Below are 250024 nucleotides of genomic sequence, written 5' to 3' on the forward strand. Positions count from 1 at the left end.
AAGGGGAAAAAAGTTCCATAAAAAAGAAAGCTCTGCTTGGTTTCCAGGATGACCCTGAACGTTGTTGGAGTACATGCTCTATATTAAATACAGTTGGATCCTTTTTATCACTTTATATTGAAATCTCTCGTTGGCTTTCAAGATTGGGGGGGGGGTGGGTGGGGGGGAGAGGGCGGGGATTCCCCTTAGGCAGATTGATATATATTAGCTGAAGATCCTAAATCAAAAAGCAAAAAAACTTCCTGGCAATCCTTTAAGCTTGAAAATACATTCGTGTATTGGAGGATGAGTAGGTATAGAATTGTTTAATCTCTCAGAGCTTCTTCTGGATCAAACAGTGCCTTGTACAGTCCTCACAAGAGCTGTATTTTAGAATAAATTTGCTCTAGTGCTTTTGCCTTCCACCAAGCCACTGCTGAAGCTCAGTGGGGGCCAGGGCGAAGAGGAATGAAGCCACTATCTTCTGACAAACAGATCCCTGTTGCTGCTACTAAAGGCTAGATGTGTCTGTCTGCTGTGCTGCTGGGCTTTGATGGAAAGAGATTGGCTGTGCAAACAGTATCTTTTTTTTTTTTTTCATTATAGTAGAGGAACACTGAAAGGGCGGTGAAAATGGAAGTACACTTGTGACTAAAAGAAAGAGGACTAAAAGTAGCACCTATGGGGATACCGTTCTTTGAATAGTTCTAGGTAGTGAGGGCATCAGCTCCGAGGTATTTATATTGTTCTTCAGGTACATCCAGGTTTAACAAACTGTTGTCATCTGCAGACCAGGATCTGGAGGTGTCTGTTTTGGTTTTGATTTATTTTTACTGAGAAAATTGCCATGCATTGCAATTAGAATCTCATGTTTGAAGTGTTTCTCAAGAACACAGTTCCACTTAGGGATAATATTTATACTTCATTTAAAAGTCCTTACTTGTGTTATGAAAAATGTTTTGGAAGATTACAACAAATGGTTTAACACAATTAATTTACTTTGTAATTTTTGTGGGTTTATTAATTTTTGCTTTTTCACTTCTCAGCCTGCTAATAAAAAGTAGATATGTTTTTCTTTTACTGGTAAGCAATTTCATGTTCCTTGTTTGGGACACAAATTCTGTGCTTTGAAAGTTGAATCTACATTTTTTTTAAAAAGCTAACATTTTTATTTTACTCTGGCTCATTGCAAACTGTGTTCCAGGAGCCAGTTTAACTTGTCAGTGTCATTTTAGATGTAGACTTCGTTAAATATCTACAAGCAAATTCAAGTCATTCATGTAAGTGAGATATTTTCTCAAGAATTTGGCTTTCAACACCAGAAATACAGGAAAAGAGTGCCAGGGGCTTTACTGTGTTGGAGGAACACTTAAGTGCCAGTGAAGTATAAGATACCTTTATATAAAATAAACATGCTAGAAGAAAACTTTCAGCAGTATCCTTTGCATTTGGTTCGCTTTGCTGAGAAAGGAAGTGTTTACTTGAGAAAGCATCTGGATTTTATTGTTTTTTAATTCATTGTGGACAGCCTGATGGAGTCTGGAACCACTTAGAATGTCACAACCTTTCATTGTCACATGCAATGTGGAAGTGAAATAAAAAGTGATCCAAATCTCAGACTATGTAGCCCAAGTTGTTAAGTTTGCTGTGGTCTTCCTTCTATAAGACAGATGTCTTGAACAAATACAAATTTGTAGTGACAGTCCTTAAAATGCCTCTTTCTTCATCTGAATACTCCTCAGTGAGGCTCAGTCAGGTTTCTCAGGACTAGGGAAACATGAGTTAACCTGGGTAAAATCAAAAATGAGCAGAATCCAATGTGGCCAGTGTTCCTTCTCTCATGAAGGCAAACGAGAAGAGGTAACTTCTGTGGTGGTGCATCTGAGACTGGGTTCACTCTTTTTGTGTTTTCCCCACATGGTTCTGGTCACTTCTGTCTACTATGATAAGTGATATCCCAGGAAAGTTAACTCATCTGCAAGATCAGCCCAGTTTGCAGGCAGAAGTCTGAATTATTTAAATTAAACTTTATGTTATTGTAGAATCATAGAATCATAGAATGCTTTGGGATGGAAGGGACCTTTAAAGGTCATCTAGTCCAACCCCCCTGCATGCCCAAATTTTTTGGAATTCCATGAAACGTACATCCCTATTTCTAGTGACTCGTTTATAAGAAGATAAGAAGATCAAGCTGATCTCAAGTGAGCTGCATCCAATAATTTCTTTTTTTTAAAAATTTCTAATTTATAGTTTTAAAGGTAACCTGCCCACCTACATGAGTATGGTGAACAGATGATACATTTCAAGAGCAGATACTTTCATTCTCACTCCTCCTCTGAAGCCTATGAAGTTACATCAGAAAATAATTTGGACAAGTACATCTGAGCAGTCCTTTTGTTTAATAAATAGCTGCAAAAGAATTTGGTATTACCTTTCTCCTCATGTTCCCATTCTTTCTTCTCTTTGTGTTTTAAATAACACTTCTTTGTGTCAATCTGTTGCTAGAACTGGTGTTCTCATCTTCAGTAACACTTTCTGATGGCAAACCCTCTGCAGCATTAATGCACAAAAATCTTTGTTGTGAAACAGCTATGTTGTATGTTTGTGTGTATATAGCAACCCTGATGGCCCTAAGCCACAAAAGCGTAAAAATCAAAAGCTGATGTACATGCATTGCTGACACAAAACCAAAGAAAAGGAAGAATCTGGAAAATGAAGGCAGCACATACCTTCCACCCACATGTCCATCCCTTACCGTTACTGCAAACTCCGCGCACTTAATTAGTGGCGAGAAAGCTTGCCCTTCCGCACTGCCTTCACTAGCTCCTTCTCCTTCCCCACACAAAACGCAGGCAGTGGCGGAGAGCGGCTACAGCATTGAGCTGTAGCAGAAAAGGATGGTGTGCAGGAGCGACAGGGAATCGGAGTGGGGGAAGGCTGATGCTGCTGTGGAGCAGCATTGAGACTAGGATTTGTGGTCTGTGATTCATGATGGTTGTGTTCATCGTAAAACACCCTCTTGTAGGTGGAGGATTAGCAAGTGTGTATTGTTTAGGTGGTTATGTTAGCAATGCTGAAGGCACGGTGATTGTTGTTTCGCAATGCATGACAATTTCCTGGGTTTATTGATAGGCAGGTCAGCGAGGAGGGTTCCGTCGGGCAAAGATTTTCCACTGGTGGGAGCAGCGGTGGGAGGAGAGCTTCCTCTCCCCAGTTAGCCCGGGCCCTTGGAGGGAGACCTTAACATGATGCAACGCTAAATGGCGCAGTCAGTTCCCTCCCTTCCTACCCTGTCTCTGCTAAGGTTGTGCAGGATCAGTCCTGGGTCAAGTTAGGGAGCAGGGTAAAGAAGAGTTACTAATAAAAATGCAGCTTCCTATGAATCTTCTTGTATTAGAAGATAAAATTGGACCCCCCAAAAAGAACGTATGTGAATTATGACTGAAGATTGCCTGTAATTCTACCTTTCTTTAGAAGCCCTTGTTGTAGAAAGCCTGCTCTGTCAGGATCTGTGAGGTTTCTGTCTTTCTGTGAGGCTCTTCCTAGAGCAGGATGGAAGACAGACTATAGTTTTTCTTTTACTTTTTATTATTGAGGCGTGAAGGCTAATGAGCAACAAAGTGTAGGTTTCCAAAGGAAGATCAGCATCTAGAGACCAAATGGGAAGGTGTCATATGAAAAAATATGAATAGAACAAAGGGAATTGCTAAATTCAGCAGTCTAGTCATATCTTGATATAAAATACATGTGCTGAATCCACGTGTGGGAAGCACGTGCGTTTTTGACCATTGTGTGATGCCTGGAAGATGGATATGTAAAAGCTCATTACCATATTATGGCTCCAGGTCCTAATTCAGCATGGCCCTCAGGCAAAAGTCCACCTTTCAGTGCATGTATCGTTCCTGTTGACTTTGTGGGTCCTTGTGTGCATATAGGGTGAACATGACCTTGGCTGCTTTGCGGGCTATTAGTCCAGTTTGTTGTACAAAGTGCATGTCATGCTTCCCTGTGGCTAAAATACAGTAACATCCTATCACATATAGGTGATTCATAGCTGATGAAGGCCAAAAGACTTCTGTGCTTGTCAAATTCGGCTTCCTATGGGACAGACTGAACCATGTTTTCAAACCATGATACAGCCTTTAAACTCTAAAACTGTAGCAAAAGTCTACAGCGTAAGTGAAATGTTTTCATTCTTTCTATGGAGGAAGGACTGAGCAACGTGGCTGTATACGTGGTGTCTGCAGAATTGCACACAGCTGCAGATCATTGGCATTGTATTTCTGTGTATTTTCTTCTGAAAAAGCAGTTCCTGCACAGTGAGCAATTGGCCTTTTTAACTGTAAACTCCTGTTTACTGTTGCTGTGGGTGTTTTTCCTATTTGAACCACAATTTAATGATTCAGGAATCTCTCTCGCGCAGGTTATGATCTGCTTTCTTTGTACTGAATTAAAGAGACTTGAGTTTGCCTGTTTCCCTCTGGTATGACGCTACTGCAGCCTCTGTCAGTGAGCTCTACTCACCCATGTGACGGTCTGGTGATCCCAGGGCTGATCTGTATTTTGTTCCATCAGTGGGAAAAAGTAGTTGCACATTTAACCGTCTTCATAAATAATAGGCTCCTTTCTCATGTAATTCTTTTGTTTGTAAGTTTTTTGTCTGAATTTTAAATAATATTGGGGAAGTAACTCAATATGCAAACAGATTAATATTTTGTGGGCAAGGCTTGTCATTGGTTTTGTTCTGAACAATTTTGCTGGGAAATTATTCTGGTTTATGAGGATATGAAACCGATTAGCATGCTGCCCCCATGGCAGCGTAACTCATCGGCAGAATTATTAACTATAGCTCACCAGTAATTCTTATGATAAGTACTAAATAAGTATGAAGTAGACTTGAGTATGGTAATGGGCAAGCACTAAAGGAAATTCAGTTTCATTCCACTCTTCTAATTTCTTAATGACATAGCTCCTTGGTACTTAAGTTTTGTGTCCTGTTTTAAAGAAATGACCTTTCCTTCCTGAACTGCAGACTTGATGTTATTTGGAGCAGAAGCAGTGAAAAGCCTTCTGGAAAATTAAAAGAAAAAGTAGCAAGTGAGTTTAATATGGTCTTCACTGAATTGAAAGTGCAAGAGAGAGTTTTCAGAGTCCTCCATGCAGCCCTTTTCCCACAGTGATGGCTTGATACCAACCAATGCTGTATTTGATCAGTCCAACCTCAGATCAGGTGCTGGATATGATTTCTCATGCCAGGGTGCTTTACTGAAGGACTGGCATCTACTGATGTTTGTGGATGTGTATAGGAAGCTCCTACCCAAATATCCGGAGCAACACAAAGATGCTTGTTCATAAACGTAAGTCACAAGTAATGGATGTTGTCATCTAGAGTCAGCTGGGCATCCTGATAGCCGGTGGGAAGCAGTAGGTAGGGAAGACATATAAAAATGTGTTCAGAGGATTTGCTTGCTTCCCTCGTCTTCAAATGAGGACAGTGTTTCACTCCCTGCCTCCTAGGATGTTGTACTGGTTTCGGCTGGGGTGGAGTTATTTTTTTTCATAGTTCATGAGTATCTCATGAGTTCATGAGTTCATGAGTATCTCATGAGTATATCATGAGTTCGTGAGTATCTCATGACCTGCTTAGTGGATGAGGGGAAGGCTGTGGATGTTGTCTACTTGGACTTTAATAAGGCCTTTGACACTGTCTCCCACAGCATTCTCCTGGAGAAGCTGGCTGCTCACAGCTTGGATAAGTGCACTCTGTGCTGGGTTAAAAACTGGCTGGATGGCCGAGCCCAGAGAGTGGTGGTGAATGGAGTCAAATCCAGTTGGCGGCCGGTCACGAGTGGTGTTCCCCAGGGCTCAGTGTCGGGGCCGGTCCTGTTTAGTATCTTCATTGATGATCTGGATGAGGGGATTGAGTGCACCCTCAGTAAGTTTGCAGATGACACCAAGTTGGGTGGAAGTATTGGTCTGCTGGAGGGTAGGAAGGCCCTGCAGAGGGACCTGGACAGGCTGGATTGTTGGGCCGGGGCCAACTGTATGAGATTCAACAAGGCTCAGTGCCGGGTCCTGCACTTGGGTCACAACAACCCCATGCAACGCTGCAGGCTTGGGGAGGAGTGGCTGGAGAGCTGCCTGGCAGAAAAGGACCTGGGGGTGTTGCTTGACAGCCGCCTGAACATGAGCCAGCAGTGTGCTCAGGTGGCCAAGAGGGCCAATGACATCCTGGCCTGTATCAAGAACAGTGTGGCCAGCAGGACCAGGGAGGTGACAGTGCCCCTGTACTGGGCACTGGTGAGGCTGCACCTTGAGTACTGTGTTCAGTTTTGGGCCCCTCACTACAAGAAGGACACCGAGGTGCTGGAGCGTGTCCAAAGAAGGGCAACAAAGTTGATGAAGGGTCTAGAGCACAAGTCTTGTGAGGAGTGGCTGAGGGAGCTGGGGTTGTTTAGCCTGGAGAAGAGGAGGCTGAGGGGAGACCTTATTGCTCTCTACAACTACCTGAAAGGAGGTTGTAGCGAGGTGGGGGTTGGTCTCTTCTCCCTAGTAACAAGGGATAGGACGAGAGGAAACGGCCTCAAGCTGCGCCAGGGGAGGTTTAGGTTGGATATTAGGAAAAACTTCTTCACCGAAAGGGTAGTCAGGCATTGGAACAGGCTGCCCAGGGAAGTGGTTGAGTCCCCATCCCTGGAAGTATTTAAAGAACAGGTAGACGTGGTGCTTGAGGACATGGTATAAATGGACTTGGCAGTGATAGGTTGACAGTTGGACTTGATGATCTTAAGGGTCTTTTCCAACCTTGATGATTCTATGATCTCTATTTTGGATATAGCTGCAGTAATAATGCTGCTTTTCTCCATGCTGGCTAAAACTCCCAGTGCCAAATACTGTGCTACCAGAGCTGCAGTGCTTGTTTTTCCTCAGGTGGGCTGTGCAGCACTGTACCCCCTGTGCGCTCTCAGTCAGTGCTGGGCGGCAGCAGAGTTGGGACGGAGGTCCCTGAGCTGGCCATCTCAGAGGAACCTCAGCTGAATCTGCAGGAGTTGCTGTCACGTGTATGGGCTGTAGTGTGGAGATTCCTCTCCTCTCCACTCCTCTCTGCTCCTCTCCACTCCCCATAGTGATCTTCAGAAACTTAACTTCTTCAGATTCATGTAGTAGCATGACAGTGGTTTTAAAAAAGAAAGGGAGAAAATAAGTTCCTTCTTATTTTTTTATCCTTCTGTTATCTGATCCACATACTTGGAAGACTTATTGATTTCATGAAATTTTGGAAAGTCCCCTCTGAAGGCATTTTTTTCCTTTCCCTTGGGGCTCACATGTAAAAAAAAAACGTACTGAAGCCTCTTTTGGGGGTAGATAAGGCTCACTTAGCTTTCAAACACAGGAGGGAGCTGAAAATCCTATCAACTGATGAGACTTATTTTCTTCGTTCTTCTTTATAGTTACAATTTTGACTTGTAGTGAAGGTCTTTGTTTCCGAAAGCGTTCACCTTGAACTGCCCTGATTGGGAGTGCAACTGACAGGTCAAACTTGCCTCTGGATGTCAGGCGTTGGGTAGTGAGAGCCATCACAAACTGCTTTCTGTTCACTTTTGTTTGCTGTCTTTGGGGTTTGGGTTTCTTAAGTTGGAGAAAATGACAGTTTTTAATGCTCCTGCCTTTCCAAATCCTTGACTAGAGATCAGAACATGCTTAAAAATGTTTCTGCTTATTTAGTCACTGTGAGCTAAATGAATGTATCAGACCAGCCACTATTTAACTTTCTTCTTGTTTAACTGGAAGTCTAGGACTTAAAGCTCTTTCAAACTTCAGCAATGTCTTTTTTTATCTCCCTAGAATGGCCTTATGAGGTAGTGACTCACCCTATATAAAAATTCTTGTTTTTATTGAGCTGTGTGGAAAATGTGGCAGTGAATTACCCAAAATACTTACTTGTCTCAAGAAACAAAACCAACCAGTGTCTCCAAACTAGCTATTCCACTGAGCCAGACAATAAGCAAAAGAAAAGAGTTGCCCATGAGAGGAGGCTCGCAGGGTGGAAGATGAAAGATGATGGAAGATGAAAAAAGCATGCACTGGCTCCTCGTGCGCTGCTGGTGTCTTGGGCAGAACGGGCTGGCGCCGCAGGGACCTGGGAGATGGCAGTCTGCCGGCTGCGTCCGTCGTGTGCCGGGAAGCAGGGGAGTGATGAGCACTGAGGTGCGCAGCCCCATTACCCCACGGCCTTCACGATCCTCTCAACATAGGAGAGGTGGAATCATCATTTGTTGGTTTAATGGGATACACTGCTGGGACTGCAATCCAAGTATTGTCAGCCAAGGGGAAATAACACTAAAGGTTAAGAGTGCAGAAAATAGTCAGGTCACTTGGAATTTGATTTGTTACAGAAAGGGAGAACAAAGTCCTGAAGTTTCCAGACTGGAAGGGGGTTTTTGTTATGGGCAAGCTCAGATTTCTGAGGTATTTTATTTTTTACATTCCCTGATGCAATATTTGCCGCTGGTGCTTAACAATGATACTTTTATGACCACTAAACTGAATGAAACCTGTTTAGACTCCAGAAGTATGGGAATCCAGAATCAATCATTTAGGATTCAGAGCTGATGCAAAGGGATTGTGGGTTTTGTTTTGCTTTTTTTAATATCATACCTGTAAAGAGATAGCTGCATGTACTGTATTGCCAGTTGTCACTCATTATGGAAGTTGCTGAAGCTCCCCATCATCACCAAATCTGAGTATCTCTAGCGCTAGAGGCTTAGTTCTGATATAATCCTCATAAGGCTGAGAAGTACTATTAGCCTGGTTGTAAAGGGGGTCAAAAGAGGGATCAAATCATACTGGAAGTCTCATGCAGAGCCATTAACTGGATCCAGTTTCAGGCCTTAGGAGTCAAACCTATCTTCTCTGCCTTTTAAGCCGCTTTCACTTGAATTGCTTCTGAAAAACTTAAACACTTGCTGCTTTTAACAACATGATCTCTCTACCTGATGAAGCTGGTGAAATCACCTAATGATGATGCAGGGGAAATGGAAGTACTAACCAAATAAATCCATGTGGGAATAAAACTGGCAGATGTTCTTCCTCCCCCGGGCTTCCAGCTGGCAATCAGAAGAAGGTCATATGTATGTGCTGCTCCTGTCTGCACCATATCTGGGCTGCAGAGCTCCTACAAAGCATAGAAGTCTGCAGTGTAAGACTGTCCTTATTACTGTCCATGCCGGTGTTGCCGGAGCATAAGAAGCTATTACTATGGGCTTTGTCTCACCATTGAGTTATTGTGTGCCGATGGAGACAAGATAGCCAACCCTTTTTGCCTTTACAAATTTAAAATATATTGCCTTTACCTAAACTTCCTCTGCTGTTTCACCTGTTACCGGGTGTGACTGGTAACCCCGGGTCAACCAGTGGGTAGTATCTTCCCCCACCACTGTAATGGTACAGTATGCGTGAGCCCTAACAAGAGTTCAGGAAGCCTAAAGAACCTTTCACATGTCTCACTGGGAATATCATCTTTGAATGTGCTTGTCTGCTACAGGATGAACTGGAATGTATGTCCTTTAATTCATTTCACTGCAACAGAAATATTGAGAGGAACTGAAAATATAGAACACAGTCTCCCCACAGCTTTTTATTAAACACAGGGGTCTCGAGTGATTTGTTTTAATTTGTTTAATAGTTTTGAGATAATTCTGGTATCTTCTGCTGATTGCACATGCAAATACCTTAGGGATTCTTTGCGGAAGTTGCTTTTGAATGGTGTTGGTTTAGTAATGTGTGGGGGTTTAACTGCCTTCTAGTTTGAGACTATTGCTTGCAACTTTCTCACTCTTTTGAGAGCAGTCATTACAAAGACTTAAGAAAAGACAGTGCCAGCTTAGGTGGGGCCTAGCATTTAGTTGTTAAGTTTAATTTAGAACCTTGGTTTACAAAACTAGTCTGAAGCAAACTATTTTCAAGTCTTCATTTTTCAGGGAATGGGGGAAGGGTCAGAAATTAGGTTTAAAAACTTACAAATGTTCCTTTTAATCTTGCTAAGCCAAACACAGGAGCCCTGTGCTGATGCCTCGTAGCCAGTGAATAAAATGACCCATCAACAGAAAGTCAAATTGTCTCGAGCATCTCTGGAGGAAAGATCACAGAAACTCTGCCATGTGAAATATCCCAGAGGCCAGGCTGGGCTGGGTGGTAGAACTGAACAAAAGTCACAAAATCCACAAGGAAGGCTTTTTGCCTGTGTGCTTCTAGCAGATATCTTCTTGCTGCACACCAGATTGTCTTCCAGGTTTTGTATAAAAACTTGCTACCATTCAGTTAGGGATGTCAGCTTCAATTATTCACAGCTTGGTGTAAAATAATAATGTTTTCTGTTTTTTTTTTTTTTTTGTTTGTTTTTTGTTTTTTTTTGGTTTTTTTTTTTTTTTGGTAGAGTTTCATTCAGTTTATATCCCAATATCCCTGCCTTATGCTCTGGACAACTTCCTTTGGATCACCAAGTTTAACATGATTTTAAAACTTGAGTGATTAATTTTAGACTGCAGCTTAAGCACTATTGCCATGACTTTAAAAAAATAAAACATTCTAAGAGGGATTTTTCTGTCTGTGTTTATGGTCAAAAGGAAGAAAGAAGAATGCATAAGCATGTAGCAACCCCTGTCAGCTGCATTAAATGAAGAAACTGAACAATTAATGATTTTTTAGAGCAGTTATTTCATTCTCAGTTGCTGTACTCAGTGGAAAAGTTTCACGTGGACACATCTGAAAAGCTGAAATAACCCTTGCCTTGTTCAGATATTTCATAGACCTCCATTTTTGATTCCAGACAACCACAGCACAATGTGATCGGATGCTTCTTCCATTTTACTCTTGTTAAGTACTTGGCTTTATAAAGCATGCTCTCCTTGTTGCAAACAAGTAGCTGATATTTGCTCTGAACAGAGAACGGGAGGCAGAACCTGCCAGAATCATCAGATCAGGGATTGACTGGCAGAGGGATGTGAAAAGATCGATGAGCATAGGGAATATAGGCGCAGAGATGACTATTTCTGATGATGAGAGCAAGACCACATGGATTTTTTTCACAATACAATGAACTAGAAACCGATGAGGGATTCAAGGAAGAAATTCTGCTGCTGCAGTAGTAGGAATGATGCTAGCAACAGCACTCAGCATGACCTTGATAGAAGTGAGCACATCTTTGAAATCCGCTGGTGGTTTGTGCTCACCATTCCCATTGGACAAACCACGACTGCTTCCCCGGTGCAAACCCAGACACTTGCTGTGTGACTTGAGATAAATCGCCGAGCCTTTCCCAGCTCTGGTTCTCTGTGTGTAACAGCCGCCTTTGGGAAGTGCCGGGAGAGCCTTGCCTAGAGACTACAGTGCAAGGGACAGTGAAGTGCTTGTATTTGATGTAAATGATCAACAAATGATGAGGATAGAGCCCTGTCGGTGTTCCGCTCCTCACCAGCTCCAGGGCAGGGCACAAACCCTCCAGATTTGGATCTCCGCCTCCTTGCTCCCATTCTTTAAATAGAAAGTTTTCCCAGTGGTGATAATCGGTGAGCTTTTTAACATGCTGGCTACAGAATCAGGCTCTTTTCTTAAAATTGCTGTTAATGAATGAAGTGGATTATTCAGCAATCCAGTCCACACGGAACCTGATTAAAAAGCAAATATCCCTGAATATCTGTTAGGTCGGATCTGTTAGTTCCTCACCTGAATCAAGACCAACAGCTAATGCATAAAAATGAATTTGACCTGATTTATGCTTCATAATTCTGTAGTGACTCACCAATTAAATTTCACAATTCCAAGTGCACCCCCTGGCTACTCATAAATATCTCGGAGGGTTTAAAAAAATGTAGGTGTTAGTCTTTTAGGAAGATAATGTCAGCCTATCTTCTAGAATCTTTATTTGCTAAATGCTGGAACTATGGTGTCTGTTTCCAAATACTTGGAAAATACTTCTACAAATAGTGAATGAGTCATGTTTTTCATCTTTCATCTCTAGGTAACTCATGCTGACATAGCCCTCTATCCCTAAATTATGCTTGCTTACCCCTCATTCACGACTGGTTTTCTACTCCTCACCCTCATTAGTTCACCTGAAAATGTTGTCAGCATTGTTAATATTTATTTCCTCACATATAGAATAAACTGGTTCATTCTTCCACTCTTCCAAATTAATGCTTGCTTTGTTATCTCTCAGTGAGCCTAGTTTACTCTCTCATTTTTCAGGTTTTTGTTATGTTTATTTCTCATTCTATTATCATCTCAGTGGGCTTAGTCTACCTTGTTTTAACTTTGTCAGAAATTCCTTATGCTGCTGCTTTTAGAAGGTTGGATAGGGCTAGAAGAAGAGATTGGGGGTTTATAACATGATTTTACCTCTGAGTGTGATCTTTGAAAATGCCTACGCTATAAGTTTCCTACAGAGGGTACTGGAGTTGGAAGGTGGCAGATTTACTAGGAACTGAGACAGCGTTGTATTTTTGTACTTCATCTTTCCATCCTGTTGTCCTCCTGCATTTCCTTTCTGGAAGACGTGACGTGCCGGTGTTAAAGTCTCATGCTCCAGGGCTTCAGCTGGCTTCCCACAGGGGTTAGGTAGGAAGGATGCACGGTTCACAAGATGTGTTCTGGGGGTGCTTTTCACCTTCTTTTGACTCCTCAAAGACAGGCCACAGTTGTAGATGAGAGACCAGATAGGGTAGATAGTAGAGGGAGTTCTCATTTTAAGAGACCTGTCTAGAGTCTCATGGTCTTATACCTCATGTGAAACTGCTCATCAGATTTGGATCAGCCAGGGGAAAAAAATGATTCTCCTGGTCACTCAGCTGAGACCTGGGAAGCGTCTTGATTTTCTCTCAGGATAGGTATGTGGATCACCTACAAGGAATGTGTGGTCGTGCCACACCTGTGGTTGCAAGTATTTGAGCTCCTTCTCCCCCTCCTGCTTGTAGTCTCGCAGCATGCAGATAGCTTGGCCGACCGATGAATGAATTCCTTTATTATAACCAAAATCGTTACTCTCATTAGAGAGGGCGGTAGTGAAATTTAATGGCCAGTGATAAGCAGGAGGTCACAGTAGATCAGCTTGTCGTCTCTTCTAGCTTTAAACACTATGAAATCTCCCTCCAAAACTGATGCCATTATTACTCCATAGGTTAGCTGGCAAGGAGAGGATTTCAAGGCAAGCATCCAGCACCCACCCACAGATTGTGTTGGCTCCGAGCCTGGCAGCTTGAGTCCCTTCCAAAATGTATCCAGGATCCTCTAGTTAGGAATGCAGCATATTGCTGGTTGTGACACAGATACAGCTGAGTTTACTCCACGTCTTATCTGTAACCTTTTAACGTTTTCACATGGCTTACTCATCTGCAGAAGCTTTTGTAAACCTGAAAACAGAAAACAGCATGGGCTTTATGCAGCTACTGCTGTTTTCTCTGATTTAAGATGTTCCCGGTCTTGCCTCTGGGTATCCTTCATGTTACTTTCAAACCTCCAAGGGTCTGCTGTTGTTGCTTTCTGGCCCGCGCCCTTCATTTTTCTGGGCAAACCTCCCTCTAGCCTGTTGATGTCGTTCCTAATTGCCCAAAGGAATCATTGCTGAGCAATGTGAGGCATTTCCTTCCCTCTTATTAAAAAGCACCAAAATAAAACTTAGTCTTTCACAGCAGTGGCTAAACCCACCACATCTTTAAATTGTGTTATGGCTACAGCATTTTGGACTGTTACTGTGAAGCAATAAGGTGTTTTAAATCAGGTTTTCATTACTCTCTCCCACTCCCTGATGTTCATGCACAGTGTGTATACATGCATGGATGCTCAGTGAAGTCTTTCTCTACTCCAGTATTCTCCTGGCAAAAAATTGCTGGTGCCAAGGTCTTGTGACTATGGTGTTGTAGACACTGGGAGGAGACCACTGTGCTACTGTTTGCATCCCAGGGACAGAGGTTGCTCCTAAACTGCCATGAAGAAAGGTCAATTGAAAATGGTGCTTCTCAGGTACTTACTCTGTGTCCCCTGTACTGACCACTTGCTATTTTTTTTTCCAGAATTGCCTTGGAGTAACCCAGAACAGAGGTCTGTCATGCTAGTTTGTCATACTGCTCGAACACAGAACAGTAGACTGTCCCTGCTTCAAAGCCCTGACAAGCAAACTGGTAAATACATAGTCTAAATGAAATATAAAAACCCCACATAAAGCTAGGTTCAGGCAACTGCTACTTCATAGCTATAAAACGCAAGGCTCTTCTTAGTGAAAGAGAAAAAAAATTGCAGTAAAATTCTGGTGACTTTTTAAGGAGATGTATGGTGGCTGCTGAACACAGTTTGCTCTGTCAAACTCCAGGACTGTCCCTGGGGTTCTGCTGGCCTAGCAGAGATAAAACCTGAGGAATGGATTGTTGGGCTATTACTACAGATTTCTCTAGTACTGTTAAAAAGGTGCATGAGGCTTTACAAGTCCTTGAAAATTAACTTTCGTGGGTATTAGCACTTTCCTGCAGTCAGGTGCTTTGATTAATTACACTCTCTCATAAAACTTCTCCATGAAAAAAAATCCAGTTCTTGACAACCAGTTAATAACTGAAGGTCAATAAACTAGAAGGAGGAGTCTTGAGATTCCTCTTAGGGTAACGGTTAGTGATAATCAATCTCCCAAAAGTTAAAGTTAGTTTTCAGATGGGAGGTTGGGATTGCTCTTTGTAACAGAAATTCTGGCCCATGGAAATGCCACCAAGATGCTGAAGTCATCTCAGCTGTGGAAACACCAGCTGCTCCTCACCAATAGCTTTGAGACTGTCAGGCCTGGACTGAGATTTAGGCACAGAAGCAGCATCATGGCCCTGTTTTCTTCTGTGCTGGCTGGAAGGACTTTTATAAATGAATGAAAAGAGTTAAGTCTGCAAGCCAATTCAGCCCTGTGTGTCTCCCTCTGAAACTACTGAGAAGGCTTGTTAATAATTTTTCATTCTAGAAATGTGTTTTCCAAGTGTGGTCGCCCTCCCTTTTATAGAAATGAATCGCAACGATTAATGCCCTACAGGCAACCAGAAAGCCATCAGAGCACAGAGAAAGGTTTGAGCTGTACTTGACAGAAACATCTCCCTGCGAATGAAATGAGGCCCCTTTTCTTAAAGGGTGAGGAGTGCTGTATTGAGTCTTAGGACATTAATAACTCAATTATTAGTCTGTTCAGCCTCCAGGTGAAATGCTGTTACTATTACCAGCCTCCTGAGTTACCCATTCCACTCTAGTTTTGTACCATTGCACTGATTTTGATGCTCTTCCCTGTGAAGGAAGTTGTTTTGGTATCTATTTGCTCTTCCTTTGTTACTGAAGATGCTAATTCAGTAATGCACTGCCAACATACAAACACGTGCTGCTTTTTGTGTTTGATGCTAGACTACTATGTTGATGCAACTCATTATGCATTAATTATATGGTTTCAAATCGCCATCAGGGACTGCTCAAGGAATAGGCAGGAGAGTCAATTGTGCCTCTGTCACAGGACTCTTGGTTCCTTCCCCCTTCACAGCAGCTCAGGAGCCATCCTCACCTCTCGTTCTTGTCCCTGGCCTCTGAGCCTTCCCTCTCTGCTTGCCCAGAGTGCTTTTTCCAGCAGTGTAATTGCCCCCACTGGGAACATCCTTAGAGGGTTTGGGTGACAGACTCACCAGAGTAGGGGTTGCACAGTGCCTGTGTCCCCACAGGCCCTCTTGAGTGCTACCATTATACAAATAATCAAGTGACCTATGCATCTTTACTCTCTTCTGTAGGTTAGAAGGGAAAAAGTAGTCTTCACAGCTTATTTTTGGGTATATACACATTATCTCCAGTTCAAATTGGAGAAGGTGGCACAGACAGATGTTGTTACCTGCCTGCAAAACTTGCGCAGCACAGTGCTTGTTGCTCCTAAGTTAGCAGTGAAATTCAGTGTCTGGTGTTTTTGGGAGAGGAATGCCAGATCTCACATAGTAATGTGGAGAGCATGTAAAATGCAACCATCCTGAGTTTTAAAAAGGGTCAACCGCTGCAGGTCTGGAGATGCTGCGGAGCCTGGGTTACACCGTGTGCTGCTCCTGTGTGCTGGAAGACAGTGAGAAGTTCCTGGCGGGTTCTCTCGCCTTCCGTTGGGAGGGCAAAACACCAGTTGTTGTCAAAGAAGGGGTTATCAGACTTTACCTCAGGAAATCATTCCTCGACACAAGCCAAATCTCTAGTTATAATTTCTCAACTCATTCTTTCTGGCTGGTATTTACTAAGACAGCTCAGATGTAGCATCTCCAGCAGCGTCTGGAGTTAGCAGGACCTTTTGGTTCCATTCAGCTCAATCCTCTCTTTCATCAACATGCACGGCACTTTCCAATCAAGATAAAGATGCCCTGAAAAGCTTCCAGCCCAAGTTAAAAGGAGAACAAACAGGAGGGAAGGGCAACAGGGAGGGGGGTGAGAGGGAAGAGGGGAGAAAGTGAATGAAGGCGAGAGCGGCATGATTATTGGGAAAACTAATTCAGATGACTGATGCCAGTGAGTTTTCCAGATGAATATCAATAAGTTTAAAGGCATTTTTTTGAATGTGGCAGAGGCCACTGTTTAAATCTCATTGAAGTTAATTTTGTGAAGGGGTATAAGGTGGGAGGAAGAGAGAGTGAATGCGTGCCAGATGGGGTTTAAGAAGAGAAATCCAGGCACAGAGACAGCATGAAAAGAGCTTGCAAGCAGGCATGTGAGGGGAACACAAAGGGGCTGGAGGGAGGGGGTGAATGGAGATGGGGAGGGCCAGGCTGAGCAGATGGAGACAGCGAGAAGAGGAGGATGGGCAGACAGGAAGGGGTTTTGCTTGTAAAGAGACCCTGGAAAGTGAAAGTAAGGAGTTTGGCATTGGCTAAGAGCTGGGGGAAGGGAGAGCACAGGGAGCCCCTGGGTGCTGAATGCAGGTGTTGCTGTGCAGCTTGGCACCCTGGGCAACTTTGGGTTATTCTGGAGGGGGCTGAATCCTCTTTCTGGGGCCAGAGCCCACTCGGCACCCACGGAGACCAAGACCTCACTCCAGAGTTGCAGTGAGTGCACGGAGAGAAAGGATGAAGGTGTTTAGAGGTACAGGGAGCGGGATTTATCTAAGCCCTTTCTGGGGAGTCTTCCATTGTGCTGCTCAGCATTGCAGCCATGATTCAAGCACAGTCATAAAGATGTTAAAATGAAACGAGGCACCAGCTTCTAGAAATTCAAACATGCAAAATCTGTCAAGGGGATGACTCAGAAAGAGGAGAAGGAAAAGTTCCATGTACAAAGACATGAAAGACAAGGAGATAAAAACGAGCTCAGTAATGTTCACACCTACAGAAATGGAGAGCAGACATGCCTAAAAGGCTTCCAACATAAAAAGTAAGGTGTAAGGGACTTCCATCACCTGTCACTGAGGAATAACTCCTGCGGCCTGGTAGAGGTGATGTCTGCCTGGCTGCATTAAGGGGTAGGCAGCGCAAATTGGGGTCCTCAATTTTGCCTCATCATTGCAACCCATTATTAAATACAGGGAGAGGGAAGAGGGCAGAACTGTTAACAGTTTGGATGACTAGCTAAAATGTAATGGTCCTCCTGTCAGCAGGGAGCAGGAGGAGAGAGCAGGGCACCGACAGAATACCCTCTGAGAGACTGAACGAGGAGGACCGGCAGTAGAGAGGAATTCCTGTCCTGTGGGGTAGAAGAAGATGGGCTGTCAGAGGGAGGGCTAATTCTGGAGCAGACTGCTATCCCCAACCCAGGAGTGCCCTCTGCCCCTGGGTATGCTTTCTTAGCCCATCCACCCCCAAGGGAGGCTGCTCTACTGGGAGAGAAAGTAAACTTTTTTTTCTTTTTTTTTTTTTTTTGTCATTTTAAACCCATTCCAATTTGTGGAACCAAAATCGGAAAAAAATGGTATCTATGTTTAGATGTATCAAGTAGTCACAAAAATGTCTGCCAGCGTGACCATGAAGTGCAGGTTCTTGAACATGAAGACACGGTCATTAAAAGCTAACATTTCAAGAGAATTTGGGGACCTTTGTGTGTTCATATCCATGTGTCCCTTTCAGTCTCTTGTTTACATTTTATTATTCCACACAGCTTTAAAATAACTTTAAAAAAAACCAAAAAACCAAAAAAACAGATTCATTTGGGGGAAAAAAATCAAGGGGGGGAAATAGCTAAACTTTCTAAAAGGTGGAGTATTTTTCCCAGCTGAGTTCAGCTGGCCTTGGTGGCCAAAACTGCCTGGTGGTAACACGCAGCTCCTCGCGCCTCAGCCACGTATATGGTGTTTGCAATCACCACATCAAGCAAATTGTTGCTTGGGGAATTACCTTTTGGATGAGTGTTGGGGTGATTCAGAGTGCGTTCAGTTTTGTGATTCATGGAGCTGCAAAGGAAAACTGATGACTGGGGGCGGGGGAAGGAGTGAGACAGTGAGGCAGAAAATCGATGTCCAGAAGGCATTTGTGAACAGGCACGTTTCAGAGTTTCTAACAATATGGGACAGGGACATTTGGCAACCACTACATTTATGCTGCATGCTTTAATCTCTACTTTCGGACAATATTTTAATGTTTTGCAAAAACACTATTGCTAGCATATGAACACTAATATTTTTAGATCGCTTCCTACTCTTAGGTACTGTTATATCACACAGAACAAGTTAAACCAACTGTTCCAGCCAGGTACTGTTTGGGAATGCGGTCTGTTTGTCGGGCTATATTCTGAAGTCCTTATTCATATTCTGTTCCGCCAAATTTCTTTTTCATGTGAAGTGCTCCATTGCTCTGGTTAAACCATGCATCCCTCTTTCCCCCAGCATTTTTTTTATTTTTTTTTTTCCAAAGTTAGGTTTGCTAGAAACATAGAAGAAGCCATTGCAGATAAGCCTGTCTAGTGGTCTTGCCCTGCTTTGAGAGGGTCCACTCTCAGAAACTTCAGAAGAATCTGCAAGAAATCTCAGTGAAGGCACCTGTGGAATGAACTGCTCATGGGAGAGGATTTTTCCTAGCCTCATTCATTGAATTGCCAGCCTAAATTCTGAAACTTAGGTGAACTTCTTTTCTAATTTCAAGCTTAACCTTGTTAGCTGTCTATAAACACTTCATTTTTAAAATAGCAGTGATTCCAACACACGGTTACACATTGCATATTCTAAACATTTTTAACCAGTTATACAGTTTTAGCATTTCTGGAAAAGAAGGAAACCCTTTTAGTTATTAACTACACTAGCCTGACTCCTTAAGTTTCTGAAAACAACCAACCAGGTACCATCACCATGCACAAGTGCTTAGGTATACCTCACTATTTAGTGTTAATTATTTAGTTAGTTCTGTGTGCGTAGCCATTTGTACACACACAGTGTTCACAGAGTCCTTAAACACACAAGAACAAAATGTTCCAAGGATTAAACGTCGGCTGAAATGACCTGTCAGCTGAGGATGGTCAGTGTTTGTGCTTGGAATGTGCAGACCTCTAAAAACACCATGACCATAGTGTGTACCAATGGAGTCAAAAAGCCCATTCCACTGGGCTCCTGTAGGAAGTACAATACAAAAAATGATGCCAAAAAAAAAGAAATTCAGAAAAGCTTGCTTTTTTTTTTTTTCCAAGTAAACAAAGGATTTGCCAAAGAGCAGGACATAATGGTTTTGAAGATACCTGCAAAGTCAGAATTATCCCCATCGTAACTTATGGTGAGTTACCTAATCAGGCAGTGACACCAGCGAGTAATGAACCTTAAACAATTTCTTTGGTGTATTAAGTACAAACGAGATTTCATATAGCATCTATTCCTTTTGTCCCACCTGATCTTCTTTTAAAAATACACTTATTGTAAAGAACTATAAAGAAATCCCTTTCATTCAACAGTTAATGCAGGGCTTGAAAAATTTACCTTACATTTAAATAGTCAGTGAAGACTGAGTCTACAAATGTGGGCAGTTTGTTTTGGTCTCACGTGTGAAAAGCCCAGTTGTAATTCAGCTTTCTCTGGCTTTCGGAGGATTTTGTTTTGTTTTGTTTTGTTTTCAAACATGCTTGGAAGGCACATGTTGACGAATCAGCAAAATATGACAGTCTTGTTAGCTTTTTAAGTAATTTTCCATCTGGTAGATTCATCTAATTGGAGTGGTGGGCTTGAAGTTGTTCGCTGCTGCTCATTTCGCACAATTGGAACAGTGTTACCTGCATGGGGACTCCTAAACTTCTCTCCACTTCCAGTGCTCATCAAGAAACAGATCTACTCCTTGTCTCACGTAACTGCAGCAAGTACTCACCCGCAGCATAAGGCTTAGATAACTTCTAGCATTTTTTTTTTCCCTAGAAAGAGAGAGAACCTCATCTCAGCCAGATTCCTGTGAGCTGCAGTTGGAGAGCCTTTGAAATGGAAAAAAAAGAAGTATTACAAAGAGTGAACGAGGCAGGCAGGCAAGGGAAGGGCTGGAAGGAAAGGGCAAAAACATGCAGTCTGGCTCTTCTTTTTGCGGTAGAAGTAACTCAATCTGTTGAAGTCCATGGCTTTATGCTGGTGCAAAGAAGAAAAGAATCAGGCGCAAGGTTTCAGGCATAGCGAGGACACAGTCTTTCTCATGGGTAAATGAGTGAATTATCATTGTTCAGCTTGAACTTCATGTCAAGAAGACTGTTTTATGGGTTGAGGAGTAAGAACATGAAGGGTCCATTAGACAAGCATATTTCTGATTGCCTGAATCTACTGCAGGGGTGTGGTAGGATTTACAATAACTGCTAGCTAAACAGCTAAAAAAGTGCTCTGCTTTTTCAGTAAAGATGATGCATCCTTTCCCAGGGCTCCCCCAGAGCTCCGAGATGGTGACTCCACTTGACTTCATTTACTTTTCCATCGCCTTTCTTTATGTTTCCCTTCCTTCTGAATTTCAACCTGCCATCTGATAACACAGCTGTTTTTCCTTTCTCTTTTGTATACTTTCATATGTCAGATTTCTGGATGTTTTCCATTCCTTCCTACATTTATTCTTGCATTTCCTTAAAGTGCTATAGAGAGTTGGGGAAGTAGTATACACTGAGATCTCTTTTCTATAGAGAAATATCTTTGCCGAAACACAGCTATGCTGATTTTCATGGAAGACTAGTAGTGTGAATTAACTTTTGTTGTTGTTGTTGTTACTCCATACAAGAGCCATTTCAAAATGTCTTTTGAAAAACCTAATCTGACACACAGTGTACACAGAAGTAGCAGCTGTAATAAATCCTGCTGCGGTCGGGTCATTTGTGTCCCAAAAAGGAGCACAGGTCAGTGCAACTGCAGCAGCTGCTGCTGTGTCAGTTACGTTCATATTGCTGCCTGAAACCCGACTATTGGAAAAATCTAAGAAAAACTTCAGAAGCACCTCAAACTGTGCACCAGGCGTCAACGCGGGTCACGTGGATCAAATATTTTTGCTTGGCAGCGTACTGCAGCAATCTCATGGAAGCTGTTAATATTGACAATGCACTAATCTCTAGGTGGAAATCTTCCTTCTACACCCAGGCCAGGCTCGATATCTGATTACAGAGAACAAGTTCTCACTTACAAGAAGGTATGTGTAACTGGGGAGGTGGGGGCTTTTTTACATCTCACTATGAACAAACAAATTAACCACGAGGTTATTTTATTTTTGTAATCAAACAATGGGTCAGTTACTGTTGCTTGGAGTTTCTAAATTTCTTCTCAGATTAAATTAAGTCATTTATCTACATTGTAATTTAATGTTTGGTAGAGCGGGCTTGCATAGAAGGCTGGTAGTTCGCAGCCGAGAAGGGATGGTTTGATCTCAGCCATGAGTGCAGTTTTGAAAAATTACACTTCTGTTGAATGTGAGGGTTTGTTTTAAAAACTGTTTGTTTTCATGTATAACAAAAATGGCCATGGGAAGAGGGAAAACAAAGGAGAGCAGAAATTTGCTTTCCTTAAGCAAGCAGGACAGCAGGCACTAAGGACAAGCCATGCATTGCGATCATACCCTCGGTGGCTGAGGCAGCAGGAGGCTTTTGAGGCAGGGCTGGAGCTGTGCTCTTTGGGTGGCTCCCCTGCTGGAAGAGCTCCTCTGCTCGCCTTCCTGGAAGGGCAGAGCAGGCAGCCAGGTGCCCTCTGGCAGTCGGCGGCTTTCGGGATCTGCTTACTTTGCCTCTGTCTGAAGCCAGCCCCAGCCTGGACTCCTTCCTCATACGTGCGATGGATGAGAAAACAGAGAGTGATATTGCAGGCAGAGGAATAGAGGGGCACCGGGATACTTTTGTGTTATTCTTTCAACTGTCTTTTATAACTCTTTTTTTAAACTTCCTTCCTCTGTAAGGCAGTATTCATGATGAATACTCCCCTGTTTTGCAGAGCTGTCAGGCAATGTCTTGAGTATTTGTGAAGTCTGCAGAAATGCTGGGTGCTGTAGACCACCTGAGAATGAAGTGCTTACAGCTAAAGGGAGGACAATCTCCCTGCTGGCATAAGGAAGGTTATGAGTTGAATTTAGCAAGAGTTTGTTTGGGGACTGAACTGGTTTCATATTTTCTTTCCTGTATGCAAGTAAGGGTGTGTTAGCAGAGTTTGTAGATTATAAAATTTGAGAGGCCATCATCTGCACAGAGGGGAACTAGAGCAGATTTTGGGGTGATTCAGAGAGCTCTGAAGTCTGTATTACTGGAAGCGGAATGAAACATCGCAGTTCAAAGTGCAAAATCATTCACCTAGGGATGAATATGAATTTTGTCTTTGAGCTCATCAGTTGGGAACAACCAAGAGGAAAGAAAGTCCTCATGGCTGTGTTCATCACAAAATGACTTGGGCAGCAGTGATCCCTCCTATCCCCCAGAACTGTGACTGTGATACATCAGGCAAAATTTCTCCAAAAGAACTGGGCAAGTGTTTAAGCCATCTGTAAAACCTTAGTGAGAGCATGTCTGCAACTGTAGTCACCTGTACCAAGGAAAGATGAATTCCAAGTGGGAGAGGTGTAGAGAGGGGCTTGAAAGGTGAGACATCAGGAGACTGGAGCTACTGTTATCTGAAAGAACTAAAAGATTGTGCCTCGATTAGTCAAGGAAAGTGAAGTCTGAGAAAGGTAGTACTGCTCCTTTTAAATACCAAAGGTCAAGAAGGCAGAAGAGATGTTTAAAGCTAGAAGAAAAAGCTCATCCAAAAGAAACGGCCATACATTTATTTTGGCTGGAAATCAGGAGGAGAATGAGTGAGATTCTGAATGACCTTTTTACTGGGGCACTGGAAGCCGTGTAACTGATTTTTGGATGTGTGACCAGTCTACGATAGTAGGGACTGACGTCAGGGATCAGGGGATCCCTCGCAGGCCTCTGGTTCAAAGCTCCACTGACCTGGAAGAGAGCGACGGGCTCCACGTGGCAGCGCCTGCAGCCAGAGCCCGGCTTCTAGGCAAGGGGGCGGTGGGTGGGTTCCCCTCCTGCGGCACGCGCCGTGTCCCAGGCTTCCCCTCACACCAAAATTCTGCCCGATTGTCTCGTTTGTGCTTTCTTCCCCCTTTAAAGATTCCTGTGGCTCCCTTTCCCCCTCTTTAAAGCCCTGCTCCACAGATCATTTAAAGCTACGTTAACGGTAGCCTGTTATTTTGGATCTCCATGGGGCTGAAATAGTTAGAGAATCAAATCCAATAGTTTTGTAGGTGAGAAAAATGGTCTCCAATTTTGAGTCTGTATTGTGATAAGCCATGTGTAGGACAAGGGCTGACAGGCAACAAAAGCTATTTGCAGCAAAAAATCTGCTTTTCTAATAAAATCCTTTAGATTTTATTTAGTGAAGCCACATCCAGTCAAACCACAACTTAGGTTAGAGTAACCGCGGGTGAAAAACCCCACATAGAGCTTTAGTTAAATGGGAGGTTTGTGGTCTCACAAAGGAACCCTTTCTCCAGAAATAAACCCAGAGTTGTTCCTGCATTAATGGCTTGTTTAGTCTGGATGTCAATCTGTACTTAAAAAAAAAAAAAAAGTAATGACAGATGATAATTATATCTGAGTGTGCATGAGGCAGATCAGCTGTAGAGACGGTCTGATGTAGCTTGGGTGTTGGGACTACTGTGTAGTTTACTTTTTCTGCTCTTAGAAACTACAAACTAGAGGGCTTGCCAGAAGCTTTCTCGGTGTAGGGATTCTGAGTTATGGGATTCGGGAGGAGCCACATTGCTACTTTGTCCTGAAAACAGTCAGACCCACAGGTGCAGCATTTACACCACTGCAGACTGTATCCAGAAAGAGAAAGCTGAGCCGAGGATACTGCACAGATTGCTTCAAGTGGGTTACACTGTGCTTTCTCTTCTGCTTTTGTCCTAAAGGTGCAGGAGGTTGCAGAAAAAAGAAAAAAATGATCAGTTCAAATAAACCGTTTGCAAAAATCTGCTAGATACTCAGGTCTGTTCTTTCCAAATGTGATTGCAGGATTTTGCAGTATACTGCTCTGTATTTATTTTCTATATAATAAAGCAATCGATATCTTTTAAAATCCCTGTCCTGTTTGGCTAGTATGAATACAAAGCTTCCTAGCCTGAACAGGACTCCTGTCAGTTATACCTATGAAATGTAACTTTACTTTCTTTCTAAGGAAAACTCATAAAGAAATTATTTGTGCTCATTTTATTTCTGGGCTGTTTTGGAGTAGCTGCTGATCCTGTATTACCATGGGGGTAGGATGTGTCCTGTTTGTTCTGCTTGACCTCCATGGTCTGTACTCAGCCTCCCAGTCGTTCCTTCAGGGAACCCATATAAAGCAGGAGAGGTGAGCGACTCCCTGGCTCTGTGGCCAGGCTGATAAGATAATGCTGCTTCACTGCTACCATCCTGAAGCCTCCTCCATAGGCACCCCCAGGCTTCTGGCAGAACACAAGCAGTCTCTGTCCTTCCTCTTCCCCTGCTTTACCAGCTGACCATTATTTAGACCCAAGGCTTGGGAAGAATCCCCCTCCCCTAGTGAGGACCGGAGCTCTCCGTGGGACCTGGCCAGCAGAAGGGCAAGAGGAGGTGCTTCTGCTGGGGAAAGACAGCAAAAAGCAGCAAAGGGAAAGCAGGTGAAGAGCTTGTTAGAGCTGAGACAGCAGGGATGCTGCCAGCTTCAAGTATGTTTGCTGAGACATGGCAGGTGTGGTAGCGTGGGGAGAAATGGTGAACCAGAGAGCAGGATGGAAGGATGGATTGTGCGTGAGGGAAAGAAAGCTGTTGGAGTAACCGGGGCGGCTGGATAACAGCAAAGGAGATAACGGGGAATAAATAAACAGACAGACAAAAGAGAATGAATAAAAGTATGTGGCAGCGGTGTCTTATTTCTGGAGGAGAAGAATTGTACTGAATCAAATAAGCTTGTCTGGAATGGTCTAGGGTTACATATGTGAGACAGCGTTTGTTCAGGGAGGATGGCAGTAATACCCCAGCCTTCTACATGGTGTTTTTCACCTGTTGGCATTAAAGTATTTTCCAAAGGAAATCTGTACTGTTACGTTGATTCTGCAGCTAGAGAAATACTGGCTCTATGTGTGTGAGAGAGAGGGGAAGAAAGAAAAAGAGAAAAAAAGAGAGGGAGAAGCGTGAAATACAGGCAAGAGAAAGATAGCAAGTATGTCCTAGGGTGGGATATAAAGACAGCAGGTACATGTTCATAGTGTGTGCATGTGTGCTGCTGTAGGGAGATAAGGTGGGTTGAAGTTCTTGGTGCCCAAAGTGAGGATGGGATAGAGAAAAGTTATTTAGATAATAAACTTTTCTCAATTTTACCAGCTTGATTGTGGTGTTGAATGAATGCATGTTACAGTGGCATCAATCTGAGAGTCCACACAGGAGAGCTATGGGTGCACAAAAAGCCTGAAGAGTTCAAGCTTTCATTTCAAAGTCAAGCTTTCTAATCTTCAGGATTGCAAAGGTATGTTTCTACACAGAAACAGGGCATGGATTTGAAACCAAACTGTTTTAGACAACATGTTAAATAGCCCGTGGTTGCTAGAGGTATGCATTTCTTTGCACTTTTTCTCTCATCGGGCTGTTAACTCTGAAGGCTAATGACTGCATTTCACTGTCAACAGCCACGGTTTCAGGATTGACTTTTTTAACAGATGGGGCGGGAGTGGAAGTCCTGTTCTTCCCAGGGGGTAACTTGGTAGTTGCTGCAACTGATCGAAATGGGACTTGTCAGAAACTGTAAAACAAAGGAGGAATTCAAGTGAAAAGGATGAAGCATTGTTCTAAAAAGAAACTTGTTTCCCTCTGAGTGGTGCTCAGAAGTCACAACAAGGTGCTTGAATTCAACATAAATTTGGTTCCTTTGTAGATAATTCTAAAGGCTGGACTCAGTCTCTTCATTTATTTTTGCACCTGCTGTTAATATCAAAGAGGAATCAGCTGTAGGCTTAGGCTAGAACAAAGTCTTACACTTAAACTCAGAGCTGAGATTGCTAGTTCCGTCAAAGAGCTTGCCAGTGATGGGGCAGCAGGATTTGTCATGAACTGTGCAAACCGTGTTGGGGAAAAGTCTGCTTGTTTTTAGTGGCTGGAAAATTTGGGAAAGTGAAGAAGGGGGTTGCGAGAGAGAGTTGTGGGGGAAAAGCTGGCATCCCTGTTGTGACAGTATCGTGCATGGTCTGTGCTACCTGGTAGCAAGATGCACAACTCATGGTGAAGGAGTAAAAGATAAGTCAGTATTAACTTTTTCTTTTGGTTTTCTCTTGAATCTGTTAGATATAAAGCAACTTTAATTCATGTAAAGGTTAGAATTTCTATATGTTCCAGTTGAACACAGAATTGAAATAACTTAATTATTTGTCTCTAGCGAATAGCAAATCATAACAATGTTCTTCTGTCATAAAGTAACTCTAGATTTCATTATAAAAAGAGAGGGATAAAATTACAGAAATCCTGATAACCCTATTTATTTTTCTTGCAATAAAAATGGCTATTCCAATAGTATTAGGTAACAACAGTGCTGTTGCCTACCATGCCAACTGTTACGTCGTTTGCAGTTTTTGTTTCATTACTACCCAAGAGGCCCTGGTCCCAAGCCAGGATCATGTTGTGCTGGACATGATTCAAAAGATGGTCTTTCTACCAAAGAGCTTACAGTGTTTGTGGTGCTTTGGGTTTATAACACAACATCTTGGTAAAGAGAGCTGCTGCTGGAATTTTAATTTATTTAGAGGACAGTTTCTCTGGAGGGGGGTCCTCTACTTTAACAAGAGTAACTTAAGCCCAAAGAGCTGTTTCCTTTTCTGAATGCCCTTTAAATAAAACCAATAAATATCTGATCTTTGTGCTTCATAGGACAACACAAAATAGTAGATGGCATCATAAGGTTTTCTTTAGCTTCTTTCATAGTCTTTTATAGGAAACAAATCTGAGTACAATTATTGTAAATACTTCCCTTTGTACGATGACATTAGCTTTTTTTTTTTCCTTTTAAAATTAAATGTATTTTGCTTTTTATTACAATGTAATATGTAGCAATATGTCTACTTGGAAATTTTGAGCTTAAAAAAGTCCTACCCTTGCACATGAGGTATCTTTTTTCCATAAAGAATTGCAATTTTTCCCTGAAAAATAATACGGAAAACTTTGGATAGCTTTGTGTGTTTCTAAAAGGAAAACATTGCCAGGAAAAGACGTGGTCTTCACAGCTTTACTAATGTACCCACCATCGTACATCACGCAGCATAGCACTTCTGGACAAACTTTTATTGTTTATAGTTCCAGCCACATAACCTTTCAGCTGTCACCTTGCAAAGCAGAAAGTGCCATAAGCAGAGCTGAACAAACTACTGAAAGCAAACAATATATTTATTTACTTTTTTTTTTTTCTTTTTCTGTATGTCAGTTATCTCTGAACAGACCTGGACTTCTTAAAAAAATTGTTGGTTTGATTTGCTGAACGAATTGCAGTTCATTTTGGATCTCACAGTATTTCTTCTGCATCTGGACTAGGTAATTCACCAAAACACTTTCAAGATGGCTGCTAGCACAGGTTTGCATGTTATCAACACTCGCAGTTAATATTCTTGTGAAAAAGAGGTGGCTTGTATGAGTGTTTGTGGGAATCAGAGAAAATGGCTGATGCATACCCATTAAACAAATTTATTCCTTGCATGTGTACGGTGTTTGAGAATAATCCTTTGTAAAAAGAATCCCTTATGAAGTAGGGTTCTCTATAAATTATTCTGAAGGTTTATAGAATAAGGCTTTCGGAAACAGTGTCTTTTCTGTAGGTTTCTAATTTGTGATAGCAATTCAATAACTGGGTAATAACAACTGTATTCTGTAAGATCATTTAACAGAAAATCCCTAGGAAAAAAATGCAATTATTTTTATTAACTTGCACAGGACTTTTCCATAAAGGATTTAATTTGGGGCTGTGTTTACTCAGCTCTAGAGCTTGGGGTTTAGCTGCATTTATCCTTCTGCTCCCCCCACCCCACCTTTCCAGCAGGTTGCCTTCTCTGTGCTTCATTCTGACTGCTCCTGCCTCACCCACATTCAGGTGCCTGGTTCCGTCAGCTCCGCTACTGCCGTCATCCTACAGTTTTCTAAACTCCCTTTCCCCATAATCTGTCTCATTCCTTATTTTTTTTCAGGGAATTGATCATACGTCATAGAGGGGACTCTTAGGATATGAGGATGAAGAGTGAGATAAGAGGATTTACCAGGCAAAAGAGTGGGACCAGATAAAAGATGAGTCACTGTCATTCTTAAAATGTAGCAGACAGACTTGGGAAGGAACAGGTGTTTGGCTTTAAGCTGTGTTTAATACCAAACAACAGTTGTTATAACTTTATTTTACTTTTCCCCCCCAATGTTTTCTTTCAAGTATTTTGATTAATATTGCCAAATTATTGCCAAACAGGCTTATTTGCTGCTTTAAAGCCAGGCCTGTTCCTGTAAGTACGATGCGCGCTGGACCTCCTGATGGCTTCGGTGGGTACTCTGACTCCTGACCTCTTCTGAAATTGCATTTACCCATGCACATACAACCAAAGACTTTTGCCCACTGCTGCACTGACAGTGCATTCATACCAGAGCCCTTGTATTTTAATTTGTATTTCTTTGTGTTTCAGACTTTTTAAAATCCTTTTTGGGGGATGATGTGGCAAACCTCACTGTTTCACATCAGAAATTCCTATTGGAGTGGGTGAGACTTTTCCGGTAAACGATGTGGGTGTCTGGTTAGTACCACAGTGGCATCAGTGACATCATCGCTCTGCGGTAATGGAAACTGTCATGCTGACTGAGCAATGAAAACCCAGATTGACAGATACATCGGGGAACGAGGAAATGTGATTCATCACTAATTTATCCCCAGGTATTGAGATGGCCACCAAGCGTATTTGACTTGTCCACAAATCCATGTATTTGACAAATATATTTTACCAAGCTTGAAAATTAATTTTCACTGTCATCTAACTTTTCTTCTGTAATTGCTTTTGCTTGCCCAGCCAAGAAGCAGGTGACCAATCAGGTATGAATTGCTTAGGGCTAATGAATAATAATCAAATGAACAGTTTGTAAATAACCCTTAACCTGAAAGCTGCTTGTCTGGAATATCTGATGATTCCTTACAAATCAAAATGTATTTTGCATGGTTTGTTGAATATACACACACATATCTATACGTGCACAATTCACATTCCTTGTCTAAATACACAGCTAACCAGTTTCAGGCAGCGATATTTGAACAACTGTAGTTTAGATGAACAGCAATTGAGGAATTTAGCATAGATTAGCATAGTCAAACAAGATTTCCACAATTATAAACCGACAATGTAAAGTTTCAGTAATTTACTCTTGGTATTGACAGAACAATTTGGGACTAGTCTGTCTAAAGGAGCAACTTTCATTTTTCAGACGAATAGCTCTTGCTTTTTGTCAGTCATTTCAGTCTGATTATCTCTTTCAATTTAAACATTTTAGTATAAGAGATTTTCTAATAAGAAGTTGTTAATTGCTCAACAAATAGGCTGCATCAACAAACCACAATTCACTAAAGTTTTGTTTCCATTAGCTAAGCTTTCTCTCGGAGAGTTTAAATATTTGCTGGATCTCTAGTCGTCCTGCAGCAGTTATGAGAGAAAAGCTCTCGCTGTGAAGTAGGTAACGGTTGGACTTCAGGAAATACAGGCATCTCAGACAAATAGACACATGAAATAGAAGTTATTAAACTGTTTTGGTAAAGGCAAATATACTAAGAGAAAATGGATCACAAAAGCAGATGCAGTTTTCTGTATTTTAGTTCAGGATTTTTAGGCAACAGGAGGTTTTAAGAACCATGCGTTTGAAAACAGTTTAGTAAAACCTGCCCTTTCTGCGTTTTTTTGTTTAGTTTTACGGGGTTTTTGTTTGTTTAATGAGAGTCTTTAATCTGTTTAGGCATTTTAAGCCTTTCGCAAACTCTGTGGATTGTTTCTCCCTGTTACAGAACATTCAGCCGGCTGAAAACGCACTTCATAATTTGAAAGCGCTGTTGTTTTCAGAGGAACATCTTATTTCGCAGCCTTCCAGATTAAGTGATACCTAAAGACTCTGACTTTGACAGGAGTTAGCGTGTATTCTAGCGTTAAAAGGAGCCCTGAAATGATACACATCAAACACTCGAACGATTTCAAATGAAAACCGAAAGCGTAGCTTTATATTGTTTTCAAAGCAGGAGTCGAAATGGGGGAGAAAAGCGCCCCGGTTGGAGGGGAGAGGGGAGGACGGCGGCGGTGCGGGGCGGACGCCCGCGGCCCCGGGACGGCGGAGGCTGCGGCAGCACCTGCGCTCGCTGCGGCCGGCGCCGGGCTTTGGCCCCCGGCAGAGCGGGGGGACGGCGCCGCCCGCGCTTCGGCTGCCGGCGCGTGGCGGCCAGAGCAACCTCCGCCGCCGGTACCGGCAACGGTTTCCGCGGCGCCGGTCCCGGCCCCCCCGAGCGGGCAGCGCCCGCGCTGGCCGGCGGCGTCTCCCCGCCGCCCCGCAACAGAACCCGCCGCCAGGGGCACGGCGGCCGCTTCTCCGCCCGCTGGCGGGCGGGAGCGCCGGGGGAGCCGGCCGTCTGCCTGAGGAGCGCGGTCCCCTCCCTCCCGTCCAGGTAATTGAGGGGAAGAAGCCTGGGCCGGGACGGCCTGCCGAGGCGGGGTGGCACTGCGCCGGTCCCACAGCGGAGCCCCGGGAGGTTCCCCCCGGGATGGCGGCTGGCACCGAGGCTGCCCGGAGGGAGCCGGGGGCTGCCCGCCCGGCGCCCTGGCAGTGGGCTCTGCGCTTCAGCGTCCCCTCTGAGGGCGAGGGGAGCCCCGCTGCCCGGCAGCTGCCCGCCGGGCGAGGGGAGGGCAGGGCAGGGCAGGGCAGGGCGGCCGCCGCCCAGGTGAGCGCCGCCGCCTCAGGGCGAGGGCAGGGGCGCCACGGGCTCCGCGAGCCGCCCGGGTCACGAACGATCCTCGCCGGTTAACGGCGCTGACAGGGCTGCGGGGCGAGGGCAGGGGCTGCCCCGGGAGGGGAGGGGAGGGGAGGGCGGCGGGCTGCCCGTGCCCTGGGGCTCCGTTAAGCTGACAGGAGGCGCGGGGCAACGGCTCCCCAGCGGCCGCGTCTCGCTCGGCCCGGCCCGGCCCGGCCCGAAGGGAGCGCCCCAGCCCGGGGGAGGCCGGGCTGGGGGGAGCCCCGCGCCCGGTCGGAGATGCCGGCCCCGCTCCCCGCTGCTGGAGGTAAGCGCCGGCGGACGGGGACCTTCCCGCCCGCCTCGCGGCGGCGGCGGGCGCCCAGGGCCGAGCGAGGTCAGGGCGAAAACGAAATACGCGGGGCGGGGGCTTCCAGCGCAGCCCTCGGCCCCGCTCCGTTCCGAGCCCGCCCTCGGGCTTCCCTCGGCCGGGCGTTCCCCCGGCGGCTGCCCCGCTGAGCGACGCCGTAGCGCGGCCCGCCGAGGCGCCGTGCCGCTGGGGCGGGCGGGCTGCGGCCGGAGCGGCGGGGCGGGGTGGCGAGGCGTCGGCCCGGGCGGCGGCGGCGGGACGCTCGTTGGAGGGGAGCGCGGCCGCCTGGGGAGCGCGGGGCGGCACCCCGCCTGCCCGGGGACCCCGCCGCGGAGTCGGGGTGGAGGCTGGCCGGGCGCGACGGGCTGCGCTGGTGAGCGGCGCCGGCTCTGCCTGTCGAGCAAGGCCGGCGGTGGCCCCGGCGCCGCGCCGCACCTGTGGCCAGGGTCTGAGGTAGCCCCTCGGGGAGCCGGAGGGCTTGCAGGGCTGGGGCTGAGGGGCTGCAGGTGCGGCAAGTAGGGGCTGGGAGGGGGGGGGCTGAAGCAAACACGTGCGATGCGGGGCGTCGGGGAGGGGCTGTGCATCCCCGAAGAGGAACGGGGGTTTGGTGCCCCACAGAAACGGAGGGGCAGCTCTCCGGCATCTTCATCCCAGGCGCCGCAGGGCGTCCGCCTTTTGATCTCGATGGCTGGAAATATCTGTGTAAAATAACGAGGCCGCATAGGGAGGATCTTTTCCTCGTGTCTCTCCCTCTCCCTGCGTTCCCTTTAGGTAACCGCTGTGCTGTAGCTCCTGTGTGCGCGCCTAGTAATGCGAGGAAGGGAGGCAGCCTGGGAAGCGCTGGCTCCGCCAGTGGGCGTTTTCTGGCGGCCGGGGCTGGTATTGGAAGCGGCACTGCAGTGATTTTATCTGCCTCTTTGCAGACGCGCACGCACATACGGGGCAATATTTGCCTCGCTCGAAGAAAATACAGATTGTTGCCGTTTTCACGCTTTGAATGCGAGGTGGGAGCATGAGGAAAAGCGGACTTTAAAAGGGGATCGGAACCGCTTGGCGGTCGGTAGCGCCCTGTCCCCTCCGGCCTAAAGGGGGAACGGAAATGTGAGGATTTTATGAGGGCGGGGAGCCGGGGTGCGGAGGAAATACTGCCCGGGGGGTGCTGGGGGAACGCAGCACCGAACCGCGGTTGCTCCTCGTTTGGCTCCGTCCTTTCTCGGCTTCCCCTTTCGCTTTCCTCCGGTGTCTCTCCGAGACGTCCTGCCTTAAACTACCGCGAAAGGGAGGGAAGAGCGGAAGCATGTCCAACCCGGAGAAGCGGAGCTTATCCCGCCCCTCGGCCCCCCTGGCTGCAGCACCCGGGGAAAAGCCCGGCTCCGGCAGCCGTCCGCTCCACTCCCATGGCCAGAGCGGCGGAGGTGGAGGCAGCGGCGGGTCTCCTCCTCCTCCCCCCGCTCCTGGAGGCGGCTCGGCTGCCTGCAGCTCCCTCTCGCTCCTCCTAACAACCACCAGCAGCAGCAGGAGCCGCGCTGCAGGGACAGCCTCCTCCGCCGCCTCCGCCAGCATCGTCCCCAGAGCGGCAGCGGCTCCTTTCCTCGCTCCAATCCCCTCCTTTTCCTCCGCTTCTCCATCTTCTTTTTACTTCTTGCCGCCGCCTCCTCGTTTCCCCTCCTCGTCTTCCTTTAACCTCACAAGTCTCCAAGGGAGGGAAGGAGGAGGAGAGGCAGCGAGAGCGGGAGGAGGAGGAGGAGGAGGAAGAGATGTTGGCGGAGCAGCAGCAGCAGCTCACTTGATCGCCCATCCAGGCGGCAGCGGCAGGAGGAGACTCTTCTGTTCTTCCTCCATCCAGGGCTTGCTGCTCCGTTCCGCAGCCGGCGGCCCCCGGCAGCACCACTCCCGGCTCCTCCTCTCCCCAGCCGCCTCTCGCCCGTGGTCCTGCAATTCCCTCGGGGCTGCAGCAGCAGCAGCCCGCGGCGACGGGATCCGAGGAGGCGACGGCCCCGGCGGGAGCAGGACTCCTAGGCGGCAGCAGCGGCAGAGAGGCGCCTTCTTCTCCTTCTCGTCTCCCCTGCTCCTAGGGCCAGACATGGAAGATGGATCTAATTCTGCAAGCTGCTTTAGAAGGTTTACGGACTGTTTCTTGAACACAAGTAGGTACCGGAGCGCTGTGCCCGGCGGCGGGTCTGGGGGGAGGCGAAGGGCTGTGCCGGCGGCTGGGTGCCCGCCCGGAGGAAAGAGCGTTTCTTTGTGAGGGGGGGAGGCGAAGACACAAAGGGGCCGCATACGCGGGGCGTGCGTGGACGCATGGAGGAGCGGCCGGGTGTGTGTTGAGGATGCACGGACAAAGGGGATGCGCGATGCAACTGAGTGCTCTTTGTGGCAGCTGGCTGTTAGCGCCGCGGGGATTTCGGCATCGGTTCGGGATCAGACAACTCTACGTGTACGTGTGCCAGCCCTTCACTTGGTGCGTGCCTAATTTGCTCAGGAACGAGACGTAGGGGAATGGAGACTTTCACCCCTACTTACTTGAAGTAGCGAGAAGGAAGCATTATGGTACCGGCAGCTGACAGAAAAGCGGCGGCGGAGGACCGAAAAGGGCGAAACGTGTCGCTTCCTTCTGCATCCCCTGCCAGGTCTGCCACACGCCTGCAAATGCCGTGGCTTTGTACCGGGTGCCTCCTTCCTCCGGCCGTGGCTCGTTGCGAGGCGGGCGAGAAGCCGGAGAGGAAGCATGTGCTCCTCGCTGGGGGGGCTGGCGCTGTGACGGGGACGGGGGCCGGCGGAACGGAGGGGCACTGGGGCGCTCCGTGCGGGGCGATCCGCTCTCCGCTGCCGGCGGAGCCTGGCCGGCTCCCACCCAGCCCCCCGGGCGCGGGGGAAGGGCGCGGGGCCGCGCTCGCCCCGTGCCGGAGACGGGAGCGGGGCGAGAGCAGCCGCTCGGCCTCCCGCGGCGGGGCTCGGCCGGTGCCCTCCCCGCGCTGGACGGGGGAGCCCCGCGGCGGCGGGGGCCGCTGAGCGGGTTGGGAGAGGGGGAGGAGGGTTTCGCGTGTCAGAAACTCCCGTTCGTGGGGACGCGGCCCGGCTCCCCCGCGGGTGTCTCGCCCCGAGCCTGCCGCTGCCGCCTTCCCCTCTCCGAGGCGCTTCACGGGTGCACCGCGCCCCGCCGGTGGGGGCCCCCCGGGCTGCGGCGCCCCCGGAGCGGCCGGGGCTTCGGGCTGAAACCTGCCGGGGTCGGGCTGCCCGTGCCCTCTCGCCAGCCCGCAGCTCCGGCGCCCCGCCGGGAAACGTGCTGGGGTCCGGTTTGGTCATGGGATTAATGAATTTCCAACCGGAGCGGGTGTCAGGGCTGCAATACATCTTTTTTATCAGAAACTTCTTTTTGTTCGCCTAATGTTTTGATGCTTAGGGTGACTTCAATCAGCTGTTGTTATTTGTTGTTTTTTCTTTTCTTTTTTTTTTTCTTCTTTTTGTGACAATTTCTTAAATCATAGATCTATGCCTTAAAGTGTTCCTAAACTTGCATTTTAATCTGTTAGCATACTTTTATTGAGTGGCTTTTTGGATACAGGTGAATAGTACATAGTTCACACGTATGTATTTTGGGGGATGTGAGAAGAACTATAGAGATATCAGCTGAAACCTCATTATTTGTCTTATTGCCTTACAGCTGTCTTCAGCACAATAGCCTGCAAGCGTGATAGTGCTTGCTCTGTTCTATGGTAGAGGTGAATAAAGATGACTATATATTTGCTGCATTGTCTTTTTGAAACTTTATTCAATAGGTGATTACGTTACAGAGCCATATTCTTGTTTAGTTTTGAGGCCTGAAGGGAATCCTAAGCTCTTCCAGTTTTTATTTTCTCTGTGTTTGAGAGGGGTAGAATGCTGTCATGCGTGTGGTACGACTCTGATGTTTTAAAATAAGTGGTCTTGGGAGCAAGGGACCGAGCCAGGGAATGTGTGTCATGTAGGGCAATTCTCTCCTATGCTAGACCAAGAAAAAGATGACACGGTAAACATCAGCTCTGTTCAAAACACCACTTTAAAAGCAGTGGTGAATTCAACTTAAGCTATTTTATGAACACTTGAACACAAGAAACCTGGTCGTCTTTGACTGATCGTAACCTCTGACTTTCCTGCGGGCAGGAAAGGAGCAGAACGGTTCTTTCCCCTGTGGGTTTACTGACGTCTGAGAAGACATGCCTCGCTCTCTGTGGAGACACTCTTCTGTGCTCTGCAGCCTGCTCTCATGAAACTTTCAAGAACCTAAATGTTTGATATCTCTACTCCTCTTTTGAATATGATTGAAACTGGCCAATGGGCTCAAAAGGTATTAGTGAGGTCAGACGGACAGACATCCACGTGTGTGCGTATATACATACGTGTACACTTCCCTCCCTGCCCGAGTGATTGCATAAGTCTGATTTCCTTAGGAAACCAGGCTGAAAAAAGGAGTGGAGGGAAGTCAAACAAGATACGATTCAGTTCCAGTGCAGCTACTGCGAAGAGCACTTGTCCAAGTGTTTGGTACTGTGCAGGGTCCTGGTTACAGTGCAGCCGGAAGGCTATTATTGTTTTGAAGAGGATGAGATCATGTAGAATAATGAAGATAACGTGCTGCATCTCATAGCTTTTGTTTCCTGAATTGTATTTTACGTTCTAAATCGTACATATATACCTATATAGACTGTTTGACTTTAAAGACAAAAAAGTCTAAATATTTTTACAGGGAAACTGAGGAGTTCTGTAGGGAAGAGAATTGAAATGAGCCCTTTTGGAAGGGAGATTTAAAAGTGACTTAACAGAATCCTCAGGACTGGAAAACAATGGCATCGCTAGAGGTGTATTCTTCTTTCTCTGTGAGCTCTTTCGACTTGCATGCTCTCCAGTCAGGATTTTGTTAGAAGGCTCTTGATATTATTAAAATTTTAGCTTCTGCAGTACTCAGTTTGTGCCATATCTGGCTATTTTTGTTTTTAAGATTCCTAATAAAGCACTGGACTGGACTGCAAGGAGCTTGTATGAACTTTGTGTAGCGTGTGTTGTTTTTCTTAACTGTTTAAAATCTGTAACTTGGTGCATAACACAGTGTTTTGAGAAACTTTTAGTATCTAACATCCTGGATCAGTTCTCCAGTGGAGTTCTATCATGTTTAGGATACTGCAAGCTGCCAGGTGTTCCAGGTTTCTGTGAAATGTCGTACCTTCAGGGGAGTGTCCCATGTTCCTTCTACACTCAAGGTCTCTCAAGCTGTGCATGTGTAGCATATTTCATCTGTGTCTACTCACAGGTATGAGTATTTTACAGTATGGGGGCTTTCTGCTTGTCAGAGTATTATCAGTATATTGATATTTTTATACAGCATTACCTTTTATCTGTTGCCTTTTTTTTTTTTTTTTTTTTTTTTGTGATGCAGCAAGTTTATCCTGCACCTTCATGTGCCAGATGCTAAGACTTTCTGATTGAGTAGTACTTTAAGAAAGAGTAGATGTAGTAAGATCTGTAGTTGTGGAAGAAAATAGCAATTAAGGTTTAAATAAAGTTAAAAGTATTCCTGTTACCTGCGTTAATGGGAAAGTTAATCTTGGCTTGACTCTTTCTTTTCCCCCCTTTCCCCTGGTCTGTGTATTCATTACTTGCAATCAGGGTTTTGTAAGCTAAATGCTAATCTTCAGCAATAAATCCCATCTGTAAAGGTGGACAGGGTTTGGTTTTACAATTAAATCATCCTTAAAATTTAGATGCTGATGTAGAAAACGGAATTGTCTCTGGTTTTCACCCCAGGGATTCTGGCTCTGCATTAATTGAAAGCAAAATTGTCACTAAAACGATGTATAGTTATGATGATAAGTGATGTCATTCAGCAGCTCCCATCACGACTGGTTTTTCATAATACCACATTTTGCATTAATCTATAGGAACACCATGTATCCTGGTCTGAAGCACTGCTATTCTATTTAGGGATAACGGATCAATATATAGGGCAGACAGCAAGGAATGGCATGGAAAGGGAATGGACACCATGCGGGCATGAGCAGTTAACAGTGAAGGAGGACTTGTTTGTCCAAGTCAGGTATTTTTACAAATGGTTGTCTATAAAGCACGCACTTTACATTTGAAATAACTAATCCTCTGTCCGTTTGACTCCTCAGCTCTGCTGCCCATGTTTGCCTGATGGCTTGGGGGTTCCTAGCGCTCATAGGCCTTGAGAAAGGAGGTAACACCTTCACTGTTAACCCAGTAAGCGTTTTTCTTTTGTAAAATGGACTGTGGAAGGTGTGATTGTACATGGTGGGGCAGTGTAGGTGAGTTGGGAGAGGGTTTCTTTTTGTCACTTGTGCAAGGAGGATGGCAGCTCATTTAAAATTCTAACATGAGGCTGGTGCCTCCGATCACCCTGTTCATGTCCTTCTTCCTTTTGTTTGTGTTTAAGCCATACTCGTAAGCTGGACATGGTGAAAACCTGAAAACGTAAAGATGAGGTTTTATTTCAGCATCTACATGACTTAGTGATTTGATTTTGAAACAGTCGTGTCAACGCTCGTTTCCGCTAGTGATCCAGGGCATATATTTGGCTTACTTGCTTTTAAATCTTCTGTTGTATAAGTTTTAAGATTTTATGCTGTATTCTAATACAAATAGATTATACCTAACATTCTCTCAATATTCTCAAGTGATGAACTTGGTTTTAGATTCGGAAAATAAGAATGAGAGTCTGTGTGTGTGTGTATTTATAACTTGGAAATGCAGCTTGTTGGTCGGTGTTAACCTTGTCTGTGATTAAAATTGTATTTCAGTTTCGTGAGGCTAATATGAGCTGATTTTTTTAAATGGTACTTTAAAAAATATTTTCGTTTCAAGTCATTATGTTTAATACTTTAAAATTCAGTGTTTTTTACAATATTCTATTTTTTGCAGTTTTGGCACTATTATATTCTAAAAGAAAGCTAAGGTCATAAGTAAAGAATATATATATATATATATATAAAGAAAAAGACCCTTTTTTTTTTTTTTTTATTTTGTTTTTATACTCCCTCTGCTGGCTGCTTCAATTACAAGTACTTGTACTAGAACTTTGTTACTAAATCTGCTCTTCCTTTACTGTTTTATCAAATGAGCAGTAATGTGTATTGATTTCAATCTGTATTTAAAATACAAAAAAAGTCTATAATTGTTAAATGAAGAAACACTATTTGCAGGAACAGAAAATTTGACACCTGTTTTATAGAGCAATGTTTTTGTTTTTGCTATACCTTGTATTGATTTGAACTCAAAACAACTGAATCTTTTGGTGCGTGTGCCACATCTTCACCAGTAAATATCACAGAAATAACAATTCGTATATTTTTCCAAAAGATTTAGTTATCTATTCCATTTATTGTAACAAATTTACTGCCCAGCTTTGAAGAACAGCTATGGCAAAACCTAAATAATTATGCTATGTTTTGTTATGTTAAAAAAAAAATTATCATTCGCGAGTTTGACTTACATCTACATAATTAGCTACAAGGCTGCACTCAAAGTATTCTGCAGATGTAATGAATAATTTCTTAAGATACTGGTTTTGGTACACTAGTATACAGTAGTGTTCATCCAAAATATTTATAGCACTAAAAAATTGTAATTCTTAGGAACTTCAGAGATTACATACAAGGATTGCTGTATATATTACTGAAATAAAGCCATTGCATTCCCCTATGGGTGTCAGTTATGGTTAAAATTGTTCAATATTTCTTGTTGATATTTCTGCTAAAGATCCAGACTTTGCTGTGTAGCGTGTCCTCACTTGTGCTGGTGGTTGGCTTCCCACTGTCAGAGTTTGAAGAGTGCCACCTGCTGATTGACAGCTCCTTGTGGTACTTCGTTCCTTTGCCATCTGAAGGCTCTCACAGCTCAGCCTCGCTTATCTTGTGGGATGTGACAAGTTGATGTGGTTGAACGTGGCAACTGCGTTGAATCAAGCCTCAGCTTTGACCTCCTCTATTAAATGATGCTATTTTTTCTTTCTAACTTGTTTCAAGGTGAGGAAACAGGATTTTTATCCTGGGAGGTGGGCTTCCCCCACCCCTCTTGTCCCCTTTTTAAAAGCTTCTGAGAAAATGGCGTACTTCTGTGGTTTCATCATCGCTTCTTGTCAAGCTGTCATAATTAGCGTGGGAGGAACCAGCCTGGCTGATGTTTATAGAAGACTTTGGCTTCTGCTATGCCAGACAATGTATTGATGTGTTGCACACTTGAATGAGACAGTTCAAAAGGCAGGTAACAGACTCGCAGTCGTGACTTTGTTAACAAATGAACATTCCAAAATTCTCACGATGTGTTTGTTTTTGCAGGGGAGAAGGATATTCTGGTTAACAAGTTATAAATTTTTACGGTAAATTGATGAATTCATCTTTACTGTTAGTGCACGCTGAGAATGCTTTATTTCAACTTAGAAGTATGCTAATTATGTTCTTAGGAAAAAAAACTTGGCAAGAGTGTTAATTAGTTCAAAAAAGTGCATCATTTACATATTTACAAGGAACTCCTTTATTTCGGAGGGTTTTTTATATATCTTCTTCCCAGTGATTTATCACCACAGGAAGCTTTCTTAATTCCCAGCTCCTAAGCACCTTGTCATAGGTGGCATTAAGAAGAAAAAAATATTGCATTTCCAAATTTTACAGTATTTTGAAAAATACATTGATAGCAAATTTTAGTCTGGGTGAGTGAGATTTTTAACAATAAAATCATTAAAAGATGCTAAATCTCATGGCTCAATAGGACCAGAATCGGGCTCTCTGTTTCACTCAAAGATTTTCCAAAGCAGTTCTGGCTCAAGAATACCAAAAGAGAAGGCTTTCGGGTGTTACTCACTGCCTTTAGAGAACTCATACTCATTTCAGTGATTTCTAATTAAAATAATAAAAAAAGCCCTCAACATGGAAGGAGCAGTAGTAATCTCACCTTCTTTGATGTTGGGACCCAAAGAAGAGATTGTCAGGATCTGAGAGCAGTTAATCCACCTTCCATCTGGAAACTGTGAAGACTTAATGCTTTCATTAGCACTTACTGATCTGATTCCTTGTTTCTGCATTATCAACTGACTCCTGTGCAGCTGAGCTGTACTTCTCTTAAGAAAGTTTATTCAGCTGTTAATAATTCCAACATTCTTCCTTCCTCTTATCCTTCCACTTGCATCAAAAAGAAATCCCCCAATGTCAAGCCACAAATAGTTCCTAAAGTAAAGGAAACTTTTGCATCCGAAGCTCTAAGAACTTTGTACAGAAACCTCGCATCTCTAATCTTTCTGATCCATACGCACCCAAAATAGCAGATACTTCTAGCTGCTGACAAGCGCTGCCATGTTCACCTTAATAATACTATTTACTTGGCTTCACCCTGTGGGGAAATTTCCTAACCGGCAGGAAGGATGCCACTTTCTTTGCCCTAGATGTTTTACTAGCATTTCTGCAACATTGGGGTGTTCTGCTGGTTCAGAGAATACGATGCTTAGCCTGCATTATGGTGGCTAAGTGTGCATCCTGTTTATTCTTTTGTAGTTTTCCTCACTGCCTAATTTGTATTTCCCCATTGTATTTCCTCCATAGTGTCTTATTTTATTTACTTCCAAACCGGATAAAGCTACTACCCTCTCTTCTAATGGTCTTTAATTTATTCTTTTTTTTTTTTTTTTTTTTAAAAAAGTGCCTTAGTATTTCACTAATAATTTTTTTTTTCCTTAACACATAGCAGTTAAGTTTATGATAACTCATTCTTTTACTTACACTGTTTTTTTGTGTTTATAGTTTGGTGTTCTTTCACGTATATACAGATACCTTGGCAACTTCTCCAGAGTGAACTCTTTCTTGGAAAATAGCTCTGTTGGCTGTGCTTTCTTTTCATGGCTTTCTCTTTCTTTCAGTTGTATCTGTATCTTCGGCTTAATATTATTTCCTCCTTGTCCATCCATCAGATTATTTCAGCTGATGTTTCCTTCTCGATTGCTGAATTGTGTTGATTTTATTTCTTCCTGCAGTGGCCCTGTGTCTTACCCTGTCTTTTTTACAATGTTCTTATTTTCCCCAGCTGCTTTGGTTGTGTGAAGGCACTACACTGCTGTTACTCTTCTTCTGGTGTAGTTCACTTTGGCTGCACTGTCTATTTTTTTTTTTTTTTTTTTTTTTTTTTTTTTGGTAAGACTAAATTTTGCATGGCGGTTTGAAAACTCTTGCTATGTGTTCTGTATTTGCAGTGAGTCATTGTATTTCCTAATCTGGCACTGTCTGCCCAGCCCTAAGTGTGATGTCAGTGGAGATTTTTTTTTCTTGCCTTTTTTTAAGCAAATGTAGGGCTGATGAAAGTTACTGTTTGATGTAACAGGAAACTGAACTCATCTGTTCTCAAAACAGGCATGGCCGTAGCCAATGTGCTGAGGTTTCATCATGCCAGGCTCCTGTGTCTCATGCTTGCGAGCAAATGGCTTTTCTGTGGATGTGTCTCACTGTTCCTATTTCTTCAGACTTCAGTTTTCACCAGTAAAGACTCCTGAGACAGCTACGCTCGGGAAGCTGCTTTTTAATGAATCTTTAGTCCTAAATGTAGTTCTGTGGCCTTCAGTTCATGATTATGAATGCAAGAGGGTCTTGGGATTAGAGGTGTCCTTTTGAGAAGTGCTTTCAAGAGGTCAGAGAGTAGGGGTGACCTGCAGTCTCCAATGTTTATAGAACAGTGCATTCCCCTTACAACTGCTGGCTTAGCTCTTGTGGTAGAGAGAACAGGATCATCTGGCATGTTATAGGAACTTTCATAGGCTGTTTGTGGGTAGGAATGTGCTAGTAGATTGCCTGTTTCTTTCAAACCTTTTTTGGACTTTCCTTGGAGCTATATGCAGTGCTTATACTTTTGAACTAAGCACAGAGAGGATGTGGGCTTGAGCTCTAGCCCTGTCCATTCTGCTTAATTTTTAGTGTACTCCTTCGTCCAGTTTAGACCGATGCCTAACTGCCTGCATGTGTGTTGGGAGAAAGCAAAGGGGGACTGTTCTAAAAGGCAGTGGGAATGGTACTTGTCTCTTCTGACCTTGTGTAAAGAGAAGAGTTCACCTTTGCGGGCACAAGCTGTGGCATGCCCCTTTACTTTGTGGCTAGAGAACAGGCTCTGGGCTGTTTTATTGACTTGTATAGGGACATAGCCATGTGGACCAGCAGCGGAATCTTTGTACTGTTTGTGGCAGTAGGGCAGACCTTGTTTCTACAGACCAAGTTCTCCTGGTGAATGAACCACAGGCTCTACAAAGTCCTGAATGAAAGATCCGCCCAGTGAATAAGGGACCGCTGCTGGAGGATATGGCTTGCTGCCTGACTCAGTGCAATTATTTAGCTTGTCTGTCTTTGTTTCCTCAACTTGCTGCTTTGGAAGACTTCTTAAAATTTGTGTCTAAAATGTGTAAATGAATGTTAATAGGGGAACGAGGAGACACAATATTTGTCAATTGACAAGGATGAATGAAATGTGTGTGGTGATATCGCATACGTTAATGAAAAAATGATGGAGGCTTATCCATCTATGGCTGTAGTATTGAAGGGGTAGAAATCAGAAATAGAAAAAGGAGAAGGCTGGAATGGTAAGAGAAGTTTAACATTTTTATTGCTCAAAGGAATGCGATTACAGCAGAAGAAAATGTTCATCCTTATAGGGACAGCTATTTATAAACTCTGAGAGGTTTCTTTTGGGGTAGATGAAAAACGTGATATGTAAATATCTCCCAGCAAATCATCAAATTTTGAAGAAATCTTTTCATTGAAGTGTAAGGTTATGGGTTTTTTAAATGTGAGGATTATTTTTCTTTTTAATGTCACAAATGCTTTCTTTCTGTTTAACTGTAATTTTTTTCCTCTTTTTAGCAACAACATAAACCGTGCCTGGTGAATCTTATGTACTTTATGAATGTACTTACAGATAACCTTTCAATTTATTTCTTGACTTTTTGTAGCTTAATGTTATCTTCACCAATCGGCCAAATGCTATTTGACAATCTCTTGTATATGCCAGCTGGCCATGTCTTTTACCAGGTCACTCTGAAAGTTTTACTGTTCTATCCTGTGTGTTTTGTCTTTTTTTTTTTTTTTTTTTTTGAAAGCTCTATTTGTAATTTAATAACTTACCCACCTTGTTCCTGTTTTTTCTAACAGTTTATTAAAGCATAAATGTGGCTACATGTAGAGCGCATGCCCCTTCTCTGTCTCTTAACATGAATCACCTTGGATGGCTCTAGCCATGGATATGTTGTGAGTATAGCTAACATCACTGTGGCTGGTTACTTTGCTGATGGTGACCTCTTGTCCATGATAAGCCCTGATTCTTGTTTACAAGATGAAGTTGCAGTTGTTACCTTCTGATTTGACTGCAAAGCTAATTTTTTGTTTGTTTTTGTTCATTCAGCTGTGTGTACCTTTTCTTTTTTTTTTTTTTTTTTTTTTTTAATATGTTGAACTACTCTCTTGGTACTTTGCAGCATCTTGTTTTAACAACTTGTGTTTGAAGCAAAGCAACTAGCCCTTCTGCTGTGCCAAGAAACACTTTTTCCCAAGCACTTCTAAAAGGAGGTTTTTGTTTTTCTTGTTTGACAACAATTCTTTTGGTGTTTATGGAGCTGAAGGGAGGAATGGTAAGGAAGTTGAAATCTGCTATATATATCAAAATTGAAAAGAGAACACAAGAACAGTTACACAGTGATATTGAGCAATATTGGTATATTGAAATTCTTTTGCTAAGACATAAATTGGTAAGACTTAAGCTTTGTTTAAATCTAGAAATACCCTGTGCTGAACTTCCCTTTGGAACTTAAAACTGAGTTGTCAAACTGATTTGTATAAAATGTCTGTATAAAGACTTTTATATTGGCTTAAACTAATATAATTTTGGTAGGTTTTAGACCTCTCAGAGGAGAGCTCTGGCAGATCTCCTAGTGGCAGCTGAGATACCTATCTTATGCTTCTCTTCTCCAAGTCACTACCAGCTCAGCAGAGGTAGCAGAAGGAAGGCTCAAGCACATTGTCTGGCTTCCTGACCTGTACTACATGCAGAGGTGAATGTCTGCTAATATATTGAGCTGTAGGCTGCTGTGATTGATGAAGAACTGCAAAAGTGACCTTGGGTCCTACTTGCGTGCTGCAAGAAGCAGGTTGCAAGAGGCTGTTAGGAGCAATGAGGACAAACTGTTCAACCTACTTGCTTCGTTCCCCTTTCTGTCTGTTAATACTGGAACATGTATGACTCCAAAGCAAGCTGTTTCTGGGAGCTGGGATGGTAGATGCCTGTTGGCTCTCTCTGGTGTAGGGTAAGTTTTCTGCTGGTTAGTTTCCTGAATAAGTTCACTGTGGAGTCAGAGGATCACCAGTGCTGACGGGAAAACAAGCCACGTCAGCGTGTTGCTGGGAGCTGATGAGAGGATAACCCCTTTCATCAGCAGCTCATCTTAGATCAGCTGGGCTGCGCTTGATACAGTTATGCCATAGTTTCATGGTCATTTAATGTTCATATAAACTAACCCTACTGTTTAAAAAAAATAGCCTAATTCTTCCTCCTTAAGGCTGCTCTTTCCTATACATGTGTACTCCTCCCTTGTGCAGGCACATTCGTGTGGCCCCATGGTGATCCGGATTGAGGCACTGCTCTCAATTAAAACAGAGCAGGATTAAAAAGGGAGAAGATGCATGCCTTAAGGGGTTTATAAACTTCTGAAAATAAGTTGGAAGTGCATGTTTAAAATGTGTTATTTAAGGTGGAAATGTCCTTCAGAGATGGGGAAATAGCATGATTTATGTAACATAGATTTTGCCATCTTGGAAGACAGCTTTATGAAGGTCTCTACTTGCATGTTCAGTGCTTTTTGTTTTGGTGTTTGTCTTCTTTCCGTGCAGGACTTTTGCTCTGCTTGCCCAGTACTTTACTCAGCCCAGAACGTGCATAATGTTGGTGATAGGATGTGCTGCTCGGTATCTTCTTTTCTTCTTAGCAAACCCTGCATCCTTCTAATTCTATAGTGAACACCTTCCACAGAGTGTGGAATTGCTAGTTGTCTTATGGGCATTTCTACTGGTGGTGGTTGCATGAAAATTTTGTGGGCATGAAATATTTTTTTTTTTTTGTACTATGGGGCAGTAGTAGACTCTTGTCACTTGCATGTTACTGAAGAATGCAAAAGGGATTAGACAGAAGTACAAGAATATTCACTAGTTTTGTGTATGTCAATGATCGGAGATACGCTGAAATAGTGATATCCACCACCCCTACCCCCCACCAAGTGCTGGGTAAGCACAGACTAGTTCTCACAACAAACCTAAAAGTTTTCCAAACCAGGAGGTCGTCTAAAACTTAGACAACATGGACACCTCTGTCATCTTTCCAAGCAGCTGGGGAAACCATTTCAAATTAGATGAGTGGCTACATAGTAGAAAAACGGCAGAGCCACAATGAGACTTCATGACCTGGCTTCTAATCTGGGGATCCTTCTGCCAGACAGCATTGCTTTAATGATCCAAGGAGAATGTTGCTATAGCTTCCCATGACTTAATTTGTTGTTGTGTTTATCTTTTTCTGTAAACAGCTCCCAGACGCTGGGGATCTAGGAGCTTTGAATGAATCGTTCTCTTCAAGGCCAACAGTGAAACCAGTTTAAATGTGCTTGTATTATAACCATGAAGTGAGGTAATGATTAGTTTTGATTAGAGCTACTTCTGCTGCTGCCACTTTTCTGAGATACATTTTCATTGAGGGAAGAATTACTGTTTTAGCAAATAGCATTATATTCATTGAGAAATGCTAAGACCAATGAAGACGACAAGTTTACCTCATCAGCGTCAATAAGACTGGGGGAAGAAAAAAGATGAAAGAGAAGACAGAAGGGAAGATATCTTTCAGATGCTTCTAGACTGTATTTGCAAGTCATAGTTTTCTGGGCACTTATCATTTTCTGCCTCATTTATTGATCTTGAGCATTAGAATTTGCAGCTGTTTTACTTTGCCTTTTAATATGAATTTGCTCTGAGTTTCAGAACATAGTTTCTTCCTCCTCTGTATTTACTGGTACGGTCTGGCCACGGCTAATTGTGCTGCAGTCAGTGCTGTTGCTTAAAGAGTGAAGTATTAAGCCATACTGAGGGAGAACTGCAGTTCGGTAATGTGATGTTTTTTGTAGATGTTTTCATAACTCAACTCTTTGCATCAGCTGGGAAATCTTTGTGAAACTACATCAGAGCTCTTGAACTTCAAAATACTTATAGTTTTTTGGGAGGAGTATTAGTAAAGCGTGAAAATAAGGAGATATAGATAAGCATATTTAAAATTGTACAGTGACTGTAGAGTAACATATCTTCAGTTTAGGTGATGGTTACTGATACCTTCCTATGTTGCTATTCAGCATGCACACTGTCATTTACATGCAGAAGCAGAGATAATGGTGACTTCCTATCTTGCACTGCTGGAGGTTATATGTGGTCCTTTACTGGTGCCTTTTATATCGTTTGGCTGTCAGAATCTGCATGTGAAGGTTTAGTCCTTCAGTTTTATCAACTGATCAGCTGATGCACAGATCAGTGAACCTTATGAATTCAGGCTTGGGATTTATTTAGTTAGTTTTTAGCAGTTTATTTCTATCCCACACTTGTTTCGTAATAACGCTGTTCTGAAAAAAATTAGCTATGTATCTATGAATAGTTTTGGTAAAATATTGTAATAAAAATACTGTCATCTTATTGCCATAATGCTTTCATTTTTTGGAGCAATGCATAATTCAGGTACCACCCAAAGTGCTGCTCTCCTATTTTATACGTCTTCATATTTTCAGCTAGTTTGCTTGCGTGGTTTTTCTGCTGAAACGCTGGGAATCTGCTCAACTGTGCACCTGTGACGGAGCAATTCAAATTAAGTAAGACAAAGACCAATAACGTCTAAACCCCAAGCAATTCAGTGGGTATTAGATCTGAAGTCTGGATGTTCCTGGTGCTTTTTCTCCTCTCTTTGCTTCCTCCACCCATTTTTTTCTGCCTAGCCTTCATGCCACCTGGAACCTCTGCTATCCCACAAGGTGTGCAGAACTTGTGTTCTCTTTTAGTGGCCACTCGTTCATGTTTCTGTGGTCTTCCTAGCTGCTGGTTTTCATGAACTCATCTGATACATGTATTGTTTAGTCAACTTTGATTGCAATTAGTCATAAGGTCAAAATGTATTTGTAGGGGCAAATTTGTAGCTGAAAAGTCAGTAAGACAATTGCATGCCTTGTTTCTTTTGACCTTCTAAAGATTTGTTGGGTTCTTGTTGTTATTGCATCTTTATTAGTTCTCTCAGTAGCACTGAGGTTCTATTAATGATGGCTCTGATTTCTTTGGATTCCCAAATTTTTTAATGTTTTATGCACAAGGCAGAGACACACAGCTTTTGGGGGAGAGGTCAATGATGTTTTCGGTAGCTTCTTCCTTCTCAAGTGTAATTTACCAAGGGACTCTGCAATCAAGTCATCATGATGGGAAGTGCATCTCAACTGATGTAATGCATTTGCGTTTCCTGGAAACAGAACAAAATCGCAGCTCCGCTCCATTTAATGCAAGATTTGTCATTGATTTCAGTTGTCATGATATTTAGTCCTATCATTTGATCTTTTTGTTGTAACGGGTTGTTCATGCTTTATGAATCCGATTTCCTGACATCAGTCCCTCAAAGCAGTGTTGAAAGTTTTTATTCATGCAAAGTTTTTTTTTAAAAAGTATTTTGAAGTATGGCACAGCCAAATCTGATTTCAACAAAACTTCTAGTCTTTTCCTCTGCAGACTATGCTAAAACAAGGAATCAACATAATTGAAACAGCAAGAGGGGCTAGATGCATAAAGCTGGATGGACTTGATAGATAAATTCTTCAAATAGATTAAATATTTATCTAATACATATTACACCTGTCAGGAATATATTTTCTGATGAAGATGCATTGTTTCCTCTCAGTTTGTCTTGGAAACTAAAATGCATTAAGTTGAAACAGTATCACCTTTATCCTGTCTGCTGCAACAGTATATGTTTAAGCCAAATCACTTTGCTGTATTGTACACTGTTTTAACTATTTTCTCTAAAAACTCATTTAATCTGAAGTAGAAACACATTGCATTTCATCCCTTGCAGAAATGCTGTGCATTTTTTCAAAGATTCAAAACAGAAATATTCAGTGACTACTTCTGAATGGTATCTTTTGGCCTCTGGAAAACGATGACTGCCTTGCTAATTTTTTGACATGGCTTCCTCTGTGTTTACTTCAGAACAAGTAAGTTATGGCAATATATGGAAGAACATGAGCTCCATGTTATACAAGTGGTTGGTCTGAATGCTGGGTGTGTCCAAATGTTTTTATCTGGTCACAGTTGTTAGAATACAACACGGAAATTTTCCTTAGTGATAATTTGTAGAGAGACTGATTATGTGTAATGAATTTGTGACCAGAAAATCTTCAAGAACACTCCAAAGGAAAGGTCTTCCCTTTAGTTATTCTTGTTTATCCTTAATTTTGGTGGGATTTATAGCAGTGGAGTAGAGGACAGGTTTGGTGCTGAGTAACTTTAGCTGATTTTTACTATATTTAAGGCAATGGTAGTATAGCGGTGGGAAAGTATACAGCCAATAAAAAAAATTGTAAAGCAAAAAAGTCCCTCCTATGTACAGACCCTTTGATCACAAACATGTTTTCAGAATTCAGCCAGACCCACGTGATGTTTTTGTGATGTTGTTCTGTAGAACTTTTTAGGCACTTTATCAGTTACTTATGTATGCAGATACGGGAGCAAAAATGACTACCTGCGAAGGTTCGCCTCCTTCTTGGTCATAATGGTGCTCTGATGGCTCTGTATTCTTAAAAATAATGGTAATTATTTGTGTTACAGGTAATTCCTTGTGCTGTTTTATAGCCCGTGATCTCGAGGAAGTTTGCAAGCCAATGACTGAATCTTGTGGCAACCTTGATAGGAAGGGAATGGTAACTAGACAGACAGTTGTTCTTTCTGTATGCTGTAGGGAAGAAGACTCAACAGTCAGGTTTTTATATGCTTAACTCTGCATAAATCTTGCTGAAGAAAACTTCTGCAAGTGGTTTAAAAACAGTAGGATAAAATGATTTTGTAAAATAATACAAAGTATGTTTTTGTAACAGCTTGAAGATATTTATTCTGTTTACAGTCATTTTGTGGCTGTTCGTTTTTGCAGGCTGAAGATGTATTTGCAACTCAAATCCCAAGAAAACCCTCTAAACGAGAGTTGCATTTACCGATAAGAATGGTACATAGATTTTTTTTTTTTTTTTCTTTTCCAAATAGACTTCTTTTAAGTGAGGTGATGTCTCTAAATGCATTTGTGAATTAAATGAAGACTGGTTTACCTTCAGATTTCAGGAAAATGAACTTGAAAGGACAGTATCAGGTGGTCTGAATTAATGAATAAGATATGCTAAATGGGTGAAAGTTTTGGGGTTTTTTTGTTTGATTGTTTGTTTGTTTCAGATGTTGGTGTGCTCAGTTCCTACTTCATAGCAATCTCATCTGAAACAACCATCATCCTCTTATTTGGTTTTTTTGGTCATTTAAATCATATTGAACCACTGATTTTTTCACATGGCCTTTCTGTAAAATCATACATTGGCACAAGCTCAAGGGCATGAACTGCATTTTGTGTCTATAAAGAAAATGGAAATCAAGGGAAAGCAGGGAACTGCAAGTGGTGATGGGTTTTTCTAATGAAACTTGTACACAGCTCTGCTGCTGATTTCTCCTTACGTGCATGTCCAACAGAACATGGAAAACACCTTTCCTTTGCTACCTCCCCCATGATAAAAAGTAGGGCCTTTTTCCCTGCTGGCCTGCAGCTTGGGGCAGGGGTATGGCGACTCACGTTTTGCTTATGAAAGGATTGTGATGTTTTTATGGAAGTTTTTAAGAAAACAAAACATTAAATAGCTGTTGTACAAAGGGGCACCAGTCATAAAATATACTAGAGGTGTATTTCTGAATCATAAGTTGCATTTTGGACTTGAAACAGACTTATTCCCCCAGTGTTTGTGGCAAATATTAAAAATGAGTTAAGGACAATGCTGATCCTGCAGCAGTTGAAATATTAGAGCATAGAGATGGTTCTTCTGATCAGATGCTGCAGACGGGCAACTCTCTGCTTGCCTTTCAGCCAGTTGTGCAATGTTCAGGGCTGAAAGTCTGTCAACATAATTTTTTTTTTTTTGGGACACTTGTGGAAGCTGACCATCAAAGCTTCCTAACAAACACACTAAAAAGCTGCTAGGATAATGATTTGGATAAGGATCATTCATTTAATTAACTTCATTTCAGGTTTTGAAGGAAGCAGAGTGGAACTGCCCAAACCAGAATATTTGACATCTGTGTATGTTTTAGTTCATTTTATTTGACTGAGTTTTTCTCTCTTGAAAGTGGAAAGCAAGAAGCTGCTGTATTTCAGGAAATGAATATCTGGTTTACAGCATATTTAAGACCCTTCTCTTCCAGCTCAGCTCACAGCAATAGTTCATACTCGGGCACTTGCTACATTTGACTTGAATTCAGCTTAATTTTCTGACTTTAAAAGTTACAGAGACTTTCCTTTCTTTGACTCAACAGATGGGCCTGTGACATCTTTGAAAAATCAGCAGGCTTTGTGAAAAGAAATGGTAGTTGCTGTTTCTGAGGCTGTGGTGAGGAAACAGTGCTGTTGTTTATGGTTGGGAGACTGGAGTCCAAAATATCATTGTAAACTAGTATACCATTCTACAGCTTTTCTTTTGGTATTCACATAATTGTATGTAGAGAGCAGTTGTTTTTCAGTGCTTTGGCATTTTGAAGTGGACTGCTGTGCTGGGCAGATGAAATAACCCTTCATCCGACGGATTTAATGGTCAAAAGGAGGAAGGGAAATATTGCTTTTAAATGCTGTTGTTAAACTGTGAACTGTTGTAGTTTCACTTAGTCACCTGCTCCCTTCACGTGCTGATTTTAAGTTGTGTATGATTTAGATTTATGGTAAATACATTTTTCTTTACTAATGTATTGTACCTTTGTCAAATTCCCATGTATCATTCATGTAGAAGGTGGGCAGCTGGTGGAAGCTAGGAAACAGAGTACTACCAAGTGCTGGTAACAGTATTTTTAACAACATAAACTGATCTGTTCATATCCTTCTAAAATACAGATGTGGGATTCCTGGTAGGATGAGATGATGACTTTGCCTCCCCTGTTAGGGCTATCTATCTGCTGAAAGGGTGACAGCGCTTTCAGTGGCTTTTCCTCCTCCCAAAACTTCTCATATGTTTTGTTAATTGATTCCTACCACAGCCTCTTAGTAGTTGCAGTACCTTCAGGAAGAGGTTTTTTCTGTGTTTTTTTTTTTTTTTTTTTTATCCCATCACAACTCCATTTCAGAAGAGACTTTTCTCTGAAAGACCAAACACCTGCCCCTGTGTTGACAGCTTTACCAAGGGAGAGCAGCTGTCAAATGAATGAGATTATGGGTATCTATGAAGCTACCAATCTTTTTGAGAAATATCAGGAATGGATATCTAGTAGTTACAATTCTGTGACTGCTTTAAGTAGCCATCTTACTGCTATTTAGTGTCTTGACTAATGCTGGCAGCATAAAGGGCTGCTTGATTCTACTGCAAAGTGTACTTTGAAAGATTAACGTGCACAGGATGTGTTAATAGGAGGAAAACGGAAGAGAGCAAGAAAGCATATAAAAGAAACAAGATAGAATTTCATAGTTTCCTTGCCAGTCAGAAAATAAACATAGCTGGAAAGACAATTGAGACATCAAGAAATGGAAGGGGCAATAAGGAATTTTCTGGCAGAAGAGGAAGATTTAAAAAATCCCAACAAAACAAAAATAGATTATGACACATCAGTTCATATTTTTCCATTGAGGAGATACAGTCCCACCTACTCAAGTTTCTGAACGAAATTCTACCAGTCCGAGGAGCTGAAATATCAACCTTCAGTCATATTTCTTGTGATACGTTCTTTTTCTCTATATGTTAGGAGGATATAGGGACTGTGGTGGTTTTTTTATCGTGTAAATAAGGCACGTTCTTTATTGTAAATAGCAAGTAGTTTTCTGGTAGATGCCTTTTATGGTGCACTTAGGTTTTAATGCTTCCTTAATAATTTCCTTTGTTGCAGCTTAAAAAGGCAAAGACTGGCCTGCCGCTAAGTTTCTAGGCAGCTGAGCTGACTCTGTGAGAGGGGTTTCTTTGCAGGATTTCCAGTGTGAAGGGAGGATGGTATTTCTTAGCCATTTAGGAAATCTTTGGACCTTGAATCCTCATATGTATGTTTTCTTACTAAAGAAAGTGAGTTCAACTGCAAGTTGAGTGTGGAGAGGCCAAAGAGCTTTACAGACACCCGAGTATCAGAGGGCAAAGTGTTTCATACCAATAGCATTCTTCAGACTTACATATTCAGGTTTACATAGAACTGGATTTAAATATTAACAATGGCAAGGAAACGTCTGAGGCTTTACTCAAAAAAAAGGCAAGGGATTTTGCTTTCTTCCTGTTTCCACTCTTTCAGGGTTGCTGAATTTATTGATGTGTGATTTTTTTTTTTTTTTAATTTTTTTTTTTTATTTTTTTTTTCCTCCCCTCTGCCAAGCCCTAGGGGACACAGCTGTCTGCCCTGTAAGTTCGACTGTCATCATTAGCGCTCTGTTATCTCACATGGCTGTGTGAGGACTTTAATCTTCTATATAATTGGCGGTGGTGATTGCTGCTAAAGCTGTAAAGGAAAAGCATCCGTTCACCTTCGTGTGAAACGGGATGATTGACGAACTCATGGATGTTTCCTCTCCCGGCTCTGAACCGAGTAAGTAAGGCAGAGTACCTCGGGCAGTCTAATTTCCTGGTTTGATAATAGACTGGGAAAAGAGCCATTTGTTGTCTTAGGGGTTGTCCATATATGGACAAATCTTTTGCTGGGCTGAGTAAAAACAGTTATCTTTCAGGAAAGAATAGAATGTTACAGGATTTTGGAAAATGAAGGTTTTATAAGCAGAGGTCTAGCTTAACATAATGGATGGGTGTTTGCTTCAATGTACTTCAGAATGGCAAGGGCTCAGGTTTGTATCCTGGAAGTGTGTTAGAGAATTGCAGCTATAGATGTTAAGCGTGTAAGTGTGTTTATGCTTATCCTGTTTTTTTGGCAGCCTTTGCTTTGAGAAGGACCAATGCTGATGCTGGTGCAGACTAGACCTGCAGGCTCTCACTGCCTTTTTATTTAGTTTTGGATTAAAGACTAGGAAGATATTTAAGGTGAAGTTAAATACAAGAAAGATTATTTCAGTCTTTGACCATATGTGGCTCAGTAGTATGCTTGTTTATACTTGTATGAAGACCTTTAATAGTATTCTTTGATTTGAAGGATCAAGCTGATCATTATCACATAGGAGATCCAAGAACACCTGGACAAATCTTGAGTTGGCTGCAGAATTGTGGTGTTATTTTCTAGTCATCCAAAAAGTTTGGCGTTTAAGTGAGGCCCCCCCTGTTTTCACTCAAGGAGACTATGAAACAGAGTATGTGTGTGTGGAAGCAGTGAAACAGTTTTCTCACATGGATCCTAAAACATCACGAAATGAGCTTCTTTTAGCTGTTTTTGGAATGCCGTTATCTCTGCATTTCATCAGATGACAGACTTGAGGACAAGAAGCAGGGGGGAATCGGTCAAACTCATGGTTGTAGGATTATGTTGTATATACTAATATAGTTTCAACTGGTTACAATATTTTGTTTAATACCTTTGTTCCAGGTGTAGTAGAAGAGACCTTGATTTCTGATGAACAGGGACTGTAGAAAGAGTCCTTGGTTTCTGATAAGGGACTGTATGTAGGACACATCCCAATCCTTGTGTTGTCAAGCCCAGAGGCACCCTGGTTAGGACGTTGGTTTACTTCTGACTTAAGGGAGATCGTGCAGTATACTGAATAGCAAAAATCCTCCCTAAAACTGTTATATTGGCCTGGAGATTCACTTAGAGTTGTTGTGTTGACAGTCTTGAAAATGATGACATTTTTTGGCACATTAAAGCCCAGAGAAGCTTTGGGGTTTTTTTCTCCTACCTGTCCTACTTGGAAGGAGAAGGTATATAAGAGAAAGTAGGCAAGATTTTTTTTAAAGGGTAGCAGGAACAGAGCAGCTGATTTGCTTTAGGCATCACTGAAAATTTCAGCTGAATTTCTTACACAGAAATAAAATATTGTACAGCAGATTGCTTAGATTTGACAGATGCTTGAAACTGAATGATCTCTCTTTTTGACAGTTGGTAAGAGTCTTCCCAAAAGTAGGGAAATCCCTTAAATGTTTTTTATTGTCTTAGAGGTTGGATCAACAAAGATTATAAAAATATCTTTGGCTACTGAAAGTATTGAAGTTTCAAGAGGGGGGTGAAGGAATGGATATAGGGGAAGAGAGCCGCAGGCATCCTGTCTTTGATACCAGGGTGTTTAAGTGTTATAAAGGAATAGTGGCCGGATTGACTGCGTTACTGGGCAGGACATCAAATAATGCAGTTTCCATAGTCTGTCTGTAAATACGTGTGATTCTGTAAGCTTAACTCTCTTCAATCAACAGGAGATTGATGTGGTTCAAACTCACCATTTCTGGCCTAAATTTTTAACCTTGAGTTTCTTCCATGCTGTGGGGAAAGTACTTCGCTTCTTTTAAGGATTTTATATGCGTATTCTGAGCAAGAATGACTTTTGATTTGTGTTTTGTGATGATTTTTTTTTAATTGAAAAAAGAAATGGTTCGTTTTTGGTTTCCCTTTTAAACTTAGCAGTGAGTGTTTCAGTTTCCTGGTTGTCTTGCAACACTTTCCTCCTACAGAGCTGACTTAGAACCCTTGCACAGATCTTCGGCTGTGAAAACTATTATTGCATTTTCTTGTATTTTTTATTAAATTGAGCAAGTTTAAGCCTTTTCCTGTTTTTACTATTACAGTTTTTGCTGAAAGCAAAAGGCAGTGCTGCAAAACAGTTTCTTGTTACTACCGCCTGCTTTCAGAGATACCTAATCATCTATTGAAAAGAAAATCCATACCTGCTCGTAGTTCCATAGCAAACATTGGACCACTTTTTCACTAGGCGAAAAGTTGGGGTTAGGTTAGGTTCAGCTAACAAAAACCCACTGAGCCAGATAAAATTAAATATTTTTCTTTCCTCCTTCTTTACACAAATCTGTTTGTTGGAAGTGAAGTTTACAGTAAGTTTCATTTTGTCAAGGAGAATGAATATGAAAACATAGATGAATAAAAATAAGGTGCATGTTTATTTTATTTTTACATTTCACTTTTTTTTAATGTATACGTTATGCTTTTCTTCATACGTTGCACTAACAGTTAGTTTATATTAAGTAGATCAATTAAATGGTGTATTAACAATCACTGAGCAATAGCTTGGCTGCATTCCATCTCCAGCCCAAGCTCTGCAATAAGTTTATTTAGCATTAAATTGAAGATTTTGTGACATGTTAGTGAGAAGCACTTTGTTAAAGAATATCAAAATAGTATTTTAGATTTTTCTAATGAAAACATTAGATATATGAATTATCTGCATCTGTCATATTTATATTTTCTCACTTTTTCTTATGTTTCTGCATTGTGTTGTAGTACTTTCCAAGATCTGTTTTCATTCTGTCCTGGGCACCTTTACTCTCTAGAGTCAATTTCCCTCTCCCCTTGTATCTTATTAGATTGCTTTTTGAATGTCTTCCTTCTGATGATCTCCTGACTCAAGGGTAATACCATTCCCTGACTGTTGAACTCATGCAAGGTTTTAATTTTCATTACATTTCAGATTGCTTGAGACCTGTTTCCTTTCCAGGCTGCCACAGGCTGACTCTCTTCTTCCTCATCTGTTCTTCCAGCATCATTGCTGTATGTGCAGGTCTGCTGGAGCCTTAGTTTTGGTTTGAAAGAATGAGTTAGATGCTTGTGCAGATCAGTAGGAAGCCTAGAGGAGAGATCACCCTGAATGTCTACTCTACTTACAGCTAGTTTAAGGAGAAAAGGAACAAAGTCAGTGCTGAGGTTGCTGAGGAAGAGCACTTCAGGCTGTGGGTTGAGTGAGAAAGGGTAAGGATTGGGCCATGGAGGAAGTGGTTTCAGCCTAGGTGTAAGGAACGGTATGATCAAGCAGAGAGAAGGGCAGGAATTTGGGGCAGATTTATAGGGTCAGGTCATGAAGAACCACTGACAATTTTTTCCTATTAAAGGCTCAATTCTGCCTGTGTTATGGTGACAGGGGACCACATTGCCCATTGCTGAAGCCTCCATCTGCTGGATTGTCCTTCCTTGGCTGACATCAACATTTAACATTAAGTGGAGAAAAGTGTGACTGGGAGCATGTCTACATTAGTGTGTTCAAGTCAGAAGTGTGCTTTTGGGGTGACTGTCCTAACTGTTCTCATTAGTTCCTGGTTCATATCCGAAAATGGTCCCACAGAACATCCATCCATTAACTGGATTCTTTCTGGACAAAACAAAACTGGGTCGTGAGCTACAGCATTCTAGCAACAAAGTAGGTTTGGTGCACGGGACCAGATTAGATCTAGTCTGAAATAAAACCCACCAAACCATTAAAAGTGTGGTTGCTGGGTCCTAGTAATCACCTGCTTTGGTCTGGAAATCCAGTCCTGTCAGGCTATGCTATGTGCTAAGGTAGGCACAGGTCTGATTTTCAGCTCACTCTGCTTTGAAAATTCAGCAGTGTCACAGGGATCCGTTATGATGGTGGCAGAAGGGGGGGACCCAAGGTGTATGTCATGCATTGACCGGCATTTTGCTTGCATGTGGGTGTCTGAAAAACGTCTTCTCAAGGCCAGGGTCTGCTGAAGAGCTTTGCAAAGCATGATGCAAATAGTGTAGAATATTGCTTTAAGAATATTTCATCAACCATTGAAAAGAAATCAGATGGATGTGGATGAAGGATCACTTTACCATAGGCCTATTCAATCTGTTCACGATTAATGTGTTTGTAAAACATAGCTAAGGCTTATATATTACACTGTTTTGAGATGCTATCTTGGGTTTTGGTGATTTATTAATGTTATAAATTTGATCCTGCTGAACTGAGCCTACTTGCAAAGAAAATCAGAATTTTTATTTCACTGAGAACAGCATTATGCACTGTGCCGGATGTAGTTATGGAAAGTTCGAATAAGTGTGGTTATGAAATGCCATGACTCTGAAATAGGAAGTAAAAAAAAAAAAAAAAAATCCAATATACTTGCAAAACACAAATGACAAGAGAGGAATATTACATTCTTCCTCACACTTAAATAATGCTGTGCCACTCAATGTTCTTTCTGGTTTACAACTGATTTTGTAGATTGAACTACTAATCCTTTCTTGTGCATTCTTTTTGTATTTATATCAATATTGAATCTGATAGAAGAGTCCTAATTTAAACTATATAATGAGAGTTTTCTTGACAAAATTTGTGAATATTGGGTTTTGTTTTCCTGCTTCTCTCATATCTAGCCACGTGCATTTTTTCCTAGCCTCATAATGGCTAATAGGCAAACTTTTATGCCTCCTTTTCTGACTATCTAACCTAGTTAAAAATAAAATAACCTTAATCGGAAAGGTCTGAAGAACACACATCTTTATGAACTGTGTGATCCCGATTCTGAGCTGCTACTTCTCACATACAGAATAATTCCAGTGCGCTTGTTCTCAGTTTCCAGTGTGTGATTTAATTTTGCATAGATCTTTTCTGTTAATCTTCAGACTGTCCTTTGTCTGTATAAATAAGGTTCACTTTGCATTCTCTCATCTTTGTTTTAGTGTCGTTTCTGGCTAGGTAAGCTAAATGAGAATCACCCAAAACTTGCCTGGTTCTTAAAACAGCCATTGGAAGAGAGTGAGCGTTCGAGGTGGTGTGTAGCTGGATGACGTACCAGGAGCTACTGCTTTTGTGTTCCAAGCAGAAAGGCAAAAGGCCCATTTTGAGCTTCAAACTTGACTTCCCACTTGGCAGTGCACAGTGTCACTGGCAGGCCATAGGAACATTCATATTTGCAAAAATGAATAAAACAGAACATTGCATCCTCTGCTGGCGGCTATGCTGATACCATTTTAATTAGATTCTTATTTGGTTAAGACCAGTCTGATTTAATATCTTATGCCATTGATCAGTGTAACATTATAAACAGGAACTTATACTTGCTGTCAAGAAAGTGCGTGTTTCGGTAATGAAGCACAGAACCAATATTTTAATAAGCATGAGCTGTACCTTACTCTTGCTGAAGTTTATAGTGACGTTTTCCCTGACTCCCGGGAGCTGGAATGAATTCCGTGATGGCTCCATCCAGGTCTGATGCACTGGGACCATTCTTACCTCTCTGCATGGCATGGGGAGATGTTCATAGGATGGTGCTAGCTGTCTTGCTGGGATTTAATAATTTGTGTTGTGATGAGAAGCCTTTTTGTTACATTTGCTGGAATGACAAATAAGACGAAATAAAAAAATCATGCATGCGTTGTAATTGATTCTACTCCTAAATACTGTTTTTCTCTTTTTCTGTTCTCAGTAAATCACTGGTTTTACCTTCAGCAGGTGCAGCAAGTTCTCCTAATGCTGATGTTTTTGTAACCATGGTCACAGTTATTTGCAATGGTTTTATTGACTGATAACAAATCACTATTCTGTCTTGCAATTTTATGTATTTCATTACTAACACTATAATCATCTCTAGTGCAAGCACTGCACTGACAGGAACATATTCAAGTTTAGTGTTATCTCCCTTTTTCTTGGAGTAATTCAGTAGAGCATTCAGGAAGTATCGCATACGCTGACATTATAAATATGTGTTTGGTGCTCGTAACATTAGGGAGTGTGTGTGTGTGTTGGGGTTTTTGTTGTTGCTTTTTTGTTTTCTTTTGTTCTTTTAAGCCAAGCATTGTCAATGCTGCTGTGGCAATATTACCAGTTTATTAGTTGTTTTTTGATATCCAGAGATTCTGATGTGAAGTTGCTTTAGGAAGTAAACTGTATAAACTCTTGTGTGATAAATGCTGTACCTAAACTGGTCTCGGCTAAGTTATCCAAGGCTGCCTTTGACTCCAACAATATAAGCTAACTAGCTAGGCATTTTTGAATTTCAGTAGTGCCATGTAGCTCATACAGAGGACACTGGCAGCAATGTTTTAACCCCAGATAAGGTGATTTTATTAATTGCTCTTTTGTGTAATGTTACTGACATTGATACTGTGTTGGTACTTTTTATTATAGTTCTGTCTCTGCTGTTTGCATACATTGAGAGCGTGTTAAAAAATACAGATATGGCATTTGTCACATGTGGTTTGTTGCACAAGGTTCTAGGCTGTCAGCTGGAAAAATAAGAGTGGAGTTCATGAGCGTACTCGTGTGAAGCAATGAATGCGATGCAGCACTGTAAGTGAGTGTGTTTGTGCACGTAACACATAAACCACGCAGAGTTTGTGACTGACTTTACATGCCCTCTTGAGATGAATTGATCCATCAGCCCACCTGTTTCTGTTATCTTTATAGTCACACGTAGGAATTGCGCACTACAGACATATGCTGAATCCTACCACCACTGTGGGGATTTTGTTTTGGAAAAACCAGCACTGTAAGAATCTGTTTCTGAGAATGGTGTTCCCAGTTGCAATAATTGCTACAGTTATTGTGAATTGCCAGTTTTTTTTTTTTTTTTTTTTTTTTTTTTTCCTGAAAAGTTATGGTAGAACCTGAACAGGATTTAAACTGTGGTGAAATGATTGGTGGTGATGAGGGAGTCTGGCTGGGCATGTGTTCTTTAATTTTCTCATCCAGGTTTGTCAGCGTTATATTTTTGTACACACCAACATATAAAATATGTGTGTTAGATCTTGTTTAATGTCCATTTCTCTAGAGCCTGTGTTTTATTTTGTATTCTTAAGCCATTCCCGAGGCAAAGCAGTTATTGCTGTCAACTGCAGAAGACAGAGCAGCTAGGCTGCACTTGACCATTATCATGAAAATAAATGTAAGCACAAAATAAATGTTCGTTCTCTGTGAGCTGTTACAAAAGGAATAGTCACCGAAATGTTATTATCTAAGCCTCTTCCCACCATAACTGTTTTTAATTGGGGGACTGGGGGGTTGGGGAGGGGGCAGGAGGGAGGCTAGGTTACCTGAAGATCATAGATAATTCAGTCTGACTTTGGGTCTTGTCTGTTCTGCACATGCTGATTTTGAACCAGATTGATTATTGTAAGGAGTTTGCAGGAATGATGCTGTAATAAATACATACATAAATCATTATACTATAATGATATTTAACTTGTAATGTAGTCTGGGTGATTTATATATTTTGGTGATTTATATACTTTGTGTACTTTCTAATTCTGAAAGGGTATAAAGCTCAGGTGCCTGCCCTCCTAACAAGATCTGAAAGCTCCACCTGGGATAGCATGCTTGCTTTTAGATGATGTTTCTTCTGGTAGAAATTTGGAAGCATACAGCTATAAACCTTTCAGACAGAAGGAGGACTGCTGTGTTTAACAGTGCTGTATATAACATAAATACTACATGTAAAGAAAATAATTTAAAAAGACAGTGGAATATATGGGAACTGCTTATGACACTTATGTGATTGATTTGCATTTATGCTGAAATCTTAATTTTTCTTTCTTTAAATGTAGCTTAAAAAAATCAAGAGAAAGTAATTATTCCACATCCCTTGCGTTGTTTAGCTGTTGCATGGTAGGTGTTGAGATCACACTTTCATAGAGATTAAGCGTGCACAGTTGGCTCTTTCCACAAGAAATGTATGCTCTGTGTGCCCATCAAGATAGTCCTTAGGATAGTGAAGTAGACACACGTGCAATCAATGATGATAATGATACCACACAGGCACAGGAAAATGGGGTTAGGTTTGAATGATGAGCCTGAAGTTGGTGTATTCTAACTTCTGAATTCTGGCATTGCATGAGTGAGAAATGATGACATAAAATAGTGCTTTTGTCTTAAATTCCCCTCAAAAAAAACCAAAACCAAAACCAAACCCAACTGAAGAATCGGCAAAATTTAATTATACTCCCATTGTAACAAATACTCAGATATCCAACTTGTAAAATGGGGCCTCTTAAATTAGCAGCATGTGGTGGTGTTTGTTAACAAAATTTGTGAAGGGAAGCTTCAACCCAAGCGAGTCTGAGGGGAAGCTGGGCAGAACACTATAAGCAAGGATTTCAAAGAGAACATGTTCTACCACACTGTGAGGCTAAATAACATGCTTGTAAAGTGCAGAGCTACCAATTTTACTATGATTTCTGTGGAGCTGGATGTTTTTTCTGAGACTAACCACACTTTGGGAACATATTTAATGCAGGTGGAACATCAAGAAGTTTCTGGGACAAGAGTTGAAGTTCTGAGCATAGTCAGTTAAGAATATCCCTTGGTTACTGTTTAACATTATTTTGTGAAGTCTTTATGCATAGTTACGTATCACTCTGACTTCTGTTGCGATCCCTGTTCCTATTTTTAACCCCATGAGACACTAGAACTAATTATACAAATGTGTAAATGAGTAGAGTTTACTGAATGTGGGCAAATCTGTACATTTTCTATCACTGTTTTCTGAAATAATTCTTTGCTGTTGTTGTTTTTGTGTTCAATATAAGTTCCACTGAATTAAAACCAGTCACAGAAAACTTTTATTTAAAATCTGTGATTTATGAAGTGATGAGTTTAAAGAATAGTGTTGGGCAGTCTTAACTATAAAGACAGACACTGTTATCCCAGTCATCCATTTTGGAAAATTTATTAACTGTAGATTTTATTTTTACTTTGATAAATTGCCTAATGATTTAGCAGTAATTATAGTAATAATAATTAGGTGTGATGCCTGCTTGTGTTTGTTAAGCTCTGTGAAGACAAATATCAATAAGAAAAGAAAAAAAAAAAAAGCTAGACATCAGTTGGACCACTGAGACCTTGTGCTTTCATGCTTTAGGGCAGTCTGACAGATACTTCAAGCCAGCATATGCCAATGCTGCTGCTAAAAGAGTCGATGCTGGTGTTTCCGAGATCTCCTTGCCAGCTCAAGGGAGGGCAAGGGAAAACATTTCCTGAAGGAGGGAGTGAGTTGATGTGCCCATGAACAACAGGGAAGACTTTGTGGGGAGAGGAGTGAATAGTTGAGAAGAAGGGGTGTTCTAGAGATGCTGAGGTATGCCAGGTCACATTATCTGTTGAGCTAGCCTCAGGCTGGGTGAAGTTAGGGTTGGTCAGCTCTTAAGTGAGAGAACAAGTGATTAAGTAGCCCCACGAGACTGAACAGTGGGACTAATAGAGCTTTTCCTCTGGTTTTGTCTGGTGGATGGTCTGCCTCTATAGGTGCCCTTGAATGTTGTAAGGATTTAGCCCACGCTGCAGACTTTTTCTCGGTGCAGTGCAGGCCCCCTCTTTTCCATGGGGCTCATCATTAATACAAATATTCTTTGGTGATCTCAAACAGATTGAATCCCTGAAGGAGATGAATATTTTTAGCTGCAAATGAACAGAACTTAATGTTTTCTCACACACGTGTGCATGTTTGCACATATATTGATTACCTAATTTGCTCAGTCTTTTTGGAAATCACGCAAAACCAAAGTTGTTTCACATGGAACTGAATTACATGTTCTGAACTTAGTATCTCTAGAGGTACCTCTTCCCCACTCTAATGCTTTTGGCCTATGTCCCCAAATATTCTTCCTCCTATGTCCCCTAACTGCCACGTGGAGAAGAGGTAGCATGTGACATGACTGATTGCATGGGCTGACTGGCTGCCAACATGCTGATTGACTAAACCCTGGCCAGGCAAGAGAAAATCTGCACCTTTTTTTAACCATGTGCACTCCAGTTTACCAGTTGCCAGTGGCCATAAAACTTTCAGGAATGTAGTTATCCTTGGATAACTGTGGTCCTCTGTTGGTTATAGTTGAAATTGGTTTATAAGCCCAGAAGTTATTAAGGGACAAAACCAGAGAGGCTGCTGATCTGGCCAGTCAGACAGGGCTGAAGGTGTGAACACTGTGGAGCCTGGGTGTTTACTCCTCTAGACTCCTGCAGCAGCTCTGACTTGCACAAGATGTTTCCAGACTTGCATAAGTCTAATGGGGCGAACATAGAGTTCATTTTTTCTTCTTGCCTCCGCTTTACATTCCCGTGTTGTGGCACTTGTATCCCTGATCTCAAGTTGCTCCCGTGTTGTGGCATTTGTATCCCTGATCTCAAGTTGCAGGGCAGCATGTAGTCACCGCCTTCCTGCCTGAGAAGGCGGCGTGCCAGACTCTGCAGGTCAATAGACTGACTATTCCTGTGATGCAGAGTGGATGTGAGTGTGTTGCGGTATAGCTTGTTAAAAATGCAGTTATCCTCCCCTGGTGCATGCCTCAGTGTACCAAGAGGAGTGCCTAGTGTGTGACTCTTTGAGGACTTGTTTAACACCTGAGCAAACGGACTGGAATTCTGTTAGCTTGAGAGGTAAGCCTGCAGTATTGTTTTCATTTGCCATCCACACTATTGTTTCAGTGCTTTTTGTGTTAAAGACAAAGTGCTCTTTCAGGCAAAAGCTATTGGTGATATGCAACGTTTCCCAGTATATTGATGAAGAACGGGAATCATGGTGCTCAGAAGTAATACAATGAAATGCCTGGGAGTCTAGCCCTTTCCAGGATGGTACATAGCGATAACTACAGAAATGGGGCAGTGGAGGGGATATGTGTTACAGGGAAGGAGATATGGAAAAGAAGGTGAGTACTGTGATGAGAAGTGGATTTGTAGGTGAAAACAGTTTGTACTAAGGATTCAACATTGATCCTACTCATTTTAGTGAGGTTTACTTCAGCCTGGCTCTACTTCAGTTCTGTGCATTATAATACACTTGGAGTTCCTGGAGTGCATCTTCCGATGTAGCTCAGCCTAAGGGGGAGCCTCCACGCATGCACTTTGAGACTGCTCTGCCATAGGAACCAAGGTGCAGTGAGTGGGGGAAATGGGGAAATTAGCTGCAGAAGCAAGCTTCTGAGCCCATGATGTATGAATAGCGTGCTAGCATGATGCCAGCATGGAAATGCACCCCACAGGGTGCCTCTGGAAGTGCTGTTAACACGCTTAAAGAGCACTTTGGGTACCCGTGGAATCTTCTAGTAGTGCTTTGCTTCAGGTTTCCCTCCCTCCAGTGCCCGTGATGGGCTGCAGGGGTGGTGATGTTGGGCCGTCCTGCGTGGCTGAGCCTTAGGCTGCAGACACTTTGCGAATGCCCAGAGCAAAAGCTTCGAGAGCGCGATGGTGTGTTGGAGGCCGTTGGAGCGGCTTGCCAGCATTGCCCGTCAGCTGGCAAGGGGCAAGGGTTCTCGCTGCTCCACCCAACCCTTTGTCCTTGCTGCCAGCTGAGCAAGCCAAGTGTGGCACCAGCCCTGATAGGGCACACAGCATTTATGTCCTCGACCCCTGATCCACCAGGGTGGTGTAAAGCAGTGTGTCAGAGCGGACTGAAAAGTGACACCTGGATCCATGGCAAGATGACAAAAAAAGAAAAAGGAAAGAGAAATGAGTGAGGAAAAAGTGCTTGGAAGCCAGGGCTTGTGAGCAGCACCGAATGGGCAGGGCTGGCCTGTTGAAGGAAAACTGATGGCAAATGAGTGCTGAGCAGGGGGAAGCTTTCACATGTCAAAATTCAGGGCTGTTTTTTGCTTTATATGCATTTGTTGTCCAAGTGGGCAGGCGTAACTGTATTTGAAATTCTTTCAGCCTTTGGTTGGTTGGTTTGTTGGCTTTAAAATTCACACATCTGCCACTGATGAGAAGAGGCTACAAAAGCCTATTAGCTGAAATAAATGCATGCTGGCTGTCTGCATTTTCTTGACAGAACCTTCTCTAGATCCTAAGTTACTTCTGTGAATTTAAAAGAAGTATTTTCACTTGTCTCATTTAAAGTATTTTTTTTTATTTTAAAAAAAAAAGTAATATTTTTTTTAAAAGTTCCAAAGTTCCGTAGCTATGAGGAAGCCAAAGATTAGTGTCAGTGGTGGTTAGCCCTCAGCAGCAAAGTTGGTGGACACATCCCAAGCTATAAGCACTGCAACCGATAACAGGTTTTGGCAGGTATTTGCAGACCACCAGAAGATACAAAGACAAAAGCAGGGTCAAGTGAGGTGCGATGGGGAGAAAGCTAGTGAAAGGGAAAGAAAAAAAAACATAGAGCCAGCCAGATCTTGGTGGATGGAAAGGTCAGTCTTCCATGTGAGGAGAAAAGAGCTATTGCTGAGTAACTCCATTCATGGCCTCGTCCTCTTCTAGAGAGAGGTTAGCTAGCTTTATGGGGAGAGGGAAGGTGTTAGCTCCTTTAGGGGAGAAAGGTAGAGCTGGTCAGCTGAATGGGATGAATTAGCCGCTTTTCTAGGATTAAAAATTTTGGCAGTGCTTGTAGAGACTCCAGGACTTAAAGTGAGAAACCTTTGCTGATAAGCATGCCTCACTGATTCATTTATGACTGACAGATTTTCTGCCTGAAGAGGGTTCGGTTCTTGTTTGCAGAAGGCAATTCAATGGCATGGAAATCTATAAATTTTTCTCTTTCAGTTTCTACAAGGTCAGGGAAAGGTGTATTTTAAAATTTGCTGTTCAAGGTTTGCTTGTTCATGTTTTTCCACTTCAACTTTAAAAAATGTGAGAGGCAAATAAACTTAGCAAAAGGGAAAGCCTTCAAACTTTTTCACTCCAAAAGAGATTTCTGTCCCTGCACCCTTTTCTCTCCCCTGCCTCTGGACACGATGTGGCTTGCCTGCTCGCTCGACTGACCTGTCCCTTCCGTCACTGACAATTGTCTGCAGTTGTATGGAGATTAATGAATAATTTGTTATTTCTTCTGTCAAACCTGAAAATCTCGGAGATGCAAAGGGTGGTATCAGCTTGTAGTCATGCAGCTTTTGAACATGGAGAGCCTGGTAATGCTGAAGAAAAAAAGGTCTCCAACTGAACTGGTTGGAACTGGTTTGGCCAGTGTGTGGCTTGCTTTGTCCTGTGTCTGTAAGGGAGCAGGAGCTTAGTGTAATATTAAAGGCTAGTGTGCTGTTGAATATTGAAATTGGTAAGATGAAAACCGAGGGCTCAGTCCATTAGTTAAGAAACATTCATATAACTTCGCGTGTGTGTGTGTGTTTGTCTTCTGAACAATTGGCTTGTACTCTGCTAAACTCCGCTCAGTGTGCTTCGGCTGGGGAGGAGCTCTTCCTCCCTCCTCTGCAGGAAACGGGCTCCGGTTGTTGGGTGGTCTCTGGCCTGTACCATGTACAATGCATGTACGTGTATCTCAAGAGCCACAGGGAAAATACCTATTCATACTGTCTCTGTAGTTAAAACACTTCTGTGTTCAGTGAGTTAGAACAAGCCATGTTGACTTCTCCAATTAGATAGTGGCTCCTTAGCAAGTGCCTCTGCTTTGTGGGAGAGTTTACTATGCTGTACAATGCAGAAATGGTAGAAAAATGCAAGGAGAGTTGTATTCTGGAGTTAAAGCCAGAACAACAGGAAAGAAAATATAGAGGAGGAAGGACAAGCAGTAGAGGGCCGCAGAGCTCAGGGAGCAGGACAGCTTGATTACGATTTTGGAGAGAAACTTGTTGAAAGGAAAGGAAGAAATTAGGACGTGTGATGTCGGTAATCCAAACAGAAACAGTTAATAAGAGTTGGAGGAGTTGGAGGAATGTAAATTTAGGGTTTTTTTGGCAAGGATTACTGTCTGAAACTAATATGTGAGAGTAAAAACAACAATAAATATCAGCGAAATGTTAAACATTAGTCATTTCCCATAAGTTCTGGGGCTCTGTTGAAGGTACTTCATGTGACAGCATTTGTTAAACAAAAATAATTCCAGTTTGGGATCTTTAAATCAGGCAGCGCTTTGGCTGTTTGCCCATCAAAATGCAGCATTTTATCGTGTTTATGGTTACACCTGTTACATGCAGCTGGCAAATACATAGTGTAGAAACTTATGGGTCTCAATTGTTTTAAGTAAAGGTATTTGAAACAAATAATACTCTCTTGATTTTGAGTTTTTGGCACGGACAGAATGATAGATGGGGGCAGTAACTTAGTGGATATCTTCAGTTATAATTCGTGATCCTTTTTTTCAAAAGCTAATTAGTGTAGAGTGTCCACAAAAAGTAGGCCTTGCCAGGATTGGATGCGCATTAGGTGAGAATCATGGATAACTTTTCAAAGGCTGAATGAGAAATATTATTTTTCTGAAGAGCAGGGGCGGGGGGAAAAAACGCTTTTAATTTGTATGTCTCAAATCTCAGGCAGGCCTGACCCTGCCTTTTGGCCAAAGAAGCCTGATCAGGGCAGGACCAGATGAGTAATGTTTGTGGTGGTTAAAATCCCTGGCGACCCATTCTGAGCAGCTGCAGTTCCTAGTTATTGGAAAACTCAGGTTTTGACTAAGACAACAGCTGGGGTCTGGCAGGTTAGTAATAATAAAACAAATTAGTATTATCATCTTGACAATGGCAAAAGCTTTAAATGTTGACTGAGAAATTTTAAATTCCTTATTCCAGTTTTGCTTCTCAGCTGAAAGCAGAAAAAATTGGCAGTAAAATAAATCCTCTGAATACGATTCACTGTTCTTTGTGTGGTGTTCAGGAGTAGCACAGTAGAATTAATTGGTAATTTTTGTATTAGAGCAAGGAAGCAAGTTTTTTTTTTTCCCAAGGTTTGTGCAATCCACAGAGTTTTGTTCCTTTTGAAAGTCTTGCTCCCAGAGTAACATTATATGCTTTATAGAGATGCCTCCTGAGGGGCTCTACTGCACTCCTGAGGTAGATAATAGAATATAAGGCAAACCCAGCTGCGAAAATAAGCCCTCTAGCTTATTATTTTAAAACCGATCTAATCCAAAATGTCTGATAATTGAGGGGATCATGTAGCATTCTTTTTCACCAATTTATTGATTGCAGATACTGTTCTGGTTAAAAATGAATGCTGCTGGTGGTTTAGTTTGTAATACTATCTTTCATAAACTTCTAGCATCAGTATCAAATATATGAGAAAGCAAATGATGGATACGGGAAAGTGTGTAGACAAGGTAGTATTTCACAGGCCAGATGAAAAATAAACGTCAAAACTTTTTGGGTGTTATGCCTGAGGTTTTGTAATATTTTCATTTGCTCACCTTCTGCATGTACACATGCAAAAGCAGAATGGAAAGCTTATTATAAAAAAACAAACAAACAAACTCGAGGGAACATTTCTAAACCAGAAAATAATGTGTTTTAAGAATATACTAAAATATACTAAAATAATATAATTTAATTCCTGCCTGCAGTACAATTCCATCCATTACTGGGATACGGGAAGGACTGCAAGGACTGCACACAACTTTGAGACTACATGTGCCATTTCTGTGCTTTACCTACTGCTAAGAACTGTGGTGACCATTGGGCTGGAAAGCGGAGCAGGAGAAAGTGTCTAATCTTAAAGCCTTCTGCTTTTGAGTAATACTCTGTTTATCTTATATGTTTCATGTTATTTTTTCAGCCCTGGTCATATTTTCCTTTTTGTTGAGCTATCAGAAGTGATCTGACTGCTATGAACAGTGTAATGACTCTACTATTACTGCTACAGCAACAGTTATCCTAATGGCTCCTAAAAGGATAGTGGGCGTCACATAGCTGCCAGAGGAAAAAATGACCTAGCGTGCATTGACAAACCAGCACCAAGAAGAGAATAGCCTGCACCGCTTTAAAGTAAGAGTTAGAGGATAGATGGGGATGTGGATGACAGATGCCCTTCATATATGTTTTTAGTTTTTCTGGTTATACTGTGCTAACTATATAAATACTTCTAGATGTTGCCACTAAGATGACACATCAAATTACGTGCTCAGTAGCAGTTTGCCACTGCCAGGGGCACTACTGCATATCTAATCTGACTCAAGGTTAGAGGTAGTGCTTGCTTTACTAACAGATGCATCTGTGTAAGTTCTTGAAATTTTAGTATTATACATTCTGCAGTTTATAACAAAAAAATAGTAGTGCTATTACATAGAAACAGAACGTCAAACAATGTTTTCCTAAGCCTTACTAACAAGAGTATTAATACATGGTCTTTGTAAGCTTATGTTTTACTTGGAGTGCATTTAGTGCTGTTGAATCTACAACGGGAGAGGAATAACTGTAAGTATTCGTAATTGGGCTCCTTTGGTTATCCAGAGTTGCTGCACTAGATGTACATATGAAAATACCTCCTTGTTTCCTTTTCCCTGTTGGGTTGGTTGTTCGCAATTCTGTCTTTCTGTGGTATTTTGGAGAGAATCTTAATGACTTTCCACAGAGAACTACTTTAAAGCTTAAATGATATGTACATCTGTGAAAACTAAATCGGCATACTTAATTCAGTGCTTGTTAGAGAGGAGGACTAATCTACTAGTTATAGCCTCAGCTTCTTCTCTCTAACTAGAGCTTGTCTGGCGTTTCTCAGGATTCCCAACTTGGTTTGTCAGTGTGCCCCAGAACTGCCTTAAAATGGGCTTCAGAGATCCCATGACACTTTCCGTGGGTGCTGACAATTGCACAATAACACCCGTGTGACTGTGTATTATGGTATTTAATTTTCCTTCATGTTTTCAGCCTCTTCAGTGATACTTTCATGCAAACAGTTCATTGAGGGACTGATGCCACAATTCACTCCCCCAGCATTGCATCATGAAATTAATTACAGATGACCACAGACAAAATACTGTCCAAAATTGTCCGTAATCTAATAGCCCCACAGAGGCAGACCCTACATCTCCAGAGAGCCAAAATTAACTCTGAATCCATACTTGGATCATCCATAGGCAGCTCATTGCAAGACCAGTTGTAAACTGTAACCGTGTGACACTTTCAATTTACTTACAACTTTTGAGCAGAGGGTAAGGAAAGAAAAAATAAATGAAAAAAAAACCCAAATCTAAAAAAAAAAACCAAAAAACAAGGAATATTGTTTATGTACTGAAGCTGAGATAGGTATAGATGCTTTCATGTGAACCTGCTGAATATATTGCTATTTTATGGTATGTATGTAGCAACCATTAGCAATATGTACTGCTAAGGTTAATATAAAAAAATATAAACAATGGAATAGGATAGTTTCTGTTGTTGGAGGAATATGGGTTAGGCCAAAGAAATTTAAGTAAAATATAAATCCAGTTGATTATCAGTTCACAGTTAAATGTTAATCTCAAGAGTTTATAACAGATGTGTCATATTAGACAAATGTTGCTTCTTTTCAGTCACCAAGTGTACAAAATAGCAGATTAGTAACAGGCTTTGGTATTCATGTGTTTAAAAAAAAAATAAAAAAGCAAAGCTAATAGCCAATTACAGCTGCTCAAAATAAAAATTACACCAATGTTATGAATTCTGTAAGCCATGTAAGTAGTGAAGAGGGAAAACACTTTCCATATTTTTTAATAATGTTTTTATATTGTGTTCTTAAATAACCTAACATTTGAGGAATTTGGGCAGTTCCAACTCCTGTCTCTTATTATTATTATTGTTCATATCTATTAAATGTTTGGGTCTAGTTAGCTTTTAAAAATTATATGAGAAGATAACCTTAAATAAGGTAATAATACATATTTTAAAGGTTTTTTTTAGTGTCTAAGGAGTCTGAATCAAGCATGCAGCTTTTTGGACAGAATTAATCTGTGTTGTAACACAGTAGCAGTTGATCATTGCTTACTTATCAAAATATTCTAGGTTTAAAAGGCTAATGATTTAAAAAAAAAAAAAAAAAAAAAGAGAGAGAGAAGCAGCGAATTCCTGGCAATAAAATAATTCAACTAACTTTAACCTTCTAAGTACGATAGGGATTTTTGCATCCTGACTCAGTAACAGCTTATTTGATCATTCTGACTGAAAAAAACCAAGACTCGGTCTGCTTTGCTTTTACATTCTTGCTTCGTTGATTGACTAATGGAATTATTCACCATAGATTAATCACGGTATTCAACAGCCACTCCTCCATGTGAAAGAGTTCCAAGAAAAAATTCTAAAAATAAGTGAATGGCAGTAAAGATCATAACTGTCTCTTGGATTGTTATACACATGTTTTTCTGGTCAAGCTTGTTACTGTAATCTTTTAGGACAAAGGCCATTTTACAGGTGGGAAATTGGGACATTTAGACCCGTATTGTGAAATGTAGCCATAAATTCTACATTTCTCTGTGCTAGAATGTCTCTCCTGAAAATTCTGGGCTTTTTAAAATTGCTTTCATAATGCAGAATGAACCTAAAGAGAAAACAAACGAGCTCTTCTGACAATCAGGCTGAAGAAGTCTCTGACGGGTACCAGAACGTGATATCTGGAATTGCTGGTTCCTACTGAGTGGTTTGGCCTTTAGAACTTCCTCAAGATCTCAAGGGAAAATGATGTCAGAAGTGGAAACAGAACTTTGTTCTCTAGAGCAAATCTATTTTTATTAACAAAAATGTTATAATTAAGGCTTCATCATGGTTTCCACTCAAAGTTCCTGGTTTAAATGCTCATTGCCCTGTAAAACTTAATGCTCTTTAGGTAGCAATTCCCAGGCTTTTGTTCTGTCTGAGAATGGTTATTTTGGGAATTTGCATTAATACAGTTTTCTGAGGGAGAGGAGAGACAGGGAATGATAACAGCGATCTCTTTTTTTAATATTTTTTTTTTAACTGAAGCAAAGCTTTGAGTTGAATGTTGAAGCTTGTACTTACTAAGGAAGATACCTATTGAAATGTTTCAGGTTTTGATTTGACTCCTGTACAAGCTTTGAAAGCAAATGAATGCGCAGGATTCGCTTTGAGGCACTATTAAGTGTATGAAGTGAGTAGCTAGAGAGGGTCTGCTGCTTACATGTTTCAATAACCTTGTGTTTTACAAATGTGTGTTTTCATGTTTCACATTTCAAGATCAGGCATGGAAAAAGGCTAACATTATTCTGGCATGGTCTAAAATTCTGTTATATTTTTGATGTGTTAGTTAAGGACTTACTAATGGAAAAAACAGAGTAGGTGTACATATCCTAATTTTTTAAATAACCTTCCAACTTGACCAAATGCAAGCCAGATTTTCACCAAAGGAGTTCTGTCTTGAAACTAAAATTCACCTTGTTAATCCTTCAGTTGAGTACTTAAGGTACTGTTAAATTTGGCAGGATTGGTGGTTTGGTTTGGTTTGTTTGTTTGTTGTTTTGATTTTTTTTGTCGTTCCCCTAGGCTCCCCCCCCCCCCCCCCCCCCCCCCCCCAATGGCAAGTATACTTTATTTTACCATTTCTGAAACAAATTGAACTATTTATCTGTAAGTCTGGTCTTCACTGGCTGCAAATGTTTTGATAAACTTGCCTTGAACAGTGAAAATTAGAATTAACTGAAAAAGGCTTTTTCTGACACGAGTAATCTTAAGAATTGCCAGCTTGGGATCTAATTTCAAGTTAATGAGTTGAAAATAATTTCAGCCCTCCCAAAAGAATTTGAAAATGCTGGATCTGCCTGCCGATTGTGAGGTTTGTATCTCACGGTGTTTTACATGCTTCTGCCTTCTCCTTATGCTATGAGAAGGATGCGTATGAACTAAGGCTGCTGGCTACTTCAAGGAGAGGACTTCTAACAAACTATAGCTGGAATGGAGCCAAATAGCCACATTATTTTAATTAAATAATACTGCAGCTTTTAATTTTAAATGTTAATTGAAAGGCTTTTTCCTCACATGAGCAAAGCCTGAAGGGTTGCTGTTTTTGTCTAACAGCTGCTGAAACCACTCACACCTAAATTATGGGGAATTGCGTTCCTTCTGCTGATCTAGGTTCTACTGATGCTGCCAATTATAGCAGAGGAAACACTGGAACCCAGAGACCTGAATGCAAATATTGACATTATGTGATGACAGAAGTTATTTTAATGTTGTTTTAATGCATTTCTTTGTAATATAGTTTCTCTTTTTGCGTTAATAAACAGAAACTTCAATTGAGATCTTGTTTTATGTTTTACATAATTATTTAAAGAGCATTCATGCTCAGTTTCTTGTGATCTATTGGCAATTCTTTCCAAGCAGTGTGGACTGGTTGTGTTTCTCTATGGGACTGTGGATTTAATCATAACAATATAAATCTATGGATCAGAGCAGAAAATGTATTTAGGATTTAAAATGTATAGTTTCCCAGATTCTCTCTGCAGTTGTTATGCACTGCTGACGTACATGTGGAGGCTTAGGGACATCAGCTGAAAAGTACTAATGCATTTTGTAGAGAAACTGCCAGTATTTTTCAAAAGTACTTTTTAGCGGTCCTTCTAATCTATAGTGCCATACGGTAAATGCATGCTATACTCTACATGCACACTGTACATTCTTAGTAAAAACAGATTAATTTTTCAATTCTAAGTATTACTAATCTTATTTTTTCTTTTCTGTATGGAATAGGAACTTTAATACTGTATTCAAGAAATGAACACTACTGTAAAGTCATTCTTGTGTGAGAAATTTGATAGGCGTTTAGTGTTGGTTATTTCTATAAGACTGCACAATATTCATGCCTTTCAGTTGCAGGACAGTCGTTGCTGGATTTGGGGACTGAACATTGTGGTGAAGGTAAAAATGTGATACAGCTAAGTTGAGAACATGTGAGTTAGAGGTCGTAATTTTTATATAAAAAAAAAATGAGTGAAAGAAATCATGGCCATATTAAGAATGTGCCTTCTGTGGTCATCTTGCTCCACTGTAATTTTTTTTGGACACTTGAACAGCACTGCTGTCAAGGTGGGCTCCAACTTTATATTTGTTAAAGCTGTTTAATTATCCTGTTAAAGATATAACTCCTGAAATGCGCATCCACAAAATAGTAATAGTTAGAAATTATTTTTTTTTACTGTTTCATGCTAATTATAATTTTAATTTCCAAAACCTATTTTTATTCTTGTTGTGCAAGCATTATCAGTAATGTTACACGCAACTGGTTAATATGAGACCTTAAAAATTCAAGCTGAAGCGGAATTGGTGTCAAGTATAGACTAGGTCGAAGTATAACTTTATGTACATTTTTAATGTGGAAGGAGTCTCCTCTTAATTATTAAAATGCATAAAACCAAACACAGTTTTATTTAGGAATAATCTTTGTCTCTGAACATGCTGTAGGTGATAATTTTTTTTTTTTTTGTATGCAAGTGGGAACATTTGTGTAGGAGAAGGTTGATTAAAAGGAGCCTAAAAGTGTCTGAGTGTAGTTAAGCACGTATGCTTAATACTTAGTAAACTTATGTATGTTCAACAAGCAGCTTTTCATTCCTTGCTTGAGGCTGGGGTCAGCCTAGACTTGGAATTGAAAGTTATTACTTACATTACATAAGCTCAAACTGAGCTAGTTTGAAGAAAGGACAGTGCTTGCAGTACATGAGTTGTGTTAACATTTTGGGCTCGGGGAAGCAGGGAGCATACAGCTTGGCTAAAGTTAAAAGTTACCTGTACATCACTTTTTTTGCTGCTTCTAAGAACCTGGCCTTTGCTTGTACTACATAAGTTAATTCTACTTGCCTCTTAAAATTCTTGTATTTGCTGCATTCTCTGTTGTATTGATGTAACTGTCAAGGCAGGATTTAGAGATGGCTTTCTTGTGGTGTCTTAAATCATGTCGTAGTGAGGGTGATCAGCTAAGATAAATCTCAAACAAGTGGGTCATATTGTCATCTTCAGAGTTTTTAGAATCGCACAGAAAATACACTTTATAATACATGATTGAGCTGTATTTATGAACAGTTATCTTTGTTGTGTTTCATTTGATGCCCCTTTAGCCTAATGAGGCATCAGATACTACGTACATGAGTGGTTACTGCAGAAATGTTAGATGTAATAGGTAATAATCTGTCTGCTCAGGAGGGAGGGGAAAATGGGGGGAACAAAAAGAACATGTACAGCGAAGGAAAGAGAAAACATGGAATCCAGTTTAAGAGTAAGCAATGGGCATAACTTCTAAAGGACAAAATGGTACCAAGCACGCAGTTAGCCAGGGTTTCAGTGTCTGAAGAGTTAAAAATCCATCTCTTGTATAACAGACCATTTATCAGTTTATGGAACTTCTTTGCTCTCTTTTAAATATATGTTAACTTGAATCAAATATACGTTTTATAGTTTTCACACTCTGAGTGTTCTTTTTATTCTTTGTGTTACATTCAAAAAGGAATAACCTAAAAATTAAAGCTTGTCTCCTGTGTAGAATCCTGGGTGTTTGAAGTTGAATCCTGTTGTCATTTTGTACATGTGCTTTCCACTGATTTATATGGAATTGCTGAGCATTTCTGTTGCAGTCCTTGGCCTGAATGCAACTCAACTGCCTCCCTGTTGTTCACATGAAAATATTGATAGCTTTCATCTTAAAAAAAAACCCTTTGTTAAGATGCAAGACTAACTTTTTTTTTTCATGTGGTATCCCTATATCGGCTTAGGATTTCTTAGCACAGTATATTTTATGCTGTGTAAAGGGTTGTGGCTTTAAAATGGATGAATGAGTTGGCATGTGAAATCAAGGGTCTGACCAGCTTGGAGCATCTATTAAAAGTTTACGTGAAACTCTGGGGGCTCCTTGGGTCTTGCCACTTGCATGACTCTTACAGAGAGGCCCAAGCAATTATCAGCATCTGTTACCCAGAACTGTTCTGTGTGCGTTTGTCCTCACCAGACCTGCAACTTGAGTCACTACATGCTACTTTCTCAAGGTTGTCAACACATTTGAAAGGCTCATCTGGACACTCTTCAAATGTTTGTTCCCAGCTACAAACAGTTGTGGCTTGCCTTGGAATCCTTTTGGGTAAACCACAGACACTTGAGCCTGGGGTAACTATTTGAAACATGCATGACAAATGTGTTGATTACTTCTACCTAATTGTCACTCAGCTTAAAAAAAAAAAAAAAAAAACAACCCACAAATCAAAGAGAAACCACCAGAACTTTCAGATCTGAAAGGCTAAGGGTTGGTTTGTTTTACTGAGGCTGGAAGACTGATACCTTTCAAAGCCTGTTGCAGACAAGGCCTTACTGTCTAACTGGAGAAGCAGAGAGGTAGTACTGCAGTGCAAGGGGAGGCATACCTTTCAGAGAAAAATCTCTACGGCCCTTCTTTGGCCCAGTTTTGGATTGTCTGTCCCTGCCTGATCCGGGAGGAAGGGCCAGCCTTATAAAAGCCAAAGCCAGGTGGAATCCTGAGTGTCGTTCTCCTCTAAGAGTGAGGCTGCTTTAAAAACAAGCCCTGGTATTACTCCAGAACTACAACATTGCAGTTCTGTGGCTAGGTGAAGTTCTTACATTTTCTACTTTAAAAATGCTCAAAAAAGCTTGCAAAGTTTCTTATTTTAAAACTTGAAGAAGAAAAGTCATCTTTATATAACAATTTTGATCCCTTTCACAATTTCAGTGCTGCTGTAGACATTTGTGCGTGGGAGTCACTTAAAACTTCTTCGATATGTGAATATGCTTACTGAAATCAGTAATACTTAAAATTGGACACATGCTGACATGTTTGCAAGTGTTGAGTTCTAGGCTTCAGCACAGAAAACATTGTGAGTAAAAATTTTATTCTGTAAGCATCATCTCACGTTCCTCCCCACTCAAAAGTTGGAGTCTGAAAAAAACCCTTTAGATTTTGCTGGCAAATCTGCTGACAGATTTATGAACAAACCAAAGCCTTTTTCTAGTGTACTAGCACTGGGAATGTTCATGTCCCTGTGTCAGTAAAACCCTTTCTCCAGTGATGAACAGGCAATGCAGTCTCCTTGCAGAAATGAGTGTTCTGGATAAATCTTAAACTCTCAGTCCAGAGATCACTGCAAACAGTACAATCCCTGTGTGTATTTCAAAAAGGTAAATGAGTAAATTTTAACATTGCACTTCGCCCCTGGAGTGAGCAGCTCAGTGACATTTTGAATTATGATGGTATTATCACTGTGGGCATCTAGTAAGGTACTGGATGATGCACTGTAGTTAGCCTGGAGCTTCCGGGCAAAAGCCTGTAAATAAAAATGGCAGAAAAATGGTACCAGATCAGCCAACCACTGAGAACTCTTTAAGAATCAGGTAGAGCCATCATTCCTGCAGAATGGGACTTTAATTGATGCAATTAATAGAAAGCAATTAATAGAATTGTTTTACTAATGCCAAACAGTTTGTTGTTCTCCCTCTGCATAGGGAATGCTTATGTCTAGAGACTTTTCTTTGAGAGTTTATGGTTTTCTGTATGTCATCGTGTTTTCAATAGAGAAGAAAAATGAGATGAAAAAGTAATAGGCTGAAATAGAGCTTTGTGGAGTTTGATAGCAAATGGCTACAGTTCCCTGAGAGGATATAAGCCTCTGCTGCAGTGTGCTGCATCAGCTTTGGCTGTCCTGGGAAAGTCTTCCCTGAAGGAAGGGAAGCATGGGATGGAAGGGTGCCCACAAACAAGGCCAGATCTCTTCAGCTGGGCTGACCTGATGTTGTGAAGACTGCCCAAGCAAAGGCAGCTGGCTGGGAATGTTCTGCTGGGGCACTTTGGTTGCTAGCAATAGTCTAGTTGATTTTTTTGCCAAACTTTCTAGGGTGCACAGGGTCTAAATTTCCAGAAAAGTATAAGTTGGACATGCAATATAAAGTCAGGTGATACAATGTGTAGGTCTGGAACCGTATCTGTTACTTAGTGCTGAAGTGAAGACAGCATTGTTTGTTTTAGAAGAGATTTTGTTACGGTGGAAAAAATGAGTTACCAGAGCACTTAACAGCTAATGTTTTTGGTATGAGTGCTCTTTCAGTCCTTTTAAAATTTCTCTTGAAGTAAGATGTTTAGTTTGAGCTTTTAACCTTATAAACTGTATTTCTCTGGGAGAAAATAGGAACGAGTGTTAAGATAATCTGTAATTTCATATTAGTTAGAACTAAAAACAATGGTCATAATTGTGAACATGCCTACGGTGTTTCCCTGAAAGTAACCCATCCAGGTAGTTTTACTGGATTTTGTGGAGGAATAAACATTTTGCCTAAATAGTGATAGACAGAAGATTCACTGCATCCATATGTACTTTATAATATGCTTAATTTCCCATACTGATGTCTTGTGGGGCAGTCTTAGTAGATAAGAACATAAGATTATATAGATACTACTGAGTCTGCATAAAAGACTTTCTTTTTTTATGTTGCTTTACTTAAAGTTCCTTTTTCTGCAGACCTTTGTGCTGTCAGACTTGTTAAAATAATAGCACAGTAGACTCTTTTCTGCTACTTCTGTAGTATTTTCCATGATGGAATGCAAGAAGAGCAAAACATTCAGTAATTCTATATCTTAGATTCTTTTACATAATTGATATTTAAAACCAAGTACAACTTGATCATAATAGACTCAAAATTCTTTCTATACACAAAGAATTTTGTCTTTTTTTTTTTTTTTTTTTTGTACATCCCTATAGCTGTTTGTCTTGCCAAAGCTGACCAAGATCTCTATGGGTAAAAAATGAAGACTTAGGAAAAAAACAAACAAACAAACAAACAAAACAACCAAACCTACATTAGTTTTAAAGAGAGCACACATTTATACTTTGATTTCTTATGTTGTTCTTTTAATTTATTTTGAGCGTATTCTAGGGGTTTTTGAGATAGTGATTGCCTAAGTGCATACCTTTCATGCTATGATCTTTTGAGGGATCTCATGCTAAGGAGTATTTTAAGAAATTTCATATGGTTAAGGAAACAATTTTTTGCTTCAGTCCATGCTGAATCATTCTTCTAACTGTGGACATGTCGTATCTTTGGATAAGATAACAATTTGTACTATATGGGGTTGTTAACTTTCTCATGGCACTTCGTTAGCTGGGCTATGTTAATCCTTTGTTCTGGCCATTTTAGCTCACATAATTCTTTTCTTCCTGACTTACATTCTTTGTGCAATTTTGGTTTGCTAATGGTTTCCTATTTACATACATAAAGCTGTTGAACTGAATTACATCAGAATGTCAAAAAAGCAGTGTTCCCTTAAGGTCTGATGGAGTTTCTTTAGCGAGGTAGGAAAGTTTGGGGATCTCTTTATCAATCTCGCATGGTTGTTGGGAGCCTTAATTTCAGCCACTGTTTGCATAGCAGTTGAAAACTGGAGAAAACAGTCATGGAAAGTAAAGGAATCAATAAAAGTGCTTATAAAAGAATGATCGATAGCAAGCTTTTTGTTGTGGTTTGTTTTGTTGGTTTTTTTTGTTTGTTTTTTTTTTTTTTTTTTTTTTTTTATATTAGAGTATTTTTACCAGACATGGTTAAGATTAAGGCCACACTGCTAAACAGGATGTTCAACCTGTGCAGGGTACAAACAGATGTCCTTCATTTTGCTGACCACAAATGTGATTATCTTTAAGCATGTGAAGAGATCCTATTGACTTCATTATACTAAATACATGAGTAGAAATAGCATGTAAGTATTGGGATATTTCCCTAAGAGAAGAGGTAAGGTTTAAATGAGAAGAATTATATCCATTTTACAGATACAAAAATAACGTGTATAGAGTGAAGCAGTGTTCCATGGTCAGACACAAGAATTAGGAAATTAAACTTAATTTTTTTCTTAGGTTATTGGTTACCAAAGAACTGTTCCTCTTTTTCAGCTTGAAATTTGACTTTGTTGCATAAAACATTCAGTAGCTGAGTAAATAACATGCTCTCCACTCCCCCCACTCCTTATGTAGCTTGTCACCTAAATGGAAGAATGAATGTCCTAGCTACTCATCTCTAATTTTTGTTCTGTTTCAGTAATGGAGAATATACAATAATCCTTGTTAATTTTTGGTCTGTTTAAAATTTCAGAGCAATTAATGTTACATCTTTTACAGTTCTGTATTTAAATCAGAAAGGAAATAATTTTTTGTAGCTTAAAAACTAAGTATCTTTCCTCTGCCAGCTTGGGTACTACTTTTTGACAAGTATTTTGAAATTCTTTAATGTGAAAATCAATGGTTTTAATCCAGAACTGCCACCTCCTTGAGAAGTTTGGTAACCCTTCTTCAAGGATTGCAGCTACAAGTAGTTGTGTTGAAAGATTGACCATGTTTGAACAAGCTTGCTAGCTGTACTGTGCCTCTCCAGTAATCTCATCTGTGTGGTTCTGGCAGGTCACACTCTCAACCAGAGGGCCAGATATTTTTTTTTCATTCTTTCTGTTGTTTAGGCCAATGTGTCATCAGAATTTCTTCCTCTGGGATAGCGTTATGATTGGCAGAAGTACATTGCTTTGGCTGACAAGGAATGTAGCCACAGTAAGAAACATCTGCCGTGCCCTGCTCTGGAGGGCTGCGTTGCCTCCATGGTGAATTCAGAATCTGGATCCAGAGTTCCAGTACCAAACTGAGCTCTCCAGAAAAAATATACCGGTTCTTGTTTCATATTCTGGGATAAAAGTAGGGGGGGAACTACTTAATTAGTCATATGAACAGCATGAACAGTAACCCCTTCCCTGTAAATAACTTGAATTCTAGTTTTCTATTATTTTCTAGAAAAAAAAAAAAATCCTTTTTCTTCTTCCTTTGTCTCCCCCCCTTGTTTTCTTTTCTCTTCTTTCTCCCTGCAAAAAAAAAAGTAAAAAAATCCCCTCAAAATCTGAACACAAACCTAAAATAAACCTCAAAACAATAATTGCAAAATTCCTAAACCAACTTCTTTGTGTTTGACAGCAAGTTAAAATCTGAAGCTGAAAATGAAATCGAGGTCCTTCTTCTCTGTAAGTTATCACAGTACAAACAACGGAATTTTGGTTGGTGAGAATGTGCCAGTTGTGACATCAAATCTTTGGCAGACATGATAATGTTTTCATTAATTAGAATTTAAATATAGTTTAAATAAAAAATTGAACAAGAGTGTGCAAGGAGTGTCATCTGGTTCATTCTTCAAGGTCTATGTTGGTTCCGTAGGATTTGAGGGACGGGTGGGTGAAAGGGTTATCCAAATGTGACTTTGGTCATTGACTTAAATGGATATAGCTTTGAATTTTCATTATTATAAAAACAAATGAGCTTTCATATTTGAAGAAAGCCACATTTGAATAGTACATCGCATGTATACTTGCTGTGTAGAGCCTGTGAACTGATTTAGTTATGTAAAAAATGACTTAATTGTGTTAACAGCATTGGTATATGACTTAAGTTTAAGTTTAGCACTTAAATCAACTTATATAAAATGACTTGGTATTATGGATTTGCACTGAGATCTTGATGATTGTCTTGTTCCAATAAAGAGAGGAGGAAGAAGAGGGGGAGTTGCAAAATGCAGGTACAAGGTAGGCCCTTCTTTGTACTTGAGCAGCCATGCAATGTGACACATATGGTCTTCAAAGATGATGCACGTGATTTTTTTCATATGTGTCTGTTTTTCTTGGCTAATGAAGAATCACATCCAGTGTTTATGTACGTGTGTCATATATCTGTAACTACACGTACAATTCATTTGTCAATTGTGTCTTCTAATTGAAGTAGAAAGAGTACTGTTTCTTAAAAAATCACACGATCTAAGAAACGTACCTTCTTCTGTAAGTCATATGACACATGGAGACACATGATCCCACGTGAAGTGATCTTTGATCACTGCCAATAACTTCTATATTTATCATTTAACTCAAGGGGAAACAGCATGCTCTGCAAGCCACAGATTCTGTATCCCAGTCCCTGTGCACAAGCCTTTGTCATGAGCACAGCGGTGACTTCATCCCAGTGCAAAAATCATCGGTAAAGGTTAGACTGCAGATTAATGTCTAAAGGTGATGTTTCTCTTCAGGTTTCTGACTCTATTTTTGTCTCTCTCTGTTTCCTAAACCTGACAAAGCAACAACTGGTTTGACCAAAATAAAGTAACAAATAAGGAAAAAGAAAAAGAAATCAAAATCATAAAAATCAGAAAAAGTGTCATATTGTGGTAATTTCATAGCTTTTCCTAGCAAACCAGTGGTTTTGTAGTGTTTCACTCTATAGATAGTGTTTTAAATGTCAGGATCCTTGATCATAAATTTTTATTTTGTGTTTTATGTAAGAATACATTATTGGTATTTACCTAATAAATAGTCAGGTTGTATTTGGAGAAGGAAGTGTACTGCTTGTACTGGAAAAATTCCCAAAATACACTAAACTCACAGTGCAGATTTTGTTCTCCTACTGGCAATGTTGACAAAGGCTTAGGATGTGTTTTCATTTAATTCTTCATTTCTGCTAGTGTGTTTTGACCATAAAAGCATATTGCCTCATCAGATGAACGGTTGTCCCGCTGACTACACAGTATTATTGTGGTTCAGAAAGTTGACATAACACGAGGAATGAAACTTGAAACACAGGATGGTCCTATGCAGCAAAATATAACAATTTTTGATGATACAGTTTATGAAAACAGTGTTTTGAAGTAACAGAACTAGAAGCTTCATTAGAGTGAACAGAAGTCCATGACAGGCTGCCCAGTCCTGGTCCTTTGGCAAGGAGGTCTTCTCGGAGCTCTGCTGAATCCTTAGCAAACAAGGTTTCTGTGCAAGTGTTGAGCAGTTCTCTTTTGTTCTGTACTGATGTTAGTCTCGTTCACTGCAGTATAAGATGAAAAGTTTTTGTAGGGAAATACCTGGAAATAACTATAAAGATTGGTCAGAGGTACAAAACCACTAATTTCCACAGATACTTTAACAGCTTCTCATTTTTGCTTGTAATTTATACCTTGTGATGCAGCTTTAGAGGTAGAATAGTGCTTAATTTAAGGAAATTAATCTGAAGGAGGTGACTTTTGCTGTCTGATTCATACACATTGTGTAGGAAGGGTAGGGTAAGACAAATCATGTTTTTCTGAGTAATTATATTAATTTTTCAGTTGGAATAAACCTTGGAAAGCAGATGTTTTACTTGATGATTGCCTTCCTGGGTGAATGTTTTTCTTGGTACTAAATACAAAGGTTCATTTGTGCAATCAAGTTTTAAGCTTGGAGTTGTACTGTATCATAAGTCTTGGTTGTGTCTGAGAATAATTTGCTATAATAAATCTTGCCGAAGCTGTGCGTTTGAAGGAATAATCCGTGCAGTTTAAATCTTGTTTGTAATAAGAAACTGCACAGGTTCAGAGATTTCCTGGAGGATCACTTACCTTGATGAGCCTTTTCATGAGTATATCATATTCCTCATTTCTCTGGCAGCCCCCTCTATCAGTTGCATGTGAAAGGGAGCATTGTGCCCCCGACACGCGTGTTGTTCTGCCTTCTCTGAAACCAAATGAGAAGAAGTAGTTCCTCTCTCCTACGAGCATACGGGGAAAGTGGGGGAAGTCTCCGTTAGGATTTTCTGCAACCGTACACAGCGCAGTAGGCCAAAGTATGATCTCGGCTCTGTTCTGCAGTCCAACCTGGCTCACAAGTCCCCTTTGACCTCCTCCCTCCCAGTTATACACACCTTCCTTCCTTCCCCTTTTTTTTTCCTTTTCACACTGCAGCGGTTGAAGTGCCAGACCCTGCAAACTGATAAGATAAGAACCACACGGTGCATTGCCATAAGCCAGGGGTCCCTACTGGGTCCACTGACGCACGCAGTCCTCCCCTGATGTCAAACAGCTGATAAGTAGCACCTTGGCTCTGGTCCCAAACCTCTGTGCCAAGAGGGGAAAAAAAGGCTCTTTGTCTGGAAAAGGCAGCTCTGTTGGGATTTTTTTTTTTTTTTTTAACATCTTGCTGCTTTTCTTGAATTCAGGCCAGAGTTCTGTCTGTTTAAACTATTTAGTATTATTTCTGAATTGTTTGGCAAGAATAGATGTCCGCTCAAAAAAGTGTGTTTAATTCATCATGCGTGATGTATATTTGACTGTACTTGCAGCATCAGACACACAATACAGCGTGTAGTGTTTATAAAGCATGACAGCCAAGCCCAAGTTACAATGCTGTGTAAAGCTATATGAAGCATGATTTTCAAGAATCTAATATCTTACTGTGGAGCAGAACAAAAAAAAAGAAATCACAAATTTAAGACTACATTTATGATTAAAAGATGAGTTAGCTGTCAAAGTGATTCCATAATAAACATACGACACTACTCTCTGAAGTCCTTCACCTTTTTTATTGTTTCTATTCATCTTTATAGTGCTTATTGTTTGGCCTTCTGCATTAAATTGTAGTTTTAGTACTTCAGATTTTGAAAGATGTGCTTGTGCTTTGAAAGTATTATATTTTCTTTTGTTAATTTTTCTTAACAAAATAACGTTTTGCTGAATATCGCAGAATGTTAAAACCTTTAGAAATAAGATGGGGTCGTTAGCTTACATGACTTCAAAGCTTTAAGTGTTGTAGTATTTTTAAGATAGGAAATTGGACGTGTTTCATAATCACATGCTTATTTTTTTATATATATATAAGCCTTTTGTTTGAAAATGGTACATTCATCCATCTATAAATGTTTCAAAATTTGCAGTGTTATTTGCAATTTTTACGTGTGTTCATTTTTTCACACTTCAGTGTACTTGCAGTTGTATTTATAAGAATATACAGTGACACTTTTATTTTACGCTGCTGTAAAGCCAAATCCAAACTAGACATGGCACCCAATTAATCACAGGTCTCAAAGGCTTGGGTAGCCACTGCAGTGGCTACTGTTGTTGAAGCCCCTCTAATGCTGCTAGAGGTAGCCTTGAAGTGTTGCTGCTGTGTGTAGTGAAGCAGTGGCAGAACGGCACTAACGTGGTTGCCCTGGGCTAATGATTCAAATCCTTATCCAAAGCTTTTTGGGAAGCTTCATGGTCTAAGGGAATACCTCATACCACTGTTGGGGCTCTACTTTTAGTGCTACCCGAACCGAAGAGGATATGTCTGTGCATTTTGAAGTGTAGGGTTGATGCTAACTTTAACGTGTCATTTTCAGTGATGATAAACAGAACATCAATATATGTGGTATATGTGCCGTCTGACAGGTGTTTTACAGAAGTTATTAAAATATTTGGAGTCATTTTGGGCTACTTTGTGTATAAAGCCGTATATCTTACTTGTCATCCATTTGTGGAACTTCATCCATTTATCATAGACCAAAAATTGCATGAGAAATGTGTGTGTGTGTCTGTCTGTGTATGTTTAAAACGCCAAATGTGAAAGTCTGCTGCAAAACGTTTTTTCACAATTGCAGAATGACGCTAGCTCTCAGTGCTGCTCAAAGTACTGTTTTGGGTATCTCAAAATATAACTTTTCTTGGGGCTGGTACTCCCCTGGCTATGTAGGCAATGCTTGCAAAATTCAGCTGAATTTCTACTCAGGGAGAGCTTGCAGGATGAGTGCCTCGGTGCTTCTTAGTGGGATTGGATGCACAGCATTTCAGTCTAAAACACAAACGTGCTTCGTTTCTGTAAGGATTTGATGCGTAGGTGTGTTAGAAATGATGGGACTTCATGTTATTAGTAGTTTATGTAGTCTCTTATTAAGATGGGAATACTAGATACAATATTATTTGTTATGAAAGACCAATGTTACTTCTCAAATACGTACTTGTTTTAAGAGATACCTAAATCATCCTGAAGTGAAATTAGGCATCAAGTGATCCATTATGTATTTTTTTTTGACTGCATAAGAAGTCAGAATGAATAGTGTCATTTAAATTATGTGCAGCTCTGACTTTTTGGGGAATTATTATTTACAAATAATTTGTGCAGTGAATTCGTCTCTATACAGTGTCTTTCCCCCATTTCCCCTCCTCTCTCCCATATGATAGTGGGCATTATTTCCTGATTGTATGGGAGGGTTTCTCTTAGCTCTCTTCCCCTTCTCAGTCTGGTTGTCGTATACTTGTTTCTCAAGATAAAGTCTGTGAGAAGTGTTTTGTGGATCCTCTTTATGGAAAAGAAGGGAGAGGTATTCCCTTAGTCCTCTGCTGCTTCTGGTTTCTAGAGACTATATGCACTGTAGAATCCTAGTAAAGAGAATATATTGTGAAGCATGACTTAAAAGGCTAGTATTGAGTTAACTATTGCCGACAAAAATAAAATAGAGAGATCCAAATATTGTACACATACCTGTATATTTTCACAAGTGTCAAATTTAGAGAGAGCCTTTCTCTGTCAAGTCTTTTCTTCTGCTTAAACGTTGCAAGAGGAAGTACAGATTGATACTGTAATTAATAGAGGACAAATTTCACCATCCAGCTCCAGCAGGATGATGTTACACCCTAGGGATTCAAGAATGATTATACCCAGATAATTTTGGAAAGAATTACGATTATTAGTTTGAAGTCAAAAACATTTCATGAGTCCTCAGCGGGAAGCTATCATACATGGTATTAATTTCCTATGTAATGTTACTCTAAATACTTTATAGACACAAAATGTTAATGTTTATAAAATACAAAATAACGTAAATTCTCGTTTTATCAGTTAGCATCGTTTTAATAATAGCATTAAAAGATAATTGTGTTTTAATGTGAGTAATTATATAATTTTGGTCCTTTAGCAATTTGGAGGCTGAAATGGATTTCATTATAGTCAGCAGCATGATCTCGTCGTCTTTAAGGGAAGCATCAGGCTCTGTACTCTTCCCTTTGCTTTTGCTATCGTGTTTTTCATATTGCTTATATTACTTAAAATTCATGAAATCATTTTCTTCTGAGTAAAAGCAACTTTAAAACAGACAGTGAATCTCACTAATCAAACCCCTTTTAGAATAACTCAATTATTTAAAAAGACAGGGTTTTGTGTGAAGAGTGGTTTAGTACTATATTTTTAACATTCTAGATGTTTTATAATCTTAACACAGGACATACAGCATGACATGAAAGCAGGAGGATGAAAGTTATGTTATGCAGAGTAACTGGAAAAATGTACCACTCTTTAAAAAAAAAAAAAAAAATCAGAAGTGGTGAGATGTAAAATGAGTTATAGCTCGCGTGAAACAAACCCCAAGATGTTTCTTAGAAAAACCCTAGCCATTAGAGCTAGAGGGAAGTTATAAATGAAGTGAGCACTTGAGGCTGAACTAATGACTGTAGGAAGGTTAACTGTGACTGAACATTTTATACAGCTGTATTAACAGTGCATAGGAGGAACATAGCAGGTGAGGAACATTTCTGGAAGTTAGGTGCAGCCTAAGCAGTAGAATTTGATGAATTCTTCTTGATCTGTTTGTTCAAGGCTCTAATTCTGTCGGGGCTGCCCTCTCCCTCCCAGTCAGTACGAGGCTTCGGTTGCCTGCTGCTGCTTCTTTCTCCCAGAACAAGCACTGCGGGCCTGTGCCTGGGTGTGCTGTAGTCCCGTCCTGGGCAGCGAGAAGAGCTGCTTCCTGCGAGGCAATAAGTTTGCAGCACGGAGAGCCTGCTCGGGAATGGGATGTGCCTTTTCCCTCCATGCCCTTGTGTGCTTCCTCTGTGCCTCCGAGAGGCAGTCCCAAATTCTCATCCCTCTGGTATTCAGAAGGGATACCAATAATAGCTGTCCATCGTTACTGTGACTTGAATGTAGTAGTGGACTCTGATAAACTAAACATTTCCTGTGCCCTTTTTTTGCTCTCATCCTTCCTCCTCCTATGCCGTTTCAGGCTTTTCTGCTTCTCGGTTTGAGAGCCTGCTATGGTGACCTACAGAACTTTACCTCAACTTTAATGCCGTTCTGTGCGTTATCACAAGTAAAACAGGGAACTCTCACTTAAATTATTATAATGGGCTTACTTTACAAAGTGAACAATGTTACTCAAAGAATAATTATTAGTCATTTGCTCTTGAACTTGACGGCACATGCGAACCTTTTCTTGGGCTACGTATATTTTATATCTTTCACGGAAGAAGGTACAAAACATGATGGTACCTGGACAAAAATCAGTGGATGCCACCAAGCAAGAGAGAAGTTGCGAAGAAGGTTTATAATTAAAAAATCTTGATAAACTGGAGTAGTGATCTGTACGGAGCCAAACAAAGTATGATAAATAATGCAAAACACAACATATGCAATTGTAAAATCAGAAATAGTAGGTATAAGTACTGCAGAATCAGATACGGGGATAGTCATGGATAGCAAAACGAGTAAGTCAACAAAGAATGGCACAAGTTTTGTTGACAGAAACATTACAAGTGAAATGTGAAAGAATGATTCCCCTCTGTTCACCGCTGGTGAGGCTGTAGCCAAAGGAACATGTGTATGTTGGAAGACCAAGCCCTGGGGATATGAATAAGTTAGAATCCAAAAGAAAGCAACAGAACTTGTGAGAGATTTAGAAAACATAATAAATTTTGATCCGTCCAGGAAAGAGAAGATGGATTGAAGAGGGCGATATAGAATATAGCAGTCAGTTTGAGACAACTTGGTACATGAAGCAAGACAGCTGTTTTCCATAGGAGGTCATGGCATCACAAGAGAAAACTTCAGGGAGATGCTGACTAAATAGTAAGAATTACATTGACAGTAAAACAATATAAACTGGAATGCTTGCTACCATAGACTTTCAGGAACAGCTCTCAAGTGATATCTGAGAAGGGATACACTTAAAAGTACTTATTTGATCTTGATTCAGAGCAGAGAGAGAGACTCAGAGATTCTCTCATATTCTGTGTTTCTGTGCTGTTTACTGTGTAATTGAGTCCTTTTGTTGATCTCCTCTATTGCCGAACTTTGAATCTATAAAAATAAGGATTTAAACCCAGAAGCTTTGTAATAGTGAAAATGAAAATGTTGGCTTTATGTTTTCACTAATTTAAAAAAAAAAAAAAAAGAAATTAGTGTGTGACCTGTGTTTTAGCCCTTTAGTCTCTCCCCCGAATCTTGGCAGCAAATAGGAAAATGCAGGATTTATGAGATTTTAGAAATCTCCCCCTGTTTTTTCTTTCACAGAGAATGATAGTTTAAACTTCTTTCACAGCTTTTTTACTTCTTCCAAAACAGAATTTGGTATGTGAACATTATGCTGTTGTTAAATTAATGTGATTAAGCAGTTCGGTTTGCTTTTACTTTTCTGCTCTTTATAAAGTGTCTTCCAAAATCCATTAGAAGGCATTTATAATCTAGGAGAGGGCAAGAATTTGAGCAGTGTTTACTTAAGTGTTACCTCAAATAGGAACCTAGTGTTTACAGAAGGGACAAAATATTCTTGACATGTATGTAGACTAAAGACAAGTCAAAGTTCAATATCTCTGTCCCCAGTTGTAGAAAAATGCAAGATGAAGACAGAGAAGGAGCCAAGACAGAAGCAGCAAAATGAGCAGGCAAAGAGATTAGGTGAATATTTGAATTTCAGAAAATGAGAGAATTTGACTATGGAAGGTCTGGAAACCAGCGTGTCATTTTAAAGTTGTCGCCCTGACAGTGGCTGTAGGAAGTCTGCTGGAGGTGGAAAAGGAGTGTAGTGGATGGGGAGGAGAGACGTGATAAAAACTTACTAACTAGCATGACAGCAGCATATAGCCACAGTGTTCAAGCCTCTTGAAAAATGTGTGCATTTAAGACGGTATATGGGGAATTGCAGAAGTCTGGGCAGGAAACAATTTAGGTGTGAATAAAGGTGTATCAAGGAGGCCTGAGGTAAGGGCTGCTGCAGTGCACGATTGTGGTGCGTTATTGCCTTTATTCTGATACAAAATCATGGATGTAAATGTAAAACACGAACTTTGGAGAAAACAGGTATGTTTTTGCATATGATCTTGGTGGACATAGTAGACAGGCTGCCAATGCTTATAATGCAACTGTTCAAAATACTATTCAGCAGTTCAGCAAGGTGGATGATGTTTTTGGATGGTTAGTGCTCTATAGAGAGCTTAGGCTGAGTAGCAGCAGCTGAATGTGCAGTCCCATGCTGGCTGTTTTTTTTTTGCTTTTTCAGTGGCTGGCAAAACGTACTTTCTTCCTTTACTAAGTACTACAGAAAAAACCTTAAAACAAAAAGAAGGGGAAATAGGAGGTTTCACTTCAAAAGAAGGTGCGAGGTTACAATTAAAGGCAAGCAAGCTCAAACTTCATGGGCTGAAGGAATGCAAAGTGTGGATTAGAGGGAAGCAGTGATGGGGCAGTTGTTGCCTAGAGCCTCTAGCTGTTGTTTTGCACTGCCTGCACATCAAAAAGAAAAGTTTTGGACACCCATGATTTAAATTAATTTAAACTAACAGTTTTCCTTTTATCACTTGAAAGCCAGAGTGTTATTACAAGACTTTATTATAACTTGGTATGAATTATCCAAATACGTACAATTCTTTCTTTCCACTAAGCAGTAGGATTTACAAAAGAACTGAAACAGGTTGGATGACTGTCATAGCAATAAATGCTGCCTAGGCTTCTGCAGGTCTATACCTCCTTTAAAAAGCTTATTAAAGCATCTGCCGTTTATGTGAGGGTATAATTTCTGTGAATTTGGCTTGTTGTCCTTTACTGTTTTCAAGTCCCAAATTAAATCCCTGCTACTGTCGTACTATGCTATGTTTGCCGAATACTTTCTTGTGGATGTGACATCTGTGGGAACAATTTGGTCATTCCAGAAACAGTGAGATTTCTCTCTAGAGTAAGGTTTTTGATTCGTATTCCTTTATCTCATCAAAGAAGATGTTTCATTGAGAATGTGTAACCTTCTGCAGGTATAAAATTCAGTATTATTTATAAGTGAATTCACAAATTTTAGACACAAATTTGTTCTGTATCTCTAATATAATACTGTTATAGAAACATTTGTAGAATCCTCAGCCACTCTTCATAAGACTTGTGCTCTAGACCCTTCACCAGCTTCGTTGCCCTTCTTTGGACACGCTCCAGCACCTCGATGTCCTTCTTGTAGTGAGGGGCCCAAAACTGAACACAGTACTCGAGGTGCGGCCTCACCAGTGCCCAGTACAGGGGCACTATCACCTCCCTGGTCCTGCTGGCCACACTATTCCTGATAGAAGCCAGGATGATATTGGCCTTCTTGTCACACTGCTGGCTCATGTTCAGCTGGCTGTCAACCAACATCCCCAGGTCCTTTTCCGCCATGCAGCTCGCCAGCCGCTCCTCCCCAAGCCTGCAGCATTGCATGGGGTTGTTGTGACCCAAGTGCAGGACCTGGCACTGAGCCTTGTTGAATCTCATGCAGTTGGCCCCGGCCCAACGATCCAGCCTGTCCAGGTCCCTTTGTAGGGCCTTCCTACCCTCCAGCAGATCGACACTTCCACCCAGCTTGGTGTCATCTGCAAACTAACTGAGGGTGCACTCAATCCCCTTGTCCAGATCATTGATAAAGATACTGAACAAGACCGGCCTCAGTACTGAGCCCTGGGGAACACAACTTGTGACCGGCCGCCAACTGGATTTAACTCCATTCACCACAACTCTTTGGGCCTGACCATCCAGCCAGGTTTTTACCCAGCGAAGTATATGCCTGTTGAAGCCGTGAGCAGCCAGCTTCTCCAGGAGAATGCTGTGGGAGACAGTGTCAAAGGCTTTACTAAAGTCCAGGTAGACAACATTCACAGCTTTTCTCTCATCCACTAATCGGGTCACCTTGTCATAGAAGGAGATCAGGTTAGTCAAGCAGAACCTGCCTTTCATAAACCCATGCTGACTGGGCCTGATCACCTGGTTGTCCTGTACATGCCATGTGATGGTACTCAGGATGATCTGCTCCATAACCATCCCTGGCACCGAGGTCAGGCTGACAGGCCTGTAGTTCCTTGGATCCTCCTTCCAGCCCTTCTTGTAGATGGGTGTCACATTTGCCAACTTCCAGTCAACTGGGTCCTCCCCGGTTAGCCAGGACTGCTGATAAAGGATTGAAAGTGGCTTGGTGAGCACTTCTGCCAGCTCCCTCAGTACCCTTGGGTGGATCTCATCTGGCCCCATAGACTTGTGTGTGTCTACGTGGTGTAGTAGGTTGCTAACTATTTTCCCTTGGATTATGGGGACTTCATTCTGCTCCCTGTCCCTGTCTTCCAGCTCAGGGGGCTGGGTACCCAGAGAACAACTGGTCTGACTATTAAAGACTGAGGCAAAGAAGGCATTAAGTACCTCATCCTTTTCCTCATCCTTTGTCACTATGTTTCCCCCCGCATCCAATAAAGGATGGAAATTCTCCTTAGCCCTCCTTTTGTTGCTAATGTATTTATAGAAACATTTTTTATTGTCTTTTATGGCAGTAGACAGATTAAGTTCCAGCTGGGCTTTGGCCCTTCTAGTCCACTTCCTACATAACCTCGTGACATCCTCGTAGTCCTCCTGAGTTGCCTGCCTCTTCTTCCAAAAGTCATAAACTCTCATTTTTTTTCACTGAGTTCCAGCCAAAGTTCAGCAAGGCCAGTCGTCTTCCCTGTCGGCTCATCTTTTGGCACAGGGGGACAGCCTGCTCTTGCGCCTTTAAGTTTTCATTCTTGAAGAATGTCCAGCCTTCCTGGACTCCTTTGCCCTTCAGGGCTGCCTCCCAAGGGACTCTGTCAACCAGGCTCCTCAACAGGCCAAAGTCTGCCCTCCAGAAGTCCAAGGTAGCAGTTCTGCTGACTCCCCTCCTTACTTCTCCAAGAATCAAAAACTCTATCATTTTGTGATTGCTGTGCCCAAGACAGCCTCCAACCGTCACATCACCCACAAGTCCTTCTCTGTTCGCAAACAACAGGTCCAGCGGGGCGCCTTCCCTAGCTGGGTCCCTCACCAGCTGTGTCAGGCAGTTATCTTCCACACACTCCAGGAACCTCCGAGGCTGTTTCCTCTCTGCTGTATTGTATTTCCAGCAGGCATCTGGTAAGTTGAAGTCCCCCACAAGAACAAGGGTTAGCGATTGTGAGACTTCTGCCAGCTGCTTATAGAATATTTCATCAGCCTCTTCATCCTGGTTGGGTGGTCTATAACAGACTCCCACCATGATCTGCCTTGTTGGCTTTCCCCCTGATTCTTACCCTTAAACACTCAACCCTATCATCACCATCACTAAGCTCTAGATAATCAAAACACTCCCTAATGTACAGGGCTACCCCACCTCCTCTCCTTCCTTGCCTATCCCTTCTGAAGAGTTTATAGCTATCCATTGCAGCACTCCAGTTGTGCGAGTCATCCCACCCTGTTCCCATGGTGGCAACTATATTATGATTGTCGTGCTGCACAATGGCTTCCAGCTCCTCCTCCAGCTCCTCTACACCAATGCACACCCATGCTGCATGCATTGGTGTAGATGCATTTCAGTCGGGCTATTGCTCCTGACACCTTTTTGGGTGGAGAAGCCCTAATTCCTATGTGACCATTCTCAGGTGCTTCCGTGGTTTCTTACACATCCATAACCCTTGCGTCTTGGCTGCCGCATGGATCTCCATCCCCTGCCTTCACTGAGATGGCAGACCAAAGGACCTTGCTAGCACACCATCCCTCAAACACTGGTATGCTGCCCGCAGGCTTATCTCTAGTGAGCCTGGTTTTATCCTTTTCCCCCTTTGAGACCGGTGTACCCCATCTGTCACCAGCAGGACTGGTGTCATGTAGGCCGACCCATGATCAAAAAATCCAAAATTGTGCTGGTGACACCAGGCTCAGAGCTGGGTGTTAATCTGCTGGCTCTTTCTGTGTCTTCCCTTATCGTTCCCTGCACCTGGAAGGATTGAGCGTGTTCCTGCCGGAGCCCTGTCTGGTCTGAGAAGCTGCATCAGTTGTTGTGGGTGCAGAGCTCAGAGAGGCCATCGCTTTCTACCGGCTGGACACCATTGCTCCCTGGTCGAGCTGGCAGAGCTTCCACACCCTTCCTGCACACCCTTCCGCGCCAATTGCCGCACCACACCCTCGCTGCCTGGCTGCTAGCGCTCCCCAAGGGCTTCTTTTATAGGTGGGGGGGAGCTTGGCCGCCGTTTCTCCTGGCCCTGCCCAGGTCTCACCAGCCGTTCTCGCGTGAGCTGTGGGCTCCTGGCCGCTCGCCTGAGGCTTCCCTGAGGCTCCCCTGGTTCAGGAAACCCCCCTGTGCCACTGAGATGAGTGCTTATGAGCAGGCAATATTTTAGCTGTACTATTTGTTTGGGAATATGGAAGGCAGAGAGTACTTCAGATTGTTAAAAGGACCTGACACAAGTTGCATTTGAAAATGTTTATGCAGGGTATGTAGAGCAAAGTCATTGTGTACACGAGTATAAATATCGTTAGATGTTGTCTTAGGAGTTGTAAATAATATATAAGGTTTCTGGTAAGAGACATTGATGTTGAAATATTTCTTATTTGATATGAGTGTATAACTATAACATTAAGACTAAAATACTGTCCTGAGTTAATCTTTAAGTGTTAGGAATGTTATAAGCTTTTAAAGCTGTATGAGTTTATTTCATATAATGAAGTACTAGTAATTTGGAATCCTCCAAACTTACAGGAAAACAAAGTGCAGGAATCATTTAGTCTCTTTGTTTCTTTTATATGATCATAAAATTGACATTCTTGAATATCTGTGGGTTTAATTAATTAATGTTTGTAGTACATTGAGGTGATATTTAAATGAAAAGAAACTATTTTTTAGACAAACATAGAAAAGCTGTATTTCAGTTTTTTAAGAGAGGTCTATGGTTTATTTTGAAATAACAAGGTAGTAATTATAGGCCCTAAAAATCCAAGTTCATCCAGTGTTTTTTACAGCTTGATAGAGTAAAATTGTAGGAAATGAAGGAAGACAAAACTAATTATTGCTTACAACAAGATTCATGTTTAAAAAGGAGTGACATTGAAGAGTATACAGGCCTCTGCAACACCATTTTTTCTGTCTTCAGAGGCAATCTATTTTTTGCAAAGAAAAGCTGAGGGTGTTTTGAAGATGCTGCTTCTCATAAACCAGTCATAAACCGAGAAAACACTTTTAATTTCAGTATCATTGTTCTGAAGTAGAAAACAGCTTTCAGCATCAAGGCATGATGACGTTGGCTGTTGTTTTGTGACTGCATGTGGTGCTGCTGTAATTTTTATTTTAATTAAATAACACATTTTTTTCGTGGTGCTATTTGAAAGAAACTGAGACATATAAAAGCAAGGTGAAATCAGTGCTGTAGCGGACATAAGAGTAGTGTGTATCTTTTGATGCTTTTCCTTTGCTGTTCTATCTGATTGGATGGAAAGAAGAATTTCACTTTTAATGTTCCAACAAAAGTGCCGCTGTTCTGCTGAGGTTTCTCTGTATTCAAAACAGTCAGAGCCAGATTTTAGTGTACTGAATTCAGCTCCCCAGAGCGAGCTGTGTGTGTGCCTGCTACCTCACCTCTGATCAAAAGTTCTCTGAAATGGGGACTCTCTACAGCTACCAACTTGTTGCTGTGATCCACAATAAAAGCTTCCATTATGCTAACATGAATGAACATATTTCTGATTGTTCTTTTACTTGCCATGATTTAATCGTCATACCGGCCCACAATATTTCCATTTCTATGGCTTTTTTTCCTTAAATGACTGGACGGGTATGTCATGCGTACGTACTACATTATAACCATAGTTGTAATGTTTCAGTTAATGTTTTTGCTTAGTAGTGCAAATAAAATAAGCTTTATGCATTTTTATAGTAGAATAAGTAGATAAATCTATAAAATTATTAAATGCTATATTAGTTTGGCAAACATAACTATGTATCCTTAGTAATAGGGGTAAGTTAATCCTTGGTAGATTTCTATCAATTTCGTTAAAGCTCCTTCAAGAGAACAGTTGTTCTAGCGTGTGTGGAATGGTTGCATACTAGATGTTTGTACAGTAAGTTTCTTAAATAGTGGCCTCCTACAGTGAAAAGTTTGAATTTCTCTTTTTTATGGGGTGTGTGGGGAAGGTGGTGAAGGGGAGCACTAGGTCCTGAGAACGAAGTATTAATATTTTATGTCTGGATTTGCAATGTTTATGATTGTAACTGCAGAACACCTTTCTAGTATGGGCATTACGCTTCTTCTAGGGAAGTGGAAAGTGTAGTCCTTAACTGATACGGCAGTTTAGTAACATTTCCTGCTACATGTTAAAATAAAGGCCCAATAAAAAATGTGTGTGTGTGCAGCATGGATGTGAGTTGTTCTAGGAGGCTTAGTTAAAGCAAAAAAAAACCCCAACCCTATATTGTTATCTTTTATGTGTGTTGTACAGTAAAAAGTCACTGTATGGGAATCAGAAATAGTTTCAGGAGAACAAACCAGGACCAGGGGGTACCCCTGCTGCCAGCTCTCTGCTGCGCTCCCTGTGCTGGAATAATGTTGCTTACTCTGCTCCTGGCTCTGTCACTTCTCAGTGACTGGAAGGACTGCAACCTGCTTCGAAAACTTACCTCCCTCCTTCGCCTGCCCCCAACTGGAGCTCCTCGCTGCATGCTGGTTAAGGCAGTCTGCAGGGATTTAAGAGTTGTTGGTTCAAATAGTTTTGGCTATGGAGGGTAACGATACTACGCATCCTACCTTCTCTGCAGGTGTTCCTGCTACTGGGCTGTTATATAAAGAGGTAGTTTTGATTGCTTCTGTTGGCCTATGTTAGCAATATACTGACCAGATCCATAGTTTCAGACTCTCTTAGATGTTTGGGCATCCCTTTGCAACCCTCTGGTCACAGAAGCAGAAGAGTAGGTGGCAGTGTCCCCTGAGATTTTTTCATGTTGTGTTTCTTTGATTTAGAGGAAACTAAGATAGGTCAGAAGAGGTAGTATATGTGCGTGCCCTGAGCGTGAAGGAAAGCAAAGCGCAAACATGTTTTTTCTCAATACTGTAGAAGAAAATTGTTTTCTCAGTTTGGATAACAGGAGAAATGCCTGTCCCAATTATATGTACTCATAGATACATCTCAAGTAATCTCTTAGCAGTCAATCTCTTGCCAAGGATTTTTTGTGTTTTTTTTTTTTAAAAACTGAAGATGACCACAAAATAGAAGCCCAGTAAGTTGCTATGTTGTACTTGTGATAACTTGAAGTAATGTAATTTTGGCTATTAGTCTACTAATTTATCTTTTAAATTCAAAGACATGCCACACCACATCAGAGGGAAGCAGAATATCACACTGATGGCCTAGGCTTACAGCTCTGGTCAGTTAAAACTTGGTATTTTCTTACAGAGATTACTTACAATTTCAGCTGATTTTTTTTTTTCCCCCCATTCTGTAGAAAATTTGTGCTATACATACATTTTATTAGCACTTAAGACATAAGTTCTTTGGGATAAAGAAAATGGTGATGAATACAATAGATTTCCAAAGAAGATGTTTTAAGTTTGTGTTATCATCTAGCATAAAACCCCAACAAAACCAAACCAAAAAAACCCCCCAGCCCCCCCCCCCCAAAACCCAGACATTTCATTCTCCTTTCGTGGTAATTGTAAGTTTGGGAAGTATCCGCTACATGTTTTTTGGTTGGCAAAATAGGTCGATACTCTTTGTCAAAATGCTTTAAGTTCAAAATGTGTTCGACATTAACTAGAGCGCTCCAACAAATAAAATTTGCTAGTTTTATTAAAATAAAAAACTGTTACAAAAAATTACCCTGTGTTTTTCCACTTCTATACTTAATTGCAAAATTGAAGCAACTGACTAATTTTACCTAGCAGCTGTTGGACTATGTGGAAAATGATATTTTTCTTTAAATTGGTTATTCAAGATAATTATTCTTTATATCAGTAAATACACTCTTTTTTCATGTGTCAGACGGATTAATAGTTGGAATGCATTTTTCAGCAAAAGTGCTTCTTATGGGCCATAACTCTGCTAGTAAACCTTTCAGTGGACAGGGAAACATGGATTGAGTTTTAACCTTTTTATTTTTAAATGATGGTTTTTACTAACAGATTGACTAAAGTTTTAAAAGTTCATAATTAAATACGTAAGTGCTCAATGCACAAAACAGTTCTTGAATGGCAGTTTTGACTCCAGTGTGTCTGTGTCTCTTCTCTTGGGTGGCGTCTTCACCTTGACTAGGTAGCCTGCTTATGTTGAAAAACCCTGCTTGATTTCAGCTTATTTGTTCTTCATCTGACTCTGAGGAAGCTCAGTTGTGTTTTTCTCTCTCTGAGACCATGCTGCTTGTAATATTTTCTTTATGGTTTGCCAAGTGGTTAGTGAGGTTCAGCTCATTCCAGTGCTTCTAGTAAGGAGAAGTTAAAGAAACAAGCAGATGTCTGCATATTGCGTAACAGAGGGATTTTGAGTGGCATGGAGACATGGGCTCTCACCACTCACCTGTAGGTTCTGGAAAATGCAGCTTTGTTGACATAAAAGTACAAACATGTTAGTTCTATTAGAAAGATTGCGAGTTAATAACTCAGTTTAAGTATTTAGCAGTATATGATTTTGATGTGCCTGGAGCACTTTGTTGTACTGTATAAAATGAAAAACAAACAAAAAAGCCCCCAATTTTCACTCTTCTGTAAATGGCCAAAAGTTGTTTTTTTTAATACTGATTACGAATGAAAACAAATTTCAGGATGTTGGAATATTTATGTTTCTTGGGAAATTCTAGTTTCCAACTACTTCTAAGAAACTAATTGATTAGATTTGGATATTTTTAATAAGTATTTTGTATATTCTGAAAACACTGGTACCAATACCTTCCTTGACAGAGAGGAGAAGAGAACTCTAGCTATTAGGAGGCACTGAGTCCAGTACTAAAAATTCAGATTCAATACCTCCAAAATTCAGATTCAATACCTCAAAAGGCACAATGTTGTCATGCAGCTTCAAAATAAAACAAGAAATCTATATTCAATTATCTTGCTATCTGTCAGAACTCTTACGGTCCTCAGAAACCTGCTGAGAATCACAACATTTTAAAGCTTTTTTTTTTTTTTTTTTCATAAGTGAAGTTGGCTTTAAGGTAACGCAAAGATAGGATGCCATCAGATGGGATGTCCTTACTACTCTCTTCACTCCCAGGGAAGAGGTCTGCTGAAATCAAACTTTTTTGCTGCATCAGTTTTCAGAAGAATGGATTTTCCATGCAGTTCACCTCATAATTGCTCAAAAGCTTGCAAAGATAGAAAAAAGGCATCAGGAATATGCATTTGGGAGTGGAAGGGGAAGCAGCACTGTTTCCTTTGGTGGCAATCTGCTGTTAGATGAGTTTTAAGTGATCACAGGAAAAGCTATGAGCAGAAGAGTTTAGAAATTTATGTCAGAGAAGCTTCTCTTTGCCTACAGACCTGCTGGAAAATAACCCCCAACCTCCCCTGCCCCAAGATTTCACAAAGAACAGAGTAATGGAATTGTCTTTCCAGGGAAGCAGATAGGGAGGTAGAGGGAAAACAGCTTTTATCAATTCAAATATTCAGCTAACTAGATTGTCCTTGGTAAAACAGTGGTTCTCAAAAGAGCTTAGATACTAATCATTGACCAAGAGTTGCAAGCCTTGCTCTCTGACCCTTTTAAATCAAGTGATTGTAGAGACACTTGCATTGTCTTGTTCTTGTTTTGCAGGTGTCTGGAGAGGTTTTGTTTCCAAGGCTGTTAAGGCAATTCCTTGCACAGTTTCCATCATTTTTTTAAAACTCATATTTCTCATGTTTATAAAAGAGGGATCATATATTGTATCTTCAAAACAGACTTTCAAGGTTAGGAGACCTCTCCTTTTGTTAAAAAAAAAAAAATAAAAAAAAAATCATTCAAAGGATCTTCACAGAGTAGACTACATAGAATAAAATAGTTCGCTGTTGTAATTGTTGACATGGAAACAATGTGCAATAGGTAAGACAGTGTTGTACAATGAGCAAATGATCAGAAAAACCTTTTTTCCCTGCATCTGCTAGTTTTTGTGGTCCAGAAAGGCTGAACAGCTGAAGTTTTGTGTGCAGGAGCCATCTAGTAATCTTTGGCATTTTTAGTAATGTCTTTATGCAATAGATTCATACTCTGTCAAACAAGTTGTGGTGTGAGTTACTTGTTTGTTGTATCCAAAAAGTGTGTTAGCTGATCTTTTCTGTATGTTATATACTTACAAGTTAAACTGTAGCTACATGGCCTCTCAGTTGGCATGCTTTTATTGTTCCATGTTTTAGGCTCTAATTCACAATCATTGTAAAGCAGTGGAGATGGACAGTGTTTCTGTAAGAAGATATCCTGCCTTCCCTCAACCCTGGCTGCTTATTCCCACCCTCATACTGCCCACTCTTTGCTACAATGTAAAGGTTCACACAGGTAGACAGGATAACTTGATTGTGGCAAAAGCTGTTACTGTGGGCTTTTGGGTTGTATTTTCCCCTAGTTAATTTTGAACTTGTTTCCTTGTGGATTCCTCACTCCAGTTCTGTGTGGTGCCTCACAGAAGCTTCATTCTCATACCTCCTGAATACAGTCTTTGTACTCTTTCTGACCTGTGTTCATCCTCATGCCCCTCAAGTTTGCTTCTATCTTCTCTTTGTGCTTTCTCCCAACTTTATTCTGCTCATTTATCCATGATGAAAGAGTGGTCATGGGCGGAGCCCTATGACCTTTTCCTGTTGATAATATATCCAGTATTTCTTGAGCCTGCCTATCACAAGAGAAGACGACTGTGCCTAAAAACTTCGAGTCAATGCATTTTTCATTAGCCCTTTGCCTCTTTCTTCATTCCTTTCACTACTGTCTGCCTCTCCCCAATACATAAGATACATACAGATTAAGATTTCCTCAGCTGCTGTCGTGCTAAGCACACTCAACTTCCTTATGAAAATATTTTGTGTTTACTGACCTCAGTACGACTGGATATTTTGCAATTAAGTTACAGTATGTGTGTCACTGTCATTTGAACATAAGCATTACAGGATTGCTTGTTTGCTGGAAAGACATGCCAGAGGACTCAGGTGAGTTTGGCTGTCAAGAACGTCCGTTAGCTCGTGAAGTAATGTGAACAAAGTGCCAGCACTGTTGAGGCCCCAAAACTGCTGTTCACAAAATTACTAAGCCATTACTCTGTAAAATAATGCGACAGCGGTACTAAAGCAGAAACAGAAATGTACTGTCATTTATGACTGCTTTTTGTCATTGATACCATATCCTTGAGAGATCTCCTGATGCTGTTTTTCTTGCAGTACAACACAGTGTCACTTTTTAGTTATCTTGGGTGCACTGGGTATTTCTCCAGATCTTTCATGTTACTGTCAGTTAAACTGAATAGTATTAAAATTTATATTCTCCAGCCTACAGAAGTTGCAGTCTTGGAGACTCTCCCAGAGTGAATCTGAAGGAGTTTAAAAATGTTGAAAACAACCTATTTGTTAAATCTCTTTATTTTGTCTGATTTGAAATTTTTGAAGGTCTTTTATTTAATTCTCCTGTTAGATATTTTATGATACAGCTTTTCACTGGCTAGTTTTGGCAGTGGATCAGTCTGTTTATGTGCTGTCAATGTGATTTTTAGGTATGTTTTTAGAATTTTTGTTTTGTCATGATATGGTATTGTAATGGGCCTATTACAGTCTCATGAGAACTGTTTTGGTTGGTCAGCATGCTGGACAGAAATCTGAATCTCAGTCCCCAGGACTGTAACACACTAAACTGAAAATTTATGATCAGCCCTGTGGAAATGTGCCCTAATTTCCTGTATTAATGTCTGTCTTATATGGGCATCTTCACAGTTTTAAAGTGTTTTCTGAATGTAGCCAATGGCCAAGTTCAAGTAGGCTTTAGATAAAATCAGGTTATTACAAAGCTGAATTACATTGAAAGATGAAGTGATTCTACCAGAATTTTTTTCTCATTGAGTACTTTATCATCCTTGCCTGTGAAAAGTTTATATGTATCATTATAGCAAAGGCACAATGCAGAACATGCATCCTGTGAATGTCGGAATGTAGACCGAAATGGTTTTTTTAAGGTGTTTCCTGAGTCCTATACAAACACAAGTTCTCAGTTTCCATCTCTCCTGTTTTCCTTTTCCTTTTCACTTATGCTCTTTCCAACTCTTCTTTTTTTTTTTCTTTTTTTTTCTTTCCCCCTCCTTTTTCTTCTAAGGATGCTTTTTGGAGGTGAACATGTGTTAGTGAGCTACACTGTCTCCAAAACAAACAAAAGAGGGTGGGGAGATGATGAGGGGGAGGAAGACAGGGAAAAGATGCAGCTGCTCATTTTTAATTTTTGAAACTAGCTGTGAATTCTGTGGCATTTGTTTAAGCTTTATAATAAAAACTAGGGGCCCAACTGAAATGCTGCATCTTCGTTTTACTGTGGTTGCCAACAAGAAAATGTTAAAACAGTAACAAATAGATTATTTGAATTCTTGTGTAAAATAGTATTGATGGAAGATGTTTTGCCAGATGAAATTGCGTGAGTAGAGGGTTGCCACACCTGTGAAAGCTTGTGGAAAAGCAGCCAACCCCACGTGTTGTTTTTTATTCTGTTGTGCCAGCATCCAAGTCAGTAGAAGGTATTTCCATTTATTTCACCTGCTAGGAAGTAGGAATCCCTATAGCATTGTGTCCTGTAATTCCTCCCTATTGAACCTGCACAAGCAGTGTGCCCTCACAGCAAAGAAGGCCAACAGCATCTTAGCCTACATTAAGAAGAGCGTTGCCAGCAGGTCGAGAGGGGTGGTCCTGCCCCTCTACCCAGCCCTGGTGAGACATATCTGGAGTGCTGTGTCCAGCTCTGTGCTCCCCAGTACAAAAGAGACATGGACATAGTGGAGTGAGTCCAGTGAATGGCCATAAAGATGATTGGGACTGGGACTGTTCAGTCTGGAGAAAAGAAGACTTGGGGGGATCTTAGGGGATCTTATCTGTGCGTACAAGTACCTTATGGAGGGGGAAGTAACGCAGATGGTGCCAGGGTCTTCTTGGTGGTGCCCAGCCACAGGACAATAGGCACAAACTGAAACAGGAATTTCCACGTGAACATAGGAAAACACTTTTTCCACTGTGAGGGTGATTGAACACTGGCACAGACTGTCCAGAGAGGGTGTGGTGTCTCCACCCTTGGAGATACTCAAAAGCCGACGGGACAGGACCCTGAACAACCTGCTGTAGCTGACCCTGCTTGAGCAGGGGGTGGATTAGGCGATCTCTAGGGGTGCCTGCCAGCCTCAGTGAATCTGCGATTCTTGTGGGCCTTTGATTCGGTATTGAGCTAAAATACTGGGCGATGTCAGGTAACACTGAACAAGTTGTATGTTCTCACATATTTTTCTGAATGGTAACATTAATGAAATAATATTATTGACAATATTAGGGAAAAACTTGTGGTTGAAGAACAAAGTTTGAAACAATGTGTGGAATGAAACATGTTTGGGGCTTTGTTGCACAACTCTTCACATGTTAGTGAGCTCTTACCCACGTAAGTAGTCTCATTGACGTCAATAGGACTACTCCTATAAGTGTTCACCAGTGCAAGTAAGGGTTGCACAATGTGTCCTTGTCTGCAATGTACAAGCATAGGTAACACAGTATTTAATTATCACTTCAAACCTCTTTTACTTCAGTGGCATATTCATTTAAATATTTCAAATTATACTGCTTTTCCTAGGCCATATTTTACTGACACAGAGATATCATGACATCCATTACCATAAAATTGAGCAGAGATAGCATCTCTGAAAAATCATCTTTCCTTCTGTTCAATTATACAGCTGAAAAAAAAGGGTGGTAGAAAAAGAAAATAATTCTCTTCCTTTATTGTGTTTTAAATAAATTGGAGTTTCTAACTTTTTTCTGACAGGTTGATGGAGTCAGTGCTTTACTTTCAGTGCTTAATTAGTCTGAAGGTAGGCTTTCTTTTCCCCACAAAAGAATTAAATATTTTTTTTTTTATTTTAAATGTCAGTCAAAGTTTAATTTTGTATAAAGAGGCATCTTGTATCTATATTTTGTAGTAATACCAAAGGTAAGGCAAAAAAGCAGTTTCCAAGATTAATTATGTGGTACTAACGTTTTGTATTTCAGCTTTATTGCTAAGACATCTGCTGTAGCACTTTTGGTGGAGTTGAGGGAAAGCTATGTTGTATTCTTTAACATTCAAGTGATAAAGCCAGAGTCTCTGTCACAAAAACTGATTTTTTTGAGACTTCAGGAAGCTCTTATTTTTCAAAACTTCTTTTCTAGTTACAAGTATTGAAATTTGGTCAAGGTGCTTGAGTTAAGTTAGAGACTTTTCTGAAACTACTGTAAGATAGTGCATATGAGTAGTTGGAGTTAAATCTCTTTGGAATTGTGAAATGCTGTAAGAATACAGCGTTATAATTTAGAAAAGTGAGCCTATTCCACTTTGTAAAGAGAATAGATGTTACTCATTCAGACTTATGGTACCTTTAGAAAGAGATGATCTCTAATGCTGAAAACTCTTTTAAGCTGGTAGTTAAAATATGAAAAAAAACTTAATTGCTGGAAGCTGAAATAAGAAAAGTTGATACTGGAGTTAGAATGTAATTTTAAAAAAATTTTTATCTTTTAATAGGTACACCCATTTAGTACCTATTAGTAACCTGATGAGATTAACTGGGAAACATGCTAAACTCTTCTACAGCTTGAGCCTTATTCAAAATCAGATGTCTTTTTTTTAAAACATATGCACTAGTTCAGCCTTCAATTTATTTGGCTTAATGTATAGCTAGCAGGTGACACTCTTTTGTCTTAATCAGCAGGCAGGATCTTGACAGTAGTTTCTATCTGCCCTAAAACAAATGAACCCATAATCCTGGTTGAGCTTTAGATCAGGGAAAAATAGCACCTTGCAGCCTGCTCCTTGCATCCTCTCGGAAGTTTTCCATTCATATAGTCAGCAGGCCTGTGCATAGTACAGTTACAGAATCTGCAAAATACATAATTTAAACTAGCAGACGTGTATTTTTCTATATGTTTTGTTTTAGCCATGATGTCTAGAAAAGTGCTGGACTAGCATGGTTTGTTTTTGAAGAGCTCGCTTCCCGTGAACCAGATCAAACCTTTCTGGATGCAGCCATGTTAGGTTTCTTCTTAATAGAGCTTTTTAGTGACAGGTTTCTCTGGGTTTTGTACCTTCTCATTTTGTAAAGGGTGTTGACTGTATTTCTCTTTAAGCCTCCTAAGACTGTAAGGCTGGAGGAGATTAAAAAAAAATGACAAATCCTTATCTGTGGTGCTACAGATATGGTCCTAGTACTACCAAAGTAGAGAACACTCAGGTGTCTGGTCTTCTTGGTAAGTAGTGTGTTACTTGACTGTGCGTAGTTGTTACTCAAGAAGAGTCCTGTGCCCTCAGAAACTGTCCTAACATGTCTACTAATGTAAGTGTTAAGATGAAGTGGGATGCTCCTTTCAAAAGGAAGAACATTCCATGTATCCCGTTTAGTAAAATAACAGAGTAAGACTTGGCACAGGCATGTAGTATCCTTCAAAGGAGGTTTCATCATACTGGATCTTGTTTGTGGAATAAGTTAAATAGCATTTTAGGGAACAGCACTATAAGTTTATATTGGTAAGTATATTATAAAGGATTTACAGAACTTTATTCATGGGAATTCGTTTGAAAAAAATCAGCCGTAAAACCTTGGTAATAAAGACAATGGGACTACTCTTCAGCCAGAAGAGTTTACTCAAATAGGGAGCTACTCAGGGATCAAGTGTCAGGTGGGAGGAAGACATTACATCAGCCAGAAGGTATTATCAGAGAAGTCATAAATCAAGAACTTTGTCCCAACACCTGTATTCAAGGGAAGCATTAAGACATTCTTACCTTGTATAATTGTTAGATTTTAAGTAGTTTAATTTACAGCTGCATATGATCTTCCCAGGGATTAGGTACGTGCAAGTCCTGAGTCACTTGACATTTTTCGTAATGAGTTACGAATGAACTGTATTTTGGTACTTGTCGCTGTTCAATTGAGTATTACTGGTCAGGTATATTTTGGGCAGGAGACAAAGCACCCCAGCTGTGTGTCTGCGCAAAAGAATAAAAAAGAGCAAATAATTATAAGTCATACTGAGATGTTCTTTATATGTTTACAAATACATTTTTGCTTGCTTTAGTGCAATGCATTATTTTTAAGTATGTTGATAATTTTTTTATCAATAACCTTAAGATCATACATAGCTTTCTCATCAAGCAAATATTTGAAATGAATTTGATTACAATTTGCAACTCCTAAAGCATTTCTGTATTCCTTTTGTTAGCTTTTTGCTGAGTGTTAATTAAGTCCCCAAATTTGGTCCCGTCATGCACCTGGAAGGAGAATAAAGCTTGTTACAGACCCCTCAGAGTTACTCTGAAGTGCTAATTAGAACTGGAGAGAAGCTACTCTCAAACCAGAAAAGTAACATTCAGAGTTTTAAAAAGCCCCGTACATCAAATAATGGATGGTATTCCAGTGTAACACTCCACGTGCTGTGCGGGATTATGCCATTCAGACAATTTGAAATGTGTTTTGATACCCTATGAAAAATGATTATTCAAATTAGGAACACTCATTCACCCTGTTAAGTGTATGTATAATTCCTATGGAAATATTATAGGCCTTTTACCTCTAGCTGATGAAAACTGCTCTCATAAATACTCTTACGAGGCATTTTGCTTTTTAACTTGATACTGAAACAGTGCTCAGATCTGACAGTACTGTGTGGTTCTTGAGCGCTAGATGTTGGGAGACATAACCAGCTGAGTATCTGTAGATGTCTAGGGCTCAAGCTTGCAAGATGCTGGTGATATCAGAAAAACCACCATGGAAGTTGGTGGAAACTAAAGGCGCTTATGTCCTCGCATTGCTCAGCATCTGGCGTGTTCAGGTGCAAAGATACATCCATGGCTTTTTCATCAGGAATAAGGGATTTGAATTACAGGATGGGGTGATTATTGCTTTTCTTTCTGTATAAACACATTCCAGCTCTGTTTGGCCAAGCTGGTCTTTATTTTCTTCCTCCAAAACTTAAGCAGTGCTGCTGGTGTCCTGGCTGAAATGTTGCATCACGTACTGCTGGCTGCTGTGGCCACTGCACGAGGGATTGCACTTGATTGTGGGGGAAACTGTGATCTAAATGTATACAGAGCTTGCAGTTTTATGCAGTGACTGGAGGCTGGCATAATTAAGCGTTCATCTTTATATGAAGATTTGAAATGTTTAATGGTAAAATTTATTATATATGAAACAAACATATGCCCTTTTTAAATACCAAAATCGACAGTATAGTCTTTTTGGGTACCACGTTATTGTTTTTATTATTATTACTATTATTATATTTATTATTATTACTATTACTATTGTTGTTATATTATTATTGCTAATACTGTGAACACTGGAGCTGTGTATTGTTTTTCTTCTAGCAGTGCAGGCAAGAGTTGGAGGAGGACGGGCAAAAAAGGTGAATGGAGCTGCTCACAGATGAGTTTGTGAATTAATTTTTCAAGAAAAGAGAAATGAAAAAGAGGTTTGACCATTCTGATTGCTTCTTGTTAGTGATTATACTTTTTGCCAGACCAGTAATGTCAGGTTTCACAGAGTTTGGGCACTTGGTTGCATTACATTCCTGTATACTTAAATGGATTAAGATAAAAAGTCTGACTTGAAAAGGATATTCCAAAACTGACTGTGCCTGTGGTTTTGAATCCTGATGCTTTGAACAAAGAAGGGATTGATTTAATAGGATTAATGCTTAATCCAAATGAAGCAATGCACACACATGCCTTGAATGCTTTTGAGAATAACTACAAATATCATTTATAAGGTTCTGTAGAAAGATACAGAGAGGTGATCTTTGTGTAAGAAAGAGATGGGGCAAGACAGCTTTATATAAAGGAGAACATGGGCAAAGCTATGTTCAAATTAGCTCTTCTGGATTACTTTCAGATATTTTTAAGGCGGCTTTTTTTTGTACAAGTATGATATATATTTTCAAGTGCTGATTTTGAGGAAGTGTTACACATCTCTCTTCATCATTTTGTTATTCCAGATGAGAAGATTTATTTTAATATTATACATTTTTTTTTACTCTTAGTTGATGTAAGATTGTTTTCTGTTTCAGATAATACCTTATCTGGAAAGTGTTTATCATGATGATTTTTTTTTCCTTGGCTTGCAGATTTTCTGTGTGGCACAATATATTGTTACTTACTTGGAGAAATTATGACTTTGCCCATATTTGCCATGACTCTGTGGCCCTTCTAATTTCAGGGAAGAATTGTTTATTAAAGCAAACAATCCAATTTGTGTGTTTGTTTTGGTTTTTTGTTTGTTTGGTTTCATTTTTTCTGTTTGTTTGTTTGGGCTTTTTTGTTTTTTATTTTATTTTTTTAAAAAGTTAACAGATGCAACATTTGCAACATTTATAGTTATCTCCTTTCATCTTTATTAATAAAAGCTTTCTTGATACATAAAATCCATCCGATTTCTTATATCGACCAACGTATACCCTCACAATGTGTTTTCAAAGCACTGGATCCTGTCTGACTGGGTGAAAGGTGTGTCATATGCATCAAACACTGTTGCAAGGGTTTTGAGGAAAGCAATGACTGCAGTCTTTCAGAGTGTAGCTGTTCTAGGATAAAATGCTGAGCCTCGACAAATAGTAGGCTGGCTCATCAATTTTTATCCATTCTCCCATGCCTCCCCACATGCCCCCCCAGGCTGGGAACCAGAGACTTTAGGTGAAAACTAAAATTCTTGCCTAATCATAGGATTTGATGGAGCTAGTGGTTTTAGAAAAAGACCAAATATCATAACACTAATGAAAAAATTGCAAGAATTGCTAATGATGTGACTGACTCATGTTGCTAAATGGAGCAGATTTTTAAACATAGCTCTAGGCTTCAATTCTTTCAGCTCATTCACAGTCAGTTCTGCTTTATACTGAGCTCAGTGAAGCTATTCTCAGAGGAGAGTGCAGTATGACATGGATTAAGAGTCAGAGAGGAGCCATTAATCGATTCAGTACTACCCAGGCTATCTAATATCTAAGAAATGTTTTAAATATTTTAGACAGCATAAAAAGCTGAAAGCAAAAATATAATTTTCAAGTGATTTTTGGCTTTATTAATTTTTTTTTAAAAAGGAAGGCTGTTGGAGACTGGCTCAAAGTAAAGAGCAATTACTGATAACTGATGTTTGAAGGAGGTCTTGTTTCTTAGTTTATTTTTGAATCCAGCTATGCTATATCCAGGATAGTAAACAAAGAGTGCGAAGGAGCATTCTTATGTACTGGATTTTTTTTTTTTGTCTACGCTGTTACGTTGTTAGAATGGTTCTTGGCAGTGCATTGGCCAAAGCCAGCTGGTGATGTCCCAGGCATTGCTCTGGAGTAGCGTCAGGCCAGGGATGGTTCCCAGCAGGCAATCAGCATGTATTCCCATTCCAGTTTTCCCCCATCTTCATTGTCAGAGGTCAAGAGAGCTTAATATTAAGGATGGAGGAAGTTATAAGCCACTTGGAAGTTATAAGCCAGTGAACAGCCCTAGACATATTCACTTCACTGGTGTAGACAGATCTACAATGTTGCCTTGCAGTACCATTACAATGTAAACCAGTAAAGTGAGTTTCTAAGATGCTGAGTTTGGTATACTTTGTCACATCTGCTCAAAAAGCAGTTTTTCCCTTAAGATAGAAGTAACAGTGTTTTTATAATTTTTTTTTTTTTTTTTTTTTTTTTTAAATGTTGATATCCAGTTATTTTCCAAAGAGTATTTTGCTGGCTTCTTAAGAGGACAGCAGCATATAAGACTGTGACAGTGTTTACAGTTTCTGTCTCTCCTGAACCCTAATGTAGATGTTAAGAAGATTGTGGTAATCAACAGGGTGAATATGAATACATTTATTACATGAATCTTCCTATTCCCTAAGTTCTGTCCACTGTTATGCTTTATTCTTTATTGGTCATTCAAATATACATTTCATTTGGAAACTTATCAAGTTTCCACGTGAGGCTTCATGAAAAATATTTGTGCCAGTATCTGTAAAATGATCTGCTTGCATAGTACGCCCAGCTGCAATGAAAGTTCCCTAATTTTCTCTCATCTTAATTAGTATTTTTTTAGTGCTACAGATTTTCTTTTTGACTTATGAAGCTGTTGGTTTACTTACACTGGATAGTGGGAGATTGCTCTGTGAATTCAGTTCATCTCTTTTAGGGTTCTACCTGATGTTATCACTAATGAAATGTTGGAGTTGTTATAATGAAAGCTTTACCAGTAGATGAAGAGGGGAATCCAGGCTTGAGCAGGCCAAGCAATCACTAAATTAAGCAACCTGCAATACTCTCCCTGGCTTTGTACGGGACACAGAAATACAGGTATCTCAGAAGGCGATGGTGGTGGTGCTGGGGTTTTTTGCTTTCATTGGCTTTTAGTATAAGTACTAACAAAAACAGTCAAAGTCCTACTTATGCTTTTGAGGCCGGAATGATCTAGTCCTGTACACTGTTGAAATAAGTAAAAAGAGAAGATAGTTTCTTGTGGCTGTTCAGAATCTATGTGAATAACTATTCCCCTTTAAATACCTCTACTAAACTTGCTGAATTAACTTCAAGTAAAGGTTTCTTTATTATTTTCCTGTAGTGAAATGAAGCTTCTTTTTCAAGTATTAATCATAGGACCACTGAAAAGATAGTTATTTGTTGAACCAGACTATCACAAACGTTTGGCTTTCTGCTTTATGTTGAAATTACTGGACTGTGATATTTGATAGCAATATTTATATTTTCTATAGTTAGTTTACTAAAATAAGAAAGGGAAGAAATCTACCCATAATTCTGTCTTCAACTATATATATTTCTGCTATTAATTTCAGTGGAAGAGAAACTATTTCTTGTAGTTTGTGAAGGAAAAAAACCCAACCCCAAAACACTCTTATACATGCTCCATTGAAAGCGAAGGAGTTATTTTAAAAAAACCCCACAAACACCACCACCAAAAAACCCAAACCCTAAACACAAAACACAAAATTTTGATAGGCTGGCATGAGCTATGCCAAACTAAATGAACAGCTCGAGCCTCAGGCATATGCAAAGTGGAAAAACAGGGCTCTCTTTATTTGGTAGAGTGCACTGATACATCAGTTTATAGAAATACTATAAGTAAATATGATTGTTTCTTTTCTATCATTTGATTCACCCTCCCCACTCCTAATGTCCCAGAATGAATGTCCTGCCAGAAAGATCGTTCCCTCTGGCAGTAAAAAGGCCTTTTACTGATCAAGGAATTGCCTCTTGGGTGGTGTTGGGGGGACAGGCTGCCTTCTGCCCTCTGCTTTATATCGAGCTTTGCCAGTTTTATATCATCCTACCCCATAATAAATGAGATACACTGTAGGGTGAAACACTTGCAGAAAACCCAGCATTTATTGAAAAGCAGTCTTTCCACTTACTGTTCAGACACGGGTAGCCAAGACATGGAAAAAAAGAAACCAAATTCACCCTGATTAATGTTTTCCATGCATATGAATGAACTTTTAAAAGCAGATGGCATGGCTAAAGAGAACATTTCAAATCGAGATCTACAAAGAGAACCTAAACAGGCGTGCTTGTCAGGAAGCAAGGAGCTGCTGAGCTAGCAGAAGCGTCGGGCAGTTTGAGCCATTTCTTTGCCTACAGTTTGTTCAGAGGGAAATGTAAAAAGGAAGAGCTTATCTGATACGTGTGTGTCCTTATACATGGTATTTTTATTATCATTTTCATTATTTAATCACAAATCCAGAACAAATAGTTAATGCGTGCATAAAACACGGCAATAGCAAGTTGCGCCAGAAAGGTATCAGCACTGAAATGTGGGTTTGTCACTTTAAAATAAGAATACAAGGGAGAAACGTCGTTTGGTGTGTGTGTGTTTTTAATTAAACAGGATATATGTATGAATCAGGAAGGCAAACTCTAATGCATAAATGGAATCAATGGGCATTCAACCCTGATGCCAGATTCTTCCTTTAATTCCCAGAGGAATTAGGGTTATTCCAGTCTTTCTGTGTTTTCTGGCCTGCTGCAGGCTAGGCTGTTGGCCAGAGTTCAGCCCTTCTGAGCGATGGTCCTTTTTGAGAACTGCCACAGCTCTGTTGGAGGACAGACAGGTTCCAGATACAAGAGGCAGTGCTTTCTGCAATGAAAAGAAGCGAGGGGAGCTTTTGTTTGGCCTACTTGCGAGACAGCGTATGAACCCACAGTTATGAAGGTGTGCACTGCTACCTTTCTCTTTTTTAGATCCTGTTGATGGGTATACTTTATGCTCCATGCGAGTATTGATGAACAAGAATCAGAGAAGTCCTAGCATCACTGGAGGTGATGGGAAGATCCCTGTTGTGTAGAGAGCGCTGTGGAAATAGTAGACAGAGACTACTGTCTCTACTGGTCTACAGGTCCAATAGTAGTAAGGGGAGAAGAAAGGAGTAGTGGAGAAATATTTCTAATGTGAATGCATGTAGAAAAGTTTACTGCCCAAAATACTTAAGACCAATACATTAGTAACAGAAAAAAGTAACAACTGACATTGGCTTGTGTTTTGTTTGTTTGTTTCTAATTCTGTAAATGATACCTGATTGACCTGATAAACTTTTGGTTCCTGAGTTTGGGTGTAAGTATTATTGTCCTGTTTATTCAAATGTTATTAAACAGTACCCCTGAATTCTCAAATAATTTTTTTGCATATTTCAGAAATAAAAGATTACAGCAGTTCAATAGAGAGGTTGATAATATTTAACAAAAATATATGTACCAGAAGTTTTCAGGAACACGTGAATGTTCAAGAGAGCAAGTGTGTCCATCATTGAACCTATACATATTCTTATGTAAAAATCTTATTCTTATGTACATCTTACAATGTAGAGGGCTTTATATATGCCATAAAATAATTCTTTATGCACAGCTATAAAACGCTCTTACATTCAAGCTTCTTTACAACACTTTTTTGCCCTAATGTACGTAAACCACAAAACGTTTAAGCTTCTTCTAAAAGGCTACTTTCTATTAATGTTACATTTTTGTGATGTTACCTTTTGTGAAGTTACAGTGTGTTCTTGCTAGTTTTGGTTGTGGCTTTTGTGTGTATGGTTGTAGCATGTATTTTTTTAAACAGTAGACTAACAATTAAGGTGACCAATAAGTCTGCTTTAATCTGTGTAGAAAAAAGATTTAAGTTACTCATTTTTAACTCTGCAAATGTAGTTGTAAATCCCGTTCTGCTTGCGCCAATCTACAAATCTGACATTGAAAAAGCACATCTGCATGGATGCCTTTTGTGAAATAAAGGAGAGTGATTTAAAGACTGTTGTAGGTTTTCTTATATCAGCTCCATGAATCACTTTTCCATATAAGGTTAAAGCAGAGTTTTCGCTCCCAGGTTGCTGAAATTGCAGGATATCTGGAATGGAAATTAAACTCCTGACATGTAGACTGAAGTCTTATTTCAAAGTGACATTTTATTGAATTTTTATGTGTATATTACCAAAAACACAACTCATAAAGGTTTGAATTGAAGAAGTATTTCCATTGAAGTCAAGGAATAGAGGCTGCACACATAAGAAAGTTAAGGTTATTTTCACTGGAAACACAAATCAACCCTTGTAGAATTTTAGTTGCTAATTTTACAAACTTTTCAGTTCCTAGTTTCTTACTAGAAGCAAAAAGTGTTTGTTTGCAGTCTAAAGACAACCTGGAAGTAGCAGGCATTTTATGACAAACCGGTATTGATCATTTTTCATCCAGAACTTAAAAGGCAGATAAATTTTGATGACTTTCTGATGGTTAACTCTGGTAAATCTTCGAAATGCTATAGTCTTTATGAATGATTCTCCAAACATGTTTTCTTTTCAAATTCTATTACTATGAAATTAGAAAGACTTACTTTTTCAAGGTATTACATTTTTCTTAGTTGAGCAAATGACAAAATTATATTAATTATTCTGATTTTTCAGTATGTGAGGTGATACCTGTATTGGCTGAAAAATCTTTTTGTTCATGTGGCACATGGACTCCTTTATAGATGCATTATGATCTAAATTTACAAACTGTCGCCTAAGGTTAACCAAAGAAAGTAGTGGGGTTTTGTTTGTTTGTTTTCCTCCCACTTGCTGATCATCTCCCGCTCTTACTGATTTAGGAAGAACCTTTTCTTCTTTACAAATGAAAATCAGGATGCTCACTTAGCTCTCTTAATTCAAGTGATTCAGATCTGGAGATTCTTGTCTGTAAGTGGGAATGTTGCTATTTGAGGCTATTATATCCACCAGGAACTGCTGCCTATGTGGATTAAGAGAAAGGGTATTTTAAACCAGGTTTGGGCTGGTGGGGGCTGATGTGGTGGGAATGATGTGGTGCAGTTGGTGTGGGGAGAGTGGCATGTGTGGTTGTTGCTCTGCAGGCGGGAGTTGTTGGTTTGTGTTCCGGTATTGCTTCCTGAAGGCCGTCATAGTAAACATTTGTAAGACATCTTAAAGGTTACAGTTGTTGACTAGCAGTCAAATTACACTGTAGCTGTTTTCAGCATATTCTGATACTGTGTGAAGCATAAAATAGGAAAAATGATCTTATAGCATGAATACTCTCCAAAAGAAGTCAGTGTTGTTTGGAGGGGAGTTTCTCTTCTGCTGAACCTAGGCTGCTTTCTGTGGAGAATTTACAATTACGTTTATATACACACCACACAAGAGGAGGAGGGGTATTTAGAGTCATTTACAGCAATGGTTATTCCTCTTCCCCTCAGATCTCATTAAGGCTTTTGTACTCGGGGTGCCTGCTCCCTTTGTGGCAGCCTGGAGCTTAGGCCCTCGGGACAGGTGTGCTGCTTTCCTGCCCTCCCTCAGAAGGCCTCGGCACTCCTGGGTTCACCTCCCTGCGGCCAGTGGGGTTTGTTCGGGGGATTTGTGGAGAGTACGATCAGATTGTAATTTTATGAATCTGGGAATTTATTTATGGTTGTGTCAGGGATCTGAGATTCTGAATTTTGCTGCTTTGGCCGAAATGAGTAGTGGAGTCTTCTTTTTGTTGCAGATATCGTAAAGGCCTTTTATCTACAACTACTTTTATTTTGATAGTTGAATTACTAAGGCAATGGAAGCATGCATGGGAAAGTGGTTTATATTTCTAAAGTTACTTAAGTAACTCCAATATTCAAAAATTGAGCTTGATTTTGGTGTTGCATAATAGTTTTTGTTGCTTTTGCTACCACTTGCAGTGAGAATACTGAATTTAATGCTCTACAAGAAATACCAGTTCACTTTCTTCTATCTCCTTCCACTCAGCTTCTTTATCAATATATCATCTTGCATATCTTGGAAATAGGTAATTTAAGAGTCATAATCATAGTCATAAATTCCTTCCCAGGTAATATTTATGTGTACTCCTGTAGGGGACTTTTTGTACACAGTATGTTGCATGGGTAGTCTTTCCTTCAACTGTTTTCTATACGACAGCTCATTTTTTTTGACTGGATATTGTTACGTCTGGGAGGAAACAATTTAAATAGTCATGTATTCAGTCAGTGTGTTAAACAAAAGAATATTGATTGTTACTGGCGTCTAGGCATTGCTTCATATAAGGAATTTCATACCAATAATGTAATCAATTAATATTCTCTCTTTCAGGTTTAACAGATGAAAAAGTGAAGGCCTATCTTTCTCTTCACCCCCAGGTACTGGATGAGTTTGTGTCAGAAAGCGTAAGTGCAGAAACTGTGGAAAAATGGCTAAAAAGGAAAAATAACAGACAGGAAGGTAAGTCCTTTTTATTTGCGATTAATATTTAGCTTTGAACAGCTCAGTTCTTATTTTTAGATTTAAAAAGGAAACCTAGTTTTGGTAAAACTTGACTGTTATAATTTTTATATCTAAGTTTCACCATTTTTGGAAGGCAAAAGCGGTTAACTTTTTGTTTAATATTTTCAGCCTTTTGGCATTTCTGTTTTGGAATATACTGGTATTTGTTTTGGAGGTTCAGTTTACTCATTTTGAGTTGCAAATACTATTCCACCAACACATAATATCTGCTACATTAGTGTATGTTTTGAGAACATAATTTGGTCTTCTTTCGTCTAAAATTAGTAAGTTTTGAATTAAAAATATGCAGTGCGTGCAGGATGTAAGCCTCAGTAAAATCCTGGATATACCATCTCAAAAGTTCCTACTTGCAACATGTATTAAGTCAATTTTAGATACGAACGTTGACACAGAGTTTATAAAGCAGTGTGTTGAATTCTGGAGGTATTTCTGTTGGGTTGCTTTAGGTATAATCCCTCACTGACTAGACCCAGAAAACTGTTCCTTATAAGTTGGCCTGGGTTGACAATGACTGTAAATTTTGTAATGATCTTAAATTTTGCGAGATTGTGTGCAAGCATGAGATTTATGCAATTCTAACCATGATTTGGAATGTACCAGGTAAAATGCAAAAGAGATTACCAAGAAGGTGAAGAAAGAAACACTGATTTTATTCTGCATATGCATTGCTCTGTGGCTGACTTCTAAGGTGCTTGGGGTTTAAGTTATGGTGGTAATTTCCATTTGAAACGGAGGTGCTATTGCTACTGCCTAGAAGATAACTGAGTGTTTTCTGCAGAATTATAGAAAAAGAAAATGGTGGGCAAGGGACAGAAAAGGTTATATTGATCCAGATTTTTGGTGGTGTTGACTATATATCCGAGACTAAAGTGGTAGTGCATTTTTGTTGGTGTAAAGAGGTTACCTAATGGAAGAGTAAAAGAGCAATAGACTACCTGTTTACTACTTTCTTTGTGGTTTACAAACTTCAGCACTGCAGGATGGCTATCGTTATAATCCACAAATGCAATCAGAAAAACAGTGTTATGAATCAAGTGAATAAGTCATGATAATGCTTTTTGTAGGCAGAAGAGAAAAAATAATTTGATGTTACCAGAAACAAATACTACTTATTTTAAAGAGCTATATTCCTGTGAAAATGATGATTTTCTCTAAGATGCTTGAAATCATGTCATCGCTTGTTTGAAATGAAGTTTATAGTCTGGGTCAAGGATCTTGATGCTAAAACTGAATGATTTTTTTGATAACATTTCAGCTTCAAGAATCTTATGTTGCAAGTGGAATTTATTACGAGTTGCTCAAAGTTTCCTTTTTTTGGGGGGTTGACCTGAAAATACATTTTTGTGAAAGTGCTCATAAAATTTTTTCAGCCAACTACAAAAGTGAAATAACTGCTGACCATTGTCTTAGTGAAGTTTTAACACGAATAGCTGCAACAATGTGATTTGTCCACTGTTTTCTTAAACTTTAAAACTTCTGTTTTATGGCGAACTCTCCCCAAACTGTTGAATTAAAAGTGCCAAGCAATAGTTATGCTATCATTATCATTTATCTTTATATCTGTTATTGTCAAGTGGGTCTTTCTGCCTTCCCTGTTACTTCTCTTTTGCTGACAGTGATCTTTAAGGTGGCCGTATTTATTACACTAAAGGCAGTTATGCAGATGTGGCTTTCTTAGTGTTGGATTTTTAGATGAAAATAAGCAGAACCAGATTTAAAACTACACTTGCCAAGTCAAAAAGAATAATTTGAATGCATTTTGTTTATAGAATGAAACAGATCCTGATTAGCCTTATCTGTGATTGTTTTCTAGAAAGATAAAGGCTATAGCCATATAAAATGTCTCTGATAACAAAACATCTTAATTTGTCAGAATACAACATTTTTAGGAAAGAAACTTGCTAAATGATTTACTCAGTTCGTGTTATGTATGTACAAATCCTACTGCCTGAGTAATGGTGGCAGTGAGAAATGAGGAGGAGAAGATGGAACTGATTCTTTTGGTGTCAGCGTGGATCTGTGGTGACTTAAAATGAATATGTAGCCTAAGTCACTTTACATTAATAGCGGTATAAATTTCCCTCTATCCCTCTTGCTTTAGTGTAGTCTACTTTACAAATGTTCACATCATGTAATGTGATACAGACAGAAAAATAAGCTTTGTTTTTATTAGAAAGTTGCCAAGCAGGCAAAATGCAGTTTTGAGATCTCTGGCTTAGTGTCTGTACTCTTATACATTGATGACGCAGAACAGTCATTAACCTATATGCAGAAATTGTGTCCGGCCTGACTTATAGGCATCCAGCTGTGTGTACTCTTCAGCCAGAAGTCAATGGGCCTGCAGCCAGGGTAGTTTAACTGAATTTCATTAGCATGAACATAAACTGAAATGTCTGATTTGGAGTTAAATGAACCAAAATTTATCTGTGACCGAGATTCACAGAACCAGTTACATTAGATGGATTTTTTTTTTTTAAAACCCAAAGTATTAAAAAGGGAGGCAATCAGTAAATACTGCAGTATATTAAGGTATAACTATAGCACAAAATGTCATGAGTTGTGTCATCAGTGTGTACCAGGTAAATCTTGTATCTATCACAGTAGATGTTAGATTGAAAGTCGCTCATGACAGGTTGATGGTGATCTACCTGGGATTATATGATTTTTTTTTTTTTTTTTAGTATATTGGAGAAAACCTGCAAAGGGAAGGAATCCTGCATGTAGTGATATTTGGGTATTCATTGCAACTTTTTGAACCCTGACTATTATCTACCAATAAAATACGTGCCTGAAACACACCCACGCCTTGTATTGTTACACACAGCATTTCCAAACAACTCCATTTGTAATAAACTAACACTTGAGTTTTAAATTTTTCATATCCAGATCATGGCTGAGTTAGGCAGGACTCTGAATGAAACTGGAGCACAAACTGGACTGCTTCTCATGCAAAGTATTTTTGATTGTTTTTTTGCAAGCAAAATTTAACCTAGTACGAGGGTGTCTTGATTAAAGAAATGGATTAGATATTTCAGGGTTCATTTGAACTCTTCAAAGTCATTTATGTATTAGATATGGAAGAAACTTGTTTACAGATCAAGCCTACTACTTGTAGCCTAAGGTCTGGTCTGTACTCCATGCATTATGGCCTAATGGGTTGTCTTAAGAAGTTTATAGATCAGAAGAACATCTTCATGTAGACATAGTAAAAGGTGCCTTTGCTCATATATCTAATCTTACTTGAGGTGCTGGTGTAAGTTATACCAATAAGATACATGATTTTGCTTTAAAGATTCATTAAAGTTACATCTTGATAGATGGAGGTTTTTTCAGTGGGCTTTAAGAGTTAATCTGCCAGAAGGAGATCTTTTCTTTTTCAGATGCCTAGTTGTAATACTCAGAGAACTCACAAGACGTCTTTGTGATATCATTTGTCCTCTTCCATATCATTCAAGCAAGAGTAACAGATGATTGTAGCAAGAGCCATAAGATTACAGAAGTTTTAGGCTCTGCTGGATAGATCCTCATCTCCCAGCAAATTTCTCAGAAAAATATTTACGAACTCCAACCTTAATTATATTATTCAAAGCTTTACCACCACAACACTAAGAGGCTAAGCACATTGATTATAAGCCAGATGTGCATCTTCTGCACTGCTGATACTGAATTTCACAGGTGTCTTTCCTAACTTTTTTAATGGCGTTTTTGTAAAGGACAAACTGTACTGACACAGAATTTCTACATGGAAAGCTGCCTATGTCACTTTTTGCTCTGTGGGAGCAAAGTTATCACTTCCCTAGGGGGATGGCCCTCATGTTCATCAAAGTGCATGATCACGTGCTTAATTACTGCTGAATCTGGACACATCAACAACAGATTTATACATTATTTTCTTCCAGCAATACTTGCCAAAATCACGCAAAACTATGTATAGTGGGAACTTAAGGTGCTTTGCTACCATACAAATGCTGTTGTTAAGTAATTCTTAAATACAATTAAAAAAAAAAAAAAAAAAGGAATATTGTATATAGAATAGTACATTCAGTACACAATATGACACTGATTATACCCAGTGAGAAGTTACTGTCTGTTAAGGGCAGTGGACTTACTGCACTTACAGGAATCTACAATTTCATTATTGACCTGTTTAAAAAAAAAAAAAAACAAACAGAAATTAGAAAATTAATTGCTTACTATCATGTTAGTGTGATATTGCTGTAATGTTTATTCAGGATGTATAGAGCTCAAGAAAATATTACATAATTTTTTCGGGGCTTTGAAGAACAATAGGATTGATTGTCTTAGGGTAAGTCCAAGGTATTGCCATCCTAATACTAATATTTCTATATATGGACTTCATAATATAATACTGTGCTGTAACCTGTAGTACATTCAAGCAAGAAGAGAATATATTACGTAATGTAACCAAAATATTTAGCATTTTCTGATATTTCCTTACATGAGTTGCTTAAACAGAAACACGAGATGACTTTTTAAGTAATTTTACATATATTCTTTTATGGACTGTTGATTTTTCCTGTTGTGCTTTCCTGTATCCATTGATTTCCTGTCAGTGTTAAATAAGTGCTATTTGACAGATATTCTGTTGCTAATATGATGCAAATGATTAAATGAATGTATTTGGTTGTTTCAGTTAAAGGACATTTGCGAATATTCAAAGTGCTTTTTCATCTTTTTTATTTATCATTACACAATAAATCAGTGTGCATTCATTGCTACTTTTATGTAATTACTGTAAGCAGTCTGGCTGACTGCAGTATAGAATGTAGTTCTTCATTAGTCATTTAAATGCATGATTTTCTCATGGTGTATCTCATTCTTGTGTTGTTTCTTGTGAAGCAAATATGACAACTATGTGTGGGTTCAGAATTCAGATTAAGCCCTGATTCTGTCCTTTTTTTTAGCTCAGCCATTTCGGTTTTCACCCTTTTCCCCTTCCTTTCTAATATGTGCCCTGGAAGTGGGCAAAGATGGCAATCAGATTTGGTGCACTGGATGGCTTTAAGTTTGGCAGAGGACTGGAAGCAGTCATCTCTGGATACACTCATTCTAATCATTTGGAAAATCACTGTAGCTTCCCTTTGGTAGAAAATTGAGTAGGCTTCATGAGGAAACACATCTGCGTAAAATCCCTCACCCACATGTTCCTTCGAGTCTTCCCAATATACTTATATATATATATCTATATATATGCTTTAGCAATACCTATGATAATTTTCAGTGAGCTAACTGAGCATAGAAAGGATAGAACTCTGCAGGTTAGTTAAACACCTTTCTTTTTCTTACTTTATAGTCTGTGCTGAGCTGAAGGTTTTGGTGACTGAAATGGTCCCGGTGCCTGAGCTAGTTTGTTTAAGCCTGATACCTTCTGTGGTCTTTAGACAAAGAGGTCTTTTCTTCTTTTTAGTCTTTTTTTTCTCTACTAGAGAAGGGATTGGAGGAACAGGATCTATGGCGAAGGACTTCATCATAACCAGACTTTGAGACTGTACACAGAGAGGGAATTTGTTTGCTAGTCCTTTAAGGCTAATACTAAAAGAAAAATTGTGCTAAGCTGCATCATTAAAATGTAAAAAAATGTTCTGTGATCCAAAATAGACTGAAAATTGTTTCTTTTCTGGTGCTGCAGTTTCAGATATTAAGATATTAGCATAATGTGCTTTAAAGTTTGCTACAGTCCTGTGAGAGAGAAAGTAGTGAGTTTTGGAGAGATGTTGATGTGTGGCTCTATTTAGGGAGAAAGTCTGTACTTAGGTATTTATTGTTAAGCAATACTGATGTACACATTTCTACAATAAATCATAGTTAGTGCTTTATTTGGTCTTTTAAATAGGTAATTCATTCCTGTTTTTAAATGATGCTGTGTAGAGGAATGATATTGCACTTTGGCTAAGGTTGTTAAATATGTGAAAGGATGGCTAACATGCATTTCCATAAGCAGGGATAGAATATATGAAAAGATAAATGTAAGCAGGAAGAGTGTATGTATGCTAAATATATGTCAGTTTGCTGCCAGAATTAAAAAGAAAAAAAAATGGAGCCTATGCTTGATTTGTTAGTTTTTGAGAACTGTGCATTTCCACGCTAACTAATCAGAAATACCTGTTCTGTAGTGTAGGGTAGTAGTTGTAGCACTGTAGATGAAGGGTACTGAGAGGCTGGAGACTGTCACTGTTGTGATACTCCACAACTTGCTGCAATTCTGATGTCTCCCCAACCTAGGCAAGAGGAACTGATACGGCAGCATATTAATGACCTCCTTGATTTATAATTAGACTGTCTTACTATTTCATTGATGCTGCAGACATGCTGTTTCATTCTGATGCAGCCCTGCTGTGCTTATGTTTGTAATATCCAAGCAGGCAACAAATACTTGCCAAAAAACAAGAGTGAATGTGGGAACGATTTGAGTAATGCATGACTTGCACCATTGACAACGTAGTAGTAGCTCTTAATGCTTCTTATTACCAAACCCCAATATTTACTTATTTTGATGCCTTTCTTGGATTTTTTTTCTCAAAATAAGACAGAAAGGATGAATCTTCCAGTCCCATTCCCCCCAGTACAAGTGGCATAATTACTTGCCCTGTTCATACTCTTCCCTCAGCATCTGCTAATGGGTGGTTGGAGACAAGATGTTGGGCTCGGTGGTCTTGCTGGTCTGAGCCAATGTAACTGTTATGATGCTGACAGATGCTACTTTTCTGGGATAATACCCAGACTGATAAAAGTTGTCTTTATTGTGAATGTTTTTCTCAGAAAAGTTGCAGTAATATCTGGGGGCTTGACTGCATAGACCCTGTTCCTCTGTGTGTTTGGTATAGTCCTTACTTTCGCAGAGATAAAACTGATCGGTAGACTTTTGTACGCAGTAGTTTCCAGCTTGCCATTTTTCATGTGTCTAGAAAGTTTACGTTAGGGTATCAGTATTTCAGAGGCAGACAGATGAAGTGATGGCACTTCCCAGAGCTGTGGTAGAGGTCTACATGGGAATGGCTTTTTAGTCCAAATGATGAAAATGGTGTACATCTGTCACAAGTACAGAATAATTTTGGAGCTGATTTCTGGGGAGACTGTTGTATTGTGCCATTGCTTTTAAAAATTAGTTTATTGCTGCATCATTTCCTGAATCAGTCAGTATAATTGTCCAGGGTGAAATTGTTTCTTTCTTGTGTGTCCAGTTCAGTGGGGTTTTTATTGTTTTCCCTGAGTTAATCAGAAGAGAGCCAGCTTAGAAGTGGGTTCATTTTGGCTCTGAAAATATTGAGGAGGAGTTAGTGAAAAAGTTTCTCTCTGTTGTGTTGTCAGGCTGTTCCTTTGGGCAGGAAAAAAAGGTTAGTGGAAAGGATATATAGGTCAGATAGATCAGGAATTGTTTTTAGGTACTGATAGTACAAAAATATTGAGCAGTGTCCTCTTGGTATATAATACTGAGGTCTTGAGTGGTGATAATGTTTTTAGTTTAGTATGTGTTTTGATGTTGAAGTAGTTACTGATTTTATTCTTTGTTATTTGAACGGCTATCACTAGCAAACTCCTAACAACTGCAAAAATAAGACTGGTACATTAGTTGAATATGTTTCTGGATTGTTTTCTTCTAATTTGCTAAAGTATGTGAGAGTTTATTGTCTGAAATTTTTTTTTTTTTTGAGTGAGTCAGGTGAAGGAGGTGATTTTTCTGTTTTTCTGGAGCTCTCCTGCATATTTAGAATTGTTTAGATGGTCAGAGATTTGCAGAGGGTAATCCTTTAATGATGAGATGTTTGGCCTTAGAAAGTAGACGTCACTGCTTGGTCTGAGTTCCCTCTTGAACTAATTATGTTAATCACATTATATCTAGAGCAATTATTCTCGACATGTACTTAAACTGATGTTTGTTGTGTCTTTGTTATGCTTGAATTAAGAGTTTTTATGGTTTTTTCTGTCTACTCAAAAATACTGCTTCTCCTTATTTATAAGGCCTGCTTCACTGAAGCATTTTCTGCCCGTATCTGTGAGCTATGTTAGAAAGTAAACAGACTGTGTTTTTTGTAATTTCTTAATCTTTCAAGTAAATTAGGGCATGGAGCTTCTTTTAGTATCTTACCGAGAAACAGGTTTCCCAGTTTTCTTATTGTTTCTCATCAGTTTACATTTTGAACCTTTCCAGATTATTAATGTCTTCTATAAAATGTGGGCAGCACAAGAAAGGTGGTATTGCAATAATGGGTTCATTAGTATTGTGTGCCATACCAGACCATTTCCCTCCTTTGCAAGGCAGTACTCCTTAATGTTGTCTGGCCCTGCTGCTCTTTGTTTTTAGCTTGTTTCCCTTCTGTACACAGGATCTTTGGTTTTAGAGTAAAAGTCAAGCAAGCAAAAGAAAAAAAAAATCAGTAATTGATGGAGAAGCTCAGTTCTGATCAGATGTGTGAAGACTGTATACTCACATAGCCAACGCTTTTTAATAATGATTATTTATGACAATGTAAGCTAACCTGTTTCACCTGCATTAAAATGGAGTAGGAACATTCCCATGGTCTGTAAACTGAGAAAGCAATAAATAAGAACAAGGGAATAGTCATCAACTTTTATGGAACAGTAGCTTTTTAATCCAAGTATAAAAGTATTAACTTGGGAAATGTTGACTAGACAAGGCATGTAATCAAACATTGACCAATAAGGATAAAAAGACAAAATGTAAAATAACTATATGTTAGCATTGCTTGTTCTGTCCATTAAATGAGACTTGCATCTTTGGTGAAAAGACAGTATGTGATCAGGCAGTTTAATAGTCTGTTACACTACATGTGCACAAAGAAAGGACGAGAAACATATTTATTCATGGCTGTTCTGTATGCCAGTAGTGAAAAAAGTTCTTGATACCTTGTCCATATATAATACATGTGTAAAAATTCTGCCATCTCTTTTATCTCCCAGGAAATACAGGAAGCCCTGAGGATGAATGAAAATTAATCTTTTACTGTGGAGATGGCTAGTTGGATATGAATGATAAAGCCATACCCTGTAAATGTATGATTTTATGTTTCTGTGGATGGAAGTGAATAATGGTATTTGTCTTAACCCCATATTGGCTAGTAGTGAAGATTTTCAGCAGAAAGTTTACTTCTGAAACTGCTCTGTTGTCTTAAGACTTTGAATTCAGATTGTAAAGACAGAAAAGTAAAGCACAGACAAGAGTATATTCATAGTATGAGATTAATGAAGACTCTCAGTTTTCAGTGTGCCATCCTATGGTGATTTAGCTAATGATGATAGTAATTCAGTTACTTTATCCTTCAAAGTATCTATGATGAATAGAGTTTTAGACTAGTTGTCCTGTGCTTGTCTATCAGGTTTAGTGCAGCCGATTCAAAGAGTGTACTTTTCATGGTGAGTCATAGATATTCACGTTATTTGTCCTAGTGGTCATTGGTAAGTCAAGTGCTTTGAAGAGGTAGCTTTGTCCACAAATGGCTTCTTCATACTACGCATAGTAAAACAAATCCTGGCAATTAACTTTCAACTAGACTATAATAAACTACATTTTTTATGCATGTTTTATGAATGCATGTTAAATTACATTCCTACTTCATTCAGCAAGGGGAAGGCCTAAGCATGCCTTCATTCCTATTGGTTTACTGCTATACATTCCTAACTTATTGCTTCAGGTGATGATACTTATTTAAGTACATTATAGGAAGGAGACATGTATCGCACAGAAATGAACACTGCTACCTCTGTTTAGACACCATAGACTTTTGTTGAAGGAAGACTTATGTCACAAATATTACTCAAATACTTTGAAGATATTATTAAACATGTAGATGGAAATTATTTGGTTCAAAATATGTACTCAAGTTTCAGATAATAAAAAATAAACCAAAAAAACCCACAAAGCTTTGAGATGAACTTTCTTCAATGATATTCAAGGATATAGGTATTAAAGAAAAAGTCCTCCTGTAGATTACTAAGTTGCTAAAAACTGGGAAGTAAACTATAGGAATGCCTAGACAATTTTCACTACAAAGGTCATCAGTAGTCTGAGAGGGATTTTTATTTTCATAAGCTCTCTGGAAAAATGGATGCATACTAGGATGATAAAGTTTCAGGCATACTGAAAATTAAAACCAGATGTATGGAGGCTCAAAAGAATCTCATAAAGCTGAGTAACTGAAGAATAAAGTATCAGATAAAAATCAGTTTTGACTGATCTTTGCCTCTGAGGCCAAGTTGCATGGCACAAGCCACATCTCCAAGGCTAAACTACTTTCCCCTCCCTCCCAAACAGGACATTGCATCCAGACTACCTCCTGGAATGGTCCTGGGCAGGTGCTAGTCCTCTCATCTGAGCCCAGATGTTGTTTTGGGAAAGTGCAAATTGGCAAGGTCCAAGCCACGCTGTGGGTGCAAACAGTTAATCAGGTACTAGTGATGTTCAAGCCCAGTCTCCAGCCCTATTTCCTCTGTTACTTTAGGGCTAGCCTGAATTAGCTAATGCAGCTCAAGGAGAGATGTTGGGAATATGGTGGAAAAATCAGCCATTGGAGCTTAGCAACAGATAGATAGTTCAGCCAAATACAACCAAACAGGAAACATCACTGTGGGAATTTGTGGTTAATTTGAAGTTCAGATGCTTTGTACAGGTATTGTCACCTTCTCAGGATACATAGAAGAGCAAAGATGACCGGATGTGTAGAAGTCTATAATCTGTATTTCTGAAAGTCTGAAAAACAAGCAAGAAAGGAAGTATTTTTTAAATGTAGATCTTTTTATTGATCTGGTATGTGACAAGCTAACAGTTCTATCAGCACAGCCAAGGGGGGCAATGAACTGTTTGACTAGCAGCATGTGAGGATTGGAGGAACCACTTAACCTGACTTTGTCAATGAAGAATGTACTTGGATAACAGGACACTGAGTTTAATTATGTTTAATTATTTTAATCATTTAGACAATTTGTGCAAAATGAGTGACTATCGATTATGGAACAGGAGGAGATTGTAGATTGTAATCTTCTCTGGGTCTGAGAGGGATGGATCTTTTTTTTCCTGTGGAACACTTAAAGTTCAGGTGTAAGGAGGTTTTGGAGAAAATTATAATGGGTTATAAAACCAGTGTAAACTGGTGTTGAGTCAATAACAGGCAAAAATTTTATTTGAAGGACTTGTCTTCTTTAAGCATCAGGACTGAAAAGCTAAAAAAGAATTCGTTTTTTAAAGAATAATCTTTTCTCAGCAGTAATGTTGAGTTTCTGTTCTTTATAAATTCCGTGAAGACGTTTATGTCTGTTGAACTAAATATATGACATTTGTGGATGCTTGTTTAGTATCCGTAGATCTCATGCTCTTTTGTAGGATGCTCGTTGTTGTGGTGGACGGAGGTTAGCAAGGTCTGCAGTTTTTGCACTGGCTAGTGCATCTAGTTTAATTCAGCCACAAAAAAAAACCCCACTCCTGATAACACTATTACTTCTTTATAAAGCCTACCTTGCTTGTTATCCTTACACTGTTATCACTTTTACAACGCTGCTACCAAACAGAGGGGGATTCTTCATTCTGCAAAAGACCTGAACTGTAGCAGAAATTTTATAATTATGACTGTCGTGAATAAGACAGTTGACAGATTTACCTTTTTCATGACAGAAGAACTGAAGGGCACCCTGCAAAATGAATTGGCTACAGATAGGAAACAACAGGATGTCCCTTTTCACACAACCCATGCCTAAATTTTGAACTTATTAGCATAAGATATTTTAGATGTTAAAAATGTAAATGGGTTCAAAAAGTGATTAGACACATTCCAAAGAAGAAATACTTCATCAAGAGCTGTTACATACTATGATCCTGATGCAGCCTCCAGCTGAGAAAATTCATAAGCGTCTGATTGCTCTGAGGACATACCGGAGTAAGTATGCTCCGTGCATCTATAGTCTGTGCTCTCTCTCCTTTTCATATAGCGTAGTTTCTTCTTACTTTTTCCATAATGAGCTGTTACTACCCATTGTCATAGACAATGAACTTGAGTAGATGGACTTTTAGTTTAGCAGAATAGGGCCATTCTTCTCTATCATTACACTTCTGCTGCCTCTCTTGGATTTATATACCAGCCATTGTTAGAATTGTGAGTCAACTTGTCTTAATAACACATTTGAATATGCTGAAAAAGAAATTGTGTTTCTATATTACAACAGTTTGTTTATGGATCTTTTTAGATAAGCTGCAAGCGGTCTTTTTAGTTGTAACACTAAGCCATCGTTCAAACCCTTTGGAGACAGCACCTTATCCAGACCCTCATTGCTTAGCTGCCGTACTGAGCTAAATTATTTTATTCTTTCTTCCACCCTGCATTATGCAGAGAAACCCATAAGTGATGATTGTGAATCTTCTTTGGCTTGCAGAAAAAGATAAGGTTTATCTTTATCCAGTTGAAATTGCTGAGTAACACTGAGCAATAGAATAACTTTCTTAGTTTTTTTGTTTGTGTTTTTTTTTTTTTTTTTTTTTTTTTTAATGCAAAGCTTGAACACTTTGTGTGTTTATTTGGTTGTTCAGCTAACAGAATGGAGCTCTTTTATAGGCTGTTTGGTCCTCACCCCAAAGTGCTACAGTTTCATTTCATTTGTCATTAAATAAGTGTGGAGAGTGAAAGAGAAAGAGATGATTGCGTTGATGAAGAGCAAGGGTTAGGAAATTAATAACACACAATGCAATAATAGGTGTGGAAGGAGGAATGTGTGTGAGTTTTTGAAGGATTTATAGTAATGAGGTGTAACAGTGGCATTAGGTTTCGGTGATTGGGGTGGGGAAGTGACAACAGACTTGTTACAATTATACTAATTCAGTTCAAGTGGGTTTATTGTGAACACTCAGAAATATCTCCATGCAGTGCATCAGGTATTTGTATAGCAATAGAGAAATGTTTATTCCTGGGTACTTGCTGGGCAGTGATTTTAGATTCACTGTAGAACACTTCTGGAGCTTTATCAAAACAACTTTTAAAGCTAGTAACTACACAGTGACCCATCTTTTTGAATCAGAGTTGTCATGACCCACACAGTGAATGCCTCTTTAGGACAGGAGGAGGTTACTTCATTTGAAGTTTTAAATTACTGGAATGTGCTCTCTTTGCATTGTATAACCTAGGAAGCCATGTCATTGTGACACCTGCTGGCTTACCATCATGTATATATTTCATGGTATATCATATAAATGTGCTTTAGGAATAATCTGAATTTTCCGTATTGCCTGTTACTTTTCTTAAGCAAAATTTTAGTTCTACAAATGATAGTGTGTTTTTACAGGCATGCACTATTACCAGATTGCCTTTTCCAACTGTTCTCTGGCCAAAAACATTTTTATAGAACAGTAACTGTTATGCTCCCCTCTGCCAACATGCTTCTGTTCCTCAAAAAGCTTTGCTTATGAGCAGTCATCAGTGACAGTAACTCTCTGATATATTTGAATGTTTGGGGCAGCCAACTGTATACAGCAAGTACAGTGAAAGTGGCAGCATATAATATAGGAAAAGGGTATTACAAGTCTTTTCGCAAGTTCTGGCTTTTTTCCATCAAAAACTCTTGGTTGCACTGGTTAATAACAATTGTCAGATTATGAATCAACATGGCTTGAGCATGTCCGAAAACAATTTAGACTCTTCAAAATGTTTGGTGTTTCCATTCGCAATAGGTGGCACAGAGCAGTATTGGAGAGTCACAAAAACATAGGAAATCTCAGAAATGCTGTTGTCTGACATGGTCCAGTCCAGCATCTTTTACTGACCATTTTCAGAGCTGAATACCGATGCATGGACCATTGGTCCATGATGGCAGTTTTGTATTTCACAAAAAAGTCTTTATGATTTGAGAATGGATAAACTCAAATTTTGGAATACTACTACAACTGTATGTTTCCTCACAGACAGATTTATTTAAGCATTGCAAAGATTGGCCCTTTGATGCAGGGACATAAATAAGATGCTTTTAAACACACTTGGAAGAAACTCACCAAACCTATGTTTTTTTTCTGGATGGTGTATGTTATTTGAACATTTTCTTTGCAGTGTGACAGTGGCGATGACGTTCCTGTTCACAGATGTGGATGACTTGTCGTCATTCTGAACTTGTAATTTGTTAGTTTCTGTAGCTGTCCGTCAGTTAATTATCTGGAGGTACTTCTGGAGCACTTCTAGGAATATAGAAGTGCTGGTAGAATCTAGAATTGCTGCTGGGGTCAGCTGAAACATTGATTGGTCAGGTTTCTGATTTTTAGCAGAGCCAATTTTTTTTGAATAGGAACAATGAAAGAAGTAAAGCTATATACACAGCATCCTCAGGGATAAATGTCAGGTTAAAGTTCAACTTTTTTCTTTTCTTCTCTTTTTCTTCTTGTAAATCTATAGTTGAAGGGAGAGAAGATATTTGATTTAGCTTTTCTTCATTCTTAATAAACGTGCAGAAAATCTTGGATAAATGTATCTTAGTACTTGAGTTATTATACTTGTTCTTCTGTACTTTTGTGATGCATCTTAAAATATACAGTAACAGCTTATTTTAAATAACCCAATATTTTCTCTGGAAGTTTTCTCAACTCCAGAATTTCTTAGCTGAGTTTTTGAAGAGCTCTCTTTTCCACGAACTGTTAAGAAATGATTGGCTTTTTCTGAGTGATCGCCTCTACGTAGACCTTCTCTTCAGGCGCTGAAATCAACACCTGGTTAGGTCAGCATCAGCTTGTTTGTGTTTGTACCTTATTTGCCTTTTGATAAATGGGCAGAATAAAGCCTGGTGTTCCTTAATTTCCTCTACCTCCCTAGGCTTGTCTTTTTTTTTTTATATGTATATTAATATATTTGTGTAGTTCTAAGATTATTGGGAGATATACAATTTTTAGTAGGTTTTCATTTCCAGATCTTCCATTTCTTTTTATATGTCACAGTGATGGAATGATTTCCCTTGGTTTCAAAGTTCTTTCTCTCTTGATATGTCCAAATCCCTCAGACATGGTTGTCTTTTTTTCAGTACTCTTTCTGAAGGTGGATTTTCTTAAAGACTGCAGAAACAGAGACACTTGTCTGAAGCCTTTTTTTGTACAGCAGTTAGATGAGATTTGTCTCAGAGCCAGGCAGTCAGGGGCGTTCTGACTGATAGCAAGCTTCATTTAATAAAGCTTTGGTGAGTTCTGACTCTACTTTTACCTCTTAGAAAAAATCTTTAATAAGGGCTCCTGTTGTTACTATTTTCATATCCTTGAGGCTTCATCTGTACTTCTCAAAAGGTTAAGGAAAACCATTGCTGTGGTGACAAAGACACACATTTCTATAAGGAGAATCAAGTAAAAAGGCAGGTGTTTCTTCATTCTAACCAGAACCTTTTTCAGGATTTTCGCATCAGATACCACTTTGGGTTTTGAAAATGTTTTTAGAACATGTCCAGGATCCAAACCTGGAGGAGGAATCAGTGAAAAGTGGCTTGGTAGCTCTTGTGTTTCCTTGAGGAAACAGGTTAGGAATCTAGAGAACAGTACTGAATTTCTGTTCTGACCTTCCAGTAATCCTGCTATCATCTCAGTCTGACCTCTGCTTTGAAAGTACCTCTGATTAGTTGCAAGAGAGATCATGTTTCATTTCATGTTTTTCATTTGTCATCTTTAATCTTCACAAATTTTCCTTCTAGTGGTTGCACAATGTTGCATTCCAAATACTGGCATCCGTATACACAGGAAAAAAATCACATAGCTCCAGTTCATTTCATGAATTCTACTAGAAAAGTCTAGGTTTATGCAAAAGCAGAATGTATTGTTTTCAGAGAAAAGATATCTGGAATTCCTTATAGCCAATTGAAATGCTACAGGAGAATACATGCTGAACAACGATGCTTTTCTTTGAGTTGATGATACAAAGGTCTTGTTTGGCTCCTAAAACACATCTAAAGATGAAGTGTCTGTGACTTTGGCCAAAAAGGTATTGTATGCGAAGAATAGTTGTGTTAAAGAAATTGTCAGTACCTAAGAATTTACTCCTGCCTTTCATACTGAACTCATGTCTGAAGAACCCTCCAAGCATGTTTATAAATCCTCACCTTATTGAGTCCTTGTACAATTTTAGAATCTAATAAATTTTTCTACTACTACGTTTAGCATTTACTAGAAAAATTACTGTTCTGAAGATTAGTGTTTCAAAGACATTGTGGCATAATACATGACAAACTGAGCTGCTCTGTCAGTAGAGAAGCTTAGAAAACAGCTTACCTGCTTATCCCACTCATGCTTTTTGTAAACATCCTTGGCTACATTCCCAGTAAAGACAGGAATATGAAGCGGTTTTATCTAGTGGTTTCTTTAAGGATTCCCTTATGTACTGAAACTGGAGCCCTTTGGGGTAGCATAGGACAGATAAGAAATGGACAAAAACAGGGGGAGTAGATTCACTTGGACTAGAAAAATGAGGAGTTGCTTGTATAATGTATTGCTGATGGTGGGCAGAGAGACTCATCCCTTTTAACTAATTGACACCTCATACATTCCAACAAATATGGAGTATTTACTGCTGTTTTTAATTTCTGTACTGATTTTCATTTCCAGATATTAGTAGATTGATCAGGTAGGATGCTACAGAGCCTGGGTTTCTTCCGGCTTAAAGAGAACATACTTCCCAGAATATAACAAGTTGCAATTCAAGTAATAAGTACTATTTATATTAATATTAGCTGTTAACTTAAACAGACAACCTAGAGTTTCTAAAAGAACGCCTGCAGTTATATACTTGTTTTAAGGTTATGGGAAATCCTTTTATATGTCAAATGAAAGGACACTATTGCTAAATGATGTATGGAACAAGAAATAAGTCTAGTGACTGATAATATTTTAAAACAGAAATTAAGCATTTAATCAGGATTCTTTTCTTGTTTTGATAATTACAAAATCATGTTTAGTAGAAGAACATAGGATTCTGTCATTAAAATAGTTCTTTTTGAGTATTTGTTGTGCTGTGTTTTCTTTGGATCAAATTATGTAAAATATGATTATGACTAGCATTGACCAGGTGATAGATTAAATTGAAAGATTATTCTTCTTAATCTTTAGACTCTAAACAACCTCCCAATATGTTGCCAACATGAATGTGTCTTTGGGGACAGAACCCGGTTTGCACCACATGGCTGACTGCCAAGTCTTTCCACTGGAAAGCCAGCTATTATTTTCTACTTTCTCCTGCACAGTAGGGTGCATCCACCCCTTTACAGCATTCAGCCATAGTTTTTTATTTTACAGTAATCTTTTCTGTTAGATATTCACAGGAACACATTTTCTCTAGCCATGTAGGTCATATTTCTCCCAAGCCAAAGCTGAAACATAATAGACTCATTTCATTCCTAAAGTGTCTTTGTAAAAATTGTAGTTTCTAGCTAGGATTTTTCTTGGAAATGGACACATTTTTACCTTATCACTGACATTGTAGGCATACCTTATCAAATTTCATTGCCATACTATGGTAGTCAAGCAAACAAAAGTAAATTAGGGAGTAGTTTCGCATTCCTACACTATACCTGGAATTGTAATGGAAAGAGAAAGCAGTAAAGGTAATAATACAGCATAAATCAGTAACTGGAATCAGAGGCATGTTTTAGAATGAAGTTAGGGAATCTGCCATTGTGCTGTCAAAGTGAGTTTCTCTCCATGCTTGTTTTCTTCTTGAGATTTGACTAAATAATTCAAAATCAGGAAACTAGCAATAATTCTAAATCTTAATTGCCTCCCTCCTTTGAGTGTTCCTAAAATCTTCTCATCTAAAGAGTCAATCCTAAATCATTTACATGTAGGATGGACCAACAGAAGCTGCTCAGTGGTATGACTTAGCTGTGTTGCATGCTAAAACCGTGTTTCAAGATTTGAAGATAATAGAGTGAATTCTTACAGAAGCCTTTCTCTGCATGCTGTACAGATATCTAAAACATATTAAAACGTATTATTCTTTCCAGTAATGTGCTAGAGGAAACTAATAAATAGAAATGAATGTATGATGTAGGTCATCATACTCTTTAAATGGAAGAACCCATTAAATCGAGACATCTCTGCAACTGCTACATTTCACTAAAGAGTATGTGTCTGTCTGTCTCCTGCCTGAAGGTAGCCATATTTGCATCATTTTTTTATTAAATATGAAACTATTACATATGAAGGGACTTATTCTGCTAAAAAAAAAAAAAAAATTAACAATCATCTTAGCAAAGAGAACTTTCAACGCCTCCATAAGAGTCTTCAGAATCTTAGACTCTTTTAGTAGTCACCAACTAGTCTTGAATAGCCCAGTCATTAAGAAACCGAGATGTCAATGAGTCTTGTCTGCTCAAGCAGTATTCACTCAAGCCAGAACATCTTGGTTCCCAGGAAATAACTGTGGTCGGTCTAAGCCTGCACTGCCTGCCCTCAGCTTCCATCCCTGGGTGTGTATATCCAGCCTTTCCCTTGCATTGGTCATTGTGCTTATTTAATGGTAGATTATATCTACATTTAGCTGAGTTGCTGCGGCTGAGAACTGCACCAAGGCAGTGGGGAGAGTGCAGAGGTGGCAACTCAGGCTTAAATTGGTTTCTGCTGGTGTGGACCTGCACCTTGCAATTCCTCTCTAGATAGGTTTGACTCTTCAGGAAGAAACAGTTTCAAATATTCTAATCTGAGATTGCATCAGTTGTAGTTGATTAAGTAATAGGTGCACATTGGCAAAACATGGGATAAGGTCTAGGTAATAGATCCATCAAAAGAAAAAAGAAGTGCCATGCAATTCTTTAAAATCTGGAAAAAACATGCATTTTGAAATAATACATATCCCTCTTTGAATCATTTTCCTTGTAGGTATCAAAGCAAGGACTTTCCAAGAATGACGTGTTAGACTGGATAAAATATGCTCAGAGTGGACAGGGTGCTTAAAGGAGTTAAACCTTAACACAGATTGTACTAATAAAAATTGCAGAGAGAAGTGGTGTACATGTGAATAAATAGCACATATGGGTACTGATATATATTAGTTCAGAGTGAAAGCTGAATTTTCAGTGTGCTAGCTATCTCTTTTTATAGTGAATCCATTTTGTCACATTTTGAAGGTGACAGGAATTTGCATCTTTTTCAAGTAAATTAGTATACTAACAGACACCACTTTACCAAGTCAAGACATTGCTGTGGCTGGAAGAAAGACAATAGAAAGTAGGACATGCAATTACACATCATATGATTCCTAAGTGAATTCTGTGTAGGCTAATAATTCAAGATGGTGAAGATAACAGCAGATAAAGCATCTCAGGTATCAAATAAGCCAGTCTGGCACAGCATTTAAAAGCACTGACACGTGTGCTAGATGCATTTGACTGACCTTTTGTTTATTTTCTGGGAACATCACCTCAAAGAATAACACTGAAATTTCTGTGGGGATGATTTCTAGAGTAATTTCATTGTTACTTGTTGTATATTTTACATATATGTTTAAAAAACAGTAAATGCAGTGAAACCAACAGGCTTTTTCCCTCTCAGCTGTCTTATAGACTGTCTAACTTGAAACACTTCGTATAGAATTCAGGCTCAGAATGCATCGAGTAACTTGGAAGTGACCCTGGAAAATATATTACTGTTTTATAGAGTTTTTCGTGCATTTCTTGTGTGCTTTTGTTTCATTTGGCATTATTGTTTTTATATACTAACTCATAAATGTGGGTTTATAACCATTATTTGTACTTTTTTGCTATTTTAAATCCTGCAGCTTTATTTGCAATATTACTGTCTTTTTTGAATAGTTAGTGTTGTCTAATGAACTTATAAATACTTCATTCTACTAGAATTTTAATAATGCCATCTGTTCACTTGATGGAAAATGGCGAAGCACATTGAAGCAACTGCCTTTTTTTTCTTGACAGCTGTATTTTTAAAGCTTAAGATTTAAGTGTCCAGTTTTTTCTTTAACAGTGGCAGTGAACTATATTGCAAACAAAAGGATACATTTTTTGCGCAAATCTTACTTTGTGAATCACATGTATAATTTTCTTTCGATGCAGTTTAGTTTTTTTGATCGGTAATAAACAGTATTATTTTTTCTTTTTAGTAGAACTTGTTTTCTACCATGGTAGAAAGTAAAGTAATCCTAGAAAGGTCAATAAAGTACATCACAGCTAGTAGCATCTGACATCTTTGTCCAAGCTTCTCACTCATCCTGGCATCTCTGTCCCTCTCTCCTTGCATCTTTTCCATTTGAAACTCTGTTTTGAAGCTCTTTTCTTTGGCTCTTCTTTCCACTTTCAGTCTTGCTTTATTTAATTATGTTAACGTTTGTCTTTTGAACCACCAGCTTATTATGTAGTTATTAGGCTGTTCTCTTTGGTGTACTGTTTTGTAACTTAATCTCAGTCCTGCAATTAGGTGTCAAAACAAGTGGCCCGACGTTTAGAAATGGTCAAGTTCCCAGTAGCTCCTGAATGAATTAGTGCTGCTGGCCATTTATTGCTTGTGAAAGTCAGATGGCCTAATATGTATGCCTACGTGGATATGAAACCCAAACGGCTTAACTAACGAAGCTCTGGTGTTCCTTAACTGGGCAGATGCATAATATAAAGAAAGCGTCTAAGGAGCAGTTGCGCCACGAGGTTGTTTTTCCAAATTCCTCTTCCAGGTAGTTGTGTGGTGCTTGCTTGTGTAAGAAACTCGTGTTGGTGTTGACAGGACTATGCGGCAGGCCTGGTGAAGGAAGTTGGGAAGAATGATGCTGTAACTGACAAAATAAGAGATTCCTCAGTCATGACTGTTTCAAAACTATTTTGAAGGCATGGGGAGAAGGGACTTAGATTATGAATTACCCTTTTCATACTTGCAGGAATAGATTTCTTGCTTGGTTGCCTGCTCTCAGTGTGTGATCATTAGTAGTTCTCTTAGATTGACAATTTGGGAGATAGACACAGCTCCTTATCCCAGCAGGTGGCAACTTCAGCCGTGCTGAAGAGGTACGGTTGGCTCTGGTTCCCTTTATTCCACTGACAGAAGTGGTACTTCCACTCTCTCTTACTGCTGTGTTAGATATAGTTTATTAGCTTCCCAGCTGATTTCTTTATATATTTCCTGAGGTCTTATTAGTATTTCAATTAATTTACCATCTGCATTGGATTTTGTCAGTTAAATAACAAAGCACATGAAAGTAATTTTGTCTTGCATGAACACATCCAGTTCTTCATTCACTCTAAGCTTGTACATCTGTATTTGCAGTTTTCTTTTGGATGTTTCTACAATTTTTTTTCCTTGTTTCTTGATCTGTCAGGTGGGCTGTGAGTAGAGAATTCCTTCCGAAACTGCCAGTGTGGTCTGTTCTCTGTCTGAGGCATGTTTGCCTTGCAACCTCTAAAGATGGGATGCTTACTGTCACCAAGTCTTTCTCATGTTCCTAACTGCAGAGGTACTGTGATTTACCTCCCTTCCCTGTGGTTGAATATTTCAGTCAGCTAGATCCTTATGATGGGGCAACCACCTGTGCCTGATAGTATGGCCAGTCCTCTGTTTGAAGCCAGTGTCAAAGTTTCTGTACTTAAAATTGGTATGCAGTAGATTTGTTGACGTAGTGGAGCGTGAGGATGTGCTGGTAGGTATATTCAGAAATGAGAAAATCATCAGTCCACTGAGGACTGGGTTCTGCCTGTCGATTTTTGTGCAATCTCTTAGAGAACCACTGTGGATAAAAGGACTGAGTAATCTGGATGTTGATGTGCCAAGGTATTTAATGACCATAACTCGTGATGTATGTGGACTGTTAGGTGCCATGACTTTGCAATGTGTTCCTGTGCTGCAGTGTCTGATGTTGGCTGTCACAGTGTGTCCTTGAGGTTTACACGAGACCAATCAGAGGTATATAAATAGAGTTTCATCTGCAACATTCTTGTTTTCAGCCAGGAACAACTGGTGTGTGTCACATTTTTTATGTTGCTTTTTAGTAAGCTCACTGTCCAATATTATAACCTTCATCAATTATTTCACACATTAAACTGGACATTCATTAGATAGAGCAGAGCCTTAGGATGATGCTATAGGGTCACAAGTGGCTGAGTCCCCACAACTTAGTGAATTATCATTCTCACTTGAGCTGTGGTAAATCATCATGCCTACTCATAGGTGGGGTATTTAAATTCCTTTAACTTCAAGGAATTGTGTGCCTGGCTTATTTAGAGATTTTTGGAAATCCTAGTGAGTGTATCACTGCCTGAAAACTTTTCTAAGTCTGGCCTAGTATCTTTAATGCTGTACCTGCTACTAGGGAGAGTTAAAATTTTGCATTTGTCGAAATGCCAGTATAAGAATACTGAACTCCGCAACACACCTTGTTTTGGGGTTTTGTGTGGTTTTTTTTTTTTTTTTTTTTTTTTTTGTTGTTGTTGTTGTTGTTGTTGTACAACAGCCAAAACCATAAATTTTGTTACTATTTTTTATTTTTTCTTATATAATTCCTGTGGATTATAATTATCTGCCATTATAAATCTTTTTATAGTAAAACTGTCTAGAAATTCACATGGTACTCTCATTATCTTTTATAGAGAGCTATCTATAATTTTGTAGTTACATATTCTGTTCATTTACACTCAATGAAGTTATAATTATTTTTTTTCTAACAGTCTCCTCCTTGCAAGCAAAATGTTTCACTCATGGTGGCGGTACTGATAAGTAGTAAATAGTTCAGTCTTCTCTTGGTTTCAGTCTGTTTATCCTATTAGTGTAACATGTCAATTTTCAAAGACTTCAAGGTCCTGAATTATCTGCACATCGTTATTTTGTAACACTCAACACACAGTCACTGAGAGCTTGATTATGATTACAAACAAATCAGCTGAAATATCCTAAAAGCAAAAAGGCTTAATTTGTAAATTTTATTCTGTCACTTTTTCTTCTTCAGTATTATCCAGATTAATTTGAACATTTTCTCAGTTTCTCAGGTTTCAATCTCCAGGGTAAAGTAAATAAAATACATCTCTAATACAAATGTACGTATGTTGTAGTTACAGTAGGGTTTCTTCAGAGGGATTGAAATGATTCCCCTGATGTAAATATGTTTCATAGTGGATCACTACACCCTCCCATGTGGTAACCTATCATCTCAAGCTTTAATGATCCCATACCCTTGTTGACGTTAGCAAACTTTTACTCTGGGGAATTTTCTTTTGTTTCTTTTGTCAGCTGTTCTAAAGAGAAGAAAACTGCTCAGTCTTGATTTTTCTGCAGATGTTGAGGATTTTACTGCAAAGTTCAGTAACACGACATTTGTTTTCAATGTAGTCAGAGACACAGAAACAAGAAAATCAGGCAGGCTGCAAAGCTTCTTGTTCTACTTTAGATTCTCAATAGCAGATAAACACTGGAATCTGAAAATTTTAAACAACTTTGTAAGAGTGTAATAGCTTACAATTTTGTTACATGGACATGTTTTTCCCTAAAAAAGTCCCATATGTTTCTAAACAGAAAGAGGTGAGAATACAGTAAAAAAAAAGGTAGGGATGAGAACGAGATAGAAAGAATTAAAGGGAAAAAGTGTGGTAAAAACGTTGGTAGCTGGTGCTCATTTTCCCCAAGGTAAGTATAAGATTACATTTTTCCCAGCAAGTGTAAGATTATTATATTCTCTTGCTGTCACTGAGCCATATGCAGTATTTCCTGCTCCAGAAGCTGAGAACCTGCTGAAATTTCTTGGCCTCTCTAAGCCAACAAACCTTTGAAGCCTTGCTCCGTGCCAGGGATGGGAACTTCGTGTCACTGAGCTGCGTGCACTCTGTGATCCCATCCCTTGCCTCGCAGGCTGAGAGTGGAGGATGGGCTGTATAGAGATGTTGGGGAAGGAGGAGGAAGTGCCTTTCTTTAAAATCCTCCACACAGCTTATCAGTCAGGAATAGGTATTCATGGACTAGGAATGAACAAGACAAACCCAAGAGGCCCAGCAGGGTCTAAATAGTATGCATAATAATATATGTTTTTAAAATATCTAAATGTCTTGCAATGGACAAGATCCACTGTGGCTTTCTCAGGTTGTTGGAGCTTTGAAGGACCTGCTTCGAGTAACATTCTCTTTTAATGATCTCCTTCAGCCCTGGATCACTATACATAACAGGAATGCCATGACATTTAATTCATGAAAATATTTCTGGTTTCCAGTGCATGCTGTAGCAGTCCTATTGATTTCAGTGGAATTGCTTAAGGTATATGTCTGAGTAGTATTTGAGCCAACAGCAATGTAATTTTTTCCTTCTCATTGAAAACACCTGCTGAACACAATAAAACTTCAGCCTTTGTGCAGTATATTTGAAACATTCAAAAGTGAAGGAACAGCTCTATTCAGTAGTGAGAGCGCAGCTTAGTAGTGTTAATGCTGTTTCTGAAATACATCAATTGCAGTAAACTTTAAGGATACCTTATACTTGGCAACCAGCAGGATTCTGGGACCAAAAAATAGGAGAAAATCAAGTTTGATTTAACAAGAGCAATACTGAAATTGTATTACTACTGGATGAGAGACTTCCTTCACCAAACATGCTTGCAAGACCTGTAATCAATCTTAAAGAAAGCTGCCTACAACGGCTAGTGCAGTGAATGCCAAACAGAATTGAGTGTCAGGCAAGAAAACTGGTAGATATAGGCAAAAAGGTGTAGCTGTAAACTGGTAAGTATGAAAAAAAAATTATAATTTGTTATATATGCCTTTCAGGCCATTGTCTAGTGTCTGTATTCTGGTAGTAAACAATGATGATTGCACCTTGTTGACTGATAAGAGAGATGAACTAATCAATTTAACACTCTCTTCGTTTAGCAGTTATGTTGAATAGGATATGAAGTCATAGGCTAATTATCATTAAACAGAATTTTAGACTTTCTTGGTGAAGTACATTCACTGCTGGAAACTATTAAGTTTCTTCCTGGTGGTCAGAGACCAGGTTCCAACATGATTTTTGCTGAGGTGTATTCAACTTGATAGACTTTTACAGAATTTTATGAAACTTTTAGCTGATGTGGGGAAGACATCATCTCACAAGTTCAGAGGCGCATCCATCACTCTGCTACTTAAACAGAAGTGAGAAGGTAAGTCTATGTGCATAGAATCATAGAATCGTTTAGATTGGAAAAGACCTTTAAGATCATCAAGTCCAACTGTTAACCTAGCGCTGCCAAGTCCACCACTAAACCATGTCCTCAAGCACCACATCTACCCGCCTTTTAAATACCTCCAGGGATGGAGACTCAACCACTTCCCTGGGAGACCTGTTCCAGTGCCTGACTACCCTTTCGGTGAAGAAATTTTTTCTAATATCCAACCTAAACCTCCCCTGGCGCAGCTTGAGGCCGTTTCCTCTTGTCCTATCCCTTGTTACTTGGGAGAAGAGGCCGACCCCCACCTCGCTACAGCCTCCTTTCAGGTAGTTGTAGAGAGTGATAAGGTCTCCCTCAGCCTCCTTTTTTCCACGCTAAACAACCCCAGCTCCCTCAGCCGCTCCTCATAAGACTTGTGCTCTAGGCCGTTCACCAACTTTGTTGCCCTCCTCTGGACACGCTCCAGCACCTCGATGTCCTTCTTGTAGTGAGGGGCCCAAAACTGAACACTCGAGGTGCGGCCTCGCCAGTGCTTAGTACAGGGGCAAATGTTAATTATAAAGCAATTTTCTTGATCATGATTTTGTGGAAATAGCCTGCTTAGGTTATCCTAAATTGTCACTTCAAGTATACAGTTGAGAATTTTTTGTCCTTGGATACAGAAAGTGCGGAGCTACAATCTGAATGCTTTGTACGGCTAAGCAATTTCAGAAACAAGACCAAAATCTGGATCTTCTGTATGCCTTTCTGTTCTCACAAGGGCTGGTGATACTTTCAGAGGGTCCCTTTTGGAAATTTTCTGGCCAGAATAGGTTGTCCTGCAAAATTGCTCCAAATGTTTCATCAGTTTTGTGAGGGCTAAAACCATAGAAACCAATGAGCTTCCAAACCTTTAGGTGTCTCTAATGAAGTAAAATGCACTGTCTCCTGGCTCCTATTTTGTATAGTGCCCTGTTTGCTTATAGGCAAAGGAGTGTATAAAAATTTTATGACACCTGACAGACAATATGTTTCTCTGCTTTCCATCAGCAATGAAATCTTTGTTCAGGACATATTTGTTTCCTGATCCATGTTATTTTCTTGTTTAAGAAGAGGGAGAATTGAGCATCCTTTTTCAGGAACTTTAAAAAATGTGGATCTTACTGATTCATGTTTTGTCCTGCTTCAAGGAAAGAAACCTAGTGTGCCACCAGGGATCAATACTAATGAATATTCCCTTTCAATGCCGAAGTCTATGTCTAAACAAACTGTCTAAGTTAGTTTTCTATGAAGTAACATTACAAGGGCTTCTGAATTGTGAAATAAATCCAGACAATTGAAAGTCAGGAGAGCTGTTCAGGTGCTTTCAGTGAGATGGTGTATTAAGAAGCAAGAACATTTTTGAATGATGGCTTTAGCATTTCTGTTATGTATGTGTGATAGTTGCCACTTTAGGAAATTCACCCTCAGCTAAGGCATCTTTGAAAGATCTTACAAACTCAGTGGAGGCATAAGCAGCCAGTTGCAAGGTGTCTAAAATAAGGATGCAGAGTGTCTCAAACAAGGATGCAAATTGCAATTAAAATAGACTGACCAACTCATCTGATTGATGCCATTCTACCACAAAAATAAATTAAACCTGGTAAACTTTATTTCATGGTGGCGAGATCAGTCTTTAACCAATCTACATTTATTGATGTGGAATTTCTATTGACGTGTGGGTGTATGACACTTCTCAAGGGAAAAAAAAAAAAAGCAGCAAAGATATTTATTCTGGTCTAATTGCATTCCAAACAACTTGTGTCTTATTAGCTGAAGGAAAGAGAGCCTAAAGCAAATTTTGAAAAGAAAAATTATTAGGTCAATCTGACATCTGCTGTGTGGGAAAACATTCCTTGGGAAAATGTGACTGTACAGATATCTAGGATCTCATAAACAGAATTAATCGTAAGCATTTGTTTGCTGTCATCAACAATGGCGGACCAGCAGTAGTATTTAACTACAAGAACAGCATAAGACCAGGGAGAAAGTGCAGTATTGTTTTTCTGAAAGAGTTCCTGTGATAAAACTAACTAGGCATTGGAGTTATTGCTTCCTTGATAAATGCATCAGAATATCATATCTGAGATGTTGAAAGCTTGCTTTGCATGAAAGCTGCCTTTGTAACTACTCTGGCTTAGCATCTTGCGATTGCTGGAAGATCATTCACCTTTGGATTTAAAAAAAAAAATATGCATGCGTAAAAATACAAGGATGAAATGATTTTTTCTAATGTGCAGAATAAAATCTGAATTTTTCCTATTAAATGAACTATTAGACAATTTAACACTGCTTTGCACAGCCCCAAAAAAAGAGAACCCCAAACCAAACTAAACCTGACCTCATGTGTATTGTGCCAAATACCAAACCTTCTGTGGAGGTTTTTTTTTTCTTTTTTCCTGTCTGTTCCCTTTCTTGTTTTCTGCTTCTTCCTGTCTTGCTTGTCTTGGTTTAGTATGGAAGCTTTCCCAGATGGATGTTGTCTTTAATTACCGTACCAATTATTATGCATATCTGTAGTGTGCTGTGCAGTTGTTAATTAGGATTGTACAGGTAGTAAAGCTGAGGTATTAAAGTCTGTTAAATTGTAATTTTGTTCTTAAAACCCAAGTCTTATCACAGAACTCTTCTCATTCTTCCATGCCTCCTCCTGATGTTGCTAACCTCTGAAAAGAGCTTTTTAAATAGTAATGTTTGCAAAGTGGTCAAGATAAAACCAAGTGTAACTTTATTCTTGTGGTCTCTGATAGTTACCTGGTTTTGAAAGCTTAGAAAGTGAACCATTTTCTGCACATTTAGTGGGCTGAACCAGCTCACTTTGGGGTAGAAGAACTTTATTGCTGGTGCAAGGGTTTTGGTCTGCAATCTTGGTTTACGGAGGTGGGGAAGGCCTTGAAATTTAGTTCTGTTCACCACAGTTTTCTGTTTTTCCAGCTGTGCTATCAGTGCGTGTTTATGCTCAAATTAACAAGACATTAACATAAGGGATGTTATAGCATCAGCTAAAGCAGGGCATTCTGCTAGATTACTGATGCGTACCTAGTGCTTCTGGAGGACAAAATTACCTCTTGCTTGGGTCGTGCGCTCTTCTGAGCTGCTCCCATTGCACTGCTGCTGACTGCCTACTTCACTGTGCATCAGGCCTCGCTGAGAATCACGGTGGTAAAAATACAGCTTGCAACAGCCTCGACTGAGCAGTACAGTCAAGTTAATGTATGCGTGTATAGTGATTTCTTTTCAAGAGTTCATCGCTTTGTTTTTGAATCTGTTAAGAGCAATGTTCGCAAATTCAGAGTGCCGGAACTAAATCATACACGTTTCTTGTACTACTCTGCGTTAATAATTATGTCAGAGATCACAAAAAATTACCATAATCCTCTTAAATTCTGTGAACAGCAATACTACCAACAAATGGGATGGAGAGGGTGAGACTTATTCATGTATCATCGTAGATTGTATTTGATGTCTAAAGAAAAAGTGAACTCCGACTGAAAAGTTTCTAGTGGCTGGAGCATTTGTATGATCTCTTTCACAAACAGTTGCTTTCTCCCAGGGTGTTTATTTCCCTCAGTGCAGACACTAATAAGACACTTTCCCCTATCTGGCTGTTTTCCCACACAATATGCCGTAATAATTGGGGACCTTTATATTCAAGCCCAGAATTTTTCTGTGAGATTTAACTCTACAGCAAACTACTATTTATTGATGTACTTAATGTCTCTGAATTTATTTTAATGGTTAATCTCTCTCTTTAAAAGCTTCATATTTTGCAGAGATGGAACTTGATTTACAAACAAGAGATTGGTGTGTTTGTGCCTTTTAAACAAACAGAATTCATGGCTTTTAAACAAACAGAAATACACAATTTGAGAGTATTTTTCATCAGCCTCCTGTTACTTTCATATATTAACTAATCCTGTATTTTCGCTATTAAAATAATTTGTGGGAAAAGCAGCTGTTCCAATGATTTTCCCTGTATTTAGCTCACAGAAACTAAGTCGTAAGGGAAGTATTGTACTCTGTGCTATGGATAAAACCATAGCAAAGTGGTGCCAGCTCTGAGGTGTACGTGCATCCTATCACTCAGCATGTACCCGGACCTTAAAGACTGCATCTCCAGAAAAGCAATTTGATTCACTCCAGGTTCACAGGATCACATTTCTTCCTTTACTCTTGGGGGGAAAAAAAATGGTGTCTTGTTAGGCCTTTGGTTTCTTTTAATATGGAAAATTATTTTCTAGCTCATTGCGTAGTAATTTAACTTGTGTCTAGATGCATTAACAGAGTATTTGATGCTATTTTTTCCATTCTCCCCCTCATCCTCCTTCCCCTAAAAATATCTTCCATTTTTCCCACCAGTTCATAATCACTGAATTGCAAATCTTATATGTGGAGTTCTAATACCAAACTTCCCAAACACTTTGTTTATCTTTCTTCTGAAAAAATGGCATATTGATTATCTCTTTTTTATTCTGAAAAAGTATTGTCTCTAATAATTGTTCCATAAAACTTCTCTTTATTGAATACCATAGGTGTTATTTTTTCCTTCCTGGTATATTAGCATATTTCTTTTAATTTCCTCACAGAAAGAAATCAAAGTTTTTTTCAATGTAATGACCATCTGTCTATTTTCATGTCTTGTACCCAGTAAAATGGACACAGACCTGGACGGAGGCTTCATATGTTACATTCATACAACTTCTTAATAAAAGAATGATTCCTTTATGATAAATAAACATAAATATTATAAATAAAGGAATTCTTCTTTATTATAAATAAAGAAATTAACAATGAATTGCAGGGCAGGAGCGACACCTGTGTATCTCAGGTTATACAAATGAAAGCACGGTATTATATATGTGTGAGAAGTTTAATGTTGGGTTGATGGCATTTGTAACATCTTGCTCAGACTATGAAATTGCATTGTGAAGGATGTCAAAGAATAGGAAGTCATTAATTGCTCTTTCTCATATTGGAGCACTGAATTATGTTTTTTATGGTGGCTGAAATAGAGATTATGTAGACTTTCACACTGTGTAGTAAGCTTTAGATTTGGTGAATTTAATTTATTCTCTGTCTATCATTGGAAACAGCAGTGGGAGTTATGTCTCACAATGGTGTGAAAGCCATAGGATTGTGATGGTAGTCATTTATACTAGGTATATTACAATAAATTAATTTTGTTCCAGTAGAGAGAGATCACCAGTATGATTTACCCATGCTTTTCAGCATATACATACATGATTTGGGTAAGAGGATGCAGGGTTGAAGTTAATTTGAAAAATGGGATTTTTTTTTTAGGGTATGAAGTTATTCAGGGTGCTAAAAGTACTGAGTAACTGAGAGATAAAACAGCTGACAAAGTTAATACTGGTAAATGCTGACTGCTTTATATGGGGGAAGATGTTTCTAATTTTACATATACAGTAGTGGACTCTTAATTAGTTGTTAGAGGTCTGGAGAGAGATATTGGTATTACAAAATATAAATCTTTGAAAATGTTAGCCCAATGTTTAGTAACCATCAAGAAACAGGTAAAATGTTAGGAAGTATTCCTTTCAAATAGACAGAAGACCCCTAAATCATCCCTGTGTCATTCTGTAAGTCCCCGTTGTGTTTTCCTGAGCTGCAGTATTGCCTGCAGTTCTGGACTTCTCATCCTGGAAGGATACAGTGGGATAGAGGAGGTAGGAGCAGTGAGAGTGACCAGCAGTGCCAAGTGGCTTCCTTGGCCCCAACAGCAAACCACACCAGACCTCTCAAGCCAGGAAAGGTTTTGATGGGGTGTGAAGGGCTTGTTTGAGGGATTTGTAGAACCACAGGCTCCATAGATAAGGTGAATAGAGGGCATGAGATGAAATTAATGGTTTCCAGATTAAAAATAAAATAGAGATAGTTTTTCTCATAATATGTGTTTAAACCGTGGAACTCAGAGAATGTTGTGAATGCTGAAGGACGGTGGCTCATGTTTAAAAAACAAACAAACAAAATCTAAAACTCACCCTTCTCCCTGAAAGTGTGGGGAAGAAAACCCTATCCTAGTCTTTCAAGCAGAAATGTATCACCACTGATTCAAGCAATGTTTGATCCATTGGTTACTGAAAACTGAGAGTATACTCCAGGGAAAGCATCATTATGTCATTACTTGGTTTTCTGTTGTTCATATCTTCTGTTGCTCACTGTCAGAAGTCCAGTAGTAGGGGAGATAGATTTTGAGCCTGGCTTTGGCTGTTCTTGTAACTGGTATGTAGATTCGTCTGGTCAAGAAAGATAACATCACTGAACATTGCTGAGTATGTGTTATATATTGCATTGCAAATAACAGAACTACCTTAAATAGTTCAATTAAATTTATGCACATGTTCTGAATGTGTAAATTACTGGTATATCATTTGATTGGGGGTAAGAGAAGACTAGTATTCACTCATAGTTGTGAAATATATTATTTTACTTGGTATCACTCAATTTTGAGGAGAAATCTGTATGATTATAGAGAGGTCTTTCATTGGAAATTGGGTCTTGAATCTGTTATCTACAAAATGTTTTTTTTTTTTTTTCTAGCTTTATTGTTTAAAAGTTCATCTTAAATGGCAAGATATGAAGAGCCTTTGCTGGTGATAACATTGAAATACTTGTAAACGTGGCCTTCTCAAGGGGCACCTTGAGATCCTTCCTTCATCTGGGGATGATTTGGAAGAAAATGTAGCGTATCTGCTATTAAGCAGCCTAGGTGATACTATGTCTGTATCTGACAGAGATATCTGAATATCCACTCAATAGAGGTGTATCAAATACATGTAAATTAAGGGCCACGAATATAAACATATGATCTTTCTCTGTGAGATTAAATCTATTTGGTGACTTAAAATTAATTTCCAAAGCATAGTAATTTGATTCCTAGTATCAAATAAAATGTTACAAATAGTTCCCTTCATGTTTTCAGAAACAGCTAACCAACTGGAGGTTGGTAAGGGTGCATTTAAGCTGCTTTTGGTGTGGTTGAACTGGAAGTTGGAAACTCTTCCTTGCTCTGTAACTGTTTTCCCTTGATTTTCAGAAATACTACTCAATGTTTTAGCTAGTGATCTGGTATTGTACCTGTGTTTATTTTTACATATTTGAATTAGAGCAAATGCACAAGAGTCTGCTTGCATTTGAAAGGACAAAACATTACAGTGTTTGTGTGTGTGTATATGTACAAAAATATAAAACCTTGTAATCTATGCACTTTTAACGTGTTATGCCAGATGACATCAGTGATATTCTTCTGTGCTTATGGTCACAAGGCTTTTTTTTCCACATCCAAAGAAGCCAACGGGAATAGCATCTTTGATCTTCAGAACAGAAAGTCTAAGTCTACTCACTAACTTGCTTGTATATATATATAGGATGTTGGTGGCATATATTTGGTAGCAAAGGGCCTTACTTCTCAGACTGTGCAATACTAACAATTGCCTTACTGAATTGGAATATATGTGTAGGAGAATGATATAGGACTTGCTGGTTTGGCTGGCCTGTGAATTGACTTATGAAATGTAGGAAATTTTGTGTTCTTGTTAAGTAAGGACAGAATTCTTGAATAATTTATCCTAATTTTAATTCATTTTTAGATTAAAAGTTTAAAAGATTGTAAATGCACACCAGTCTCAGGATGTTTCGACTACTTTATTGAACCATGTTAGAAAAGTTTTGTAGAAAGGTGCAAAAATTATTTGAAGTGCGGTATCTTGTTCTTCATTCAGTCTAGAAACTTCCCTGAGTGCCTAATTATTTGTTTTGTTTCCTTTTAGATGAATCGACTCCTAAAGAAGTCAGCAGGGTAAGTGCTACTCTCTATCCCCTCTAAAAAGAAGTGTAGTCTCTGAGGCCCACTGTTCACTTGAGATGATTTTTGTGCAGTCTCTGATCAAGATTTGACTCTATTCCCTGGACATAGTGGATCTCCAGAGAGAAAAAAAATGGTGTACTGACTGACTAGAGAACAGTTAAGGGAAATAAATATTAAGAACACTTGATTGGCTGTAAATAAATTAAAGGGTATTTTGCATTAACAAATTTAGAGTTCTCACAGTGCTATTTTTGTGATCCAGTTTTAAAAAGGTACTTCACGGAAACCAGGAAAATCATGGGACTTTGATCTTAGGCATAACAGCAGACTATTTAATCAGTGTTACTGCCTCAAGGGATGGCAAGCATAAGAGGAAACAAGGGAAGGAATATGCCCTATCTAATAACTCCCTTTGAGATGTGCTGTTGTACAGATGAGCTAAATTCTTTAATTTGAAATATTTTGCAGTGTACTGTATGAAATGTAATGTAAAATCTTAAAAAACATATTCAGTAATAAACTCCCAACTCTAGTCTTACATCTGATTGACACTACAGAGTATCAGTCCATGGCTGAGGACTACTTAGGGGGATCTGTTAGAAACCAGTGCCTTTGCTGAGAATAACAAAAGATCAGTACAGGACAATCCATTGCCCTCAGATGTGTCCAGTGAGCCTGAAGCACCCAAATGTTATTTCATGTAAGATGAGGGAACGACTTACAGCTTTCTGAGGTGGAATCATAGTCCTGTTTTGCTCCTCTTCTTGAACGTCTCGCATAAACTGTTTCACGTTCCCGGGAGAAACACAACACTGTCAGGCATGTATTAAAAATAAGGCTGATTGAAAGACTGCAAAAGCCAGCTGGGTGGTCTTGCTCTCAGTAGAAGTCCTTTGGAAAATACTAGGGTATGGAAGGTGTGGAAACAGGCTGGTAGTGGAAACCTCAGTTTGGTAACCCTGAGAGCAGAGGGCTGGCATAAGGGGAAACTGAACTTCACGTCCTACAAGTCTATGAAAAAGAGATTAAATGATGTCTAAAATGAGTTTATTCAAGAAGAAGATCTCCATATACGTGATGTGCTATGGATGATGTATAAGAGTGTTGATAATTTAGGTGAAAATTAATATGTTTTACTAATTCATTAACTTATAGCACGTTTTTTGGTCACCTCTTAGTATTCAACAGTTATGGTAGTTCAGTAAATACCTATCAGTGCAACCAAATATTATTGTTATTAGTATATCTCTATATATTGTTTTGATTTCAAAATAATTAAGGATCTGCCTAAAAATCTCAGAAGCAGTTGTTATTATTGTGGAAGACAGTTCCTTTCAACTGTCGTTAATTTGGTAAATAGATTCACATTTTACCTAAAACTCTGTAAAATGGAGAAAAAAATCATATCTAGGTTACCACATTTGAGCTATTTAAGGCAAAAAAAAAAGCAAGCTCTGGAACCCTGAATCTCCCAAGTCTGCCCTGCCAGTCACCTCCTCTGTCTCTCAGACATGCTGGCCCCAGTCATCTCAGCCCCCGAAGTCATATATAGTGACTCAGAGTTTTCCTGAAGATGGATGGGCTATCATTTCAAGTCCTGGAGTCAGTGGGCTGCAGAAGATACTTCAGATGTTGTTAAGTAAACGCTTTCTCCCTTGTTGCTTTTTTAGCTATCAGTCACTGTGCACTTGGTGTGTATACCGTGTTACACTACTATTTTTTTTTTTTAAAGTACAGTACTTGAGGGCACTCAGTAATGCACCATACTACAAACAAACATGTTTGTTAGTTTATAGTATTCTTGAATAATGCCATATATAATAATGTAGACCATTGTAATACATCCTCTTTCTTCAGCAGCATCTCAAACAGATGCCAGTTTAATTAAAATCTGAACATAAATTAGAATTTAAATTAGGAAAGTTCTGTACGTGAGTAATATTTTTCAGACAAAAAGACATGTTCATGCTGACTGAAGAATTATGAGTTTTAAAGTCATTAAGTGTTATATTTTTAATTCCGGAAAATGTCTGCAAGAAGCAGCTGATATCATAGGGAAGCAGAAATAAAGGTTAGTGAAAGGAAATTTATTGCAGAATTAAATCACCAACTGGTTTAAAATATTATATTAGTTAGGAACGAAGGTAGAAATATGCTGAAAAAATGTGGTTTTCATGGCTGGATTTCCCCCCCCCCCCCCCCCCCCCATCTTTCAGCACTGGGCAGAGTGAAAACATGAAAACATTCATAGTCATACGCTGTGACATCAGTTGCTTCAATAGTCTCCTTTTCTGTTGTGCTTACATAGGACAACAGAATTAAATTGGGGGAGGATATTTTTTGTTAAATTTATTTAAGCCCTTTCTCCCCCCAAAAAGCCTCACCTTTTTTTCTTTATAAACATACAAGATTATAGGATTGTTCTAGGGGCTCTAAATAGTGAACTTGTCATTCCTTTGCCTTTTTTTCTTTTTATCAACAAAATGCAGTGGGATGAATGGTCTCCAGAATCTGAAAAAAATCTTTTACTTCTTGAATTATTGGAAGGTATTTTCAAGGATTTGTATTGCAGTTTCACACTTTGAAAATTGAGGAAGTTCTGAAAAATGTTGTTATATAGGAACTGCATTTTTAATCTTTTGCCTTTTAGCAGCTTAGTAGAAAAATGAAAATAAAGTAACAGTCTTGGCTACCAGCATTACATTGGATGTTTTTGAAACAAGGAGAGAGCAGGAGAAACCTTCCACATATTTTAAATTTTGAGATTTGTAGAATAGAAAAGAAGCTTTTCAAAATTTATTGTCTTTAAATCTGGTCTACTAATGGCAATTGCATCAATATTTTGGTGTTCAGAAGTTATATGTAAAGATACCTTACATTGGCCTGACATAGTAGCTGATGGGTGGGAGGAGGAAAAAAAAAAAAAAAAAAAAAAAGATTTCCCAATTCCTATAGACTGCTTTTGGCATGAGAACAACTCTGGTTACAAAATATCTCATGAGCATCTGTGACCAAACAGTGAACCTGTGAACTTTTTTCTGCATGCTAGATTCCAGTGTTTATGAAATATATGTAACTAGGGACAGAATCCCCTTTTGACATGATGTAGTATTGGTAACATCCTTGGAAATGCTGAGTTTCTTTTGCTTACTTATTGTGCAGATGTGTGTTGGCTGATCGCATCCATCCCAGCTACAGAAGTGGTTTTCTGGGCAGAGGGATTTCAGAAAGAAAACCAACTGTTGAACTATTTTGATGAAGAAAACTTAAGCTAAATTTTATACTTTGGTTTTGTTGTTTTATCCGCAAAAGAAATGAAAATAGCGGAGTGTGAATTTGAGCACTAAGTGCATATGTATTCATGTATATCTAGACTAAAGATATATTTCTTTGACAGTATTAGTGAAAACAGTGTGCATTGGAGACATGTTATTCTTTTCAGTTGGCAAAAATAACCCCATTCCTACATGAACTATAGCCAGGATTCTGTTCTACGTGCTGCTAAGTTTCCCATGATCACTGTGTGCTCTTTTGTACCTCAGATTCTGAAGTTTACACAAAAATACTTAAAGTTCCTGATATGATCGCAGTGAAATTAGCTGTTGTTCATTTTGCTTAATGACTTTCCATTCCGTGTTTACTTGAACAATACTTCCAGTGAAGCCGCATTTTGGCAAGGACCTTTGCTTTGTAAACTCTGGCGATGCCAACAGCAATTCACTTTGCAGAGGTTTACCATATAAACACCAGAAAATTATTACCTAGCAAGTGACTAGCACATTTACAGTACTTTATTCTTGGAAACAGGAATAATACTTTAATCCTCTCCTTTCCCCTTTTTGGACTTGGAGCTTTTGGCAGCTGCCTTGGCACCAGCTAGGACCCAGCACAGTATGTCACCGACAGTTACAGAATTAGCAAGAGTGTTTTCAGTAAATAGTTGCAGTAATTGCATGTATCTTCACCGTGCAACTGATAATAAAAGTTTGGGCTTTTTATGACACATTGGCAAAGCAAGCTCATTCTTTGTAGTATTTCCTTATTAAAGATGGGATTTAAATATTTTCACACAGTCCCAGAACTGAAGATTGCGACAAATTAATGAAGTTAGGGGAACTAGAAGAAATATATATATTCAGCCTTTAGAAGTGATGCAAATGGCATTGCTCCCATTGTCATGAGAAGAAAATGCTTGTATAAGCTGATTTCTTTATAAAGAAAATCTTGTGGATACCATGGTAGTGATAGGCAACAGTGGTAGGAAAATGAGGAAGTTTATTTTTGATTTTGTACATGATGTCTTTAGAGTGCTTGCAAGTCAAGTATTAGGAGGGAATGTGATTTTATAAAAAGCTTTTTAAAAAGAGGAGAAGTATTCAGCCTTGTCAAGTTAAAATGAAGCTCATTATGCTGTTTTATTATATAATCTGGAGAGGTGATATAATTGAGATATGCATGCAGTTTTATAAGCCTTACAGTTGATAACAGCTTATATGGTTACTTCTATACAATAATAATAATAATAATCTTTTCTTGTAAGCCAAGCCTTTGCTTTTTTATTATGTATTTTTCTTGTTACTAGTGAAGCAATTTATTTAAGGGTTACCATTTGATATCAGAAAAGGAGCCGATGGAAAGATTAGAATTGGATGCAAGTGAATGGGGGCTATTTGACAAGAAGCTTTTCCTAGGGAAGGTGTTCACCATCTCTCCAAGGCTTGGAAATCAGCTACGTAAACAGGCTGGGAAATGCATGCCTTCAGAATTAGTGAACCGTTTCTGTGCAGAGTGAGAGCTGGTTTGCATCTTTTGACATAATAGGGCCCATCCTGCCAAATGTCATCTCATATTTTCCTTTTTTTGCTTTTGTCGTGAACAGTGTTTGATGTGCGAACAAACAATTCATTAATACCGGTGTACGGTGCCACAATGCTAAACTTTATTTACCGAGCAAGTTCTAACCTGTGTCCTTTCCAGTCAAAACAAGAAGAACAGACGTCAGGCAAATGCGTGTAGAAGCAGTTTTCTCTGAGGCTATGTACAAGCATTAAAATTAATAATCTCAGCTAAGCCTGCTCTTTATAGCTTCTTGTTTTCCAGTGTCCAAGTTTAAACAAAACTGGTTACTCAAGCCACCCTGGTTACCTCTTCTGATTTTTTGGAACAGACAGATTTTTCTGAGCTTCGTCTTCAAGCTCACTGCTTCTCTGAAAGCCAGCTCTGCACTGTAAGCTTGCTTACCGCATTCTCTCTACTTTTATTTTTCAGTCTGAGGATTTAACATCCTTTGGCTCAGCAAGCACTTTATTCCTTTTCTGTATTTTTCTTGTGCCCTTTTTTTTTCAGGGGTGGGTGGGTGTGTGTGGGTGTGTGTGTGTGTGTGAATGAAGTCCAGACCCATATTTTTGGTTCTTCACATGTGCAGTTTAGATGTGTTTTCACTGTCATCAGGACACAGTTATCTCTTGGTTATCTGTGCCCCAAAATGAGAAACACCAGTTTCTATGCAAGATGTGAACTAGCCATCAGTGCAGCTAAACAATGCAAAATATTGCAGCCAGTGAAAGTACCAGGCCTACAGAAGGCAGAAGTACACCTAAACATACATATCAAACATGTACACAACCTAACTTACATACACATAAAAATGATCTGAATAAAAGTTTGTGTCCTTTTCCCAATTTTATTAGTTGGTTTAATTAAATATTTTGGCTTTTTTTCTACAAGCATTCTTTTCTTTATACAACTGGTCATCAGAAATGCAATAACATTATTATAACTAAAATACAATAATTTCTCGTATTTAAAGAAGTAGATGACTATTGTGATACTTACAGGTCTGGCCTTTTTTTTTTTTAAATAAGTTGTCTGAATACTCATTACATTCCATGTGTGGTGACACATGGAATGAATCTTCTAGGTACTTTTAAATAAGATGTCTCTTACAAGGCTGCCTTTGCCTTCAAGGGCTGGATTTGGTTACCAACACGTTCCTCTTTAGTTATGCATCCTTTAGGGGGAGAGGAAAAAAGAAAGAGGCAAGAATATACTTCAGTTTAAAAATCTGCTTATTACGTGGGCAAATAAAGTAATGGTCCCAAAATTCTTAAAGGAAATACAGTATTTCTTTAAAAAAGATACAGTAATTGAGTATTGATGATCTTCCCAGAAGATAAATTATGGAGGCAATGGGAAAATTATATAGAGTGAGTCTCTTAAATCAGGGTGGTAACTGTGGATCTTGTTTTTTTCATAATGCTACCTGACAGGAAGGGAAAGCTGATCTGTTTCAACAAAAAGCATAAAACAATTTAGTTTGTTTATTTATTTTTGTGGCTGCAATGCTTGTTTTTAAGAGCTACAAAAGTGTTGCTGTTGGGAATTCTTTTTTATGAAGAGGGTATCAACGGCATTGAGAACTTCCATATGTAAGACCAGTCTTTTTATACGTCTGGTCCAGTATGAGCATACCTAGCATGAAATAGTTTAGATTGACATCTCGATTGAATGTCAAGCAAATGTTCAGACCATTAAGACTGCAAACAAATGCACTTTTTTTTAATTTGAAGTCTTTTTTAGTTCATCTTTAAACTCGTTCCCTGATGACTCTTGTTGCCGAGACTATAGTTTTATAGGAAAGAAAACTTGTGTTGGCTGCAAGTTTATCAGGAGATTTTGGTCTTTTTGGGTTTAGCAGCTGCTTATGTTCTGTAGTATGCTTCATAGAGAAGAGAGGAGCTGTCAGTTTTAAAGAGAAGACTGAAGAAGTTTGGGTACAGGTTGTTGTCACATTTCAGATCTCCTGACTTAGGTGTTTGTGGTGAAATCCAGTCCCTGCCTAAGGACGTTGTTTTCTATAAAGAATCACCTGGATGCACTATCTGCAAGTCTTGATGCTGCCATTGACAGATTAATTTAGGTGGTTTGATGAAGTATTAGCTGGTTATCTGAAATACTACCTGATGTAGCCAAAGAGAGAGTAGGCATTTTAAACTCCCTTGTCTATATACAATCTCCTTGGCCTATGTACATCCTTTGTTCTTAGTGATTTAGCACCCTTCAACAACTGAAGCTCCTTACAAGAGCCTCTGTTTGTCCCAATGGTTTTTTTGGGTTTTTTTTTGCCTGCTTACATGTCTCAGATTACATTCATGGCCTCAGTTTTAAGTGCCCTGGGACAGAATAGCCTACATCTATCCATGGTGTGGCCCCTCTGACACCTCTAGAGTGCCTTGCAAATGTATAGGGTTGCACTGGACACAGCATGTATAACATTAGCTCGCTCAGCGCTGCTGATGTCCTCATTGCACACTCTGGCCAGCCAGCCTGCACAATGGTGACAGTCAGGCAGTGTCCCTCACCTCCCTGCACCTCTCGCATAGCAAACGAAATAGGGGAAGCCTGGGATGGCACCTGGGGCTGGACCTGAAGCACTGATTATGAAGATCTGTACTGCTTTCCCAGGGCCTCTCTATATTTGTCTGATAATCCTTGAAAGGGTGGGTAAGGAGCTTTGAAAATTTTTAAGGAAATGCTTGATGTTTCCTAGAAGAATTGGTCCCTGCATTCCCAAAAGTATGTTTGCAAGGCATACTGATATGACAGGTCAGCACCTTCTCCTGTTTCATAGAATCACAGAATTGTGAAGGTTGGAAAAGACCCTTAAGATCATCGAGTCCAACCGTTAACCTGTCACTGCCAAGTCCACCACTAAACCAGGTCCTCAAGCACCACATCTACCCGCCTTTTAAATACCTCCAGGGATGGAGACTCAACCACTTCCCTGGGCAGCCTGTGCCAGTGCCTGACTACCCTTTTGGTGAAGAATTTTTTCCTAATATCCAACCTAAACCTCCCCTGGCGCAGCTTCAGGCCATTTCCTGGGCAAAACACCTGTGCTGCCCTTCCCCACTGAGCTTGTAACAAAGCAGGACTTTACAGCCACCTCCCAGAAGGCGGTACTCCTCTGGCCCTCAGGACCCTGTTGTTGGCTAGAGGCCGCCTGCACCAGTTGACAGAGAGCTCTGTCTTGTGGTTCTCACTGACATCCTGTGAAACCAGCCTAAGATGCCTAAATTACAAATGAAAAAATATACAACAAGAGGAATCTCTCTGGATGTGGCCACTTCCCCCCATGTTTTGTGGCTTCTACACTTTATTTGTTTGGTTTTTTTCCTCTCCTCATCCAGTGAAGTTCTGCATCCCCGAAGTACATTTAGCCATCCCTCTCCATGTTACATGAAATTTGGGCTGTTCATTTATTCTAACTCCTCCTAGACTGCAATAATGTTATACACTATGAGGTCTGTAAAAGGAGATGTTTCTTTTGCAGAACCAGGCAGTTGTTTCTGTGGAGAAAGAGCTCTGTAGAAGGGAGTAAGTATTACATAGGAACTCGCTCTTCTCATTGCTATTCAGAAAACGTTTTAAGAAGTTACAGGGAAAACAGATCAACTTCTGGATTATGTTGGCACTTATTGACCCTGTGCTGTATTAATGAAGGTTTTTTGTTGCAGCAGAAGGGCTTTTTCTTTTCTGCAGGAGCATAAAATGCCCCTGGCACAGCTACCCTATAAGCATGAAAGCGTGGAAATTGATCTTCCTTTCAGTTTGTCATACGTAAAATTTACTTTAGATATTAAATTGTGTCCTTGAATATTTTTTTTTTGTGTCTTAATTGTTCAGAATGAATGCTTAAAATTTGTCTCACTCTATGATATTTCAGTATCTCCTTTCATGGAATAAAATGTTTTGTGATTCTCAGCCTCTTTGTTTAGATCTAAGTCACAGCACTATTCTTAAATCACCTGTCATGGGTTGCTGTCTTCTATTGCACCACAATATTCTAAAGACAAATAACCATAGAAATATTTTTATATAAATCCTGCAAAAGCATCCTTCTCTCTCATACTTATAGATTTGAATATGAATATTTATAACAGGATTTCCCTTCTTAATTGTTAATTCTTTTTCATAGCATTATAATATATGCAGCTACTAGAAATACAATGCCAGTATGATAGTGGTATGATAGTGCTAAACTAGTTTTTAGTCCACTTGAATTATTTTAATGTAATGTCACTTAAATTCAGAATTTTACAGTAAATATACCAAAATACTTGTAGACACTGAATCTTAAATAGAAGGAAATTAGCAATGGGAAGAATTAATTAATTAAAAGGAGTTGAGTATCAGTAATGTTTAAATTATGAACTAAACTACCATAACAAATTGAGAAACAGTACGTATGCTATACCTGATGACAAATAAATACTCTTTTTCCACCGAGTGTGTTGAATTTTTTTTGAGTAATTACTTTCCTAAAGTAAGTTTTACACCAAATATGCAGAGGTCTGTGTTAGCAACCACATTGGATAGTGTTTATACCAAGATTTGCTGATGACTTATTCAGTGTTTAAATACATGGTTTCATAAAGAATATTGTGGCTTTTCAACTAAACATAATTGTGGTTATCCAATCTAGAATGCCTAGAACCAAATAAATAAACCTCTTTCATTCCACTGTAATAAAAATAAAACCATTCTACAGCATGATGGAGTAATTCTTTGCTGGTGAATGATCTAAGTCAGTCATAGAATTACTTAATTGTGAATCTGGACAAATTCTATTCATCTGGCCAGTTGTGGATCCACAGATTGTCAGTAATAGAAATCTGCCGTATTACAACTGTATATATTACACAGTTACCATCTTCTTAGTAACATGGATGCATGCAATGATTTGCCCTGCTTACAAAATGTTCGCAAGCATATGTTGCAGAGGTGAGGATAAAGGGCACGTAGCTTATTATGTAATTACTATGCACGCAGAACTGCCGCTTGATTATGGGAAAAGTTATTGTTCTGCCACGGCTGTTATGCCAGTGGGCTCGTTTTGATGATGTGTTCTCTTAATGTATTAGCTTTAACCTTTGAAGATTTGGTTTAAATCCTGACTGTGCATCAAAGGCAAAGAGATATGTATTCATTTCCAAGTTCTGAGAAGGCATTTTTCCACATGATAAAGGCTTTGTGCATGTGTGCTTTATTAGCTATTGTTGCTTTAGGATATGTGGCTACACATACTTTTGCAGATATGGGTTAACATGTATGAATAACATAGACTCTCTGCCATTTTCCTGTTATATGGCTATTACGGCTATATCGTAAGTATAAAAATTCCACTTTCGTGAAACTGTGCTATTGTTTGAAGAATCATACAGTAGTAAATGTGGGACACAACAGAGGACAGTCAATGGAAGCTTGCCAGCTTCCATACGGTGCTAATAATGGTTATGGCATGCTGTATTGTAAACTCAAGACTTAGAGCAGTTTATGCATGTATGCAGTGTGGCCTTACATTGCTGTCAAAATTTATAATCAACACATCAGTTTACAGACAGAATTATTAAGTGTTAAGTTTGTTATACATTGAGAACATTTTGGACACCCTACGTCTCAAATATTCTGATACGTCCATCTGGAGCGATAGATTAATATACCACCATGTGTTAAGAAGGGGTCATGGCAAAGATTGTGTGTTTTCAGGAGCCATTTTAAAGTCAAGATTAAGATCTGCTTAATTTAAAGGAATCAGGAATTGTTATTATCGAGCAAGCACTTGGGTTTTTTGTTGGTGGAGTTTGGGGTTTTTTTTGAGATGAAGAAGCCAAATGTATCCTAAATATATGGCCACATGCTCTGTATTCATAACATAGTGTGTTGTATGTAGAAATGCATGAAAGTAAGAGTGGGAATAAAAGTTATATCATAGAATATATTGTGTAAGTTACATGCTTAATCCATCAGTAAGTGTCACATGTACAGGTTTCCCCAAACTTACAGACAGGAAAGATCTAGAGAATTATGGAGCAGAGTTACATATGTGCACATAAATGTGGGAGTGGTGGGTAGACTGTGGTACTCTGAATTTTAGTGGCATTTTTCATAGTACTGTTTACATTAGTCTGGTCTATATTACATTTGGCTCTAAAGTATGAATGAGCAGGAAAACAAGTCTTGGTCTTTCAAGCAACATTAATTCGTCTAAATAGCACCAGCTTCATTTTTAGTTTAAGCAACACAGTTTACTGCATCACTGAATTCAATAAGTAATTATCCATATTACCTTCTTCAGTTACCACATTACCAGTTTTGGGCAGGGTAATGAATCTTTACTTACTGCCAAGTATTGCTTTCTGTGAAATTATTGTTTGTGATGCTGTCATGCTACACACGCACATTTACTGACAGTTTTATCAGCCCTTCAGGACTTGGTTTCAGGACTCAGGAACTGGGTAACCAAAGGCAGCTGGGCCCCCGGAGGGCGGCTGCATCTCCTTTCCTATGAGATTTTAGCCATGTCATGCAGTTTCATTGTACCAGTAACCAGCACCCTATTGCTCCCATCTTAATATCCTAACTGATTTGTCATCTCTTTCTGGCTTTGTCTGCTGTCTTTAGTTGAAACAAATGCCTGTTAAGCCACAGTGGCTAGCATGATTTTGACTCATGCGTTTTCTGTCCTTTAGTCTGTTGGTGTTAATTGCTGCTGTATCTGAAAGGCTGAGTTCCTTGAGCTACTACCTCAAAGCTCTGGTGCTGGGTGCAATTCTGTCATTTGGTTCATGAATTTGAGGTGGAAGATGCTGGCAAAAGCAGCTAGTTGCCTCCTTTCGTGGTGGAGTAGGAGCTTAAAAGGAAGGAGCTGAAGGTTACTTACCTTCTAATTGTCGCATCTCTCAGTTTCTTCTTGATACATCGTCACGTGACCCTGGACAACTTTAAGCGATTACAAATTGCTCAGTGGTGTACTGGGTACACTTTGAACAAATGTCTAATGGAGCATAGAGTGGAGTGCTGTGCCTCTTGCTTAGCAATGACCCAGTTCTTCAGGCAGCTGGATTACGACAGTCACGATTGACTTGGTATTGAAATCTCAACGTATTATTTTTAATGAGTTTATATGTTTGAAACCTGCAAAATACATCTGAGTTATTCTAAAATGTTCTCGTCTTTGCTTCCATAGTACCAGGATACGAATATGCAAGGTGTAGTGTACGAATTGAACAGCTACATAGAACAGCGCCTGGATACAGGAGGAGATAACCAACTACTTCTGTATGAACTGAGCAGCATCATTAAAATAGGTAAGACAGAGAATCAGATGTCTCTGATCTGTTACTTAGCATCAGTGCACAGCACATTTCTTATGTGGTTTAATTAATAAAGACAGGTATTAAGGGATAATGGTGTTTTCTTTGGATCTTGTCTCAGTATGAACTTACTTCACCTTCTGTCCCTCAGTGAATCCCTGACTGCACTTAAGTTAATTTCATCTTTGGAGAGAGCTGTGTATCCAATTGCACAATTAGAGACCCCTGTTAAATGAACCAAAGAATAGACTATTCTGGTTATGATGGTGTTGGTTATGAGGGTGTTGCAATGTCAATATTGAAAGTAAAAAAAAAATCTGATGTAAATATCACTGCATACTTGAATGCCTTTTGAAACAACACTGAGATGTTACTGAAAGAGGGCATATCTTTTGTGTGATCTCATATTACATTCAGTTGTTTAACTATTTTTTCTATCTGATGTAAGTACCTTTTTTGGTAAGAAAATACCATATATTATCAAAAGTTAAAAAGTAAAACAAAAAAAAAAATTCCCAATAACAATATAAGTGTAATTCAGCTTCTTTTTAGCCAGAGTGGGCGTTCTCAGACTTCAATAAGAAGTATCAGTAGCTTTGTTCAGTATAGCTTTCAGTCAACTCTTTAGAAAGGTTTTACCGTCCCCACTACTTCATCATTTTGTAACGGCGAGTAATAGTTCTGGTTTATATACATGATGTTTTAAAAGGACCACTTCTGTTTACTGATTTTGCTTAAGTGGTTATTTGGATATTGATGTCCAGCTCACAGCAAATCAGACTGGATTTTGTTAATACACAGCAAATGAGAAGCTGTAGCAGACGGGGGTCTGCTTATCTTTTATGATTTTTTTTTTTTCTTTTGTAAAGCAGACGAGATTTTTTTATACATATTTTTTTTATATTTCCTTTACAGTGGTCATTTGCCTCATAACTCAATGTTCCTACACACTACAGCTGAAGGATTTAAAATCTGAATGCAAATTACCATGCCCTGAACTCTCACTGGTGTTACGCAGTTGACAATAAGCAAGTAACTACACAGTGGGATTTTTTTCCTTTTGTCAAACAAATGCAGAAAGCCAATTGATTTGATCACACACAAGTATAATCACTCCCCTGAAATGTACTAAATGGATTCTTGTGCTCATTCATAAAAAACAGGTAGCGGATATGTACTTTTACTGGTTTGAATGTTTATTAACTGTTGGAAAGACAGACAGGCTTACTTACACTCAGAGCATCAAAGTCTATTGTGTGTAAAGCGGCATAAAAAACATTGACTGCTATATCCTCTTCTGATTTTGAGAGTTTTCATTTTAGCAATAAGTTATGATGGTGGGTTGCCCTTAAACTTTACCCTGACTTTACCTTGTTTCATACAACAATCTGAATCTGGCAGAAATCTGACAAGTATAAACTTTCTGGTGTGCGTCAGTGTTTTTAATAGGAGGCAGGTGCACAAAATAGAAACAGTTTGTTTTGAAACACATTTTTATGGCAATATTTGCTACATTTTATTTTCCCATAATTTTCTATCTTAATGCAAGGAGCTTACCATCTACAAATGGTATTTATTTTACTTATGAAAATGATAATGTTATCGGCCTGTTTATATTGTAAATACATGTTCTTATGTTACTTCTATACTGTCATATGAATTAATTTGAATTTACAGACATTAGGCCTTGGAATAAGAATAAGATGTATAAAGACGTTGTTTCTAATTATCTTTTAGAATGTAGTAAATCACAATGTGGAAAATAAGAATTATCTCATGCCTCTAACTTTGTAGAGTCTGGGAAGTTTCAAGGGACACAGCAATAGACCTTCACCTTTAGAATTTCAGTTGTTTGTCTTAAGTGGAATTGAATCTGTGGTTTCACCTCAGAGATCTTGTGTAAGTTCGATTTCCCCCTGTGAGTACAATTATTTCTTTTATTATTGCTTTGGCAGCTACAAAAGCTGATGGATTTGCACTATATTTCCTGGGAGAATGCAATAATGTAAGTATACTGGATTAAGATGCTGCTTTTCTGTACAGTTACAAATGTGTTTTCCAATTTGACAATGATATTTTGATTTTATTTTGCACATCACTTAGCAGGAAATACTACCTGAGTGCTGAATATTAGCTTTATGTTATCTTTACTTCTGTGAAATAGAAGTTTATTGAACATAGTGGCAATGAAAAAATGTTTCCTACATTTAGATCCTTGGCCTTTTAATTTTTTTTTTTAAAGACTTGGCAGTAATGCTGTTGTTTCTCTGACTGTAGCAACTTAATTTGCAGTTTAGCCCCATTATTAATTGTCTCTAACAAACAGAAAACTTAACTTGGCTTTACTCTCTGCATAGCCTATTCTTTTAATCTATTTATCTCTCTGAGTTTTGTTTTTTAAATGTTATCAGGTGTTCTGTTAACTGCCAGCTCCAACTTGATAGTGAGATCATGCAAATTTCAGATGTAGATTTTAGTTAGCATAAAATAAATTGTACATTTAAAATTTATGAATGAATTTAGTTTCTGATGTAATAATTTGAATAACAATGAGTCCAATATTTGCTCTTTTGTTAGTTGGCATTTAGAACGCATTACATTTTTTTCTGTCCAGATTAATTTGTACAGTTACCATTATACAAGATATTGTAGTTACTTCGAATGGCTCCCAAGAAGGAAATGCAGTTTATACTTCAGTCAGTTCCATCAACTTAAAAATTACAATTTGTCAGAAATGTTGTGTCTTTCGTTGGTTCAAGAAACAAATTAAACTCTTCTTACTGAAAAATGACTAGAGAGGAAAATATTTTTCTCATTGTTTTTGTTTCCTTACTTTACACAGCCAGTTTTAATAGTTTATTTTTGTATATTCCATTAGCCAATTTCCTTTGCTCTTTGTGAAATAATTGAATTCAGAAAAAGAATGACATTTTTGAAATAATGGAAACAGGATTGAAGATGTACAAACCTGCAGGTGATGTGAGCCTTTCCTGAGAATATTTTTTACTTATTCAAAAAGATAGTGTCTAATTTGAAGTATGTAGAAGGCGGCCCATACATGAATTTCCTAAAAGAATGGAAATGGGGTTTGCATTTTTTTCATTTAATGATTATTTCATATAATAAAGATAACCCGTTTTATTATTCGGAAGTTGGGTCTGCTCTGAATGAGTTCTGTAAGTATGTAAATAGCATATATTTTTTAATAACCCTTTCACTGAAGGCTGTAATTTAAGTAACATGCTGTTCATCCTTTGTGAATGCAATCTTTGGTTCTCATTAGTAGGTGACAGAGTCCACTGTCATGGGGGGGGTGATGCAAACGGTCACTGAAGGTCTTCCTCCTGCTGCCACAGGCAGGAGCTTGCAGGAAGTGCCGCCATCCGTTCCGAACGCACAGCGCTGGCCAGCTCCAGTGGCAGTAACTGCATGCCAGCTGAGCATGCGCATTTCTAAATGCTTTGTAAAAGATTACAGTAAAATTAACTTAACAGCGTGAGACCTAGAGAATTCTTACTGTGGTGAGGTTTTTCCTATTAGATTAGTGTGGCATAATACAGGGTTCCTTCCAGTCTTCTGATACCTTGAGAGCCTGGGCACTTTATGACCTTTTTCTTTTTTTTTTTTTTTTTTTTTTTTTAATAGCCTATTAGGCAGTTGAATCCATTTGCTTGCCAGTATAACTCTTTCCTGAAAAAAGTTCCAACCAAAAACACACGTTGACTTTATTAACCACTGTTATGTAGCTGCATCTCCCAAAATGGAATGTTCTTCACATAGTTATTATAGGGACTGATCCCAAGTCCTTTGAAGTTAGTGTGAGATTTTCCATTCACATTAGTGGGCTTTGGGCCAGACTCATGTTTGTAGTCTTGTAACTAAATGGTAATGCATTAGCCTACTTTTGTAAGAAATTGTCATTGAAAATTAATTTGGATACCTTTGTCTCTTGAATATTTAATTCAAAGGGTGTGTCCAAGTGAGATTATCCATTATCCAGCAAATACTGGCAATGTATTTTTCTTTATTTTTATTAAATATCTTTTTTAAATGGGAGCAAAAATATTCTGCATAGCATAAATGGCAGAAAGGAGCTCATTCTTCAAGCTGAAGTTTCAAAAATGATAAAAAACCCTATCATTAGCCTGGACAAAATAGTTGCTGAACACCTATGGCCACATGTTGAAGAATGACTTCTATTTTTTAGTGGTTTAATTTTTTGATGCTTGGCTCATGACTTAACTTCCACAAAGTCAGCAAAACTTTTTTTTTTTTTTTTTTTTTCAGTTTTAGCATTTGGCTTTTTGTCAGCTTGAGAAATATACATAAATCTGTTTGTATTTTTCCTGTCAGAATCCTCATGTTTTAGAACTAGACCTAATTTAACAGTTTTTTCCACCATGCCTTCAAAGAAATAATTTGTGCCTGAAGACAGCTTTTCTGTAGAGTGTGTATATGTCTTTCTGAGAATCAGGTACTGGGAGGGGATTGTGTAAGAATGGAGGAATCCTATTAATAAGTGAGGTATCTACTTTCTCCCAAATGGTTTTGTAATGTTTAGTGATGTGTGTTCTGACTATACTCTGTAAGGGAGCTTAGGATCAAAACTGAAGCAAAAGCATTAACTCCATTTCAGCTCCCGCTGTAAATATGTATAGGTGTACTTGTGCCTGTTTAAAGAAATCCAAATTTGAGAGTTGTGACATGTGTTAATCTCAGCTAAGAAATGTTTCTGCAATACAAGATTTCCACAACTACCTTTAGCCTAGATTAAATAGTGAGTTTCTAATTAGGATGGAAGATAATTTCCTTTTACAGAAATTCTAGATATTTACAAAATGAAAATCAGCAAATGATTACTGCATATTGTGTACTATTATTTCTTAATACTAAGAGAATTACCGTATCTATGCAATTTTTTTTTTTCATGGGTTACTAAGAATTCATTGTAAATCTTTCTTTGGTGCCATTTTTAACATGGGCAGCACTTCCCTTACCTGAAAATTATATTAGAACTGAAAGAAAATTTGTTTAATGTAAAGAAAAGCTCTAGATTAGCTGGTCCTTTTCTTTTTGCAAAACATAGATGATACACTAACCTTTAAAGGAGGACCTTGTTTTAGAGAAAAATTCTTTGGAGTTTAACAGCACAAATGTGAGTTTGTTAAAACACCTATCCATATATAAAGTTTCTTTATGGCCTTATTTTCTTTCTCCCTGTTGAAGTATACAAAACTATATCTTGACTTCTATTAGAGCTGGGTAACAGCATAAGGACAAGGTAATTTCTGGCTGACAGGTCAGGTCAAATGCCTTCAGGATCTTTACTTGAGTGCATTTGCTTGAAATGGAAGATGCCACACCAATTGCAGGTTACAGTGTGTTTCTTTATGCAGGTATTACTCGGAATTGGTGCCAGAATGAGTGTGGCCAGTTAGTTATTTTAGCGACCTTCTGGTTGTTCAAATTGCTTGGGAGCGCTACCACTTGTCGCAGTCCTTGCTAAGGGTGTTCTGATAGTATGGTTCTGCTTTTCAAATGATTGCCCCCAAGCAGGTAGGTACCACTCGCATGCCCAACTCCTTCCTTCCCCATAAAGTTGTCCTCTGTATCAGAATCTGGTTTTGCAATTGCTATACATATGGCAGAATGCATTACAAAACACTCAGGTACGAGAAGCAATATGGCTTCCTCATCAGGGTCAAGTGATCTGAACAGACCTGTACCCTTACTGCCTCTGGTTCTTGAACTTTCTCCATATCTAAGAAGTTATCTTTGTCCATGGGTTGGTGCAGTTATGCAAATAAAATGATTTATTCTTAAGATACGTAACAACCATTATGCAAATACTATATATTGAAGACCAGAAACCCTTCCAAATCAAACAGGAATGTTTCACAACTCTCCAGCAAAGGACCTGACTTTATTTCAGTTTTCTGTTTTGTTCCTTATGGGGATGAATATGTAGTTCATAATTATCATGTTATGACCTTAACTGAATATCATCTTCAAACATGACTTAAAGGATTTACTGGAATTCTCTTATTGGATGGTGGTGTGTGTGTAAATCAATGTGTCTAAGTACCATGCTAGCTGAGAGTGGATTTAAGCCCATAAGCTGACATCTTTACAAGGCAATATTTCTAAAATATTTATCACAGCTATGGAGCTTCTAATGTATTATTATATTATCTGATTGTTGGGATGCTTCTTGTTTATAGTCCTTATTTGTGTGAGTAATTCACCTCATGATTACATAGTGATTCCCACGTAAGGATGTATGACTTCGAATTTAATAGGCATACACTTAAAGTAGCTTTTACTAGGTCTTGTAAGTTTTACTTCCTGAAACTGCAAATTGTGTTGTCAAAGAGATCATCCTTGCTTCAGACAGAAGTTTCCAATAGCTTTATTTTAAGAGATAATTATGTGAGGCCACAAATACATGCACATACTCTGTGCTTCAGGGTGTACCTTATTAAGCTATTCTAGAATTTCTGGTCATATAGAAATTGTTGCAGCTTGATGTGCACTGCCACCTAGTGAATTTATGGAGTGGGTGATTTGAATTACTAAGACGAAGGGAAAGACAACTACTGCTTGCTAACTGTCTCAGGTTTTTGTGCCAGGCTACGGCACATTATTTTGAATGTGTAGACATCTCTGAAATTTGAGTCTTTTAAAAATGTTTCTAGGTGAAACCCTTCTAGCTGCGAGTCAATTCAGAAAATTTTGGTCTCTATCCTTGAATCAATTCTAACGTGATGTATTCTTTTTATATATAAAGTGGAAGAAATCTGTTGCTTTCTTATTTGCCAGTGAATAGTGATACTCAGCAGAGAGGGAAAGTTGTTGATGAGTTATAGTGTCTGAGTTTAACTTTGAATCAATAAATTTTATCAAACTGAAAGAAACGAGATAAATAACTGTCAAGATATATTTTAGTGACATCTTCGTCCTGTTTCATTTAATATTCAGGTAAATAGACGTGTGGAATATGGTCATGATAAATATACTATAGGTAGAATGCAGAACTAGTTAGAAAACTAGACAGAGACTAGTTGTTTGTGGTTCACTATCAGGATGGGAGGGTATTTTGCATAAATCCTTAAGGATTTATCCTGGATCTGGTTTTGCTCAGATTATTCATTAATGCATGGGTGAAGGAAGAATATAGGCTTATTAAATTTGCATATGACATGAAATTGTGAAGGACTGTAGATGTGTTTATAGGGACGGATTAGAATTCAAAACAATCTTGGGAAAATTGTCTGAAGAAACCGGACAGTGATTTAGTGAGGACAAGTGCTGGGCTCTCCGTAGATTGCTTCTCTCTCTGTGGGGCAGTTGATGACTTTGAGAAAGATTCTAGGGTTTGCAGTGAATTTGAAGGTAAACATGAGTCAGCAATATTGCTGTAGCAAAAACACCCACTGTTTTATGTAGCAGAAGCAGAAATCTAGCCTTCGTGTAAATTAATTTTCCCATTCCTCCATCCACTGCTATGGTATCAGGTGGAATAATATGTCTGGTTTAAGCACTGCACTTTTAAGAAAAAATTGGACGAGCTGAAGTGAGTTCAGGAGAGGGCAGGGAGAATGGTCAGGAAACAAAAGAACTGGTATTGCTTAGTCTAAAGAAAAGAAAGCTGAGGGGTTAAGATATGCCTGGATAAGGCAGCGATGAAGGGAATCATCTCTTCTCCATACCTATGGTGTGTAGGGCAAGAAGCAGCAGGCTTGAATTGTCATTAGGAAAGCTTCCCCAGTTATGGCTGCACTAGAGTGTGTTGCTTGAGAAAGCTCAGGGATCCTCATCCCTGGAGGTGTTTGAGAACTGTCTGGACCAACATCTTTCAGAAAAATGCTTAGCTGACCATGCCTTAAAATGGAAGGGATGGAAGAGAGGTACGTCAGCTTGGTTTTCTATGTCAATGAACTGGTGTAACTCTTGTGGTGTTTTTCAGTTGTGTAAATCAACTGGAAAGTTTCCAGGAATGAAGTGCAGTTAGAAATTGATACCATTCAGAAGGATGAAAACATTAAAAAAACCGCCCACAACCACTAGTTGTTTTACAGCATGTAAGTAGATCGTCTTCACTTCACAAGCATCCAACACTTGTTCATACTATGTAGTTCAAAAATGCAAATCTCCTGTCAAGTATACTCTCAGTTATCAAGAAGGAAATAAGAAGTTTTTATAAACAATGGAGGTAGCTGCTGTGGTTTTTTTTTTTCCCTTCTTTTATCCCTGTGTGCTTCATGTAGTAGGATTGCTGCACTTGTCTTTAAACCCAGGACATAATTGCCTATAGCTCTTTCAGATTTTAGCATAGTAGTATTGGGCTACTACTTCAACTTAGCCAGTTTACAAATCTAAGGTTTTTGCCAGTGGATACTTTCCAGATTAGTTCTGTTTGGTTTTCTTGGTTATCATTGCTTATTGTGATGAGTTTTATTCCTGAAAAAAAACTGGCCTTAAGGCACAGCCTTTATACCTATCTGCAAATAATTTTATCATTAGGCTGTGTGGTCTTACCTGTAGGTTGTTACGTCCTTTACCAAGAGTAAAGATCTATTGCTGTTACTGAACAGAAAAGATGTGAGCAGCAAAAACCATTAAGCTCACTTGATATCAACTTGCTTAATTCCCATTTTTCTTTAGTTTTTTTTTTCCAAGCATCAAGTCGTATAGCAATGCTTTAGTATTAAGGCTTTCATTTAATGTCAGTTGGTTATTAAATGATTTTCCATTAAGCATTTTTAGGGCCAGTTTTATCAGCAAAATTTGCTGTGGAAGGAACTAGATCAGGATTCAGTCACCCCTACCACCAAAACAGTTTGTTAATGGAATGCTTGTCACATGTACTTTTTAACCCTGTTACTAATAATTAAACTTGATTCTTATCGAGACCTCTTTTCTGCAAAGAAATTTTAGAAAAATCAGTTTAGAATTGCTATTTGCTTAATTATAAGAAGTATTATAGAAAAAGAAGAAACAACTGAGCAGTTTGTGAAATGGCAAGCAATACATGTTTGCAGTTGAAATCCAGCCCTGGCAAACTTTATATAGTTAGTTGAATGGTTTCTAGCCTTTGTGGGTTGGGATTTGGTGTTGTGCCAGATTCCCATGGGCTACACACCAACAGCCACTAGAAAAATAGCATCAATTACACCTGTAGCTGATCTCTTCATCAGAAGAGCCAAAGACTGAAAGCACCTGAAAACTGTAGGTACTTTCTTATCACTGTAAGAATATCTGTCGGGAGGTGCTGATGGTATTGTATTGTGAGACTTGATCTGCTGCTGCTCATTTTTTCTTTTACTGGGATTTTAATCTGCTTCCTCTGTCAAGCATTAGATTTCACTAGGAAAAACCAACTGTGGGGCCAAGTTACGACAACATGACAAGATGAATATCAGTGATTCTTCATGTGCATGCTCCTAGCTGTTACAAACGAGGAGTAATGAGGGTTTTTTCAGCCACAGTAAAAGAGGTTCAAGAGAAATGACTTCATAATTTCAACAGACTGTGTGCATGGCACCCAGAAAAGAGCACCAAAAGCCATGGTATTATGGCTTATTGGATATATACTAATTTTGTTATGTATCTGAAAGCCAAGTTTGCTGTGTTTAGCTGTGAATTGAGAATGCTGTCATGTTGATATCCCTCAAGAACTGATTACAGTGTACATCCTTCTGCATTCCTGAAGACTGGAAGACATGTAAATATATTAACATTTTAAAAATCCATTAGAGATTAGAATATATTGCCTATACCTAAAGTGCCTATGAAATGGGTGAATTTTGTTACATTTGTCCGTGTTCACCAGTGGTTGAACCTTTATTATGGTTGTCATTTGCTTTGGACTGTCTGTTTTCTTTCAGTTTGTTTTTTTTAAGCATCTCTTGTTCTCTGTGGTCATGATAAGGCCATTAGTGGATTGCAAACCACACTGTAACATCAGTCAAAATTAACAGGAGTTTTTTTGGTTGGAGACTTTATCAAAGTGAATTAAGAGATTAAAATAGGAGGGAAGGAATAATTTTGAAGATTTTGGGCCCAGCTGGAACAATCTGTTGTGTCACAGAAGGCAGGAAAGGAAGCACCTCATGTGCTCTGAGGTTCCAATAAGGTATAGGAGGTTTCTAGTATCAGACTTTGGTGTTCCCCTGCCTAACTACGTTTAAAGAAAGAAGTCCCTCATCATATGGAACTTGTTGGAAAAAGATTGGTAAGAGGGTAGTTGAGTTTGATGTAGGTAAGGAGATTCTGTCTGTGTCTGGAAGGACAGGAAACAGATCAAAATAGGGAACTGCAGGATCCTGTGGGCTGCCAGGTGCCAGAATGCATGAACCTGGAAGCTTCCAAAGGATTCGCTCTCCAAGCCAATGTTTGCTCTTTTGGTAGTTTATCAAACCCAGAGTGACTCTCGCATCTTGGTTGCCTTATCCCTCATCAGCAGTAGAGATATCTAATGCTCTGTCTACACTAGATATCTTTTATTACTTAACTTTTGTCAGAAGAGAGACTGACATTGCAATATCAGTAAAAAGCTATTCATGTTTATCTGTTTCTGATACTGACTTACATTGTCACTGCAAGTGGTTATAGCAGCAAAAGATACTGTAAGCAGCGCACAGGCATCCTGCTGTCTCCTCAGCCTTTTCCTTTTACTGCAGTTTGAGTTATCTGCATAGCATTTGGGAAATGATGGGACTTTATATTCTCATATATCCTTTTTTTATTGACTATATATTGTTGAAGTTGTGGTTGAAAATCCACTGGTTCCTTATTTTGATTATTAATTACTGTTCTGTGTCATTACCAGAAATACAAACTGTCAGTCTGTTTTTGAAGAAAATATTCAAACCCACTAAAGAAATGCAAGTAACTTGAAAGGGCCCAACCGATCCATTTCTTCCTTTACTTGTGAAGCTGTATACAATATATCTGATGTCTGCATGGGAACATTTCTAATTACCCTTTGAGCTGGTGAAGGATGATTTGAATGTGCATTTGCAAATTAAAAGAATGCTGTAGTGATTCATGGTTAGAAGAGAGAAGGTGAGCCCCAAGTTTTATTATTACTGCAGTACATTTTATTTTATAAGTATTTTCTTAAGCAAAAGGAAAAACAGGAAATGTGAGCTGGATAGGTGATGTGAAACGTTTTGGACAGTGGTAATTAAAGAGATTCCCTTAAAGCTGTGTCTGTGGAATGCCTCTGAGATTATGTGAGTAACATGCCATAGTAGAGCAGAGCACAGCTTTTTTGTTCTTACTGCATTTTGTGCGGCTGACCTTGCCCTTGATGGCTTCTAGGATTCAAAAGCTTTGTCAACAAAACCCCAACAAAACTCAAGGAATTTCCACATCCTTAATTAGCAATAAATGTTTAAATTCATTCAGATTTAAATTGGTCGTATATGGAATGTATCAACAGTCATGAAACTTTATTAGTTGTATGTATAATGTCAATGTGGAATGGTAGAATCTTACGGACTAATTGCAGCTTATATATAGTTATGAGAAAATTTGCCTTTCTTTTTAATAGCGCTGCATGGTCAGGGTAAGATTAATAATTGTTTCGTGGCCTTGGAGATCAAGGGCTGTTGTTTGAGGTCTTAGGTGGAGGTCTGTCCTTGCACAGTCATACCTGTACAAAGTCAGGAGGAATAGTGACAAATTTAGAACCTACTGAGTAGTTTGAAGAGTTTTTTGATCACTGACTCCTTAGCAGTGGGGTTTGTAGTTTCCTATAAGAAGTGGAGTGGGATTGCTTCTGCAAAACTCTTTCTATCACTGGAAGTAAAATAACGCCCATGAGCTTCTTCCAATACAGGGGTGCTTGCTCACAGCAGTACTTCATGGTGGTAGCAACAGAGGGGTTTACCAGCCGAACTGATACTTACGCAAGAACACAGGAAAGGCTGTGCTGGCGAAAGCAACTTTTGCTAACAACACTTCATGGTGTCAACAGAGTTTTTTGACCATTGAAGATCCAATGAAGGCCTTTTCTGGAAAAAAATATGTATGTGTGGAAGAAGCGAGTTCTTTGTTTTCTGGTGAAAGTGGCTGTTTGGTTTTGTCTTTTTTTTTCTTGTATTTTGTTTTGAGAAGCTGTTTCTGAGAAGAGAAAGATGTGTGCATTGTTTTATATTTAGTTACGGGCGTGACTCAGGAGGCCGGTGTGGAAAAGCACATTTTATACACGTAATTTAAATAACACAGTTACTTTGCTAAGCATCACACATTGCTATCTTGGCATAAAGAACCAAATATGTCTAAGAAAAGGTAAGAAGAATGGTGTGAATAAAGGTGTTAATCTTTGGAGAGATCAACTTTGGTCTCCAGTGTCCTGTTAATTTAATTTGATTCATTCAACTACTTAGACTACATAATTCAGATTTTAAACATTGTGTTTCATCTCCTACATTTTGAAATACTCTGCAATATGAACCACCTTTTCAGTATTGAACAGATTATAGTGCCACTGTTCCTACTTTAAAAGTATTTTTTAATAGTAAATCTTTTTCCTATAAGCATACAGTGTAGCAGGTCAAACATTTGTGAAGATATGTATTTCAGTATTTCTATGCCCTTTATATCCTAAACCTTTTACTACCTTATTTGATTTTTTTTAAAAAATATTTTACATCAGAACACTGATTTAAATAAGTTGTGAATTGTGGTTTCTTCAGTTTTAGTTTTTTTCAGAACATGGGGTGCTTTTCTTGGATATGTTATGTAAAATGTTCTTTTTCATTCTATTTAAGTGCATGTAAAAACATGAAACTGAAGCTTATGAAGGCAAGTAACTGTGAAACTAAGTTTTCATTTAAGAATTATACATATCTATTTTATTAGATTATAAGAAAGTAAGAATAAATGGAGCTTTTTATTCTGGTAAATTGAACAGGCTTGTTCTGGCAGATTCAATGTGCTGATTTAATGGGTTTTGTTGTTTGGGTTTTGTGTGTTTGTGTGTGTGTTTCTTCTTTTTTTTGGTAGCACATTCTTGTAATTCACATGGAAAACAAACATTCTGACTTTTCCAGGGTCTTTCACTGCTAAAGGCCACTCTTTAAAGAAGCTGTGTGTGTGAATGGGTTTGAAGAATAAGGTTGAGGTTTGGGATCAGAATAAGCAGAAAATGTCAAGATTTCATGCACTTGTACCGTAATGCAAGACATCAAAATGGAGTAAGCACCATGCATGTTCAGTACAGCTACTCCACGGAAGAAGTGTCTTTCCTTCCAACTGCATGAGATGTATGAAATAAATATGCTGAAATGACTTGTCAGACCTAAAGTAGTATGTGGCAGCTCTGCTTTCTCTTTTAAGGTAGTTTAATTCTCACCTGTATCACAATATTAGCAAATGATTAACGGGATGGAAAACTCTCTTCCTTGTCTTGCTGAACTTTTTGAGTGTTCCTGACTTCCTGCTTAAGAACAAGACAAATATTTAGTTACTGGTTTTGTCAGAATCTTGAGTGTTTTTCTTTTGAAGTCACTCATTGCCCTAACCATTGGACTACTGATTCTTCTTCGATAGACTTCACTCTTGTTTTGGCTATGAATTCTATACTTTTCTTTGACCGTTTGTTTTCCCCTCAGCATAAAGTCCAACTTTCTCCTTCCAAAATCCTGTTAATCCATTACAGCTAAGGTACCTTCATTGTGCAGGAGTACCTACATGTGGTGCATTATATTGCGTCTCCTTAGTTTCTGAACATTTCTGTGTGTTCTTTTTGGAACTGTTTAGTATGTTTTTTAATGTGCCTTCCATGTTTGCAGAATACAGAAATGATAATTATGAAAGGGTGCATCTCATATCATCACTTCATTTTCTGCAGCTGCCAGTAGATGCTGAATTTTCACATGCAAATTGTGCCTTTAATATCCCCTGCTAGAAAACAGCTCCTGGTTAGTAACTTATGCAGTCTGACAGGGCCCAAATTGGTAACTATCGATCTCTGAAGTTGGCATGCTTTCTTTCACATCTGAGTTTTCTTTGTCTTGTGATCCGTTTGGCTCGCTCTAGCTCTAAGCCATAGTGCAAGGCATTCTGTACGCTATGTGGTGAGCTGTGAAGTTCGTACTCAAATGGTAACTGGAGCCTCAGCTAAAATAACTGTATTAATACAAAATTTTTATCGCAATTTCCATCTACAAAATGAGGATAGCATCACCACCCAGCTTACAGTGGAGTTGTAATAATGCATAGTTAGAGATTGTGAAATGCTCGGGTGCTACAGTGATACTGACCTCACAGGCCTTGGAGAGCAAAATAAGACAAATGCCATTGATTTCATAGTGCCTAGATTTCACTTAAATTCTTTAATGAATCAGGCCTGTAGATTTTTTTAGATTTTCTGTAGGTTTTTTTTTCTTCGGGGAATTAAGTATGCATATAATGGCATAATATTGAAATAATAACCATTCCAGTGCGAAGCTCCCTGCTTACTGCTAAGCCTAAGCTGAAATCTTATTTGAACAAACTAAAAGTTCTTTGTTCAGTCTTTCAAGGCAATGCTGCATTCTGAGCTACTGGAATCTGGAGTACTTGCACACCTGCTTTTGTCTATTGTTACAGAAACCCTTGTGAATGATCAGCGTAGGAGACGGATTAGATGTAATTAATGTTAATTATCATAACCGTTGATGCTGTAGAATCTTGGGTGATTGACCCTTGTAGCAGCCCTAATGAAAACAAAGTCTGATAGTAAAATTAATCACTACAAAGGAGTGGCACAACATGTGGCCATTCTTACCAGGAATGTTAGTAATACATTGTGTGGTGGCACTATCATCTGCCTGTGGTATTATACATGTAACTTAAAAAAAAAAATTTAAAATTCTGTTTTCCTAGGATCTTTGCTTAAAATGTTTCATCTTAATTCATATGCTTTAAGTTCACAATTCAAAATCATACAGCTACTTAGCTGTAGAGTGAGCTACTACAAGAGCTCTCTCTATATACTCCTGGTCTTAAAAATTTATCAGTGAAATAAATTGGATCATTGATTATAGTACATAAGAAAACACAATTTGCCAATAGAAGGTGGGTCTCTGAGGTGGTGTTTTAGTTGTGTTAATATTAAGAATGTATAAGGGGGAATGACTCAAGAGATTAGGACATTAAGCTGAAGTCTTGGAAATACAGATTTGATCCCTGCTATTCTAATACTTTGTGTAATTTTTGCCATGTCTTTTATTCTTCATGTGCCTAAATTCCCTTTGTGCTTAAAGGGTAGTAGCTCTGCTACGCTGGATAGGGTGTGACTGTAATAAATGCTTTAAAATTTTGAGAGTCTCTGGGATTCTGCAGCATTAGAAGACACATAAGAAACTGATGGATGTAATTAGATAAAGGTAGAAAAATGAAACAGAAGATGAAACTTTTTGCTTGTAAAATGAACTGTTCCTGCTTATTGCATTGGAGACCAGTTTTTTTTTTTGTGGTTTTGTGGCTTCAAAATTGGTTGTCACTAACAGACTCCTCCTTTGCAGGTTGTCTGAGGGGCAAAATAAAGGAAATTTTTAAAGAGACTGTGATAGGGATATTGTTTTCCAGCACTCTATTGTTCCATAAAGTTTATTTTCCATCCAAAAATGAATGAAATTTCAGATTTGAAGAGTTTTTGGCATACAGAAGGGTTTGCACATTCGACCTTTGTATGTGTTTTTAATTTTCTTTTTGTAAAATAATATTTGCAATCCCATTCATTCTGGCGGTGTTAACTTGTTTAATATTTTTGTTATAGAACAATTATCAGATGTTGCTGGATGAGTTTCATGATGTGAATGCTGTCATACCTGACTTTTCAACAAATGAGACAGTTTTAGGTAGGCAGCAAGTAACATGGATGTTTCTTCTAGTACAAGGGATGAATGTAGTCACTTGGATTTCAGGAAATATAGTGCTAGAATAATTTTGAAATTAACTTTCCATGGGATGAGATAAACAAGAAATTTAAAGATTATATCTACTTTTTGAGTATTTTCTATTGAAATAAATGAGTGCAACCTAGAAAAAAAAACTTTTAAAAAACCCCTATTACCTCTTATAAGGTAATATTTTCATCGGTGAGTCTTTATGCAGTGTACTGTGTGTTCAAGGTAAATGCAATCCAACCCTGATATAAGCGATGGCTGACTTCAGCAGAACAGTTATCCGCTGTCTGAATGGTGACTTTAGAGTGGGATTGCCGAAGATTTCAAAACGGTTAAGCAGAGTTTATACAACTGCTTTTCATTGTCAAAAGCTGTGTATCTCTACATTATCTATTTTATTCAATCCTTTACACTACATAGGAAGCACAGTAACGCTGTAAAAGTAACCATGCTTTCTAATTGCATTCTTTTTTTTTCTTCTTTTCTTTTTTTCCTTCTAACTAGAGTCTGTGTGTATTTACACCACCAGGAGCTAAAGAAGGACAACCACGGCTCATTCCTGCAGGGCCCATTGCACATGGCACTACAGTATCTGCTTATGTAGCCAGATCCAGAAAAACGTTGTTAGTAGAAGATATTCTGGGGGTAAAAAGCTTTCTCTTTTTAATGAGATGATTACAGCATGTTCTTAGAATGAATATTTTGATGCTGAAATGTTTATTGAGCTGAATGTATAATGACAGAATTTACATCTGTCTTGCTACCAAGAAAATAAATTTGAGTTTGGATTAGCTTGATGGAATAATTTCAGAATATCTCGTTTATTTTTAAGTTTAAGGTTTATTTTTTTTTCTTTTAACATTTTTTTGGGTGTCAGATAAGGGAAGTAATGGTACCATAGTCACTTGGAGAGAAAAAAACCTATCAGTCAAAACTCCTGTCCTCCTGGTCTTGTAATACTTAGTGTGCTGATCCCAAACAAGACGACTTCCATATAGTCAATCAAAGTTTGATTTAATTGTAATGCAGGGCTCACACTGACAAGAATGTCAATCAGAATTCTGGTTATTAGACAGGATTTTCATCTCTGCTTACACTAACATAAAGCTAGAATACTTATAGTATCAGTAGACCTACATGAAAGACACACTAGAGTAACTGATATCAAAATTCAGGCCTTTGTCCATAAAAGGATTCAGAAAATCTTAAGTGATATTCTGATAATTCTTGGCACTTTGTAAGTCTGTCCTTTTTAATTTTTTTAAACACTTTATCCTCTAGTTGCATCTATGCAATTGTATGAAACTGGTATTTAAACTGTACTTTATGAAAACACTTTATGATCATCTGGCTATGAGAACACCAAGGAAGTTTAAATTCTTTTCTCTCTTCAGTGTTTTCTATCCTTTTGAGTTCTGTCCAGAATAACAATCTTTGGATACTGTGGCCAAAATTGGACATTGCTGTCTCTATTTTAAAAAATATTTGTTAAAAAATGTGTGACCTTTATTGGGCAAACCTGGGCTATAAACAAAATATCAAATGCCTAATGTGAGTGCACTTACACAGAACCACAAAAACAAAAGGCAGAAGCCTCTTTTCCTGTAGTAACAGTCAGTGCTTTCTATACACCCTGGAGTATAAAGATTTTAGGTTTTTTCAGTCACATGTAAGATTTAAATTGTTACTGGTAATTTCCAATTAATATCATTATATCCTTGTATATAAGGGTTGTATGTTTTGATTTTACATTCATAATAAAATTGGGGGGGGGTAGTGGGGAGGAGTTTTGAACTTTTTTGTTAGTTTACAGTATTGGTGGATTATTGACTGAACAGGGAGATTCATTTTGGTGACATGGTTTGCCTTCATGTGATTTTAGGAGTGAAAGGGAACAACAGTGAAAGGGAAATGCTTGCAGATAGGCTTGCCAGCCCTTTTTTTTGAGAGTAGAGAATTAAAAAGTGAAAGCAGGAGGCTCGTGTTGCAAAGTGCTTCCCACTCTCTTTTGTCTGTCATTTGTTCCTAGCCGTTCAGATTGATTGTCATCTTAGTAATTAAGGTAGAGATTACTTGTTGTTTTCTTTGAGAAAGGAGAGATTTTGATCAGCCTCGAAGGAGTGTCTGTCTTGCCTAAGCACAGCCTGCGGGGAACATCTGGTACGAACCAAATACTGAAGGACTGATGTGCAACGAAGTGGGTCTTGCACACTTCACATTGGCTGGTTACTGCCTTTCTAACTGTAACATCCAGGTGGTTTCTCAGGACTTTGTGAGTTTTCTTACATGGGGAACTGAAGCTATAAAGCCTTGGACATTCCCGATGTAAATTAAAAGTTATGAATTTGGGCCTTTTATAACAGCTGGTAGGATTATTTTAACATTTGTTCCTATTAACTTTTGCACTGGTTTATTCAGGATGCATAAGGAAGGGAAGGAGAAAGATTCTTACTTTCATGCATAATTTTTGGGAACACATTTTCTTCCTCAGGAGTTGGTTGAGGTTTATAACTCTGTATAACATAAAGCCTTAGCCTCAGGTTTCAATTTTTGTTTTCTTGCAAGCACTGCTGTCTGCTTGGTGACACTGAAATCTGATCAGTCCACTTCATGGTTACAAATGCTTTGGGTTTTTTTTTTGGGGGGGGAAAGGGGGTGGTAGGGTAGTGTCGTTTGTTTGAGGTTTTACTTAATCTGGACTGGCATTAGCAATGAAGTGCTGGTTTTTCTGCCTGTGAGATTAGAGAAAATGTATTACAAAAACAAACACAAAGCTGGGTCTAAAATCAGAGCTCATTCTGACTTTACATCAATAAGGTTATCTGTATATGTAACTTAATGCTGGGAGTTTTTTATTACTTTTTTTTTTAGTAGATGTCTTAATACTGTATGTAAATTATGCTGAGAGATACGAGTCTTAATGAATTTTATAATTTTCCTGCAGATTTGATCAGCCAGGAGAGGGAGGAAAATGTCAGTATATCTTTCATGTTAATGTTAAGATATTTACATTTTATCAGATTATGTTTACATTTTCTAGGATGAGCGATTTCCCAAAGGTACTGGACTGGAATCAGGAACTCGTATCCAATCTGTTCTGTGTTTGCCAATTGTCACTGCAATTGGTGATCTGATTGGTATCCTGGAGCTTTACCGTCACTGGGGCAAAGAAGCCTTCCACCTTAGTCACCAAGAGGTGAGCTCATGCCCAGCCTTTCCCCACTTCCCCACAATGGTCAGCTTCAGCCCCCTCAAACTTTCTTCTCTCACTCTTCTCATGTGTTTTATACTTTTTTCATACTTGATTTTTGTTCTCATTGAATGTTACGTATTGAAAAAAATAAGTAGTGGTTTGTATTTTCAGTCACAGGAGCTAAAATTTACATATACAAGTACAGGGACACATCAGGAATTTTGCCTTGTATTCTTTTGTGGAAAAACAGGTTCAAGATTTCTTCGTTGATTATAAACTCAATATAGAGTTGTTAGAGAAGTTAATGCAGAGCAGGTGTATGAAATATAAATGTAAATCAAATGTCAAAAGATGAAATCACTTTTTATATAAAGGCCACTGCTGAGTTATCAGGAAAAGGAGGGGAAAGTGATTTTATTTTAAAACAAAAGTGAAGCAAAAGAGATTTCATGTATTTGCATTCACATTCTTACATCCACACACTCTCAGGCACCAAGATGTGGGTGTCCAGGTGGTATTTCCAAGTCGCGCGCAGAGATGCACGTATCCAGGTAGTCTCTCCAGGATGCCTTGCAATGGGAAGACAAGGGATGCAGGCCGTCGAGTCCTTATGTCTCCTGGTTTCTTCCTGGTTTGACAACCATGTGCTCGTTTTGGCTCAGCCTTTTCTTTAGCCTTTAGGAACTGACATCTTTTGTCTCTCTAGCCTGTCCCATCTCTGTGAGTCATCAAGATTTACTCACTGTCATTTGTCTTCTGACCTAGATGTCCTTAGAAATGGTGCGTAGATGTGCTGGCTCCTGGATGACCTGCTAATCTAGGTGCCATTTGTAAAGCTCTCTTCTGCTTTTTTTTCCTTCTGATGTTTCCCAATCCGGATATTCCCATTCATAACCATTTTCCCATTTCCATGGCTGTTGTCTACACTGCATGGTTTACTGTATTTATGTAAGGCCTGTGTAGATACATTGTCCATACGTGTCCATTTGTCAATCCAAAGTTGTGAGTTGTTAGCCAAGTACAAACAAATTTGAAAATGGAGCAGATGTCTCAAAAGCTATCACTGCATTAAAGGTGTTAGAAGTGCACCTTAGGTCTCATGTCTGGGTGAGGATCCTTGTTATGTCCCTTCTACACATTAAGATGACTCATACATTAAGATGAATGTACCATTCATTTCTCTCTGTACCCTTCCCCAGGGAAGGGAACCTGAACACAGAGGTCTGGGCAAAATAGTGTGAGTTCTAGCCCGGTCTGTTGTCTCAATAGTGGTACAAGATGCACCATGGAGCAGTTTAGCTGTACTGAACAGGAATTATTCTTGTGAAAAGAACAGAAAATGTCCAGACAAGAAATACTAAAACTAGCCCTGCCAAGGAAGGAAAAACCAGCAATATTTGTCAATTGTATATTCTGTTTATCAGTAACCTAAGTAGCCTAGCATATATGTGATGCTCATACATGTATATTGGTTGGGCTGTCAATGTAGCTTCAGCCTCGGTGTCGCACCTGGTATTTTTTCACCAGTAAGCAGAGGTCATGGTAGGGGACTGGATTAGTACGGTGGTGCCAGTGTCCCTGCTCACAGAACAAAGAACAGGCATTCATACAAAATCAGGCTTCATTAATTCTGCTGCTTACACACAATGTATTTATTTTTTAAAATTATCCTATTGCATTAATCAATCTAAAATTCAAATAAGTCTCAGACGTGCATTGTTCTGTGTAAATATGAATCTTTTATGTTATATGAAATACCTTCTGTAACTGAAGTTCATGAATGTTCTGCTTGGAAAAGACTGGCTTCTAAATAAAAGTATTTTATTCATAAATTAAAACTATTCTAAGGTCACTTTCTGAGTATTCTAAAGCATTCTTTTAATTTTCAGATTTCAGAAAGCCTTTGGATATCATTAGCAGTTTTTATAAAATGTGTACAATGTGTTCTGTTTAAAAAAAAAAAAAAACAAAATAAAAAAAAGTACCTTAGGAGGGTATGCAGCAGCAGACCTCTTGTACTTCTGTCCTCTGTGTTCCTATAAAGCTCCTATGTTTCAAGGACAGGAGATTATGCATGGTAGCTCATCTTAGTTAACTGCAGTTTACATGACATTTGTTGGAAATGTTGCCTGGAAACTGTCATACTTAAAACTCTAGCCTTGAGCTGAGGGATCAAGTCTGGTTCTTCTGCCACCAAAATGGTAGTGAAAGAAACAGGGCCTGTTTACAGCTGGAAACAGCTGTGGCTGAAGAGATACAGCCCCAGAAAGATGTTATGGGATATTTTATTTCTATGGCAGATGCCTTTCAACAATGTACGTAATGTAATTTTTAAAGCCCTTGGCTTATGGGATGTTTGTTTTGATGTTGTATTTCTGAGTTGATGGGTTCCCAATACCGCTTCTGAAGAGCATTGGTAAGCATTTTTTTGATACAAAAAATGAGGATTGTTCTCTTGTGACTGAATGTACCTTACTAAAATTGAAACATTCGCAAGTATACTGAGACTTTCACAAAATAACGGTCTTCCCACAAATTGTTACTGCCTGCCTGTCTAAAACAGTTCAGTCAATTTACTTAGCAGCTAGATGAGAAAATGAGCATGTAACTGATGTGCAATTTTCAAGGTTTCTTCAGAATTAGTATCTTCTCTTTTGTTTCAGGTTGCAACAGCAAATCTTGCATGGGCTTCAGTAGCAATACATCAAGTACAAGTAAGTGTGGGTGGTTTTTAATTTTTTCATTGTGTAACGCTTCTGCCAGAACTTGATTAGTAGGAACATGGTTTATGATCAAATTCAAGTGGAGGTCACTACTAAAACATTGATTCAAGCCCCTTCCCTGAACCTGGGAAAAATATGCTAACATTTTTGGTGTTCATGGAGCTAGTTTTCCTCACTTGCAACCATGGATCAAATAACTTAACAACAGTATTTTTGCTAAAGGAAAAAGAAACTTTAACAAAGTAGATGAATAATTGTTAAAGCAGAATTATAACAACTTTGCAGGGTTGTTTTGTAAGAAGGCAACTGCTAGGCCAACTGGTTGCTTTCCTCCTGCTTTGGCATTCAGTTTGAGATTATTAGGTGTTGCTGGCTAAACCTACTTTAAGCCATCCTTGCTAGCTGCTTCATGGTCCTGTAACTACTCCCACTAAGGATGCTTCATGCTGTCCCTAGTCATCTACCTAATGAAGCCCCACACAGAGCAAGCTGCTCTTGCAAACACCAGCAGCTTTGCTAATAGGTTTTGTTACTTCAGCTAATAGAAGATGATTACACTGAAACTAAACATATTCCGTCAACTCACAGAAGATGCTAAAATAGGTTCTTCTGTCAACTCACAGGAAGAAGATCATGACATTCTTTTTTTTTTCAAGGTGTCTTTCATACACTTGGCAGAAGACTCGCACAAAGTTTCCTCCTTTTCTTTCTTGGACTCTAATATTTGCAACCTTGGTGCTGGAAGTCATTGACTTTATTTGGGATGGTCATTCACCCTGGCACATTTAGGCAGAATTAGCTGGTGTAGAATATTGTACGCTAGTAGAATTGCAGTTGCATGGAGTTGTAGCTTCACTTTGTGACAATGACTTCCTCTTTAACTGAGAAGTCTTTTACACCTAGCAAAACAAAACATGGCAAGTTGAGTTTAAGCCTGTCCATTGGTCATTTTCATGTCTCTCCCTTCTGCTAAGCAGAAGGCTTGCCCTTCCCGAGTTTTTGCATGAGAAGAATGCAAGAGTGTTGATCTGGCGATGAGCCATACCTACCAGACTCACAGCTGGGCTTTAAGAAGTAGTGTATATTAAGAAGTTGTACCTAGTTAACCAATTATATGCAAAAGTAAGGCTTATGGATGTAGTTTGTCGTATTTTGTGTATTTATTTATATCTGCATTGCACAGATGAAAGATATTACTAGTTCTGAGTGCTTGCTCTAGTAATATACAGGTGTACAACTGTACTTCAGATACAGAGTACGCAATAAGGTGAAGTAAAAATACAGTTCAAAGATTTGCTTCATCTAACATTTTGCTTCTAAAAAGTAGTATGCATACTGGTTTTTGTGTTCATATTCATGCTGATTTCTCCCAAAGTTGAGCATATATCATCTGCTACTTAGCTTACTTAAACTTGCCTGATGGCTGTCTTCAGTTGTGTCTACATGCTACTTTGCAACCTGGAAAAAGTGGTAAAAGTATGGTAAGGAAGAAAGCAAACAAAATATTTGACATTCTCAGAAGAGCTGAGGGTCTGGATAAGGACGTGTCGTTAAGTTGATGCCATAACCACATTCAGTGGCAGCCTTTGAGGCAGCATGAACAAGTGTAACAACCAGCATCTTTCAAAGAGTCTTAAGAAAGATGTTACTTACATTTGACAGTTTTAACTCAGCAGCTAGTTAGCTAAGATTGAAGCACAGAACACAAATCCAGCTTTTAATTTTATGCAGTGCTGTAACATATGTATATACTAGCAGTGGTATTTTTTTCATACAAATTAAATGGGTAGACTGTGTGACTTCAGTTTCCCTCTGACCAGTGTTTTTCTGGAGCAAATGATAACGTGATCTGTGCTTCCAGGTGTGCCGGGGCCTTGCCAAGCAGACTGAACTGAATGACTTCTTGCTTGATGTATCGAAGTAAGTGTGATTTGCACTATAACCTCATCAATTTATTTTTATGAGTTTTTCTAACATGGCTCTTCCAATCTAACTGTGTTTTACACTTACACTTTGCTCACAAGCAAGTGTGAAGGCACACCTCGGAGGGTGGGCAAACTTCAGCACAGGGACAAGAACAAATGATGTGGGTAGCAGTGGTGTATACCTGTTAATGTTTTTTTTTGGTGGTGGTGCCGAAGGAAATGTAACGTCCAATTATACCTCACAGAGTTTGTTTACTCTTGTGGTCTTTACATGGGTTTTTTTTTGCCTTTTTTTCCCCTCTTCTGTCAGAATTAAACGTGACTCTCTTTTGAGAAATGACAAATAGGCTTGCCATCTCTTTTCATGACCAATTTTAGAAGGTTTGAAAAGACTTTATGAAAAGTTAGTTAGCTTGCTTCAGCTTCCCCCCTCCCTTTTTTGACATGTATGTATACACACACGCATACATGTACACACTTCAGGGATATATCCTTGAAGAATCAGAGTTGCCACACACTTGTTCGTTCCCTGTGTTTTCTGGAGGCTCTCTTTTCATTTTCAAAGACTGTAACTGCATGTAGTCTGTTTTCTTTTAATTTCTTGCCACAACAAATGCAAGATTAAATTGAAAACACAGTAAGAGTATGAAAGCTTGGGCTTAGACTTGCAAAGTCAATTTAGTGTCTTAGGTGATCTGCTCTTCCTTCATCCATTTTTCTTTGTTGCTATTAGCACCTTTAAATAGTAGAGACAGCCAATAAATTAAAAGACAAACTAGAGTTGTACTTTTGGTAAATCACAGTCTGGGCTGCTTAACAATGTTTTATCAAACTAATTGGTTGAATAATTTCTAAGTGCATCACAAAGGGCTGATGATACTGTGGAAAAATGAGATGTCTCAGATTTTTGCTGCTACAAACACTTCTGTGGGTCTTGATGAATAATTCTCAAACTGATGAGATCAGAGTATATCCAAGATTCCTATGTCATTGCTCAGGAATGCAGGCAGCCGAGTTGGAGCCTGCTGGAATGGGGAATGATACGCTGAAGGGAGGAGTCTACCCCTTGCAAGGAGGGCAAGCTGCTTGTATCCAGATGTTTTTCCTAGCTTTTTTCCTCAGGGATGACAGTTTTTTTTGTTTCAGCTTAGGTTCAGAGTGTGTCTCCTAAAGGGCACTCTCATCATTCCCTTGCCAGAGCTACCCACTTGCTGCAATGTCTTGCACCTTTATGTTCCTTTCCAGAAAGTTTTTATGTTGCTACCGTCTGTACTGAGCTAGTTTACCAGAGAACTTTGGATTAATCTACTCAAATTTATGGGCTGGCAATTTACCCTTGGTACATGGTACTGAGATTGTTTTAAAGAACTTTGTAATTATTTTAAATTTTTAAGATAAAAATTGCAAAAAATACTGCAAATATTTAATATGTATTTCTATAAGAAAATACCTCTCATACAGCATTATCAACTGCTAGAATTGTTTAGTTTTAACAAAAAAAGAAACCCTATGTTTTGAGCCACAAAATTGGGATATTTAATAACAACTTTATGAACTTTATGTAGGTAAAGGCTTGCACTAGCAAGAAAATAATTAGTTTCCTCTTAGAAATGGCCTGTACCTTTTCTTATATGGAAAGAAGGTTTCCTATTCAGTGAGGAAATTGTTCGCATGCAATGTCACTGGGACATGTTCTGTAATATTTTAGAAAGGGCATAGTATGCAGTGCTCCACCTCTTCATGTCCCTGACAATGTAAGACTAGCGTATTTTATATTTCCTTCCCACTAGACCCAAACTGAACTGAGCTGTATATATGTTCAAGGCTATGGGACAATGTCTTTCTGTCTGCTGGGAACATTGTAATCTGAGGGCTATTAAGATTTGGCATGTGGAAGATTTAGACTTCTTTTACTAATAAGTTTGACCGTTATCGTTCAATGTTCTTGACTGTCCTTGGACAGTTACTACTTTGCTGTGAAACTGAGATACCTTTTTTTTTTTTCAAGTCACAAGATCGGTCTTTTTCTGCAACTTCAACATGCTACACCTGAGTTGATAGAGAAGACTCATTAAGAGTTTTATAAATTGTTGCATTTTAAGTAGTGTTAAGGGTTGGATAATATGACATGAATTTAGCTACAATACCTAGTTTTCATTAATTCTCAGTACATAGTCTTCTGTGCATAAACCTAATGAGATATTTTGAAAGCATGTAGATAATATATATCAGCAATGGAAGAATTTTTTTTTCATCTTTTGGATTGCTTTTTCTTTTTACTTCTCCTTTTAAAATTTTCAGTGTGTAAAGAGTGCCAAAGCATTTTGATACATTCTTGGTGTTGCTCAGCAGGGGCCTATTCAATCCATGGCAGGCAATGTTTGGTAGTCTTTTCATCTTCTACAAAGAAAATTCTACATATTATAGAAAATATTCTACAATTCTGTCGTTGTATAATAATGGCTTAAAGGAACAGAGCTAGGACCATTTATCAATTCCCTTGTGCTATATAGCAAGCCAGTCAATGATTTTCAAGGTGCGGAGGTTTGTCCTCACCTATTCAGGTTCCACTGTTAAGCAATTGTGAAACAAGAGCCCATGACAATCATTTGAGAGGTGTTTGACTAAATGCCAATATTTACTGACTTCTCTTTCTCTGCAGAACGTATTTTGATAATATAGTCGCAATAGATTCTCTACTTGAACATATAATGGTAAGTTGCCTTTTTCACTTCTAAGTTTATTAGTCTTAGTTATTCAAGTCCTTCATTTTCCTTTCCTTGAAGTAAGACATTACATCATTGAAATATATAAGCTGTTTATAATGGACGTGTAATACAAACAGAATCAACATTTCTATACAGAAGAAGGTGGCAAAGGTCAGCTTGACTTTTCATTGTCACAACAACTTCGTTTCACAGCTTTCGTGCATAATGAAATGTGACTGTCGCTGAACTAAATAGTTACTATTGTGTTTTACAGAAGGTTTGAACATTGTAGCAGAAAGACTTCTGGTTTTCTTTTTATTTCAGCTTGTTGTATTGATTCCTTTTTCCTAAATTCAATTTACTACATGCTGCAAAACACTCCTGAAGAAGTTATTGTCTGTAGGAAGGACTGGATGTCAAACATTACTCCTAGAGTATTTGTTCCAGTTGCTGAACGAGATGTGCAGGACATGATATCCCTTTTGCTTTGCAAATGTATTTACACCCATAACTAGAGTGACAGTCAGTCAATGTTTTATAAAAACCACTAAAGCCAAGTCCATTGAAATAACTAATCAATGAATTAAAGTACAGCTCAGAAACAGATTATAATTTTCTGAATCAATTTTGAATTAAAAATTATTTCCTGAATAGTATTTACAAATACATATGGACTGGTTGTTCATAGCACATTTTGAGTGTTTGATATATGAGTTATGCTTTTTAGCTTTAGGCACATTCATTGCATACTGCAGTTCTTTTTCCTGAATGTAAATCTTAATCAAGTCTGTGATACTATTGTTTCAATTTGTGTATTCAAAAAATTACTCTCCAACAGTATTCCGATACTTACTCCAATCTTCAAAGTGATATTCTTAGCTAGACTATTCAAAGACAACAAACTTAGAATGCAAACAATATTAAAGTGGTTTTATTTAGAAACTTGAATTAGGAATGGAAAATACTCTGCAGTGTTTGTCTTATTCTAGTTAGTACACAGTCAGGAATTCTGCACATAGGACACATTTCTGAACACTGACTTTTCCAATTTAAATGAACTGCTTAAAAATAGCATAACATTTAAAAGAACTGGTATAATATAACATATGGCATTGAGAACAAATATTGATATTCTTCCCTGTTCTTGCCTCCGAATAGAGGTCTGGTGGAAAACACAATTGGCAGTAAAATATGCTTACTCTTTCATCTTCTTTTCCAACACTTGGCTGCATCATGATTCTGCATTTCAACCTGCGTAGATGTTTCGTACTCAGCTTCCTTTGTAAGCTGTAACAGTTGGCTGTTTCTTGGGCCAATTAATTGAATTATGTGTTTGCACATTTATTGCCATTTTATGGGAGTGTGATTTTATCATTATGTGGTTTATTCTGTGTCTCAGAGTGAGACAAGAGTGGAACTCAATTTCACCTCACTACTTCACCCTTTGGTGATTGCACTTAAAGTTTGATTTGTTCCTGCAATAATAATAAAAAAAAAAAGTATAGGGATTTTAGCATTCTTTTCATTTTTATTTTCATTGAAGTCCCTCAGCAAAGTTAGTGGTATAAGGGTGTTTTTGAATATAGATGCAAGGAGGGGAAGCAGAAGTTTAAGTTGCCTTGTAAATTTTCTTACCAATATGCTTGAGTAGTTACAAGCAACCTACCCAACTGACAGTGCAAAGCATACCTTTTGTACTGATATTCCCCTTCAGCCACTGGCCTGGATTTGAGCTAGGGCTTTAGAGAAGTAAGACTTTCTCAGCCCATTAACTATTTATCTCAATTAGTAGTGTTTAAGCAGTTATTTTTGAAAAGCATGAGTCGTGACCAAGGTAAGTTCTTGAGTCATATGCATTAGAACACAAAAGTTTAATTGTGTAAAATCAACACTGTGCTGTTGATTTTATAAAGAAATCTGATACAGTTTCTGAATAGGTGTAGAGAAGCATTTACTGGACCCCTTGTCCTTTTTGGCACAGTTTATATTCACTCTGTTTTGACCAAAGGGATAAATGGTGTGAGTGGTCGAGATCTTTAAACTTCTTAATGTTCTAAGTGGGAAATATCTCACAAAAGTTACCTCTTAGCTTGCAGTCTCCCTGACTTTCTACTGCTCTGATGGAGCGAATGGAGTAGAAAGCAACAGAATGTTTCCAGCCACAGGTTCTGTCAGTACAGAAGGGCCCTCCAAGTTTTGCAGAGTTGGTCTAGATGGTTTCTGTGCATTTCCCTTTACACAGGTCATATGACATGGGATTAGAGTCTCCCAACTAATGATTTATCATCTCATAGGTTTCTTCTGCCAAGGTCTAACACTTGTCTATTTCCATTAATATGAAATGAAACATTTTAGGTTTTTAGTTTTATTTTTGAAAGACGAGAGAGAAGTGGGAGGAAATTAATTCATTCATGAGGAAGTCTTGAGAATTCTTAAGACATGCGACCTGCATGCATTGCACACCAAGATGTAGTCAGCCTCTTTCTGTGGCTGAGTGACTAGAGAGCTATTATATACAATTTTTAAAAGTTGAGCGAGATCCACCTCAGATCCTGCTCTACCGTGCAGTTACTTTGATTTCTGAGTAGATAAGAAACATAGGAGATGTATCTGAATTGGATAGAGCAGGTTCTTGAACCTGAATATGTGGCATCTTATGTTAACACACTGATCCTTGTTCGACTTTGGTTCACGCTTTCCTCTTTTTCTCAGAAAGTCCATCGTATGTCTGAGGAACACTTCAGTGAAGAGCTGCTGTGTTCCCAGGACAAGATTCTGTTCTGACAATCAGTGTTGGCTGGCAGTTACTTTTACTAAGATAAAACCAGCTGGTTCAAAGTATTACAGAGACCATGCAAGTCTATTGCTGTACTGTGGTACTTTCTTGACTATAGGTGGTACCTTGTGGGCTTTGGTTAGTTCATGTAGAACTACTAAGTGTCAGCTTTTGTGCAAGAACTGTCCCTAGCATCAGTAGGGTGCAGCTATTCCCTACGCCACTGCATGGGGCAATCCATAGTGACACTTCTAATCTTCCCTATTTGTTCATTGTTATGTATTACAGGCACATTTAGCTTTTTTAGAAACAAACACTAGCCTCTCTGTTATGTCTTTGCTGGATATTCAATACCAATATATTTGCTTTGAAGATAAAGACAAAAAGCCAAAAACGTTCTTAGGTCTTGCCATATCCTATCTATTTTAAATCAAGTAAAGGTGAATGATATCTAAACATAGACAGAGGAAAGGTACCATTTTGAAAAGCGTTCCTTGTACTTGAAAAACAGTGTAATAAGAAAGCCTTTTTTGTTTTAGCAAACTTCAAGCCTCTAAAGATATTCCTGCATTTGTCAAAGAGAACACTGTAATTTTCAAAAAATATTGAATAAAAGACACACTTTCATTTTGATTTGTATTCTAGAAGATTGCTGTGAAGGTGAATGCTCCTTCAAAGAGATTTGCATACTGGATAATTTCTCAAAACTTTTGTCTTTTAGGGACTTATGTTTTAATCAGATAAATAACTAAAGATAATCTAACTCATGACCGTTAACTCTAGTTTTGTTTTTTGTCTATAGATATATGCAAAAAACCTGGTGAATGCAGATAGGTGTGCACTCTTCCAGGTTGACCACAAAAATAAGGAGCTATATTCAGACCTTTTTGATATTGGAGAAGAAAATGATGGGAAACCTGTCTTCAAGAAGACCAAAGAAATAAGGTAAGAGTAGCTAGCAGAAGAATGCAGTTTCATTATAACTACGGATGTGCAGGCATTTTATTACCCAGTCTCTGTGCCTATCTGCAGGTACCCTGACAATACTTGTCATACTGTGATATCATTCCCACCAGGACCCGCCTCCAGAAGGTAGTACTTCTGGGAATGACATTGCAGTGCCATCGAAACAACGTCTCTGAAGCTATAACGTCACTCCTGGAAATGCCGTCTTCCGGAGGCGGTCCTTTTGGAAATCATGTTGGGAAAAAAACAGAGGTGTTCTGAGGTAGGTAAAGGTGCAGGTAAAGGTGCACCTAATCCGTAGTCTGCCAGTATGGGACTTTTTTTCCCAAGAGGGTTCCCAAGAGGAATTGAAATTTGTGCAATTCAAGCACATCCAAAGCAAGGAAATCACAATTCTTATGGCTGGATTAGGCATATATAGAATCTAGTATGGACTGGTTTTGAAGATTTCAAGTCCAGTAATTTAGTTTTACTCTTTCTCATGTGAATTCAGAGTATTCTGAAACTTTTAAATAATTGTGATTCTGAAGTATGCTTGAAGTGGTGAATTTGAAAATGTATATGGGCTTGTAAATGAATACATGGGATTCTCTGCCTAAAATTGATGTGTATTTCTGCTTCATGTCACAAATACATAATTTTTACCCTTATGCACATTTTTTAATGAGAGGCAAAACAACAAAGTAAACGTAACATTGTTCACTTTTCAAAAATTATGAATCCTTAATAGTTACAGATCAAGATTTTCAAAGACACACAGGTTTTAAACCTGCAGCTTCTTAAAAAGAAAGAAATGTATGACTAAATATCCTGCACTAAAATTTTGTTAAAATACTCATCATAGATTTTCTCAGAATTTTTTTCATTTCCTCCTTATACTTTTAAAGTTCTGAACCAATATGAGATGTGATTCATGTCTTCACTCAGACTCCTTTAGACAAACTTACTCCCACTTACTACATTGTGTGAGTGAGAGTGGAAGGAGTCAAAATTGGTGCAATTTACATACTGACAAGCAAGGAGGTGGTGTAAATTAAAGAAGGTGGCCTGCTTTAACATACGCTTTCATAGTCCTTCTTGATAACTGTTTTTCTTGCGTATATCTTTCTGTCTTTTCTGTATGAAAATTATTGAAATGTTGACTCTGAGTGCAAGGGTGTGAGCCATTTCACGGTGCTGTATACTGAAAGAGAAGTACAACTTAAATATCTGTAAGAAAGTGACACTGAGTCAGGCAGTCATCAGGAAGGAGCCTTAAGTTGGTGTGATGTACATACCATAAGAAGCAGCAGAAGAAACTAACTTAAAATCAGGCATGCAGGGTGAAATCCTGTCAGCTTTGTCACTAACTTCAGTGGGGACACGATACTACCCGGGTGCATTTAGATTTGAAAGTGTTTCACATGTGATTCTTTCTACTTATTTTTCTCCACAAATTCTTTTGTGCTTGTATGTCATAACTGCTTATGTCAAAGAATTGAAAATTATTTCCTTGCAAGACAGGCTTGTAGATTTTTCTGATTCAATTCCAGAATATATTTTTTGTGTTTAACTTTCTCGTGGTGATTAAGGGATGCAGTTAGTACTGTGGCACTGTTTGCATGTCATAAGATGAAACAAGCTAGTTATGAAGTGTACATGGCAAATGCCTATAATGCTTAGCTTTGAAATTTCCGCTACTCTTTTTCCAAAGTTTATTTTACCAAATCCACCTGCCCCTCCTGAAGAGACAAGCTCCGTATTGCCTATGATGTATCTAAAGAAACAATGAATATGTAAAAGCAATGATAAAATCAATAGCTTGTAAAGGTAAACACAGGCCTCAGGTTCTGTGCAAATGTCATGTTTATATAGGCATAACCCCCATGGCTATTGATGACTTTGAATTCTTGTCACTAAAATGGTCATATTATGGCATCTTTTGTATTAAACTATGTAGTTATATAAAATGTTTTCACAAAGCATCTATTAGTATGTGCTTTTTTATTTTATTATTTACTACTAGTTGTTGTCTTGTAAGATTTTTCTCCTAAAAGCATCAAAATGACGCTGGTTGGGAACAAATATCCATTACCGTGCCTAAGACAGACTCCACTGGAAAAATGATTTTTCAGGTAGCTCATATTGTGGCTAACACACATTTTTATTTTCTGCAGATTTTCTATAGAAAAAGGAATAGCTGGTCAAGTGGCAAGAACAGGAGAAGTCCTTAACATCCCTGATGCCTATGCAGATCCACGCTTTAACAGGTAGGATGTTCTTCGTGGGAGTGGAAATAGCTCACCAAACCTTTTACTTAAATTTACTGCTTAAACTTCATATTAGGATGCATTCATGGAGCTGTGATCCTCTGATGAGGAGGCAACCTATAAATATCTATTTAAATGCTTTAGTAATAAGAGATATTTTTAAGATGCAAATAAAAAGTATTATCTTTATCAAATATAAATATAATGGAGAAAAAAAATTGTTATTTTTCCTGCTACGGAACTTTGCCCAGTTAGGTAGACTGTTGCTGATTGTCTTTATTAGCCTCCCTGCAATCTGATTAGTTTCAGGGGAGAAAAAAAGTTCACTAACAAATAGCACGCCTAAGTACCTGAAGGTATTCTTTAATTTTATGAATAAGCTGACTGTACATTTAAGGGCATATTAGTCCTTTATCTTGCAAATGGAGATTAAAGGATTAAAAAGTTCTTTCTAAATATGACACAGTAGATGGAAATATTTGAGAGCTTTGGAGGTGAACTTCTTCCAGGTGCTAATTACATCTCCTTTGAAACTATTTAGTATATTGTACGTCCACATTTCTGAGAATCAAGGAATAGATATTAATTAATAATATTAACTCTTTTTCTTTTCTCTTTTCTGGCTCTCCAGAGAAGTAGACCTCTACACAGGCTACACAACCAGAAATATCCTGTGCATGCCTATTGTAAGCCGAGGAAGTGTAATAGGTGTTGTGCAGATGGTGAACAAAATAAGTGGAAGTGCCTTCTCTAAAACTGATGAGAACAACTTTAAAATGTTTGCAGTCTTTTGTGCTTTAGCCTTACACTGTGCTAATGTAAGTTTTATTTACAGTTCTGTAAGCTGTTGGTTATAATGGGAAGACTTAGTATCCTACTTAAGGATTTTGATGTTCCAGATTATTAAAGTGATTCATAAATCTGTTTCATTGAATTAATGAGGAAACAGGCATCATTGAATTCTTTGCTGAATAATTGTATTTTAAGAGGATGATAGGGATTCATTTGATGCTTTCTGAAATAATTGTACCCTGGATACATCAATTTCATGTAGCTAAACTGAGAGAGCAAGCTCTGAAATGTGAATGATATCTGTCTGTCTTCTCTTTTCCATTAGGAAGTATGATTCTTATTTACTTTTATAAATTCAGATCACGTTTTACAAATTTATCTGGGGGATGGAGATGTTATGTGTTATCTCGATTCCATATGCTTAGTATTCAAATATATCAATTTATACATTTATATGCTGTGCTATATACTCATAATTATTCATGCTTCCAGATAAGAGCGGATAGCAATTTTTGTTTTCAAACCCTTTATCATCACAAAAATTACTATTCCTGTAGGAAGCATAAGCAATTCAATGATCATTACTATGGAAGTATAAAAATGTAATAAATGCAATAAAAATGCAATGCAGAAGAAGTGTGTCATATTCATGGGAGGTAAGACACAATGCAATGCTAGTTAAGCCTGGTGATTTACGTTAAGCCATTTTACCAACATCATGCTGTCAGCATACCAGGGCGGCAAATTTTACTGACAACTACTTACACTTGTTCCACATGACTCAAGGCAAGTAGAAAGACGTGCATATACATGAAACTTGGCACTATGCAATCACGCAATTGTGTGTGAGTTCACTCTTTTTAGATGGTGAACATTACCATTCAGGGCATACTGCTCCAGAGGATTCTCTTTACTAGTAAAATTGTTGTGCCCTCACTTGTTTACAAACCATGTCATGTCTGCAAGAGTTGTCTGAACCTCTCAATAATTAACTGTACTTATTTTTCAGAGCTATTGCATAGTAATGTAGGTATGATAAACATCTCATGTACTTTTTACTGGGCATAGGTAGCAGTTATTTGTACCAATTAATAGCTGAATTCATGCAGTGGCACAAAATATGAATTGTGCTCTGTTATCAGTTTTCATTCTCTTAGCATATTGGAAGGGACTGAGCTCTAACTCCTGAACTTTGATTCTTTTTCTTGGGAGAGCTCCGCCGCAGTGAAAAATCAGCCAAGCCTAGATGTTTACCTGAGTGTATAGATGCGGAATGATGTGATAGAAGGCCCAGTTTTCCAGAAGTACTGAATTTCATATAATCTGTTGCTTTTCTAATGTATGAAGTTGAGCAGCCAAAAGCACTAACATTTTTGCAGATGTCTATTTTAAGAATAAGTGCTTGAATATAGGAAAGAAATGTTTTTTCCTTTATTAAAATTTCACATTAATGAAGGACTTCCCTTTTTCAGATGTACCACAGAATTCGCCATTCAGAGTGTATTTACCGTGTAACGATGGAGAAGCTATCCTACCACAGTGTTTGTACAGCAGAAGAGTGGCAAAACCTCATGCACTGTACACTGCCTCCACATATTTATAAAGAAATTGAACTGTAAGTATTTTTGTCATATAGTGACAGTTACATCTTGTATCAGTCTGTGAAAAAGATGATCTTTTTTTTTTCCCTAGGTGTAGCGGAGGGTTTTGTAAGAAGCACTTTTATTATCGAACTATCCCAAAATCATAGGGGCTTATATCTGGCTTTCTTATACTTAGTTATACTTAATGACCTGTGAACAAATTTTATCTATCAAGGATGTAAAATAATACCTATTTAGAATGGTAGCGTCTTCCTCAGACATGGGTAGATTCAGCAGTTGCTTTAAGCATTAGCTTATACCTAAGGATTGTAGAGACGAGCTTTCTTTCCGATAGTCCCAAGTCACCAACAGCTCAGAGCCAGAGAGGAGGCTGAGCTGGAACATCAGTAGTTAAGACCAAATGCATGATGTCACCCCTTTGTATATGTTTTAGAATAACAGATTCAGCTCATTCCTGGGATTTTCTGGGTTGTGTGTTTTTTGGTTTTGGGGGTGGGGGGCATTAGGGATTGTTTGGTTGTTAGTTTTTTTTTTTTTTTTTTTTTTTGGTGTGTGTGTTTTGTGCATCTGCTTGTGTTTCTTGAAGGAGAGGAAAATGGATACAGATCTCCAAACTTCTGAAGATAATTCAGGGTTATGAATCCCAGGTGCTAGAGTTTAGAGTTGTGGCCTAAATTTGGAGGAGGACTTCCCATCCAGCCTCTTAGGCTCTCTCTGAAATAATTCAGTTACTTTCCGCTCTCAAGGATCTGCTGTGTGCTGAAGATGTACTTCTACCTGATTTTGTCAGTCCCCACTCAACGCTAACACCAGGAGTCATCTCATTTTTTAGTCACTGTTTCTGGCCCAGGACAATAAATTCTACTGCAGTGACCAGGTGCCTAAAATCAGAACTCTATGATATTGAGTCGCACTATCTAAGTTGTCTTTGTAAACCTAATCTCTAGAGCTCGCTCACTCCTGCCAGGAGCTGAGCATTGTAGCTGTGAGCGAGCAAAGCATGCAAGTGTATGCTTAACGGGGACTGCTTACAGTTAAAGTTCATTACATGCTGAAGTGATTTGCTTGAATGCCAGGGTATTATCAGCTTGCAGGATTACACCCTAATAGAGGCTTATTCTTTGCAATACAATTTCTTGTGCTTTGTTAGATGATATTATATAACCTACCTCCTCAAGAAAAATGACTTTTACTTGTAAAGATGACAGGCTTCATTCTAAATTATATTAACATCCTTTAGTTCGAGCAATCTGAATACATTTAACCATTTTCCAAGCAATTCAGCTACCTTCAGCTCTCTTGTACCTGCTGTGCTGTTCAGTATGCCACGTACACGCAAGCATTTAGCCGGATTCAATGGAAAGTAAATAGAAGACTTGCAGCACAGCAGGTGCAGGGAAAGGGGTTAATTAATAATCGAAGAACAAACAGTTCTGCGGAGTGGGTCCCTAATATTAGGGCTAAATGTTGATATCGGGAGAGGGGAGAAGTCCTCAGCTAATGAAACATAAAACCCGCAGTATTAAATGTTTGATTTTTGAAGTTTGGTCTTAATTTCTATTACCCAGTAAAAGTTGATATTTTCCTCTATGGAAACTAGAGTGAGTCTCATTGAATTCATGACAGAAATTATTGAAAAAAAAAGCCAGTAAATGTATTATTACAGACACCATCTTTACAATTCCTGAGAGGAAAGTCTGGAATATTTTAGGAGTGCCTGTTATGCTCTCATCATCCCTGTAGAACAAAGATTTTTATACATTCCTTAAGCAACAGATTCTTAAATAAAAATTTATATTTCTAGTAACTAAACAAAGCCAAAGGCTAACCAAAGGCTAACGGCTGGGCTCGATGATCTTAAAGGTCTTTTCCAGCCTAAATGATTCTATGATTCTAGGAGCATAGTTCCATTGACCTTAGTGGAAATATATTAACTTACATTGCTGGAAAATATAGCCTGTAGAGTCAGTTTTCTGTGTATATTCAGAAACAAGGGAATGCTGTCAGATATACATTACCTAGTCATTTTCACTTGCTTTTAGTAAGAATGAAAAGGTGCTTGTCCTTACTAAGCTGAAACTTCCTTCTTAGATACCACTTTGATATCAGTCCGTATGAGGATGTCTGGCCTGCCATTTTTGTCTACATGGTTCACCAGTCCTGTGGGACAGCCTGGTATGAAGTACATGATTTATTGCTTTAATTCTGTTGTTTATATGTTTATTTATTAGGAAATTTTGAGATCATTGTTTTCTAATTCAAGGTCTTATTTTCTTTGGAGTTTATTTACTCTGTCTGCTCTGCATAGGGCTGTAATAAGGAGGCTGGATTTCTTGTCCCCATTTCTTGGTCTTCAGTTAATAAAATTTGGGAGCAGCCAGGTAGAAGAACTCATTATATCATCCAAATAGTTGTCCTTCCAATATATAGAGTATTGTTTGGTTCTGAGATGAGATTGCTTTTCAGACAGAAGATGGTGAAGATATTAAAGGCACTCTTGCCAAAAAGGAGAGAAGGTCCATGAATACTGATTTTTCAAGTGCATAGTTGCTGAAATTAATATACCATATGTTTAAAATAATCCATGGTTAGATCTTATCTTGCTAAATAAACCAGTTATCAGCATAATTGTGCATTAATTATGGAAGTGAATTATTTTCAAATGAAATGTTTCACTTATTGTCCTTTCTCTCAGTGTCCATTATCATTACTAAGGTCAGTAGTCTCTTGGCTAAGTATGTCCCATTGCTGAAAGAAAGGAGCTGCTCCAAATTATGGAAAAAATCTACAGATGGGCAATTGAAAGGGGAAGTATCTCCCTGCAAAAATGAGCAACATTTGGGAAACATTTGCTGGTGACTGTTTCATCTTAGTAACTGGATGAGTCTCCATGCCCTCAAAGCATACCGTCAAACCGGACAGTCTTTCTCATGTTTTCTTCAATACTGCAAAGTGGGTGACTGTTCTAAATCCAGTTCTCTGCTGCTCAGTGTAGTTAGCTTGTTTCCGTTCCTGGCTGAATGGCTGTGGATGCAGGATTGGGCTTCAGAGTTTCAGCTAAGTTCTGTTCTTTTCCCTCTCTGTCTCCCAGTCTCTTTCTTTCAAGGTGTAACTTTGATGGGAAAGAATTGATATCTACTTGACATTTTTCAAATGAGTCTCAGCTTTAACATATAAAGTTAAAGAAACAAAAGTGAGGAAAATGTCTGAAAAGGAGGCTGTTGGGACTGGACTTGCATTTAATTTCTGAAAGAACAAAACTTCTCAACCCTCTGAAACAAGTACAGCTATTCTAAGATTAAATTTGATTTTTAATATATTGAGGAGTAAGGTTGTGCCTTTAAGTATACACCTATGTAATGTATAACTGTCCTGTCCAGGGAGGATTTTGGAGAAAAATCTGTGATACTTGCTACATTTTCTTGGCTTTCATGAAGAAATAATCTTTCACTGCTTTAATCAAGTATACAAAATACAGTAGTGGAGGAAATAATAGTATTATACATTGAGGTATCATTGATGATGATTTTCCCTTTAGCTACAACTGTACTATCCCATAGTAACCATTGAGTTGATATTGGATGTAGATGGAAGTGACTGTTGTGATATTCTGAATTATGATGTACTATTTTAAACAGTAGTTCTAACAATTGTTCTAGAGCTGTCTGACTTAACTCTCTAGAATTAAAAAATAAAGCCTAAAGCTTTTTTGGAAGACAATCTGCCTCCATTTTCACTAATGTCAGACTAAGGTTAGGAAGAATAATTACCTTGCTCAGCACACAACCATAGAAATATAGTTTTGTATCTAACTGGCTCTATATAGTAGATCTGTTTACATTTTTACATATAGGTCAGAGACATTTGGCTTTGTTTTCTCAGCCCACATGTACTGCAAACTAGAACATTAATTCCACTTCCCTGAGATACCCAAGAAATTATCAAAACATGGAACTTAAAAAAAAAAAGGCAAACCACAGTAACAGGAGAAAAATGAGAATAAAGGAAACCTGATCTGTTTATGAGGGAAAAAGTCAGGGACTTGGGACTCTGGCATCTTCAGTTCAGTTCTGGGCTGAAGTGAAATATTCCCTTTCTACCCTGGGCAGCTCAGATTAGGTACTTTAGAAAATCTAATCTGTGCCTGAATTTTCCATCTGTAAACAAAAAGTATTCAGCTTTCCTTTCAAAGGAATATCAGTAATAAAGTTTATTAAAGACTGTGCAGAGCTCTGGTACTACAAAATATGAACTCTCTCAGAGGTGTTTTTGATGAGCACGTAAGCCAAACATAACAATTAGTTTATTACTGCTTTTTATTATTACTTTAGTGAAAATACTCTTGATCATAAATTCATTTTGCTTGTCTATATTAATAGCAAAAATATAAAACAATTCTTTAAGAAATAATCCCATAAATGCTATAGACTTGGGGCTCTTTCATGGTTGACTGGCAATTACTTAACAAAATATTGTTTGGTGAAAAATGAAGAGACAGTGAAATGTGAATTTCTGTTCATTTGGCCAAACTGGGAAAGTATCTTAAAGTCTTGGAAAAAGTAAAATCTTCTTTTCGCGATTTCAATATGGAGCATCTCAACTTCTTTTATTCAGAACAATTTATGCATTTGGCATTTGAAATTTTGATTTAAACAGGATTATTTCTTCTGTGACATTTGTTTAAAAACCCCCTAATTTTCTGGTTTGATCACAAATGATGTTTTCAAATTGTCCATTAGATGCAGAGTTTCTCTATTTGGCAGGTTGAATAGATGATAATTTAAAGAAACCACACTTGAAGTTTCTGGGAGCAGGGAAGTTTATGCAATTGTGTTGCCTGAGCTGGGTAGCTTGACTTATGTTCCAGAACTTTACAGATTAAACTAAGAGCATTGTCAGGTATCCACACTTCTCTGTCCTTGCCAAAACTTGAATGACTCTTGTAATCAATGAGTCATCCACAATGAGAGTCAATCCTAGCAAGAAGAATAAATCAAAGAGCATCTTTTCTTCTCTGTTGGTTGTTTTTTCTGTTCTTACTTCTTGTCTCTGACCACATTAATTTCTTTCTAGCTTTGAACTTGAAAAGCTATGCCGATTTACTATGTCTGTAAAGAAGAATTATCGCCGTGTGCCCTACCACAACTGGAAGCATGCAGTTACCGTTGCACATTGCATGTATGCCATACTTCAGAACAACCAGGGTCTTTTCACTGATCTAGAGGTAGGTGAGATGATTGTATCAGTTACTAGACCTCATCAGACGTATCAGCCATCTTAGAAGTACATTTTCCATGGTGGAGTTTTACTGTCAGCTTGGGCAGAGCGTATATAAAGATCCCTGCAGAAGAACGGGTGTGAGTAGAAAGCTTGAGGAAGGAGAATCATTCAGATTCCTCATCCTAGTGTTTCCTTCACATTTTTCAGGTCTGCTCACTGAAGAAGCAGTAGCAGATTTGCTATAAGTCCATGTCCACATTTTGAGGTTCTCCCTGCCCACTTAAAACAACAGTCTTTATTTGAATTATGTAACTAACTGTCAGATCTGTACTGATGGGCGAGAAACACCCTGGATCTTGAACCCTGTGAGGTCTGGGAGATCCTGAACAGGAGGGCAAGGCTTGCAGAGATAGTTGACATATGTGAGCAAAGGAGAAGAGTAGAGAGGATGGAAGTAAAACAGTTGTCCAAATGTGCTAATTCACTGATTAACTGGTATTATACAACAGTTTTCCTTAGCGTGCAAGTACATATTTTAAAGATAAATGCATAGTGTTTAAAAAAATCAGGAAAAAAATACTTGGAATAGATCACTAACTGGAAAAGTTATAATAATAAAATGGAAGGCTTAGAATGGTTAAATGTTAATATACACTATGAAGAACTGTCACTTGTTTTTTTTCTGAATTATGGTGGGTGCAACTGGGAGTGCTGTCTATCATTAATACTACCTGAAACTTCTGACTGGGAGAACCTGTTTTCAGTTGTGTATAACTTTGCCAAATACTAGCCATTTGGGCTGTAATTTTCCAAGCTCTGTGACTTCCTCAAGCTGATTCATTTGGGGAAATTACAGCCAAAATTGTTTGGCTCTTTTAAAGAAACACACTAGGAGACGTCAAGTTTTTGTTCAGTGTATAAGAGTAAAATAAAATTTGGTGATCTTTTATGTGAAAAGGTTTAGTTTATTGTGTTGTAAAGCCGGGACTTGAAAATTGACACTGAAATAGAAAAGTGGCATTTGCCAGGCATACGCTGAAAGTTTGCAAAGCTATACAAGTTTGAAAAAATCAGTATTCCTTTAACAACAAAATCTGTGGTTTGCAGCCTCAGGGAATATTTAAAGCTCTGATAACATTCAGTACTAACCAAATAGTAAGCCCCATCTTTTTGGAGACACAGAGTAAGAAAGACAGGGAGAGCAAAAGAGGCAGCTGTTAAGAGAGATGGAAACAGTCTTTGTTCCCTGCCAAACTCCACCCAGCCTTCACCTGTTTGAATGCCTTATCCCAGTCTATGTTCAAGCTCTTTCTAGCAGTCTCCTCTCTTGAGACTGGAGATGAATTCAACAAGAATACAGGAAACTGCTGAAGAAAAGTTTGGGAAAGTAGGATGGACTGGTCTTAGGTGAGGGATGATGATATGAACCTCGATAGAGATGGGAAGAGAAGTATGAAACACTGTAAAGGGGACTCTGATCTAGACACAAATAGATCCAGCAGCTGGCAGCGGTCAGAGAACTGGGATCCAAGCAGGGACAATGAGTACAAGGTCAAGAGCACTGGGATTAGGCATTGTATAATCCTGAAGGACTGAGACCAGAATGACTTCTTGGGACGTGAAGACTGGGACAAGCTAGACAAAGAGAACCATCTGGTACAGGGGACAGACTGATGAGAACTTTAAGACTGGAAAAAACACAGATTTAAAGAATGCAACACGAGAATTAAACTTGTGGGAGAAAGATGGAAAAGCTTATGCCCACTAGATCTAACATGTAGAACAAAGGATTCTGAGGCTTATCTTTCTTTTGCTGTGAGAGACTGTTTTTCAAGTCTATCGGTTACACATCTTGCCCCTCCCGATAATAGTGAAAAGGGGATACCAGCTTCCTACAGCTGTTACTGGACGACTTCAGGTAATATAGGTGCCTGTTATGGTCCACAGGGTTCCACTGCTGAGGATCTGTGTGGACGTGTGCTGCTGCATCATCTGTTTTATTATGTGCTTTTTAAAAATGCACTTCACAAGATGCAATATTGAAAAGACATCATTAAAAATAAAAGTGAAGGAGTTAAAAGTGAAAGTCTCAAAATCAGAAATACAGTTAGGGTTGCTACAACCTTAATTCTGCACATTGTATATTTGTGATGAAATCTTTAGTTACATCATTGTTTGCTATTTTTCCACAGAATCATGTGCCATTTAGTACAGTATACAGGTTGGGTGTTGCTCTCTTAATAGGTTGTTAATCGGTATTCTTTTTCTGCTTCATTTTATAGCCTTATCCTTGTTTACTGAACACTCGTCAGAACCAACTATAAGACAGAGATCTTAAGTCTATAAAGACATTTTGGTGATACTCCATGCTGACAGTGACTGCTTCACAAACATTAATGAATGTTTCAAAACATACTGGCTGTGTGAAAAACTTTTGCAAGTGTTCATGTATTTTCTGTGTTGAAAGAGACATTTCAGGGACTCCATTTCTTCAGGGTATCAAGAGTTAATTAAATAAAAAAAATCAGTTACTGTCTCACTTGGTTTGCATTGCCGTTGTCCAGCATTTCTGTGGCTCACATTAGTGACTTCCTAGGAAAAGTTTCACCCGAAAGACTTGGTCAGCATCTTCGAGGAGTGTTGCAGAGGCAAGTCTAGCAGGTCTAGGACTTTGGTGCAGCTGCCTTGATCAGGAGATCATACATCTTATGTATTTCCCCTCCCTCGATAACTGCACTTTTTATTTTTTTAATAAACATGGTAAGGATTCAGTGGATGACCAGACTATCTGTTTAAAACTCAGATTTCTTCCTGAAGCAGAATCCCTCCAATAGTATGTGATTGTGCAACAATGTTTTTTAAATTCATAATATATAAAAGTTTTGAATCACAATTGGACTGAGAATTTTAATTCAGCACATCCTCACTTTTGTGTTTCTTGCAATTTTAAGGATGTTTCTCCATGTGTTTTTTGAAGGCAGTGTAAGCACAATGCAACTTTTACAGTATTTTGGAAAGAGAGTGACATCTAGGGGCAGGAAGTACATCTTACTTTTCATGTTTATCTCAAATTTTTTGTAGCGAAAAGGTCTTTTAGTTGCATGCCTGTGTCATGACCTGGATCACAGAGGTTACAGCAACAGCTATCTTCAGAAATTTGATCACCCCTTAGCTGCTCTCTATTCCACATCAACAATGGAACAGCACCACTTCTCGCAGACTGTGTCCATCCTGCAGGTAGGATTATTGAAATTGTATGTTCTGTGCAGTGGAGTCCAGTGGTGGAAATAGGAGTCACATCATTACCCAGTAGATTTTCTGAAGCATGCTTAATTGAATTTCGGGATTGTAGTACTCATTTAGAAGAGTGGAAGATTTATTACAGCAAGCTGGGTTCCACAATTAGCAACCCAAGCATTCAATAATAGCGCAAAACATAGCTTTCCTTAAAATCTTGATGTTGTAAAAAATACGTGCATGTGAAGATCTTTGGTTATGGCCTTGCTTTGGAGCTTTTAGCTTCTGGGTCAACGAAGGGTTTTCCTATGACCATATAGAATAGGAACTTTGAAAATGAAAAATCAGTTTCTCACTCACTTAGATATTTCCGGCTTAATGTGCTTCAAAAAAGTCTTCAGCCATCCTGCTATTCTGAATAAAAACTCCAGTACTGGCAAAAGTTTGCATGAGAAACTTGAAAGCCTGCTGTAATAAATTCCGTGAACATTAAATATGTGGCATGAAGGATGAAATGTTAATTTTGCACGCATGAAAAGTTTAAACTTGTTTCATTATGTTATCATATGCTTTTTTGTTATTCAGCAATTTGAAATAAAAAAAAAAATTGGGTAAGGTAATACTCTGTGAAAGAGAGTTCCTAATATGAGGTAATGTGTCTGTATGTTTAATGAATAGAAAACTACAAGAAAGCATGCAGACATATTTTGGAAAATCCAAGTGTGCTACTGACACACAGATATTTTCTTATCAGTGAAAATTTCTTTCATGCTCAATTAGAAGAGTAAGAACTCTCACTTATGAAACCATTGCCAATCCGTAACATACTTTTGCTCACTGGTTTTAGGTTACCATGCACAGGCTCAATGCACAGCCTTACCACGCTACTGTGCCGCTAATTCGTTGTTAACTTTTCTTTCTTTCTGGTCTTTCAGGGGGAAGATATTTATTTTCTTAAATACCTAATCACCTCTTAGGAAAAATACATATTCTGTATTGTATTCAGAAGCACATCTTGTGATTATGGTTTTAGGTATCATATACATTTCATCAGAGAATGGAAGCTTTATCTCTGAATGCTCCTCCATGTAGGAGAGTGTAATTGAATCCTTCAGTGGTGGTATGGCATTAGATTTTTAGTATTCATTCTTCATGTGAGTTTGTGCACAGTGAGCAAGTTCGTCAGTCATTAACACTTCTCTGTCCCACTATGGCTACGTGAAGCAGACTTCAGTCATTTCTCAAAAACCATTTTACATTTTTCCTGCAGAAATGTTGTAATCGGTGAAAGTCCCATTTGCCAAGAAGGCAGGGAACCCTTTTGCTTCCCTGCTACCTCCTAGGCTTGGCCGTCAGTGTGAGTGAGGAGAGGGAGATAGGTGGTCAGGGCTGCAGAGCGGATTCAGGCACTGGCTACCCCAGTGCCCATGGGTGGTGATTAGCAGCAAAGGCAGATGAGAGCAGCCTTTTGGACTTGCTGTTTTTCGTTTGAATTAAAAAGCATTACTGAATTCCTGGACTGTTACAAAAAAAAAAAAAAAAAGCCAGCCAACCCACCAGACCCTTTAGGGTTTATCTCAATGAGTTTTAATTTTCTGTTAGTAACCTGCAGTACTTTTCACTGTTTGAAACTTTATAGCTGCTTTGCTCATCCACCTGCAGTTCTAGTGTACACCATACTTACAGAGGATTGTATTCACTAGCTTTAGCTCAGCAGGGAGAGAATAAAATCTTAGGAGCTGTACTTTGTACGTACTACTCAAAAGCCCAAGTGACATGCTCAGAAATGGCTGCTTCTGTCAGTACTTAACAGAATTGGTTCTTTTCTAGTAGGATGAACAGAAGCTGTCACAGTGGTCTTTCTGATAGTGCAGCTTCTAAAGCCTAAAGAATAGAATCTAGAATAATTTAAATATTAGGACAAATAGTCTGTTCTCATGGATTAGGCAGCAAGGTTGGGGAGGAAAGGGTCCCAAAAGCTCTAAATCTTGAAAACTATTAGTAGTCATTTCTTGCTCCCAAAATGTTGAAGATGGGTTAAAATGTTCTCAACTTTTTTTTTTTAAATATCATGTTCTATGACTTAGGAGTGTGTCAAAGGAGCATTGAGACATAGACAGATTTGTATTTTCTATTCATTATTCACAATAAATCTACTTGTCCAACTAAAAATGTTGGAAAATGATGTTTACGTTCCGGATGGTGAGAGAAACCAAGCCTATTTGTACCACAGAGGATTTATTTTGAACAAATTATGTAAATGCTTGACAAAAGTCAGGGAAACTTTTTATGAGCTTCAGCCCAAACGCCAATTAAATGTCAAAACACATCAGCATTTGATATATTTTAATAATATTTTCTATTTGTGAATGTGCACACCTTGACATGGCTGGCTCATTCCTTCTTATTTTTCTGTTTCCTCTCAACAGTAGGAATACTTTTGACAAGTTGTTTTCCAAATCTTAGAGACAGCGAAGAATGTTGACTTTTCAAAATGTGATATAGCTTCATAAGCAATCACAGTACATGGATATTGTCAGTTAAATGCACATTAATACATAGTGGAAATTGAAAAGGGATGACAGTGGCATGTTGCCAGAGCCTCCACAGTGGAAGCCATTGTCTTTAGTTTATGAGTCAGTCAACTCATGGTTGAACAAAGCAGCTTTTTCCCCTAAATGTTCATATACATTAAAATACTGTAATTAACTTTATTTCTGTAGAGAAAATTGTATCAGTAAATACAGCAATTTCAGGCACATTTCATTTGGAACACTATGAAAACAAAATTACTTTAGTACTTTAACTTGGCTATTTCCTTATCCGTATTGTGTTATGCGGTTACAAAATTGTACTTCAGAGTGAATCAGACACTCAGTTTACCAACTTTGCAATGCAGTACTCGGGATCAGGATTGAATCACAAGTTCCCAAGCTAATACAGTCTGGAAGTGCTGTGTCTGTAGTGCTTATAAATCAGAGAAGAAAAAGCTAGCATTTTTCTCTATTAATACCTTTAGGCTTCAGAAGGAGCACTCCCAAAACCAAATCAGTGGCTTAGTCATAGGTTTCATGACAGTATTTAAAAAGGAAAGATAAAAATGGGAATTTCAGGCTGTCAACATTTGAATTTGCAACAAAAATTGTCATTGGGCTGTAAAACCGTTGTAACCTGTCTGGTGAAGTAAAGACTAAAATCATCTCAGAATTAGAGCTTGTGCTTTTTATTGGTTTTTTACTTTTTCATAGCTGGAAGGGCACAATGTCTTCTCCAATCTGAGCTCCAGTGAATATGAGCAAGTACTTGAGATCATCCGGAAAGCCATCATTGCCACAGACCTTGCCCTGTATTTTGGAAACAGAAAACAGCTTGAAGAGCTGCATCAGACGGGAGCATTAAACCTTAAGAACCAAGCACACAGGTAAGCAGCAAACCAGTATTAGTTCACTATGGCATTAGTCCTAGAAAGAAAAACCTTATTTTTGAAAAAAAATTTCTGTGTACACAGTAATTTTCCTACATATGAGATTTCTAAGACCAGCTGAGTGTAAAATTGCAAGTATGTGACAGTAATTTCCATTGTTTTAGATTTGCATGTCACTGCCTTTGGATGTCATCTGCACAGTTCAGTGGCAGATCATTTGCAGAGGAAAGGTAGTGCATAGGCAGTTAGGTGGTGGGGAGAAAGGTATAGTGCAATACTTGCTTAGTTTTATTTTTACGTTAATGTTTTTATTATTCTGTCAACATGCTTTTTTAGAATGAATTCTGGTCAGATCTCAACCTTTGTGAATTAAGATAGCCCTAAGTTTTAAAAATATACAACAAGTGCATATATTCATGTTCATAAATACATGACTCTCTTTGTCCACATGAGCAAAACATAGTGCACCCTGGATGAGAGATGTGTCTCATAACAGGCTTCATTGAAGTGCTCACACAGCCCTTCAGAGCTTCTTTACTGGAGAGTGGATCCTGTCATTAATCTAACGCAGGGAAAAATGAGAGAGGTTATACGGGAAAATATTGAGTCATGATTCTGATTTCTTTTCAAAAGGAACTTTGGTACTTGGGTCTTCTTTCTGAGGAGTTTTACAGTTTTTTGCCAGTAGTTTTGAAAAAATTATTACAACACTGTAGGAAGGGAAGTTTTTAAAAGCTTATTTCCCAGTATGGAACTGAAACTTATCGGCCTGGAATAAACCTCAACATCATAAAAAGACAAAGATATAGTAGCTCCTGATAATCTCAGAATGAAATTTACCAGAAATCTTGAATTTAGAGTTCATAAAATTTAAATAAGATCACAACTATTTAGTGTGTGATTGAATATTCTATTTTTTTTTTTTTTTTTTTTAATCTTACCTGCCCTCAGAGCAGTTTCAGTGCAAAGCCACGTGACCAAAGATAGGACATCTGTTTGTAATGTGACTAAAGAATCCAAGACTTCTAGTCGGTATCTGTACATGCAATAGAATGCTAAATTTGGCCCTCACATGGCTGATGAATCCTCTTTCTAAACTCAGAGGAATTGCACTTTCCCATTTATGTATTGATTATATTGTGCATTTGTGTATTTTCCCTAGTGTATTTGTCTGTTGGTACAGCTTTAATGACTGCCATCACACTGGCATGCAAGTTAGCAAGTTGTGTGCTTTTTTCATGGAATAGGCATTATTAACAAAGATGCAGGTGTCCTTAAGTGTCATCTTACTTTCTCCATTGGGTGGCAAACACATGAATTCATTCATTATTTTGCCAGTTTTCTTTATAAAACTTAGATTCATAAACCATAGGTTTGGGTAGTAGACAAGTGCTAGAAAACTGTTTAAATAAGATTTTTCTGTGTGTGCCTTATTCTAGTAATGATTGTAATCCTACTGATGCTGTTCAGTTATTCTGTGAACAAGTTCGTCAGTGTGTAGGACAGAGTTACCTGTAGGATTCTTGTTCTGTCAGGGTTAGAATTATTTCAAAGAAAGCAATGACAGAGTACCTTGAGATAGACTCAGAACTAGTTTTTCCTCTTCTTGGAGCATGTGTTCCTCTCTCTTTAAAGAACTGAAAGAAATGCAGCAACAGGATATGCCATCTTTCTCTTCATAGACTTGTACTGTATTTTCAGAAAACGAAGGAGGGTCATGTGAGTGTTTTAACAGGCAGGCATTCTTGTGTACTTTTCCATGACTGTGATTGTGCAGAGGATGATTAATGAATTCTGGTTGCAAACAATGCAGGGAATATTACAGGGAATATAATACACAATTTGTGTGATGCCTTACCAAGGAATCATAAACAAGTGAGGAAGAAACAAGCAAGCTGGGAGAAAATTTGTAGTATATATACTTTACTGCTGACCGAACTGAGGAAGGGCAAATAAAAACTTTGCAGTGTGTTCATTAATTCTTTACCAAACTTACAATTTAATGTTATTTTTTTTTAGAGATAGAGTAATTGGTCTGATGATGACGGCTTGTGATTTGTGTTCTGTAACAAAGTTGTGGCCAGTTACCAGACTGACTGCCAATGATATATATGCAGAGTTCTGGGCTGAGGTATGTGTGTTTCTTTTGTTTATAAATGTAAGTATCCAGGAAGAAAAAAACAACCATGAGTATTTTTCAATCGATATCTTACCTTGTTGTTTTAAAGAGTGTTCGTTGGTGCATGCATGTGTTTTTTGTTGTTTATTCTGAAGCTATTTAAAGAGCTGAGTTAGCTTTCTAATTTTCAGGCAACGTTTTTTCTCTCTGTTAAAGATGAATTTAGAAAGTGTGTCCTAACATAAAGTGACCAAGCAACAGAACACAGAAGAAAATCTGTAAGGTTTTTTGAGTCACTAACTGTAGTTTTGTGAAGGATCTATTTGCATTCTAGAAATCCAAAATATGAAACCAGCTTCCAGGTCAGCTGCCTTGAAACACACTTATAAAGCTGTAGTATGAGTCCAGGAAATGCTAAAGCAAATATGACAAACCTTAAAATCATTTTGATCCGACCATTTGAATCTTCTTTGTGAGCCAGCTCAACAACTGCATCTCGGAGAGAGCTGACCTTTTAATATACTGAAAGTTACTCCACAGATAAGATGTACTGAGAATTGAAACAAGACATTGAGCTGTGCTAATATAATCATTTTCATAAATAAAGATGCGATTTCTTACGTGTCTTATGCTGAGGAGTAAATGTTTGAATCTTTTAATTTTTAAAGTGGTAGTGACTACTTTAGGGATAAGGAATAAAATCTGAGGGTGTGGCATAGAGTTGAATTATGCAGTTTTGGAAGATACGCTGTATTTTCAGAACTACTATTGTACATGTGTATCATAAAGTGTTGATCTTTTCTGTTATGTGCTCTGTGGAAGTCTGCAGAATTCAATGGGCTTATTTCTGTTTTACGCAGGTGTAAAATGGAAATCAGGCCCACAGAGATGATGTAGCATGCACATAGTGTGGAGATTGTTGTTCTGCCTGTTGCATGTTCATTATGAAATTCAAGATGTGCATGGCTTGTGGGTGTTTTTTGTATCCACATGTTCTCGTTCTCTTAATTATGAACAGTTCAGACTACAATAAAATATTTGAAAAATGCAGACTATATAAGCTCAAAGATCTAGTTCAGTACTCACTTTCTAAAATGTCAGCACTGGAAAGTGAGCATTCTTATGAGTGATATAATGGAGGTAAAATGTTGATGAGCCCCACTGATTACATACTGAACTTTTTTGCTTACAAGTAAAAAGATTTTTAATGCAAATCTTGTGAACTCAGTGAAGAAGGAAGGATCAAACTGATTTTTCCCACTCAACAATAGTAAAAATGGAATTATGGCCATAATTGAGCCTGCCCAGACTTTAACCTGTTTTGTAATCCAGGGATGAGTTAATAAAGGTGGATCTTGTTATATTGCTACTTCATGGAGCAAATGTAAGTTAGAAGTTATTGACAGGAATTGAATTCTGTAATTGGTGTTTTTCGGAATCCTCTTTAAGAAGAGGTTAATTGATACATGGCAGAAGTTGGATATGTTGTGATCTAGTCAGGATGGCTGACAAATCCAGCCACGGGTCTAAACGCTTCTGGAAATTGGAGAGCTGGAGACAGATATAGAGAAAATCCCGGAAAAGCTAAACCATTATAAGTTTAGATTGTGATTCACTGCAGAAATTGTTACTTATTTGGGAAAAAAGGTAAACTCTAGAAAAGTATATTTGACTAGATTGAATGGTTATGTTACAGTTCTAAAACTAGGATAGAATGTTGCTGCCAATTACTACCTGAGTTCATAATCTTAATATGTTGAGTGATTTAATCAGAGCATTTTTATAATATTTCTTCTTTGTGTAATCATTAACTAAAACAATAACTGCAGAAGAGGTTGCAGCAATTTTGTGGTATGTCACTCTGATCTTTTTTCATTGAACGAAGCCCAGTATAGCTTGTGTTTTCAGCTAAGATCTACCTTGATATCACTCAGTATGAAGCTTTCCCACAGTGCTGCAAATCAAGCTAAATAATATGTTTGCTGATCAATTATACAGGATTACAAGCTTGTATAAGATTTGTCTGCTGTGATTGTTTTGTGAGATATGAGACACTAGGCAGTGGTTAAACCCTTTTTGCAGTATTTTTTTGAGACTTATAAGCCACTTATTATAGCCGTACTGCAAGATACAAACTTCTTTGCTTAAAATTTCAACTTTAACTTTCTGATCATGATCCTAACTATGAGGATAAAAGCAGTATTTTTTACAACAGTGTATCATATGTGTTCGCACATACTGAACACAAGAAAACACTTGTGTTTCTAGTGCATGCATTCCATCTAAACGTAATACTTTTTTACTGTCAGGGTGGTCAACCAGTGGCACAGGTTGCCCCGAGAGGTTGTGAAGTCTCCATCATTGGAGATATTCAAAACCTGACTGGACATAGTCCTGGACCACCTGCTCTAGCTGATCCTGCTGGGTTAGATGAGTGGGATGGATGGGATGATCCCAAGAGGTGCCTTCCAATCCAAACCAATCTGTGATTCTGTGATACCTTTTTCTTTCAAGATGAAATGGTGAACATAAATCTGAGCTTTGTTCAGTTTTGGCATAACCAGTCAGAGGCTGGACAGCTTCCTCAAAGCTCTGACTTCAAGTGTTTCTCAGGCACTTGATATTATGTTAATCAAAGAGCTTGAAATCATATGATGCTAAATGGTTTAGTGTTGACGTTCTTATCATTGAGACTATGGTAGCTGCAGACAGTCCTGGATGAATCAATTGGAGTACTTCAAGCAAATGAAAAAAAAAAAAAAAATTTACTGGGGGCACATAAAAAACAAATTTGCTTACAGTTCCTAAATATCAATCCACTGAATTTCTGTGCTTGGAAATGTTACAGGCATCTTTTTTTATCAGCTGAGGAAGGAGGCCTTTCCTTTTGTTTCTTTCAACAGTAAAACATCTAACAAAGACTAGATTCGATGATTCTAGCCTCTACCTACCTGGTGAAAGAAATATGTAATATGAGAGAATAGTACAGACACCAATTCAAAAATAGCTTCCTGATTACATCTCTTTTTGGTTAATGGAGCAGGATCATAGTTAATAGGTGATGTTGAGGCCAAATATGCAAGAGGGAATTGACTTCCAGAAGCCCCCATCTTTTTTATGCTCAAGGTAGTTGCAAGACAGTCAAACAGAAAGATGCTCTGCTCAAACCAGAGTCAATTTATTATATTGCAAACTTCTCTTTGAGTAAAGCTGCCAAAATCCTCCCTTGGAAGGGCACGTTGGCACTTGAAACATGGCTTGATAAAAACTTATGAGAAAGATGTAATAAATTGGCTTTTGAAGATGCCTTCACTAGCTGTGCAGAAATATAGAACACAGATTTAGGGAACATCCCAGGCTTTCAGATAGCTAAACCGTGCCATTGCGCGGCAGGAAAACTATGATGTGGTCGCCATCACGGATGGCGTGGGATGACTCACACAACTGGAGTGCTGCAATGGATGGCTACAAGCTCTTTAGAAGGGATAGGCAAGGAAGGAGAGGTGGTGGGGTAGCCCTGTACCTTAGAGAGTGTTTTGATTGTCTAGAGCTCAACGAAGGTAATGATAAGGTTGAGTACTTATGGGTAAAGATCAGAGGGAAGGCTAATGAGGCAGATATCCTGGTGGGAGTCTGTTACAGACCACTCAACCAGGATGAGGAAACAGACAAAGTATTCTACACGTGGTTGGCTGAAGTCTCACAATCTCTAGCCCTTGTTCTCATGGGAGACTTCAACTTACCAGGTATCTGCTGAAAATAAAACACAGCAGAGAGAAAGCAGTCTCAGAGGTTCCTGGAGTGTGTAGAAGATAACTGCCTGATGCAGCTGGTAAGCGAGCCAACCAGGGGAGGTGCCCTGCTGGACCTGCTGTTTACGAACAGAGAGGGCCTGGTGGGCGATGTGGTGGTTGGAGGCTGTCTTGGGCTCAGTGACCATGACATGATAGAGTTTTCTATTCTTGGAGAAGTAAGGAATGGGATCAGCAAAACCACTGCCCTGAACTTAAGAACGGCAAACTTTGGATTGTTTAGAAGTCTGGTTAACAGAGTCCCTTGGGAGGCAGTCCTGAAGGGCAAAGGAGTCCAGGAAGACTGGATGTTATTCAAGAAGGAAGTCTTAAAGGTGCAGGAGCAGGCTGTCCCCCTGTGCCGTAAGATGAACAGGCGGGGGAGAAAACCGGCCTGGCTGAACAGAGAGCTTTGGCTGGAACTCAGGAAAAAGAGGAGAGCCTACTACCTTTGGAAGAAGGGGCAGGTGACTCAGGAGGACTACAAGGATGTTGTGAGGTTATACAGGGAGATTATCAAGGCAAAGGCCCAGCTAGAACTTAAACTGGCCACCGCTGTTAAAGATAACAAAAAATGCTTTTATAAATATATCAGTGACAAAAGGAGGGTCAGGGAGAATCTCCCTCCTTTGTTGGATGCAGAGGGAAACATCGCCACAAAGGATGAGGATAAGGCTGAGGTACTTAATGCCTTCTTTGCCTCAGTCTTTAATAGTCAGACTGGTCATCCTCGGAGTTTTCAGGCCCCTGAGCTGGGAGATGGTGATAGGATGCAGAGTGAAGTCCCAGTTGTTGAAGAGGTGGCAGTCACCGACCTGCTCCTCCACCTGAATGCTCACAAGTCCATGGGGCCAGACGTGATCCACCCGAGGATACTGAGGGAGCTGGCAGAGGAGCTTGCCAAGCCCCTCTCCATCATTTATCGGCAGTCCTGGTCAACTGGGGAAGTCCCAGATGACTGGAAGTTAGAAAATGTGACACCCATCTACAAGAACGGTCAGAAGGAGGATCCAGGGAACTACGGGCCTGTCAGCCTGACCTTGGTGCTGGGAAAGGTCATGGAGCAGATCATCCTGTCTGCCATTACGTGGCATGTGCGGGACAACTGGGGGATCAGATTCAGCCAGCATGGGTTTATGAAAGGAAGGTCCTACTTGACTAACCTGATCTCCTTCTATGACAAGGTGACCCGCTTAGTGGATGAGGGGAAGGCTGTGGATGTGGTCTACTTGGACTTTAGTAAGGCCTTTGACACTGTCTTCCACAGCATTCTCCTGGAGAAGCTGGCTGCTCACAGCTTGGATGGGGTGCACTCTGCGCTGGGTTAAAAACTGGTTGGACAGCCAAGCCCAGAGAGTGGTGGTGAATGGAGTCAAATCCAGTTGGTGACCGGTCACAAGTGGTGTTCCCCAGGGCTCAGTGTTGGGGCCGGTCCTGTTTAGTATCTTCATTGATGATCTGGACGAGGGGATTGAGTGCACCCTCAGTAAGTTTGCAGATGACACCAAGTTGGGTGGAAGTGTCGATCTGCTGGAGGGTAGGAAGGCCCTACAGAGGGACCTGGACAGGCTGGATCGTTGGGCCGGGGCCAACTGTATGAGGTTCAACAAGGCTCAGTGCCGGGTCCTGCACTTGGGTCACAACAACCCCATGCAACGCTACAGGCTTGGGGAGGAGTGGCTGGAGAGCTGCCTGGCAGAAAAGGACCGGGGGTGTTTGTTGACAGCCACCTGAACATGAGCCAGCAGTGTGCTCAGATGGCCAAGAGGGCCAATGGCATCCTGGCCTGTATCAGGAATAGTGTGGCCAGCAGGACCAGGGAGGTGATAGTGCCCCTGTACTCGGCACTGGTGAGGCCGCACCTCGAGTACTGTGTTCAGTTTTGGGCCCCTCACTCCAAGAAGGACATTGAGGCGCTGGAGCGTGTCCAGAGGAGGGCAACGAAGCTGGTGAACGGTCTAGAGCACAAGTCTTGTGAGGAGCGGCTGAGGGAGCTGGGGTTGTTTAGTCTGGAGAAGAGGAGGCTGAGGGGAGACCTTATTGCTCTCTACAACTACCTGAAAGGAGGCTGTAGCGAGGTGGGGGTCAGTCTCTTCTCCCAAGTAACAAGCGATAGGATGAGAGGAAATGGCCTCAAGCTGCGCCAGGGGAAGTTTAGGTTGGATATTAGGAAAAACTTCTTCACCGAAAGGGTAGTCAGGCATTGGAACAGGCTGCCCAGGGAAGTGGTTGAGTCCCCATCCCTGGAGGTATTTAAAAGGCGGGTAGACGTGGTGCTTGAGGACATGGTTTAGTGGTGGACTTGGCAGTGCTAGGTTAACAGTTGGACTTGATGATCTTAAGGGTCTTTTCCAACCAACAGTTCTATGAGTCTATGATTCTGTGAGCTGAATCTCAAATTAAAGGACAAAGATAAGCAAATATTGTATGAGCAGTTATCCTGCATAAAATTTCTCCCTAACTAAGGTGTATTGGGTCTAGTTGGGATGGAGTTAACTTTCCCCATAGCAGCCCTCATAGTGCTGGCACTGACCCCATCGGACATGGGGGCAGCTTCTGGCATCTTCTCACAGAAGTCACCCCTATAGCCCTCCCACTACCAAAACCTCGCCATGCAAATCCAATACATAAGGTTAGCAGTTTGAAGATCACATTGACTTTGGAATCTCAGACATGAGCAGTAGCCAAAAGCAACTATTGCTATGGCTGTAGTTGCCTTTATAACCTCAAGATTAAGCGTCCATGGTGTTTGGACAATGCAGTTGAGGCATAAGACTTGGAAAACTTCGATTTATTACAGAAAGTAGCCAGCTACTTATGGATTTTTAAGGTAATTGTGTTCAGGCCCAGTATAGTGCTCAGAAATGTGTTTTGACTGCTCTGCTGGTAATTGGTAAAACATAAGGAGACAGTTTTCTCTTCTACATTACATATATATGGTCTTTGGATATACTGCATCTTACCCGGTACGCCTCTTATGAATGTAGAGGGATAGCCTACTTAAAGAAAAGAAGGCTGTTTGACAGGCAGCTTCTTCAAAGCAGCATGGTCAAAAAGACTGGATTGTTGACATAGAGGGCACATTGTACATTCATCTGTTTTACTCAGGTTTTCCTTGGATGGGTGAGTTGTGTTCTACTGGTCATTGTATTCTATTGCTTTAAACAGGTAATGTTTTGAAAGATGAGACTGTGAATAGAACAGAATAGAATGAACTGATTTCTTTGATTTTATTCTTTGAGTTGCTTTTTATTACGGAGACGCCCTTGGAAACAAGGAAAGTGCGTGTGCATTGACTCAAAAACTTTCAGGATTTGCTATTTACATTATCATTCAGGTGAATGTATAAAATGAGCCCCTCCTTAGGCAGTTTTCTGAGATTGCCTTAGACCGATACCACACATTATTTTAAATTCTGGATTTTTAGATTCACATACAATAGAAGATGGAAATTAATTCAGATCTCGGTGGTCTTGATTTTTGTTTTCCTCATCTCTCTCTCTGCTTTTCTCCAGGGTGATGAAATGAAGAAAACAGGTATTCAACCTATTCCTATGATGGACAGAGACAAGAAAGATGAAGTCCCTCAGGGTCAGGTATGAACTCTCTCTGTAAAATTTTATAGTGTTAATAAAACATGTATGGAAAAAAACATTTTATATATTAGTGAATATTTCATTTGACATTAGGGTATGTGGGTTGCTGAATTCTACGTTCTGCATGCAAAACAGGGTTAACTTTTTTAAGTAGCATTGGAAAACTTGTTTTCAAAGACATTACTTAAATGACAACGTGCTTTTTGCTGTTGTCACCTGTTCCATTCTTTGTGTTTGTAACTCTAGCTAAAACCACAATCACCTACAATTTTGCGAAGTGTCAATAACACTTTTTCAACTTAGTAAGTGGTTGCTTCAGCCCTTAGCTAAAAGGTTTTGCTGTTTTGTCCTGAATACAAAATGAACTTCGACTCCTGTTGCTGGTTAAAATATCCAGGTTCAGATTTTGAAATATTTGTAATTTTAGATCAGTACTTCTTCATTATTTTTTTGAATAACTATAAACACTGCTTTTTGGCATTCTGAAAAATGAAGAATAATCTGAAGAGTTTCTTGAGGATAAGCAATAAAGGGTGTATTTCTAAGAGCCTCAACTGTCCGTTTTTCAAAGTCTTTGGGTACTGATTTTCCTGTGCACAAATGTGCAGAAATGACTGCTTTTTTACACTTTCCTTAGGGAAAATTGGTATTTTGTACACATAAATTTGAGGGAAAAAAAGATCTTTGAAATAACTTTTTTTGGGTAAACAAAAAAGGTAGCTTGTCCTTTGGTTATGTGAGCAGAGAAAAAATAATTAAATTGTTCATTGTCCATTCATATACATATATATATAAGGTTTTTTTTATTTCAGTGGCTTCTGATGCTTTAATTGCCAGTAGTTAGCATTTGCAAAGCATTTAATGAGCTCTGAAATTAACGGTAATATTTAAAAAAATTAGAAATGACAAAGTATCACAAAATTACTGTAGATTAATTACTTGGTAAGCAAGACTATGGAAATTTTTATATTCTGACACTTCATATGATTTTTTAGCATAAAAACTATTAATTACCCTTATTATAATAAGAAATTAGCAGTTAATTTAATAAATTTGTGTGCTTAATATAAGCCTAAAAAGAAAAGAAACATTTTTCTGCATTTGGTTTATTTTTCTATACACTGTATTAGTTATCTCTGAACATCTTGAAAAGTAGACAGTATTATAGTATGTAGTCATCTTGGCATTTGTGAAAGAATTGTTAATGGGGTGAAAGCACAGATCTAAGAAATAAGCTATTTTTTTCTCTTTAAAATGCAAGAAATATTGTTCCAGGTACTGTCTTCATCAGGTTTTTTTTACTTTGTGCTCTGTTTCATGCTTCTTCATAGTATAACACTAAAATATTAAGAAAAATAGGATGTTAAATGCCAACTTCAGTAGTTTAGTTGTAGCTTCTGTATCTTACAACAACATTACAGCAAAATGTGAGATTTAGGACTTATATAAATCTCTGAAAGTAACCATTCCTACATTTATGTAGAGACTGAAAAATTTAATAAAGTATTATCATCCATTTCCTTAGGCTCTAACAAAAAGCATTAATGAGTATTTTTATGTGGATTTTAATTAAAGCATTAATACCTTATTTAAATTACAATGATGTTTAGGAAATGAGGATTTGTATAAACATGTAATCTCTGAAAAAACCTACTTCTGCCTCAAGTACTCATCTTTGATGAGAATAGCTTGTACTTAGCTCTTCCTCTGACTTGAGCAGCTGGATCGGTGGGTCTCTGTTGTGCTTCACACCCTTTGCAGCACAACTCATGTAAGGGCTCTGCGTTTGGTGTCTTCCTGCTGTGGAGCCTGCGCTGCAGATTTGTTCCTGACTCAGCAAGGATCCCATCACCCTCTGTTCTGCCCCTCCTTTTGGAACCTGTGAAAAAAATAGAAATGCCAAAACTATGCAGCGACCTGAAAGCCCTTTTGATAAACAAGTCAAGCCAGCCTAAGTAATGAAGGGAGAGAGAGGGAACAGTTCATGTCCTTCAGCCATTCAAAGCTTATCCCAGAAATAACAGTTTTCAGGTTGAAAATAAAAGGTTTATCATCATTTTAATCATTAAAAATCCAGCTCTTAAAGCTAGCAGTATGTTTAGGATGCACAGTTTGAAGACGGGAACAATTTACTTCAGAAACAAAAGATATTCTCTAGTTCATCCTCCTCATGCATCTTAGGATACACGTACACTGCCTTTCCTGCAGTGGCTTCAATAGATTGCTCATATCTGTGTGAACTCGAGGCTTTCTGTCTAGCCACAGCAACATAAAAATCAGTCTGGAATAATTTATTCAGATAACCTAAACCTTTTACAAAAGGGATTTGTGTGAGTTTGTTCTGGTCAGAAATGGAAACTTTTGTAAAGGAATGCCTTTAGTCATCTTGGCTTTATTCAAAACCTAAATCCATTGAGCCTTTTAGGGTTTTTCTTCCTTGATTGATGTGCACTTTCACTTAAAAGCTTTCAGGACCTTAAAGGACACGTTTTATTTTAAATACCGGGGTTCCAAAGGGAAGGTCATTTGGAATATATTGCAGATGAACTTGGTTTGGTTGAAATCTTGTACGTTTTGCAATGGCAACACACTTCTCATTGAGCCAGAAAGTCTACAGTGTGACTGTACCTACGGTCTCATTTTAATTTTTGATAGCTATGGAGTAATCTGCTATTTTCCAGTGAAATAAAATATTCCCCCTTAAAAACAAACAAACAAGAAAGAAAAACACAAGAAAAAACATGTAGGAAGAGAACAATGCACTATGCAAAATAGCAAACTTTTTGTTGATGAGGAGACATCCCAGCTGTGTGCAGCCTTGCCTCCTCACCACCTGCAGTTTCTTTCTGTCAGTTACATCGTGATTACTTCAACTCTGACTGTTGGGTTCTCAGGTCAGAAAATGTATCTTTTTTTTTTTTTTTTTTTTAAAGTACAGAATGGACTTGGTTATATAGCAGTATGGGAGGAATCTCTGTATTGATGGAGGTGAGGACAAGAGTTGCTCTTCAATTTCTGAATAAGGGCCAATGTTTAGACTGTTAATAAGAGACTTATTATCAAATGCTTTGGTCACAGTACAATACATAGCATTTCATTAAAAGACATTTAAAAATTCTGCCTGAAGAAAGGGATCATAGTGCACTCCTGTAACTATCATGAGAGTCTGGGATAAATGAGTGATGTTATAATGGATCTGAATTTAACCCGTCATCCTTACTAATATATAAGTAGCATTTTCTAAAAATTCCCTCATGTCATGACAATTCAGCTGTGACATGGTAGCTGTCACAGGCCCCTAAGCCTGTATGAATCAGATATCGTTAAAAAGGTGCTCATTTGATGTTCTCTAAATAGATTTATATGATAATGGTAAAAATATATCACTGAACCACATACATGAAAAGAAATTGCAAACCAATTATTGATCACAGTGCACACCTTTTAGAAACTTTCCAAAGGGGCAAAGCCCCTGGCATCTCGAGTAAATTGAGCTATGGAATACATACTCTGTAGGACATCAGAACAATCCAGAATCTGACCATATTTTGGCAATGCTGCACGACTTTACCTTTAAAAAAAAAAAAAATCAGCACCAGAATAATGTTTGCAGAAATGGCTCTGCCATCTGCACGTACTTGCTGCTGCTACTGACACCAAAAAGCCAGACAGATCCTAAGCAAATCAATTGAATAATAAAAGGTCCTGTAGAAAATCCTATCTGAAGCAGCCATATGAGTCATAAAAGAGGGGCATGTAAGCAACTTGTAATTGCCAGAGACTTCACTGTTAGTGCTTCATTTTAAAGTATTTGGATATTAAGAGGAGATACAGAAGTAAGAAGTACTAATATAAGTAGTAATTAAGTAAGTAGTCAACAGCTTTGAGCTAGTTAGCTGTTAACTTTCAGTGTTGTAGTTTGGCAACATTTAACTATTTTTTTTCATTGTTGTTTTTTGTAGATTGGGTTCTACAATGCTGTAGCCATCCCATGTTACACCACACTTGCACAGATCTTTCCTCCAACTGGGCCACTACTCCGAGCATGCAGGTGAGTAAATGTGCAAGTTTTTGCATAGCGTGTAGCTTGGTTAAAGAAAAAGCAAACATGCTTTGCAAGTTTGTCTGGAAATACAGACTTTTAATTTTAGAATTTACATCCAGATAAACAGGGATACTCGTCTCGCATTAATCTATGCAGAAACCCAGAGGCAATAACTACTGGCTGGGACTATCCAATGCAGATCTACAGACACAGCTGATTAAAATGTGTTCGACACCAAAAGCATTTAGAGAAAAACAGGTTCAGTGCTTATGTATCCCTACCTAGGCTGGTTCAGTGCAATTTCCCCTCTATGTCCTTTTTACTTCAGCATGTTCTCACAACTAAGATTGGCTAGAATTCTGTTTCATTTAAACAATGTGGGTTTGGCATGTGGTTTTATTTCATGTCAGAACATGTTTATTAAAAAGCAGAAAAAGAAAGATCCCCAGAATATTCAGTAATTGGGAGCATAAGGGTAGTACCACTGGGATGTGGGAGAAGCAAATGTAACTTTTTCCTACCAATCAGTTGGGATGTAGATTGGGATCTTCTGGACAAGAGTCAAGGGTCCTTAACCAGCTGGCTGCTTCTGCCTTGGAATGATGGTGGATCTCTTTGTAGGTAGTTCTGTCCAATAATTATATCCTTGACCTTAGCAATCTTTCCCGACAAAACTTCTGCTGAAACCAGTACGCTTCATGAAAATGTTCCAGTTTCAGGTTAATCAGTATTCTCTAAGGAAGAACAGTTGGTTCATAAAATGCCAGTAATCTTAGTCACATCCAGGGAAAAGAAGCCTGTTTTTCTATGCACCTCTCTATGCACCACTAGCACCTCTCTCATAATCTTTTTCCCTCTTGTGGTCCTTAAATTCTATCTTGCATTGAACTTTTTCTTTGTCCTGTACGGCAGATCTACCTACTCTGTCACTTTCCTGATCTTGTGGGCTAAATGATCTCTGTGAAGTAACAGAAGGGTGCCCACTGCATACAAACTGCTGTGAAATTTAATGTAGTGGTTAGCAAAATAATTTCATTCGCACTCAAGCACTATTTCATATAGCTGTGAGAAGAATATGTAGGTCTGTACCAGTGGAAAAGAAGACTATCTTACAAAAACCAGAGAGTATCTAGGGGCCATCATTAATAGTCAGCTGCCTCTAAGGTCCTGCTGCTGGGCATGGCTGTGCAACCCTTAGATGGGTATGGATGGAATATTAAGAAGGATTAGAGGCTATACCTCTGTAGTTATTACACTAATGGGGCTACAGCTGGAATCCTGTTTAGCGTCTGTGCTTTAAGAAGAGTAGATAAAGACACTAGCAAATCAGAGAAGATTAAGAAAGAGCTTAAAGAATGTTTTGAGGTCTCTAGTAGTGAGAGACTAAAAAAGCTGACATAATGTATTTAGTTTATCCAAAAGAATGGCTTTATCAAAATCTGTAACTGTCTCCATAGTATGTTTTCTGAGTAGATAAAGCTCATTAATTTAGCAGGTAAAGACTACTTGAAGCCCAAAGGTTCAACCAAGGAATACACTGAATGTCTTTTTTAGCATTTGGAATAATGTCAGTTGAAGATCTTAAACCAAGGCTAGGTATACTTTTTAAAAGAGAGAGGTAAAATGGATACAGGTCTGAGGCACAGTTACTGTGATGAAATGGCCAAGGCCTGTCTTTTCCAGGCAGTCAGGCTAGGTGATCCTTATAGTAATGTCTTTCAGCCTTAGAAGCTATGAAGGTAACAATGTCTGGTAAATAATAGGCAGTAAGTTGTTATCCTAAATGGAGTGATGTTGAAGTATTCATAAGTGCATATTTTAGTGGTTCCGTCAATTACAATATAGCATTAAACTCCTCTCTAGTTTCAAAACGCTGTAGAGTGTGTTACTATCATAGTGGTATCAAAGTCCAAATCCTGTTCTGGAATTCGGAGTTACAGTATGGGGTAGGAATGTGTACTCCCTGAGCCGTGTTGATGTAATATGTACGTGTTGATAGTTTGATTATAGATAATTGAATAATGTGTACCCTGACAAATGAAGAGTTGCTTTCAGTGTGAAATCAGAGAATGTGAAGTAAACTACAGAACTGCTTGTAATCCTTTCAGTCTTTACAAGGTCGTGAGTCATCCAACTGCTTTACTAGAGGTAGTCTGAGATCTTGGAAGTTTTGTAACTGCCTTTGTAATCCTTGCTTGAAGGCACGTTGCTTCAGCCGTATTGATGGCTGAAAGCTAAATGGTTGGTTATTCAATCCATGTAACTGGAACACAGACTGTGCCTTGCATAACCATGTAAACAGTCAAAAAGAGTTTTATACTGTTTACATGAACTAAACAGCATCAACGATAATACCCACCATTAGAAATGCAGTAATGCTTATCATGGGTGTTTCCAGTTCCTTGTTTCTACTCAAGCTAACAAATATTGTCAAACTGCTTTATATATGTCAACATTTTTATTTCTTTTCTGTTATTTGTCAACATCTGGGTGTACTTTTACTTGCCAAATCAATATCTATATGCTTTTAACATGCAGAGTCTGTATGATTAATAAGTAACCTCAGTGCTGGATGTCAGGAAAGTTCTGTTACTTGCACGATCAAATGGGTTTGTACTTACTGTAGAACCATTTGCATAAGCCTGCCAATACCTTTGGTAAGAAGTTAGCATTGTTATTCCCCTTAATGGGAGCTGAGGCTTAGAGAGGCTAGGTTGAGTGCTTAAGACTGCACGGCATCTTTTTCAGGAGCAGGGTTCTGGGAACACCTGTATCTTTTGATTTTTAGCCATGTGGATATCCAGATGAGGCTTATTTGCAAAAGTGGCTTGTAATACTTGGTGGTCCATCGTTCAGTACTCAACTGAGGAGATTTGAAGTTGAATTGTAGAGTATCAAACACCCACATACGTGTGTGTTCTAGATTAAAGGTTCTCCATGCTTCTGAAGATCTTTTCTCTCTTCATGAACATCTTTTCAAGAGTTGTTTTCTCTGCAAAAGGTGTGATGTCTGAACTAGAAGCAATTAGGCTCCTGGCAGAGATTATATGAACTTTTTCTATTCTAGAGATTATGTTTGTTGTTTGGAATTCCAATTTATAGTTATAATACTGATACTTCTGAAAGCTACACTGGCACAATCTCCAGACTGGGTACAGCTCTGTACAGACACAGGTCCCCACCCTGCTCTTGTGCATTCCTTAATTTAGATTGCACTGATGCAGAACTGGGGCACAGACGTGTGGATGGGGTTTAAGATCTCCGTAAGACTAAAGAGCTTCCTGAAAATCCACACCCTGTCATAAAAAGTCTTCTGAGGAGCTGTTTGATAGGTTTAGATTAGCCTTGAAATTACCCTCTGCTGTCTGTTTGAGGGGGTTGAGGAGGAAGTGTTGAGAGTTCAGACTTGGAGATGCAGAGTAGGAAATCAAGAACACAGATCTAACTTCAACTCCCCAATTACTAAAATGTATGCTATTGCAGGGTTTCAGTTACTCCAGAGTGTTTCAAATAGCTGATTTTGCACTACACTTTTTTTTTCCTTTATTTTTGATGGGTAACTGTTATTCAGTGTGATGAGAGGAATACAGCCTCATTCCTGTTTGGCATTGCCTCAGCTGCTGACTGAACCGATTTTGATATGACCAGTGCTTGTTCTTGGAACGCAGTGTTTAAGCTGCCGTGTCCTTGAGTTGTTTGGAATGCAGACACCAGCTGCAAATAATAGCAGCAGAAGCAGCCAAGGCAACATGTCAGCATCAAGGTTTTTATTTTGAGGGCCTCTGGGCATTTATTGCAGACACTTAGGAGCCAGGGCTTCATTGGGAGCACAAAGGCAAATGAATCCTATTATCTGCATCTTTAAAAAAAAAAAAAAAAAAACTGATTTCCCTAAGGTAAGGTAGCAGCTAAGAATCTAGAAGGTTTTCTTGTCTGGTAATTTATTCCGCATTTGTAAATATTCTCTTGTTATTCTGTGTAGATCAAAACTACCAGCCACCTGTGTTACAGTGTTCTGAATAAGTCCTATGTGTGTTTTGTAGCCCACGTACTCAGTAGGCCTACCAAAGTGGCAAATCCATGACAGTATATTTATTTTGAAGATGACATGAAGTGATTTATTTTTTTCCTTTATTTCAGACTAAATAATTTTAAACAATTTTCCATCCATGTGCTTTCAGGTCTCTCAAAACTTGCTGAAATTGATATAATTTAAAAATATTTTGGCTGCAATTCTCCTCATTACTTTCCCAGTTTCAGGAAAGGGACCTAGAAATAGTGACAGTTCAGTTTTTCTGATCCTTAGTGCCTGATTGTATTAGCTGAGATTCGGCGCCATGTTAATGCTGGCTTCATGACTTCCAGTTGGCCCGGAGCAGTGGCAGAGCAGGTTTCCATCTGCCTGCAGAAAATGGTGTAGGTGTTCCCCTAGAGGGCACCAGCTTTCTTCGGTAGACTCCATCAGATCCTGCCTTCCCCCATCCCCAGAAAATGTAATATTTTCTCTTCTTACCTGTTCACTCTGCTTTCAGCTCATTATTTGCTGTTTTATCAACTGTTTCAGCAAAGCTGTGACATAAAAATCAGAAGAGTTCTTCCACATAAATTCCGATGTAATACGATAATATGACACATAGCATGTAAGACCTTAGCGCTTTTACCATCCTGTTTGTTTACTGAAGACATCTAAGAATGGTTGTTTTAGTATCTAGGTAGCTGATAGTATGAATTTGAAACAGTTGAGCTTGCTCTCTTTCTCTCTGTCTTTGAAGACTGAATGCTAGATTTGGCCATAGGTTGCAAGTATGGTCCGCTATTGGATAGCATCAAGATAGACTTCCAAGTCACTGGAGAGGTACTAGTGTATAGCAAGTAAGATTATGAGTCTGTACTCCCTTCAGATCATTAGAACATTACCAGCTTAATTTCTCATCATTTTACGGCTTGTGGACCAAAATTTGGACGTGGGGTTTGGCCAGGCTGTGAGAGACGAAAAAAAATTTCTGTCTCAAGGAAGGGGTACTCTTAAAATGTAGTAGATTGATAGTATGATCACCACATTAGTAACTGAAAGTTGACACTGTGATGTTGGTATGCAACATTTTGTACGCTGTCGGGCAGCCCATGTGCAGGAGTTTCAGAAGGCTTAATGCGCTTCTGTGGTTTCCAGTGAAGGAAGTTTCCTGGCAAAAGTCCTGATCTCTGTGGTGGTTTTGAAAGTGGCCAAAGTATGCTGTGGTTAAATCCCTGAAGTCTGAAGTGACGAAGGCTGCTCGTCTCCAGACTGCTGTTTCGGAGTCTGCAGTCCTGGCTCTTTCGGGTCACAGCTGGGTTTTCTCTGCAGCCATGAGGGCTAGAAATTTGTAATGGAAGCAGGTGCTAGCCTCTAGCTCCAGGGCTTGTTCTGGGGAAGGTATGCTGTAGGCTTATGTATAGTCAACATGTATATGAGCCACACAGAATTACAAAATGGGATAACTGAAGGTAAAGGATGAAACAATGTAAAGATGATAAAAGCTTGATGACATACAGGTACTTATATATAGAATAAAGCTAAATCTTGAAATATAGTACACCAGACAGTATTGTTAGGAAGAACTCCTAGTAAATTTATGAACAGTGCTTTACCTCTTTGACTTTTTTGCATCTCCAGGGACAATCTCAACCAATGGGAGAAAGTAACAAGAGGTGAGGAAGCCTCTATATGGATTCCCTCCCAGTCCCTTGCTCCTGGGACCTCAGATTCACTTCCTGTGAAGATCGATGACTGAACAGCAGCAACAGATTGCTTTAAGCTGAAAAGCGTCCCTTCTTGTTTTGGGGGTTGGTTTTTGTTTTGTTTCATTTTTATTTGGAAAAAAAAAGGAAAAAGAAAAGCTACAAAACGCTAACTGAGAAGCAGATCTGCCTAGCAAGGTAACACCCATGGAGTTACCTCAGCTAAATGACTCTGGCAGCCAATCTCCTGACCTACACGAGTGACACAACATGAACAGAGGGAAAATGAGAACCCAGATGTTTTGAAATCAGCTATCAAAAGAGAACTTACAACTTGTGAATATAAAAGACTGGCCTTATCTCATGGGCTACATTGCTGAGGCCTTAATTTAAAACTGATGGGGGGGGGGGTGGTGGAATCTTAGGGGGTACGTCTAAATTGTATCTTTCTAGTAAGGGTTTCAATGGTACTTTTACTATACCGTACTGTGGCTGGCTTTAACACCAGTGTCACTTGGGAGTTCTTGGCTATAAATAGAACAATATACCCATTGCTATTGTGAATGTTTATGTGTGATCTACTTGTAATCAGTTTGAACTCCAGCAGAATCCTTGGAGACTATAATTCATGCTTAGGTTACAGTGAATTCTCTTGCTGCAAACTAAAGGAAAACCAACATTCAGGTTAAAGGTTTAAAGTACTTCATTAAGCATCATGATGCAAATTGTCTGTCACTCACAAGGCAAACGCTGAGAGAACTAGTGATGGTGCTTTGTTCTTCAGAATGATTTATAAACCTAGACAACTCCTCCCTTAAAACACTGGAAGTACTGGATATTTAACTCCCATATGAGAGAGTTTCAGGTTGGAGTTTTTGTATCCATAGTGACAGAAGTATCAGATTAAATGTGACAGCAAAGATTTCCTTGCCTAGCTCACAATTAAGTAAAGTCATCATTTTTATTTCTACCTGCTGAGTTGTGTTTTAAAAGGTATTAAGGACATACCTGAAGTATGCTATCTGCTGGGAACAAAAGCCTTGTCAGAAAAGTCAGGTCTGATAAGAAGGACTGTGGTACCATCACAATAAATCAAAAATGTTTTTGTATTGACTAGCTTTTGTGTTGCACAGTAACACTGCATGTCTTCTACTGCTCTCTTTCCCCATCCCAAGAGGAGTGAAATTAGGAAACTTCTCCATTTGTCTGTTTGCTTTTTTCCCCTAGTTCAGCAAAATTTCCAGGCTTAGAAATGCCTTTCTCAATGACAGAATGGCTGACTGAGAAAAGTACTCTAAAATATTGTGTTTACAGTTCTGTGCTGACTTAGGCTTCAGCCTTACAAACTTATGCACAGACTTTAAGACCTTACATTTAATGCCACTCTTTTAAATTTAGTGCAATTGTACAGAGTATGTTTCAACAACACTTAATTTGCCTTCATCTTTCTCTTAAAAATAATGAGAAAAAAACTTCATATTTATCCACACAGTAGGTGAAAACACAGTCTTTGCATACCTTTCACATACAGCCTATACTGCATTATATGGTTTTTTTTTTCACAGATAATACAGTCTTGTAGTGGTTCCGTGATAACATGGCTATTTGTGTAACTGCAACAAATCACAGCAGTGACTTAAAGACAGAACACAGGTTCTCTTTTTCCATCTCGTGTGTTGAGCTCTATTGCTCTAATAAGCATGCCATCTTATGGGTTTCGTGTAAATGACTTGGACTCTTGAGTTTTGCCTTCTGTTATGGTCGAGCACATACCAGTATCTGTACACATGTACAGTATGTGATACATAATCGCATGATGTATAAATGCATCTAAGCCTTTGCAGTACATAGATATCCCAGAGGTTGAGAATTCTATATGAAGTTATCTTATTTGTATAATACAAGTTACCTAGCAGCAGCCCCATAATTTTTTTCAGTTTGCTTTGCCAATTCCAAGTGCAGAAATTCATTGTTAACCACAGCAAACTATTTTGGAATAAAAAAAATGGCAGGAAACAATTGCACCAAAGTAGAATGAATAATATCTCATGCTGTGTCCTCTGCTTTACTCCTTAGCAGTTCTGTTTTAACTAAATCTGGTAGATGCAACCTTTCATCCCCTAAGTACTTGAGGCACAATCCACAGTTCCTAATATTTACGTGAAAATTATCCAAACCTATGATGACTATGAAAATACTCTCTGAAATTCAGATACCCTAACAACTGGATGGAACATATTTTCTTCATAGGTTAAGTATATCTGCTGTTATTCTCCCTCTTTGAATGTTGATCTCACAGGTGTTGCAAAAATATTCCTTATCACGCTGTGACTGTGTTATGGAAAGCTTTTAATTCATCTTTTACTCATGGACAGTAAAGATAACTTGACTAGCTCTGTTACCATTCAAAATATTTGGGACTATCACATAATATTTAATGTTTTGAAGTTTATAAGTACTGATACAAAACGTTTCCCTAACAAATCTGTCAAATTGGCAATAAGTTGTTCTGTTAATGTCTCAAGTCAATCAGGTATTGTTTCTAATATAGAACTATTCAAACCACATAAAATATGTGTTTGCTATAGACTAATGTCCATTAGAGTTAAAAATTTTGACTCCAGTGGTTGTGGTTTGGTTTGGTTTCCTGGTGTGTAAAAGGAGAAAGGTCATGACAAAATGTTACTCTTTGTTAGCACCCAGACCAACAAAAAGAGCCACAATGGGCTGTATTTTCTAAGCAAATTTAGTCTGCCTTAGCAGTTACAGAGTGCAGATTCAGATGTGTAGATTTTTTGTAGAATCAAACTAATACCTGCACTTCCAAAGTCAAAACCACCAAAAATTAAAACTTTTAAGCTGTATTTGAGTTTCATGGCTCAAGTACACGTTGAGATTCAATTGTTCAAAATTCTAGACCTGGACTCACAAATAGAGCAGTAAGATATCTAGATCTGTAAGACATCTGGCTCATTAAGTTAAACTGGTAAAAGCCATTCTTCCTTGCATTTTTACCCTGCTAAAACTGATCTTGCCCAAGATTAATAAGAATCTATAAAAAAACCTAACAGATCTCTCCTTTCCTAAACGTGTTGGACTTTATACTCCCACAACTGCATTAATTCTGTTAATAATTCCAATTGCTTTTCCCTTCTAAGCCCAGTAAAGGTAAAAGGACTGTTTGAAGCCATATCTGAGCATTTCTAATCTATTATGAAATGGTGCCTGAAAGGTATGCACTAAGTGAGAAAGATAGTTGACATAGCATGATACTCATCTGAGATGTTGCATATTTTATTACAGCACTGACAGACTCCACTGTTGTAATTAATCTATGAATTTTGTACGGTAGTACAACGTTCTGCTGTAATGGTTCAACTCATGGCAGTATTTTTCAGAAGTGGCCATTTGGTTATTACATTACAGAAATGCAATATGCTTTTTTAGTTGCAATAGATGAGAAAAGATATTTACAATGGAGGGGACATGCAGTGTGGAATTCATCTTTTTATGTGGCACAGACTTCTTTCATGTGTTTAAACTTAGAACAGTGTGATCAGTTTGCTGTGACTGCATTTAGTGTTACAATTGTAGGGATAGCAAATAGCACTATTCGTGTTAAAAAATAGAGATTGTTAGATGCTCAAAACAATTATGACCCTCTTGAAATAATGCATTTGCCTCAAACACTGTGATATAGGAACAGTTCTGTGAAGTGGAACAATTAGTTTGTTCATTCTAAACACAGAAAAGACTTTCTGCACACTACTACAAGGAAGTTCATGTTCAAACTTTAGATTATATATCCCAATCTAGCAAAGGCACATCATAACTCTCTTGCTTTCTGACCAAAAACTGTGCTCGATTGTAATACGGGTGTATACTCTGTCAAAAAACCTAAAACAACGGACTGCTTTCTAGGGTAGATCAAACTGATTTGTAGAGTAGATTCATATATATTCAAAATTCAGGTTGGGCTGTTATGTGAAGAAGAAAGAACTTCAAGGTAACAACATTCAACTTTACTACATTTAGTGAGCTGAAAAATTTGTTTTATATATATATATATTTACACACACATATATATATATATGATACATATAAACTATCTTTGTAAAAAAAACAAAAAAATATGCAAGTGCAATAATTTAAAGAGGTCTTAACTTTGCATTTATAAATTATAAATACTGTACATGGTGTGTAATTTTTTTCATGTATTCATTTGCAGTCTTTGTATTTAAAAAAACAAACCTAAACCTTTACTATTACGTTTGTACAATAGAACAGTAAGCATTTATTATGATATAGTTAAGTTGTAAATAAATTCACAAACCAAACAGCCAGTACATATGCATATATGGGTGTCCTATTGTGAAACCTGTTTTTGCTTTTACTGCTGGCTTTAGCACAGCAAGACTACTTCTGTGGATATGTAATTATACATATAAATATATGTATGATACATAAAATATATTTAGAAATGTTCATAATTTTAATGGATATATCTATACATATACTTTGGTGTGAATATTACTGAATACAGAGTTTTTTAATATTATTTTTCATGTTTATTTTTGCTATTATTGGGAGTGGAAGTGAGGGATGGGAAGTGCGTGTGCATATGTGTGCATTTACACCACAAGTAACCCACAGGAGATATGGAATCAATGCATAAAGCAGTACCTAATACATTGATTTGCTTCAAAGATCTCTTGCACAGTTCATTGCTCAGTAAACAGGGTATTCACCATTTTTAGACCTCAAAGTGGCCTTGTGTCTTTATGACCCTGCATGACCCTTTCATTCTCAAAGATGCTGAGCCTGGGATAGAGAGTTCAACCTGAGCTGTCTCTAGTTCTCAGCATGGCCTCCAAATGTTCCTGGTCTCCCTCCTTGCTGAAGGAACTCAGCATTGCTGGGACGACTTGGCCAGAAACAGGTTTCCAGGACAACTGTTTCAGTTTAACTACTGCATACAGTTGTCAAAAACAAGTTTTATAAACTATACCTAGGTTCGTGCTGTTGTGACCAAGCCCTTCCAGAAAGCTGTTTGCTGCAAGGGACGTGCTGCTAGGGCTAACTTTTGTGATGAAACAGAAACTGCACTGACATTTAAGGCATTTTTTTAGGGTTTATTCATTTAAGTTAAAACTTTCCAAATTATTTTGAGGGACAGGCTATACAAGAGGAATGTTTCTGTGAATGCTATTAATGTGGTCCTTTCCCCCTGTTTCTGTATTGTTGGCAAGGAACTGTAGGCTGAAGTCAATTAATGACTTTCTGGTCAAGCTTTTCAAACGGATGGCAGTCCATCATCACATGCCTTTTCGTATTTTTCTGCTTGTCATGCAGATTTAGCTCTTGTAGCACAGGGTTCTGCTTTGCTATTGATGGTCACTGCCCAGTCGGTATGCTTTTCCTTAACGTTTTTAGCCCTTTGTTATTGAAAAACATCATCAGAGACTTACAAAAATCAACCTCTGAATATATTCCCTTGCAGATATTGGAAAATCTAAATGTAAAAGCACCTTAACTAAAGCTCATTGAAGTTTGGGGAGGAAAGGAGTATTTCTGTTGGTTTTGAGGAACTTTGAATTAGACTTATTTGAAAGTATCCAAGTGCTCCATAAGATTCTGTGCTCATTTGAGTCAATTGTAAGGGGCAGAGACGTCAATGGATTTCACCTGCTCGACAAGTGTTGGAGATTACTTTGCTGTACTTATTTTGCTGAAGGCAATTACTGAGGACAAATTCCCCTTCCTCAATTTGTAGTCTCTCTTCTTGATATTAGGGAGAACAGGTTTTTTTCAGTGTGTTTCAGTAGTGCTCTAGGAAGGGCTACCTGTGCCATGGATGTTCCTTATGAAGATCTTTGTCTCTGGGTCAAGAATGAGTTACAGAGAAATGCTTCAGAAGGTGGTTGGTGTGTGCGTAAGACCTGTTGTTTAAAAGCATTCTTAAATAAAGGGGAAACCTGAAACTCGAGAACTTTGAAAAGAATGAATTATACCAGGTAAAGTTTTCCTTTCATGTTTTTTTTGGTTTGTAACCTTGCTGGAAGGGCTAAATGATTTTCACCACATCATCCGTTAGCATTCAGCTGGCCTTAATTCTTTTTTACAGCAATGTAAACCCTGTGAATATAGGTGAGAATATGATGTTTGTAGAACTACTTCTGTTCTTTGAGCTGTCTTTACGCTGCTTATGGAAGCAACATAAGTTGTTAATAAACACTATTTAATAAGCATATGGAAATGAAAAAAATAGGGCTTGTAAAATACCAAAGAAAAAGCCAAAAAAAGAAACTTTTGGAAGCACCTAAGAAAGGCAATATCTGTCAGAAGCCTTTGAAAATTTTACCATCAATGTTAGTAGCAGTGGTGAATGTGGTGCAGTGGTGAATATGGGTAGTTTGGAATTAGTGCTGATGGACAAGTTGATCATAAAGAAGAGAAGCAGTATGATAACTAACGTTAGTTTCCAACTACTGAAGTCCAGGTTGTTTTCTGCTGCTAACTTGTGGAGAGAAAATAAGTATTCAATATTGGGCGTATTTTACATTTCATAACAAAAAATCCCACCTTGCTGAGGAAAATGTAGTTTCTCATGTGACAAGCCTGGGAAAAAGGCCGGTGACATGTGACTTTCCTCTTAACATGAGAACGTACTGAAGCTTGAGGAGAAGAATATTTACAGTACCTTTGGAAAGACAATGGACAGCTGTTAAGATGCTACTTATGGACTTGAGGGAACTAAGATGTTCTGTGACGGATTTCCATTGTGACCTTGTGCAAGTTGCCCCACGTGGGATGGTTTTGGTTTTTGTTAACTTATTTAAGCCTCTAAACACTTTTTTGTGTTATGCATGTTTGGAAATTTCCCTGGTTACATGCACTCCAGAGTTCAAAATATGTGTAGAGGCAATCAGGTGGTCACCTTATAATATGTATGGTGGTGTTCACTTCCCTCTAGGGTGAGGACAAAATCACAGAGCTGTGATGCCCTCAGTACGCTGCTGATGAGTACCATAGATGAGTATCTCCCTTTCCTTCTTACCCAGATGCGAGGGGAGGCTTAAGAAATGACAATGCAAACTTTCAAGCTAGCGTATGTAGTTTCATATTTAACAGCTTTTGAGCTGTCACTGTGCCATATAATCTTAAAAATTTTCAAACTCCTTTAATTAAACACAGCATCAGATTTTATTTGAAGTCTGTACTGACTTCTCTGTGTTGGCCAATGGCAAGTGGTTCTGAGTACCACACCTGTGTAGTTCCTGTTCCACAGCCATTTTGCAGGGTCCTGTTCCAGGCCTGCTGGGAGTGGTATGGTTAATTCTCCTGGTCCTCTCAACTCTCTGAACCAGCTCCAGCTGTCAGACAACATCCCATTTTGGACTCAGTACCTGTCCAGGGAACTGGGTCTATCTTCTGTGCAGTTCTCCCTGGTTTTTGTGATTAGTTACCAAATATATTAAGACATGCTATAACCTCATGCAGAGCTTCACGTGCAATATATTGTCTTCCTTCCTTTCAAAGTTTCTTAATTAGCCACAGCGCTAGTAAATGTTCTAGGTACTCTAGAATCACAAGCATGGTAGAACTAAAGTTTCCAAGGACTCACAGTCAATACAATGCAATACAAACAATAACGTTTTTTCATGTTGTTTGAATGTGTGTAAAATAACACACAAAAACTCAGAATATATTCCTTTTGGAAGTTGTCTTTCATGACTCTTTCCTGCATATTACAGGAAAATGTTCTCTGAAATCCCTCCTGCTGTCCCCAGCAGAGCATTGCCACCAGAGCTAGCTATCTTTTACTGGTGATATACCACAAGCATTAGTGAACTAAGTGCCTGGTCCATCAAGCGAACCTAAAGAACTTCCACATGGTCTGGGACTTGGAGCTAATCCAGGATGTCTGCCAATACAGTTTTGCTTCCTGAATGTACAAGGACGGCAGGCTTCATTGAGTCTGAAACCTTTGCAATGCCAACAGATCAGAGGGAGCTGACCTAGTGTTTAGAGGCGATTGCCATTCTAGCTGGTGAGGCACCAGCTGAAGACTTTTCTGTCCTTCACCACAACGTGTGTGAACCCCAAGACCGCCAGTCTCAGAAAAGCAAGATGTACTGTACTGCAGACTTAAAAGAAAGCTTCACACAGGAAAACTAAGATCCTATGAGAGACTTGCGTAGTTGTTATCTGAAAGCTTCTAAATCAATTCCTTGAAATAATTAAATAGAATTTGCTGATAAGATTGGCAGGTTCCTCATTTTCTGCCTTTTTCCTTTATGCTCTTTGGTCCTACAAATTGGCTTTCCTGGTGGAGCACTTTCTTTTTTTGTTTCACCTTTGAGGACTGCATGAGTAAACCAGACTGCTAGCTCTACAGCCTCTTCTATCCTCTCTACTTCTGTGGTCCGAATTAATTCCCAGTGATTGGGAATTAAAAGTGTAAAGCTATTCTGCAGGGCTATGTTTCCAAGATTTATGGAAAGCACAGAGAACAGGGTGTGTTCCAAATACTGAGTTAATGGGCTGGAATTGTGGAAAGGAGACCTTAGTTTCTTTCTGGCCTGAGAGTAACAGTTTGCATGCAGCGATACATACCTGAAAAGCCTGGAAGGAAGTGCGTGCTGTGGCACATCAGGGTAAGGTGAGGGCAGAACTAAAATGCAAGACAGGCTCTGCATATAAGGAAAGCTTCTCTCACCCACTGGCTAGCTTAAAGTACGGAGGCTAATTTGAAGGCTCAGCTCCCCAGTCTTCCTGCATGGTAAGTTTTGCCCTGAATTGTGTAAAGGCCTCGTACAGAATCGCCCTCTGCCTCATAGCGGTGTCCTGCAATGCTTATCATGCAGAAGAGCTTTCTGGAGTGTTTTGGACAGTGCCTCTCCGCAGAGTTGGCATAGATGAAATGAATGTGGTTGGAAATCCTCGTGCTTTTCTTTTGAAGCTGAAGCTGTATTATGGACCTGTTTAGGAAGTGACAAGAAAGGACTACAGAGTGAGATCAAGAGGGTTTTTCATTTGGAAGACCTTTTACCAATTTCCTGAATTTAGTTGATCTTGCATAACCTGCGTCACAGATGAAGTCATTTGTGTATCTTGCTCTTTTTGCTGCTAGCTTATAGTGGCAGTAAAACAGAGCAGAGTTTTCAGAATTTTGCTTGAGCTTCCATTTCTGTTTTGTATCTAACCTTAGTCTGACAAAACCCTTCTGACACTGATAGAGTTCCTCCTCCCCAGGAATACTGATGCTATGGGAAATGCTGTGGCAGACATCCACGTGGTAAACAGGAAAGATCTTTTTCACGATCTTTCAACTGCAACATGTACCAAGAGAGGATCTGTGTCATCTTTTTCAGTTAAGTCAGTCGATATAAACCATACCATGGGAAGACTGGAGCAGAACATTATTTCTTTTGCAGACCTGGGAAGGCTTTGTGTCAATGACTTGTCACTAACTATGTTGCTGTGTTTTACTAACAACTTTTTAAACTAGAGAGTCCTGTGACTGAGAATGCTGTAATTTAATATTTATGCTGCCGCAGTCAAGGCTAATGAGGTTGACACAGCCTGGAAGTGTTTATTCTATGATCTTTACAGGGTAGGCTGATGGCTGTAACCCATTTTCTCTCCTTCCATAAGTGACATTACTGCCATGCTTTTCCTGAATTGAGGGGGATACTGGTAACCTCAGGAGAGAGATAGAGGATGGGCTGGGACAGACTGAATTGTCTTCCTTTCTAGAGCTTGTCTCACCAAGTTATACTGGAGATACGCTGGCTGGGAACATCAGTTTCACTAGTGTTACTTTCACCTCAGGAGAAAAAAAAGAAATAAATAGAATGTACCACATTCTGCAATAAGATTAGAAACCAAATATGATGCTGTGTAATTCTCCACATGACCCTACAGGGTTGGTCCAAATCTTTCACATGCTTTTTCATGTGTATGTACATAAAAGCACACATTTTTAAAATGTGTGATTATCCCACAGCCTGTATGGTTCTTCAGCACTATACCCACGTTGCATTCGCTGTCTGTTTCAAACATAAGTAGCCTAGGAGAAAAATGTAACGTATTCTAATTTCTACATGCCAAGGAATGGTAAGAGGCAAGTGCTTGTGAAAACTGCATTAGGGAGAGCGATATTTTGAAAAAACTTTTTTGCTCTAAGGATAGTTGCATTTAACTTGATGATAAACTGCCTGGATACTACTTCTCCAGGTTATATAGACTTCAAATAGCTATTATGATTGTTGGAAATAATATAATCTCAACACTTACGGTAACAACAGGCTGGGAACACACAGAAACAGACTTCTTGGACTTGATGATCTTAAAGGTCTTTTCCAACCTAAATGATTCTATGATTCATAACTGAACTATGAAAAATAAACTACAAAAAGCAAAACATTGGTGTTTTAAAATGCTGAAATGTTGAGAAATAACTTTCTCAACTACTTCTAGCATGTGGCAGATCCCCAGCTTGTTGGAAATGGGGTGTTGGCAGGGCAGCGAAAGCTTTAGGGAAGCTGCAGTCACTTTTCTCTCTGGTAGTCACATACGCCTATGTGGTACTGCACCCCGTTTAGTGCTGGTTGTTTAGAGTGATCTAACCCAGAAGCTGTTCTGCACATCACTGTCACTGTGTGAAGAGGATCAGAGGGTGCTCAGCGTGACTGTGAGTCCTCTCTGTTAAACAAGGAAGAGGTAGGTACCACTGGTAAGGTGGTCTCTGCCAATCACCAAAACAACAAGCACTAGACACAACCAAACCAAATATACCCCTGTGTGGAAAAGACTTTGGGGCAAAAGTCCATGGTGTTGCTCATCTCTGCTCCCAGCGATATTAACTGGTGGAATCCACAGGAACAGAGCTGATGTGAAATCCTACCCGAAGGGCCTGAGCCCGCACTGTGTTCCCAAACAGGTATTCCTCTGACCCTCAGGCATGATGAAGCCTTGGTTCCTATGGGTTTGCGTTATTAATCTTAGGTGAAAAAAAAAGTTAGGTATTTCTGCTATTGTTACACATAACTTACTTTGAAATTCTCCTCTGTTTCCCATTGCAATCCATCTCTTGCAGTATTTTGGCTATGATACAGAGTCCCATATTCTGCAGAAACTAGCCAACAGAATGAAAAGTTATGGGGTGAACAACAGTCCTCTCTCTAAGCAGCCACCTGTTTAATAAAACATGGAACTTTTTGTTATTTTTGAGACTATTCCCCTCTGAAGTTTGGATGAAATCAGCCAATACATTCAAGAGCTTTATGGGAGGAGAATGAAGGTGCCAGGGAGTGGGAGGTCCAGTCTGACATTGCTGGAAAGCCACCTAAGATATCAGACTGTGGTTTACAGTTTAAACTTTGACTTCAGAACTATGGTAAAAAAATAAGATCTATTGAAGCCCCACAGACCGTATGAATACCAGAAAACTTTTATTTTTGGTATTTCTAATACACAAACTAAACAATTCAACTTGCCTGCGGTATCTCAGAGCAAGTCTGAGCTTACCTTGATTTTTCTGTTTAAGATGCGTTACGTAGAGATATTTTACCACTGTCTGCAGTGGGGAACAATACTTCTTAACAGATAAGCCTGGGTTTCAAGACCGAGTGCAGCAATACTTTGGACTACCTACAAGTTATATTTCTGGGACAATATGCGTGATTATTAAACTGGGATGGAGACAAACAGCGAAGTAGCCAATTTTTAAAAATCATCTTAGATTTTGACTTGTTTGTTAGGGACTTCTGGTTTTGTTTAAGGATTTAAGTTTAGAAACTCTCTTAAATCTAATCCTGGAGCCTGCTGGTGTTGACACCGGCCTTCCCAACGGTACTAATGAGACTGCATGGTGTGACTACTGAATAGCTGGCCTGCGATGCTGTCCCCAGATCCTACAAACAGTTTCTGACACATGGGCTGTATTTAAGGGCTCCATTTTGCCCTTTGTATAAAGCCTGCCCTGCACAGCAGGCAGGTTTGAATTATCCCAGTCCTATGGTAAGCCTCCCTCCACCTCCTGCTGTTTCCCTTCTGTACCCTAGAGCCTCCAGCTCTGTCATGGTCCATACGGAAAAATTGGAGCCAGATCCTGGCTGTGTTCATGGAAGATTTCCACAGGAAGGTCCCGCTGGCTCCTTTCATAAAGACCAGTCTTGGGGGGGGTGTGGGACAGGTATAAATGCCTAAATCATCATCAGTCCCTAAAGTACAATGTCCATTTAGCCTCCAACGGTAGCAGTGTAATTAGTGATGGTTGGCAGTGACCTTAGAAGACCTACTTTAGTAATGCAAATGCTGTTTGTCCCCATTCCCCCGCTTTGGAGCTTGCCTTTGACACAGGTACCTGTCTGAGCCTGCTTGGGCCCACTACACACGGCCCAGATTACACATCTAGCTCAGCACAGCATCCAGCCCATTTCTGTGCCGGAGATAACTGAGAAAGAGTCTGCCCTCATCCTGCCTCTTCCACACACCACAGGGCTGCCTCTGCAGTGCTTAATGCAATGGGCCTATGCAGCCTCTGAGCTGCTCCACGGATCTGAGCACGGGGTCGCTCCAGCTGCAGCAGTCTGGTTCAGGCCCCTCGCAGAGGCTTGCAGAACAAATACATCCGACCCTTCAAATGGCCCCCCTGCCCTCTGGTTGATTGCATCTTTTCATGTAATAGCAATATGAAATTAAAGCAAATGGAACTCATGACTGTGACAAAGGACGTAACAACCGTAAGATATTTGCATTTCAGGGCATTTGAGGGGAAAGATAATATCCATAAAACTTGTAGCAATAGATCTGATTTCTTGGCAGCCTTTTCTGTTGTTCATTGCGAACAAAAGTCCCACTGTAGCACCAACAGTAATGGAAGGAATGCTGCTGCTTCTTTTCCCCTTACACAAACACAGTTTGAGGAGCAGAAGCAATAGCTCAGAGGTAAAAGAGGCTTTGCAGCTTGGCGCCTACATGTTTCACCTGTAACAAAGATATATCGATTCAGCTAGATTTGTGGTTACCGTACGTAGGAATGCTGGCTGGGAATGATCACTGCCGGGTGCAGGTGGGAGGTTTCATGTTTATTCTAAACTATAAGTGGGTCCAACTGCTTTGTGACTCCTGAGCATAAACCAAAGATTCTTTGGAAGGAGGGGTTTGGGCTGCAGTGTGCCAATCTGCAGGATAGCTGTCAGCCTAAGGACAGTCTTTAGGGTCAGGCAGGTGTGATGGCCAGTGCTGTGCTCGATGTTCACTAAAGTGGTTGTCATCTAGTTTGTCAGAAATCAGGCATGCAGTCTGGTATCGCTCAAGCTTCGGGAGAAATGGATTTCATTAAGTATGCTTGTAGGATTAATGTACAGGCATCAGTATGGTTGTTTGGTTTTGGGTTTTGGTTTTTGTGGTTTTTTTGTAGTTCATTCTTTCTACCTGCGCTGGGAACAAATTATGGGATTTTCAAGCTAATGCATATGTGATGGGACAACTGTGCTAAGAAGATGGGGCCTTGCTCATGGTCCTAAAGCCAATCAGACATGTGCCTATTGTTATCTGTCAGGGAAAGGCTATCTTCCATCTTATTTCTCACGCGCTCTCACTATGCCATCATCTTGTCTACAGTTTGATTCAACGACTTAATGCGGGTTCAGAAGTCTGGCCTGACACTCACAGAGGCTTGGTTTAGCTGTGGCTTTGCTAGATATCGTGCTCTTAAGACTTACTATCACTTATTTTCTTTCACCTCTTCCACAGGCCATTTACTGTATAGCGTTGCCCCCCTGTTTGATTTAAGTGTTCAGACTCATCCATGAGTCTTAGTACAGACTTGCCTATAGCCTGTTTCCCATGTGAGAGGTCCTTCTCACCCACCTCAAGTTCCTGGAAAGGCTCATGCTTTGACTTCATCCTGCTTCTTGGTCTCTCACTAGATACTGGTGTGACTGTGTGAGGACATGGGAATTCAGCTTTGCTGGATTAGGCCTGTTGCTGGTCCTCCACGCTGCAGTCACCCAACACCTCAGCTCAGTTCAAGGCTAAAAATCTCCAGTCACTGACTGCTGTCAGCAAAGCAAAGAACAACACCCTCTTTCCTTAAAGGTTAAAATATTTTTGATATATAATGAAAAGACTTAGTGCTCTGTCAATGAAAGAAATCTCTTCAGACAAAAGCACTATGTTTTTTGGAGGTTAGCCAATCTGGAGGGAAAACCCAAGTGTTATCGGAGGACTAGATGGAAGGTCTTGGTCCTTCAGCTCCCTTGTGTTTGTAATACCTGAGTCATATGATCTCTTTAGAAATAGATGAAGCCTCACCCTGCAAGGAGGTGAGGGTGGTGGCCAAGGTCCTCTGCACCCCTACATTGACAGGAAGGCTGGTGCAAGGCTTGGAAGGGAAATTGTACCAGTGAAAAAGAAGCATCTGCAGGCATGTGAGGGAGTAAAAGAAAAGTGGGGCATTAGAAGCTAAGTACTGGAAACAGGATCAATGTCATAGATCTTCAGGAAATATCCAAACTAAGCATTTATTCTGTTTAGGCATTCCTCCTGGCTCTCCACAGCTGGCCTGGGGCCTCCACAGCCTCTCCTATCGCAAGCAGCAGGTGGATGCTCACACATCCCAGGAGCCAGGAATTTCTTCAGAAATGGGTGCTGGGCACCTCTTATTTGCTACAACCATGCTCCTGAGCGGCCTTGAGCTGGGCCTGCTTTGCCACAGCTTTTTCGTTACAATGAGGTGGAGGAAGGCAAATGAGGGTGAGTGGAGAAGAGAGGGAGGTGGGAGGAGAAGGGGTAGAGACCAAGTCAAGAGAAAAGGAGTCGGCCTTGTCTGAGCAGGAACCACAATTGCTCATCCACACTCAGGTCGCCTCTGGGGAGTCTGAACAGTTGTGGTGTGTGGATGCCGAAAGGACGGGTGCATGGTACTGCGAGCCCGAGAGCTTTTTAAAAAAGGACATTGGATGAAGGGTATCATCACTGAACTAGAAAATAGCAAACGTGCCACTTGTATTCAAGGACGGCAGGGGGAGAGGAGGAGGAAGGGAAGAAGTAACAGCTAGGCACTGCATCCAAATTAATTGACCTTTAGTTACATGAGAAACACATAAATTCAGGACAAATTTTGAAAGTAAATCTAATTAAAGACATGGAGGGAACAGAAAATGGGGGACGGGAGGAAGTTTACCAAAAATAGGACAACCCAGAAGAAATGTTCCCCCCCCCACTTTTTTTGTTCTTTGGTAACTAATGATTTTAGACAAGGGATGTATGGAGTTCGCTGTCTGCAGGGGTTTGAAATAGTGTCAGTCAGGCGGGTCTTAGACAGAACTGGAGAAAACAGTAATTAGTGCAAGAAGCAGTAGTAATTAGCACAAGAAGTACCTGGGGAGCTGGAGGGGCTATCCCAAAAGCCTGGCTGGGTGCGTTGCATGTCCCAGCACCCGTCCTCCAGGATGATGCGGTTGGGCCCGTCAGGGCTGGGCAGGAGGGCCATGCTGCAGCAGGGAAAGGTGTCTCAGGCTGACCCCGGGGCGGGGACGGCTTGTAGCTGGAGGTTAAGGCTTGCGAAGGAGCAATGGGCTCCTGCAGTGAATTTGGGCTGGATTCGGGGGCCCTGCCACAGCTTCGGGGCAGGGGGCAGCAGGGTGGCAGACAAGCGCCTCGCAGAGCTGATCCCAGGCGAAGCCCAGGTTGGGCCTTGTGGCCCAGGCCGAAACATGACCGAGGGAAGGTGAGGGGGCTCGGCCCCAGTGCCGGGAGGGGGCCTGGGGACAGCAGGGCGTCTGGCTGGTGTCTGTGGTGAAGGATGGGGCCTGTGGTGAGTGCGGCCCCAAGCCTCTGCCAGGCCCTGCAGCAGCGGGAGGATCAGGTGAGCACCTCAGGGCCGAAGCACTGGTTCCTGTCAGCCAGTCATGGCTGAAGGCCCAGGCGGGCGCTTGGTGTACAGTGGAAGCCATGAGGGATGCAGCAGGCGAGGCCTTTGCTCAGCCTGCTGATGATGTGTGGACTTTCCATGTGGCAGGAAAAGCCAAGCATCGCCTGTGTGGCCCGTGCTGGTGAGCAGGGATCGGCGTGGCACGTGCTGCGGGGCCGCCCCTGCTCAGTGACCTTGTCCGAAACCTCACGCCGGGCTCCAGCACAGGTATGTGTTTTGTAGTGTGGAGCCCAAGTTTCCCCAACCCCCCGGGAAGCTGTGCTCAGCCGTACTGAGCTGCTTTGTCACGCTTCAAACCTCTCTTCCACCCTCATATTCTGTAGGCAAAAATATCCCTCTGCCTCTCTCAGGAGGTATATTGAGAGGAGAGATGAAAATGTAGTTATCATCTCTGCCACTCTGCAAGTGCCAATTATGTGTTGTTGTTTTTTTTCTCAGATGGTCTGGTTGTTAAATATAGCTAGCTAAATTCAGAGTAACTGTTTTCAACCTGCGTTTAGTGCTGAAGTGGGCTGGTTCTATTTTAGGGCTGAAGAAGTGTTTGCGTGCCTGAAATCCCGTCCAAGTTCTTCTAACTATATCAGTTGGTCTAATAAAAGAGATTACCTCTTCCTACAGACCTTGCCTCACTTACATCCTTCAGGCGCTCTGACTACAATAAAGCTGCTGCTGCTTCTTTCCTGTTGCTTCTCTGCCACCTGCAGTGCACAGCTTGAACGCACAAGACAGAGGATGAGGGGAAGCACATCAGGGTATATCTCCTGCCTTTACAATGTTTCATTTGCAAGCTTAAAGATATTCCTGGAAACATAGAAAAAGTTAAGTCGGAAGGGACCTCTGGAGATTGCCCAGTCCAGCTGTCCTCCATGCTGGGCTAAGAAATTTTGATCGAATGCTCAGGACCTTATCCAGTAAAGTCGCAGGTACTTCCAAGGATGGAGATTTCACAGCCTCTCTGGGTGTGTGCTTCGGTGCTGAACCATCCTTGTGGTGAAGACGTTTTTCCTTATATCTTTTTCCCTTGTTGCAACACGTGGCTGTGGCCCTTTGCCATTTCACTGTGCACCTCTGAGAAGAGGCTCTTTCTTCTCTACTGCTCATTGCAGTGGGAGACTGCAATTTCTTTCCTGCCTCTCCTTAGTGGTCTCATCTCTGTGCTATATAAAAATGTTCCTCCTGGGGTGGCCTGTGCTCCAGCCTGTCAGCAATCTCAGTGTTCCTCTGATGGAGTCTCTCTAGTTTGTCAATGTCTTTCTTGCTCAACAGGGCCTAAGAGTGGACACTGTGTTCCAGGCATGGCCTTACCAGTGTGGAGCAGAGGGGAAAAGCACTTTCCTTTGTCTGCTGGCTATGCACTTGCTTATGTAACCTGGTATGTGGTTATCATCTGCCTTCATTGCAAGGCACACTGCCGTCTCTTGTGCAATTTGTCGAAAAGGACCCCTCAAGTTCTTTTCTGCAAAGCTGCTATTTATCCAAGTTTGTCCCTAGCTTGTACTACTATGTGGGGTTAAGCCATCCCAGTTGTAGATGTTGCACTTCTCCTTTTTGACCTTCAACAGGTTTCTGTTGGCCCATTCCTCCAGACTTTTTTCTGTCCCATACTTTTTGTTACGCATATAGTTTTCCACCCTCTCGTGCCCGTGTTTGTGCTATACAGACACGTTCAAAGACCTATTTCCTCCTCAGAGCAGTGTTTTCTTTTATTATAGACTATAGAGGCATCGTGGGATGGGTTTTTAGAAGCATACTATTCTTACTTGCAGTGGAGATGACAGATAATCTTGGAAGAGGAAGGGCCTGTGCTGCCCAGCATGTTGCCCGGTGCCTTTGGAAACTTTCCCTTTCCTATCGGCCCCGCTTACCACCAGAAATGATAGTGACAGGATGCAGACCTATCCCCTAGCAGGACACAGGCCCTGAGGAGTTCACTTTTGCTATCTGCTCATTGACAGAGTCACTAAGGAGACAAATTAGAGAATTCTTGCTCCTGAACTCTTACAGAAAACCATTTTATAACAGGCAATTTGCTTTCTGTTGCTTTGTGCCTTACCTTGTACTTTGCCTCATTTCCTATCCACTTAGACCTTAAAGCTTCAGCTTAAATGAGGACAAAACTCAAGGCTGCTTTTGTGTTGAGGTTTTCAGACTCCTGTGATCTGCCCAGAGAGGAAATGAAAGGACAGCATCTGAGTATGAACTTATCCCAACCCAGCTCTAGACTTCCCTTAGGGCCATCCCAGGCTATATTTTGAATGGCAAAACACAATCCATCTCCTTTTCTGCCCTGTACCTGGTCAGCCTACTGTTACTTTTCTAGAATAAATAACGGTAATCTCCACAAGAGGGTTTTGTGTCTGTTTAAAGACAGAAAAGAGGAGTGAATATAATCGGCTAGGCAGATCCTTCTCAGTAGCAGCTGCTGCTGCTTCTCCTCTACTCAACATGCTGCAATATGCTCTTTCTCTCACATTTTTCTATGAAAAAAATCACTATGAAAAAAATCATGCTCATTTCCATCCCTCCAGCACAAGTCAATCATGGGAACAATTAAACAGTTCTGGAATTAGAAGTGACAATTAAAAAAGAAACAGAGATAAGAATGGAGTGGCAGGAAGGGAAAATTAAATGGTTTCTTTCCCCCCTCCTCTTTATTCCCTGTATCATATTGTGGTTGAAGGAAAAATATAGTTCTGCCTTATTAGATGTCAGGTTATAAAATTTACTCTGTGGTACCTAAAACCTGCCCATATCCACATGCTTTTTCCTACTTGTCCCCAGTGGTTCTTTGTCCACTGAGCCAATCCCACTTAAATTTATTGCTCCTTGATATGTAAATCAAGGCTCTGACTGCATCACATTTAAATATGCGCTTCAAATACCGTTTAATAGCAAAGGGATTCTGTGGGTTATCATGTTGTCTAGGCTGATGGGTCAGGATTTGACTTTCTGGCTGTGTCTATCAGTCCTCAGTCTGTTTTCCTGGGTAGCAAGAGCAGTTAGGGTCTGCTCTTGGCCACCCCAGGCTGCTCATTTGGAAACTGGGAAAAGCAAGGCATGCTCTGTAACACTGGAGATGTATCTTTATACCCGAACTCCTAAAATCTTTGCAGTCATGCCACAAACATGTTTTCTGCTATATCGCCCTCATTTGGTCTCTTCTTCAGGCTAAATTAAATTCTTCCACTCACATATATTTTCTTCTCATTTATGGTTTCAACTCACTCTCTTCTGGAAACCTCCAGTTGTCCTAAATCTTTCCTGAAGACCAGTGCCTGAAACTGGGCATAACATTTGGCTGAAGACTCTTCTGTGCTGGGCACGCTGACAGGAGTATTCCCACTTGCTATGTGTTAAACACTGGCCTGTATAGCCCAGGATGGTGTTTGTCTTGCTCACCATACTGACACTGTTGATTTGTGGTGACCATGTCACCCACCATATTCGCCAGATATTTTATAAATAATTTTCTACTGAGCCAGCTGTTGCTGGCTGCTGGGCAGCTGATTGTTTATGCACACACTGAAGTTCATCCAGCTGTTCTCAGAATTTTCCAATTTATCAAGAGCATTTTCAGTTCCAATCCTGTCTCTAAGAATATCTGGATCCCCTCTCCATTTCACGTCATCTGCAAATTTAACAAGCATACTGTGTATTCCATCATCCACAGTATAAACAAAAATGCTTGGAAAATTAGATACAGATTCAGGATGAATCTGCATATAATACTGCTTGGTGCCTCTTCCATTTGGACAGGGAATCTTTATAACTACTCTTTGAATATAGTTTTAGAGAGTTTTGTTTTGGTTTGGTTTTATTTTGCACCCATGGTAGCCTATCCATCTAGATGATTTTCTTTTGTTTGTTTGTTTTGCTTGCTCATAAGAATGCTACACAATACAATGCCAAAAGCCTAAGTAAAGTACAAATATGCAACAGCTACGGCTTCTTCCCTGCACTAGCACTCTTAAACCATCATACTGGCTGTTATTCTTCTCCTTGTTTTGCATCTTGGTGCTTAGAACAAGTTTACATTTGCCCAGGATGTTTTTTTCTTTTTGGAACTCGAAGGTAAAGTTGCTGAGCTTTTACTCATCTCCTTTCTCCCTTCCCCACACGCTATTCCCATCATTGGTGGCTCACCAGACCACAGCTGTCCTTCTTGAAAGTAACTGCTAACATATCAAAGACTGTTTCAGGTGGTTTTTCACATATGCTAGATAGATGTTCATCAGGTTCAGTGAAATTAGCAACACATTACTCTAAGTGGTGTCTAATCTGCTCATTTAGGCTATTAGGTTTTTTAACACTTATTTACCCTTCTCTCGCTGATGTTACCTGTACCAGCCACCTGCTCACCTTTTCAGTGATGAGTGAAGGAAAAAGCTCACTTTGGCATTTTTTGCCTCCTCTGCCCCCTTCCCTATTGAGCAGGGTGGCCATGTTTCTTTGCTTTTACTATTATTGTTAATGCATTCAATTCATATAGCGTCTTGTACTGTTTGAAATGAGGAAGCAGTGCTTCCATGTGTTTCTGTGGAGGGACTGTATCCCTTCATGAAGAAACATGTCCTGCTGTTTCAGAACTGCTGGACATAGGTTGTCATTGTAACTGCACTCTTGGCTTGCTGGGTCAAAGCCTGCCCTTGCTACAAGCCTTCCATGGTCACTCCTGGGCAGGGTCAGCTTGCCAGGAAAAACACTGGTGTGCTGCTAATACAGCAGGCATGCAAACTGGCTTTGCCTGAGAGGCAGAAGGGGCTAAGAGGAACCTGTTTTAGCCACGTTAGGTTGTCACCATCTTGAGGAGGTGAAGCAAGCTGTACTAGGGAGACAAAAGCGAGAGCCACTTTGAAATATTAGCTCATTGAACCTGACCTTGCCTGTTACTAGCATTGAGAGCAAATGCCACCTGGGCATCCTGACACACACTGACAATTAATGGAAATGTACTCTTGCCTTTCTCATTAGCTTTCTCATGGGCTGCCATTGGGTTTGGGGAGTGGGATGTTGAGGTCAGGCTTCTAGCACGGCCTCCTGCAGGCTCGAGTGTTTTTCATATGTTGTGTGGGTGTTTGTCAGGGTGTGCAGGTGTTTTAAGCTCTTGTCCAGCTCCCTGAGGTACAGAGAGCTGGCCTAAGCACCAACCTGCCCCCGATTGCTGCCTGGTCCTTTGTCTCAGTGCAGCACTGAAAGGAGTTGCATTGTTTTCCTTCAGATTCCTGTCCCTTTGAAGACAGCTCACAAACCTCTTGTCTTCCTAATTCTGCTTCTGTGGACGTCATTGCCACACCACCACTCCCCGCCCCCCCAGGGAAACAAGGTCCTGCAGGACCAGAGTATCTGTGTACATAGCTTAAATACTTCTAAATACACCAGAGTGCAACAGTGACTCATTTTTTTTTTTCTTTTCAAATAAGTAAACTTCATTTTGAACCAAAAGTCCTTTTAATTTACAGTCACTCAAAACTGGCTCAACACTTAAAAAAAGGAACACAAGTAAATGCCGTGTATAGTTCTGTCATTCATGTTCAGGACAGAGGAACTCAAACACCCTTTGCACCCTTACGGCAAGGAGGGTCAGGCATATCCTGGGCTGCATTAGGAAAAGCATTGTCAGCAGGTTGAGGGAGGGGCGATCCTTCCCCTCTACTCAGCACTGGTAAGACACTTCTGGAGTACTGGGTCCAGTTCTGGGCTCTCAAGTACGAGAGACATGGACATACTGGAGTGAGTCCAGTGAAGGGCCATGAAAATGGTTGAGCTTGGGGCATCTGATGTACAAGGACAGGCTGAGTGAGCTGGAGCTACTCAGCCCAGAGAAGAGAAGACCCCCTGAGTCTTCTCTTCAGTGTGCTATCAATGTGTATTAACACCTGACAGGAGGAGCAAAGAGGATGGACCCAGGCTCTTCTCAGTGGTGCTCAGTGACAGAACAGGAGGCAATGGGCACAAACGAAAACACAGGAAATTCAATTTAAACACAAGAAACAACTTCTTACATGGTGAGGGTGATCAAACGTCATAACAGGTTGCCCACAGAGGTTGTGGAGCCTCCATTCTTGGAGAGAATGAGAATCCAACTAGATGTGGCCCTTAGCAACCTGCTGGAGCTGACCCTGCTCTGAGAAGAGGGGTTGCACTAGATGATCGCCAGAGGCGCCTTTCAATGTCAACCATTCTGTGACTCTGTGTAAGTATAAAAGGAGCAATGCATCATTACTGAGATCACTAGAAGAATGGTGAGTCTACCTTACAAAAATATGTTTATACATAAACAACATTACACTGAGTTTGGGAGAAAGGAAGAAAGCTGAGAGGAGCCGTGTTTTCTCTCTATAAATGACATAAAAGAGTAGATGACAAGGGAAGAACTATTGAAAGTAAAGGACTGTCACAAAATTAGCAGGTGACAAAGTATTATCTGACAATGAACAAAATTAGTCCTAAAATTAGGAAGACTAAATTTGTAAAGCAACACACGAATAAGAATACTGAGAGTTTCTTAACAGGATTATTTGACATACAGTGGAGAGGGACCAGCCTTAGGCCTAGTGTTAATGAATGGGCAGAAAAGGCTGCTGTCTCAAGCAGAACTCATTGGGATACCTGGGGGGAAAAAGTCAGAGACTATGTTACCAAGAAGTGCCGGCAGAGGCTGAGCTTCACAGGAACACACAGGTGTCTCTAGGTCACCTTCTTGTATACTCCTGTG

At 39.2% G+C, this 250024-nt stretch overlaps 1 protein-coding gene across 1 annotated transcript; it reads left to right on the plus strand.

Moving 5' to 3' along the window:
• Nucleotides 1-33027: 33027 nt before the first annotated feature.
• Nucleotides 33028-227738, plus strand: PDE10A (phosphodiesterase 10A; the record flags this gene model as incomplete). The annotated part of the gene is made up of 22 exons (XM_082306315.1): nucleotides 33028-33877; nucleotides 116095-116223; nucleotides 149183-149211; nucleotides 161249-161369; nucleotides 163331-163380; nucleotides 177782-177922; nucleotides 180318-180473; nucleotides 183134-183184; nucleotides 185055-185113; nucleotides 187781-187832; nucleotides 191405-191547; nucleotides 193725-193817; nucleotides 194449-194635; nucleotides 196082-196224; nucleotides 198305-198388; nucleotides 201287-201437; nucleotides 204515-204670; nucleotides 207919-208091; nucleotides 210114-210225; nucleotides 217520-217600; nucleotides 221563-221651; nucleotides 227299-227738. The coding sequence occupies 22 exons, from the start codon at nucleotides 33028-33030 to the stop codon at nucleotides 227414-227416; spliced, it is 3168 nt and encodes a 1055-aa protein (XP_082162441.1). The 3' UTR covers nucleotides 227417-227738.
• Between the last annotated feature and the right edge of the window lie 22286 nt (nucleotides 227739-250024).

This window comes from Platalea leucorodia (genome assembly GCF_965183815.1).
Source record: "Platalea leucorodia genome assembly, chromosome: 3".
NCBI classification, from domain to species: Eukaryota; Metazoa; Chordata; class Aves; order Pelecaniformes; family Threskiornithidae; genus Platalea; species Platalea leucorodia.